Source organism: Vulpes vulpes, chromosome 12, assembly GCF_048418805.1.
Source record: "Vulpes vulpes isolate BD-2025 chromosome 12, VulVul3, whole genome shotgun sequence".
Taxonomy (NCBI): Eukaryota; Metazoa; Chordata; class Mammalia; order Carnivora; family Canidae; genus Vulpes; species Vulpes vulpes.
Genome location: NC_132791.1, coordinates 5203941 through 5482793, shown reverse-complemented (window position 1 = coordinate 5482793; position 278853 = coordinate 5203941). Strand labels below are relative to the sequence as shown.

The 278853-nt window shown below is 44.1% G+C and overlaps 1 protein-coding gene and 1 long non-coding RNA gene across 10 annotated transcripts; both read right to left on the bottom strand.

Moving 5' to 3' along the window:
- Positions 1 to 67285: 67285 nt before the first annotated feature.
- On the bottom strand, positions 67286 to 159595 carry TNC (tenascin C). Of its 9 annotated transcripts, none has more exons than XM_026002824.2 (30): positions 159003 to 159320; positions 130537 to 131123; positions 126546 to 127955; positions 125067 to 125330; positions 123938 to 124053; positions 123058 to 123214; positions 119346 to 119615; positions 118395 to 118580; positions 118055 to 118144; positions 116276 to 116539; positions 107615 to 107887; positions 106778 to 107050; positions 105900 to 106172; positions 103033 to 103305; positions 100473 to 100745; positions 99067 to 99339; positions 96377 to 96652; positions 92812 to 93084; positions 90973 to 91245; positions 85800 to 85922; positions 84560 to 84703; positions 82333 to 82452; positions 80464 to 80607; positions 79563 to 79693; positions 76310 to 76442; positions 74532 to 74683; positions 73686 to 73782; positions 72154 to 72315; positions 70000 to 70163; positions 67286 to 68025 (listed from the first exon to the last, which is right to left on the bottom strand). In XM_026002824.2, exons 2-30 carry the CDS (start codon positions 130991 to 130993, stop codon positions 67915 to 67917), a joined length of 7155 nt encoding a protein of 2384 aa, XP_025858609.2. In that variant the 5' UTR covers positions 130994 to 131123; positions 159003 to 159320; the 3' UTR covers positions 67286 to 67914. The 9 variants fall into 9 exon arrangements, with proteins under 9 accessions (XP_025858609.2, XP_072583642.1, XP_072583639.1 ...); XM_072727541.1 differs by having other exon boundaries at positions 103033 to 103122; positions 105990 to 106172; XM_072727538.1 differs by lacking the exon at positions 159003 to 159320 and adding an exon at positions 157422 to 158028.
- A 1698-nt stretch (positions 159596 to 161293) lies between these two features.
- On the bottom strand, positions 161294 to 186229 carry LOC140594546 (uncharacterized). Its single transcript, XR_011995406.1, has 3 exons — positions 183628 to 186229; positions 170117 to 170463; positions 161294 to 162676 (listed from the first exon to the last, which is right to left on the bottom strand). It is a non-coding gene; the product is annotated as an uncharacterized lncRNA (long non-coding RNA).
- Between the last annotated feature and the right edge of the window lie 92624 nt (positions 186230 to 278853).

Below are 278853 nucleotides of genomic sequence, written 5' to 3'. Positions count from 1 at the left end.
ACCCTCAGTTAATTCTTGTGTTGGCTTTGTGTTTATGGGAAGAGAAGGTTCTAGAAGGCTGGTTTATACAAAAGAATTGTGTGACGGTGTATTTGTCTTTCACCTCTCAGCGGTCCCCTTTCCCTGTCCTACAGGGCTTACTTAGCTGCCCGTTGGCCCTTACATTCCAGCATGGCCCCATGCCTCCTTCAGCCTGTAGTTAGTTGCTGAGGTGTGGTTGTAGCATCTGAGACTCAGTGAGCAAACAGACCTAATCTCTCGTCCCTTCAAAGAGGAATGGCATTTTGGAAAAATGAAGAATAACCAGTTGTAGGACTTTCCCCCACTGCCCTGCCATTGTTTTCCTGTATAAAGGACTGTGAGATCTCTATCATACAGACCCAAAGTGCGGTCCCTGGGCCAGCGCTAGAAGAACTTGGTGGCACTGCAAATCCTTCGGCAACACCTTAGACTTAGTCAGAAACTCAAGCTAGCGTCCAGCAATCTGTAGTTTAACACGTACCCCAGGGAATTGCAATTCCTGAAACCAGTTGGAAATCGTTGGTTTAGGAAAATAATCCATCTAAATTCTAGAAAGAGTCTATAAAGGATCATCTGGTCAGGTTCTGGCCTTTAGGCAAGTGAGGTTCTATCCCCATTATGTAGATGAGAAAACTGAGGCATAGAAAAGTCACGATCAAAAAAGACAAATAAATAAAAATTAAAAAAAAAAGAAAAGTCATGATCAGGGTCACGTAGCGTAGCTGAAGAATGTTGGCATGAAGACTCATTCTTCTGTCTCTCACTTGGGCCCACTTTCTAAACTCAAATAAGGCTGTGGCTATAAAAATACTATTGCAGGTGGAGATAACATTTGTAATATTTATCCAAAGTTCTGTTGTGGGGAACACAGTATTTGGCAGAAAGAAATATTTTTAAAAACAGTTGGTATTTGTGAGAGAAGGGCAAACTCTTCTAGGGTATTTTCAAGCAATAAAACATGCAGCAAGGATCCTGTCCCACTAACTGATTAACTGTTTTTGTAGAGTCTGACTTGAGTAGATTGGACTTTGGAGTTGGCCAGAGTGATCCTGCACTGAGGATCTAGTGACCACAGATACAGTGGATGTGGAAGGTTTAGGGTCACAGCAGACTATGGTCAGGGACTGAATCAGCCCACCACCTATTTTTATAGGTAAAGCATTATTGACACACCGTCATGCTCATTTGTTTATGCATCACTGTGGCTGGGTTTGCATGACAATGCAGAGTTGAATGGTTGTAACCAAGACCTCAAGGCCCATAAAATCTAAAATATTACTATTTAGCCCTTTACTGAAAAAGTGTACTGACCCCTGATTTAGATACAGTATTAAAACAAACTCAAGTCAGGATTACAAAAGAAGGGATTTGGAGAAAAGAACAGAAATGTGTTTCCTCAGACTCCTCCATAAAATCTGCACGTACGTTTAAATTGCGAACTCATGTTTTCACGCAAGACGATTCTTTCTTGGGATTCACTAACAGTAAAGGAGCTAGAGAGCCTCATTTATGCATGACCAAATTATACTACTGGAGAGGACCCAGGAGCTGAGAGAGAGGCAAGACAGAAGGGATCTGGGAAATCTTAGATAGACACCCTTCCAGCATTGGGAATTTATGTGTATGTTCATGAATAATATGCAACGTACATATACACAGATATGAATATATACATTACATGCACGTGCACACACACGTTATTCCTGCCTACTTTAAAAAAGTTTTGAGGCAAATTAAAGCAAATGCACACGTGTATAGGACCTGAAGCCATTAAAACAAGGCAAAAGGTAGGAGTCATCATATAAAGGGAGAGAGTAAAGCGACAGGATTAAGACATGAACACACCCTGGTAGGTGACAGTGTTCAGCGGTTGAGTACAAAATGTATACTTCTGAGCTTCTTGGTAACCAGCGCAAAGAAGAAAACATATTGGGTTGCATAACTCTTTGATCGTAAAAGCAGATGAGTTCAAAAGGAGAAATGGACCCTTTGCTGCTTGTATAGGTGCTTTGAAATATATGGCATATTCTGAAATGGCTGATGGTAATCTATGAATTTAAAGCATGGCATCACGATGAATCAGGATAAAAGTCAATCATAAGAAGTGAAAATATTGGAATATTTAAAAAGAAATAGGGTCTTATGATTTTCCATGATGCAGAATTAAAGATGAGCAGACACTAGGGCACTGGAAGATTCAATACAAAAATAAAAAAAGGGGGGGGCATCACTTTCCTGGCATCTAGGAGCTTCCAGGAAAGCTGATGAACTAGAAAACTCTTAAGCTAGATGGTCCTTAGGAACTCCATTGTCATTCAAAGAAGAGAGGTGAATCTGCATTTTTTTTTTTTTGCAAAGTTGGGGAAAGGTCCTTCCATATTAATAAAAGAGGAGAAGAGAGAAGATGACATGTTCTATGGTGTGTCACCCATTGGGCATCTGTGGGCACTACTATGTGCTAGGCACTGTTGCTATAGCAACCAACACCCCACAGACATCATCCCTGACTTCCTGAAGCTTACAATTGGGGGAGCAAGATGGGCAATTAAGTATGTAATCACAATATAGTGTAATTGATATTAATAACAGATGATTCGGGGCATTATATGTGCATGGTGGGAAAGCCCAAGTTCATCTACCTACCATTCCTGGGAGACGGTGGGGGAGGATGGAGAGGGGTTCCTTGAGGTAACATCTTTGATATGCACACTGGTTTAATAAGTAAAAACTCAAATTCTATTAGGTCACTTCACTCCCTTCCTCTTCCAGTTGAAAATCTTTCAGCATCTGTCCTTGTCTGTGGAGTCCCGGTCACGTTTCCTCGCACAGCCTCCCTGGCCCTCCCGTAAGCTTCATTTTCAGCCTCTGATTCCACTAAAAACCCAGCTCCACTCCAGGTGTCCTGTTTATTCTGATCCCCTAGCCTGCTAATCCCTTCCCCGACTCCGTTTTCATGCAGGCAGCATCGTCACTGCCAACACGAAGTGCCCTTTCTTCTATCTCTTGCTCTGGCAACTTAAACAAACGTTCAAGTTGCCGTTCAAATATTGTCTCTGCTCTGAGCATCCACCCCTGACTTTCAAAAGAAATATATCCCTCTTTGCTTTGCAGGGTTTCAGAGCACACTTCCACCGCTAGTCAATAATGATGTGAGTAATAGTTTTATGATTACAACCACCACCTACATTTGACGATCATGAGCTCGTTGTGTGCCAAGCAAATTACATTCATAATTTCACTTAATTTGTGCTTATCCTGTGAGTGCTCTTATTCCCCTTTGGCAGATAAAGAAAGTAAAGCTTGGAGCTGCCAAATGGCTGTCCCAAGGTCATACTGCTATTGAGCGATAGAGCTGGCATTCTGGCCCAGGGCTGCCTGACTGCAGAGCAAGTGGCCATAAACACCGTGAGACTGTATTACCTGTTTTCTAGGTAGTTACCTAGGGCTCTGTCTTCCCAGTGGCACTTAATCACCTTAAAAACACAGCAGATCCCTGGAATAAATAAACGACTTGCACATGTCCATACCTAGCAGTCTCCCAATTAATGTTTAAACTATATATTTACCTAATAAATCCACTTTAAGTACCTAATGTTGGGGGAAACACCATTTTTTTTAAAGACACGATGCCATTTTCATAAACGAGATCTAAATATGAGCCTGTTTCAGAGAAGAGATCCAAGGCTTCATCTTCTCTTTGGCCTCCTCTCTTGCCACCTTCCATCCTCCAAATTCCCGTCTCTCTCCGTACCCCAGTCCTTGCCCTAGATATATGTGCACACACATGTCTTGAAATAGAAGCAGACAGAAAGTATGATACGTAGATGCCTAAGGAAATCTGTGTCTTCTTGGAACATGATTGGTGGGTAAAGAATTTGAAGAACAAACGTTATTTGGAGAAAAGGAGAAATAGAAAACGGGGGCGGGGAGGTGGGAGAGAGAAAGAAATTTGGAAACTTTTCAGAAGTTTAGGATCTGTTTTGTTTGAAGAGAATGGCTCATTTCTGAGTTACTCAGACTTCCTTCACATAGAATATAACCTCTAGCCTCTGGGTATGCTAGATTTATGGACTTTGCTGGGGGTGGAGATTGATACTGAAAGATGTCCTGAAGTGTTTTTTCCTGATGTTAGCAAAATCAGGAAATGACCTTTTCTTTTCTCTTTAAAGTGGGCTAGCTTTTTTTTTTTAATTTCTACAAAATTTTAAGCTCAACATGTCCTGCTTTTGAAGTAAAAATCGATTTATACCTAGAATAAATGATTTCAAATTGAACAGATGCTTTAGCTGTGCAGTGCCACATATTTTCAGTTGTGAAGCAACAAGCAAAGGAGAAAACATGTCAACCACAACAGAATGCACCAATTCGCTTTTTGCGGTTGTTATTTTTACTGGGAAGGAGAACAAAAAAGTCCCAACCGAACCTTGCCTTCTTAGCATCAAACTTTCAGCCATGTAAAGAATGGGGGTTACGGGCAGACTGAGAGACCAGAATGAGAGTGTCTGTAGAGGGGTAATCAAGGAAAGGGAACACAAAAGAAGAACACATGGAAGTTTGTGTAGCAGAGCACCTTGCTAGAAGGTGAAGTGGTAGCAGAGTGTGCACAGGTGGAGAGGGGTTCAGATCACTGTCCTGGAAACACAGGCCTGACTTCACAACCCTCTCCTCCTTCCTTCTACTCAAGCAAACATCTACTGAGCACTTGCTGTGAGTTAAATGCTCAAAAGCTTTGGAAGGGGGTCTGCTTGGCCACCCATCTCACTTGTCATTGGCCATGGAAGAGCAATCATTTATTTTCACTTTTAGGGTAGTTAAAAGATTGGTACTGTGTTTAGAACACCTTAGAACACCTCCTGGTGCATGGTGAGCACTTGGTTTATATTTGTTGAAGGGATTGGATCCTTCCTTTTGTTGACTTGAAGTGTTAGAAACAAATCTAGCTGCGTAAGCCATTGAGTACCAATCTAGGCGACCAAACTCCTCCATCATCCGTGGTCAAACCACTGAAGACATCATTCCTCCTTTCCATTCTCCCCCCGACCCCCCAAGCTCTTTCTTGTCATCTCTGCTCATTTGTCCTTATTCCCACCTTTATTCTTCTATTCTCTCCTACTGATTTCCCAGTTGCAATTTTACTAAATATATTTAGTCTTCTATTTTCTTGTTGTATATGTTTCTGTTTGTCCCAAATTGTTTACAATGAATACGTATTGCTTTTTTTATACAGAAGATACTAGAAACAATCCAGAATCTGTACCCAGTGGGGAGACCACAAGCAGTATCTTGGGATCATACTAGACATACAATGTTGTTTTCTTTTTTAATATATGTAGTTTCCTATAGGTCATAGGAAAATCTATTATTTCCTTATCTGAATACCATGCACTACCTTTCACAACCTCTTTCCAGGGAATGTGGAATATATAAGAATTTAAATTTCTCCCTCTGAAACCAGCCCACAGAGTGGTTGACACAGCCCTGTGTGCCCTTTTCTCCTCTTCTGTGAAGCTGCTTTCAGGGGTATCCCATTCTATTCTTCACATCGGAAAATGTGAGCGTAGCTGACAAATAGCTGGACAAGCTGGAAACCCTCAATGGGAACTGAGAGAGCAAAAGGTATCCGTCCAAGGGCTTCGTCTGCTCATTTGGTAAAACCTTGGGCAATGAGCCCCTTGCCCTTAGGGGACTTGCCCCCAGGTGTGGCTTGGCAAAGCTGTTGGTCCTGAGCTTTTCTTGTGAGGTCCTGCCTTTGGTTTCCCTGTGAATGCCCCTTGAAGGAGAGGGTTGAACTTCATGGGCTTCTACCCCTGAGGGCATTACTGGGACACCTAATCTGGGACACCTGAGGCCACATGACTTTGCCTTTCTTGCCTCTTTCTCTTGCTTTGATGTGATGGAAACTGATGGGCATTTTTGGGGAGAGGAAATAATGCCTAAAGCCTAATAAATTTAGAGCATTGTGGAAGCTGTTGCCTCTGCTGCATTGGGATTGAAGGCTAATTGATTAATTGTAAATTAAAACAAAAGGACCTAATCTCTCTTACAGAGTCCTCCTAAGAACATCAGTAATTCTGTGATTATAAGTGAAAACTAGAAACAACAAGAGTAAAATATACATGAATATTGTTTTTACCTAAGAATGAGTAAGAGTGGCAGAAATTGGCTTGTGTCCACTATACGCCCATTCTGAGCGACCACCAGTTCTGGTCCTGGGTTCATCTATACCACTGCCTCTTGAACTTAGTGCAGAAGAATTGCCTGGGGATCTTGTGAAAATGTCAAGTCAGATTCAGTAGGTCCGTAGGGCTAATTGCATCTCTAATACGTTTCAGGTAATTCTCATGTTGTCTCTCCAAGGGCCATACTTTGCCTAGAGAGACTAGATAATCAAACCCACCTGACTGCAGAGGTCCATTTCACTTGCAGAGGAAACACAGCAGGCTAAGACCACTGTGCCAAATGTGTCTCCTCAGTGGGCATCTGCATGGCAGTCTAGGGTCTGTATTTCTTCTCCTCCCAATATCACAGGTGTTTCCCTGGTAATGAGACTACACAACTGGGTATAGGGGCCACTCTGGCTTAAAAGTCCCAAGCTCCATTGGAACCAATATGTATTTTCATAGCTACCGAGTCCTAAATCAATGGCTTTCCACAACAGTTTCATTGTTCATGTACAGTTTGTCCCATCTAGAGGCTATTTATCATCCAGAGGCCATTTTCCCCATTAGCCATGTCATCCTATCTTTATCAGGGAATAGTGCTTTGAGGTTAAGCCATAGTCATTTTCCCACAGAGAAGGCAAAGGCATTTTGTTAAACTTTTACTCATACTTATTTATTTTTGTTTCTGAGAACATAAGATCACTGGTACAATAATCTGTCTTCCTTGCGGTTAGGGTGAAGCCATGTGACTAGTTTGAAGCAATGAAATATGATGCAGAGTTATGAGTTGGTATATTTCTCTGAGCTCCTTTTCAGCTAATGAACCCGGGGCAGAAGAATCAGTAAAGGGCTCCAGAGGAGATGTGTGGGGAATGGTGGAGTCTCAGGGAGGAGGGAAAACAACAGAGAGATGTTGGGTAAGGGTTGCTATATGTTGCATGTAATATAACCAGTTTAGCTTACAATTTTCTTGTTTAGCCCAGGATGCCTTATAGTGGTCAAGGATTGTCTTATATTAATAATTATACCAAATCCCACTGGGGCAATGGGTCTAAATGGGCACCGTCCCAGCCAAACTATAGCACATATGGTCACTCTAGATATAATCCTTTTTATTGCCCAACAAATTCTCGAGTAAAACAATGTGATTTATCTTCACTTTCAGAGTTGTGTAGGTGGGTGGAGGAGGAGGATATATGAAACACTGAGTCCAGTTTCCAGGTAATATGCAAAATCAAGGACCATCTGTGGTCATATATTCATGTCTAAGTATCATGGATGAAAAATTCAGTTCCAGAGAGATATCTTTCCAATGTCATAAACTAATGCCAGAGTTAGGCCTCAAAATCTTGGTTTCTTCATTTTTTTTTTTTTTTAAGTTTTCCACTCTGCCTCTTCGTATTAGTCTGGGTACTACTAGGAGTAGTAACAAGTTAGTCCTGAAATATCAGAGACCTAATAAAATAAAAATGTTTTTCTCACTTACATGAAGTCTAGCAGGTGATAGGAGCCTGTGTAGCCTCCAAGTTGGCTATGGAGAGGGAAGATGGTTATGAAAGTTTACACATGGAATATTCTATGGATTAGGCCTGGGAGTGGCTTATACCACTGCTGCTTGAACTCTATTGGCCAGAACTAGTCATATGACCCCAATCCAAGAACAAGAGAGGCTATTGAAATGCAGTCTTTCTGTGTCTCAGAAGAAGAAATAGTGTGGTGAATGTAAGAATTTTCTCCACACACTCTCTCAGAACTATGCTTTAATAGTTGGCTCTAACAATTCTGTCGGGAACTATATAAAGAAGATCGAGGGCCTCTTGAATACAGCAGAGTATCCCCCCAACTCCTGTCCTCCATAGGAGACTGTATTAGTCTACTTAGGCTTCTATAACAAAATGTCATAGATAAGGGGGCTTTTAAACAGCAGACATTTATTTCTCATAGGTTTGGAGGCTAGAAAGTCCAAGATTGGGGTGCTACCATAGGTGGGTGCTCGTGAGAGTTCCCTTCCTGTGTTGCAGATGGCTGCCTCTTTGCTGTACCTTACATGGCCCAAGAGAAGGAGAGAAAACTCCCTGGTCTTTTCTTATAAGAGCACCAATCCCTTTATGAGGACCTCCCGCCTCCTCCGGCCCACTGCCAGCCCATGACCTCATGTAAACCTAATTATCTCCAGAAGCCTCTTTTTTCAAATACCTTGACATTAGGGGTTACAACATCAACATATGAATTTGGAGAGGAGACATTCAGTCCATAACAGAGACCTTCTGCCATTTCCCACTTGTACTTGATGCTATATGATTAGAAATATGGATATTTGGCTTCTGGTCTACCTGTGACTCTGGGAGCTAGAACCTCTGGTCATGTGGCTTCTTGATGAATCCATTTCCCCAAATATTTATCTTTACAGCTCTTGAAATAATGAATATGAAGGAAATGCATAGGAAGGGGTGGTGATTTTTGTGGCACAGTCAGAGAAGGAGATGATGTCTGTTCATCTCATTTCACATGCATTTTGACCACTAAATGTGAAATGCTTTCATAGAAACTAGAAATACAGTGGTGACCAATAACTGCTTGCTGCACAAAGTCTCACATTTGTTTGCTTGTTTATTTTTTACCTAGTCAGGGACATATATGTTATTTTCATGATTATTTGAATCACACCTAATTATGAACTGTAATTAGTGCTATGAAGGAAAGGTACCCATCACATGAATGGGCATGACTGGGACACCTAATCTAATCTGGGGGACATAAAGTATCCCTGAACAAGTAATATCTGACAGCAGATCTGAAGATTAATTTGGAAGTAATCATTAATGATGATGATGATTACATTTATCAAGATCATGGGGTGCCTGGCTGGCTTGTTCAGAGGAGCATGTGGCTTTTGATCTTGGAGTTCTCAGTGTGAGACCCACGTTGAGTGTAGAGATTACCAAAACCAACCAACCAACCAACAAACAATATTATCCTATATGCCAGGAGCTGCTGTATGTGTCTTATGTGTTTTGTCTTAATTACATTATTATCTCAATATTGCTCACAAATGCACTGTGATCTAAGTCCAAATATTAGCCCATTTTAGCAGAATTAGCTGGAGAAAAGAGGGATGTATCTTCCAGTGAAAGGGAGCGGCAGACATGAAAGTCCTGTGGTTGGGGAGAACATGGCACATGACATATTTGAGGAAGTGAGAGAAAGATGAAGTATTTGAAATCACACTGTATAAAATGCTCTAAAAAAAAGACTTTCTCCCTCCTCATCAAAGTATGAATGTGTTGGGGGCCAGAGGAGAGAAGCAAATGTGGACATTTGTGGTTCGGTATCAAATTCAACTCTCCTATATCAAATTTGATTTAAAAGTTTTGTGTGTGTATTCCTCACCGTGTTCCCACAGGAGCTCAGAGAAATCGAGGCTTTGGGAGATGCTTTAAAACCTAAGACCAGGAGGAGGGGTTGGAGGGTTTGCTAGAACTTTCCTTCTCTTGCAACTGTAAATCAGCTCTGGGAGCTGCTGAGGAGTTCAAGAAAGAATACTACTTGCACTTGACCTTATTTAAACCTACAGTGTGGACTGGGGACGAGGACAATTTTGTACACTACAGCAATAGCTTATCTAGTCTGGTTCCGAGTGTTTTCACAGCAGGTTAATAGGAAAGACTTTTTTCTTCTCTTCTTAGAAAATGATCAGCTTTTTTTGAAGTTAGAGTTTGATTTTCTATGCTAGGCAGCATTTTGTTTTCATTGAATTGACTTTGATGTGAAATTTCCTGGCATTTCTTAATTCTGTAGAGGAGGTTTCTCTCTTTGAAACTGAGATGTGTACGTGTATAATGACATGTGTTACTATGTCTGGCTGATGTACGTGTTCATGTGTTCATTAGCAAGTGTTTATCCGGCACCTACGATAGGATAGATTCTGGGAATGCTGCACTGAGCACATCAGACGAGACTTGTACCTTCACAGCCACAGAATTTACAATTTGAAGGTGCTTATATACAGTCAGCAAAAAGATTCAAGAGTGAACATTTTATTGAATATGAAGCGGAAGAAGAGCATGTTGCTACGAGGCAGATGACAGGAGGGTCTACCTGAGAGTGGATGGTGTGCTGGGTGGCTTCTGTCATCCTTCTTCCCATCCTTCTCCATCCTCCGGGGAGGCTGCCTGGCGGGGCTGCCTCAAGGGTTCCTCTGCTCCCAGTTAGGGGATGGCCACTGGGGCAGTGGGAGAAGCAGGAGGCTGGGGCATTTATTTACGTCCTTAGTTCCTTTTCTACCACCTCTTACTGCTCAGTTGTGACCCTCTAGTGAAGACCATCAATTGTGTCAGGTAGCCTTCTTCTTACACCTACTGTCTCCAGGTTCGGGTACCTGTTCCCTCCCTTCCTGCTTCAGGGCTGGGTGAGGGAACGGCTCCCTGCCGGTGCTAGGCATGGCGTCCTGTGCCATCTCCTGCTGGTGTCCCTCAACCCTGGCCATACCTTTGTAGATAGGCTCTTTATTAAAATATTACCCCACTTGGTATGTGACATCTGTTTCCTGCCAGGCCCCTGACTAAAATATAGTCCAGAGGGTCTTTTTGAGGATGTGGCTTTTAGATTGAAACCTGAAATTTCAGAAATTATGGACTAGAAAATTAATGGGAGGAAGCAGGTTTTAGAAAGAGGGAAGAGCATGGGTGAAGGCCCCAAGGCCAGAAAGAATTTTATGTGTTCAAGAGACATATGGGGGAGAGATATATATGTAGGCACAGAGCAGATGTGGCACCAGATGGGGCTGGAAGGGTGAGCAGAGACGATCATACCTGGCATCATAGCTGCTGCTAGGGAGTTCAGATTTAATCTGAGTGCAATAGAAGTCATTGAAGGAGCTTAGGCAGGGAGAGTGTAATGATCAGATTTGACCTACTTATCTTTTAATTTGCTTAAGGCCATTAACTGACACTTACTATATGCCAGGACCTGTACAGATTATGGGGGAGAGGGAGGCAGAAATAAAGGCATATATGGCATAGTCCTTCCACCAGGCAGCCTATTGGAAGAGTTAGGATATGAGTGTATAGACTGTAATAGAAGACGTGATAGTAAGTAGTGTAAGAGGGAGTGTCAGTGACAGATTGTTGTCAGTGGAGATGAACTGGAAAGACTCCCTGAAGATGGTAGCACGTGAGCAGGTACCTTTAATGGTGGAAGGCATCCCAAGGAAAGAGAAACTGTACTAGGCAGTGTTATTGCAAGTAGCTGGCTGGTGTACCAATGAGATTAAGAAACTTGTGCTTGGGATCCCTGGGTGGCGCAGCGGTTTGGCGCCTGCCTTTGGCCCAGGGCGCGATCCTGGAGACCCGGGATCGAATCCCATGTCGGGCTCCTGGTGCATGGAGCCTGCTTCTCCCTCTGCCTGTGTCTCTGCCCCCCTCTCTCTCTCTCTCTGTGACTATCATAAATAAAAATTAAAAAATTAAAAAAAAAAAGAAACTTGTGCTTGAACGTGTATCAGAGCATTGCCCCCTTCACCAGGACAGCCTTGCATTGGGCAACCTGACATTCATAGGTAGGAGGTGAACTTGCTGAGAGAAAGAGCAATTTGATGAAGTGGGATGCAGCCAGAAAGATGCAGGTATCAGGGTAAGAGGTTGAGATTTTAAGACTGGGCAGCAGTGGGACATTAGACATTTTTGAGAAGAATAACAAGTTTAGAGCTGTGGGTTTTTCTTTCATGATTTATTTATTTGAGAAAGAGAGAGAGAGAGTGAGCAGTCAGGGGGTTGCCAGAAGGAGAGGGAGAGGAAGAGAAACTCAAGCAGACTCCCTGCCTACTGCAGACCCTGATGCGGGGAGTCGATCTCATCAGGCTGCGATCACAACCTGAGCCGAAATCAAGAGTCAAACGCTTCAGTGACTGAGCTGCCCAGGTGTCCAGGGCTGTGCTTAAGGACATTATATAGCAGGACAGAGCTGGACCATCAAGGGGGAAGTGTAAGGCAGTGATGAGAAAGTCACCGCGGAAGCCACCGTGGAGATGCAGTTCTCTCTCTTGTGTTTTCGTCAATTTAACAGGAGCTGTTTTATTTTTGAAACGAGGGCTGCTATTCACCTGTCCCCTTTCCATGCTAATTCTCAGAATGCTGGAATAAAGCCAGGAGTCTTCAATGGACTAAAACAGAAGCCTTGACAACAAAAGTGAATGGCGCTGTGCTAATTTTTAGCTTGCTGATGGGTGGAGGAGAGGGGGAGGGCTTACAATCTGATCTGTGACCACCCCCCCGCCCCACAGTGGGAACATGAGCAAATCTCACTACGGCCTATTACCTTCCCAGTAATGTCCAAGAATTATGCAGAGAAGCTTGGCAAATTATCTGCATGCTCTTTCTTTGTAGGCAAAAGAGGTCAGCTGGTTTAATTAAAGTTTCCAAACAAGATTTACAGAAGAAAACAGCAGGGGGAGAGGAAAACCCAAACCCCAACCACCAGGGGCCGTCTGGGAAGGGCGACTATCGTGTGCACATTTTCTGGGTAAACAAATGAGCCCGTATCAAGCAAACAGCTCAAGGTGCACTGTGTCCTTGAGGACACTGGATGGGGGTGTCAAGGAAAACCTTTCCAGTTGTTTGTGGATTCTCTGGAAAACCTGGAGCTTAGCTGGGGCACACACACGGCACACCGGGTGACTGTAAGCGTGGAGTGTGTAAGTGTTCAGGAAAATGCTGGAGGCAGCAGGAGCCTGGCGTGATTGAGGATCTGTAAGACGGCCCTTGAGGCGAGAGCACAGAAGGGGAGGGAGGCTGTGGCTTCTGCATCGAAGCCCCTTGTGAGTCCTTGAGTCCTTGAGTCAACCTGCTGGGCCAACATCGGGGGGTTGCTACGTTCTCACTACCATGATCCACGTCGTCATGACTGTCACTTAAGGAGCTCTCGCTGGGTATCAGGCACAGTGGTCAGGACTTTCCATGCATCACCCCAGAGGAACTTCCCAGCCACCCCGGGAGAGTGGCATTGTCAGTCCCCATTTTATCACAGAGATCCTGAAGCTTGCAGAGTCCTGTGACTTGCCCTAGTCAGAGTAGGTCACAGAAAGGGACTGGAAGCCAGTTCCATTTTAGCGCACAAACCTCCGTCCTTATACCAGACACATCACTTCTTGCCGTGGTCCTCTTCAGCCTCGACTCTGGTACTCGGCAAAGTGCGCACTGATATCTGTGTACCTGACTGTTGTTACGATTACTGTTTCGCTCAGCAGGTGCCAGGTATAGGGCATTGCCTTCCCCTGAAGAGTGACACAAATGAGAAAATTGGAGGCACCAAAAATAAGGTATCTTGCTTCTTAAAATAGGAACCTATACTTCGCACAGATGAAATAGAATTGGGATAAGCTGTTGAATGATGGATCCAAATGAATTGCCTACAATGCATATTCAAGGACTACTCACTAAGGTAAGTCCACCACCTTTGGGTGACATCGCTTTGGCCATTGGGAGTCCACCCAAAGTGTCTCACAGACCCCGAGTCATGGCTTATGACTTTTAAACATCCAAATGTTTAAAAACAAATTCACCAATGTCTTTACTAACAAATGAGGTTCCTCAAAGAGTTAAAAATAGACCTGCCCTACGACCCAGCAATTGCACCGCTGGGGATTTACCCCAAAGATGCAGATGCAATGAAACGCCGAGATACCTGCACCCCGATGTTTCTAGCAGCAATGTCCAAGATAGCCAAACTGTGGAAGGAGCCTTGGTGTCCATCGAAAGATGAATGGATAAAGAAGATGTGGTCTATGTATACAATGGAATATTCCTCAGCCATTAGAGATGACAAATACCCACCATTTGCTCCGACGTGGATGGACCTGGAGGGTATTATGCTGAGTGAAATGATTCAATCAGAGAAGGACAAACATTATATGGTCTCATTCATTTGGGGAATATAAAAATTAGTGACAGGGAATGGAAGGGAAGGGAGAAGAAATGGGTGGGAAATATCAGAAAGGGAGACAGAACATGAAGACTCCTAACTCTGGGAAACGAACTAGGGGTGGTGGAAGGGGAGGAGGGTAGGGGGTGGGGGTGAATGGGTGACGGGCACTGAGGGGGGCACTTGACGGGATGAGCACTGGGTGTTAGTCTGTATGTTGGCAAATTGAACACCAATAAAAAATAAATTCATTATTAAAAAAAAACAAACGCATTCTTATATTTAGTGGAATACAAACATATCCCCTCCCTGTGTGGTTGGAAGGATTAAGTGAAACCCCTCATGTAAAAACAGAAAGGTTTGAATAAATAAATACATTTTGGAACGCCTGAGGAGCTCAGGGGTTGAGCGTCTGCCTTTGGCTCAGGCTGTGATCCGGGGTCCTGGGATCGAGTCCTACAGCAGGATCCCCTGCAGGGAGCCTGCTTCTCCCTCTGCCTCTGTCTCTGCCTCTCTCTCTGTGTCTCTCATGAATAAATAAAATAAAAATCTTAATAAATAAATAAATACATTTTGCTTTTTAATTTTAATAAAACCAGCAGTTCTTAAAATGTGGTCTAGGGACCCCCAAAGATCTCTGACACCTTTTTAGGTGAGGTTAAAGTTATTTTTGTGACAATACCAATATGTTTTTGGCTTTTTTTTTAAAGCTCATTCACTTGTGTCAGTGGAATTTTCCAGAAGCTGCATGACGTGGAATATCTGCAAAAGGTTGAATGAAGAAGGAGATGTAATTTTCCAGCTGTTTCATACAAAGCCAGGCATGAAAGAAATTTGCAAAAACGTAAAACCAATGCCATTCTTCTTTCTAGTTTTGAAAATAGTGTTTTTTTTAAAAAAACAAAAATATCACTTATGTCAACATGTCATTTATTATTGATATTTTTAAGCCAATGAATAAGTCAAGTTTCTCAGTTTTTATTTCAAATAATATTTATTGATAAACACATACAAACACAAAATCCTCAGTTTCTAAAAGGCTAAGGAATTTCGAGAACAAAATGACTGAGAATCACTGACTAAATTTATGTTTAGGACATATTATTAATTCTTTGCTGCCTCATCTCAACACAGTAAAAATAGTTTATAATTAATTCTTAGGAATTCCTACAAGAAAATGTCCTCAGCAATAATGTGGAGGCTTCCTGCTACTTCTAAAAGAAGTAGGAGTTAATATGCAGAGTCTTAACTGCTATTTCACAAAAATAATTACATCTGGGTACACCTTAACCCAAGTACATGAATTGTAAAATAAATAGAACACATTCCCCCAAATATTAATTGCTATTTCTTTAATAGAGGAAAAATTCTCTGTTATAGAGGGGGGGGGGGGGGGGAAAGAGGAAATTAATCTCTGAGAATTTCCCAATCTCAGGCTCTTGCCTACTGGTGTATAATAGCTTTTTTCCCTGAAATCTTGGTTTTTTTCCTTTTTTTTTTTTTAAAGAATTTAAGTTCAGTTTAATTAACATGTAGAGTAGTATTAGCTTCAGAGATACAATTTAGTGATTCATCAGTTGCATAGAACACCCAGTGCTCATTCCAACAAGTGCCCTCCTTAATGCCCATCACCCAGTTACCCCATTCCCCCACTCACCCCCCTCCAGGAACCCTCTGTTTTCTATAGTTAAGGGTCTCTTATGGTTTTTCCCCCTCTCTGTTTTGGTCTTATTTTATTTTTCCCTCCCTTCCCCTATGTTCACCAGTTGTGTTTCTTAAATTCCACATATGAATGAAATCATATGATATTTGTCTTTCTCTGACTTATTTTACTTAGTGTATTACCCTCTAGTTCCATCTATGTTATTGCAAATGGAAAGATTTCATTCTCTCTCTTTTTTTTTATGACTGAGGAATATTTTATTGTATTGTATATTGTATATCTCACATCTTATTTATCCATTCATCTATTGATGGACATCTGGGCTCTTTCCATAGTTTGGATATTGTGGACAGTGCTGCTATAAACATTGGGGTGCAGGTGCCCCCTTGAATCACTATGTTTGTATCCTTTGGATAAATATCTAGTAGTGCAATTGCTGGATCTTAGGGGAGCTCTATTTGTAACTTTTTGAGAAACCTCCATACTGTCTTCCCTGAAGTCTTGAAGGGAGGCCCTCACAAACCAAAAGTGATGCAATCTGCATTGTGATCTTGATTCTGCTCTCAGTTTGCTGCTTGACATTGGGGAAAATAATTTCTTTTTCCTCATGAAGGTAGGGATAGGGCATCTCTTGGGTCCTTCCTCGGAAGATCCAAGTCTGTTTGGAGACATCTGGAACAGAATGATAGGAAATGGAGAAGAGGGCACTTAGGTAGTCAGTCACATGATGGCAAAGACCAAGACTTTGATTTGGTGGAATAGTGGCAAGTGGGAGCTCAAGAAGACATTGAAGGGAATTCTGCATCCAGAATTCCAAGGAAAATTAAGGGGATGGAGTCAGGAGGTGTGGGAGCAAGAGTTTACTTTAGAAAGGCAGGTCACTTCCAAAGCTGGCAAGGATATTTGTAGGTCCCCTCACTGCTTCTAGAAGAATTTGACATAACATCTTGAAGGAAACAGTTGCCATCAGGCTCAACTTTTTGATTTGTTTTGTTAGGTTATGGATTTGAGTCTGTTTTTCATGCAAAAATCTTCCTTACCAAAGAAAGACATGTGCTGCAGATATTGGTCACAGTCTTGTGAGCCCATTGATGATATTATCAGCCCGTGATTGAGCAATGCCTTTGGGATGCTTCATGGTGACATCATGGTCTCTTTCTTGCTGTTCTTGCTAGTTTTGTTCTTAATCCTTCCAGATCCACACTTTCCCCTTCAGCCAGTCCCACTCACTTCCAGTCCTTTAAATCATCATACTTGATGTTACCTCTGGCCCTTTGCACATGCTAGTCCTTCTCTCTGGGGGAGGTCCTTTCACCTAAACTGGCTGGCTGGCTAGCTTTTATTCAACCTATTGTCTTTTGTAATTTTTGAGATTCTGTATTTTTAAAAAATTTGTTACTTCATCAAATGATACGCATACACAGTTGAAAAAAAAAAGATTGGTGTTGGAAGATTTATGATAAAAAGAGCAGTGCCCTGCTTACCAATCCCTACCACATTTGGTCCTGTTCACCAGACAAACTACTTTTTAACTTTTTAATTACTTCTTATAGTGTATGTCTCTATATTTCTGGCAAATATGCCTATATTGTTAATTTCTTGACTTATGAATGTCAGACTTCTATTGACTTCCAGCTATAGTAGATGACAATTTAGGCCTTTTGTACATCTCATTTCTCCTCTCCCTTTTCCTTAATAAATTTTCAGATGAATCAGAATAGTGTGTATATTTTTACTATCATGCGAATATTATTCACTGCAGAGTCCAAGTAGTATCCTAGGATCATTTCTTTCTTGTACAACTTTGTATTTCCTGAGTTTACAATGGCCTCTTTACCCCCAATTTGTGTGGTTTTTTTTTTTTCCTTTCTGTATCTATTCTTATGTTTGTTTGTTTTTTAACCCATTCTATTGGATCAATACATTTTTTTAACCTTTTAAACAGGGGTTGACAAAATCTTCCTCTAAAGTACCATATAATAAAAAATTTATACTTTCCAGTCTAGAGAGTCTGTTGCAATTACTCAGCTCAGCTGAGGGAACTCAGTCAAGGACAATATGTAACTGAGCTCCTGAAAGGACCTAACTGAATGGGCATGGCCATGTTTCAGTAAAACCTCATTTAGGAAAACAAGGGGCAAGCAGGATTTGGTCCACCAGTGGGAGTTTGCAAACCCCAGTTCTAAGCGATAAAATATGTCGGATATTAATGTGCACTATATTTGTTTTCCTGCATCTCCTGTCCTGGAGCCCTCCACTTCCAGGCTGTCTATTGCTTTTCTGCTTACATCCTGCCCTGCTAACATCCTGGAATCCCCCTTCACTGCTTTCCTGTTTTGGACTCCTTATTTCTTGGGTGTCTGCATCTTCCTCTTTCTAGCTTTATTCCTTTGCTTGGCTGGAGGACATTCTCAAGTAACTTCCTCAAAAAAGAGGGTGTATATGGGAGGTAAATTTTCTGAGTCTTCCTATGTCTGAAAATGTCTGTGTGCACCCCGTTTGTCGATAGTGTCATTAAGCCATGGATTCTAGATTAAATCCCCAGAACTTTGGAGGCTTTCTCCAGCTATCTTCCAGCTTCTAGAATTTCTGGTAGATGCCTGCTTGCAATTTTGTTTATTTGTATATGTTTGCATGTGATCTTCTCTCTCCCAGCTCCCCATCTAGGAACTTTTAGGATCATCTTTTTATCAGCACAGTCCTGAAATGTCACAGTGATGCCCCTTGGCATGATTGTTTGCAGCCCCATGCCTCATCTCTGTTCTGCTCTGTGTCTGGTGTGCATGGGTCTGGAGGTTTTTCTGACAACTTCTCCAAATACTAGCTCTTATGTCTTCTGTCTGCAGGGTGGACAGCAAGCTCTGTGGGACCAAGGGGGCAATCTAATGGTCTTACTCTTCCTGTGTCGAGATAGTTAGCCTCACATCTAGCCCTTTATTTCTGTTGAGTAACAAATCTCTGAGAGCCTTGCCTTGTAGCCATTCAGCGAAGTGCATGACTGATTTTGGTCAGCACACATGTCTCTAGGCTTTCACGTTGAAATTTTCTCCATTTTGCTAAGTTGATCATTGCTCATGTGTCTATATCTTGTCTCCCAACATTTCATTATAACTTGTTATCCACTTATATCTTATGCGTTTTTTTTTTCACTTCATATGGGGAAGGAAAACATGCAAATGCTGTGGTCAGTCCATCATGTTTAACCAGAAGTTCACAATTTGTCATTTGTCTGTCTGCTCCGCTACAAAGAATCTGTGTCTGTTTATTCACCCACTGTGTTCCTAATGCCTGATTCAAAGTAGGAATTCTGCAGATACTTAGTGAATAGAATGAATGCATGTATATTGAGTGAATGGTCTGATGGGAGGGAAGGCCTTGGTTAGAGGAGATGGTACTGGAAGAAGAAGCTGAGGCCAGATTGTGAAGACCCTTGAGTATCAGGCCGAAGAGTTTGTAGTCTTTTCTTGGTTGGAAGGCCATTGATGGTTTTTCAATGGTGGTAGAGGTGATACTGGAACGGTATTTTGGTCAAGATGATTTTTCTGGCTATGGTTTAAGGGCTAGTTTGAAAGGAATATACAGGCAGGGGAATAAAATGCCATGAACTGAAGAGAACTTGTGAAGAAGGAAGAGGTGCATTACAGAGCTATGAGGGAAGAACCAGCAGAATTTATGTTCTGATTCGACATGACTAGGGGTTCCATGGGCAGAGAGATAGAACAGTACAAAAGACATTGTGGGGCAGGCGGAGAGTAGATAATGGTTTTGACTGTTCATATTTGAAGCAATGAAGGAAATTCCAAGTGAATGTGTTTAGTGGGCAGTTGGCTGTATCAGTAGAAAATGAAGACATAAATCAGGAGTCATTTTCACAGCGAAGTTGAAGAAGAGAGGGCCATGAAGGAAGATTGTAGCTTGCACAAAGGCACATAGATGGTGATAGATAGACCCAGAATTTGAAGTCAGATCTGTCTAAATCTATAGCCCATCTTCAACCACGGACTGTACTAGCTCTAAAACTTTGCCAAGAAGCAAGAGTACAGACTTAGTTTTGGCCTTGGGCAAGACTCACATTTAATGGGATATGTGACTTCTTAAGAATGCAGGTCCAAAATGCAATCAGAAACTAATGGGGTGCGAGGGAAGAATGCTGATACTGCGAGACTCCCCATAGTCTGGGCGAGAATGAGACCCGGCAGCTTCAGCCAACTTGGCCTCCACCAGAGCTGAGGTCTCCCGCAGACCCCACCTGCTTTCACTCTGATGGCTTCCCCGAGAGCACTTTCTTCTCTAACACTTTCTACCCTTCCTGCTGCTACAGTTCAAACCAGAGAAAACTATGGCCAAGTAGCAATTCTCAGAACCCAAGCAGGGCTAACATCCTGCCTGGTTTCCTCCTTGCTTGCTCAGCCCAGAGCAGCCTGAGAGAATCACAGAAAGGTGGCCTCTGGAGATTTGCAGGAGAGCCCCACGCAGGGAAGGACTCCTGGGCTCCTCTCCACCTAGCCCCCTCCCATAGCATGCCACCGGGTTCACGCATGGGCTGAGGGAGGAAGAGGAAGCAGACGCCGTGAGAGTGAGGGTGTGGGACATGCAGGTTGCGAAACAGTATGAGAAACCTCCAGAGCCAGCAAAGTAAATTTTATTTCTGGAATTTGGAATTCAATGTTTTTCACACTCAACATTTCTGTGACTAGAAGGTGAGATAAAAATCTATGTCATTCCATTCATTTTCACCTGCGTTTTAAATTACCAGATTTTAAACAGAAATTATTATCAGTCCGATATTGTTTCCTATTCTAAAATGTGGTTTAATTTCGCAAAGAGCTGAGTAAGATGGCAGAGCTGAATCATAGGAAGTGTCAGCAACGCGAACTCTACACCCATTATTACGAAACCATGGCCAGGGATTTGGTATTCTCCTTGAAGAAAGTGTTCCTTAATCCTAGGTTTTTGTTTTTAGCTGGGGGGCTTTTTCTCTTCCTTTCTTTTACCAATATGGTCTCTTTGACTGCATGTGACTGGATGTTTCATCCAGTGAGGAAGCCTGGGCTTTGAATTTGAAAGCCACCTCCTCCTCTTCCTTATTTTGGCAGTCATTTAACTTGAGTCTCGGTTGTCTCCCTATGAAGGGAAGTAAGAAGACAGAGAATACATATTATATAAGAACATACCTATATCAATTATATAGCATAATACATTATATATGTAAATATATAATACATGATTTATATATCTATGATTCATTATCATATGTATATGCCTAACACGATGCTGCTAATTCGTAGGTAATGAAATCATGTTAATTCCTAGTATTGAACAGGGTCGGATAATTTTTTTTCCTATTGATAATCACTGACTCACCAAAAAAAAAAAAAAAAAAAAAAAAGAAAAGAAAAGAAAGAAAGAAAGAAAGTCAATTTAGTGTATGCTATTAATTTGAGGGAGAGAGTTGTGGGTGTTTGTGTTTTGGATCTTATTTTTAGACATTACAAAAATGTTCCATCCACTGGATTTTGAAATTAAGAATGCGGAACATTATTTATATCTGAATCATATATCACAACACATGAAAATATTACATGCATGGTTTCCATTCTGTATTGTAGGCATTTAAAGGGAAGAGGGAGAGAAAGAGAGAGAGGATGGGGGAGAGAAAGAGAAGGAAGAGGAGGGAGAGATAAGAGACATGCGAAATTGGCACAGGTAAGAAAGACACAGCAAGGGCAAGATTCACTGAGCTTAGGCATCAGTGTTTGCAGACAAATAGCTTTTGGTTCTTTCCTAATTAACACTTGAGCTATTGATGCTAGAGTCATACATCTGCTGCTACTGCTTTCCTTTGAAACTCCCCCACCTCCCACCCATCCATTCATTCTTTATTTTTTGAACCAACGAACATACTAACTATATCTTATGTGTTTAGCCCTGTCCTAGGTGCTAGCAAGGCAAACCATGAGGTCAGTCCTGCCTTCTAAGAGCTCCCAGTTTTGTGGGAGAGGCAGACAGGTAAATATATAATAGCAGAAATAAGTAAGTGACTGGTTCAGAGTTGGGATGGAGTGGGAAAGACCTCACAGAGGAAGTGGCCCTATACAGGGTCTCAAAGGACATGCAGTAATGTGTTAGGTAGACAAGATTGTTGGATGGGAGATTAGGAGTGTGTTCTGGGCACCCCAAAATTCAGAATAGCTTTTGGAGTGACCCAGTCCTGTCTGAACTGGGAGCTGGTTTACTTGAAATGTAGCTCTCTGTGGTCATGGAGCCAGTGTGGCAACTGGTTAAGGCCAGAGATACTGTAGGATATATATGGGTTTAGTCCTGATTTGGGTTTGGTGGCATTAGTCAACTATTTATCTTCTCTGAGCCCCTAGCTTCTTTATATTTAAAAGGAGGTTAAAACTCAGGAAGGTTGTAAATTTTAAGTGAGTTGACATAATGTATGTAAAAGCTTTGCACACTGCTGGGTCCAGTAGTGAGACCATTATTCTCATTTCAGTATTGTGATCTTTGGTAGAGTAGAATCTTAGTGGCCATCTGAACGAGCTGGGTTAAGGGTGAGAAGCAATGCTTCAAAAAAAACAAATTATATTTTTTATGACTTTTCAACTATTCTCTTGAAATGTCTCAGAAACTTTTCTGAATCACGGCAACTCAGATATCAATGTCTGATTTTTTTTTCCCCCTTGGGGTCCATCCCCCTCTGTATTTTCTAAGGCTGGACTGAAGTCGTAGAAGAGGTGAGAGATTCACAGTCTTTGCTGTAGATTACCTTTTGGTGAAAAACCTAAGCTTTAGCTCCTGAGAGCAAAGCTCTTTGGAAGGCTTTCAGTCATTCCTTCAGCACAAATCTATTTTCTAGCCTGTAATTATGAGTAGCACCAAGGATACCCCATGGAGAGGACGGCGAAGATCTGGGTCAGCTCTTTTAGAATAGATGCTCATATATAGGATGTAGCTAGAGTAAGTAAAACCATGAGACAAAAATGTGAATGGAGGGAAGCCATTTTTGAACACAGATCGATTTGAGGTTAGCTGTCTCTTCCATTGGAGTAGTATTAATTACTGGAAGGTTTTTTTTTAAGATCTTATTTATTTATTCATGAGACACACACAGAGAGAGGCAGAGACACATAGGCAGAGGGAGAATCAGGCTCCCCGAAGGGAGCCCAATATGGGACTCAATCCCAGGACCCTGGGATCACAACCTGAGCTGAAGGCAGACGCTCAACCACTGAGCCATGCAGGTGCCCCAATTACTGGGAGTTTGGAGTGTAATTGATGTGAAATGAGTGGGTCTTCAGTTTATAATCAGTCCTTCTCAGGTAATAGAGTGGACTGCAACACAGTGGCTGTATCTGTTCCTTATCTCCCTGTGTCCTTGGATATAGTTGATTCTAGGGTAGTTGTTCCCAGACTTGAGTAGGCATCAGAATCTCCTTGTTAAAACTGGAATTGCTGGGTCCCATCCCCAGAGTTTTGGATCCAGTAGGTCTAGGGTGAGGCTTGAGAATTTGCTTTTTAGAAAGTTCCAAGGCATACTGCTGCTGCTGGCCTAGGAGCGTACCTTGAAAACCACGCACCTAGGAGTAGGCAACTGAGCTCTCACTGTATTCTTTCTTCTAGTGCACCCATCTACCCTCAATCCTTTTTGTGTGTGTTTCCCATTTTGTCTCAAACTAAGCAAGACTTTTTTAACCGTTTAAATTACGTAAAAACAGACAGCTTTTGGTTAATGATGATAGACTGAACATACTCGTTTATTCCTGTTCTCTCCTGAAACACCGACAAAATGACAGTGACTGGGGTTTTAGTGTAATATATGGCTTAAACTCTCAAAGACAAAAAGAAGGGAAAAAGGAATGGTAAGAAAACTGGAAGCTGGAAAGCAGATGGACAACTGGTGCCAACTGATTTTAGTAGACCCAAGAAGTCTGATTCGTAAGCTGGCAAAAGCAGAAGAGCAGAGATTTACATTCCAGAGCTCTAAAAAGATTCTGACGAGATTGGGCGTGTTCAGGGTGGTATGGTCATAGACTCTAAAAAGATTCTGGATTCTGGGACTTCCAAACTGCCTGAAGTTGAGCCTTAAAACAGGCAAATGGGTTGAAAATCAGTAAAAGCAAAGGAACTTCTAGATCACCACTACCAACCACATCAGCTGACATACGCTCCTATAGCCTGGCCCATAGTGGGAGGTTTACTTTTGAGGGAAGCAAATTGGGGGGACTCTGGACTAGTAGAACCAGATGCAGTTAGAAGTAGGGGTACTTTATAGGAAATGCGTGGGGGCAAAATGAAAGTCAACACATGGAACTTTGATACCTCCAGTCCTCTTCCCACACTGAGCTCCCAGACTTGTGACCTTCAAGTATGTGCCTTCTAGATACCAGATAGTGTTGGATTTAGAGGATCCTCAGCAACTTGGAGCTATTACACGGAAAGCCTGAAAGGCCTGGAGGGGGTTTGAGATAGAGGGCAGGCCTGATGAGGGTGTCCAAACTCAATTTACGTCAGCGCTATTTACGGAGCAGCTCCACCCGTATGTACTAAGAAGCAAGCTCTATGTTCTAATGGTTCAATAGTGAGTATGATTCAGTGTGCCCATCCCTCAGTGAACTAGAGGGGAAGGTTGGGGGAAGGAACAGCATGCACAATGGCAGACAGTGTGCTGAGTTGGTGGAACTACAAGCATTCTGTATCGTTGGCGTGGAAAGTATAGACACACAGGGAGTGGGGGAGGAGGGGAGGCCAAAGAGATGCTATTAAATTTCTGTCCCTCTCTTTATTTGTACGTGGTCTCTCAAAATATATGTGCATGTTTTGAATCTCCACAAATGTATCCATGATGGTTTCCTTTTTTTCCACCATGGGAATGTTCATTTTGTTTGGTTTTATTTATTTTTTTTTAATTTTAATTCTAGTTAAGTAAGGGCAATGTTTTTAAGATCTATCTATGTTGCCATGACAATAATCTAAGCCATTCCTTTGAACTCCTGCCGGATACTTTGTGGTATTTTATGGCATGAGGTCACCTCCTTTTACCTACTTATTGTCCCAGGGAAGGACATCAAAATTATTTTCCATCCCCTCCTCTTTCTTGCTTCCTCCCCACCAAAAACAAACAAACAAACAAACAAACAAACACCAAAAAAAAAAAAACAAAACAAAACAAAAAAAACCCCCAAACAAAACAAAACAAAACAAAAAAACAAAAAAACCAACCAGCAATAAACATCCCAGGCATGTCCTCTGATGAACCTATATGAGAATTTCTTCTGCTCTATACCCTGGAAAGAAGATTTCTGTGTGTGTGTATGTATAATGGGGCAAAATATTGATACTTTGTCCTCCAAGATGGCCCATCACTGGGACACTGGTATTTTCATATTTCTACTGATCAAGTTTTTTTCCTTTCTTTTTCTTCTTTCTTTTTACTCCAATTTTTTTTGGTGCCTCTTTAGGTTATTCTTTTTTTTTTTCTTAAGATTTTATTTATTTATTCATGAGAGACACACAGAGAGAGGCAGAGACATTAGCAGAGGGAGAAGCAGGCTCCATGCCGGGACCCCGATGTGGGACTCGATCCCAGGACCCTGGGATCACGACCTGAGCCAAGGCAGACACTCAACCACTGAACCACCCAAATGTCCACTTTGGGTTATTCTTGCTATTATTTTAGAAGATTTAACAATGAAATGAGATCTATTCTCTTAACAGATTCTCTATGTGCACAGTATAGTATTGTTAACCTAGTCATTGTGTTTTACAAATCTCTAGAACTTAGTCATCTTGCATTATTGAAACTTGATCCTCCCAACCTCTGGCAACCACCATCCTATTCTCTGCCTCTATGAGCCTATTTTAGATATTTCATATAAATAGAATCATGCAGTATTTATCCTTCTGTGACTGGTTTATTTCACTTAGCATAATGTCCTCCAAGTTAATCTACATTGACACATTCGTTGCATATGGCACGATTTCTTTCTTTTTAAGGCTGAATAATATTCCAATGTGTGTGTATATATAAACACACACACACATACACACACACACACACTCCACTTTTTTATCCATTCACCCATTAATGGACATTTTGATTCCTTCTGTCTCTTAAATATTGTGAATAATGCTTCTGTGAACATGGGAGTGCAGACATTTCTTCGAGATCCTGATTTCAATTCTTCTGGATATATAACTAGAAGTGGAATAGCCGAATCATATGCTAGCTCTATTTTCAATGTTTTGAGGAACTTCCATACTGTTTTCCATAGTGGCTGCACCATCTTATATTCTCACCAACAGTGATTCCAATTTCTCCACTTCTTCACCAACAAAGTTTTTAAAACACAATTTTATAGTTTTTGCTAGCATGAAATGTTTATAATTTTCCTGGGTCCAAAATGTGTTTCTTTAATTGCTGATGATTTTAAATACCCCTTTATTAATTTGTGAGCTTTTGAGGTTTCCCTTTCTGAAATTGACTGTTCACATCCTGTCACCATATTTCTATTGGGGCAGCTGTCTGTTTCTTGTTGATTTGCATGATTTTCTAAAAGATTTTAGATATTAATCTCTTGTTAGCTACTTACTTAATCTACTTGTTAGCTGGGGAATGCCCTCAACGGCAAGCCCTGCCTCAAGATACAACCATAGCGTCTCAGAAACAGAAAAATGACCTTGAGACCTGAGACAAAATAAACTGCCATGATCCTCTATGAGACACATCTTGTTTATGATCTCAAGGGGCCACTGGGGTCATCTCGTCATTAAGTCTGCTAGTGTCTGACTTCACTCACAAATTTTCCCTTTATCACTTCCTTCACCTATCTAATCTTTAGCTAGGCACGACATACTACCATCATTATCATTTTACCTTTATTACATATGTGAAAAATGTTTTGCTGTTGAAAAACTGGAAAATATTCAAACTGATAACAATTATTAAAAACTACCCACAACTCTGCCACCAGGAGACGATGCCCATTAATCTTTTAGGATGTATTCGGCTCCGTGGAGGGAATGGCTGAGGACATAAGCATCATTACGATCAATGAGCCTCCTTCTACCTGTGTGTTCTATATAAGTCCCTGTCATAGAACTTCCAACATTTTACTATGATTATTTGTTCAATAACTATTTGTAAATAACTATTACAGTAATTCTTTCAGATATTCTCGGGACAAGAGTCAGTGGACTTTATGATTTAGTTCCATCTTTGATCTGCCAAAGCTCTTTTTTTCTTCTTCTTTTTATTTTTATTTTTTTAAAGGAAAAGAGCTTGAAAATCATACCAAGTGGTTTTCACCTTCTTCTGTAAGGGACTAGGAGCCACTGAAGGAGTTGAAGTGGTTAAATCAGCCAAAATAATTTTGGTAGGTGAAGTACTCCCTAGAAGCCTAATGATACCTAAGTGGATAAAACTGACATTAACCATATACCAGGTGTGGTGCTACCTGTATATTATCTATGACATTTCAGCAGATCCCTTTAGTGCTCCAGTTTAGGGATAATCATCCACAAGTAAGGGATAGCAACTTGTAACTCAGGGAGGTTAAGCAGTGTTCTCAAGGACACACAGCTGTTAAGTGTTGGGGACTTAAATCCAGCATGATTTCCTTCTCTTGAGCAATGATCTCTTTCCAGGCATGGAGGCTGGTTCAAAAGTTCCTTCAGCAGTCTAGGTGAGGTCAATTCCCCCTTGAGAATGGAGCTTAAGTGTCTAGCAAGCTACATTTTTATAGCAGCGGCATTCGTTGGTTGGTGGCTGTCCCCAGGGGTTTTTCCCTATGACTCATACATAGCAGGGGAATCCTGAGGGAAGCTCAGCTTTTACTTCTTGAATTTCAGAGTCTTGACAGATGCTGTAGTGACTTCAGATAGCCATCTGAGTCCTTGCCAACAAAGAGATTGGAGGAGGGACCTTCGGTAAGTCCCTTTCTCTCTGGACCTCAGTTTTCTTAACCACAAAAGATGAATGGTCTCTGAAGTTTTTTTTTTTTTTTTTTTTAATTTGAAAGGATCTCTCACAGTGCCTGATGTGATGCTGAGTTCTCATGGAACTTAATGATATTGGTGACTTGTGGGGATTAAACCGACAGAACATCATTACACACAGAAGTAGTTGAAAATAGACTGTAGGAGGGGTATAGAAGATACCTGTTCTTAGTTACTCAATTTGCATCTGTTCACTCGACTGTATGATTTGTGTGGGAGGGTTGTGCCTAGGATGGTATGTGTGTTCATCCTACTTCTTAGAATCTGTCATTAGTGCCTTATATATAGGTGGCCGGACTATTTTGTTGAAGGAAAGAATGAAAAACAGAATGGCTACTTGTCTTCTAATATCCATCCTCCCCTTCTCCCTCAATAATGCAGTATGTAAAAGTTACTAGGAATAGTAACCCAGGACAAAACCTCATTCCCTATACTTCCTTGTAAGTCGGATGTGGCCACATTATTAAATTCTTACCAATGGAATGTACGTGGAATTGGTATTGACAGTTTTTCAGGAAAATATTCTTAAAGAGTGACACTTGATTCTCTCCTTCTTATTTGTCCTTCTGGCTGACTAAGATAAAACAGATGCATGGAAAAAAGTTTGGATCTTGGATCACAAGCCGAAAGCTAAGTGTTGAGAATAGCTGAGCAGTAAAAGGGATGGAGTCTGGGTCTCTGATGATATTCAAGCCTCTTTAGAAACCTTGAACTGCTATGTTAACATAAGCATGAGAGAAAAATGTATTTCTATTTTGTCTGAAAAATTATTGCTTTAGTTTAGTATTTTTTGCAGCTGGTAAAAAAATATTATGGGTGTCCCATAATCTTTCTTTCAAAGAGCAGCTGATAAAAAATATTTTGATCCTGGTTGCCATAAACTTCACAACTAAATATGGCATATCTGAATTGGGGGATGGCCAGGGGATGCCTACCCAGTTGGCCAATAGTTAATTTTCAATGGGGCCAGTAATTTTTGTATAGATTCATACAAGTTTTGCTAAGGCAATAACTTGAATATCTTGTATTAAGTTTCTAAACTGATCCTTTTACTTTGGCTGAAAAATTTTATGTCTTTTCTTTACATGAGGTTGTTAATACAGAAACAACTCATTTGCTGTGAGTGGCGTGGGGTTGAGGAGACCATAAAGACAGCCAGTTGTTCAAAACCATTTATTTCATAAGATATTTTTTTTTTGCCATCTATATGAAAAACACAATTGTCAGGACCCTGGGTGGCTCAGTGATTGAATATCTGCCTTTGGCCCAGGTCATGATCCCAGGGTCCCGGGTTTGAGTTCTGCATCGGGCTCCCTGTGGGGAGCCTGCTTCTCCCTCTGCCTGTATCTCTGCCTCTCTCTGTGTGTCTCTCATGAATTAATAAATAAAATATTTTTTTTTTTAAATAAAATCTTTTAAAAAAAGAAAAACACAACTGTTATATACTAAATTTCTACATGTTGGTAGGCAGAAGAATAAAGGCTAGGAGTTTTAAAAATTCGATAAAAAATATAAATTTGGAAATATGAGATGGTCAACACATCTTAAGCTAAAAAAAAAAAACAAAGAAAATCACACAAATATATTAATTAAATTTCTAAAAACTAGCGATAAAGAGAAAAATCTTAAAAATGCCAAAAAATACATACAGGGGAACAAATATATAAATCCAACTTCTCGTCAACAACTATGTATGCCAGAAGAATGGGAAGTGCTGGAAGAAAACAGAAAGTAAACCTTTACTTCTGGTGTGATAAGAACAGCCTCAAAAGGGATAGGTCTGGATTATAAGAATGTTAAAAAAAAAAAAAAGTTCTTCAGGTTGAAGGAAAATGATAACTCATGGGAATTTGGATCTGCAGAAAGGAATGAAAAGCTCTATGAATGGTAAATATGAAATATATTTTTATTTGCAAAATTCATTAAATTTCTGTAAAAACCCTCAATGAGTGAAAGTAAAATCATACCAAATGCATATGCTAAATCAGTGACCTTTATGTATTACTGCATCTTCAGAGGTAAAATATATAGAGTGGTAACCAAAGGAGTAGCCATGGGTGTGTCCTCGCTTGGAGAATTTATGGGCACAATTATGGCAAATCTGAATTCTGAGTGTTTAGAGATCTTGGTTTTCAAAGGAAAATACTTTCCAGGTAACACAGAGAAAGACCCATTGAAATATCCTACAACTGTTAGGAGCTTTGGGCTCCTTGTGCCAAGAGATCATCATGCAAGAAGAGGAGTCACCATCCTGATAGAGGTAATTATTTCTCATCATAGGAGGAGGAATTGCTTAACGGAGGTAAAAAGGAATGTTTGGTTTCCACGTGATCCACTTTGGCATTGCCTTGGTGTTCCTTGGCCCCATTTTGATAGTAAGTGAACAAATGAAGGGGGGCTATGGCCTCAGACCCTTCCAGAATGAGTGTATCATGCCGTTAGATAAGCCACCAAGAGTAGCAGAGGTTCTAGCTGAGGGTGAGGGGAATCTAAAATGGGTAGCAGAGCAGGTAATGATGAGTATCACTTACAGTCCCCAGACAAACTGCATTGCTTTCCCATCAACCTCTTAGAATCTTGACGTCCTGAGAACGTACATGAAAAAGTCGATCCAAACTGCCTAAGTGGCAGGATCTGATGAACACCGTGTTATGCCTCCCACCCAGATCTGTCAGGAGTGAAGGACTATTTCCTCAGAAGTTTATTTTATGGCTGTCTCTTGCTCATGTAAGCTGCTGCTGCATGGCTCATACCTTACACAAACCATTGAGGTTTTAAGGAAGTAGTTTAAAACAGTGATTATGTGAGCGAATGGCGATTCTTATCTCTTGGATACAATAGCAAACAGCTCACTTATGCAACCTATCTTCTGGAATGCATTTTTATGAACTGTAATTGGATGTGCTAGCTGAGTACAATGCATAGTATGGAAGGGTAAACAATTAGAGGCCCTGGGTTCAAGACCCAGCTCTCATGCTAAGTTATGTGGCTTTGGATCCTCTAACCCTCTCTGATACGGCATTGTCCTGTGCTATAGATAGGTTAAAGAAAAATGGTTGTCAGCATCTGTATTGATTAAGACTAAAGTAGTTGAAGGAAACCTATTTATTTATTAATTTATTTTTTAAAGATTTTATTTATTTATTCATGAGAAACACAGAGAGTCAGAGACACAGGCAGAGGGAGAAGCAGGCTCCATGCAGGGAGCCCGATGGGGGACTCGATCCCGGGTCTCCAGGATCACGCCCTGGGCTGAAGGCGGCGCTAAACCACTGAGCCACCTGGGCTGCCCGAAACTGATTTAAATAGGACACAAATGTCCTTCCTCACGTAGAGGTCTCAAGACCCTTGGTTGACAATCCATGAATTCTCTCTTTGAAGACACAGTAACATATAAAGGTCACTGATCCAGAGTATGCATTCCACGTGGACTGCAAAGTGTCTTTACTCAAGAAATCTTTAAGGACCCAGGAGTCTTTTGTTTTTCCAGAAAGTAGGAAACCATAAAGAGCCAAGAACATACCACCTCTAATGATTAACTATACAAGCTGGAGGCTGCACATACCATTTCAACTTACATCCCATAGGCTGAAACTTTGTCATATGGCCTCATCCAGCTGCAGAGTTGACCGGGGAAGAGTTTTTACTCTTAGCTTTATAGCGACAGCTAAAACCTGGGGTTCCCTCACTCTGAGAGAAGAGGACAATGGATATTGCAGGGCGATTCGAAGTCCCTGCCAAGAGTTCCTTCCAGAACTCAAAATGTGGGATTCTAGGTGTTATCTACAGATTGGATTAACAAAAATCAAATTGTCCTCCAAATTGTCCTCCACTAGGGTGTGGTAGTCAAGGTGTCTCGATCACAGAACTAGCGAGCAGTATACAAACCAGGGTGGTCCCAGGGAAACAGACCGTGAGCCACATAGACATTTTTTAAATTTCCAGTCACCGGAATAAAGGCAGCAAAAGCAACAGGTGAAATTGATTCTGCTCATGTATGTAACCCAATCCTGAAACCGATGGAAAAAGTTATTCGGGAGATATTTTACATTCCTGTTTTCATACCAGGTCTTCGAGTTTGAGGTTTGCACTTCCAGTGCATCTCAATTTGAACCAGCTGCCTGCATTTCCAGTGCTCCATAACCACGTGTGGCTAGTGGTCACCCTGGAAGACGATATCGTTGTAGATCGTGTCCACTAGAACAATAGCACCATTGTATACACACATACAACTTACTTTGTTATAAAAAGACTCTGCTAATTAATTCATGCAGATTTAATGCACGAATATGTGATATGAAAGAGGACATTATCCATCCCCCCTCCTAGCCCAGGATTTCTATGGATAAGGACAGTAGCTATTGGCTTTTTCCATTGTCAGGTATCTCACACATGCCCATAACCAAAGAGCCAAGTCAGGCTGAACTGACTGGAATCCAACTCCGCCACTTACCAGTTATGCCACCAAGAGTAAGATGTTGAATTCCTCTGAGCCCTTATCTGTAAAAATGTCAAGGTGTCTTTTTCTTTTCTTTTCTATTTGGATTATCTCTTGGAAGCTGGACTCAGCAAAAATAGTACTGGACCAAGAATAAAGAGTTTGGATTACAGCCTCACCTCTCCTCTGACTCTGGGACTATCCATCTTGTCCCTCCTCTGGGTCCTACCTTTCCTATTTTCGAAGCTGGAGGTAGGGGTGGTATTTTAGATGCTCACCAATTTGTCTTTGTTCTTTTCAGGTGAACCACTTAGAATTAAAGTAAAACTAGTCACATTTCTAGGATATGGTTAGGGAGATGATTGCTTTCTCAACTTGGGATGACTTCCCATAATTTCGTAAAAGAGGGAATTGAGGCTTGGAAGGCTGAGACATCCATAGTGGTCCAATGTTTGTAAACAGACACATTCTTTGGAAAAAGGAGTGAGGAGGGGTCAGGTAGTGATGGAGCCTTCAGCATAAGGGTTGCAAATAAACTCTGGGTTCTCTTGATCATTGCTAGTGAAAGTATATATTGAGGAGATCTTTCTGGAAGCCAGTTTGGCAACATGTATCAAAAAGACAGAAAATGTGTACATCCTTTCACTTACCAATATTAGGTTACAGAATTTAAGGAAAAAATCTGATGTTCACAAAGATATGTTTAGTCAAGTGTTCCTTTCTCTATTATTGACATTCCACAAAATGGAAATACTCTGATTATAAAAATTAAAGGAAATAGTCCAAAAGTTATGGTATAGGCGTATGTGTGGATATTATTAAACCACGAAAAGCCGTGTTTTCAAAGAATATTTAGTGATGTAGGGAAACGCTTCACTACAGTGTCGAACCAAAGAAGATCACTAACAACGCATGGTTCTAATGCAACAATATGGTTCTAACCCCCTTTGAAATTTGACTTCTTCCCAGACAGTCCCCCAGGGACCCTGTCCTTGTTTTCCTGTCTTCTGAACCCTGCTTCTCCCCTCTTTCCTAGGTCCTCAGTGTGAATCTTCGTTTTTGCTTTCTTTTTTTTTCTTTTTCTTTTTCTTTTTCTTTTTCTTTTTCTTTTTCTTTTTCTTTTTCTTTTTCTTTTTCTTTTTCTTTTTCTTTTTCTTTTTCTTTTTCTTTTCTTTTCTTTCTTTCTTTCTTTCTTTCTTTCTTTCTTTCTTTCTTTCTTTCTTTCTTTCTTTCTTTTTTTTTGTCACTCAAGCTTTCTTAACCTTGACACTTGATATTGTGGGCTGGGTGATCCTTTGTTGCAGGTGGGGGCAGGGCTGTCCTGTGCTCTGCAGGATGTTGAGCGGCATCCCCCGGTGTCTCCTCCCTAGATGCCAATGGCACTCTTCTTCCAGATAAGACAACCAAAAATGCCTCTAGACACTGCCAAATGTCCCCTTAGGGACTAAACCACACATCTCCTCCTCCAGTTTTGTGGTTAGCCAAGTTCGGTGATTATTCAATTCTTCTTGCCAGTGAGAGGTGGAAATTGAAGATACTTCCTGATTACCCCTCGCCTCCCTCAGCTCTCTCTCTCTCTCTCTCTCTGTCACACACACACTCACATGCACACTCTCGCACACACACCCGACTCCGACACATCCTTATACTCTCATATTAACACAAGTATTAATTCACTAAGGCAGCTCTGTGTGCACAATTGGTATTTCCCTCCATGGAGTATTCCAGAATGGTCTCTTTCCACCATGGGAGTTGAGCTCTTACAGAGCAGACTTTCCTCGCTTGGTTCATCTTCTGGTTTCCAGAATGAAGGGAGATACTTGTGCTGCTAGAGCTCAGTGATCAGAAGGTGAAGCTGAGGCCCACTGTGACTCTACCATTTGTCTCAGTAAATTCTTGTCCATGGAAATAAAGCTATAAGCCAATAAATGACTTCATCATTAACCTCAGGCACCTCATTAAACCCATTTATCCTGCTCAGGATGATTGAATACTCATCTAGGCAAACACCCTCCTTCTCAGGACAATAGATTGCTCAACTGAGTAAACTTTCTTGCTTATCAAACAACTGTTTAATCATCAACATTCTCCCCATGACACTAGACTTTCCGAGTCCTCTAAACGTCAACTATTAGGACAAAGATCTGCCTGAAACACTCAAATCTGGATCCTCAGATACTATAAATGTCACCTTTGACCTCTCTTTTTGAGATATGCAAATACTCTCAAGATGGTGCTCTGCCTTATGTCACCAGTATAAACTCCGCTTTGCCCAGTAGATGGAAGTCTCTTTGGGGAAAAAGCAGTCCTCCAGGGCCTGTTCCTTTTTCTTTTTTTCTTTTTTTTGCCTGTCTCCTTTTAAAGAAGGGGGCACCATCATAAAGCAGGGGCCCCAATGATGCTTACAAAAAGATCAGGGGAAAATTTTGACACAGCAGCTTCTTTGCAGCTGGGGTCAAGTAAGATTCCTAAGTGATGGTGTTGCACTGCATTTCACGCGTAGAGAGAAGCCAACAGGAAGTTTATGCTGGTCTTCCTGCCCACAGCATGTGAGTGCAAGTGGCACAAAAGTGAGGGCCACAGGTTTCAGAAGCAGAGGAAAGAGAAAGCACAGAAAACGCACACACACACACACACACACACACCATGGAATAATGGCTTACTTCATTTTGTACTTTTCTATATTTAAAATTATTATCTTATTGAAGATGTCTTCCTATTCATCAAAGTAATTATGCTTATGATTTTATTTTATTTTTTAAAGATATTATTTATTTATTCATGAGACACACACACACACACACACACAAAGGCAGGACACAGGCAGAGGGAGAAGCAGGCTCCATGAAGGGAGCCCAGTGTGGGACTCGATCCCAGGACCCCAGGATCATGAACTGAGCTGAAGGCAGACGCTCAACAATTGAGCTACCCAGGCGTCCCTATGCTTATGATTTTAGATAAAATAATCAGTGAATGGAATTCTCTCTAGAATATAGTGGGAGATCTAGGATATTGGCTTCAAGCAAGTGCCAAAGAAGTCAGAGAGCCTCAGCCCTGGAGATTTTCCTTTTTCTACATGGTTCAGGAGAGCACTGGCAAAAATTACTACAAGGTTGGGGGTATGTCATTTAGACCAAGAATTACTTTGAAGGATTGCAATTACTTCTCCACCCACTGCTCCCCCCACCCATATTTTTCAATCATCTCATGGCTATTAGGAGATGCACTCAGCAGTGAGATGGGGTAGGTAAGCCATGGGGCGAATGACAGGATATAATGATGAGACATCAAAAGAAGTCATCTGGCTGATAGCCAGGGACACGGACAGATGTATAAACTGAGTATGTATGCCCTTGATCCAATAAGTCCCTACAAAAAACAACCCTGTGGGTTTGACTTCAATCCTACCACTTATTATTTTGCAACCATGAGCAAAATGCTTTATCTTTTGACAATAGTTTCTTCACCTGCAAAGGCGAGATACCTACCTGTACCTTGTCCAGTGAGCCTCATGAGTTTGTTACAGAGATCAAGAGAGATAATAGATGTACACATGTTTAGGAGACAGTTCAAATGCAGGGCATTATGAGAATACCTCTCAGTTTTTCAAATGTCACATTGCCTGTTCTTAACATAGATTAAGATTTCAGCCCACGCTCAATTTAAACGCCAGCGCTATTTAGATCTATGGGACTGCTTGAGGCAGAGATATAGTCATTTGGGGATCTCCACCTTATCTTGGAGCACTCTGGCCTGCCACAGCACCAGGGACCTGGCTAGAGGTCTCCAACATGCAGCCTGGTTCCCACAGGGCGGTGTGGGGGCTGGGTATGCCCATCGAGAGCACACCTAGAGGAAGGCTGGGTTCTTGAGAATGCTGGCCCCAGCTGCCCACCATCCATCATCATTAACCTTTCATGCCTAGCGTGGAATCCACAAATCAGATTTTCCAGGGTGGAGTCAGAGAAATGAGAGGAATGAGGAGGAGCAGACGGGGAGGCACATCTCCTGCATCTGCTATTTACTGATTGTGTCCACCAAGTGCAGAGTACATGTTATCTCATAGAACACCCAGAGCCAGAACGACTATGAAGTCCGCGTGATCGGACCCATTACAAGCTTCAAGGTTTCAGCAATTTGCCCAGGTCATAGGGCTCATCACTAGCAGAACAAGAATTCACACCCAGCTGCATAAATCCCGAACTGCCTAATTCCAGCCGAGCAAGGAGAGACATTTGGGATTTGTAGATTAGCCACCATAGGGTAGACAGCTCAGTACTAGATTTCCCACTATGAATTCTCTCCACCACCTGCACATGGCCAGAGGGCAGAGGGCAAAAAAAAAAGGTAAGAAGAAATGAGACCTTCGATGTTTAGTGGTCCTATGTCTCCCACACAAGCAGAATTTATGCCTAACTATGCAAAATGCTTAATGATGCAAATAATCACAGAAGTGGGTTACATTTTTATTGAGCAGGTCCTGAAGCTAAAAAGGCTTTTGATTTTTTTCCCCTGCCACTCTCCACATTTTGATTTTAAGATTCAAATAATCCAAGAATGTCATAATCCAGTGTTAACTGAATGACACATGCATGAAATTTCATGAAAATGACTAAATACCCTTTTTAAGAAAAAACTTAATTTAAGGTGGAGGGTGAGATGACTTTAGGCAGCAACTTTTCTTTTTTCTTTTCTTTTCTTTTCTTTTCTTTTCTTTTCTTTTCTTTTCTTTTCTTTTCTTTTCTTTCTTTTCTTTTCTTTTCTTTTCTTTTCTTTTTTTTTCTTTTCTCTTTTCTTTTTTCTTTTCTCTTTTCTTTTCTCTTTTCTTTTCTTTTCTTTTCTTTTCTTTTCTTTTCTTTTCTTTTCTTTTCTTTCTTTTTTTCTTTTCTTTTCTTTTCTTTTCTTTTCTTTTCTTTTCTTTTCTTTTCTGCTTTTGAGATACAAAGTGGGGAAAGTCTGTCAAAACAGTTTGATAGGTCAGAGGGAAGATTTTTCCACAATCCCGCTGACATGCTCGAGATATGAATAAGGTCACAGTCATTATTGCTTGTGAACCTACGTGCCTGCTAGAAGAAAATGTAGTATTTCTTTTTTTTTTTTTCAGATTCCCCCAATTCTCCAGATTTTCCAAGAACCTTAGATGCTTGCTCATTCCATTCTAATAGGATTAGTGTTTTTTCTAAATTCCAAGCCATGAGGGAGAGCTAGATCTCAGCCCCTGCTTCTCCCCACCTCACGGTGGCACTGCAGTGACTCAGTCCTGGGAGCCGAGTGATGGCTTTTCCTGTCCACTGTCCTGTGCTTGCAGGTCCAGCTCCTTGTCCGGGCTGCAAATCTTATGTGGTCTTCAGAGGATTGGTTGTCTTTGGTCACATCCACAAGCCTAAGCACTTTTGCCCACATCATTATGGTCTTCCCCAAGTGCTGTACCTGCACCAGCTTTCCCTGTGTTAGCTTTGAATGGGGGACAGCCCGTGTCTCCCTTTCCTAATAGCTTTATTTCTGGTGCCTCTCACTTCCTCTCTGGACCTCTGATTAGGTCAAGGCCTTCCTGTCCGTACCTTCTACCTTTTAGAGTTCTTTCTCACTTTAACTCTCAGTGAACAGCAATGGAGGTCCTCTCATCCCTCCGCTCCCAGAAGACCTGCCCTGTGCTCCTTCCATGAACTGACCCCTCTCCTTAGTGAGCTGCTCTCTAGACAACCTGTCTCCATAAGGAACAGCTCTGATGCAATCATACAAGATTCTGTTCCCGACTTCCCCCTTGTCCCACAGTGATATTGACATTTATGAAACTCAGGGAGCCCAGAACACATTTTTTTCTAAGTGATTTCTTTTTCCACATCTAAACAGAAGAGTGATTAGAATAAATTTTAAATCCATCCCTTCGGATGGAGTCGATCCAATGGAAACCCTGTTTGATGTCCTGACAGCACTCTACTGGTGATATATTACATGACATTGTAAAAAATTATGGGGTTTGCTGTGCAAGCAGTTAGCCTTTGAAGGATGGCTCCCAGTCATCACTTGCGTGACCCAGTTATTATCATCTCAAAATACTGTTATCCCAGGGTGCCTGGGTGGCTCAGTGTTTCAGCATCTGCCTTAGGCTCAGGGCGTGACCCCAGGGTCCTGGGATCGAGTCCCACATTGGACTCCCCACTGGGAGCCTCCTTGTCCCTCTGCCTGTGTCTCTGCCTCTCTCTCTGTGTCTCTCATGAATAAATACATGAAATCTTTAAAAAAAAATACTGTTATCTCAAGGATTCCTCCCCCTTGCCTCTTGTTTCCCCCTCACTGATCCAGCCTCCATGCTGCAGCCAGATTGATTTGTCTAAATTATAGCTGTGTGACAGGCTTAAAAAAAAAAAAAATCCCCTTTCCTGTATTTTGAGTTTTCTGCATTGATCATGCATTCCTTTCGTGCTTTAGAAAATAAAGCAGGGAATGCATAAATAAAACATAAGGGCATACATATGGCAGTTAAAATGGAATGAACTAGATGTAAATGCGACATCAAGGATAAATCTCCAAATCTTTTTGCTGAGTGAAGAAAGCATGTTGCAGACACGATCTGAATGGTTCTGTGTATGTTCAATTTTAGACACACAGAGAGTGAAATAAGCTGAGATTTGAAGGGCCCAGGAACTAGTACTTCCCTTCCCTACCAGAGTTCAGAACCATCACACCGGACAGGCCACAGGTCAAGCTCTCCATGTAGCCTCTTGAAGGGCTCTTCTTTGGGGCTTGGGCAGGGCGTAGGGGGGTGGTGAGGGGGAAATCCTCTGCTCCTTCCCTATGATAGGATGGGGTGAAGAAAAGCAGAGCACCCTGGCAAATTCTTTCCCTAAAAATTTCCTAATTCTTTGATTCCCTAAAAGTTCCTAATTCTTCGATTTCTTTTTCCCTCAGAAGGATTCATTTGTCCTCTTTCATAAAGCCCACAAGTGAGCAACAGGGCATTGTGGGCCACCTGTCCTCAAGTCTTAACATAGAATATGGGGTTCTATGCTTCAGAATATGGGGTTATTTGATGGGTACTGAGTTACAGGTGTTGGGGGGCGAGGAGAGGTGGTTTCCGCACCAACTCCCAGGTAGTAGGAGACAATGTTCACGTTTTATGTTGCATCAAGGCCCACAGTTTTCCCAGTCGGGACCCACTGGCATCCATTCAGTACCCGCCTCTTCTGGGTCCAGCCCTGTGCTGGGTGCTCAGACACCAGTGATGAACAAGGTTAGACTCCCAGCTTTGCGGGCCTCAGAGCGGTTGGTATTACCTCCCGAGTCAGTTCCCTGCAACTGTCCCCTACAAACAAGCTGAGCCTTGCAGGTGTGACTCACCTGGGTGACACCATGTATGCTCCCTCCTCCAGGCCTCTGCTGTGTGTTTCTCTCTGCTTGCGGTAACCTTTCTTCCCCTAGTGAGCTCACCCCACGGGCCAGGGCAACTTTGCCGATGCCTGGTGCACTGCATTTCTCCCGTCCTGACTCAAACCTCTCCTGTGGGCACGGCTAACCCTTCTTCCAGTCGACCTGGAGTTGTCCCTGTCTCCCCCCAGCAGACTAGGAGCTCCATCAGGGCACAGTGTTGGGCTTTTTATTTCTTTTCCAAGATGCTAGATATAGTGACTGGCACCGGTAGGTTGGATGACATCTAAGTGTGTCTTTTGTGCCCTGAGCTGCCAGGCCCTTGGCAGCCAGAACTGCCTCCCCTCCTTCCTGACATCATCTCTTATCCTGAAGGGCCTGGATTCTAAAGGGGCCTCAGGAAGAGTGGCTGTCCGGAGGTGTGGAAAGAGCACTGGGCAAAACATCAGGAGGCTTGGCATTTCCCCCCCGCCCTCTGAGCTTCCTGCTCCAGGGACAATGACTTTCCACGTCTGGGCCTCAGTCTCTGTCTGTGGGGGGACCTATGGGGGGGGGGGCTGTGGGCTCAGAGCTCTGCACATGCCTCTTGCTATTTGCTGTGCTGCTTTCAGATCAAACCTCCCCTGTGTCTCTGTCTCTCTTTCCCCCCGTCCTTCCTCTTAGGTGCGTAATAAACCCAGAGTTTACAGTAAAAGCACAGGAAGAGCTGAATGATGTGTTCTCTTCAGGAAAGTACCTGGGCCTCCAGGGAGCCAAAGGCTGCCTCAGGAGCCCCATGCCTCCTGAGCTGTGGCTCCTGAGGGCTTTCAGTGTAGACCCGCCAACCCAACTCGGGCCTTTGATGTGGCTTTGACTGTGCATGGTGCACAAGCAGCCCTGATTCGGAGCTGCAGAAGGGTGTGCTGCTCTCTGCCACTGACCCCAAGGAGTGGGCAGCAGTGGTGGGGTACACAGGGAAGGGCCATCGAGGAGGGGGCAGAGAGCGCCAACCTCCGTGATCGCGCCCCGCCTGACCCCCGGGCTCTGGGCAGGCCCAGCCTCTCGCCCTGGAAGCGCTCCTAGGGAGGAGAACAGACATGCTCTTAGCATCTGCGTGCACTCTGAGAAGCCAGGCGATGCTCAGAGGGGATCCCTGGAGAGGCAACACGTCGAATAATCAGTCCCCGAATCTTCAGAGGTGTCTGTGCTCTCATAAGGACCCGAGGAATCCCCGGTGTGTGTATGCACGTCTTGCTCTTGGTAGAAATGAGGGTGGTGGAGGAGCCTGAAGACATGGTTTCAACTCTTGGCTTTCATTCAACTCATTCATTCATTCACTCATTCACTTACTTGGCAAAGATTTGAGGACCTTTGCTATACGTGGTACCCCTCCTGGGTACCAGGAGTACAAGAGTGTTACATGGATGAGAGATAGATGAATACGGACACGGATACAGATAGAACATAGATACATAGAAACAGATGTAACTGGGTCCTTGCAAAGCTCTGGTCAAGGACACGGCATTGCACAAACAGGCACGAGTGGGGGCAGTGGCTCAGTGGTTGAGCGTCGGCCTTCTGCTCAGGGTGTGATCCCATGATCCTGGGATCGAGTCCCACATCGGGCTCGCTGCGGGAGCCTGCTTCTCCCTCTGGTTATGTTTCTGTGTCTCTCTGTCTCTCATGAATAAATAAATAAAATCTTAAAAAAAAAAAAAAAAACAGGCATGGGTAATTGTGGTAATAATTGCCCAGAGGGGCTCGACTGGTGAACCACAAACCTATAAAATGGAAGAATTGTGATCTATTCTGGGGGTCAGGAGAGGCTTCCTGTGTAGTCATTTGCTCGCCAAGCTCCAAGGAAAGGAGGCGGCCACCCCCGACCCCCTACCACAAACACCTGTCAGACTCCCTGTAATGTGGGTTCTGAAGTCAGATGGCTTGAGTTTCTAATTTGTCTCTGCTCCGAAGTAAGTAGTTTTACAGAGAGGCGGACCCAGGCTCCTTCATCCTACCTGCCTAGAGCACTGCTTTCAGTTGGCCAAGTGCTCCAGGTATCGCGACTGTTTTCCAGCACAAAGAATGGAAGGACCTGATCCCAGAGGAGGCATTTCCTTTCCAAGAGGTTCCCCAGAGGGGGGGGGGGGTCCACACCCGGACTTCTGCCTACATCTCATTGGCTGGAGCTGGATCTTACCCAGACCCCTAGTTGAAAGGATGTCTAGTGGGAGGCAAGAGGATTTCACAATGAACTGAATCGCATCAGAGGAGACTGGGTGGTGAACTAGCTGTGTCTGCCCGAGCTGTGGGAGCTATGGGCTTCCTTTTGATCGTCTCTGTCCTCTGCTCTTTTGGCAACACGGATCATCAGATTTTCTTTCTGGAAATGAACCTGCTCCCATGATGGAAGTGCCTGATGTTCTCTGCCTTCTTGAAACCAAATAAGGGACTTCCAGGACTTTGAATCCCGAGCGAAAGAGATAAAAATGGAAGAAGGGTTGTACATTTGTTCTAAGGCCTTGTCAAAACGACTGGTTATTTCCTGCTACCCCGGAACTGGTTCTGTTCTTTGTACACCGGGTTTTCTAGTTTTCTCTTAGATTCAGTGAGCTGAAGCCTCTGCTCCCTCTTCTTGGAGCAGAAGTGCCTCCCGCCACCCCTCCTCCTCCCTGTCTCCCCCCACCCTCCGCACCCAGCTCTCCAGCTCTTCACTTGAAGCTTATCCTAGTAGCCAAGTCGGTCAGGTTTTCTGCTTTAAGTCGTCATGTGTATGTCTGTGCTCTTTCCTGCCTCCGCTCTGCTGACTGTAAGCTCCTTGAGGGCAAGGATGAGTTGACTCATTCTCAGGTCTCTAACACCTAGCGTGGTGATTAGCATGTGGGGTCTCTTCATATGCATTTATTATAGCTGCAGTGAGGTACTGAGAACTATCACAGACCACACAAAGCAAAAGACAAGAGTCTTGGCCATGGAGAGGCTCCTGACCATGTCTCCAGAACTTGCCCAGAATCCTACTAGCTGCACAGACGTCATGACTCTTTCTTCTTTAGTTAAGCTTTGACTCCTGAAGTCACCCTCTCCTCTATATTACAACCAATTCTCTTCCCCTTCCTCCTCTTCTCCTCTTCCACCCCTCCTTTGTTACATTCTTCTTCTTCATCATCATCATCATCATCATCATCATCATCATCATCATCATTGTTAACTTATACTAAGCACTTACTGTATGCCAGGCCTGTTCTAAGTGTTAGAAGGATGATGAGGATCCTCATGTAAGAGGATGAGCCTCTTGCCCAAGATGATAACTAATTCACGGTAGGGTTAGGCCTCAAACTGAAGCCAGTTTAACCCAAAACCTGTGTTCTTGACTCCTCCTTCTTTCAGCCGCAGAGGCTCTGGGGATAATGGGAAACTTCTCTAGCCAGGCTCCACCTGAAAATCCTCCTCTGAGCTCTGCAGTGCCAGCTGTGTGCACACAGACCCCCAAGCCTGACGGCCCGTGTTCACGTCCATCCATGTGGAACCACCCTTCACATGGGCCCCCTCTGTCCCGCACTCGCCTGACCTTCTGACCCAACCACCCACCCAGCACACCAGGCACGTTCCCTATGTGTTCTCCCTCTCCAAAATGCCCTCCCCCAATCCACCTGGGGGAAATCACACCCTTCTCTTAAGATCTATGTCAAGCGATAGAGGCACACGAAGTCCTCCTGGATTCACGCTCCCTTTCAAAGTTGAGCTCCTCTCTTTTCTAACCCTGCACAGAACATCTTGCTTTCTTCCCAGGTCTAAGGAAGATGTGCAGGCGAGGGACCAGGGCGTTGGGAAGCGACACAGCTTGATGAATTTTGGCAGGTTACTTGGCCTGAGTCTTTTAGTATCTGTCAGAAGGAGATAATAGTATATACTTTGAGAATGTGAGACAATTCTCATAAAATGGCTCATGCCCTTGCCCACCTCACCACTTTTGTTACCTCTGCCACCCACCCTCTCTCTGAGGGCAACTTGCCAAGCAGCCCACAAGCCTGACTTTCTTTTGTTTATCTTCCAGAGAATAGATTGTGTCAGTGATAATGGCATTAAGAAATGACACCACTGGCTGTTAATCACTTTTGTCTCCTCTTCGAGGGCACTCATTGACCCCAGAGTAATTTCCTGGCCTCTCAATGTCTTTGGAGGCCCCAGTGGCTGGTGAGAAGCACCTTGGGCATGACTATCTGCCCCACTGAGGGTGGAAATCCTATTGTGGTGGCCTTGCCACCGATCATGTCAGCAAGTCAGATAAAGGGCATCACAGACCATATGCAGAGAGGGGGAGGATGTGTGCATGCAGGAAGGAAGAACAACCTGATTTTAGTTATGAGACTGCCTCTGATTCACTGTGTGGTTCCATCAGGGTTCTGTCTGCCTCTGGCCTCTGTTTCCTATAGGTACAAGGGGATGGAGGGACTCAGTTCCTAAGCAACGTCTAGTTGGATCAACTCATTAGGGTCTGTGTGTCCATTCCAGGGGAGTCAGCCTGGCTTTAGGTGCCCCATGGCTTTGGAGGAGGGGTGATTATTGGTGGTGGAGGGTGGTGAACTAGAGGAGTTCAGGATCCGTGTGGGGGTACGGGCGGGGGGACCATGACCAAGTCAGGGGTCTGCTAAGGGACATCTATCTAGGGACAGTCACTGGGAATTCAGTACCACTTTGAATTCTTGAAGGCCTCTAGGCAGCCTTTGTCGATTACCCTAAAGGCAAGCAGTTGCTATTCCCTGAGTGTCTACTGTATACCTATGTGATCCTGATAAGATCTTTACATTTATATTTATATTTTTTATATGGATAGTTGAGTTACTCAAATGCTTTGTCTCAGGGCACAGTATCATCTTTGGTCCAACAGCCTTTTTTATTTTAATTTTCATTTTATCAATATTATTTTTCTCCTCTGTATCCTCACCCCCCCTCCCACCCTCCCCACAGCCATCCTAAAAATATGTGTGTATTTTTGAGTGTGTGTTACATTTATGGTGAATGGGTAAGCTTTTAATTTATATATACGATGCTGTGACATGTGTCTCATTCAGTTTCTTCTTCCTTCTCTCAACATTCTAAAACTCCGTCCAAGTTAATGGATGCCCTTCTAGGTTGACATTTGTCACAGCTACAAGAGCCCTCAGTGTGGAAAACTACACTGTAGTCTTCATTCTGTTGGGGGCTGCAAGTCTCTCAGCTCCTAAGTCCCAGAGGCAGTGATGCAGGTCTTGTCTGCTAGGGTACTCAGCCTTTTTGCCCCAGTGCTTTTTAAAAGCAGACATTTTACTGCTAATGGACATAGTTTTAGGGGATGCATAGTGTGACTATTCATAACATGGATTAAGTACTACGTTGCATCATGAAGATCCTATCAGTTTGGTGATAGTAAGTTGTCGGTGATTCTCTTTGCTTGCTCAATTTCCCTTTTTTAATAGGTCAGGAGCAGACCTCAGGCTAACATATTTGCAGGCAACACGCTCTAGTTGAAATTTAATTAAAATGTCATTTAATAAAATGCATTTATTTAAATGGCTCTTTCTATTTTTAATAAGCAACTCTGGGTTTCTACTTAAAGAAGTGACATTCCATATTTAATAGAATCTGAAATGTGGCTGATATAAAAAACAACATTATTATATATTCCATTAAGAAAGGAAAATAATTCTACTAATTAAACCATCCTACATCACTAAGGGTAAGAAACATGCTGCTTTCAGAGATGTTAAAATGTGAACAAATGTGCATCCGCCTTTGTTTCCTTTAACAAGTAAGGTTATTTAAGCAAAGAAGAGAATTGATTCAATTTAAAAAGTAGTAAATAAATGACAATTGCCGTGATAAATGAATTTGGGAGAAATGAGGATGCAGATGTGGGAGTGACTGGAGTTTGGAGAACACTGAATTGTGTCCTGTAGGTGGTCCTCATGCCGGCTAACTTTGTAAGGGACATGTGGTTATGCCTGGTAAGCAGGCAGGGAGAAGTGGCCCTCCCAAGAGCAAAGGGTTAGGAGTAAATCTATTCTCAGGCAGGTGGGTCAAAAGTCCCCGCTCCCAGATACCAGAAGTTCATCTCTCCTGCCCCTCCTCTCTGCATGGCCTTGGTGAGTGCCCAGGTCATATCCTGTTTGCCTCCAATCCTGAGTCCTTCAAAGTATCTGAATACTTTCGTGTTAGCAGCCACCTTCACTTCTGCTCAAGTATGATGTAGTAGATTCTGGCCCCTTCTCACAGCGGGTACATTATCCATGAAGAAGTCAAATGATGAGTAGTGGACATTTCTGGCATTGAGGTACCCACCAAGGGTCGCATGTTAGGTCAAGGAATGTTCTAGTCATAGTGGTAGTAGTCATTGCTTTGTTACCTGTAAGATCTTTCACTTTTATTTTTATTTGACCCTTACCATAATCATGAATAGATATTATCCCCTTTTTTCAGGAGCAGAAGTCAACAGTGTTAACCTGCTGCTAATCACACATTAATAATTGGTAGAACTTTAAGTAGATCCACAGAGGCTACTTACCTTTCTATTTAATTATTTGTTTAAAGATTTATTTATTTGTTTCAGAGAGAGAAACAGAGAGACAGAGAGAGAGGGTGTGGTGGGAGAGGCAGAGGGAGAGGGAGAGAGAATCCTCAAGTAGACTCCCTGCTGAGTGTGGAGCCTGATGCGGAGCTTGATCCCAGGACCCTGACATCATGACCTGAGCTGATATCAAGAGCCGACTGCCTAACCATCTGAGCCACCCAGGCGCTCCTCTCTCTTTTAAAAAATTAAATTTCTATTTTGAGATAACTATAAATTCACTATTGTAAGAAATGCCAATACAGGGAGATCCAGGAGATAATGCTGCATGACCAGACTTACCACTTTTTCCTATTAGTAACACCCTGTTAAACTGTAGTATTGAATTACAACTAGGACACTGACACTGATCTCATCAAGATGCAGAACATTTCCAAAGATTTGTCACCGGGTTGCCCTTTTAATAGACACACCCGCCTCCTTCTCTTGCCCCCCGATTCCCATCTCTGACTCCTGGCAACTCCTGGCAAAACTTCTGTTTTGCACTTCTATAATTGTGTTGTTTCCAAAACGTGACATAAGTGGAATCATACAGTATGTAATGTTTTGAGGTTTGTTTTTTTTTTCACTCAGCTTAATTCTGGAGATTCATTCAAGTAGTTCAATGTGTAGCCTGTCCCTCTCTGTTACTGAATTCCATGATCTGGATGGGCCACAGTTTAACCATTCACCTACTGAAGGACATCTGAATTCTTTCCAGTTTTTGGCTACAGCAAAGTTTCTATGAACAGCCTTGTAGGTGTTTATGTGAACATAGTCTTCATTTTTTTTAATTAATTAATTAATTTTGAGAGAGAGTGAGTGCAAGCACGAGGGGGGGTGGCAGAGGAGAGAAAGAGGAAGAGAAACAGACTGTCTGCTGAGCCTGACATTGGGCTCAATCTCAGGACCCTGAGATCATGACCCCAGCTGAAATCAAGAGTTGGGCTCTTATCCGACTGAGCCACCCAAGCACCCCCCATAAGTCTTCATTTTTGAGGGATAAATGCCCAAGAGTGCAATTGTTGGGTTGTATGGCAGTTGCATGTTTATTTCTTAAAAGAAGCTGCCAGGGATCCCTGGGTGGCGGAGCGGTTTGGCGCCTGCCTTTGGCCCAGGGCGCGATCCTGGAGACCCGGGATCGAATCCCACGTCGGGCTCCCGGTGCATGGAGCCTGCTTCTCCCTCTGCCTGTGTCTCTGCCTCTCTCTCTTTCTCTCTCTGTGACTATCATAAATAAATAAAAATTAAAAAAAAAAAAAGGAGCTGCCAGACTATTTTCCAGAGTGACTGTGGTATTTTATATCCCTTACCAGCAATGTCTGAGTGACCAAAATTCTTTGCATCCTCACTAATGTTTGTTTTTGTTACTAATTTTTGTTTTGATCAATTTTACAGGTGTGTAGATACATTTCACTGTGGCTTTAATTTGCTTTTCCCTAATTTTCCTTAATTTTCCCTTAGCATCCTTTTCATATGCATGGTTGTCGTCTATAAATCCTCCTTGGTGAAATTCTGCCTTTTAAAAAAAATTCCTTAATTTTCTTTTATTTTTCCCCAATTTCCTTTCTTTTTTTTTTTTTTTTTTTAAAGAAATTGTACTGAGATAATTGTAGATTCACATGCAGTTGCAAGAACTGATACAGAGATGGGTAATAAAAAGAGGAATAATGCAAGCGGTGGGCAAAAGATTTGAATAGGCATTTCTCCTAAGAGAGTACACAAATGGGCAAGACGCACATGAAAAGATGTGCAACTTCATTAGCCATCAGGGAAATACAAATTAAAACCACAAGGAAATAGCACTTCATATGCCCTTGGATGATTTTAATAAAGAAAAAGACCCAAAATAGCAAGTGTTGGTGAGGATGTGGAGAAATCGAAACCGTCATACACTGCTGGTGGGAATGCAAAATGGTGCAGCTGTTTTGGAAAACAGTCTGGCAGTTTTTTGAAACGTTAAACATAGTGTTACCATATGATTCAGCAATTCCATTCCTAGGTATACACTCAAGAGAATCGAAAACATTTGTCCACACAAAAACGTGTGAATATTCCTAGTAGCGTTATCCCTACTAGCCACAAAGTAGAAACAACCCAAATGTCCATCAGCTGATGAGCAGATAAATAAAATGTGGTCTATCCCTGCAAAGGAATCTTGTTCATCACAAGAAGGAAATGAAATATAGATGGACGCTACCAGAAATGCTAAGAATGTGAAAGAAGCCAGTCACAAAGGACCACCTACAGTAGATTTCAATTACAAGAAATATCCAAAACAGGCATATCTATAGAGAAAGAAAGTATATTAGTAGTTGCCTACGGCCTGGGGCATGGGGTTATTAGGAAATGATAGATAGAGGGAGCAGAGTTTCTTGTTTGGGATCATTAAAATGTTTTAAAATCATGGTGATGAATGTACAGGTTTGTGAATGTACTAAAAAGCCACGGAACGGTTTACTTCACATGAGGGGATTGTACGGTCTGTGAATTGTATCTCAATAAACCTGTTTTTGTTTAGGGATTTTATTTATTTATTTGACGGAGAGAGCCAGCACAGACGCAGAGGGAGGGGCAGAGGGAGAAGCAGCGGCAGACTCCCCACTCACCAGGGAGGTGGATGTGGGGCTCGATCCCAGGACCCCGAGATCATGACCTGAGCTGAAGGCAGACACTTAACCGCCTGAGCCACCCAGGTGCCCCAAACCTCTTTTTGTTCTTAAAAGAAATAATATAGAGATACTGTGTACTCTTTACCCAATTTCCGCCAGTGGCAGTATTTTGCAAAACTATGGTACCATAGGATACTGAGACCAAGACGTTGAGATTGATACAATCCACTGATGTTATTTAGATTTCCCCCATTTTACTTGTACTCACCTCTTCACTCCCTCCCTCCCTCCTTCCCTGTGTCTCTCTGTCTCTTTCTCTCTCCCTCCCTTTAGTTCTATACATTTTATCACATGTGTAGGTTTGTGTCAAGACGTTGAAGGGAATTTCGCCTCTTTTAAAGCTTGGCTCACCCCAAATTCTGTTGGAAGCAGAGCTCCAGAGACCTTTAGTCGGCCCTCACTGTTACTAACCCCACACGAGGAAGCTTGCCTCCAAGCATCTCCTCCTTGCTGTCAAAGGGCAAGAGTCACAGAAGGACATGAATTCCCACCCACACCGGAAGAACGGGAGGTTGGGATTGTAGGCCCCATTCATCTAGTTTCTAGAATCACCCACACTTCTGAAAGAATAGGAAATGATCTTACCAAAAGGAAGAATGTGAATTCTGGAAGGGGGGGTACGCCTCCGTGTCTTCACTCCCCGCTTTCTCCTCCCACCAATTTCAAAAGCCATCTAACTCCCAGGCCTGGTGGGTAGCTTGTCAGCGCTTTCGGAGATCCGGTATTTATCGGGTTGCCACTAGCAAACGCCGTCAGGGAGAGGACTGGCAATGATTCATCTGTTCTAATCCCTGTGTTTTCATCAGTCTTGCTGCTGTTCGAGGGGACAGCCCCGGCCGCTCTTCCACATCATCATCACTTTGGTTTCTCTCAAAATGTTTGCTCAGAAAAAGCCCAGAGTTTGGCCTCGGTTCTTTCTGGGCTTCCAGGGGAATTTCCCATCCTTCTCGGACTCCAAGGGTGAAGTTGCTAGAAGGTTTGCTTCTTACCTGGCAGGGCAGAAGGTAAAGCTGGCTCCAGCATGGATTCTTTTTTTTTTTTTTTTTCCCAATCAAAGACAAACTTGCTCTGATCACATCATTTGGGACAAAGAGCTATGGGAAGAAGTAGCTGATACTACTCTCTCTTTCTCAGCTGTGATCCCACTGCCCCCAGATCACTGGTCCTGTCATAGCTGAACACATGCTAGTCCCAGCTCGATCCTCCACCTGGATTTTAGAACCCAGCCATGACGTGGCCATCTAAAACTTACCTGATGCAGATCCCCTCCGTAGAACTCTAACTGGGGCCCATGAACACCGACTTCAGCATCTGACCCCCATCCCTGCAAAACCTCAAACTCTGACCCTCACCATCTCAGTGAAACTGCACACTCTGACTAGAAGAATCTCCAAAAGTAGACGCTACTACTACTGATAATAATAATACCTTGATGAGTTGGGTAACTTTGTGAGGCAGAGAGAAGCTCGGAGATGCCAAGAGACTTGTCCAAAAATACACACTGTAATGATGACAAAAATTTATAGTAACAAATTTAAATTCCTCTCTTTTAGCCATGGTTTCCTTGCAGCCTCCTACCTCCTTTAAGTTCATTATCCCAGAAGACCTCCTCAGTAAGACCACAGCCTTGGAAACTAGACCTTATAGGGAAGAAAAGGATAACCGGGAGGCTGGAGATGCAAGGAGGAGTTGACAGTGAAGCTTGTGACTAAAGGCAATTCTGCTGACAAAATTCCCTCTTCCCCAAGGCAGGTCAGGCTTTGGTTTAAAGCCTTCATCTGATTGGATGTAGCCCGCCCACGCTATGGAGGACAATCTGCTTAAATGAAAGTCTCAATGTTAACCTTATTTAAAAAGTACCTTCACAGCAACATCTGGAGATGTTTGAGCAAATATCTGAGTACTGTGGTCAAGCCACATTGACACATAAAATTGCTCTCACACCAGCAGAGGGTTTTGTGGAAAGAAGACCAGAAGGGAAGGAGGAGAGGGGACTCAGACACGCTATGGGGGCATTTGGCCAAGAAAAGAAAAGCACTTTAGATAAATGAAAGAAACATCCAGAACAGAAGATCTGGTTCTTCCTTTCACTCTCTGCTTGGGAGCTACCAGCCAGAGCCACCTCGCAGGACACCATGACATCAGGGCAGCCATCTCAGAACAAACAGGGTGTGGTGTGGTGTGAAGCCAGGGGAGGCTTAGAGAGCTGGCCCTCTCCAGCTGCCTTTGGTTCCCGTGGGTGGCCCAGAGCTGGGCGCTGTTTAGAGGGCCCATCGGAGCAGGACCATGTGGTTCTGTACAGAAGGCTGCAGAGGTAACAAACCATTTGGGCTGAAGCTGAATGGATTCACTGCCAGGCTTCACAAAGGTCTAGAGGAGGTGGGCCTGAGTCAGCCAGGGAGCACCCAGACCTCACCCAAGCAGAGACAGAGAAAGAGAGAGACACACACAGCAGACCTCAAGTTTCACGGTTGCAGACTTCAGATGCAAGCACCGGCAGGTCAGTCTGCAACCAGGTAGATCAAGGGGGTTGCTTCTGATGCCAGCATTGAACTGGCTCTGTGCCTCAGGGCCCCAGTGTTGCCCTTTCATCATGAGGCTGCGGAAACCACACCCAGGCGTCATCTTGGAGCGGAGTCGGGGACGGTAGGCAACACCATGACCTTAGAGATTGGATGTTTTCCACCCAGAGAGACTGAGAAGTCCCTGAAGAGTCTGTTTAGACCATTGGTTGAAATGAAGTCTAAATTTCATAGAATGTAAAGTCCATCTTTCATCTATGGCATGAGGAACTGGCTTGAGGAACTAGCTTCGTTAGATATGGCAGTCGGTGTCCGAACCGACGTGTGACCTTGTTATATGTGTTGGGACCTTGTTATATGAGTCAATGGTGAATGAGGAGTGAAGACCAGCTCTTTGCTTCTCCAAAGTTTCATTCTGACCCCCAGACAGTGTCAACATGATTAACAGACACTCTCTGGGAGCCTCTGCGACCACTGACCAGCTCCTACTGGCCTTGATCTTGCCTTCTGACCCTTCTGACCACCCCTTTCTAGGGTACACCTAACTCTGAGGTCAGCTTAGACTAACTGAGGGAAAGGACACATTCATCATTCTTGGTACAATCCACTGCTGCATTCTGATTACTTTTATTTTGATAAATTTAAGAATTTCAGAAAGGTATAAAGAATAATATCACACCTGTTAACACTATCGAAAGCAACACATAAATGCTAAGGTTGCTTTCTAGTGTTTTTAAACTTAAACAAGAGCCAAACGTTCCAGATGAAATCACTGTCCCCTTTGACCATTATCCCTAGACCCATTTCTTTTCTACCCAGAAGCCATCAGGTTCAGGCATTTGATGTGGAGTCTTCTAGTCTGTTTAAAAAATATGTTTATACACGCAGTTGCACGCATCTGTGAAAAATGCAGAATATTTGGTATGTGGTTTTGAAATCTTACTAAAGGGTACCCAAATGTATATATAGTCTGATAACTACATTTTCCACTCAATCTTAATGAGACTTCATGTTAATCATTCTAGTTATGTATGTGCTGCATTTTATTTGCTGTCTTATTGATGGACATTTAATTTTTTTCTACTTTTTAAATTGGTAGCCAAAATTTCAGTGGGCATCTCGTGGATACCCATGTATGTCTCTCTAGGGCATGTGTGAAGAGGGGTGGTGCTGGCTTCCTTACGTGTGTGAGGTAGTTATCACACGAGGGGATCAGTAACCTTCGAATGTGTCTGTCTTTGCAACCAGACCAACATCCCTTGAGGTCAAGGGCTATGTTTTATTCATCTCACCTCTGTGTTGCCAGATTAATGATTAGAGAGATAAATGTGTCGAGACAAATGATTGGATTTCATTAGAGTGAAAGAAGTGTCTCCTGGTTTCCCAAACCAGCTTCCCCCTTGCCCGAGCATGATGACAATAAAGGGAGCTCCCTGCCACAACTTACAACGTGTGTCACTTGCCTTGTCTCATTTAATTACCACAACTTTGTGAGATATGCCACCTTACCAGTGATAACATGGAGGCCCGGAAAGGTGAGTTCCTGCCAATACGAAGTCGTTAGGAGTCAAGGCTGAGATTTGAACCCAGGTCTTTCCAAATCAGAGCCTGTGGCCTCTTCATTCCCTTCGGCTGCCTCTCCAACAGTGGGATTGGCTCATAATGAAATGGTCTGGTCTTTTGACTTCGCAAACATGACATCAGCCTCAATAATTCTCTCCTTTTGAACAAAATCTTTTTTCCCTTAGAGTCTGGGGAAATCACCTTGGTTAATTAGTCCACAGCTTTGAGTAATTAACCCGACTCTTTCTCTCTCGGGCCTTGAATGTACAGGTTAGAATCCTGAAGTGTTAGTGGTTGCTTTGGTATCACTCAGGGCAACCTCATAGTTCTAGAGGTGGGAAAGTGAGACCAAAAACTGAGGAAATGTGCTCAAGGTGACATAGCAACTTAGAAATCTAGCTGAGGTCAGTATCAGGTCTTCTGTGACTGGATCTGGTGCCCTTTGATCTGGCTTTTGGATTATCTGATGAGGCTGCTCTTCTCCACCAGGGAGGAGAGCTGGGTGGTGCTTGGCTTCATTGCCTCACTGATTTCCAGGGCGATGGGCAAGGGCTGGGGCCATGAACAGACATCATAGAAAACCAAGGAATGTGCAGTCAGTGAAGTCCAGCTTGGAAAACACCAGATGGAAGCTCCACATGATGCTGAATCCACCAGATTGAGATCAGAGAAGAAAACCTCCTTGACCACAGAGGGACTGTATTTGCCAGGGTTGGCTAACTGCCGTAACAAACAACCCTGTGAGCATCCTGGAAAAGCACTATAATATGGTTTGCTCACGTCACGGGACAGTGCTATTGGTGGATTTAATCTCTGTTCTGTGGGGTTGTTCGGGGAATCAGGCTCCTTCCACTTTTGGAATATTTCCTGTCTACACAACCTGCAAAGTCAATGTCCAGGCTGAATAGGGAGCCAGTGGACAGGCAAGGTCAGTCAAGGGCAGAGCTCGGGCTAGAGCAGGCATTCCTGGCTCCGTGGCCAGGGGCTGGTATTTCTATCACACTGCCTCTCAACATTTCTGATCCTGTTTGCTCCTCTCTGGAGTGGGAATTATATGGGCTGCTCTACCCATCCTCAGCATCATGATTTCAAGGACTAAAATATGTTTCATGAAGGGGAGCGTGGACTGTAGACATAAGCGTGGCTGTAGGTTCTTTTCTAAATGACAAAATATTGTAATCATCATGCCCACCCCAGCCTAGAGACCTTCCTCTTTGGGCCCTGAATGTAGACAACATATTTGAGAAACACTGTACAAGAATGGAAGGACAGTTGCAATGTGACCATGTAGGACACGGTCACTGTCACTGAGTCCAAGGCATAGATAACATCTTCCCCCTCAGGCGACGCTAGTGAACCCAGGCTATGCGTGCATTTTGACACCTCTGCCAGCTCCTCCTGCCTGCAATCCTCAAGCTCACATCTGCAAGGTTATTTGTTGACCTTGAGCCTAGACTACAGCACCACTGGGTCCCAACAGGGTGGCTGGTTGGCCAGAGCCTGCAATTTGGAATCCAAGAACTCTGGATTCAAGTCTTCGTTCAAATGCATAGTGAGCTCACTTTCCTCACCTATAAAATGGGGAGAATGACTTATATGGTTGTTTTAAGAATGAAATGAGCTCATTATGAAAACTGCTTAGCAGGTTGAAAATAGGCAGCACTCAGGAAAGCTGCGGTTATTTTCATGCCAATCCAATGTGCTAGTGATAAGTTCTGGGCACTGGCAGATGGGCTGAGTCAGACCTTCACCTTGTGGCTTCCCTGGTGGCCCCATTTTGGTGAGTGGCCTTTTGCGTCAGTGTCCCTGCCCATCCCAGTTCTTTCCCTGAATCTTCACTGGCTTGGTGGCAGCCCAAGGACTCCATCTGGCCCCGGTGAGGCCAGATCCCCAGCCACCACTGCCACCCAAAGTCCCGTTGGCTGGATTCGCAGAGCTGGGCTCCACCATCTTGACTACTGAGGCAACAGAGTCTGAAATCTAAAGCTTTTCCATGGTCTTTACTGTCTGGCTCATATTGACCTTCTGATTCGCATTATAATGATAATGAGTTTCTGTCTCAGCCCATCAGACCTAAAAAGCAGAGCCTGAGGCAAGAGTTTGGGAGATGATCCCGGATGCAGAAGTGAAGGCAAGAGCAGAGTGAGACCAGGAGGAAGGCTGGCCGACCTAGGCCTTGCTGTTTGGTTCCTGCTAGGACCCCTGTGGCTTAGTCCCACTGGGGTCCCTCGAGAGGGCATGCCAAACACACCTCCTTCTGTGAAAGGAGAGGAACCCAGGACATTCATCCAGTCATTCATTCCTGTCCTTCCTTGGCTGGGGGTCCCCAAGGCATGTCCCATCTCTCATTTTGAAACTGTCCTTGTGTTAGATGGGAGCTGCTTCCCAGGCTCTGAGGAAAGTACCGAGGCAGATAAGGGGAGAGGCTGAGAGGCCATCCCATGGATCTGCAGCAGCGCTGACATCAGGAATGAGGTAGGGCCCTGGAATGTCTGCTGAGGCCATGTTCCTTAGCAGGGCTGTTTCCCACTCTTGGCCGTTTTGGACCAACAGGAACCTTGTGCCGTGCTAGAGGGCTAGGTGCCAATGTCACCTTCCTATCTGAAGGAGCTTCCCTGTGGTCACTCCTTCCCATGATCCCATGATATTTTTCTTTCCTCGAACCTTTTCTGGCAGCCTGGCCAGTGTAGATTAAAGCTCTCTAGCTTGTGCCCGTGTCCTGGTGTTGGGATCAGTTCAAACAAGACCCATACCAGACTCGGGCTGGGCTCATTACAGAGAAATAGGGTCCAATGCCAATGCCAGTCCAGGAAGCAAGCACCAAAGGAGAGTCAGGCACAGCAGGCAAGGCAAGCAATGAACAGAATTAACCAGGCAGCGAGACTGGGTGCTTAGGGCAAGGCCAGCAGGTCTGCTATGTTTTCCACAAACAGTGTCGGGCTGGTGGGAGGTTCTTTTGGGAATGCACAAGTGTCACCTCCTGGTCCTGCTTTGCCGTTTCAAGGGCACTTCCATTCCATGTATGTGGGTTCCACTCCCTCAGCGTGGCCACACCGGTGGTGATGTCATTAAAGTTTGGGAGAAGTGGTGACTTCCATGCACACCCCATGAAGATGCATTTCCACTGCCGTAGCTCATTCCAAATCCCTGATGGCGATGGGATTGTAGGACTTGGAAGGAGGCTCTTTTTTGAGTTTTGATGCACAGGCAAAACAGCCTGTTGTAGCCCCTGGAATTCTGGAGACTCTGGAATGCAGAACAGCTGGGCGGTACCTTCCTGCGCCCGTGGTTCTCCAAGCTGCCACTTCTGTCTCAGGCCAGCCCAGTAGGACCAGGTCGCTTGCACACAGGGTGCATCACCCTCCAGCCCGTGGGCTGGAGCTGGGGCTGCAGGTGTTCCCTCCTCACGATCCCCATCTCCATCCTCCGCATTGCGGGAGAGGCAGCAGGTCAGAAAGAGCCGGTGGAGTGATGTGTTGAGTCTCTTCTCCTTCCAACCTGGATCCAACAGTTACTAACCCCCTGGCTTACACGGTGTCTACTCTCAGGTTCTGCACTTCCCGATACTGGAATGTGACAGGTGGAAGGAACAGGGAATTTACTCCTCCTCACGACAGTGGGCACCTGCGCTGTGTGGGCTGGCTCCAATGCCTGCATCTATAGCGTATTGATTATACTCATTGGTCCTAAACGATGAGGTTCTAAACAAAACACTCTGACCTCATTCGCCTTAAATAAAGCTCAACAGTGTGGTTTTGACGTCCCCTAACCTTCCCATGTCTCAGTTTCCTCCTCTGGGTGCCGGGTACAGTGATATCACTCACCTCACAGGATGCCACATACTGTTTTCTGACAAGGAAAGCCCAAACTGGGAATCTGTGTGTCATTTTCTATCTTTGAAATTCTTCTTGCTTATCTTTTTTTTTTTCCAGAAAGATTTGTGGATTATACAGAAAGCAAAACCAGACCGCTGGGATGAAAAAGAGAACAGAAACTGGGAGAAGACACTGGAAGGATTAGATTCGACACAGACCTGAGCCACGATGATTGGAGTAAGTGGGCAATGAGTCCGCCCTTACCGTCCTTGCCCCTGAGACAGTGAGGGGGCACGTGGGGCACACGCAGTTCACTTCCCAATCACAGCATCAAATACACATTTATTTGCAGAAATGAATTCTTGGCAGTGGGGAGGGGGCTGGATGCAGTAAGAATGTGTTTTGTGGGTCCTTTAAGGGTACATGGCTTAGAGTACAGTTCATGGTGTTTGTATGTTCAACTTTATTAATGAAAAGGTGCTGAAGGTGTGAATCTTCTGTGAACCCTCCAGAAGATCTGGGCACTTTGCCTTTAGCAACTGAATGTCTTTTCTTTTTCTTTCTTTTTTTTTTTTTAAGGATTTTTATTTACTTATTCATGAGAGACAGAGAGAGAGAGAGAAAGAGAGAGAGACAGAGAGAGAGGCAGAGACACAGGCAGAGGGAGAAGCAGGCTCCATGCAGGGAGCCCGATGTGGGACTCAATCCTGGGACTCCAGGATCACACCCTGGGCCAAAGACGGTGCTAAACCGCTGAGCCACCCAGGGATCCCCTAGCAACTGAATGTCCTAAGAGGAAGTCACGGCATAAATGAAAGGCAAATGCAACTCTTAGCTGTTTAGTCTCACAATTAGCTGTGATGTACTTAAATTTTGGATTTCCTTCTCTCCTCTGCCTCAGACTCTTCCAGGGAGCTGCCACCTGACCCAAGGCACGTGGCCTCGCCTGTCTGTGCTTCCTCCTCAAGGAACTGAGCTCATTCGCATTAGTTGCAACTATGGGTCAGCCAGGCAAATGTCTACCGGCCTTTCCTTTGTGTGAAGGATGGCTCTAGAGGGGAGAAGGGGTGGACTGTTTGCTGAGCACCTACTATCTGCCAGACACCTTCTGGGATGCTTGATTCGCACTATTGCATTTATTGAAATCACACAAAGTAGTTACTATGACTTCTGATTTTGGAGACGAAAAAACTTTTTTAAAAAAGATTTTATTAAAAAAAAAGATTTTATTTATTTATTCATGAGAGACACAGAAAGAGAGAGAGAAAGAGAGAGAGAGAGAGAGGCAGAGACACAGGCAGAGGGAGAAGCAGGCTCCCTGCAGGGAGCCAGATGCGGGACTCGATCCCAGGACCCCGGGGTCACGCCCTGAGCCAAAGGCAGACGCTCAGCCGCTGAGCACCACCCCCCGCCCCCGGGCGTCTCTTGTAGATGAAAAAACTTAAAGCCCCGAGAGTCACCCAACTCCACCAAGCTCACACTGCTAGTTCCGTAGCAGAGCCAGGGCTTGAAAGCATCAGTCGATCGATTGCTTCATTCCTCAGTGTAGCACAGAGCTGTCTTCCTCGCCAGGTGCTGCTGATGCAGAGTTTGCTAAGAGCGGACTCCCGCCTCCAGGACCCCCAGAGTCTGGTCGGGGGGGCCGTTCTCCTGCTTCGTGCCTAGTGGTCTTGTTATAATCAATCTCCAGCCTGCACATTAAAAACATGTATTATACACACACACAAAAAAACAAGAACAAAAAACAAAACCAAAAACAAAAGAGCATGTATTGTGCGATGTACATGAAGTCATTTAAATTCCACTTGAGTTCCTCCTTCCTGTCATTTAGATGAAGCGGGAAGAAAGGGTTAAGGGGTGAGTGATGCTGGGGGCTGAAGGATAGTGTGATCTCCCCATTTACACTCAGGATCTCCTGTCTGAGCCCCTGTAACCCCCAGAGAAGTTAGAGAGTGGACTCCGGCTCGCAGCAACCCTTTGCAGCAAACACCCCGGCCCAGGGCAGTGAGAGGCTCCGGCAGGGGGTCACTGTCGGGGCTGCAGGTTGTCCCTTTGAAAGGAGCTTGCTTCCAAGAAACTCATCAAACCTAGAATTTTGGGGGCATCTCGGGTTTTGCCCACTTGGAAGCGTGGCTCCTCCCAGTCCATTCCCTGGAGGAAGGAAAGAGAACCCTCAACACCGTGTTTATCTCGTGTGTCCCCAAGGGGCCGCCTTCTTCAGATAACACCCGTGTCTTGTGGTGTCGTCACTCCGTCACAGGGGCCTGTCCCTTTGCTGCGTTGGAGACCCAGGCTGGAGGCTGAGAACCTGGCACAGAAGCTTTTCGACAGCTTGTATGAGAAGCTAACTGAGCCGGAGGAGCAGGATAATAAGTCCGTTTTAGGGCTGCGAGGCACATCACGACACCACTTTATTTAATACGTGAACCTCAAGACCTAGGACCTCCAGTATCGGGGCTCCCTGCCTCTCTGATGGCTTGCTTGTTCCCTGGATGGTTTTGGTGGTGACAAGTTCGTTTTTGTTTTTAAAGATTTTATTTATTTATTTATGAGGGACACACAAAGAGAGGCAGAGACACAGGCAGAGGGAGAAGCAGGCTCCCTCCGGGTATCCCGATGTGGGACTCGATCTCGGGACCCCGGGGTCACACCCTGGGCCCAAGGCAGGTGCTCATCTGCTGAGCCCCCCAGTGTCCCGGTCGTGACAAGTTCTTTTCTTATTTGGGTGCCATTTGTCCCCATGTAGGTTTCAGCACGGACCCTCCTTCTCCCCTCTGTCACCCAACAGGGGACGTCCACCTTCTCTCTGCCATTGAGATTTCTCTCCGCCCTGCAGAGACTCTGAGCCCGAGCTCCTGTCCCTGCTCATGATCCCATCTCTCTTCCTCTCAAAAGACGCGGCGCTCTCAGTTTCTTCGCTATCCGATTGCCTCGCGGAGCGCCACTCTAAGGATGGCATCTATTGAGTGAAGGCCATTCTGTTTCGGGCTGGACCTGCTTGTGACCTGAGAGCCCTGCCTGAGAACTTCCAGGCAGTTATGGGAAATTGATACCATACCCAGGAAATCTTAGGCGTGCGGTTACTGGGCCCAGCACTGTGCACCGTGGACGTGGTGCTGGAGATGCAGGGTGACCGCAGCAGGACCCGCCGGGACCAGCCGGGCCTTCCTGCAGCTTACAGCCCCCCAGTGGCCCTGGAGCCAGCCCCGTGTTGCCCTCAGTTGGAAGTTCTTTGCTGCCTCAGGACTGGGCTTTGGGGTAGAGATAGGTGCTGTCTCATACCCAACTGTGACGCTCCCCTGGGTGTCCAGGTGGAGTGCAGGCCCCAGCTTCTGCTGAGCCGGGTCTACCGTGCAGACCAGACCCCTGGGGCCTGCTCCACCCTCTCCTCTGCTTGGTGCTTAGAAGGCCTCGACCGTCAGCAAATAGATATACTTCTTTTTGGAGAAGCTCTTGGACCCACAATTAGGTGAATTTAGTTTATGATGCTTCTACCGTCCCTGGAAAATTTTCTCTGTCTCTGTCTTTGTCTCTGCCCCTGTCTCTGTCTCTTTCTCTTTCCCCTTTTCCCTATTATTTCAGTAGATTTTTTTTAAGTTAATTCATGCAAATAAAAGGCTTGACAGGTCACTAATTTCACTCACGTCCCATCAACCCTTGAGAAATGATGGTTCTCAGCGTGGTGGCGTGGTACAGCCTCTGTCCAGCGTTGGGAGGATTCTCTCCAAGTGACCACATGTGTGGAAAGTCCCTGGACGAGTGACTTTGGTTGGAGACACACCATGCTCTGCCTTTGAAATGACTGATATTTATGATGTTTTGCCTCTAACTATCCTGCTGGATTTCTCCCAATCTCAGCCCACGGCCTCTCCCTCCCGAGGAGAGGCTGCTGCCCGGGACTCTGGATAGAGCAGTTCTCCTGCTGTTTCTTTAAACCACAGAACAAGTGATGTGGCTGAGCAGGAACCGAATTGGAATCCATACCGGTTGCATGACCGTTCTGGGAAAAATCGCTGCTCTGAGCTTATTTCCGCTTACAATGATGATATCCAGGGGCAGAGTTGATGCTCCATGAGTTAAACAGAAAGGAAGGCGAGGCGGACAAGGCCTGCTTGCCAGTCTTCCTAGCACGTTGACACATTCGGTTAAGACGGAAGGACCGGGAAACCTTAGCAGGGCTCTCTGCTGGGTGCTGGAGGTACAGCAGAGGCAAACACATAGGAAGCCTCCGTTGTCACGAAGCTTCATTTCTAGAAGTCACACCCACCAAGTCAGCTGGGAAGACGTGCCGTGGAGAGAAGAAGAGTACAGGGGATGGGAGGCGTGTGTGCTGGGGCACAGACTTGCACGTGTGGGGTGCACCTGCGTGTGTTGGCGTGGGGTGCTGAGGGAGGGTCTCACGGAGTAGACGGCTTCGGGAGGTTGCACAAAGGAAGTGAGAACGCGGCTGTGACATGTTTGGGGGCAAGAGCATTCCAGGGGAAGGTTCTGAAGCGGGAGAGTGCTGGGTTCGAAGAACTGCGGGCGGGCCCGAGCTCCTCGACGGCCACGAGATGGGGGTGCGTTCAGGGAGGTATCACGGGACAGAGCACCCAGGGCTCCCAAGGCCGCTGTATCGTCTCGGGCTTTGCTGGAAGCCAGAAGGCAAGCTCGGAGGGAACGAGGTGATGAACGTTGAACCCAGCCCCTTGAGCCCAGCTACACCTCTGTGGGGGGATAGGCCGATTCAGGGAGCCAGGCCCTGCGGACCCAGGGCCCTTGGTTACGGTTCCCATGCCCCAGCTGTTCGGGGTCACCCAGCGGGATCACCATCCCAGCCAGGCTTGTGAGGAGAAGAGAAAGTAAAAACAGTAGCAACGACAGCCGGAACCAGTTCCCATTTCCAGAAGGGCCTCACTCTGTGCTGGAGGGTTAAGCGGTGGGCACGACGAAGTGGGGGGCTGAGGCGCCGGGGACTAGTCAGGGGAGCCAGCAGAGGAGCGTGGAAATTGTGTGGGCTGGCCCGTCACCCCCAACAAAGAGGGGTTAGTGAGGAGAGCGCACGGCCACCGAGCCGGAGGAGGGGCTGGGCCCTCAGACTCCGCGTGGGGGCCGGACCCCCGTGGGCCAGAAGCCTCCCTGTCCCCCCTCCCCGGTGCACATGTGCCAGGGGATATATAAGCAAGAGGGTCTGCGGTGTCGACCTAAGGTTTGGGGCCGTCGAGGGCGAGACAAGAACAGAAGGGATGGCCTGCCGTGCCCTGCTGTCCCTGGGCAGGGTTCGAGCCTCTCATGGAGCAGAGGATGGGGGTGAAGGCGGAGAAGGTGACTCCCTGGGTCCCCAGCCACATGAACACATCCCTAGGAGCTCCTCTTTGGGTGCCCCTCCTAAAGCCGGAGGGGACTGCCATCTGCTGGCGACTTGAGGATCTTACCCTGATGCTCGGCTTGGGACCAGGGCCTCTCAGCTTTGGGGTTGGGGGGGTGGGGGCAGGTAGGGTGGGCATCTTCTCCAGGCCACGTGCTGTCCATTTTCCTCCTTCAGATCATCACAGCTTCTCATCGGCGTCTATCTTCTTCACCCTAATTTTAGGGACGCGCAGAAATATTCAGCGACTGGACCGAGATCATCGAATAATCGGAAGACGAGACTCAAGCTCAGCTCCGACGGCGAAGGTGATTACTTCAAAGAAGTCAGGACCGCGTTGGCTTTGCAAACTGCGTAGGGTTCGGAGGGCACCGGCTTGCGGCAGGTGTTCCTCGCGGGCCGAGCGCAAGAATATTGGATAAAGGAGTAAGTGTGCGATAGATGCTCCCCGAGGCGCTTGGCCTAGTCGGAAGGCCAAGGCCGCAGTCCTAGGTCTGGCCCTTCAAGGTCAGGTGAACCTCAGAGAAGTCATTTCACTGCTCAGTTCCTTCCCCTGCTGCTGCAAAAGTAGCGGCTACTGCGGGAGCTGCTCCCTGTGTGTGTGTGTGTGTGTGTGTGTGTGTGTGTGTAACACACTGACATCTATTTTCCAGTCGTGCTGAGGTTGGAGTGATGCTCCAGAGAAGAGCCCTTGCCTGCTTCCTTCCTGAGCTTTAAATTCATTTTATGGGGCAGGCGGTGGAGGCAGGAGGACCAGGCGAGTGAGCCCTCTGCTGGCCACTAGGAGGCCACACCCGCCCGAAATCCTGGTGAGGACGGGGTGGAGGGGACCCCTGTGCGGGCGTCCAGCACCCCACTGAGGCCTTAGGACACGCAGCAGGAGCAAATGCCTTTCTAGTCTGGGAGGGAGTCTCCTAAAGGGCAATGCTGACTCTTTCACTCTTGCCCTAAACTCTTGGCTGCACTCAGGACCCAAGGCCTTCGGGGTAACGCCCGCCTCCGCCTTCACCCTTCCCATTCTGCCCACAGCCTCACCTTAGCATTGATCCCATTCTCACCACAGTAACCTCCAGGGAGCCCCCCGGATCACCACCCCCTAAAGTCCGAGGAGCGATGCCTAGTACTCTGAGACCCTGAAGCCCTCCTGGTTCCTGGGGCTCAGGAGGCTTTGACTCCAGCCCTGCACACCCCTAATGAGACGACGGAGCTGCGTCTAGAAGACACCCCCCGCAGGAACTGGGAGCAGTTCAGGAACTAGGACGTGGACCTGGAGCAGCTCTGTGGGACCCCAAGTCCTATGGGGTCTTCCCTCTAAACGTCTCCCAGAACCATATGCCCCATCTCCACGACACCATCAAACCCCATCGAACCCCATCACCTTACCCTGGGCCCCTTCGGCACCTCTCGTCTTGCAAGCTGCAACAAAAAGATGGTTTAAAGAAAAGCTATGATCATAATCCTCCCCCGCTTCAAATTCCTTAGCAGCTTCCCATTGCACTTAGAAAGAAGATCAAAATCCTGATCCTGGACCAAAGGAACCCCCAGGACCAGATTCCTGGCTTGCTTTCTGCACAGCCTGACCTCAGGGCCTCTAGAGATGCTCTGCCCCCTGCTTCCCCTGCCTCTTCACTGGCTAATGCCCACTTATTATTGGGGCCACGATTCAGATGCCCTTGCTCAGGGAAGCCTTCCCGGTCAGGGTCGGGTCCTCGTTAGATATTCTCAGTGTCTCGGACTTGCTTCCAAAGCCTACCCTCTGTTTGCTTGTGTGACGCAGTGGCCGTTGCCAGCCTCCCCCGGGCATGGAAGCTGCACGAGGCCAGGGCCTGTGGTCATTTTGTTCACTTCGTGCTGGGCATCTGGGGGATGTTCAGTACTGACTTCTAAATGGAAAGGGAAAAGAGGGTGTTGGGAGAAGAGAGGCAATCAGCACAGCCCACCGGGAGCCCCCACCCCGCGCTTGGAGTTGCCAAGACGTAGTCGGGAAGAAGGATGGCGCGGGAGGGGCAGACGGAGAAAGGGACGAGGTGGGATCCCCTAAAGGATGGGGAGGTGTGGGCAGGCCCTGTGGTTGGGGTGGGGGGAGCCAGCCTCGGAGGCTCCTTGATTTGCATTCCTTGCTCGAGGCGAAAAGTCCCTCTGTGGGTATCAAATGGGCAAAGTTCCAGTTATGTGCCCTGGCTTCCACGGGAGGAGACAGAGGTCCCCTGTGGCTTCCGTGGAGGGAGGCCTGCGTGGAACTCATGGGGAGCGGCAAGCAGGCGGCTGCAGCCGTGGTGCCAGGAGCCCCGGGAGAGGCAGAGGCTGGGGGACTGGTTCCCAAGGGGCCAGTGTAGGTCCCAGGGCGGCAGCAGCCGCGGTGCGGGATCACCCTCCGGCCTGGAGGCTCGTTGCGGGGGCCGCGTGCCCGACACCGGCCTGGCGCTGTGCCTCTGCCCGGAGGGCGACTGTCGGCTCCCCTGACGCCTGGAGGAAGGGCCGCGAGGTCGGTGCCCCGACCCCTCAGCTCTCCGGCGCCCCGCCTGCAGTGTTCTAGCACTTTCCACCTGGGTGGCTAGCCTGAGACCTGAGGGCGCCGTACAACCCACGCAGGCTGGCCCTGAAAGGGCCAAGCGGGGACAAGGGGACAAGGGGTGTTGGAGGCAGGGCAAATGGCAGGCCAGACTCCCCGCGTCCGTCCTCCGCCCAGAGCTTCCTGGGAGGCCGAAGTGGAGGAGGCCGTTCAGGAGCCCTCGGGGTGCTGGAGCTTGCTTGGACGAAGCCAGAGTCGCCGACGGAAGGACCGTTTGAGGAACGGCGAGCTCGTGCCATGGGGGCCCCTTGAACCCAGCTGCACAGCCCTGAGCGGCTTGGCTCGGGCCCTCCTCCCTGCCCAGCCCTGGGGGGGGGTACCCATGACCCCCCCCAGGGCCTGTCAAGGCCTCCCGCCTGCTGGGGCTTCTGCACCAACTGGAACTGCACCCCGCTGTGGCTCCTGGCCCTCCTGCCTGCCCAGCCCCGGGGTGGGGGCACCCACGACCCCCCGTGGGGGTCCTGCACCAACCAGAGCTGCACGCCGCTGTGGCTCCGGGCCAGTGCGTTGGTGCCCCTGGTCTTGCTGGAGGGGCCGGGCGGCCCGGGCCTCCGGGGGGGGGCTCGGTGGCTGCAGGCGCCCGTGGTCGGGTTGGCACAGCGCGACCGGAGTTGCTATGGCCCAACTGCAGGCAGCGAGTCTTATGATCTGGGCGGCCAACTGCGTATATGGCGTGACAGCGTTTGTTAAAGCGAGATAAACTCGGCAGCAAAGGATCCGGCCCGAGCCATAGATTCTTCTCGTCCTCACCTCTGAGCCATCACATTCCATTTGAATGAGGCCTGTCAGCCCCAACGTTTCCATTGAATCAGTCCATTGGCTGAGAATCTCTCAGAGGATCAGCTGGGGGTTGCTCCTCGCCGCCCCCCAGCCCCTGCCCTGCTCGCAAAGACGAACATGTCCTGTGGGGCCCCAGCCCGCTATGCCATGTCCTGTGGGGTCCCAGCCCACTATGCCGTGTCCTGTGGGGCCCCAGCCCACTATGCCGTGTCCTGTGGGGCCCCAGCCCGCTATGCCATGTCCTGTGGGGTCCCAGCCCACTATGCCGTGTCCTGTGGGGCCCCAGCCCGCTATGCCGTGTCCTGTGGGGCCCCAGCCCGCTATGCCGTGTCCTATGGGGCCCCAGCCCACTATGCCGTGTCCTGTGGGGCCCCAGCCCGCTATGCCGTGTCCTATGGGGCCCCAGCCCACTATGCCGTGTCCTATGGGGCCCCAGCCCGCTATGCCGTGTGCTGTGGGGCCCCAGCCCGCTATGCCATGTCCTGTGGGGCCCCAGCCCGCTATGCCATGTCCTGTGGGGCCCCAGCCCGCTATGCCGTGTCCTATGGGGCCCCAGCCCGCTATGCCATGTCCTGTGGGGTCCCAGCCCGCTATGCCGTGTGCTGTGGGGCCCCAGCCCGCTATGCCATGTCCTGTGGGGTCCCAGCCCGCTATGCCGTGTCCTATGGGGCCCCAGCCCGCTATGCCGTGTCCTATGGGGCCCCAGCCTGCTATGCCGTGTGCTGTGGGGTCCCAGCCCGCTATGCCGTGTCCCCTGGGTGCAAACAGATGTGCTGTGCTGAGGGGGAGTTCCCGCCCCGCCAAAGGCATTCAGGCCGAGGCTGGGGACACTGGGGGCTCTGAGGCGAGGACGCGGAGATACCCCTGACACACACTCCTTCTGGCTCTACGACCTCGGGGTTGTCGGAGGCATCCACTGGACCTCCCGTCCTTGATCATTCCGTAGCTCACGGCACACACACGTTTCCTCGGGGAAGGGGGGCTTTTCATCAGATCCCGAGGGACAGGGAGAATACTGAGGCAGAGACCGGAGTCGAAATCCTAGCTCTAGGATTAATTGGGGGTGGGGGGTGGCCCAGGGCAAGTCATTGCACCTTTGTCAACCCCAATCTGTCACCGAAAATGAAGTGATAGTAGAGACAGCTAACACCTGCTGGCACCTGCTCCACCCCCGGCACCGTGTTAAGGACCGCATCTAGATGGTTTTTTTTTTTTTTCTCTCTGAAGCAATGCTATGAAGTTAAGAACTGTGAGTACCCCCCACTTTACTGATTAGGAAACTGAGGCACAGAGAGGTCAGAGAAATAAGGAGTTGGTGGAACCAAGATTTGAACTCAGGCAGTCTGCCTCTGGGCAATTTAAGCCCTGCTGGATTATCATCTCCTCATCTCCATCATGGAATTTCCAGGAGGTTACATTAGAGGACGGATGTAAAAGCATCTTTGAAACAACAAACTCTTGGGACACGTGGGTGGCTCAGCGGTTGAGCAACTGCCTTCAGCTCAGGGTGTGATCTGGGGTCCTGGGGTCGAGTCCCACGTCAGGCTCCCTGCATGGAGCCTGCTTCTCCCTCTGCCTGTGTCTCTGCCTCTCTCTGTGTGTCTCTCATGAATGAATAAGTGAAGTTAAAAAAAAAAAAAAGAAGGAAACGACAAAGTCTTAGTCTTGAAAACATTGAGCAAGTAGCCGAATCTGAAGTGATAACCTTTCCCCAACTTCGTTCAACTTTGTTCAAAAAAGTGCTTTCTTCTTTCCCAGCCTGTACCCTCCCCCCTCCTTCCCCTCCCATCCCCTTCACCTTCCTCTCCAGCGTTCCTCCCCTCTGTTCAAATACATTGACTCTGGTGGAATTTAGCATCAACAATGAAAGGCAAAACAACAGCCGAATTTAAAAGTACTTGTGCTTTTATTAAAAAAAAAAAAAAAACAATCAGGTACTGTCCAGATGTGTTTTGGAAAGGAAGATCTCTTTAAAAATTCTTAGTTTTCATCATCATTATTATTATATTAATAATATTAATCATATCCTTAAAATCGAAACAGTATTGCTTTTCTGGTTTTTGTTGCATGAACTGTAAAAAAAAAAAAAAATTGGGGGACGGCCTCCCATGACACACACCAAATCACTGCGAACAAAAATAATGATAATTATACAGTTTTGTGTAAAATACAGCTGGTTCTAACACAAACTACCACTGTACAGCCTACCCCTCTCCTATTCCCAGAGCCACCCAAGAGAAGGACAACCACCGTGACGCCGCCACTGGAAGATTTTGCTGATTCAAACAACAAAACAGACACCTGTGGAGACTGTTGTCTTTGGTGCGAAGGAAGTACTCGCAGAGGAGGTGAGGCCATTGCTCCTGCCATTGGCCCCGGTGATCCAAGGTCAGCTTTAACTCCTGCCAAATGCCCGGTGTGGCCTGATGGTTGGACGGGTTGTATTGAGACTTTGGTAAAATTTGCTTCTTTCTCTGGGCCCTACTCCTCTCCCACCCAGTAGTTGTTCCTGGAATTTACGCCCGTTTGCGCCTGCCTTCGAGATTTCGGAAGTTGCTGGGTCTCAACTTCATCTCAGCAAACTGGATTGAATATTCGTGGCCCTTCCAGTGGAACCAGTTAACGCCCTGTAAAAAAGAGAAGACCTCCAGATGGTTTCCACTAGTCAAGGTGGGCACTGACTGCTGCCGCTTAGTTGCTGGGAACAAAGGGAGCTGTTTCAACCCGACCATTTGTAGGTTCGCAGCTGACTCTCGCCTCTCTATGGATCTGGGCCGTGAAAAGTTGCAAAGGAGCGGCCGGAATCCGAGTCCATGCTTTAAATTTCAGTCAGAAGCCACTTGCATTTGCATTGAGCTGCCGTCATGAGACAAAATGGTGGCCCATGGAACTTGCCGTTGGTAGGAGTAGGCGGGGCGGGGGGTGGGGGGGAATTCAGGTCACGATGGGGGGTTACAGGATTGACTAGCTATGTGCAGGGGAGTCTCTAATTCACTCCTGCGGAGTGTTTTAATAAAGGTTTCTCCGTAGTAGCAGGAAAAACACAGGGGGAACACAAATCTTACAACCTGATAGATGGAGTTAAATCTTAAGGCTCTTACTTGAGACATAAATGGTCTTGAACAAGCTGTGCCCATTGTTATTTTTTTCCCCCCATTGTTCCTTTTTGCATTTCTTTACAAACCTTTCTGGGCCTCAGTTTCACCACCTTCCCCCCTCCCCTGCTTAGGGTCTGATAGGGCCAACCTAGAAAGGATACTATGAGGATGAAATGAGTTTGTAAAGGAGCAATCATAGTGCTGGGCACATTTTAGGTGCCAAGTATGACTTCTGTCATCTTCAGTAGGGAAAAATATCCTTGGAAATTTAGCGAAAGATTTTTACTTATTTTATTTTATTTTATTTTATTTTACTTTATTATTTTATTTTATTTTATTTTATTTTATTTTATTTTATTTTATTTTTTTGCTCAAGAAAAGATTATATTTGTGTCTGGGCCCTTCAATTCCACGTTTGACTCTTCCACAGAGTCTACAGATGGTAGAGTCTCCCCATCAAAACCCACAAGACCCGTTGCCCCACCAGAGGAGGGAGGTCTACTTCCGGGAATGCTCCTATGAGGCCACCACCTCATTCTCTGACCCCTCTCCTCCCTAAGCTGAGTTGGGCTGTGAAGGGACATGGAGGAGTTAATGGCTGGTAAAATGCACAAAAATAAAGACATTTTATATGATTCCATTTTCTTTTTGGCAATCATTGATCTCAGGTAGTCTCAGAGTCTGACGGGGAGGTGGGATTGGAGAATGGCTGGTGCACCCCAGGAGCAAATGCGCCTGTAACTACTCAGTTTGGGGGAAGTACTGCAGCCTGACAGCTTGGTCCCTATGCTGACTTCCTCCGCCCTCGGTCTTCCCTCAGACGGAGGTGCAGAGCTGCAAGCAAGCCCTCCTCGTTCTATGCTGCAGCCTGAGGCCGGAGAGGGAAAGTGACTTCATGGAGTCACAGCTGCCAGGGCAGAGCCAGAGCTGGGACAGGACTCCTGACACCCCTTCACGGCCTTTTTATGTCAGCTCATTCTTCTTCCCATATTGGATGGGAGGAGGTTGGAAAGAGAAGTTTCCTTTTGGGCATGCGTTTATGTTTGCTCACTTTTTCCAGAAGGACTTTGTATCACCCTGGTGGTAGGGGACGAGGAAAGAAAAGTGGTACCATAATGCTAGAGTGGACGTGTCCTGGGGGCAACACAATAAGGTGGAAAAAACACCCCACTCTTGCCCCCGCTTCACCTAGACGGCCTCCACTTTTATCTACTTTTCCTTCTGGAGTTCAGACCCAAGTTTTACCTGAGGAGAGCTTCCTGTCTTTGGGATCCACATGACTAGGGGTCTCCCCGGGATCTTCATGGGTTATCATGTGCTGTTTCTAGGATTTTACCTGACTTGCAGTGTCCACGAGGTTCCTCTTTTCTGGGAATAGATGTGCCACCATGTCCCAGAGCTGGCTGCTCCCAGGTCTCGGCCAGGACCCAGGGGCTGGGGTGCCTGCCTGTCACCCACAACCAGCTTCCCAGGCCCTGCCCCGGACTCTGAAAGTTCGCTCACCTGACTGTGGTTGTTGTCCCCATATCTCCCCATCAGGTTGACACGGTGACAGTTCTTGTACCAGAAAGCCCCCTTATAGGACAGGGCACAGTTGGTGATGGCTGAGTCCGTGTCCTTGTCGAAGGTAGAGAAGGATCTGCCATTGTGGTAAGCCATGGAGTCACCTGTAGTGAGGAAATATGGATCTGAGGAATCCCAGCTGGGGTTTCCTTGTGGGCTCAGAAGGGCAGGGCCAGGGTGGCAACTGAAAGATCCTGGGGTGGCTGGCCTCGAACTTTGGACCCAGAATTAGTATCAAACACGGGACTGGAAGGGCCATAAGAGTGCCCCCCGAGGACTCATTTCTGCTAGAAGCAGCATCATGGGGTAGACAGAGGCTTGTGGGTGGCTTTGGAGGGTCCAGCTTTCACTCCCTAGTGTCCCCTTGCACACGTCAGGCCTCTTGCTGAGCCTCAGAGTTTTCTTCTAGAAAATGGAGCTAGCACATTGGTTCTATCCAGCTCAGGGTCCTTTTGGGACGCTCAAGGGGTATGAAGGTAGAGTGGTGTGCATGGTAGCTGTGATTCTTGTTACTTTTATCATGGATTTTGCATTCCTTTACACACTGGAGCTCAGAGAGCCAAAGGCAGGACTGACATTTTGAAGCAAGGTACAAAGGGCCTCATTGCCTTTTCACCAAGGAAGCGACCAGGAGCAGGTAAGTAAGGATGAAACAAGTTCCAATATACAGATTCGTGTTCCTCGTAAAAAAAAAGAAAAAAAAAAAAAGATGCCCTCCTGCGGAGAGCCAGCTGCCACCAGAGGATGCAGCTTTACCAGGGCTCCTTTTGTGAAGGGGCTTGGGAAATAAATGCAGAGAGAGGGGGGTGGAGGTCGCATTCCTGCTGCGCAGAGGCTTTGCTTCCTTCCCATGAGGATATCCTCCTTGCCCAAAGCCACGTCACTCAAAGAGATATTTATTGCCAGGTAATAAAATGTCAGAATTCTTTGAGGGATGCAAGAATGTAAACGATTTTGGCTCTTGGGTCTCTCTCTTCACTACCAGCACACTGGTCTCAAAAGAGCCCGGTCTCTCCTTAGACTGAGCCTGGCTTTCAGCAAATCTTTATCTGGAGACTCGGGGCTCAGAGAGGTTAGAGAAGTGCCATAGCTTCTGTCTTTTCTCTTTGCATAGACGTAGCTGGGCGCCACCCCAAAGCAGGTAAGGGTGGCGGGGGTGGGGTGGGGTGGTCCTACCGTCAGACCTAGTCCCTCCTCGATACCAAGCACATCTATCTCCTGCCTGTCTGCCTCCCCCCTGGGTCCACCTTGGGCAAATCATTCAACTTTTCTGGGTCTCAGTTTCCTCATGTGTGTACTGGCACCATCTTCCTGGAACAGTGTCTGTGAGAATTGGAAGGGGATAATGCTAGTGGAATATTCCCAACAAGGAGATGCTACCTCATAGGCCTGAATGCATGTGGCTTCCTTATTAATTTCTCCTCTATGGTGAAGCCAGAAAAGCACACAAAGGTATTGCAGGTCCATGACATCTGCAAGATCTGAGCTACGTTGTGTATCACACAAGGACCGCGAGGGCCCTTGGAAGGGAGTGAGCTTCTGATCGTCGGGGGTGTGTGGGCTAAGGCTGGATGACCATGTGGCAGGGATGTCTTTGAAAAGATGCAAGCGGGTGGGTGATGGAGTGGACTGTCTGCTACTCAAAGTGTGGTCCATAGACTAGCAACATCCCCAACAGTGGCATCGCCTGGGAACCTGTAAGAAGTGCAGAATCTTGGTGTGTCTGCACCCACACATTAACAGGATCCCTGGGGGTCAGAGGTACACAATAAATTTAAATAAATAAACTTAGATGCACTGGATTAGGTGAGTATTCAGGCCCCGAAGAGACTGCTCATCCATCTAAAGTTAATACCTAAAAATGGGTGAGAAAAAGATATATTTTTCTGATTCCCAACCCAACTCTGTGTTTTGGTGACCAAAATCTACCCAGATCTGTTTAGTTGTGGTTCGGGATAAGTATTTCATAAGGATTCATATATTTGTTGATCTGATAAGTCGATGGATTGATCAAGGAAACAAGGAGGGAGGAATTAGTTAAAACACAAGGAAGGCTTTTGGGGTTTCAGAGGCCGGGAGTGTGCTATCCCGTACCTGCAGTTCCGCTGTACCCCTCCACCTTCAGCTTGTAGCGAGTCTTGGCATCCCCCACGCTGAACCTGTCATAGACGGCGTAGGCTGTCTTCCCGTGGTCCCGCAGGTCTACCCGGAGCTCGTACTGCCCTTGGGCTGTGATTTTGTGTAGATTGTCCAGCCCTGGGGAGGACAGGCAAGGGTTACAGAAGAAACGCAAGTGACTGAGGCTATTGTTTCTATTCCATCCACCTTATGGGAGCAGCAGTTGGGCTATAAAAAGAGGTCCTTCTCACACAGACCCAGGCTTTGCACTTTGGTCTGCTCCTCGATGGCATAACAGCAGATAAAATATAGGGTGCTTCTGAGCCTCAGGTAGAATCAGGTTGACACCCTTGCCCTGCTAACCTCCTAGGGCATTGTGAAGATCAAAGGAAATAAGGTGGAGAAAGCACCTTTTAACCTCCAAAGCTTCTTGCAAGAGAGAGGCAGTGGATGCTAACCGGGTGGACATTCCCCGGCCCAGGTACCAGAACCCAGAACAGTGCTCCTTGAAGAGAGATTGTTGAAAAAGTACTAGATGCATGGATAGATGGATGGATGGGTGGGTGGATGGATGGGTGGGTGGGTGAGTGGGTGGATGGATGGATGGGTGGGTGGATGGATGGATGGATGGATGGGTGGATGGGTGGATGGGTGGGTGGGTGGATGGATGGATGGGTGGGTGGATGGATGGATGGATGGATGGGTGGATGGGTGGATGGGTGGGTGGGTGGATGGATGGATGGGTGGGTGGATGGATGGGTGGGTGGATGGATGGGTGGGTGGGTGAGTGGGTGGATGGATGGATGGGTGGGTGGATGGATGGATGGATGGATGGGTGGATGGATGGGTGGATGGGTGGATGGGTGGGTGGATGGATGGGTGGGTGGGTGAGTGGGTGGATGGATGGATGGGTGGGTGGATGGATGGATGGATGGATGGGTGGATGGATGGGTGGATGGGTGGGTTGGTGGATGGATGGATGGGTGGGTGGATGGATGGATGGATGGATGGGTGGATGGATGGGTGGGTGGGTGGATGATGGCACTGAAGTGTTGTTTGGGGAGATTTCAAGTTGCAGCTCCACTGTTTATTGGCTAGATTCCTGTGGGTATGGGACTTCATCCCTCTTTTCCCATGTGCAAGATGGGAATTTTGTACCTTGCACAGGTGCTGCGAGGCTCAAGGTTATGGCTATAAGGCCCAGCTCAACACCTGGAGCCCAGAACGGAAACAGTTAATAACATCAGTGAGGATGAGTCTATAAGTGGTTCAGTGAATGACTTCAGGCTAGACTCAGTCTGGTTGTTGGCTCTCCCAGGACCAGTTTTTTATTTTTAATGACCTAAAGAATTTAGTCTTTTCCATGGAAGAGCTGATATTCCGTGTCTACTACCGTAATATTGTTCCCTCCTAGTCTGTCTCTCTCCTATGGGGCGCTGTGGGTTAGGAACAATGACAAGGAAGGCAGAAATGGGCGTCTGGGACGCAAACATGCAGGGCTGCGTTACCAAGCCAGAATTCTTCTCTGCGGTCCCCGAACCCAGCAGCGTAGGCTTTCCAGTTGCGATAGAAATCCTCACGTCCGTTCTTGCGCCTCAGGAACACCTGTAACATAACCAATGCATCAGGGTGCGCTTTAGCTACTGCAAGAGAGAGAAGGCATCTTTTTGAGAGGAAGAACATCAGACCAGTCCCTGGCTTTGTCTGTGTAACTCTGGGCAGGCCACCTCCACGTGAAAAACAGGGATTAAAAGTACCACCCAGGGGCCCCTGGATGGCTCAGCGGTTGAGCGTCTGCCTTTGACTCAGGGTCCTGGGATGGAGCCTTGCATCTGGCTTCCATGCTCAGCGGGGACCCTGCTTCTCCCTCCCTCTGCCCTCCTCCCTGCTCGTGCTCATGCTCGCTTGGGCTTTCTCTCTCTCAAATAAATAATTTTTTTAAGTTTATTAATTACAAAAAAAAAAACCACTATCCAGTTTGAAAAGTAATGAGACTGAAATAATTCATGCAAAACTCTTAGCACATTGCCTGCTAGATAGCAAATGCTAATTAATCCACATAATGGGCTCTACAACCGTCATTTTTATGCATCACAGAGTCTTCTGAGGATCGATCAGATAAATTACAAGAACATTATTTTCTCCTAGCTTTTATCCCCAGCTTCTTTCCCATTCCTTTGTTTAAGAGATGGCTCCTGAGCATCTCTGTGTGACAGGCACTATCTTGCAAAAACCTCAAAACCTGGGTGTGCCTGAGTGCACGGGGAGGACCTGTTCCCCTCCCCACCCCTACTGTGCCCCATGCCCCATGCCCCATGCCCCATGCCCCATGCCTGAGAGCCCTGGATACTCACGATCCATCCACCCCCATCGGAGGTCATGTCACAGTAGACTTCCAGAGCCTGGGCCTTATCACCATTCAGATAAATGGTGTAGAGGCCGGAGGTTGTGTCTCCATTCAGCATTGCTTGGGAGCAGTCCCTGGGGAATGGGTACAGGAGTCCAACTGTGGGAGAAGAAGGAAGAGTGACCTCTTAGACTAGGAGGATTGGGGTAGGAGCTTTCAAACTGCAGCTCCACTGTGTATTGGCCAGATGCCTATGAACCAGCCACTTACTCTCTCTGAGGCTCTGTTCTCTTGTGTGCACGATGGGGATAAGGCCTATTTCGCAGGGGTGCAATGAGGCTTTAGAAGTTAGGGATATAAGGGACCCAGCTCAGTCTCTTATATTCATGACAGTGGCCGATGAGCTCAGTGGGAGTAGAGCTAAACCACGGTGATGAGTGTGTATCAGGCTGACCTTGATCTACCTTGAGCAGCCAGGGAGCACCTGGTGCAGACCTAGGTCCTGGCAGGATGGCCGGGTCTCTAGCACCAGTAGGAGGCTTGCTGTGGATCAGGACGCTCTCCTGGGCATCTAATAACAGTGCATCCCAACTTCTTCAGAGGATTTGGGAGCCAAAGACAAGGAATCTCATCCCGAACTTGCCCTCCTTTGCCTCAGGACACTGGAGAAGTCATTTAACTGCTCTGAGCTTGGGAATCTTGGGGGGAGCAAACAAGAATGTCTGGGGAATCTCCAAGTGCAATAATGTGACCAAAAAAAAAAAAGGTAAAACTTTATAGAAATGAATGATCTTGGGGTCTGCTCAGCAGACGGAGCAGAGAACTGTTGGTTCTGATCTGACCTGACCTCCTCCTTGTACTACCCCTTTTCCTGAGGCCGTGCCGTTAGCTGTGTCCTTATTTACCTCCCGGCTCTGGTCTGGGAGCATCTTTAGGGCACACTCATATTTTTGTGTTCCCAGCACCTGGCGTGAGGTCTGGCAAGAGGGATTGTTGGTTCTGCACCTCCCTCGGCAGGTGGGTGCAGAGTGACTTGAGTGAAGGGTGAAGGGCAGGAGGCAGCTCCGGGATGCACTCTGTGTATCCCATGGTCAGGGCTTTCCAAAGGCCAACTCCTCCCTTTCTCAGAAATGCACGCTTCCTCTTAATTCACCGTGAAACCTTGCCCATTTGCCATCTGCAGAAGACACCCAGGGGCAGGGTGCAGGGCTGGTTCCCTGGGCTGGGACACCTGAGCCGAGATCTGAGTCTCACTCATACTATAAGCATTTAGTCATTGGGAGCTTCTCCTTCCCCCGCCAGAAACCTGGGCCCTGATTATTCTACCAGCTTGGGTGGAGGACTGTTTCTGCTTTTGAACATGGACAGACTTTGTAAAGGCTGACATGCTGAAGGGAAGAAAAGGGACACAGCTTACAGTGAGCCCTGCCCCCTGGGCTGGGAGTTCAAATACAACCCGGGGACCTGCACAAGGTCTTCGTGAAGAAGGGATCCTTAGTGATCCCATTGTATAGATGCAGAATGGCGGTAACTTGCCTAAATCACCCAGAGCGATGGGGGAGACGGGGTTTGTATCCAGATGTCTCACTACTGGCTCTCCTTCCCATTCACCTCGGGAAAGGGAGGCCCTTGCCCTCCTGCGCCCATATTCCTGGGCCTTTCAGGTAGTAGCAGGCATTGAGCCTTTTAATGGAAAAATTCAGTCATAGTCAGGGGAGAAGTGGAGGTTTGACTTAGTCTCACAAAGTTCCATCTCAAGGCCCCGTTGCACCCTGAGCCCCTTACTTGTGGTAAAGATGGTCTGGACCAGCTTGCTCCTCAGGGGCCCATTCAACGCTTGGATCTTGGCCGTGTAGTGGGTGGATGGGCTCAGCTCTGCCAGGTTATAGGAGGTGGTTTCTGGACCCAAAATGACTTCCTAAGGGCAGAAGAAAGAATATAATAGTTTTTTTTTTTTTTTTTTTGTCACATAAACCCTCAGGGTATAGCTGATACATGCATTCATTCACTCATCCATTCATTTCTTCATTCAAAAGAATCCACTGAGTCTCACTGTGTGTCAGGCTCCGTGCTCACTTCTGGGACATCAGAGATGGGGAGAGTGCAGCATGAGCAAAGGTCCTGAGGCCAAGAGAGGCATTAAAATAATATGCAGAAGTAAGGACCTACCTCGACCACAGTTGGTTTTAGGTGGTGGAGTGGTGGAAGAAGTGGACAAAAACCAGGTTACAAAGGGTCTTAAGTGCCAAGCTGTGGAATTTGAAGTTTATCATAAGGAACATGGATTCTCCCAAAGGTTTTTGAACAAGTGAATGATGTGAACCGAGCTTAGCTTTGCAACAAGACGAACCACACAAATGGCAAAAGGATTAGATTTTGAGACTTGTCATATCAATGTCCCTAATATGGATCTTTTTCACAGTCCTCTGGGAAGCTTTAAAATAAAACAATGCCTGGCCTCCATCTCAGACGGGCCGCATCGCCTAAGGGCCAGAAGTGGAGCTTTGCCAAGTGCATATTTAAGAAGATTCCCACACGATCCTGTTGCAGTGACTCTGGGGCTCTCTTGAGTGAGGGGTGATTGCAGGAGCTTGGCAGGAATGGTGGGAAGCTGAAGCTGACCCTAGAACAGAGATGTCCAGGAGAGGCATGCCTGCCTCTCACTACCCCTGTAGTTTATGATTGCTCACTGGGCTGCTGTCCAGATTTTCCTCCTTTTCAAATTCTCTTTCTACCTTCCAATGCCTGTGACTTCACCTCTTAGCAGATGACCTTGGTGTCTTGGTGTCTGGGATTGGAATTCAACCTACACTGCTGGCAAACCTAACCCAACAGTGCTGTGTGCAACCTGCAAACACAGCCGACAAGGCATAGACAATAATGAGTCATGTCAGGACCCTGCAAGGTTCTCTTGCATCTTCATGCTGGGCAGGTGAGGTTATCCTGATTCTCCCCATGAAGGGTGGGGGCTGACTTTCAGAGAAGCCCAGGGACTTGCTCTCACTCCATATTTTGTTGGTGGCAGACGTTAGTCTCATCTCCTGTCTCCTAACATCCTGTCTAGGACTCTCCTCCTACACCAGGTTGATTTTCTTGAGTGAAACATACAGAGTTGGGGATTGGACAGGCGGAAAGGTTAAGTCAGTAAGCTGACACCAGTGACCTTTATGTGGCCCCCAGGTCTGGTCCCTGGGGAAGGATCAAGTCTAAAGCTGAGTTCATTGAATTACTTGGGGGATACAGTGACGGCTCAGCTCTCTAGGCTGCTGTGCAAAGTCCTTTTCTAAGCAATCAGGGTAGATTGAAATGAGGCTCAAGACTTCAGGTAAACACAGTCCTAGAATGCCTGCTGGGAAGGGACTTTTAAGATTGGTCAATCCAATGCACTCATTTTAGTGAATCAATGCACTAGTTAAACATGGCAGATTGGACATGCCAGTTTAGCTCTACTTTCTTCTGGAACCAACTACAATGAGAGTAAAGGGATAGAAAGTACAAGCCCATGAGGATGAAGTGAATGACAGATGAGACACAAGCATGCAATGTCAACAGTATCTTGAGAGATGGGAAGGGAGTCCTGAAGTGACAACCCCGGGGGGCGCAGAACTCAGAAGGCTGGGGGATAACTGACTGAGTGGGTGGGGCCAGTCAGAAGCTGGTTGATGAATGCTGCTGAGCCCAGCAAGTTCAGGAATGGAATTTTTACGAAAGCGAAGACGCCTTTGAAGGCCAGTGTGGGGCATGGGTGAACAGAAGTTTGTTTAAAAGGCTTAAATAAAGAACAGACTCCAAGCTCTCCCCAGCCCCCCTACGGTGTGGATGACTGGCTTTCCCTCCAGATGAAACAGTGAGGTTAACTCTCTGGAGACACTGACCAGAAAGAAGACTCTGGATTCAAATCCACCAGGTGGATGCACTGGAAACAGAAGTGAAGGTATGTACACAGTAGGGTCTCAGACTCTTTCTCTGATTACTCTCCTGGCAGCTTGTTTTGAAGGGGTTGGAAGATCTCTAGGGAGGCGGGTTAGCTCCAGAGAAAAGGCTTACAGAACTGCTACTTGAAGTCCCCCAACAAAATAGCTGGGTTCTTGCCTACTCACTCTATGGTGACCCCCATTAGTTGACAAGGCCTATGTCTGCAATCGGAACTCCCAATAAGCTGTTTTCATTCTTGGCTCAAGTACAAAAGGATCATCAGACATTGGGTGGAAGTCTCCAAAATGAAAGATAAAGACCCAAACCAAACAATAGCAATGACACAGACAGAGAAAAAAAAAAAAGAGGAAGAAGAAGAAGAAGAAGAATTTGGAAGAGACACTATGAAGGTTGTAAAACAAAATACCAGTTAACATATATTCTTAGAGATAAAGAGAAGATAATGATACGTGGAATACAAGCCATACGCTAGAGAAAGGTGAATGAGCAGGGAATAAGTAAAAGATCTTGGACAGGTAAAGAGCGATGACTAAAACGAAAAATTCAGTAACAGGTTCAGAAAATAAAGTTTAGAGGTCAAGTTCACTTGTATGAAAGGAAGGGCTAAAGTGACTTCAAACGGGAAAGTAAAAGAAAAGAAGTTAATGGGGAGAGAATACGAATAACAATTGCTGTAAACAGTATTCACAGTTGAGGTCATAAGAATGTGGTGACGTATGGTTCAATAAGAAATGGAACTATGCCATCTGCAAGATAGTGTGTATACGGCAAAGATGCTAAAGAGGCCCTTGGCTTCTGCTCAACAAAACATTAAAGGACCACGAATCCAGCTCCTAAAATGTCCTTCAGGCTTGTGAGCAGTAGTTCTTGACCTTGGCAGGCTATCAAAACTGGAGTCTGGTTAAAATGAGACAGGGAGGCTGGAGCATATGATTCAGAAGACCTGGCATGGCATCCAGTCCCTATTAATTTTTTTTTTTTTTTCTTTCCAGCTCCCTAGCTGTGCTGGGATGGAGAAATAGCCCCAGGGTAATTCTTCTCTCCTTTGAGGATCATGTACAGGTTCCAAACAGCAGCGGGGAGTTTATAGGCTTCAACATACCTTGACTGTCCCATCCACAGATTCATACACCAATAGGTAACCGGTGACAGATGCCCGGGGGGGTCTCCAGGTGAGGAGGGCAGTTTCTGACTGAACCTCAGTGGCAGTCAAGTCTCTTGGAGAATCAAGGTCTGCAGAAGATAAGTCATCTGTTATCAAGTATGTCAGCAACTCTAGGACAAAAATCCCTGGCTGGGTTATCAGGGAGCCTGGCTTCAAGTCCTTTCCCTACCGTTGACCTATATGACCTTGCGCACAACCTTTCATCTGTAAATGAGGAGATTGAGTCATGTGATCTCCAAAGACAATTCTTTGTGGTTTGTTTCACCTGAAGGGCCAGGTTTTCCTGAGTACTTTTTTTTTTTTTTTTTTTTTTTTGAGCCCAACATACTCTTGATTGGCCTTGGGTGGATTTGCGGAGAAAGACACAGCTGTGAACATCATCCCTAACCCCCTTGCTCCTCAGTAAGCAGAGAGATGAGTGCAGATATTGGTGTTCACCTCTACTGAAAGGATGAGTATTTCCCCATTTGCTGCAGTTTGTAAAAAGATCTCAATGTATAAAACCCAATGGACATCCAGGAAAACGTGCCATAAAATCTTTCTCTTAAAAATATTTCCCTGCCTAGAATATGGATCATTAAATACTGGGTTTAGGGCCAACGGGGACTGGTTTTTCACTTAAAAAGGCCATCCTCTTAAAACTGTTTCCTAGTCCATGGGGAGAATAAGGTCATTTCAGTTCAAAAGGAAATGGTGTGTTTCTTAAGGTCCTGATTGAGTGGGCGCTGGTGAATTGAGCTGGTGCTGACATCATCACATTGCAAGGACGTGACTTAGGAGAGAAGGCTTGGAGAGCACGACCGTCTAAGAGGGAGGCTGTGGGTGGGCGTCTTCGTACCTGTTGTGAACTTGGTGGTGATGATTGAGCTCTTCTGGGGCCCTTTCTCTGCAAAGATCCTCAGCGTGTACTCCGTGGCAGGCTCGAGGTCGGCCAGGGCATACTCCACCGTGTTCCCGGACACTGTGCGTGTAATTTCTGGCACTAAACATGAAATACACACCGAGGTGGTTACCTCTCCCCGTGTGAGCCATCGCACACGTGGCACACGGCGCACACATCTACTTCCAGCGGAAACTTTCAGTGACCCTGAAGAAAAGCAGGTCTGATCTCCGACTCACACCCTTGCCTCTCTCTTGGGTGCTCACCTCACATATAAAGGATTTATCATATGGAGACTGGATTTTTCCAGGCACAAGAACAAGAGGAAGCTAACGAGGCTAGCGAGCTAACGTCTCCAAGCCTCGGGCTGCCCAGATTTAATGTGTCCCGTTACATGGTCTCCCCTCTTGTTCTCTTACTCTCGTGTCCTTTTATCATTTGACAAATGTTGTGTTGAGAACCACAAAAATCAGGCAGACACAGACCCACTACAGCCTGGTTACTACCTCTCAGACCTATTGGGTCATGTCCAGTGGTGGAAACCAAAGCACGGTGCCAGGTGCATGTGTTTATTTCTTGATCTCAGGGGACTGACCGACTTCTTTGGCTTGCAGGGGACTGAGAGATTTGCCAGGGCATGGGGCTTTTAGTGCTGGCACTGGGAAAGCCCTGGGGAAACTGGAATGAGTCCATCATCCTGTTTATCTTCTATGAAACCTGCTTTCCTGGACCAGGCCCTTTTCTAGATCTGCATCTTCTGGTTCCATAATCCCTGTGAACTATAGTCTGATTTGCTGTAGGTGTTATGACATCAGCTTCCTTGACTCTAAGGAGTTCGCTCACTGGGAATATTTAAGAATTGAAGAAATGAATGAATGAGTGAATGAATAAATAGAAGAGTAAAAAAGAATAAACCCCCAAATCTCTCTTCTCTCATTCTCCAATTCATTCTATGCTCATAAAGAACTCCCTGAGGTTGAGCCCAGGGAGGAATTAAGATTTTCAGGGGCCCCACGTATGGGTTCTGGCACCTCCTCATGATGTCACTGCAAGTAAAACAAAACCGAACCATAAAATATGAAACTTACACATACTTTGGGATTAAGATAGTAAAGTCTTTGTCTAGGGCAGCTCATTACAAAAGCATGAGTTCATTCACTGAAAAGTAGTATCTTTCTCCTCTCTCTTACTTATATTTGATCTTATGTTTTGGTGGCCATGGAGTATTGCTGCCCCGAATAAGTGTCTAGTAGGCCGACTGAATAAATTAATTAGCATAGATGTCTGCAAAGACAGGGAGAAATAATTTCTGATTTCTCAATCTCATCTGTTACAACTGGCCTCCTCTGTAGACCTTAAGAGGCCCGGGCTCCCCAGTGCCTCCTGAAATAGCCTGTTTAAGACTCTAGATTCTGAACTCATTCTTTGTAAGAGATGGGGGGAGCTTCCTAGAGAGGAAGGCTCACAGTGACAGGCAGGGAGACTAGCAGGAGAGAGGGGACGGATTGGGGAAACGCATGCAGGCTGGACATGTGCCCTTTTCCCCCTTTAAATGGCCTGCTGGCCTCCCTTGGTATAACCACAACATTGATGCTCTTCAGTTGTCAATAAGCAGAGGAGGATGGGTGCCTCTCCCTTGCCACCCTCTGGCCAGGCCCCCCACATCAACTTACCCAGCCCCAGCCTTCAGCCCATGAGTCTATTCTGAGTTCGAGAGCCACAAGTCACCCGTGTATTTTTGCCATCCTGGGCCAACATGACAGGGAAGAGGGATAACTGCATGACAGACACTCTTCCTGGTGGCAAGGGTCTTAGACATGATCTTACCTCTCTCCCCTGTGTAGGAGATGACATAACTGTCCACCGGGGCAATGGCTGGCTGCCACATGGCCAAGGCTTCTGTGTCGGTGACGTTGGCTGTCACCAGGCCAGATGGGCCATCCAGAGCTGCAAAGAAAGATGAGGACATGTTGGAGAGATAGGCAGTCATGGGCTAGGACATCAGACCACAGCTGCTGGGCTGTCTCCCTGCTCCTGGACTCCTGGTGTTGGGACACAGTGCCTGCTGCATGGACAGTTCCAAGTCCTGAGTCTGGGGCCAGGACAACCTGGGTTTGAGTCATGATTCCTTCCCTTGCTGGCTGGGTTATCTTGGGTCTCTATTTCCCCACTTGTAAAATGGGGACACTAATTCTGTCTGGCTTTACCCTCAGTGTTGTTTTGATGCTCACATGCTATGATAGGTGGAAAGGAGCTATATAAACTGGAAAGGGCTGAACACATGGTGAGGGTTGTCATTATAATAGTTCATACCACTTTTCCCACTGTAAGAACTTACAAAAACAGGGAACCTTAGAGAGTAAAGGCTGCTGGAGGCTCTTTTGGGCTTTGAACGATAACTCCAGGTAGGTGGCTGGTACGATAACTCCAGGCCCCAGAGGCTGGCAGTCCCTTGTTCTATCTTGGCTTCTCTGGCTAGTGTCTGTGTGCCCTTCTCCAAACCTCATTTCTTCAGGTGTCAGAGGGTGGCTGCTAGGATGAACTAGTCGATGTACGTGTGACGTGTGCTAGGGCAGTGCTTGCTCAGGGCAGCTGCTGTTCTTAACATGACTATTAACATTGTTGGAGTCTTAGATATGACTCCCAGATGACTTGTACGGACAAAGAGTATGGGCCTGTTTAACCGACCACTGCTAAGACCTAACATCCCTTTCTCAGAAACGAACCTGAATATGACTATTATCCTCTTGCATTTGCATTTATTACTCAGTTATTCCAGAACAACGGCCCTGGGAGGGTGGAGGGCAGCTGTCATCAGCTCGTTTCAAAGATGAGGCTCCTGAGCTCCAAGAGATGTGAGAAGTAGGAGAAGGCAGAGTGATTTTGGGAGCCTGCATGGTCTACTCCAAGCCCCTTCCTGCTTGAGCCTGCCTGTACAGAATCTCCTTTAAATACCGAGGACAATGGGCCTCGGGAGGAAGTGCAACCAGCTTTTGCAATCAGAGAGTCCATGAATGAAAGAGTTCTATGGGGGAAATAAGGGCCTGTGTGGCAGGGCGGAGAGGACTCTGGGTTCAGATGGGATGTTTTAATTGCATATAATCAACTTTTTTCGACTATTAGGATATTTTTAAAAATTTCCTATGAGGCCCATTCTTTGGATCCCTTAATGGATTAGACTGGATAATTGGTCGTCTATCAAAGGATAAATTGTTTGGAGACATGGCTGCCTGAAGAGAAATTTTCCACTTCATTCTGCTTCAATGCAATTCATTATTTCCCCCTCCTTACAGTATGCTGCACAAATCAGGTTATAATAGGAAAATAATCCTCTATTTTAGAAGAACACAGGGCTTGGAGTGAGACTGACCTAAGCTCAAATTTGCTTCAGCATAACTAGTAAGTGGTGTGGCCTAGGCCAAGGTATTTCATTTCGTTGGATCTCAGTTGTTTCCTCTGTAAAATGGGAATGATGGTAGCCGTATTAATGGTTTAAATGCAAAGGGTTTAGTAACAGTGCCCGGAACACAGTAGCCACCCAATCAAGTGCAATTACTTTATAGCTGTCACCATTGCACGTCTATGTGATGCACCTGCTTGAAAGGATTCTCTCAATAGGCAGGGAGGGAAAGAGGTGGATCAACGGGCACAGTCATTTACATGTACAGATGCTTTACATGTATCATTTCATCTGATTCTTACAGCACCCTGCAAAGGAAGCAGAATTGTACCCATTTTACAGAAAAGGAAACTAGATCCTAGAGAACTTAACTGACAGCTCAGGTATCTAGAAGTTGTAGACTTGGCACTTCAATCCAGGTCAGTATGACTCCCAAATGTGTGCTCTTTCTTCCACATTAACCCAAGAAATGAAGGCCCAGGGAGGTTAAGGATGAAGTCCAGGCTACCCTGCCCATAAGAGGCCAGGGACAGGCCAGAAATGAGGTCTTTGGGCCTCAAACTCAGTTCCACTTTCCACTAGGATTTCCCAAATAAAAGAGTTTTTTTCCAGCGGCTGAGTCATGAGCAATTATGTGGAAGGTGGGAAAAACACCTGTGGTGAACGATCCTGAGACTGGTTCACTTTCCTCGAAGCCCTTCATGGCGATGACACTGACAAGGTACTCTGCTCCGGGCAAGAGCTTCATCAGCCTGGTCTGGGTCTTGGTTCCATCCACATTTACCACTGAGGATGTCCCTGGAACATGGCAAAAGCAAGATCGGGAATGGTGAACCTCACTGAAAGTTACCGTTGCCCCAAGAACGGGTGTATCCTATTTGGAAATGAAACTGTATCTTGATCCAATACCATTTTCTTGACTTCCTCCCATTAGCTCCTACCCTCTGGCATAAGCGAAGAGGTCTTACTTTTTGTATAATGCTTTTTTTCCATCCATGCAGATGCCAAAATCCAAGCCAGGAGAGGAAAAAAACATGAAGTCACAATGTGCTAAAAATGGCAAGTTTCCGTTCAGTAGAGAGCTGGCATGTTTTTATTTATTTATTTTTCCCACAAAGAATATGAAAAGCTCACTATGTAATGTATATTGGATGTATTTAACCCTTGGTCTTAGCTTCGGAATGTACAGGCTCCCTTACTCGCCGAGATTCTACTCTTCAAGGAAAGAAGACGGTCATGGTCAAGTGTGCTACTCTTATATTTGCTAAAAAGGCCACAAGTTATATTTCAGGGCGAGTTAGGAGCTTACATGCCAGCGGGCCAAACTTCCGTAGAGCTGCCACAACATTCCTCCAAAGAGATATCAACCATCCCTTCTGTACATACTTCCGCTTGCCAGGATGTCTTTGGGCAGATTTGACTGTGCATGCCCCCTCCCCGCCACCCCACCACGGTCTTTGTAGCCCCCGGGTGCTGAACTAGGACTCCCAGTTCTACTACCAAAATCACAGCTCCCCATCTGTGCTGAGACAGACAGATTTCGAGACCAAAGGGTAAAACCCCACATGCAAGCAGGTCAAGATGAGCTTCTCAGATGAGTGTGCTCAGATGTATTTAGAGTCTCTGCCATTGAGTGAAAACAACATCGGAGTCCATTTCTCATGGGAATCGAGAGGTTCAAGGCTGGAGAGGGTCTTCATAAAATGACCCTTCACAAGGCAGTTCTTCCAAAGATCTTATAGGTTACAAATGAAACCCACAGAGAGGGTCTCAAATAGAAGGAAGTAACTTTCTTTGGTTGTGTTTGGGAGATGGGATTATCAGAGGCCCTTCACTAGCCCACTCAAACAAGCCCTCCAGGCTGCTCCTCCCCTCCCGTCTTGGAGGGTCCTACCTCCTGCAATGGGCACGTAGGTAATCCGGAAGCTCTCCACCTGGGCCGAGGGCGCCATCCAGCTGACAGTGGCCGAATCTTCAGTGATGTCTGAGAAACTGATCTCCTTGGGAGAGCCCATGGCTGTCAAGGAGAAAGCACAGGAGAAACCCAGAAATAGTCAACCATCTTGCTCCTCAAAGATTCTTCCTGGATTCCTTATCCAGGAAACCTCAGCCTCTAGAGTTGGTGTCTGAGCCAAGCCTTTCAGATGGAGAATACGGTGATCTGCGGTCAAGTTGTGGCTTAAGAGAAACTATTGCTCTCTCCTTCAGGTATAGGGCCCAGAGCCTGAGAGCAGCCAACCAAGTAGGATCCTAACACGACAGCTGATATCTGAGGAAATGAGTCTGAGCTGTGTCACAGCTTGGGAAAACATGCCATCCTACAGTTTTTCAGTTTTAGCATTTTTTCCCCCAAACCTTAGCTTTCTAGTTCCTTTTATAAATGATACCAAGACTTGACAATTATGTAGTTCTTCGTAACCGATAAGGATTAATCCTCATCGAGAAACCCCTGAGTAGAAGGTATGGTTGTAGTCATTTTACAGGGGAGGAAACTGAGACTTGGTTCTCCAACACACGTGGTTGTGGTGTCACCTTTCTGGGTCCCAGGACTGCTGCAGCAGAGCCGGTGCAGCGTGGGGATCCTGGAAATGACATTGACAGAGAAACTGACCTCGACAAACCCATTCCCAGAACTGGATGGAGGTCCAGAGCCAGGCGAGCAAGCAAAGGCAACACCTCTGCACACTGGGTCTACCTGCAGGGAGAGCAATGCCCACGGGACAGTTTCTGCTACATAAATACCTTCCCCAAAACCCAGTTTCCGTTGGCTCTCCTCTGTGTAGTTTTTGGCTTAGCTCTTTGCCCTCTTCAGCTGACCATGTTTAACCAGAGAGATCAGGAAACAATTTTCAGGTCTCCAGGGAGCTCATTTCCTCATCTTTTCCCTCTCCAACCCACGTTGATCATTAAGTTTTAAAGCCCACAGCCCCCTGGGGGAGATGTTTTTCCCCTCTTCATTTTGGTTTCTCTCCTCTTTTGGCTTTCTTCTGTGACCTTTTCTCCTGGTCGTCAGCCCCTGTGGCTGCCTGGGGTTTTGCCCTCTCCTTGGAACCAAGCTTTGGAAACCACAAGGGCTCTGGAGCCTGGAAGATCTTGATTGTCCAAATACCAGAGAGGGCGAGGGCAACCGGAGGCGGTTCCCTTCACTTCTGTGAGCCTCCATCTGTCCAGTGGGAAAAGTGATGCCCACCTACAGGAATAGCTTCAGGATTAGCAGAGCTCATGGATATAAAACCCCTAAAAGAACCTGGCACCGAGTAAGAATTCAGTGAATGCGATTGTTCTCTCTTTATTTCCTTTCCCATATAACTCTTTTCCCCATGGGCTACCCTGGATTGTGAAGAATCTCCCAGGAAAGATCTAGATAGGCTGGCTGAAAAAAACCCCAAAAACCAAGAAACCAAAAAACCAGCGAGGTGTGTAAATGCAGGCACTGTGCTCTCCCTCAGCTAGCCTGGTCCATGCCGCCTTTCACTCCAACTGCAAACCTCAGCACATCTTAGATGTATCTTTGTGGACACGGCTTGTTTTCTCTTGGAAGTCATAAGAATTAGTAGCTTCATACATCAGAGTGGGATGTGCTCGATCAGCGTGGTGGTAGGAAAACAGCTACGTATAACAACCCGAAGGAATGGCACCGTAGTGATGGAATTCTAGGCTCAAGGGTGTGGAGTTTTTGGACGATAGGCCTCCCTAGGTGTGAAAGACTAGTTGTTATTTTAGCACATCTCCTTCTGTCATAAATAGTGCCCATAAGTCTCCAGCACCATCGTAGAGGAGATGGTCAATGGGAACATGAAGATAGAGCCCCACACAGCAACTAAACCCTACTATTGAAAAGTTGGGAAGACCCAAGCAAGGTGATGCCTGTGTCTTCCCAAGTGGGTGCTTGGTTTTCAAGAAAAACTCCATTAGGGAAACATTTGGAATTGCTAAATGTTAATTGCTTCTATCTGCAATTTGCATAAAACGTTGCCTCCTCAAATCTGGAGCAAACGTCCATTGCTTTAATTATGTGGCCGTTGACAACCATTTTTAAAAATTTATTCTCCTTCCCACATATTTTTACTGAATACGTCATATGTCCAAGGTCCCATATTAAGCTCCAGGGGACAGCTACTGTAGCCAGTATGGTTTAAGAGCAAGGATTTTGGGGTCAGATTGACCTGGGTTTGAATTCCATGCTGGCCTTACTAGCTAAAAACGCCTTACCCCCTTAGTTCTCAGTTTCCACATCCGTGAAGTGGGGCTGAATGCGGCACCCACTTGGTCTGGCTGTGTCATGGCGAATCATGGAGGTAAAAGTGGGTCAGCTGCCCTGCTGCATGTGGCAAGGAGTGCATGCTTTATAATTGGTGGTTGCTGTGTTTATGCTTCATGGGAGTCAGAGCCAGAGGCACCGAGCATCAAGAGCCTGGTTCACGTAGAAGGGGAGGGAAGATTGCCAAGCAAGGGTCTCTGCAGACCTGCTGAGTCAGGTCCCCGGGCACGTTGCCATTGTAACTTGGTGGGGTGTGGTTTCAAGTGCATCTGAACTGGAAATGGGCAGAGGAGTTTCAAGGTTGTCTGGCTAGGAGAGGAACAGTAGGATGGGGGGGGGGGCGGGGCACATAGTGGGAGTTGGGAAGAAACACACATACGCCAGAGCATGGAAGTGTTCCCCTGAAACGATTCTAAAAAGCGTACAGATTTATGCCTGATTTTGTCTATTTGTACGGACAAGAACGTGGTCATGTTGACCGCCTCTGTAGAGAGGAACTAGGGAGCAGGGACAGCATTGAATAGGGACTTTGCTCTATACCGTTTTTTAATTTTTGAATTTTGAACCAAGTGGCTCATTAAAAAGATGAAATTCATATAAAATCACCCAACCATAATAATAGTTAGTATTGTTACAATGGGTAAGGAAACGAAGTACATGACATTCATGATCTTATTTAAACCTCATGGCTGAATTCTGAGTTAGATTTTACTTGCCAGGTGAGGGGACCAAGGCTCAGAGAGGAAAGGAGTCCTACCCAAGGTGACACAGCTGGTGGAGCGAGCCTTAGATATATTCCCGGGCGTGGGCCCGGAGGCTCCAGGCCAAAGCACTAGGTCCGCTGCCCTACCCTGCCCCCAACCTCCCTCTGTGCCGCCAGGCGCCCAAGGCTGGCAGCTTGTGCCCAGGGAGTGAGAGAATCTGCAGCAGCTGTTATGAGGACAAAGAGGAACAGAACATCTCAGAGAAGGGTTTCCAACTGTGTGGGGGAGGAAAGAGGAGGAAGGATGGAAAAGACAAAAGGGACACTTTGTGAAACTGCTCAGGTGATGGTGGAATTAGACGTATGCTGTGTGATGGAGTCACCTGTCCTGTCCTGTCCCCTCCAAGTACCGGAGCAAGGGGGTGCAGGCACACGTGTATACACACACGGGCACACGTGTACATGCACATACACACACACACACACACACACACTTCTCCTTGGCTGTGAAATATAAAGCCCCAAAATAAGACCTTAAAGAAAAGGCTTTCCAAAAGAGCAGGGTCTCTTTTTCTTTTCCTTCTTACTTTCTTTTCTTTTTTTTTTCTTTCTTTCTGTTAGCAACCAAAAAAAAAAAAAAAAAAAAAAAAAAGCTCTTGATTATTCATTCTCTCTCTCTCTCTCTCTCTTTTTTTGGTTTAGAACTGCAGGACCTCTAGCAAAACAAAATCAGTGATCAGAAGTAAACTTTGAAAGGCAGTGTTTATAAACCAAGGTCAAAATCAGGTTCTGTCTCTGATCTGGAGTTGTTTTATGGGCAGCCACAGGGAGGAGGAGACAGGACCGGCATCCCAGGGATAGGGTGTCCAAGTTAATAAGAAACAGGGTTTCTCCTCTGACTGAACTGCCGTCTGCACTTCAGCCTTCCCTCCACGCCCACAGATACTGATTATGGTTTCTGTAGGTGGCTTCTCTGAGTTCAGCAGGTCCTGAGACTTGACATCACAATACACCCAACCCTGGGCAAAGAGAAGGTTTTGGCTAATGCTGCGCTCTCTGCCCGTCAGAGATGGCAAGTATATATATTTGTCGGTTATCTCTCACCCAGCCTGCTTACATTTAATAGAATTAAAATAAGTTGGTGTTTGGGTTCTACAGCAACCCCGACCATGTGATGCTAGGCAAATCACATCTTCCTGGGCTTCAGGTTCTTTATGGCACAAACAGAAGAGGCTGGGCTGGGCTACACCCTTTTTCAGGTCCCTTTTACCTCTCCCTGTGCTTTTGTGATTCTTTCTTCTGATTCCTCTTTGAAGCAGTGGTCTCCAGGGAATGCTCTGCTTCTCTTTGTCCCTTAGTTTCAGGAGGGAATTCACCCCACCTGTTATATAGGTCTTTCCCTCTAAAGAGTCCTGTTACCAATCAACTTTCTTTTTTCTCCTTGAAACAACTCATATGGGAAAGGGTTTGCATTTCCCCCTCTAGTGCTTTTTAGAGTTGCTCTGAGTATCTATCGTATAAAATCATGAGCTTCATGAAGAGCAGCCTGTTGACCTTGCCAGCTCCCTCCTTTGATCCTTCCTGAGCATGGTACTGATTATTCACACATAGCATCTGATAAATATTCATCTTTATAGGTGGAGGTACCACTTCTCCATTATCCTCTGTATACTGTAAGGTCAAACATTTGACCAGAGGTATTTCTACACACACACACACACACACACACACACACACACAATGACAAGATAATAGGGTGAAGGAAGGCTCTTTGGAATTTTAAAAATGCAGTAACTGTAATGATGATGATGTATTAATGAAAATAATGAAAATCCAAAGAGCTTTAATTTGCTAAGCCCTTGCTCTGCACCAGATCCTCTGCTATGGGCTTGCCATGAATGATCTCATTCAATCCTCACAATCCCATTAAATAAATCGCATCACACTCTTCTTGCCTAAAGGCTTAGCCAAATTGTCCACACTCACACCGTCTATGATTGAAACAGCTTGGCTGCATCTGAAGCTCTTATTATTTTGCCGCCCTGTGAAAGAAGACCCCCAAGTCACGACTTTTCTCCGTTATCTCCTGTTTATGTACGATACCTGTTGTTGCTATGGCACTGACTGGTTGGGATCGCCTTCCACTGCTTATTCCATAGAGTTCAATTTCATACTCAGTGGCCTCTCTGAGACCAGTTATGTCCCTGGTTCGTTCGGGGGCAAGTAGGGTTATTTCCAGTGGCTCAGACTGCTTTTTGGTATCTCTGATTTTGAGAACAAAACTGTCGAAGACCCCCTCATCAGCTGTCCAGGACAGACGGAAACCATCTGGGGTGGCGTCTGAAACCAAAAGGTTGTCAACCTCTGGCTCGGCTTCTAGAGGAGGAGAAAATGGTGGGAGGAGGAGAGAGAACATCATTTACCAGCCTGTGCAATCTTCTTCTTCAGTTTGGAGGGGGGGTGTCAATAGGCAGTGGCCCTGGCTCTCAGAGATAGAAGTGTCCTGAGATACCGAAAATAAAATTATTCAACACAAAACAAGGAGAAGGGGAAGATGGAGTTCACACATTCAGTACAAGCCAAGTGGATGCTTGCATATGTGAGTTTTGTCTAAAAGCGATTCTGTAAATCCACATCTGGACTCAGCTTTGGCCCCTCCCAGCATTATTAAACAAGTTCAAAGCCAGTAACTTGTTTACATTTGCTGTCTTCCAATGGCTGAGTGCCCATCCTCTGTGAGACCTTTTTCTTTTCTTTTTGAAAAGACAAATAAACCCGTATTAACAATCTGTAGAGTTGCCCATGAAGATACTGCTGGGTGAATTTCCCTTGATCCTGAGCAAAATGGCTTTTAAAATGTTATAAACGTTATGGTCTTTTTGCTTTTTTCTTGGAACTTTTGTACTAAAGAAGGCTCCTTCTCTTGACTTTTTTGCTTGCCTTTTAAACCATTAGATAAGTGTTCAGACGGTAGACCTGAGGCCCAGAACCTCTTGTGCTCCATACTTTGGACCCAAGGCATTATCTTGGATTGCCTTAACTAGACAAAACTCAATGTCGAGGTAAATTTAGAGCTGAGTTTCCCAAAGTGTACTCAGAGCAAACTATTCCTGTTTGTTCTTCTTCCTTAAAAGGCACCCAATACCAAAAAGGTTTGGGGAATACTGCCTGGGTAAGTCCCTCTTGGAGAGACACATGCACATTGGGATATTCTGTGAAGCCTTGTTGTCAAGGATACTACTAAACTATGTTTAACTGAGTGTTTCCAAAACTTATTTGAACATGGGACTTCTTCACCAAGGAGGACCTTTGAATATCCTATGGAACTAGTGAACTCTAGAAAGACTTTGGGAAACACAGGTTTCTGATTGTTAAAGTTGTTAATGTTATATGTCTCGAGGAATTATTATTAGTCTTAAGAAAATTATGGATTTAGTCTGTGTCAAAGAATCTCTATGACATTAGTGTTTACCAGTACAATAGGTTTGCAGTAGGTTTCCAAGAAGGAGCCCACCTGGTAAGTTTATCAAGATCACAGCTGAGATTTTGAGGTGGCAAATGCTGTAAATAGGTTTTTGAAATATACTCATTGGTATATTTCTTTTGAGAAGGCTGAAACATAGCTGAGGACCAGCCAAGATGTACACAGAAGAGGGTGATGTGGAGTAAGCACAAAGAACTATGGACAAGACATGGTCTAAAGGATTTGGGAGGCCAAGTGGCAAACATTTCGACCTTCTCATTTCTGGAGTGGGAGAAGAGTGCTCGGTAGAGACATAAGACAAGGGGGAATGTGGGTGAGGGGAAGACAAAAGAGCAGGCCACAACTATGGATTATGTAGAGAAAATGGACAAGGATGTTAAAGCCATGGTGACGAGGTAGATGGATTACACAGAAGAGAACCAAAGAGGGGAGAAAATGGCTCACTTGAATCCAAATACCTGTAACAATCTCAGCCCTCAAGGGCTTGGTTTGGTGCCCTTGGCTGAAGCCAGAGACCATAACCTCATAGCCAATGCCAGTTATGAGGCCTCTAAGCTCCAATTTCCTCTGGGTTCCTGAAAGTGTGAATTCTTGGGGGTCCAGCAGCTTCCCAGAATCCACCACCGTTACTAGGAAGCTGTCAAAGGCATTCTCCGATGCCATCCAGGAAACTGTGAACCCGTAGGGATTAATGTCGGAAATGGTTAGGTTTTCCAGAAGGGGCAGGGCCTCTGAAAGAAGGGAGGAGTGAAAATAACTCAGGTTAGCAGCAATGACCCTGCTGATAGCACAAGTCTCCATGAATACCAAAGATACCCAATCAAACACTAAATGTGTTAAATTCTCAGAAAATGAATATTTAGTAAAAGCTTATTGGGTGCCAGATGATGTTATCTTGTATCAACCTCTCAAGAGGCCTATGAGATAGACATTATTCCCATTATGCAGGCAAAAAAACCCTGATTTCCAAGAGGTTGATTGGCTTGGCCAAAGTCACAGAGCTCGTAGGTGATAGAGGCAAGGCTTTTAGCTGGGTCTCATTCTAAAAGCCATAAATTTTTCCATATAAAATTGGATATCTTTTGTTGGGTCTAAACCCCTTTCTCTGCTTCCCACTGTCTTCAGGTCGGGAGGAAAGAAATCGACTCCCCTCCTCCCAAATATGCTTATATATTTCCTTTTTGGTATACTTCATATGTTTCTATTCCAGTCCTAGTTTGCATTTTGAACCAAGGTGATGAGGCCCATTAGTGACATCCTCATAAGCCGAAATAGAGGGAGGGGGCAGGATTTTTTCATGAGTCAGAATTAACAAATCATGCTTGTGACCCAGTATGGAATATTAGGACTCGTTGATTCTTTTGTTGTTTGTTTTCCTGGATAAAGTCAGGAGATAAAGACAAGTCTGGATCTTTAGTAACTTCTGATGTCATCTGTTCATTCATTCACCAAACATGTGTCCCGGGCACTCGTATTTCTTAGGTGCCAAGGGGTTTTCAATCGCTGAGATTTCCCAAAGGACTGAGCTCATTATCAGCTAAGTTTCTAAGTTCCAGCACTTTCCAATTGACAAGGCTTCAGGTCCATTCTCCTATTGAAGCCTCACAATGACGCTGTGAAGTAGATATTGCTACCTGTCCCTTCACCCCCATGACATCAAAGGAAACGGAGGTCAAGGACTTATCCAGGATCATATATCTACTGGATGGCTAAGCTGGCCTCCCACCCAGCTATCTGATTCCAAGCTCAATGCTCTTTCCACAACCTAAGCCAATGTCTAATTGGTCAGCCCCATCAGGGCTGGCAGGTCTGGAGGTGTAAGAAGGATCGATGAAGAAGGTCCAGCCACTCCCCTCTAGCAAAACAAAATGTGATATCGATGAATGTGTTTTTCATTTTAGGGGGCATGGGCCTGGGCATTCCATGACCAGCTTCAGCTCCACCTCATTTAGAGGCACCTGCTCCATTGCTTCTAAATAGAAACTTTCAAAGAGATAAATGATCTTACACTAATCCCCAGACTCTAACCCGTGGAATGTAAAGACAAATGTTTAAAAAAAGAAGATTTTGGTGACTGAATGAACAAGTGAATGAATGCCCTCAGCCCTGCTTTCATCTGAAGCAGAGATTTAAATTTTGTTGTGGCTTGGACTTCCTAAACATATTTAACACACTTTACATTTGTTTTGAGGATTTTTTTTTTTTACCATGTAAAGATCTCCTAAAAATCATAACTCTATCAAAGGCAGTGATGAAATTGCATACACTGTGCAAACAGACTTCTTTGTCTGCAAGACAAAGGTCTCAAGTTCTGTTGCTGAGTTTTGTTTAGATAAATGGCGCCTCTTTTGATAGCTAGCCTCTTTGCACCTCCACCCCATCAAAGCAGCAGGTTCCAAAAAAAAAAAGGAGGGTGTTCAGGCTAATTAGTCAATTAAGGCCTTATTTATAGTCATTCATGTTCAGCCTTTTTGTTTTTTTCTTTTTAAAAAAATATGCTTATTTTAAGACTCAGGGTCTTTTCACTTCAAGGATTAGCTGAGACAATGCTGTAACCAGATCTGGGATTCCCAAGCCCAGCACTCCCAGCCTGCCTTTCATCTCTCTGTTCTGTGGGAGGTCCTGTGAGAGGGCGACAAGTAAGGGCCTGACTGACGGGATCTGTGGCTGGCCATTCCTCTCCTCCTGCTCTTCTCATTGCTTTGGGATGCAAGAGAATAGAAGTCCCCACCTCTCCCTCCCCAGCCCCGCTCAGAAAGGAGCATGTTCTGCATTTGAAGACTCCTCTGAATGACTAAATTCACAAAAGCATGGAACAGAAAAAACAACCACTTTTTGATCTCACATTAAAACACGTCTGTCCTCTGTTCTCTTAAAAAAATAAGAAGTCACGATTTCATAACAGTAGTTGCCAGGTTTCTATCTAGACTTGTTGCTTATTTTTAAGAACACCACTCCCTTCCTATTGCTAGGAAATGGAGCCCAGGAAGACGCCTGCTGGATGCCAGGCAGGTAAATTCCATCATAACCATTTAATTCCTGAGACAAGGGCTGCTGGAATCAGCTGTGGGTGTCCCTTCTTCATTCATAAGGAAATTGGAATTCAGGGCAGTTAAGCACCAGCCAAGGTTACGCAGCTAAAGAAAGATGTGGGAGAAAATGAGAAACCACTCAGGCCTGATTTCAAGACCCTCATGCTTCGAGGTCATCACGGCCGCAGTCAATTAAATATTTAATTGAACGTATTAACAAGTCTTATTGGCAGCAATTTAGATGCTGGGAGAGGCCTGGTTTAATGTAACAATCAGAAGGCAAAGCCGGTCTCCTGAAAATTATCATTAGTGGAAAGCAAGAGACTTCTAAATATTTGTCAGGCCTAGAGATTTGGTAAATCAACTCCGTTCGCAGTCTTTGCCATTGATTTGGGATAATCTCAGGCAAGAAAATGGAAAGCCATATCTTTTTGTAATTCTTATGTAATTCAAAGAGAGGTTAGAGGTCAAGTTCAATAAATGGGTAAGCTTTAATTAAGTTTGGATTTGTCTGCTATCCCAGGTCAAACCTTCAGTAATCTGTTGTAGGAGTTGATTTAGGACAAAGTTTTTTTTTTTTTTTTTTAAAGCAAAAGGTAAATTATTGCATTTCTGGAGCAGGTGGTTTATGAACTGCCTTACATAACCTGATTTATGGACAAAATTCCTGCTCTTGGCTGTTACTAACTTAGAACTCATTCTTCAGCCAGAATCACTAAAATATGGATCAGCTCATATAGCTAGGCAGGGAAATCCCTGGAAGCTTTATAGAACTGTCAAGTACATGGTCTCCATTTCTCACAAATGGCTGCAAAATACCCCTTTTTGCAATAGGATCTGCTCTCTCTTCACTTAAACGTTTACATTGGGAGTGAAGACTGTATTTGGTGCCGAGTTTCCCTTTAGAAGGCCTGTCACATTTCCCTTCCCCGTCTCCCATCTCAGAATTCTAAGCGGACAAGTGGACAAGCAAGAACCTCTGAATGAGTACCTGTCACGACAAAGGCAGTGAGGGGTCTGGTGGGGTCCCCAGCCCAGGTGGTCCCTGCCACACTAACGTCATAGCCAGTGTTCTCCACCAAGCCCGTGATGTGAGCGTGCTGTGTGTCTCCTGAGACCGTGAATTGCTGGGGCTCATACAGCGAGTGAGAATCGCTAACATTGACAACAATCTTTGCAAAAGGCCCGGCTTGAGTGGTCCAGGACACGTTGAAGCTGTCGGGAGTAATATTGCTAAGGATTAGCGTGCCCAACTGTGGCTCTGGCTCTGAAGGGAAAGGGGCATGGGTAAGAGAGAAAGAGAGAGACATTATTAGAGGAACCAGTGGATTTTTCCAGAATGTAGCCATAGGACATGAAAGCGCCAATCCCTCCAAATATTTTCAGAAAGTTCGTATATTAGGCTGTGGCTACACTTGCATTGACCAAAATGCTAGAGAATACATTGATTTCCCTGTAGACATCAATGTGCATTCCTTGTAAGTATAGACATGGCCATTTGCTGGCCATGTGTGAAGAAAATTAGAATGGGAGACAGGAATAATACAGAATATTAAGGGTGCATTTCTAACGTTTGCAGTGGGGCACTACGTGCTCTAAGAAAAATAGCTTTATAGTGAAGTATTTGTGGATATTCCATCTCGCTCTAGAGATTCACAAAGCACGTTAGCATTTTATAGCCTCTGAAATGCTGGTTCTGTAAAGAAACTTACTGAATTTTGTGTAGCCCAGAATTTCACAGACTTACTGATCAATGGATACTCTCCCTGAGAAATATTCTTTGAACATCTCAAGGAGCTGAGCACATCTTAGAAAATGCTACTTTGAAGTTTCCTTATTTAGTCTTCTTTTGATCTATTTGGATTGTACAAATTAAAGGCTAATACCCGCACAAGAGAAATTCTCCACAGTGTTTAGGAATCTGAAGGTCTCCTATATACCTTGGGGAAATCTGCATCCTACCCGAAATACTGTAAAGTAAAATGGCTTTCATGAATTTCCTCACGAATACAAAGTGAAAAGAAAGTTTAATTAGGTGTTGCATTTTCTGACTAGAAAATCCACTTACTGGATAATTTGCAAAGACAGCTGGCTCCCCTGGGGGTTAAGTTCCCCTTGTGCCTTAAAGACTGGGAGATCAGGGTGAAGGCAACTCATTTTTAACGTAGGGGGCCTGGGCTGCTAATTTCAACCAGGATGCGGACGGTCAGGCCTCCTCAATGCTCATTTATCAAGTAATATTAACATCAAAATAAGTTCAACTCAAACTGTATTTTAGAAAGAGGCGGCAGTCCTGGGAGGGTTGAGGTACCAGGGTCGACATTTAGTGTTAGGAAGAGAAAGACTTTTCCTTCCAAGGATTTAGGAGTCGTTTGGCTGCAGCTCCAGGATTAAGAGGAAAGAAGGGACTCACTTGGAGAAACTCTAACTGGACCATGGCACAGCATAACTTGATGCCATGAAGTCTCCAAGGGCAAAAAAGGTTCTGGCTCAGAAGCAGAAGATAGCTGTAGGTAATGGCACACAATCTCCTACTTAGCAATTAGTTTGAGAAACTAATGATGCTCTAATTTTTAGCCACAACGTTGGCAAATTACTTCAACCACACCACATAGGCCTCTGTTTGCTCTTTCCCTGTATTTGGCCGTGGAAGCAATCTCTCCGTGTAAGGATGTGTGTTAGGACCCTTCTCATGCGACCAGACAGGGACTGGCAGTGGCAACGCATTCACCATGCAGAGTAATACCTAGGTTTTCATGACCAGCCTGGCCTCCAGCTGTCTCCCAGAGGGTACGACCAAGCTGGAAAGCGAGGTGCAAGAGGAACCCCAAAGAAAGACAGAGAAGGAAGTTATGGTCAGTGTTCCATGCAAGCTGGGACATCTTTCTCTCACTATTTCTAACCCTTCAAAACATGCCATCTGCTTCCTGGGAACAACAGATTTAATTTAATGCTCTGAACGTTCACCACATGCACCAAGATTTGGACAAGATGACAGATGAAGGCAAGACTGACACTTTGTGACGGATGTCAGTAGATGACAAGGCATGCTTGACAGGGGAAAGGTCAAAAGAGAAGAGTCTGTTTGTATGGAAGACAAGCAAATAAAAGTCTTAAGAACAAGGTGAGACCCCTGGGTCCTCTCACGTGGTTCCGAGAGCGTGCGTTAGGGTCTTTTCTCTGCATGCTCCTGGCTTTTTAGAGTCTCGGGGGGAGAGAAAGAGGATGTAGACCATTCTGATCAGAGAACCAAAACTGGCATGCACGCACCTCTTTGAACACGACACAGGCGACCTTTGATTAGACCACAAGCAGATGATAACGGGTGGAACTGGAAACGATTATTCAAGATCAGATGGAAGGAGGGTTTAGAAATTCAACCAAAGCAAGTCAGGTTAACTCTATACAAACAAACAGAGCAGCTCCAGATGTGAGTGCCTATTTAGGAAAAAAAGAGGTTGACATTGAAGTTCCTTAATTTGGGGTGAGGGTTTTTTGTTTGTTTGTTTGTTTGTTTGTTTTAAAGCTCTGATTTGGGTGGCCCTATCACATTGGAGAAAGATATGGAAGGAAAGGAGGATGGAAAACGGGTAGCAAGTGTTTTTTGTTTTTTGTTTTCTTTAAATGCTCCTCAGAAGAAGTTCAATGGAGACTTCCAGAAGAAGCCATCATGGGAAATACCTGTGGTTGCCTGGACCGTCAGAGTCTGAGCAGGGTGCCCGCCAATCAGCCCATGAAGGTGGGCAGTGTAATTAGAAGAAGCTTTGAGGTTGGTGATGACAGAGCTGCGAGCCGCTGCAGGCACAGAACGCACCACCGTCTCCTGGCGGTGGACGGAATTCCTAACTTCTATAAGAAAGCTATCAAAGGTAGCCTCCTGGGCTTTCCACGAGAGGGACACACTGGCCCAGGTCACATTCGAGACAGTGAGGTGGCTAAGGAGAGGTTCGGCTACTAAAGCAAGCAGAAAAAAAAAAAATATGAAAGCGTGTCAGTTTAAAATACGGTCACAGAGTCAAAAAAACCAAAACATGTAAGACTAAATCCATAAAGTTTCAGACTTCACCCTTTGGAAAAGGCACTGGTCCTTGGTGGAAACCCAGTTCAAGCCATGAGAAACAAATGGATTGGGGTTGGGTGGGTTTTTTTCTCCCTCTGGTTTGGGTGTACTTGAATCTGGGGAGGACGACAGCTCGACCACCCCGCTGGCCCTCTGTAATCTCACATACAATGGGGACAGACCCTCCCTGGGCCATGGGTGACTTAAGGGATAGATGAAGCTATGATGTCAACCCTTTTCTTGGATTCACTGTCCAGAACATGCTAGGGATGCTACTTTGAATGGATAACCTTCTCCTTTCTGAATTCAGATAGAGAGTTCTCTCTTGCTGCAAGCCAGGGAGCGGCTCGGGCAGCTTGTGTACCAAACATACTACAAATTTCAGGAAGAGCAGCTTTTGACCACTTCTGTTTTTGAAATCCACCATTCACTCCTCTTGGGGGCAAGACAGCATGCTCAGATCTTTGCTCCTAGAGGTCGCAGTGGCACCGGGTCGTTCTGGATGGCACAGATTACTTGTGCACCCATCTGATTAGAAATCTGCTCTTAAGAAAAAAAATTTTCCCAGTTGAAAAAAAAAATTAAGAGCACCGACACAATCTCATTAAATCTTTGGGATACTTGGGTAGCAGGAGGCCGAAGACACTAGGATAACACAAAATAAAAATTTTAAGACCTCTTTGATGGAGACACCTTTCCAAATCAAGGGCAACTCTGGCTTTTTAGGTACAGAAGGGCAAAATCCTTTTCTCCAGATTCCAAATGGAATCTGATGGAACCAGACTACATTTAGTGCCACGCATGTGCTAGGTCAGTGGTAGAGCAGACAAGGGGCTTCGTGGAAATCCACCATTTGGGCTGCTGTTGGAAAAGAGTTAAGTTAAGTGGTGCTCCAGCCTAGCGTCCTGGAGGAGTTACGTGCGCTACGGCTTGTGCTCCAGTGGGCGAGAAGGAGCAGCTTCACCTTGCAAAGAAGACTCTGCAGACCTAGAGAGAGGGTATCAGACATGGGAGGAAGCAGATGTACCTGTGGTGGCCGTGGCACTGATGATTTTGGTCCGGATGCTGGGAGCGAGCCCCGAGAGGTAGATAACAAAATGATTATTAGGGTGTAGCCCTGAGATGTGGGCAGTTCGTTCAGTGCCAGAGATATTGTATTCCATCGTCTCCAAAAACCTATTGGAATCAACAATTTCAATGGTAAAGGTCTCGAAGGCCCCATCGGTGGCTGTCCAGGAGAGATTGAAGCTCTCAGGGGTTATGTCAGAAACAGTTAAGTTTCCCACTTCAGGTCCTGTGGCTGAGAAGGGGGAAGGGGGGGAGGGGAGAAGACAAAATGAATCGAGGGTTAATTATTTGGCTCGTGTTTTAGGACGGAGGCTGTTAATAGAACGGCGGCTGGGTAAAAGGATCGGCTAGTTCAGGGTTATGGGGAAATGCAGCGGGTGTTAGCTGTCGGTGCCGAGGGGAGAGAGAAAGGGGACTGGTCAACAGGAGAAGACACAGAGGCAGGTGGGGGCAGCTGGACTGCTCTGGAGCTGCCGCTGAGATCCTGCGTGTGAGAAGCCACGTAGCGGAGGCCAGCAGGGACCGTGGGGCCAGCGCTCATGCTCCCCCCACTGCAGGGCTGCTGGCCGTCTGTCAAGAGGTAAAGGAGTGCTGGAAGCTTCCAGTCTCTGCCCTTGGGAGACCAGTTACTCAGCTCCCTCCTAGGGGCATCCTTCGCTTTGGGGGAGCTCCCATCTATTTAAATGAACACTGAGTGATTCTGATGCCATTACTCCCCCCCAAGGTGGTACCTTGAGGCTTCTGATTTCGTGACTTGAAGGGAACTGGCAACTTGTCAGTACGGTTCTTGGGATTGTCTCCGTCCTCCTGACAGCAGCCAGCTGTTTTCATACTCTGCTAGAATAGCCCGTCCTCTCCTAACTGCCTCTGTGCGGGCCAAGAGAGCTACTGCTACCGCGTTGCCAGCCAGGGGAGCCGAGCCGAGGCCAGGCATTCAGGGCCTCCTCCTCGGCCAAGAAGTAGCATTTCGTCCAGGAGACAGTCCTACCAGTGCTTTTCCACGCAACAGGAATCAAACAGGCAGAGGGCAGGCGGAAGCGGGGTGCAAGGAGCTAGTACTGCTTCTCCAGCAGGGAAGGAGAAGGCGTCCCATCCCAACAGACGTGGTGAGACATACATCAGAGGGGATTACGGCTTCCTCCCCTCATTCCAATTCCTCACAAACAAGCATGCTGCTCTCATTAAAAAGAAACAGAACAAAACTGGACACACACATAAAAGGGCACCCAAACCGCAGGATCTGCAGGAAGGATCAGAAATGGCAGGTGATTTCTCTTGCCTTCTGGGAAGAGATGACTTATGGATGTTAGATCCAAGAGCCCTGGGTCCACCCTGGGCAGCCTCAGCTGCAATTTCTGGGCATTTCAAGGTCATCATCCACACAGTGGCTGTCTGTATAGTGCTTGTCTCAGCGAGGATTATTGAAATGATTGAGGCTAAAGTGCAGAGCTCTGCTTTTGCTAGAATCCAGGAGGTTGTATCGGTTTGCATGGCAGTTTTGTTGTAATAATTATCTAAAAAATGGGGCAGGCGTATGCAGACCCAAACAGGACAACCTCTGCTGAGCTTCAGGCCAGTGAGGGCACATGGGAAGGCGAACAATGGAACACGGTGCTGGGGGACGCTGCTCACTGAGCAGGCTCCTGGGGAGCACGGAAGGCCCTGCCGCTGGGTGAGTGCAGTTAGCCGCACCCTCCTGGGCCAGCGCTGGGAGGGCGCCGCGCAAGGCCAACACTCCAGGGAGCAGCTCTTGATTAAAAGAGCAAAAAGGGCATCAGATCTTTGACATTCATAGCCTGGTACATTCCTTGTTTCAAATGCTGCTGTGTGGACGTCTCCTAATGAATGGCTTTTTCTTTGGTACCGTCTCCAGTCATAATTGTGTGATTTTTTCCCCCCTTTTTGGTCTAGCTATTTGCTAATTTGGTGTTCTCTAACAATGACTCAGTATCTGAGAGAATTGCCCAGAGGAGGGTAATTCAGTTCTCTTATTATACTCAGTGCATTTTAAAGAAACATTTAAATTAAAACATTTCTTTTAAATGCAAGAACCACGGCGCCCATACCCTGGAGGGATTTGGGATGGTAAAGCACCGGGTTCCAACTAGCAGAAAGACTCTACAGTAAATCATCGGTGCTCTACCCGAACTCACACGTGGCCAGGGGTGGCTTTTAGCTATAGTGCAGCACTGGAGAGGAGAATGAAAACCACCAGGCTGTCTCCTGAAACAGAAAGCCAACATTCAAAAAGAGAGGGAGTGGGATGATGAGGCATGAAAGTCTGGGAGAGGCTGGAGGCTGGAAGTCAGAGAAGGCAACGTCTCTATCGTTCATTCTGGAAATGGCAGAGGCTTGTAGACCACAGCACAACTCACAAGGACGTCCCTAGCATGCACAGCCAGCCACTAGGAGGCAGGAGGGAAGGGCCCAGACGCGGAGGGAAGCTGATTTTCTGCCCAGTCTCTTGGAGAGGAAGCAGGGGGACCCAGGGAGGGTGTGGACAGTGGGGAGGAAGGTACCTGTGGAGGCCTCGGCAGAGAGCACCGGTGTTCTATAGCCCTGGATCACCCCGTAGATGGTGACTCTGTAAGGGGTGGCGGCCTTGAGGCCTGGGACCTCCACGGCCCGCAGGCTGCCCGGCACTGTGAAGTTCTGAGGTGCCTCCACCAGGTTGGCCTCCTGCACCTGAATGACAAAGTGCTCATAGGCCGGGTCAGCTGCGGTCCAGTTGAGTCTGAGGCCGTCCCAGCCAGCCTCGGTCACGGCTAAGTCTCCTAGCTGGGGGAGCTCCTCTGAAGAAGGACAGAGAGGTATTTGTCAGTTCTGCAAACCAAAAAGGAGGAAACCAAACGTCCCCTAGCCCAGCTCTAGGGAAGAGAGAGAGAAAGAGAGAGAGGCATGAGCATTTTCCTGGGCAAGTGTGGTCATTTGCAGTCTCTGGGCATTTCTTTACAACTTGGACTGCCATAACCTAGCCACAGCTTTCTTCAGGAGTTGAAAATGGCCAGTAAGGGGGAAGATCCTTGGGGTTCATCCTTTAGAAGGCAATGCCATCCGAACCACTGCACGACCCACAAGAGGTGTCTGGGCATGTGTGGCCAGAAGCTAAAAGGCAGTTGGAAAGGTGGGATTGTGGGCCAGGGAAAGGGGGGATTGTAGACCAGGGAAAGGGGGGATTGTAGGTCAGAGAAAGGAGGGTAGTGATGCTAAAAGCACAGGCTTTGCAGGCAGCTGGGCTGCGGTTGGAATTCCACCAATGAGACATCAGCTGGGTAGCCTTGGGCCTGTCACCCAGCTCATCCCTGAGTCTCTCTCCCCTCACCTACAAAGAGAGCGGATAGTGCCCTATTACTGGACCATGTGATGGCTAAATCCCGTTTATAAAGCCCTGAGTGTCGTACCTGACCCACACGGAGTGCTTAGTAAGCGGCAGCCCAACAGATACATCATTATTTAGGTGCGTCTCCCTGGCACGTCTCAGCCATTGGAGACAATGACCTGCCTCATTTCATGGCTCCACGTGGGAGACATGGTCTGCCTGCTGGCCACCTGCTATCCGACTGGCTTTATAAAGTGTGTGCGGTCTCAGTCGGGCAAATGTGATGTTTTATCTCTGGACTTTGCTCGGCTTTCAGGGATCAAACGTTCTGTACTGGATTCTTGGCTCGGTTCGTTCCCTCCTACCTTCTGTGAGTACTTTGTGCCTGAACGAAGAACGGCTGTATCATGAAGCAAAGCCATTTGTGCAAAATGAGGGGCCTACTTTTAATTAAAAGTGATTATGTTTTGCTCGGTAAATGGTGCAGAACAGGGCCCACTATTTATCTCTCTACCGCGTAGGAAGGAAATTTAATGTAGTTCTTATTGCTGATTTAGAAAGTCTGGATTCGGAACGTGGCAAAGCCCACTGTTTAGCGGCATACCTCTCAGGATTAAGCGCAATCTCTCAGACTCTTTTTTAAAGGCTGCAGTGGCCATGGATTCAAAGTTAGAAAAGAAAATACCTGTAAGGATTTCAGCCAAAAAAAAAAAAAAAAAAAGGTGCACCCGAGGTACTTATTCTCAGGTATTTCAGGATTCGGAGGACTGCGAGAGTCTGAGCAAACTCAGCCTAGTGGAGGGGCCGTATTCAGGGTCCCATATTCAGGGGCCGTATTCAGACTGCACCACGTCATCACGGTGCTTTTGTAGGAAAGCATCAATGCAGGAAGTCCCCTCTGCCTCCCTAACTCACCGAGGAGAGCTGCCACTTATCTGTCACGTAGTAGGGTTCCTTGTAAGATTTCCATGTGCAAAAGGAGTTCTATTGCTAAAAACAAAAGTTTACACACTACAGATAGAGACCGTTAGCACCCTGTATCCAAATCGCTCGTGCCTCAAAAGCCCATTTTGCTCATTTGGTTTGAAGGCCTTACAAGCAGCACAGGACAATATAACCTGGCCAGCTTAGGTGGATTGCGATATCACCTTTCTTATTTTTTTGGAATTGTGTGTAGCTTCTAGCAAGGACCAAATTTATATGGTATATGTGAACAAGAAGAACAACTTATTTGAATTAGGTTATTTGGGTGCTATTATCAAACCACGGGATGTATGGAGAAAGGCACGGATGGAGGGTCCAGCATAAAAACTCTATTACCAGAAATCTGGCCCATTTGCCCCTTTTAAGGCTGTTTCTAAAAACCTCATGAACAGCACAGAGTTTCCTATAACAGATGGAACAGCATATTTCCAGGGGACAAATTGGGATAAATTGTTTTTCCTCCCCAAACTGAATGAAAAACATTGAAGTCAAGTGTGGCTGTTCTTTCTTGGAAATCTGCCGTGAGTGTCTGTTAAGGAGAGAGAGAGAGAGACTCGGACGGTTTCAGCCAAAGATGGCTAGATGGTTTCAAAGTTTATCCCATGCAGATATGACTACAAGTTGGACGGCAGTCAATGACTCTGAGGCCACTAATGATAAGATTTCTCTAGAAAGTTCTGACCTTATTCCTGTGCCACAGTGCTACTGTGTCTGCTATTTTCATTATGATACGCTGGCTCTCTGATAGATTGAGCTCTTTGCTGTGCAGTATTTACCGTAGGATGGGACCTTTGCTAAGCACCTCCGGCTATTGTTCCATTCACTACTCAGGAGGATGTTCTGAGGTAGGCCATTATCTCTGATTTGAAGGTGAGAAGAGAAGGCTCAGCAATGTCAAATGATAGACCCAGGAACATCCAGCCAGCAACGTGGAATTCCAACCCAGACCTCCCTGAGTTAGAACCTGCGTTCATGCTGCCCATCAGGAACATCGGGATAAAAATCTGATGCACGGGGAATGTTCTCTATTCCAAAGAGAGGTTGGCTCAGTCATGTCCCTGGTGTGGGAGGAGGGTCCTATACCTGTGATGGCCTCCACCACAAGGGGTCGAGTGCTGCGGCCCCCCACCTCGCCGTGCAGAGTGACGGTGTAAGGGGTCCCGGGCCTGAGGCCTGGGATTTCCACAGAGCGCAGGTTGCCAGGAACCGTAAGACTGTGAGCTTCCTTGGCCTGGTCAGCCTCCTGGATCTCAATGACAAACTGCTCATAGAACCCATCGGGGGCGGTCCAGTCCAGAGTGAGGCCATCCCAGCGAACCTCAGGCACTGTGAGGTTTCCCAGATCTGGAACCTCCTCTGCATGAGGACAAAGAGTTGCTGAGTTACTAAAAAAGGTAATTGCATGCTGGGATTCAGGTAAGCTGACGCCCTGGCTGAGGTTGGGATGAGTTGTCTGGTTAGTGTTGATTACAGAGGCATGATTTACAGCAGGTGCCGAGCACACTCTAATTGCTGGCACTAAAGCCAGGGTTTTTCTCTTCTGTCTCCGGGAATGAAAGATAGTTCTAGGAATTGTTCATAACTTCCATTCTTAACGTATAAATGGGGCTTTGGGGAATCTTTTAGTGTGTTCTTAAAATGAGCTCAGACCAATTTTTTTTTTCCACTTGCAAATTGTGCTTTCCAATTCCTTAGCTATTATGACTGAATCTTGCTTTGAAAGAAAAGTCAACTCTCACTTTTGTAAGGGAAGAGTAGGTGGAATTTTCCATGGAATTGGCTACCATGCTAGACTAGGACTTGGCCAAATAAGGGATATGACATTTGGATGGAAGTGGGGATGATTCACTGGTGTTCCCCAAAGTGGCGGGGCCTAAGCCCAGCTTGCAGCAGGAAGAGCTCTGATCCCTCCTGAGCAGAGAGATGGGGAGGAAGAGAATTAATGAACTAGTCTAGAGTACCTGTCAAGACTTCAACAGAGAGAGGAGTCGTGCTGAAGTCCCGCGTGAGCCCACGGATGGTGACGCTATAATGAGTGGCTGCTTTGAGCCCAGGCAGGTCCACGGACCTCAGTCCTCCAGGGACCGTGAGGTTCTGGGCTGCCTCTACCGAGTCAGTCTCCTGCACCTGAATGAAAAACTGTTCATAGGCCCCTTCCGGAGCAGTCCAGTTGAGTTTGAGGGCGTTCCAGCCCACCTCGGACACCATGACCTCTCCCAAATTGGGAGTTTCCCCTGGAGAAGGACAAAGAACTAGTTTAATGATCAAACCACACAGCAGGATCCAGGGGACCTTTAAGACAAGAATATCTTTACATTACTTAGAAATACAAGACTTTCATTAGAGAGACAGGTATCATGCAGCTTCCTGAATTTGAGAAATAGAGCAAAGAGCATGACGTCTAGAAAAATATTTGTTATCTTATTAAAGAATTGCCCCAACCTTCAGTGGGCAGGGACCTTAATTATGGGATTTTTTTCTCCCTTTTAAATATAATGCCTTCACATCCCTTACCAGTAGGGAGTCCGGCTATGAAGGTAAAGATGCCCGCCCCTGGGGCTGCGTGTATAGGCCCCAGGCAGGACTCTGCACAACCCCGAAGGGTATGGTTCACATGGGGTGCAGAGTCAAAGGTGCCCCTGGAGTCGTAGAGCCTGGTAGCTCCCCTTTATGAGACACCGCAGCACGCTATAACTTGGGGCAGAGCAAGTCCATTGAACAGTGAGTTGTGTCTGATGATCCGTGGGTAGTTTCCTGTTAGGAAAAACAGAAGCTAGAGACAGAAGGGTGAGAGGTACCTGTGGAGGCCTCGGCAGAGAGCACCGGTGTTCTATAGCCCCGGATCACCCCGTAGATGGTGACTCTGTAAGGGGTGGCGGCCTTGAGGCCCGGGACCTCCAGGACCCGCAGGCTGCCCGGCACCGTGAGGTTCTGAGGTGCCTCCATCGTGTCGGCCTCCTGCACCTGAATGACAAAGTGCTCATAGGCCTGGTCAGCTGCGGTCCAGTTGAGTCTGAGGCCGTCCCAGCCAGCCTCGGTCACGGTGAGGTTTTCCAGTTCAGGGGCATGGTCTGAATAATGACAGAGATGGGTCAGTTAAACCATGCCTCAAGTCCTTTTCCTGCTGGGAACCCCAAAACGGCAAACCCACCGCCAATGCTGAAAGGCCTGCGGTGGGGGCCGGGGCGGGTCGAGCACCATGTTTCTCTCGCTGCCTCCCCTGCAGGTGTTGTCGCCATCAAAACATCAACAGAAAAATCAATATAATGCTTATTTTGCCTTGTGGCCTGTTTGGGTGTGTCTTATGGAAATGGTATTTTTCTACTGACCAGTATCCTGTGGATCTAGAAAACTCTACACATCCATGTTAGTAGTGCCCTAGGCTTTGGTTTCCATTTTGGAAAGTGTCTCTCATCCTAAGGATGAGGTCATAAGGAACAGCCTTTGGCTCTTCTCAGGATTCTTGGTTTGAGCCGCTCAGCCTTCTGTATTTTGAGAAAATTGGCTCCTCTTAGATTCCCTTCCTTTTCATGCTCCCTCAGGCTCGTCTGGAAGGGCTGCTTTATAGTCTCTAAGAGCTGGGATTTCTGTCAGTCTCTGGGGCTCAGGTCAGTTTATACAAACCACTTGAGGAAGATCAGAGACCGATCAGCACAGTCTAAGTAAGGGCGTACTGAGGAAGGCGAGGAGCCTTGGCAAAACTGTCCCTCGCTGGAAAGAAAGTCTGAGGCCTGGGACGGACAGAGCTTATTAAGCTCAATTAACAGCGGAGGTGCCATCGTCATTCATCTCCTGAACATACCATGTACAGCAACAGCACACCTGTCTGACTATGCCTTCCAGGTGATCACTGGCCAGGGGCTGAGTGTAAGCGGGCTTTGCGTCCTGACCTAGGAAGAGATGGTTTTCTCTGGAAATGGATCCTGTAAACAACAGAGCAAGAACTCCCTCCAGCTCATTTAAAAGAACAAATTGTTTCTCTATTTATGCCTCCCATCGGCCGCTAGTTTCAAAAGAGCCCTACGCGTCCATTAAAGCTGGCTCCTAACCTGAAAATTGAAGCTATCCTTTCTGAAGGAAAAATGTTTCTTTTCAAGAATCTAATTCAGACTTTTCCAAGTTCTGGGGAAAGTTCTTTTTCATGTTTCATATTGACAAAGCTTGCCCGCCTTCAAATCTTGTTTGATCTGCAACAGGGGGTCTGCAAACTGTGATCTGATGGTCAAATCTGGCCTGCTGCCTACTTTGGTAATAAATTGCTAACCATAGTTTTTGTATTTTTTAATACAAAACTGTGACAAAAAGAAGATTTCATGACATATGAAAATACCAATGAAATTCAAATGTTGGTGTCATAGATAAAGTTTTATTGGAACACAGCCATGCTTGTTCACTCATGTATTGTTGACGGCTGCTTTTTGCCCTAAAAGCACCCCTGAGCAGTTGTGACAGAAACCTTCTGGCTTGAAAAGTCTAAAATACTTAATCTCTGGCCCTTTACAGGAAGTATTTGCCATACGTGATCTTGAACTACATTCTGTGGGCTCCTCATATAACCCAAATCCATGGCCAAAAGCTTACCCAAAGCCCTATAGCAGTTCTTAACCACACAAACATGATCTCGAAGAGAAAGAGAGGACCCAGCATATCTCGTTTGGGGGAACGAAAGGGAGAGTCAGCCATCCTTAAACCCATTGGCCCGGTGAGGCCAAGAGCAGTGCTCCTGATATAACAGTTGCCTTTTTTACCTTGGGATTTAAGCACAACTAAAATCAGGAGTGTGTCTTTTTCAAATATTCCAGCAGTCCTCATTGAAGAGATATAAAGCAGAATAAATAAATAAATAAATAAATAAATAAATAATAATAATAATAAAAAAAACAGTTTAAGCAATAGTTTAAGATTAAGGAGATTAATCCTATCATCCACAAATGCCCCCTATGACTCATCCCACTTTCCTCTCTTTTTCTCCTCCTGCTGCTTGTCAGGAATGTAGCTGGCATCAACAATTTTCCCCTTTAAGTGAATGAAGCCACCGTCTTTCCTTCTCAAGTAGCTGCTTTTTAAGCGATCTCTCTACTCCTGACATAAAGCTTTATCCCCGCCCCCCCCCCCCCCCATGTGACAGCAATGCCAGGGACCAGCTTGTAGGAGAGGTAAGGAGAGTTACCTAACTGGGGTAGGGAGGAGGTGATTATGGATTGTCTATGAAAGTAAAGATGGATGGAGAGAGGACAGGAGGGGATGCGCGGTGGGAAATAGCTCTTCCTGGGGAAAATGATCTTTTCTCTTCGGATTGGCATTTTTTTTGTATGCCACTGACACTATTATATGACACCCCTTGTGTCCTGGTCCATCTGTTCTTGCAGTTGACAGAGTGATTTTCACATAATGTCATGTTGCTCAGTAAATAGGAATAATCATGGTGATGATATTTCCACCAAAAAGTTTCACTGTTCTTCCACTTTTTTTTTCTTAAAGTAAATCAAGGAAGACTATCAGTTTATCTTTAGTGAGTAGTAGTGCTGTGACTATCTCTGTAATGGGTGCTGTAATGGGTGCTCTCCGCGACCTTTCACTAAACAAATGCTAGTCAGATAAGTAAAAGGTGTAACTTCAATGGGAGGGAATTGATGGATAAGTTAAAGGGAGAGAGATCATTATGAAATTAAAGGGATTGATATGAATAAAAAGGTGGGGACCAAGAAGTTTCACATAAATGCAGACTCTACATTTCAACAGCAAGTGACACGCTGGTGGCCTTACTGCCCCAGGAGCCCAGCGTTTCCGCTGTATAGTTCCACATTGGATTTCTTGGCATTTCTTTATGAAAAGGCTGTTGTCTTTTTTTTTTTACAGCTGTGCACTGGCATCTACCCTCTGAACAATGCCAGTGGGCCTGGGAAATCAGAATTTCGAAATCCCATTTCTATGCTCATGGTGGGTTGACCAGCTGGCCTGGAGGAATTTCTGGCTGTGCCAACTCTCAGCCTTCAGATGTTGTCAACTTTAAATCTTCCACCATCTTGTAGATGGTGGTTACCAAGTGCTAGCTGATTAGGAATTCACTTTCAGCGTCCACTAATGGGAGAGAGTGATTCTCCCACAGCAGGTGGACGGCCAAATTCAAGCCCGAGGATCCCAAAGGGTAGATTTAATTGCTTTGATCTTATCTTGTAAAGTCAAGAGAATTAAAATTAAAAGCCTTGACTGCTTTAAAACTTTTCAGTGACTCTTTTAACTGTCAATTATTGAGTCCAAGCCCCTTAGCATGATATTCACTGCCCTTTTTAGATAGCTTCTGATAATGTCTCCAACCCCATACCTTGCTGTGCTCCTGCTCCATCCTACAGCAGGACTGGGCAGCTTGTGTTCCACTAATATGAAGTTAGTTGCTCACGCCTGTGAGCTTCTCACATGCTGTCCCTCCTGCTGGAAATGTCATTACCCCCTTCTGCATTTCCTTTCTCCTTTTCCTCTTTGAGGACTCAGCCAAGTGTCATATCTTCCAAAAAGCCTTCTCTGATAGCCTTCCTTCCCTTTGCTCAGGTCTGGAATGGTTACTTAAGTTTTTGCTCCCAAAGCTTCCCACATTTCCCTCTAAAGCAGACTAGTTATATTCTTATATTTCTGGTTTTGGTCTCTCTTTCTCATTGCAACGTGCATCATTTATTTTTATTTTTATTTATTTAGGGTAGTCACACACACAGAGAGAGAGAGAGAGAGAGAGAGAGAGAGGCAGAGACATGGGCAGAGGGAGAAGCAGGCTCCATGCACCGGGAGCCCGAAGTGGGATTCGATCCCGGGTCTCCAGGATCGCGCCCTGGGCCAAAGGCAGGCGCTAAACTGCTGCGCCACCCAGGGATCCCACAACGTGCATCATTGTGTGCCTTCCTGTTCTATCTATAGATACACCAGCATTGCCTGACCCATAGCAGTTAAGTAATAAATATTTGTTGGATGGTTAAATATTTGAATAAATTCGAGTTTGCTCCATGAATGAATCAAAATGGCATCAGAACAGAATGTTCTCTGTTACTTGCAGACTATAAGCAAATTTCCACCTTTCTGCTTCCCAAACCCATGAGAATTACTGGGGTGTCATTGTTGAGTCTTACGCAAGTATGGAAAGATGCTTTATTGGCCTTTTGTTTAACATATTCTCACTGTTTCATGTCCCTACTGCTCACAGCAAATTCATAGCAGTGTTACTGAGTTATCAGAATACAAATGGGGTGCAGGGGTGCAGGGTGGGAGAGATGCCTGGCACACACTGATTTTCCTCAACGCTAATGTCATTCTACCTCTCTCTGTCTCCCTGTCTCTCTTTCTCCTTCCTTCCTTTCTTTCTCCCTCCCTCCTTCTCTTCCCTTCCTTCATCCTCCCTTTCCTGTCCCCCCTCTCCTTTCTTTCCTTCCTTTTCTATCCAGAATAAGCTTAATTAAAGACAGCAGAGTAACTTCCCTTCCCATTGTCCTACAGAGAGAGAATTTGGCCTGTTAATGTAGAGGTAGAAGGAAAAAACAAGGAGATTCAATGGAAACACTGCCCCTCTGGTGCAGCGGGAGTCCCCAGATGCTCACGAAGCACATGCTTGGCTGTGTCTAAGGCACTGGGGATGCAGCCCTGAATAAGGGACACAACAGAGTCTTTACATTCTGGTCAGTAGAAGGAGGCAGGTCATAGGCAAATAAACCAATACTGAATAACATCAGGCCAGGTAAGTTGTCATGAAGAATTCTGGAGTAGCATGAAGGGGTAAATCAGGATGGGAACACCATTTAAGACTGGTGGCCAGAGAGGTCTACTGAGAGGACACTCCAGCTGAATGAAATGAAGCAGATGCCAATGAACCACTGGGAGAGGACTGGTATTTACGCAGCAGGAACAGCATGTGTACATGTCCTAAGGTAGGAGCAGGCTAGGCATACTCAGGGACAGCGAGAAGGCCAGGGGGACCATGGTGAAAGGAACAAGAGGACGAGAGTCGGGAGTGAGGTCAGAGAGATTGGAAGGGCCAGAGTCTGCAGGGCCATATAGGCTGCGGTAGGGTCTTTGGATTTTATTTCAGGTGTGAGATGGGCAGCTGGCTTATGCATATGTTTAATTTGGTTCTGCATGAAGGAAAAAGTTTGCATTTTGGCTCAATTCCGTGGCTAGAGCTGTGGAATTCCCTGGGAAAAAATGCTTTGGGGACAGCCAATTCCACATTTCCTCCATAAAACCCATGGATAATCAGCAGCACTTTGCAGACTTCTGTTATTAAGAATCTAGGGATGGGGCTTCCTGGGTGGCACAGTTGGTTGAGCATCCAACTCTTGGTTTCAGCTCAGCTCATGATCTCAGGCTCATGAGACGAAGCCCTGCATTGGGCTCTGTGTTCAACGTGGAGTCTGCTCGAGATTTTCTCTCCCTCTCTCCCTCTGCCTCTCCTGGTCGAACTCTCTCTCTCAAATAAATAAATAAATCTTTAAAATAAAAGAAAAAGAAGAGTCTAGCGATGCAGAACCGGGACCCCCTTTCTTTTGAGGTTTGAACCTATAGCCCTTTGACATTTCAGGACTCACAGCCACATGATACACTTGCCCAAGAGCTCCCACTTTATCTGTTTCTTTTTTTCTTTCCATATGTATTTTTTCCCCATATGTATCAGGCTAAGTGCCTACACTTGAACTTATTTCCATATTCCTCAACACAGTCCTGTTTGCCTTTATGTGTCTGTGCAAAAGCTTCCTGCCATTTTAAGCCTTTCCTGATGCCAGAAGTCATCCTGCACTTCTGCTCTACCCTCTGTACCCCTAACTCTAGCAAGCAGAGTGTTCTGTTGTTGTCTGTTCCTATGTTTACCCACAAGTCCCCTGGAGGCACAATCTGGGCCTAATTGATCTAGTATCCATAGAACTTAGCCCATAGAGCTCAGTTGTAAACGTTATTGGTCAACTAAATGTTGAAGACTTGAAAAGATAGAATTTAGGAGAAGGAAAGAAACATCCACCTCACTTTTAATAAAATAAAGCTGTTCCATGGAGAAAGCCATAGGGAAAAATATTCTGGAGACTGTAGAGGAAGAGCTAATAAAAGGGACTCTGCACATTTTTTTTTTCCTGAAATGAAGGATGTCTTTAAATAGACAACATGATTTTTATGAAACCATACGAAGGATTCATGGCTAAGGAAATGAAACCACTGAATCTTTGGGATGCCAAAACTGGGCTCTTAGTCAGAGACCAAGTAATTCCAGCCTGTGGTTCACTTGAATGCTTTCATCTTCCTGAGCCGCTGAGGCCTGGGGCTTTCCCTCTGGAGACAGGAGATAACCTAGCTATGGCCAGAGGGTAAAATGATTGAGTAAAGATAGGAAACATTCAGATACAGCATTTGTCAAACTCAAGGAAAGGTGAAAAGAGAGAGGGGGAGAGAGAGAGAAGGAAGAGGAGCAGGAGAGGAAGTAGAAAAAGAAGAGAAATACCTTCTCTCTTGTTTTTCTGGTTCATTTGCTGTCCCTTGACATCTTATGACAAGCTCATGTTTATAAAGCTGAAACATTCAAATCTCTACCGTAGATTTTTTTCTTCTGGAGTTTATCTTGCCCCTCCTTTATCTAGGATTCAACTGTCCCTCCAGATCACCCTTGATGATCATCTCATAGCTGGGTTGGAAGCAGTACGTGTGCAGAGTCAATACAATTGACCACTTGAGCTCACCTTAGACTTTCTAAAGAAGCTACTCTTTGTCTACCAAATATCCCTTCTCTCTCCTTTATAAACAACAATTTTATGTGGGCAGGAACAAGCTGAACCAGACCACTTTCCCTAAACTTGCTTATAGCTTGGAGTGGCCCATGAATATGAGCAGAAGTCAACGGTGAGGTTTCCAGAAAGACTCATCTAGGAGGTACTCCTTCTTGGTTTTGGTTCTTCCTCCTTCTGGCTGCCTCATTCAGAGACGTGAAGGCTGTACTGCAGCAGCCATATTGTGACATGAAAGTGACCTTGGGAATGGACCAAGCACTAAGAATGGTGGAACAGAAAAAGAGAAGGAGCCTAACTCCCTGATAACTTGGAACTGCTATGCCAGACCTGAACCACCTAGTCTCAGATTTACCTTAGGAGAAGAAATCAACTTCCATTTTGGTTAAGTGACATTTTTTGAGTTCTCTGTTTTTTGGCAGGTGAAGGTACCCATAAAGACAAAGATTCTTCAAGGCATTTACAAATTTGCCCATCACTATGGGCAATTTGCCCTGCTTATTGATATTGTGTAAGACTAACATCTCTGCCATGACCCTTTCTCTGGCTGCCCCTGATTCTCCCATTCACCCCCTTTCCTTGACATTGTTCTGTCTGACATTCCGACTATCCAGTCTTCCCCACGGACAGGGAACACATGAGTAAAAATAACAATGCCGAGTACGTGACCCACTTCCCCCTCAAATATCAGCACACTAAAATGTATTCAGTGGGTCCTCAATAAAGACTAATTAAATTGAAATGAAAAACTATTACTTGCCAAGCCCTGAAGAATTAACATTTTTCACCTATACTTCTTGAATAGTTTGGGGCCACAATTATATGTGCACATATTTTTTCATATAGGAAGAATGAAAATTTTTTTCCTGATCATTTTTTCAACTTGGCTACTGAGGAACTGTGGCAGCAGGTACAAGGAATAGGATAATCAGGAAGAAGGAACTGGCAATCAGGATTTAGCTGTCATGGAAAAATCAAGTTTGCTTCTTTAAGACTAGGAGGAAAGAAAACGAGGATGGTGCTGTGCAAGCCTCAAAGGATCATATGCAACTTCTCAGGTAACCTTAGAGGGAAGCAAAAGACCTGAAATAAAAACATTTAGCGGGAGGGGTGCCTGGCTGGCTCAGTCAGTGGAGTACACGACTCTTGATCTTGGGGTCATGAGTTTGAGCCCCAAAGTTGGGTGTAGAGATTACTAAACATAAATAAATAAATAAGAAGTCAACTTAAAAAAACATTTAGCAGGAAATAATCAAAACATCCTTACCAAAATCTTGGTCATCTTGAAAAAAATAAAAAGTGAAAAGTAAATTAATTGTTAGTCTCATGAAGGGGGCCAAAATATAAGAAACAATTTAAAAGACTCTGTAAAATGCACAAAATTAATTAATTTAAAAGAAGAAGAAGAAGAACAACAACAACAACAACAACAAACACCAAAGAAAAACACAAACCCTGATGCTTTCAGTTCCCTTGGGAAGAAATATCTTAAAAATGCTAGTGATTTCCCAGCAAGAAGACTGCTGAGTCAGCTGAGAGAGGAAATGGTAAGTGAATATTTCCTTCAAAGTGCTCCGTAGAAGATGCATAAGTAGAGAAAGTTGTTGGTTCTCCCCCCCTGACTTTCCCTTATGAAGATGGCCCGACTTATGGGTGTGCGAACCTTAGACCCCACAGAGGGTCTGGAGGGAACTCAGAGGCTGACCTCACCTGTGGATGCATTTAGCCGTGCAGGCTTGCTCTTGTGCCTGCCCTTCTCTGCTGTCAGGAGGATGGAGTATCCCTTCCCAGGCTCCAGGCCTCTCAGGTCGTAGGAGGTGGTATCTCTGGGGAGCTTCACCTCCACTGGCTGGCCTGAGGGTAGGCTGTAGTTGAGGCGGTAATGGTCAAACTTGGCTGAAGGCTTCCTCCAGTGTAGGGTCAGGTGGGTCTCAGCAGTTTCAGACACCCGAAGGTCCTTGGGTGCGTCCAGGTCTGGGAGGAAAGCAGGTTGATTAACACGCCTCTCAGGCTGGAAGGCAGGGCTGCTTCTGGGGCTGAAAGGGAGCTGGGAGCTCGCATTCCAGCTCTGCCATCCAGGGGCTATGTGGCTGCAGGTGGCTTTCCTTCTGAGTCTGTTTTCCCCTCTCTAAGGTGCTGTTGTACAGTGCCTTGTTGGAATTTTGGAAGATTAAAAAGAATATGGAGGCGTATGCATACCATGGAATACTACTCGATTGAAAGCATCTAAAAGAAGGAACTGACTATTGACACAAGAAACAATTTGAATGGACCTTGAGAGAATTATGTGGAGTTAAAAAGCCAGTCTCTGCAGGCTGCGTACTGTATGTGTGATTCCTTCTATGTAGCATTCTTGAAATAACAACATGACAGAGATGAAGAAAAGATTAGGGATTGCCCAGGGTTAGGGAGAGGGGGCGGGAGGGAGGTGCCCACGGCTATGAAAAAGGGGACAAAAGTGACCCTAGTGATGGAACTATTCTGTGTCTTAACTGTATTGATGGCTGCTTATGATAGAACCACATAGTACTAAATACATACATACAAAAATGAATGCATGTAAAACTAGTGAAATGTGCATAAAGTTGATAGATGGTATCAGTGTCAGTTTCCTGGTTGTGCTATTGTTCTATGGTTACACAGTTGTTGACCTTTGGAGGAAACTGGGCAAAGGGTTTAGGGGGATCTCTCTGTATTATTTCTCACAACAGCATGTGACTTGACAATTACTTCAAAATAAAAAGATGAAAAAGAATAGGTGCGCGAGTGCTCAGCATTGGGTCCTGCATAATGAGGAAGCCCTGTGAGGCATGATCTACATCCTCTTTGCACACTGGACCTCTTTCTTCACAGTCCCTGGGGGGAAGTAAGGAGGAGACTGGTGGAGAAGTAGAGGGAAGAGTTTTCTTTTCTTTAACAAAATTTCCAGGTGGAAAAACAACAACAAAGCAAACCTTGAAGAAAGAATCAGTGGTGTCAAATCATACAGGTCCTCACCACCCTCATCCAGAGGTGGGAGCTTCAGGATGTAATGGGTAAGAGCAAATGAAAAAGAGTATTTTCAGGATGAAAATGGGTAAAGACTGTGGACTCTTATCCATAGTCTGAAACTATGTTCCTGCTACTTATCATCTGTAGGACAAGGTTATACTATAAAAGTCAGGTGTTTTCTAAGAGAAAACCTCCCAGATATGTTTTGATTTGTTCATGGTTTATTAAAAAATGGAACTGATTACTAGCTTAAAAGGTTTCTTATAAAATCTGGTTCCAATTTCTCCTAAAAAAAAAAAATCTCATTCCCCTTCAGAATCATTTAGATGCGGCGTGCTTATGTTACTTTTGAATTAGACATCTGGGCTAAATGATGCTAGGGGTCCCTTTCTCCTCTGAGCATGTACTGTTCCTTTCAAAGTACATTTTCTGCCTCCCGAGCCCCAGCACATCTGCCAGCACCAGCCCAGAGGTGACGGGGACCCAGGGGTGTCTCACCTGTGGCCGCGTTGATGGTGGCTGGATCGCTCTCCTTGTCTGCCTTCACAGCAGACACTCCGATCCCATATTCAGTTCCTGGCCTCAGACCTAAGAGAGAACATGCAGGTGGATAGTCAGCCCCAAACTGGAAAGACTTTCAAAGGATCATCAAAATAGCTGTGAGCTGCCTGTTGCTGGAAGCTATGATTTCTCATTGTCTGGTATGTTCTACAGACTGTCTCCCTGAAGTCCAAGTGGGAGGGATAGCTGGGAATTGCACTATTTTCTCTACGTGAAGGGCTGCAAAACAAGGACATGCCTCCTGACGGGTCGGCTGGATTTGGGAGGTGGAGCTCACCTGTGAGTGTGGTTTTGGTGGTGGCTTGCGGGCTCCTTGGGACTTCGACCTCGGCATGGTCACCTCCAGAGATGGGAGCGTACTTAATTCTGTAACTGTCAACAGCTGCCTTGCCATTCCTCCATTCCAGGGTGATGCTGTTGTCTGTCTGGGAGACACGACGGAGATTTCTAGGAGCATCCAGGCCTATTTGGAAGAGGAAGGGACATTTATATTGAAAACACAGGTGCCCAGGAGACTGGGAGTCTGACAATTCAAGCTGAGACATGAAAGGCACCTGCCATTGGAGCAAAACGACAAAATCGTCCCCACCCACACAAATACTTGATGCACAGATCTAAATAAATACTACATATTGGCACCTTTCCCCATTATTTCATTTCATTTCATTTTATTTTTTTACCTTTCCCTATTATTGATGTATGTGATACTCTAGTCATTCACAAGCTCCTCAGATTTTATGCTTAAAAAAACTATATAGAAACTTACAAATATATAAGATCTGTGAATGTTAAGAACTGGTCTATTGTGCCCATCACTGTATTTCTAATAACTCATATGGTGCTTACTGAGCTCCAAAATATATTTATTGAATTAGTGATTGACACTCTGGGACTTTTAAAGGAATGCCAGAGGCTAAGAGGTTACGGGCGTCTTTGTCACTATGCTTTATTAAACTATACTTCATTATGAAAATATTTATTTGAATTTTATTTTAATCAGCACATTTTTGGTCTGAGATTGTGAGACCAGCATCTTCTATGTCTGCTGTTTTTTTTTTTTTTAGAAGGTTATGTGGTATAGTTTTTTTCCTTTAAAGTCTAACTCCTACAATATTTTAAAATAAACATTTAAAGGAATGAAATCTTCCTTTCTATTTTCCTACTGTCAAAGGAGCCTGGAAGACACAATCCTTTCTTTCCTGGCTGTTGACAAGGGAAGGCCTGTTACCTGTTGTGAAGGTCTCTTTGGCCGGGTTGCTGGACATGTCACCCCTACGGGAGATGAGAGACACCTCATACTCGGTGTCTGGCTTCAGGCTCCCAATGGAGTACTGGTTCTCATCATGTGTGAGATCGATGGTGGTACGGTCACCAGGCACATCTTTGATTCCGTAGGAGAGTTCAATGCCGTCAATCTCAGCCAGGGGCTTGAACCAAGTGATCAGAGCAGTGGTGTCCGTGACATCTTTCACCTCAATTTGGCTGGGGGCATCCAAGCCTGTGACAGGCAGATGACAGAGTAGTTTCAGAGATTGGGGCCAGCATCAAGGGCTGAGCAGAGAGGGACTTGCAACCAACCATCCAGCTCCATTTCTGGAGAGTTCAGTGTATACTGACCAACTGACCTTATTTTGTCTTTCTGAGTCTTGATTTCCCATTTGACAAGCTATAGAGAAAGATGATGACAACCACCTTGCAGGGTTTGTTGTTTTACTGAACATTAAAGGAGATAATGCTTGCAAAGCACCTAGCACAGAGCCTGGAGCATGGCAGTTACATGATAAATGCACCTTGCCCTGTTATTATTATCACTACGGTTCTCATGAGTTGAAGAAACATGCTAAGGGCCTTTTTCATTTAAAACAAAACAAAACAAAACAAAACAAAACATTGATTTAGTCTCTCTGACTTCTTAATTAGGCAAAACTCCCTGGATGGTTGGTAACTTCTCCATCAGAATTATGGAGCCCACAATTGAGGCCATCCCTGCCTTGGCCAGGTGTGGAAAGTTACTTACGAGGAAAGAATTCAGGCAGAAAGTCACCGCTGTCCCAAGTCTCACTATCTTTGTGCCTCCATCTCAGCCCTCCTCCCGCCCCACCTGCCCTCATGTTGTCATGTTGTATTGTGTGTGTTCCGTTGTGTTGTGATGGCAGGCATGGCGTACTATTTCTCACCTCTTGGCCTCTGCACTTGCTGTTCCTTTGTGTCTTCGTCCTGAGATTGATCCTGCTCCCTCTAAAAATATCTCATTCATCCCTCAAAACCCCACTTACGTGTCCTCTTTGACCCTTGTTGTAATCAGAGGAGCACATACACCCTCCTCCAAGAAGTATAAAGTTTCAGTTATGTACGGTAAGTTCTAGAGATGTGCTAGACAACGCAGTGTATGCAGCTGACAACAGTCATGAAGAGAGTAAATCTCATTCTAAATAGTTTTAGCACAATTAAAAATAAGAGAATCCTCATGCACTTTTTTTTCACTCTTTTGTAACATATTTCTCTATAGTTTATTCAAACTGTATTATTCAATTTAGATAGGGATCTAAATTCATTTATTTAGAGAGTGGGTCTTTGACCCCTTTTAATTCCCAGCAGAGTGTCAGACTTTGTCATTTATGTCTTAATTCTTTTTTTCTAAGTATATAAACAATTTTAATGCAAACATTAAAACAGACCAAGCATTTGGTAAATGCCTAAAATTAAGATATTTAGGCAGTTAGTCAATGTTTCTTTATTTCTTCAATTTAAAAATAGCTAAGTTTGTGTTTTCAGCATTGGTTGAGGAGATGATATCAGATGAAAGGAACTTCAGTGTTATATGGAGAATGAGAAGGAGGGATAAGACATATTTGATTATAAGAAACCTGCAGAGTCTATTTTTTGACTTCTAAGTGTTAGCGCATCAGTCTCAGCTTATGGACAATGAGCCCACAAGATACACAATGAAAACAAAACTACAATTCAACAGTGACCCTGCCTGTCCTGTGTTCTTACAGGTGCTAGCAAGCACCCAGACCACGCCTGCTACTAGCCTTAGCAGCTGTTTTGTAAGAAGTTGGGATTGAGTCATGCTCACTGATGTTCCCCCTCACCGCCCCCAGCGACCCTTGAGACCCTTGAATAAGAGGAGACTAGCACTGCTGTGTGCCGACTACATGCCAAGCACAATGCTTTGTCATGTATGTCTTAACTCTCATGATGACCCCGCAAGGACACCATAAACCCATTTTCCTGATGGTAGGTCATGGGATTAAAGAAAAAGAATTGCACAAGGTGATGGTGAGCAATGAAGCTGGAATTCACACTCAGGTCTGTTTGGGTCCACAGCCCATGCTCTTGCTCCTTTAAAGGACTCTCAAAAGCATCCAGGTGCCAGAAACGGTTATGATACAGTCTTACACAGATAAGAAGAGAGAAGGAGCCAAAAATGCTTTGTTACCCAAACTTTAAGGTTAACCTTTAAACCTGGATAAAGTTCAGCTACCAGCAAAATGAACACATAAGTGTCTGCCTCTCAGTGTTGATATTTATGTGATTATGGAACTTCAGGTGTTGGAATGTTTGTCCTGCAAGAAGAATAAAGCAGCTAATCCCCAGAGTTAGATTAAAAAGAAAGAGGCAGATAAAAGAAATGGTGTTTGTTTTTTTTTTTTTTTTTTTTTTTTTTTGTGTGTGTGTGTGTGTGTGTGTGGTTTCGGTGTGCCTTCTCTACAGCAGGTAAGCATTTACTGGGTCTTTTCTATGCCTTTCTGGTGATCTAATGATTTGATACCGCTCTCTACCTACCACAGAGGGATGGTGTCAGAATGATGGAAAACACTTGCTTATAGAGGAGACAATCTAGGAGTTGGCTCTGAGCTAGGCAAAATGTGCAAATATTTAAATGCAAGATGTTCTTTCTTGTCATTAGTCAACAGATTTAATTTTTCCAACAACTCTTGCCAAAAGGAATCAATTCCTTATACAGTTGGCACATGCGCTATCCTGAAGGAGATACAGAGGTTTTCCCAAATGGCAGCGCAAAATAAATTTATTTATTGATGTTTATGATTTTGCTTCTTGGTAGAATGATCCCAAATTCAGACTTTCTTCCCCCCCGCCCCCCCACCAAGGGATCTAGTAGTGCCGAATTCTGATCTACCTCCAAGGAGTTCTGACATCTTTATTATTGAGTGACACTTATGTTCCTACTGGAGATACGGGATGGACACTCTTCATAGACCAGCTCCTAGTCAATGCCAATGGTAACTGAGGTGAAAGTCATAAAACTAGATGCTCACTGACAATTGTGGCCTCGTGGCGGCCCATTGTTAACCATGTGGTCTTTGTTAGAGTGATTTAGGTTCCCAAAGCCTCAGTTTCTACTCTTGAAAAGTAGCAGCTATAGTATGTGTCCTACCTCTTTCACAGGACTGGAGCATTAGATGATGTGGTGGGTTATTTACAGTGGTCTCTCTTATCTATCTTCCTGTCCCTGTGCCCCCTTTGAAATCGCTTTGAGGCTCCTTTCATCAAGGGATGGGTCTGCTTCCCCACCCCTTAAGTCTGGACTGGCCTTGAGATTTGCTTTGACAGAGTGATACAGTGTCACGTGAGCAGGCCCAGGGGTTAGCAGGCTGGAGGCTGAGAGAGCAGAAAGGCACATCCTGGTTGAGGCCACCCAGGGCCGACCAGCCCCCAGCCCCCACAGATGCATAAGCGAGCATGCAAAACATGGTCTCAAACAGAGTTGCCCAGCAGAGCCCAACCCCAAATCACCAATGTGCAGAATCATTGTTTTAAGCCACAAATCATTGTTTTAAGCTTTTTTTTTTTTTTTTACGTAGCAAAATCTGGTTGATGCAGAAACTATGCAAGAGGAAATGCTATCGAGCGGAGGCACTATGGGGGACAGTCAGCTATGTCACAGTGTCTACGCTACTAAAGGTGGTACTCACGGGTGGTGGTCACCCTCTTCAGGCCTGGGCCCCGGGTATTATTCTTCACGATGTGCAGAGAGATCTCATACTCTTGCCCGGGCGCCAGACCAGTCTGCCGGTATGTGGTCTCTGGCCTCCTCAGGCTTTTGGTGATCTCTCCCTCATCTTCTTTATTCTGGAAGACAGGAGGACCTTGGTAAGACCTAAAGAAGGTTGGCACCTTCTTCTCTGTGACTCATTCCTTCCACATCCACTTCTTCGCTAAACTCTCACTGGGCTGCCGATCAGCGTGGCAGGTACTGGGGACACACAGATGATAAGGACACTTCTCGAGTTGACGTCTCCCTCTTTTTAACCTCCCTACTCACTCCTGTGACATTTCAGCCAAGGGACAGAATGTGAGAGCCAAAGTAGCTCTAGAGCCACAGATTCCATCCTTCCTATGACAGACTGAGAAGCAAGCATCAGAGAAGTTGGCTGGTTGTCCCATAGGCACCCAGTGAGTTAGTGGCCGGGCTCGGTCTCAGGAACCTGATTCCTCGCCTCTTCTGTGCTTTAAGGCCCAGACAGAAAGGATGCTCAACCTCAGATATGCCTGGGGCATCTGGAGACAGAGGTCATTTTTCCTCTTCTTTGCCTCTGAGTAGAAATTTGCCAGAATATGAGGAGCAGAGGGGACCCAGAGATGGCTTAACATCTACTTGAGTTCACAGCCCTCAGGGCTACGCTTACCGACTTCTTGAAACCCCTTAGATATAGGAGAAAACATGCGGGGGCTAACCACAGCCCTGTCCTCCCCCAGAAGCTAGGAAAATAAAGCCAATATGAGTCTGTAGAGCCCTGGGACCATCTTTCAGATCCTCGAGGCCAAATATGCCTGCTCCTCTGTGCTCCTTACCATATTCCGGAAGATGATCTCCCAGGTTTCAAAAGCAATGTCCAGAGGATCCCACTCCACTTCCACAGACGTCTCCTTGATGGACTTGAACTTTAGGCCTTCAGGTGCCGGCAAGTCTGTCAGGAAGAACAGAGGGAAGGATGGCTGCATATTTGGGGTGGTGGTGGTGACAGAGTGATGATTCCCCCAAGCCCCACTGGTGGGTGCCCCAGCCCTGTCAGAGCCGGATTCTATTTCTGACCACATCCGGGTTGCTGTTTACCGCCAGGCAGTATGAAAATTAGCATTAGGACCCACCATATGGGTAAATACTGGCAGTTTCACAGGGTTGAGCCATGTGAACACAGGGTTCGGAATCAGCCAGACTTGGGCTCGAATCTAAGCTCCGCCACTGCAAGTTTTGTGTGCGGGGACAAGTTGCACGAAGCGCCCCAAGCCTCGGCTTCTTTGCCCAGGAGGAAGAGGTACGTAAGGGAATGTAGAGAAGACTCAGCGATGTGCTGCCTGTAGACCGCTGGGCATGGTTCCTGGCCCACGGCATACGTTCGATACGTGGCGGTCCGTGGTATATTTACTAAGCAAAAATAAGGACCAGTTTCTAGCCACAACTTGCTCTTTAGGTATGAGGCTAATTGTACTGAAGTTGGATTCTTAAAGGAGTAACTGGAACCCTAATATTTCTACTCTTTGTTTTATTTTTTATTTATTTATTTTTGATATGTGAATAATGAGCACCCTAGAAAGGTCATGGTAGAGTGGTTAAGAGCATAAACCTGCAACCAGACCGCCAGGGATGAAGTCCCACTTCCAGCACTTATTAACAGTCTGATTGCGGGATGCGATGCTGACCTTACAGCCTCAGCTTTCTCATCCGTAAAATGGGTTAATAATTGCCCCGATCTCACAGGGTTATTGTGAGTTGAATGAAGTAGTAGATGAGGGGTTGCGTTAAAGGAGGTTTCAGTGGGCTGGACTGGATGCCAGGGTCCTCATCGGTGCAACGATGGAAGGACAGCCGGGCAGCTATGGGGGCAAAGGTGAAGCAGTAAGTCGCGGGGGCGGGTCGTGTCCTGGGCAAACCAAGGGCAGTGGAGGCTGTGGAGTCTGGGGGAGCCTTCTGCGCACTCACAAGTGGCCACTCGGGCGCTGACGGGAATGCTCTTCTTGTTTTCCAGGATGGCGAACACGCGGATGAAGTACTCCACGCCGGGCTCCAGCTCCCGGATGGTGGTGGATGTCTGGTCCCCGGGCACGCGGAACTGCATCTCCAGGCCGTCCTCGTGGGTGGGTGTGTAGGTGACGAGGTACTCCGTGACCCGCATCTCGTTGTCCCAGGCCAGGTTTACGGTCTCTTCCGTCACCTCTGTCACGATGAGGTCTTTCGGAGGGGACACTGGCAGGAATACGAAAGGACGGCTGGGGTCAGTGGGGTCAGTCGGGTCCCCTATAAGATTAGCTGTCGGTTTGTTTCCCTTTACTTGTCCCTTCCACTGTCTATCACAGAGCCCTGCAATCCAGCTCCCATTCCCTAAAATGAAAAACTCACCAAGGACCTCCTGCTGTGACCCGACCTGACAACCTTTGGTGGCCTTCGGGCTCAAGTCCTGAGTCCCCAGTGCGGCCTTCAGCTTTTCTTGTGACCTGGCCCCTCTGAGTTTTCTACTCTCTGGACCTCAGCTCAGCTTCAGGCCGCCCGAGTGCAGCTCCCTGCTCTGAACTCAAGGTCACCCCTCGTGTGCTGGAAGAGGGCCTGGGGCTGATTTGGTCCAATTCTTTCATTTCCTAGATGTGAGCGAGGCCGAGGGACTTGCCTAACTTTGCTCATCTCATCAACTTAGGGACTCACACCTCCTCCCCGCTAGCCCAGCGCTCCTCCCAGCGAGGCTTCCTGCCTTGGGCACATTAGCCACATTTATTTATTCATTTCAACCACACTTTAGTCAGGGCGGAAATTCTCTATTACAGCAGGTATGGTGTGGGTGGGTGAGAGGACCACAAACAGGACTGTCACCGAACGCCCGCAGTGTCATTCTTTGCTGTATTTTCACTCACACCGGGTCTAGTGAGCGCTTACTGTATACTGCGCCCGGGGCTGTCTGGATAGCGCTCCTTTCAGGAGCCCGTAATCCCTGGGGTCAAATATAGTCATGAAAAACTGAGTTAAGAGTTAGTCACGACCTCCCTGCCTCCTAAGTGGTTCACTGGCCTTTATTCTCTAGCTGGGTGTGCGTTTAAAACGGTTTTACGTAATCTCACTGTCTGTTCAAATTGTGCTGAATTTCTGCTTCCATTCAGACAGAGGGATTCAGGTTCTTTGGGGTTCGGTGTCAGTGGGGAGTAGGACAGAAGGCTCATGTCTAGCAAAACGGCTGTTTTCCTTTCATCTCCCTCACCACAGGGCCCCGGGGGTTACACTTGGTGTAGACCAGGGTGTAGACTCAGACAGCAGCTCCGAGGTGCACGAGCTAGGGGTGGCCTTGGGACAGTTCCACGATGGCCCTGAGCCTCCGAGCCCTCCAGTGGGTGGCCCAGCGACAGGTGGCCCATGCACCTGTCATGCGCTGCGGCTGTGCAGGCCGCCCCGGGGCGGGCTCCTGCAGCAACTCACCCTGGGCGCAGTCCTCCCCGGCGTGGCCCTCGCTGCACACGCAGCGGCCCTCCACGCACTGCCCCCAGCCGCTGCAGCCGTTGGGGCACGAGCGCTGCCCGCAGTCCGGGCCCGTGAAGCCCTCCTGGCAGGTGCACCGACCGTCCTCGCAGCGGCCCCGGCCCTGACAGTCGCCGGGGCACCTCCGCTCCTGGCACGCGGCGCCCGTGAAGCCCTCGTGGCACACGCACTGCCCGTTCACACAGCGGCCCTGGCCGTGGCAGTCCGCGGGGCACGCGAGGTCGGCGCAGTCGGGGCCCGTGAAGCCGTGCTCACACTCGCACCGCCCGGCCACGCAGCGGCCCCGGTCGCTGCAGTCCCTGGGGCACCGCAGGTCGCGGCAGTCCTCCCCGGTGTAGCCGTCGTCGCAGACACACATGCCGTTCACGCAGCGGCCGTGCTGGTGGCAGTCGTTGGGGCAGCTCATGTCGCTGCAGTCGTAGCCCTGGAAGCCCGGCTCGCACACGCACTGGCCCTGCACGCAGCGGCCACGGCTGTGACAGTCGTTGGGGCACCGCAGCTGGCCGCAGTCCTCCCCAGTGTGGCCCTCGTCGCACACGCACTGCCCGTTGACACAGTGGCCGTGGCCGCTGCAGCCCCTGGGACACTGGAGCTGGCTGCAGTCGGGCCCGCCGAAGCCGGCGTCGCACTCGCACCTGCCGTGCACGCAGCGGCCGCGGTGGTGGCAGTCGTTGGGGCAGCTCCTGTCGCTGCAGTCGGGCCCGGCGAAGCCCGGCTCGCACACGCACTGGCCCTGCTCGCAGCGGCCGCGGCCCGTGCAGGCGTTGGGGCAGCTAAGCTGGCCGCAGTCCTCGCCCGAGAAGCCCTGCTCGCAGTAGCAGGTGCCGTTGACGCAGCGGCCGCGGTCGAAGCAGTCGTTGGGGCAGATGAGCTCGCTGCAGTCCTCGCCCGTGAAGCCCTCGTCGCACACGCACTCGTTCTCCACGCACCGCCCGCGGTTGTGGCAGCTGTTGAGGCACAGGGGCTCGCTGCAGTCCTCGCCCGCGAAGCCGTCCTGGCACACGCAGCGGCCCTCCACGCACCTGCCGTGCTCCTCGTTGCAGGGCACCGGGCACACCTCGTCGCCGCAGTCGGCGCCCGTGTACCCTTCGAAGCACACGCAGACCCCGCTCACGCACTTGCCCTGGTCGTTGCAGTCGCTGGGACAGGCCAGCTGGCTGCAGTCCTCCCCCGTGAAACCCTCGTCGCAGACACACTGGCCGTCCAGGCACTGGCCTCGCAGGTGACAGTTGCCGGGACATTCGGGCTCCGAGCAGTTGGGGCCTTTCCAGCCCGGCTCACACACACAGCCACAGCCTTCCGTGCTGAAGTTTCCGCGGCCGCTGCACAAGGGCCTGGTGTCCAGGCGGCCTGCAACGACAGAGCAGAGGCGGCAGCTGAGCAGAAGCTGCGGCTTTCCCTGGCACTGCCTGCCAGACCCAGATTCAAATTCAGCCAGAAGGCGGTGGCACCCTCAGGTTTCTATCTGGCTCGAAAACTGGTTGCCTTGTGCGCGGAATGGGTGGGAACAGACATCTGACTAGTGGAGATACGAATTCTTCACCTGCACACTCATGCAAAGATTGTGTACTTATGTGTGTAGCTCTGTGTGTGTGTGTGTGTGTGTGTGTGTCTGCACCCCCCACCCCCAACCCTGGAGGGGATCCATAGTTTTTATCAAATTTTCAAGTATTCCCATGACCCCAGGGATCACAAATCATTGCCTCGTGGAATGTGTTATGCTGGGCTATGTGATTCCTCCTGCACCTAGCCAAGGTCAGACACATTAAGAGAACAATTGTTTCACACAAGAAATATTTGTTGATCTGAGCTCAGTTCTGATCTGGCTCGGGAGCTGTGCTGCATTTGGAAAGGGAGTTAGATGCTCTGGAGATCAGCTTCTTCATCGGTCAAGTGAGACCAATAGCCTAGTTCCCTGCGGTGTATCAGGGTTAAGCGAGGACACCACAGACCTACTGTTGTTCTCATTGTGATTTTCTCTTGCAGAGTTGGATTTTTTTGGGGGGGGGCTGACTCAAGTCAGTATGTGGGTTTATGACGTGACCAAACTTTCTAATTTTCCGTAACTGAAATGAGGCAGCTCAGGAATGGCTTTCTCCTTCTGTCACTAGGGCACTATGAGTGCCCCCATAGCACTCATGTGCATCTATCTATCTTTTTACCTCCTCATCCCGAAGGCTGCAGTGGTGGGTTAATCTGAGAAAGACATGGTCGGGGTTGACATGACTCCAGCTCTTTGAAGTCTACAAAACGTCTTGGCTCAGCTTGCAGGAGTGACTGGTGTAGTCTCCATGGAGCCAAGGAGAGGAAAACAAAGCTCACTCCATTTTCTCTGCACCCAAATACAGTCGCATTAATATGTTTTTTCTCCTTCCTCACAGCAGGGAAGAAGGCCATTAGAACAAATAGTTTGAAAGGTGAGAATCTAAACATACGTTTTCATGTAGGGTAGCCACTGGGCACATGAGGCTAGTAGGAAACAACTGGATCGTGGCTAGTCTGAACTGAGATTTGCTACACATGGTAATACATACGGCCTTTCAAAGACTTAGTTTAAAGAAAGGAATGCAAAATGGCCATTAACAATTTTTGTGTTGATTCCAGGCCGGAAAATTGGATAATTTGGTTACACTCAGTTAAATAAAATAGTTGATTAAAAACTATTTTCACCTGTTCCTTTTTTAATTTCTTTAATGTGACTACCGGGAAAGTCAGGAATACATATCTGGCTCACCTTATATTCCTATTGGGCAGCACCGCACTAAACGATGACTTCAACCCATTCTTTAGCATTCATCGTATTGTGTGACCTCATCTGCTTTTTGCCAGGCAGATGATGAAAGTGGAAGATAAAGTAATTTGTGCCTAAAGAAACTTTCCCCCCCCTCCCCTGGAAACTTAGAGCATGTCCTATAGTCCCCTCCGCTTACGGGGACTAGGTCTACTCTTGAAGGAACTTATCAAAGTGCTTTCTGGTCATTCTTTCAGGGTGGCAGAAATAAAGATGTTCAGCTCTGATTTGAAGCTGACAAAACTCCCATAGCCCTAACTCTAGGCAGTGAAGATGAAGATAATTCTAAAGTGGCAAAATCTCTGAAAAAAGGACCCAATGGATACAGGCTATTATGGTGGGGGAGGGGGGTGCGGTGCGTGAGCTCCGGTGCATTCAGAGTTCCTCTCTCTCATTACCCTGGTTTGTCATGATGTGCCAGTTGGTTAACTTCTTTGAGTCTCAGCTGTTAGATCTGTAGAATGGGAGTATTAAACCTTATCTCAAAGGGTTGTTGGAAGGGTTCAATGAGGTAGAGAATGACAGCACCTGATGCACAAAGAGGGCTCAATGCATATTGTGATCGTGGTTGTTGGTGCCTTTAAACTGGAGCATTTTTTCCAGTTTCCAGACTTTGTACGACCACAGGCAGCGCTGTGTCTTTGTGCGAACACCAGGGTGTGGGAGATTGTGGTTCAAGTCCTAACTCGGCCACTTGTGGCAGGACCATGAGGCATCCTACCCTCCTCTGGGTCTTAGTTTTCCTGCTGGGACAATGAAGTGATAGGGCCATAGATGAGCACTTTTCAGAGAGTGATCTGGGGTCAGGAATTTCATAATGTGCCCATAGGTTTTGGGATAGAGAACGTGTAGATCTCATGGTCAAATAGGTGTTAGAAACCGGTCATTAAAGTGAAACAAGGTTTTTTCTGAGCAAGACTTCTCAGGGGCCTAGAAACTCCTCTGAGAAGCATTTGTCATTAAGGTTCTCCAAGAGCAGAGTGGAGATGGTTACATTCTCCACATTTATTTGACCATAAAATCTCTTCTCAATGAACACTTTGTGAGGCCAGTCCCCAGGGAAGGTGTTTTGGAATCAAAGTGACGGATCTGGCCATGTTCATCACTTCTCCCATCTGGGCAGTGAGGGGCTGGGTGTACCTTCGGCAGGCTGGAGACAGCAGCCAGCTCCCGTGGTGCACTGCTCCCGCAGGGAAGATACAAGATTCTCCAGCTCCTCCAATCTGCTCAGAAGCTCCTTGACATCAGGAGCTGCCGCGCAACCACAGGCCCGGCGGGGGATGTTGATGCGGTGTGTGAAGACAATTTGGTTTTCCCCGTCGACCGTGTGCTCCTGGAAGCTCTCGCTGGGCTCTGAAGGTGGGGCCAGCTCTTTCTCCCCACTGGCTGACTCCAGGTCCACCGAGCACTGGGAACCTACGGGCAGCTTGATGTTGTAGACGTGGTTAAACACCACTGGCTGGTGTTCCTCGGGCAGAGTGACATTCACTCCACTCTCTCGCTTGTGCCGGATGACTCTCTTGAGGACACCACCTTCGGTTGTGAGGGTGAGCAAAGCTAGCAGGACGCCCGCCAACAGCCGAGTCGCGGCCCCCATGGTGGAGGGTTTGGCTGGGGCTTTCTGCGTTCTTGATCCTGGGGTGTCTCAGTCTCAGGCAGATGTGGGGACGTGGAAGCACAGAGTAGAACCCAGATCAGCTTGTTCGTGCTCTTCTTGAAGAACTCCCCTCTACAAGAAGGTGGGGGAAAACAACAGGCTTGTTAGTATCTAATGCTCACGGAATCTACTGAGTATCGTAATTCCCAGGGAATTCTGATGTTCCGTCCCTGGGGTGTTGATGCAAACTGGTCTCTAAAAGAATATTACCATCTCCAAGGGATGATTTCGCTCACTTTTCACTTTCCAGAAGTGCACGGAGACAGCAGGGAATAGAGAAAGGGGCAAAACTTTGGAATAGTACAGACCAGACCTGGATTTGGATCTCAGCTCTAGGTCTAAGACATACAGCTTTTCTTTCTCCTATTTCTCTTTCCGTACAACGAATGACTAATGTTGGGGTTAAAATGATAGAAGTAAAGACTAAGTAGAAATCTTTCCTGTATTTATGAATCCCTTCAGTATTTACTTGGTGAGCCCACTGAGTGAGTCACTGTAGTGATATGAGGCTGTAGGCACAATAGATGTTCAGTTGGTTCCTCTCTCTGCACTGGGAGGCAGAGCCTCAAATGATGAACATGCTTAGAAGGCACGGTGAACTTTAATTCCAGCCCAGCTCCTTAACTGTTAGGTGGCCGTTGGACTAGTACTCTACCTCTTTGAGCCTCGGTCTCCCTTCTCCTTGCTTTATTTCTAAAACCTTAAAAAGTCAGTTTTTTTTGTTTTTTTTTTTTTGAAAATCTGATAGAAGGTTTCTAAACCAGTAGTCCCAACTATGATGGAGGGTAGGAGATGGCTCAGAAAGAATGTCCGTGAGCCTCTTTGGTGTGTTCTCTGATCTCCAAGTACTTCTACAATTCTCACTGCGTGTTATGGACTGAATCCTGTCCTCTCCTCCCCCCACATTCATATATTGAAGCTCTAACCTCTCATGTGACTATATCTGGTGATAAGGCCTGTAGAGAGGTATTTAAGTTTAAGTGAGGTCATAAGGGTGGGTCCTTAATCTGTTAGTGCCAGTGTCCTTGTTAGGAGGGGAAGAGTCACCCCATGACAGAAATCTCCCTCTTTCTCTCTCTCTCTCTGCTTGTGCATGAAGGAAAGGTCATGTGAGGACACAGTAAGAGGGCAGCCATCTGCAAGCCAAGAAGAGAGGCCTCACCAGAACTGAATTTCCCAGCACTTGATTTGGGACTTCTATCCTGTAGAACATGCAAAAATAAATTGTTGTTGTTCAAGCCAAAATAAGAGTCTGTGGTATGTTTGTTATAATAGCCCAAACAGACTAATACACTGATTTTTCCACAATAATCAGAGCTCTGTGGGGGTTAAAATAAACATAAGACCAAGTGCCTACCCTCAGAGGCCTTAACAATAGAATTATAAATAAAATGGAATCACACATTCAGTACTTAAGGAACTAAGCAGGATGGAATGCAAATTGCTGATTTTGTGGTATAGAGTACAGCTGGTTATGGAATTTGGGATAAAAATGAAAAGAATTGTCAAAATAATGGTGGTCAGGAAGGACAGAATTTAAACTGAGCCTTAAAGAGTGAAAGGTTAGATGCCAACAAAGTATGGAGGAGATTATGCTACTGTGAGGCAGTACTGACTTCACTAAATTGCCTTATTCATCTGTCTTATGACTATTTATTAGTATGGACAATCAGGGTAGCAGAAGAAAGGGCTGTTGTCAAAAGTGGTTGAGAAATTATTGGGTAGATAGGAAGACACGGTTAAACCTTAGGTGGTTATAATATTGACCTAAAGATGCTCTGGATGCATGTGAGAATGATATATACAGGAAATGAAATCATTCATACTCCTCTTTTTTTTTTTTTTAAAGATTTTGTTTATTTATTCATGAGAGACACACACAGAGAGAGAAAGAGAGAGAGAGAGAGAGGCAGAGACACAGGCAGAGGGAGAAGCAGGCTCCATGCAGGGAGCCCGACACGAGACTCGATCCTGGGACTCCAGGATCACGTCCTGGGCCAAAGGCAGGTGCTGAACTGCTCAGCCACCCACGGATCCCCCCATATTCAGTTTTTAATCAATCATTTCCCAAATTGGCATTTTTCTATGCCCATGCTATTATTTTTACACTTGCTCATTCAGAGTTAGCTACATATGTCAATTAGATGCAGTATTTAGAATACGTATCCTATAGAGGTTCTTTTTTTCCAGAAAGATCTTATTCTAATGATAGAATGCATCAATATGATCCATGTGATTGCCTCCTGCACAACAACAGAACGTCTTTGTGAACTCTGGAGAGGGATTATGGCAGGGAAAACAGAACCGAGAAGCATTTCTGTAGGACTGAGCAGGGATCTGGGGACTTAGAACGCACCAGCTATGCATTTAATCAAGAACTTCCTATCCACACATCCTCATCACATCCTAATTATATTCATACTTGATATTTTTACCAGCTATCCATGTAACATCTACTTAGGGCATCCACTCCCTGGTTAGGCAAAAACAAACAAAACCCCAAAACAACAGCAGCAAGAAAAGGAAACAAACACTTCTTTTGAGTATGCTTTCTTATTCAAATTAGTTTCCTAAATAAGAATGTGTGGATCTGTGATGTAGGCCAGCCCATTGAATAAAAATTATTATGAAGAGAAACTTGGCAAGTTCTTTTCTTTTAAAACAGCATAGCCCATCTTATTTGTTTACTGGACAAATATTCATTAATTGCACACTCTATTGCAATCACTTTAACTCTCTTTGCCTTCCACAAAGTCCTTCCTTCCACCCTCTTCCCATCAATTCTTAGCTTTTTCTTTTTCTTTTTCCTTTTTTTTTTTTTTTTTTTTATGAGGAAGGGCCACAGGCCAAGCCTGAAATGCTTTTGGATTTCTATCCAACACTTTTTTGTGTGTTGCTAAATGACTTAAATTTCCATCTAAAAGGCCATTACAGTTGCTGGTTGAGACTCTGAGGCAATGAGTCTAGGGTAATAATGACCAGAGTACGGGTTGAGTGAGGATTTTTCACTGCGTATTTAAGAGACGTGCCCTGGCACAGCCAAACGCTGCATTGTTTGGAGGAAGGAAATGTGTTTCTTGCGGGTTGTGTATTTCCCATTGGCTCAGGGTGGTCTGAGGGCAGGTGGATATTTTTTGCCCTTTGGAAAAGACCCATTACATCTTCAGCACAGAGGAAAGTGCCAGGGCTTCGGAGCTACCCACACCTGGGTTCCATGCCACTCACGAGCTCTGTGACTTTGACAAGCTACTTATCCTCTCTAACCATGACCTTATTTGTAAATGTGAGTTGAAGCCTTTCCAAGGGGAATTATGGATTAGAAATCAGTACAGAAAGCGCCCAGCATGGGGTAGGGCCCATAGTAGGCACTCATTAGAGAGTAGCTGCTATTGTGTTGCACAACGAGGAACAAAATGAAGCATGAGCCCAGGTCAATAGTTTCCCTCTGCTTAAGCTTGAGCTTGACTCCACATTGAGTCCTGTCCTAAGCTCTGTAGCAACCTGGATTTAGATGAAAGAGGCACTGTAGAAATTGCTGATGGGGGAGGAGGTAAACTTTATAAAGATAGATTTTCTAGAGCTGGAAATATTTATGCCAGAGAGGAAAAAGATAATGAGCAAATAATAACCTTTAAAAATGTAAAATATTCTCACGCAGACAACTGGCTGTTTAATGTCTCCTTTGAGGATAGAACTAGGGGTAATTACTTTAGATTGTAGTTTGCGATCTTTAGGTCAGATGTGAAGGGTCATGTCCTGGTGGTAGGGCTTTTAAAATTTCAGAATGAAAGACTTAGTCTATAAAGACCCTTTAAAAAAGCACAAACAGATTCTTATCTTTATAGGAGGTGATCAGGTGATAGAAGGTCTGGAAAATATCTTGTAGGAGGAATGAGTGTGGACCGTGCGTGTTTATCCTGTAGTTGCAAAAGCCAGGGTTGAGAGGGACAGGATGGCCATGTAAATATCCTAGGGAAGCCAGAACTGGCTGGTCCCTTGTCCTCTCAAAGGACAGAACAAGCGCTGATGCATGTTGATGTTGGGGGTGGGGAGGGGGGTTGGTTACAAGAAGGCAAATTTCAGCACAACCAGAGAAATATTTTTCTACTTGGAACTCTCCAGCAGAAAGGGCTTCTTTGAGAGACTATAGCACGGTCCAAGGCACTGGAATGTAGACTAGTGTGGAAAAACACAACTTCCGTAGACAAACTATCTTGGGTTCCAGTCACTGTTCAACTTTCTCTTTCTTGGGTAAAATATTACCTAGTATCCTAAACCAGAGACACATCATCATTTGAATGTGATACAGGGATTCTCAGGAGAGATTTGTTGTGAAAAGGGCATGACATCCTTTGTCAGCAACAAGAGCTCATCAAAGAGAAGCTTTTGTGGTGAAAAGTATGATCTTCAGTGAATATTTTGCCTGGAATTTTCTTTCTCCCAACTCTTGAAATCTACCTTGGCGTGTGCAGATCTGTTTTTAAAGCAAGGATAAGAGTTCTGCTGCGAAGTAGAGATTTCTCTTTCGGAGTTCCCAGACAAATAGGCTCTGGAAGATACAGATGCAGATGTAGATCCAGGTCTACCTACATTTTACAACAAGATTAAAGGATCTAGTAAGCATCAGTGTTTGCAAAGGAGAACAGCAGGAAGAGACACAGCTTCCGTATTGGCTCAATACGTAGATTGTTGGGGTTACACATTTGGGACAAATGGGCTATTTCCAAATTTTGCATGTTGCCCTGCTCTTCATCCTGTCTAAGCATATATTCTGAGTGCAGAAAAGTACATGCACAGATGAGACTTTGCTTTGTATCTTTACCAAAAGCAATTTTCAGGTCCAAAGGAACTGCTGTGCTTTATTTTTGTGAGACCCTTTAGGTCCCTCCCTCCCTATTAATTTCTCAAAACAAAAATTAATCGGGAGAGAAAAAAAAATACCATAAGCATTTCCCCACAAGATAGAAGGTTCAAGAAGAGGTAGAAAACGTGGAATTAATTGGTCTAGAGTTGCTGTGTCCAATATGGCAGCCACTAGTCACAGGTGGTTGCTAAAATTAAAATGAATTAAAATGAAACATAATTAAAATTTCCATTCTCCGTGGTAATACTCATCATCCACGTGTTTTATAGTGGCATGTGGCCAGGGACTATAACATCAGTGGATAAAGAACAGTTCCATTGTCGCAGGAAGCTCTATTGTGCAGGATTGGTTTAGAGGGCTGCTTGGTGATTTTTTAATTTTTTTTTTTATTGGAGTTCAATTTGCCAACCTATAGCATAACACCCAGTGCTCATCCCATCGAGTGCCCTTCTCAGTGCCCATCACCCAGTCACCCCAACCCCCCACCCAACTCCCTTTCCACCACCCCTTGTTTGTTTCCCAGAGTTAGGAGTCTCTCATGTTTTGTCACCCTCCCTGATATTTTCCCCCATTTTCTCTCCTTTCCCTTTATTCCCTTTCACTAATTTTTATATTCCTCAAATGAATGAGACCATATAATGTTTGTCCTTCTCCGATTGACTTATTTCACTCAGCATAATACCCTCCAGTTCCATCCACGTTGAAGCAAAACGACCTATTTGTCGTTTCTAATGGCTGAGGAATATTCCACTGTATACATAGACCACATCTTCTTATCTATCATCTTTCGATGGACACCGAGGCTCCTTCCACAGTTTGGCTATTGTGGACGTTGCTGCTAGAAACATCGGGGTGCAGGTGTCCCGGCTTTTCACTGCATCTGAATCTTTGGGGTAAATCCCCAGCAGTGCAATTGCTGGGTCGTAGGGCAGGTCTATTTTTAACTCTTTGAGGAACCTCCACACAGTTTTCCAGAGTGGCTGCACCAGTTCACATTCCCACCAACAGCGCAGGAGGGTTCCCCTTTCTCCGCATCCTCTCCAACATTTGTTTCCTGTCCTGTTAATTTTCACTGCTTGGTGATGTTAAACCCGTGGTACAGACAAGGAAGCTGAAGCTCAGAGAATCTGTATGATGTTGCTAAGTGTCCTGTCTAATGAAAATGGGTGAGTACCTCAGGCACAGGTGCCAGGAGACTAGCATGAGAAGATGGCGTCTGTGTGGTAACTCAGCTAAACTAAGCAAATAGACATGTGCAGTGTAATTTCCATTACGTTTTTGGACCTTACATATTCAAACATATCCTGATACAAGTGAGAAATGGTCTTTCTGGCTATTGTCCTCTTCAAATCTGAAGAGACATGCACCTCGCCCCAGACCAGTATCTTTCTCCTCTATCCCTCTATCCTCCATCCTACCCTTGGGATAGGAAATTTTCTTTCTCTTTCTCTTTCTCTCTTTCTCTCTTTCTCTCTTTCTCTCTCTCTCTTTCTCTCTTTCTTTCTTTCTTTCTTTCTTTCTTTCTTTCTTTCTTTCTTTCTTTCTTCTTTCTTTCTTCTTCTTCTCTATCTGCATACTTTAGAGCCTCAAGTTCTCTGTGAGTTTCTTCTTCTTAAATCAAACCAAAGATAAACTACTCCAGGGATCCCTGGGTGGCGCAGCGGTTTGGCGCCTGCCTTTGGCCCAGGGCGCGATCCTGGAGACCCAGGATCGAATCCCACGTCAGGCTCCCGGTGCATGGAGCCTGCTTCTCCCTCTGCCTGTGTCTCTGCCTCTCTCTCTCTCTCTCTCTGTGACTTATCATAAATAAATAAAAAAATTTAGAAAAAAATAAACTACTCCAGGGACCACTCTGGCCATGCTTAACATCTTGGCCTGCTCTGCTCCACCCTTCTCTTGCAAGCTAGTAGAACTCATCAAAGAGAAGTTATGGTTCTCTTTCTGTTGACCCTATACTACTCTGCTCCAGAGTTTTTGAGAGGACTCAGTCCATTTACTTCAGCAATATAAACCATTCTATCGTTGATGAAGCAGCTGGGTGTGGGAGAAAGAGCCTGGTCTTCAGAGAGAAACCGATCTAAGTTAGGAACCAGCTCTTCCACTTAGTAGGGGCTTCTCGTGGCCATTCACTACCCCCTAAGTCTCACTTACCATGTGGTTCCCTATACATGGTTATACATATGTCTATGTCATGGTACTTTGGGAGAATGGAATGAAGTGAGATATATGTTAAGCTACTAGCATAGTGTCTGGTATACAGTAGGTGCTTTATATATGGTGGCTAATAATAGAAGCTATAATAACACTGGTCAAATAGAGAATGGATCAGAAAGAAAACTTTGCATCTACAAGAGATGGGAGAACCAGTGAGATACATCAACAATTATAATAATAATGATAATGATAATAATAATAATAATAATAATAATAATATAATAGATAACAAGAGAGATTGGCCAACCTGTCTATGCATGTGGAGGGAGTCTCAGTCTATAAAGTGGAGGGAGGCTGCATTCTTTTGGCGAGCTTAAGAAAAACACTTTGAAAGAGGTGCCATTTGAGATGGACCTGAGAGATGGATGGCAGTTTTGAAAAGCAGAGGGATACGACGGCAGTGGGTGGGCCGCCTTCAAAGCCTGTGGAAGCCTAGAAAGGGACCAGAGAGAAGCAAGGGACTTGGAATGCATGACTGATAAGAATAAAGAAGATGACAAATGCTCCCCTTTGTGGCTCTCTGCTAGAGGCAGAGGTAGGGTGATGTGGGTGGAATACTGAAGAGGCCTACTGGGGTGTCCAAGACATGCAGGGGAGCAGAAAGGAGAGAGCACAGAGTTGGTAGAGCCATAGTGAGGAAAAAGAATACATGAAAGGCCAACGAGAAGGGCTGGCACCGAGCCCAGTAAGCAATGGTTGTAGCTCTCTAAGGATAGGTGTCTAACTGCTCAGTGTCCTCTGTGGAGAGGCTTACATGGAACATGGGATTTTGTCTTTAGTCCCTGGTCTCCAAATACCTGGCATATTTATGGGTCCCCCTTCCAAGTTTCAAAAGATAAAAATAATGGTCCTGAAGCCTTTTTTTTTTTTTTTTTTAAGTGGGGGAGGGCCTTAAAATGTTAAGACTTCATTACTGTTGCTAGATAAAAATTAGTTCTTGATTCATCTTCTTTGGAACTAGATGTTGCCAATGTAGGATCATTTTCCAGACCTTCATTTTCCAGGCCTTGGCATTATAGATTTTTATTCAGAACATTACTCTGAGGCAACCCTTCATTTAACAGGTGAGGGAAGCAGGGTCAGGATCATGGCAGCCATATCCTAAGGACTTTCTGGTTAATAATTTCATACTTTAAGGTGCCTCTTGTCTGTTTATCAGATCTGCCCTGACCTCAACCCCAAGAAATGCTGTTTGGTAGCTAACCTTTTGGAAGCAGCATGACATAAACTATCGGTTATTTTTAAGCACTTCCCCATAGGACAAAGACCTTTGCTGGATGAAGGAATCAACAATCTTTGAATTTTTTCCTGGTCACAGCTGGAGAATAAACAATTTCATTTTTAGATAAAGATAAAATTTCCAACTGGTTAGAATCATATTTCAGAATTAGTTACTTATGACTTCATTTTTAGTGGCTCCCAGAATATATCTATCTTGTTGACTGAGGCACGCACATGAAATATCCTAGGTTGGGGGCAGCGAGGAGGATTCCTACTGTTTAGAAATGCCGATGAATCTCTTTCCACTGTATTTTGGCAACACAAGAGGCAGCTCACACCAAATTTTTCTTCTTGCTTACAGGCAAGAGAATTTTATCACACACAGTCATTTAAGCACGGAGGTGCTTACATGGGCGTTCCTAAAGGTTCTAGAAATTCTTCACCCCTTGTCCTTCCCAACATCCATAAATTCCTTCTTGGAATGTGTCAGGAAGAGAGAGGAGCCAGGAAACAGCCTTAAGTGTGGATTTTTTCCGAGGACATCTGATCCTTACAGTTGAGTGAGGCCAGCACAACCTGTCTTAAAAGAATTAAGAGAACTCTGACTGCCAAACCAAAGCACCTCTAAGCCCTAGGTGTTTGAATCCTGGCATTGAAAAGCATTTATCCATTCATGTAGCACGGTGGCTTCATTGGTGCCCAATTCAGATGCTACTGGGGCCAGCCATCATCCCAGAGGCCTAAGAATTAATTCTTTCAAAAAATTACTCATTCTTGCATTCAACAGAGATGAATTGAATGAAGGCCAAGATAGCCCAAGGGACATTAAGGTGTCTCAGAGACCCGTGATGGATAATTCTTGTTCTCATTGAGTTCATGGTCCAGTAAAGGAAACAGACATGTCAACAGATCATTACAGGGAAGAATGATAAATGCTAAAATTAGGACAATTATCCAGGGAGAATCTGCACAGTGTTTGAAAAGATCTGTTCTAGAATCAGTCAAATACTATATTGAACCCTGGTTCTGCCGCTTGCTGTCAGTTGGACCCCTACGGAACTGCCATTTTGTAGGTCGAAAATCGTTAGGTAGAAGGCAACTTCATATGGTTCCATCTAGTATCTATGACCTTGGATATGTAGCATTGCCTCTCTGGGCCTCAACTTTCTTGTTTGCAAAACAGTAACACTAATAGCAACCCGGCAATAAAGTGCTTTCCACTGCAAGTGGGAGAAAATGAGATTAAGTGATAATTATGTCATTTCATTATTATGAGAATATTTAGGACAGTGCCTAACAGGGGGGAGACCTCAGTAATCTGTGTGTCTCGTTATTGTGTGATGGTTTGTGTCCTTCGTTTAGAGAGGGCAGTTAGCAGAAGGCTAGTCTCTGACGGATGAGAGATTCATAAGGGAATATGGGAGCGTCCCCTCTTGTCCACTGGTGCTTTTTCCTTGAAAATGTATCATTGTTAGTGCTTCAGTTTGTTAAGTGATGGGGATACTATGAAATTCATAGGGGGGTGAGGAGGCTGAGGCTACGACCCTGGTTTTCCTCCTGGTGTATTCTCATTCAGTAGCAAGAAAAGCAAATCTGTGAGCCTAGGGTGGAGCTCTTTTCTGGGAGGTCAGTACCCTGGCCAAGAGGCAGTGCTGCTACTGGGATGGTTGTCCATGATGCTCTGCCAGAGATTTCTCCAGAAGAGGCTGCTTGTGGTTTAGTCTTTTAAGACATTGCTCCTGACGGGAAACGTTTGGCTCAGCTTCTCAGCACTTTCCATAGACACAAAGAGCCATGAGATGATACAGAGAAATCAGAGTTGAGCGGGCCTTAGAAGCAACTGTGGAGGATCACTGAGTCCAGGGGTGGCAAATCTGTGCACCAACACACCTCCTTCTAGTATACGTGGCAGGCATTGCTAATCCACACCTATCCTTTTCTTTGGAGCCCCACTTCAGAAGTGTTATGAATACCTCGCTCCAGGCAGCCCCGTCTGAGTAAGTAGAGGTAGTGCCTGCCATGAAAGGGAATTACGGAGCTGAAACACCACAGAAGGTCGGTAGCTAATTCATGGTAAAGTTGACATTAAAACCCAGAGATCCTCCCTCTTGGTCAATGCATTCGATTGAGGTTTATCTCTTCCCTGAGGCTACTGAGCGCCCTTCAAAAATAAGTGCATAGAAGAGGCTTCTAGTAATTTTTAGTATGAGGTCATTGTAAAGATTCCCAGAGAGAAGTATCAGCAGCAGTGTCTTGGAGAGACTCTGTGTTAAGAGATTTCTAGCATTCTTGGTCCTGTAAGATTTCTTCAGTTCTCCACCCACCCATCCATTCATTCATCCATCCATCCATCCATCCATCCACCCATCCATCCAGCTATCCATCTTTTCAGAACATATTTGTTAAATACCTGCCATCTGCCAAACGTTGAAATAGCAATGAAGAAGATCAGCATGTTCTAATCATCAAGCTTACAATTTCCTTCTAGAAGGAAATTTCCTTCAAATGCATTTTATTTTATTTTTATTTTTATTTTTATTTTTTTTAGAGAGAAAGAGAGAGTGTGTGGGGAGGGGCAGGAGAGGGAGAGAGAGAACCTCAAGTAGGCTCCATGACCATCAACAGACGGATCCGAGCCTATGCAGGGCTTAGTCTTACAACCCTGAGATCATGACCTGAGTTGAAATCAAGAGCTGGATGCTCAACTGACTGAGCCACCCAGGTGCCCATAAATGCAGTTGATTTTAAGTCCATGAACTATGGATTTAATAGTTGTGATATTCTTACTGCAGATTGGGAATGTGGCACATACTCTTAAGCTGATGGCAAGAGTATAAATGTTAAGATTCTTTTAAGGGCCACTTCTTGTTTACTTTCTATGTGCTGCACAACATGCTGAGTGCTAGCAATACTGAGCAGAAGAAGGACTTATTTTCTGTTTCCAGAAATGTCAGAAGCTACAACATACATAGCAAGGTTCAATAGCAGCGCTGGTCTGAATGAAGGAATTGAAGAAAGTGTCGTTCTGAGCATAGAAAGTTCCCAGAGGGCTTCCTGGAGAGGGAAATACTTGGAAGAACCAAATATTGATTGAAAAGGCCTTGGAAGATAAGGAAGAGGTTGAAATCATAACAGTGATGATAAAACTAATGAAAATGTCATCTACGGCCATTCACTGTGTACTTTGCCAGTAAGCATCTTACGTTTCCAATTTTAATTTTTCACAAAATGATATGAGGTGGTATCTTTATTCTCATTTTGAAGATGAGGAAACCGAGGCAGAAAATAATTATATAGCTTATGTAAGTTCAGACATTTACTAAGTAGTGGAGTCAGAATTTGAACACAAGTCCATCTGAGTCCAAAGCAAATGCCCTGAACCTGATCTTCTACAGCCTTTTGTGCTGGAGGGCCAAGGAAGAACGTTATGGTTCAAGACCAGTCCCAAGCTCTGTTTTGATTACTCTCAAACACCTGGTAATTTTTTCCCTCTGAATTCTCTGAGTTCTTGATTTGGTATGATTTCCATCATGTATCATTCTAAAATTGATTTTGGGGTGATTTTATTATGTATGTATATGTCCCTCTTTTAAAGTATAAGCCAATTCTATCTTGTATTTATGTTGGACTGTAAGGAGTCAGAATGTATGCGATCTATCAGCTCCATGAGGGCAGGAACTGCTTGTGGTTGACATCTGAGTCATTCATCTTTTTTTTTTTTTTTTTTAAGATTGATTGATTGATTGATTGATTGATTGATTTCTTAAGCTCAGTGTCTCCAACATAGTGAAGGCACAATATGTTTATATTTACATGAAATAAAGCTGGATATATTTCTTGATTTGAACTTACACATAGCAGGGGCTCGTATTCATGGGATGACTGAATGAACTAATACTCTTATTTTCCTGATGGCTCTCATGTAATGAGTTCTCCTGTGATCTCTTCTAAGACAAGATGTATGAAGGAATTCATCATAGCTGAATTCCCAGAATTAGTTCCTTTTTTTTTTCACTTGGCTATTCAGTGAGTACATACTAAATGCCAGATACCACACTAAGCACAGGGGTTGCAAGAGTGCCAAGACACACTGGGCTCCTTCCCATGAGATTCTAGTCAATACCTCAAAGGCTCCTGAGAGCCCAGTACTGTCCACTTTGAGATAGACTTTCCATATGATCAAAGTAAACTCAACCAGACCTTTGGCAGGAGGTGAACTCAACCAGGCCTGTGATATACTCAGTGTAAAATTCTGGTTTCAGTGTGAATGAATCCTCCTGGGTTATTAGTCAGCAATTCTTCCCATTTCACTGCAGTATTTGTTGATGGTTAAATTTAGGTCTCTCGTTTGGGATTTTGAATTTTCACTACTTATTTTTCAGTTTCCAGAGATTTGAGACTCTTCTGAGACTGTGTGGTGGGGAGTGCAGCAGGTTGAAGGGATAGAAGATGAGCCTTGAGGTATAGTCCTGCCAACCACTCACTCACTGTGGGTCCTTGGGCAGGTCCCATCACTCTCTTATCAAATAAGCAACAGTGTGTGTCCCCAGTCCTTGACTCTTTGGTTCTAGGGACTTGTGATCCATCGCTAGTTTGGCAATATTTTCTGCTGAACTTAAATTTGGATTTCATTTTAGATCCATGTCAGGTAGCAATATTAAGGACAACCCCCCAACCCCCCCCCAATACTGTTTCTTTCTTTAGTTGTTTGCCTGAAGCACTGGTGGTACTTTGTGGCTTCCTCCTTCCCATCCCCCAACAGAGCTTTCATTACTAACCAAATTAAGCTCACAAATCTTAATCCATAAAATATTTCCATCCAGACACAATAATGAGATTCATATTTGTGGTTTAGTATACCTAAGAAAAGCTCAGATGAAATATGACTAGATCCATTGATACATTCAGACCATAAACTGCCCTGGTGTGGTCTGGTTTCAATTTTTGAAATAAAATTTCTGCAGAGCACTTGCTTTCTCGCTCCTCTTTCTTGCCTACACAGAAAGGAAAATAAAAAGGGGGTCTGACCAAGTGGCAACAATATAGGTTCCTATAAAATTCTGGAAAATTGTTTCAAATGTAAATTTCAGTTCATTTCCTAAGGGTACAATGACCTCCTCTGGAGTTCATGCAGAATTTTAAGAAATCTAGTTGACTCTTTTGTAAGTACTGGGAATTAGGTTCTTGAGCTCTTGAGCCAAAGTCAAGAGATTAGATATTTGTCTAGCAAGGATGGGTTACAGACTGACTTATACCTCGATGTTAAATAAGAGACCTTCTAGAAAGGGCTGTGACATGGTGACCTCTGTGAAACTGCTGTTAGCTGTCCAGTGCCAGAGATGTAGCCTTGAAAGCTTGAAAATTCTTAAGGATGCACTGTGATGGGATAGGGAATAATAGAGCCTTTAGAGCAGAAAGCCTGGAGATCAAACTCTACTTACCTACTGGGGAGCCTTGGACTAAATCCTATAACTTTTCTGAATTATGGCTTCTTTAGCTCTAAAATAAGGATCTTTCCAGGGTTGTTGGAGACAGTGAATGGGATAATAGAGTTATAAACGCTATCCAAATGTTAGTATCCATTCTGCTTTTCTCTCCTCTTCCTCTGTGGCTTCCCTTATAGAGATCTCCACAACATCGGACATATTAAAAAAATAGACAGTAATATTGTAAAAGTGGTTCAAACATTCATTGACTGAGAAGTTGAATTGGTTTGGGATGGCAAATGAGTTTCAGTTTACGTGTCAACCTCAGTGAGCTGATATGGCCATCTGGCACCATGTTGAGAAAGATTCCATGGCCTCGTTTGGACTCAAGGTGGGGGGGGGGAAGTGTTGTGATGGTTTAGCGATGAATGCCATGGGTACCGAAGTGACGGAGTGTTGATATGTGTGCCAAATATTTGGCATAGCAAGGCTAGATGTCTTTGGCAATCTCTTCCAAGTCAATGTGCTGATATTCAAATGAATGGAATGCTGTTTGAGGCCTGATTCAGAGGGAGCCAGATGGAGCCTCTGACGATATAAAAGCCTGTGTGAATCAAGGGCAATAAAGTTGAATACATTTTGATAGTAGTTGACTCCTGAAATGAAACTATGCTTCTAAGATTGGAAGCAGGAAACTGGACTCTCAGGGAAAACTAATACTGCTGCAGCAGTTATTTTGTGTGATACCGTGCAAGGAAACATACTTCCATTGTCTGCTTTCGCTTTCTCAAATGGGGCCATTTCAATGCCTCAATAATAGCTAATGTTGATTGAACACATCTGTGCCAAGAATTATGTTACATGTCTTACATGGGTTATTTCATTGAATCTTCTCCAAGACCTATGAAGTAGCTACCTTTATTATTATTATTATTATTATTATTATTATTAGTTTAGAGATAAGGAAACTGAGGCTCACAGAGCTTCAGCCCACCCAGCTAGAAAGGGGCAGCAGGGATTTAATTCAGATAGACTAACTCATATGTCACAGAGCCAGGTCCTAACCCTCAGCTTTGGTGCCATCCATGACTGATATCAAAGTGTGATTTGCACAACAAAAGTAAAAAGGCAGACTTCAAAAGGACCCGGTGGTCAGGGTCCAGAGCAACCACTGGCAATGAAAGACCTTTATGACTTCCAGAGAGAGTAGGGGAAGCTGTACCTGAGCCTGAAAAATAGAGATATTTCTAACCCCTGACTTGGGCTAATTAACTGTATAACTTTAGACAGCATTTTGTAAAGTGTAAACTACAACATGTTAGCAGGTATTAATGCAAGGGAAGAAAAGATTTCCTAGTTAAACATGTTTGAAAAATGCTATTTTAAACCAAACAAATTATACTGCTTTGTTTATTTCAGTGTCTTTAATGGGTTTATGTTCATCGGAACTCTCCAAGACTGGGAGAGTTTATAGTGTTTTCCAAACCCACTTGATTATTTTGTGTTTAAGTACATCACGGGATCAGGTTTGGTGGCACACAATGGGGAAAGTGCAGATTTGGAACAAATCTACAACCTCCTCTTTCCATTTCCTTACACATTAGATGGGAGTAATGATTACATCCAACCATGGCCAACCTCTGAGTGAGGACCTCATGGATGGAGACTCTTCCAATGTAAAGCATGAGTGAGATAGATAGTGTCACATGTATTCTGTGCCTGGAGCTATACAGATGCTGTTTTGGGTGGGTTTTTTTTCTGTTGTTGTTTTAAAGATTATTTATTTATTTGAGCCAGATTGAGAACATGAGCAGGAAGGACAGAAGGAGAGGGAGAGAGAGTCCCAAGCAGACTCAGCACTGAGCAGCACTAAGCACTCAGCAATCTCACGATCCAGAGGTCATGACCCAAGCTGAAACCAAGCATTGGATACTTAACTTACTGTGCCACCCAGCTGCCCCCTCCACATGCTGTTTAACTGTGATGGCAACCTTGTGAGTGAGGAAGTGCTATTCGTGTTTTACTGTTAAGAGAGCTGAAGGCTTCAGAATTAAGAACTCAGTCCTATAATTCCAAATCTTATGCTCTTTCTGCTACACCAAGTTATCTTTTTAAACAAGATTCATTTTTTTTTTTCAGTTTAAGCAATTAATATGTATGCGATAAATATCAGAAGAACACCTAGTATCACTGATACAAGTAGAATTGTTGGATCCCTAAAATGAGGCCCCTTGGGAGGGTGGGGCTGGGGAGCTGGAGTGCACATAGACATTTTATGTATAGTTTTGAACTTGGGGAGGCACAGAGCCAAATGCACTGTAATATCCATGTCTCAGGCAAATCTTTAAAGCCTCCGGAAACAGCTTACTCTCTTTGAGTCTGGCCTGGAGAGAAAATGAGTAAGTGAGAGGAAGATAAAGTGAGAAGTAGCAGACAGAGGAGCTTAATGAATCTCTCCTTTCTGGAAAACTGGCCCTCATGCTATGTACAACCAAAAAAAAAAAAAAAAGAAAAAAAAGAAAAAAAGAAAAGAAAGAAAAGAAAAAGAGTACGGTTTTAGTTAAGGCATGAGTGTCAGAGGGTCTAGAAATTACAACTTTCATTCTTGAGAGAATGGACTTATATGAACAAACAAAAATATACGGAAAGGCAGGAGGACCCATTCCGGACAGCAACATTTAATTCAGCATATCGCAGGAAAGTCAAGAAATTTAGCCTGAGAGAGATAAAAGGCAGAGACGGTTCTGGAGAAATCAAGGATGAATCATACAGATGTGTAACTCTTCTGTCATTCTTTGAAACTTCTTTCAGCATCATGTTTTTGGAGGAGGACTTACCAGATAAGCCTTTATTTCTGCTTCAATCTCTTTATATATGTAAGTACAATATTTCATACCTTGCTAGGTTGTGGTGATTGGAAATTATGTGTTTAAATTTAGCACACTTGCAGGAGCCAGTAAATTTATTTCTAAATGACCAGACAGTAAATATTTTAGGTTTTGCAACTAGATGATCTATGTCACAAAGATTCAACTCTACTATTACCGAGAAAGTAACCATAGTCATGGCATGAATGAATGAACATGTCTGTGTTTCAATAAAACTTTATTTATAAAAATAGGCTGTCACCTGGTGGTTTCCTGACCTTTGCTGGAATATAGTAGTAAAACCAGATACAGAGTGAAATGGACAAGAAAGAAACTACCATTTTGTTGAGAGCCTACTATATAGCCACTGTGTGCCAGGCCTTATGCTAGATGCTTTTTATACATGTATCATTTATCTCGTCATTTGTCATGACAACCTGTTGAGATAAGTATTATCTGGAAGTTAAATTGAGACTCAGGGAGATTCAATGACTGCTTTAGAGGGGCAGTCAGCATGTGGACCCTAGCCTGTGACTCTAAAATGCATGCTCTCAACCACTACCCTGGGCAGATTCGTCAAGCAACCTCCTGCAGTTCATACAAGGTGAAAATGTAAATTAGCACTGCTCAGTGAAGAGAGAGATCAGAGCCCAAGCAGACACCTTCACCTTCCATTTCCTAGATCTTTAACAGCAATCTGGTGGCTGTCTGTGTTTAAGCACTGAAATATTTGACCTCTGTCTTTCTCCTGGAGCCTCTGGCTGGACCTCAAGTTTTATACACTTCCCCTCTGGAGAATGCTTAAGCCAAGGTGTACTGTTTGCAAACACTTATTAGCTTTTAGGCAGATGTTGGCAAGTTTCCTTTGGCCTGAGATGGGATTCCAGAGTCTGTTGAAGCCTGGCTGCGCTCATTGATCATAGCCAAAAAGAGTTGCTAATTAGGGTGACACCCTGCTTTTCTTTACCTCTAAAGCTAGGGTTTTTTTTTTGCTCCAGGCGTGACTATTTCAGACCAAGTGGTTTGCTGGGCTTTTTATTATAGGTCTAGATGAGTGAGAGCAAATTTATAGTCCTTTTAAAAAATCTATGATGCCTTATGCTTCAGTGCAGAATTTACCAGATTACATGCCAAGATGTTTTTAGGTACATGTCCTGTGGAAAATGGCATCTGGGGTCAGATAACTTGGGGAGTGATACTGGGTTAAACAAAGCTGAATAGATTAATTGCTATAGGATTTCTTAGATCATGTACTCTTCTCCCCCAGATTTCCCATTGGCTTCTAATTACACTCAGAATAAAATATCAACTCCTACCCACTATCTACAGAGCTCATTTTCCTATTTTATTCTGCTCTCTGCTTAACTGTCATCTCTATGTCTCACCCTATTTAAAAGATCACCCTGGGCAGCCCTGGTGGCGCAGCGGTTTAGCGCCGCCTGCAGCCCAGGGTGTGATCCTGGAGACCCGGGAGTCCCACATCGGGCTTCCTGCATGGAGCCTGCTTCTCCCTCTGTCTGTGTCTCTGCCCCACCCCCCCGTGTGTGTCTCTATGAAAAAATAAATAAATAAATTAATTAATTAATTAATTAATTAAAAAAGAGATCACCCTATTCAGCACCACCTCATTGTTTGTTCCCTTACTGTGTTTTATGTTTCTTCTTAGCAAATACTTGCCTGAAATTGTACTCGCAAGTTTATTTGATTCCTTGTAATTATCTACCTTCTTCCACCATAATGTAAGCTCCATGAGGAGCTTAAAAGGATCATTCATGTCCTCTTACCTACTGTATCTCCATCTTTGGAACCATGTATTGAATATGAGCTAAGAATTCCCAAGAACAGCACACAATGCCAAGGGCCTCCTAAAACCCTTTGGCCACAGAACACCTTTTCAGTTGCATTTTATGAGAACGCTGCTTCACAGGCCACAGTTTTGGGAACCAGTTCTCTAATGGAGCCTTATTACCCATGACCATTTCAACAACAGGTAGCAACAACGACAATATAACATTTATATCTGAGTGTCAGTTCTGTGCTAAGCAGTGCACTCACCCTTACGCCATTTAATCATCACACTAACCTTCTGGAGTAGGTGCTACTATTTTGCCTTTACTATGGATGAAAATGAGGGTTAGAGAAGTTAAGTAGAGAAGCTAACATGGCCAACATCACGTTGATAAGAAAAGAGCAAGCACTTGAACCCAGCGCTAATGGCAAAACCATACTCTTACCATTAAGCAATCTTCCCCCTGCACTGTGAATTTCTCCATGTCCTAAGATAGAGAGCTCTTTGTCTCCACCCCTCCCTTGAATCCTCCCCTTCCTCCCACTGGTTGTAGATTGATCCTTGTCATAACCTCCAGATACTAGGATCTCTTGTGACTCAGTCTCGAATTCCCCTACAGGCCTCCTCTGTCCTTGGTACTGGTTTTTTCAAATCCCAGGCAGGGCATGCTTTGATTCCAGAAGCTTCCTCTGAAAGCAAGGGCATTCCTTGAAGAATGAGTCCTAAGATAGTTTCCTGTCCCAGAACAGGGCTGGCTTCCTCCTGTGATATGTTATGACATCACTCTGCACAGTAGAGAGCCCAGAGGGCAAGGCATGAAAACAACGTCAAGTTCTAAGCTTTCTGAATAAACTCTGGTGAGGAAGAAGCCCAAATCTGGGACACAGTAAGGACTCTTGTCTGTGGTTAAAGATTAATTTTATTCCAATTGTGCTCAACTTCAGATGAACCAGATACAAATTATCTTTTCAAGAACTTCATTGACAGAAGGAGTTGATCTCTGAGCAGACAGGCAGTTCCAGGATGATAAGGGTGATGACAAAAAGATATGGGGTAGAATGGGTTGACAATAAAAAAAATCTCATCTACCCAGAGGAGGCAGGTGGTTCCTGAACTGAATTTTAAAAGGAGATTATGAGTAGATGAAAAACATAGGGAAGGATATTCTAGGAAAGGGGGAATGACATTTGCCAGGGCACAAAAAGCATGAAATAGATGGTGCTGAGAGCATGGATTACAGCTGAAGTACAAGGCCTGTTTGGAGGCTGGAAGAAAACCATGAAAGAATTTGAAAAGTCAGGCTGGAGATATGATTTTTTCCTGTGGCTAGAAGAGCATCATTTGCAAATATTTAAGCCTGGGATTGTTTACCTACAACCCCAGTTGAGGGATAGATTGAAAGGAAAGCCTGGTGGGATGGGAGCCAATGGAGAAACTATTGCTATGGTCCATCTGTGAGATGCATGACCCGAACTGGGATGATGAGGGAGGGGTGGAAGGCAATGAACTGATTTACTTATTAAGGCAAAAGAATTTACAAGATTTGAAATATGGTGGCTTAGTAAGGAAAAAGTGGAAAGGGAGCAATAATTAATCCTAAATTTTTAATCTTCGTTATAACTGCTAAGAGAGGAATAGGTTGAGTTTCAGTTTTTGTCACTTTGAATATCTTGCCTTTGAGTGAAATACATTTGAAGTCATTGCCTTGGAAGGCCTTGTCCTGAGATATTCAAGAGGAATTATGTCTCCCCAATGAACTAGTACATCTAATGCAAAACATCTGGCTCCCCTTTATAAATGAATGGAAAGCTTAAGTAAGATACAGCCCACTCTAATGGCTGCCATAATTATTGATTGCTCATCAACAGAAGTGTAGGTGGGTTGGGTGAACTTGTTATTGTTAAGAAGTTGTCAGAAATAGGTGACATTGGAGCACTGGGGTGCTCCAGAGAAGCTCTAAGAGAGGCCCCAATGATATGCCCCTGCTACCTTTGTGCAATTCTCTTTCCTTGAGTGTGGGGTGGCCTAGTGGCTTATTTTTAACCGACAAAATATGGGTAAGGTGATGGGTATCACTTCCACAATTAAGCTGTGCAAGACTGTGATGTCTATTTGCTTGCAGACTCCCCCCCCCCCCCCCACCCCGTTGGCTTTGATGAAACATATGGTCATGTCGGGGAATTCCATGTGGCAAGGAACTGAGGGTGGCCTTGGGCCAATAGACCTCAAGGAACTGAATGTAGCCAACAACCACGTCAGTGAGCTTGGAAGCTAATAATTCCCCAGTTGAACCTTCGGATGAGACCCCAATTCTGGCCAACATTGTGAGTGTAGCCTCATGAGAGACCATGAAGCTGAACATCCAGCTAAGTTATGCTCAGATTCCTAACCTACACACATTGTAAGATAACAAATTGGGTGTTATTTTAAATCACCAAATTTCATGGCAATTTGTTATGCAGCAAGGGATAACAAATACAGTGCACTCTTGCTTCACCCCATGTGTGCTAAAACTGTTCAGAGAATAAGACTCTACTAATTTTTCATTTGTAAATAATATATTAACTCTGACTCTTTTTTTTTTTTTAATATAGTCTCTGGCTTCCAAGAGCAAGAGTCAGAAGACCTCAGACTGAGTCCTGACCCTGTTGCCAACTGGCATGGGATCTTAGAAGGACTTTTCCCTCCTCTGAGTCTCAGTTTCACCATCTTCCAAATGAGGGAAGTTAAACCAGGCCAGCAATTTACAAAAAACTTTAAATTTATTTATTTATTTATTTTTTTGCCACAGAACTCTTTCACCAAATGACATTTCATAAGGAAGCTCTGTGCACAAAACAGATACAAGTGAAGGGGCTTAAATTAAAGTAAGATTGAATGGAGCCCCTGCTTGGCCTCACCATCTCTCCATGGCAGTCCCCAAATCACCTTGGAGGAGTCTTTTGAATCCTGTCTCCAAACCTGTGGCTTAGAGGCTGCTGATGAGCCCTTTTAATTCCAATATTCTACAGGTTCTAACAAAAAAAATTTTTTTTTAACAAACTACCTATAATTTAGAGCACTCTACTATGACGTCTCTGCATCCAGCTTCCTCAGTGTGACTATCCCAGGACCCAGGCCATCCATTTCCCAGAGAGAAGCCACCCAAGCTTCCCTTGGGGACAGCACTGAAAGTGCAAGGGCCTGGCATGAGCTCATCTTCACTTCCCTGAGCTCCCCAGCAGGTGCGTTTTCTCCTGCTCCTTAGGTCTGCCTCTCCCAGACTGTTTCTTTCCTAGGTGGAAAGTCACGGCTTCCTTGTCTGGATGTACTCACAGGCTCTATTATTATTGCTGCTGTGGTGGTTATTTTGTATCTTGGTGCCTACCCTGGATGCAGTATTTCGGAGAGTCTCTGGCTGGTAGAGTGTCCAGTGCTGCTTCAGGCTCTCTTGTTCTGGCTGTGGTGCGTCACTTTCTGCAGTGAGGCTGCATGTGTCCATAATGCACCCCATGCCTACAGCAAAGTTCCCCAGCACACAGTTATTAGCCAGGACTTCTTTATACTGCATTTGTAGCCTTAGAGACCAAAATTATACTGACTTGCACTCAATATTCAGTCCCTGCCATGTTTCTTTCTATCAACTATGGTCTTGTCCCTGAAAATGTCCCTAGGTGATAAATTTTGAGTTCTGCTACCCCACCAAAGTAGACCCTTGCCTTAAAGGGGGGATTCTACTGCCAATTATTTCTCTTATCTGTTAGGCGTTGCCCTCTCTTCTGAACAACCCTTCAAAAATGAAATAGTCCTCTAGAAAGCAGCCTGCTTGCTGCCTTGAACTGTCTTATCTGAGAAAGGGGAATAAGACCTGAGTGCTCAGTGGCACAGTGAAGGGAGCATAGCTGTGGGAGTCGGGAGTGACATCACTTTGCACTTTGTACAAATGACAGCTTTTCTAGGCCTCCGTTTACTTACCTGTAAGGTTATCTATAGTTGCTGGGACCATCTGAGAGTGAAACATAGAAAAGCTATTTTATACATTTACGGATTTATGTGTATCCTACTTTGAGAAAAATTGATTCAGGTTATGAAGATGCTTCAAAAACCATGAGACGCAATTCAGAAGCAAGGCAGTGCTGTGCTATTGTTCCATTTCCTTTGGAACGGCAGAGAGGATCTCCAACAATAACCTACTGAGGGCCTGGCACCTGTCAGCAGCTGGCTAGGCTTTGGGGAAAATGAGCACCAGTGAGACATAGTTCCTGCCTCACGGATGACCTTGACCTCAGGGATGTGCAGTTAGGTGTGGTGGGGTGGGGGGTGATCATCAAAGTATTTATGATACACAGATATCAGTGGGGGAAGCAGAAAGTTCTGTAGGAATTCGGAATTGGGGTATTTGAGCCAGCCTGTGGGGCAAGCATGGCTTTGTCAGGCAGCACTTGCTTAGTCTGTGCACACACTTTGGGTCTCAGGCTGGTGAGGGGCCCGGGGTGTGGACCAGGCTTCACCCTGGGCTGCCTAGAGCCCAGTAGAGGGAACACATTACATTAGCCACTACACACTAATTATTTAATTATGGTTTCCACAGGAAGTGAAATCAGGAGGAGCAAGTCAGAGATATTACCAGTGGCTGCCCTGTGGAAGAGAGCACTGGGGTCTGAAAGATGAGCTTTTGATTCTTTCCTAGCTTTGTGATGTCCAGCCCTCTCTGTTGTCAGAAGACAAATACAATTGAGGCGTCGAGGGTCTATCCTAATGGTTAGAACCACATGTTCAGGCCCATGAACTGGGTTTGGGCTCTGGCTCCAGTATTTACTATCTGGGTGGTCTTGGGGAAGCTACTTAAACTTTTTGAGCTTCAGATTCCCCCGTGTTTGAAGGGGAGGCAGTTACACTTGCTGGATGGTTGACAGTTTGAAGGCAAAATGCCTGTAGAGTTGTTGGGAAATGTTAGCTATTACAATCACCCCAACACCGCTGCTAGAAGAACTTTTTGGACCTGTTTACGCAGAAGTTCATAGCAGCCAGCTCACCGCCTCCAGGGCAAGAGTGAACCAGTAGCTAGTCCTGAAGGAAAGATGTTGACTTTCAGAGCTTACCGAATCTCTCTGGCTCTTGACATAGGATGGTTTTTCATGGGGGGGGGGGGGTGGAGGCCAACCAAACAACCTTTGGTTGTTAAAGGACCAACCAAAACTATTCGAGTTACTCTGGCTACATAATTAAGAACCTGTGAATTTCAGGAAATTTCAAAAGATCAGAGACAACTCGGCATTTTTTTTTTCACTTCCATCCATAAATAGACTAGAAATGAATATGGAAGGGGTTTTCCTCACACAATCTGCTTTCAGAGTGGGCAGTTTGCTTTGATTCCTTGATGGAGGGTCAAGCGATACAATGATAGTGCTGAATTAGGTTGTTGCTGGATAGAGGCTAGAAATACGAGATGAAGGAGAAGGAAACAGGACAAACAATTCTAGACTTAAGGGCATTACTGAAATAAAAGTCTGGTCACCAGGGTTAAAGTCAGGGAGGCACACAGACTCTTCTCTACCAAGGAGTCACAAGGTATGCACAGCCCCTTGGTGGTAGGTCAGGCCACTGCGGCCCTTTGTTTGGATGGAATTAATCCTGGAGATGGCAGGAGTTGGATGGGGTTTCCCCACCTTGGAAGAGAGCCTTCATCTCATGTTTCCCACATGTTGAAGATGTTCAAACTGGCCGGGTTTAGATTCACGGGAATCCCCTGTGATCTTCTCAAAGCGAGAAGTGACTGGACCATAGCCCTCACGTCTAAGACTTCAGGGGAATTCGTAGCTTGGAGCCTACAATCATTTCCTGATCATGCTGAGGTTCGCTGCCCCAGGGCTGGGCAACCTGATTCACTCTGTACCCCCTCACCCACATCAACCCTTATAAACCAGGTGCTTGGTTCACCTGGCTCTCAGAGAGGGTGCGGACACAGGTACGGCCCTGCTTTTCCCATCCAAGCTCCAACCTGCAGAGCCCAGCAAAGTCTGTGCCTCCTTTCCTGGGATGAAAATCAACAGTAGTGACCTGATGGCTACCTTTAGTGTCATTCTTCTCTCCCTCTCGGGGCTGAAATTTGAACTTTGCTGTTTCCAGGCAGAGAATTGTGCCACTATAAGCTGACCTTTCCCGAGCACCACGAAAAATGATCTAGGCAGGGCTATTCTGTAGAGTCAATAGACACCAATGCCAGTCGGGGGCTTCTCCACCGTCTGGCCAATCACTAAAGAGATCATTCAAGGTTCGATATGAGGTCAGCCCTGCCCTTCAGGAAGCAACGCAGCACAGTGGAAAGAATCGTAGAGTTTAAGCCAGAAAGTTTGGGTTCAAAGCCAACCCCTGCTCCTCACTTACGGAAAGCCCTCATTGAGCCACTTAGCTTCTTTGGGCTCTTGTTCTTTGTCCATAAAATGGGGCCGTTTGTAACTTGTCGTGTTGGGGTAAGAATCAGATGAGAAACAACAGGCCCCACTACCTCGCATGTGCTACACGGGTAGCTCTTCATGGTGATCACCGTGTGTGTGTGTGTGTGTGTGTGTGTGTGTGTGTGTGTGTTTTATCAGCACCCGAGGAGCCGTGGATTTGGAGTGAGCTAAATGTTTGTTACCTACTTTCTACTTTTTCAAACTCTCGTGACTTCAGTGTGGGGGGACTTGACATCAGCTAGATACTTTGCCCTGTAAGAAAACACGACCGACCGTGTGTCTCTGGCAATCCCGGGGAAGGAGGGACTAGGTGTTCTTGGTTCACTGTGAGCATCAGAAGGGGTAGGATTAAGGGGGACGTGTTTTTCATTCTGTCAGCTTGAATTCCCTTTCCAAATTCCATTCTGGTTATACGATCAGGCTACTGCTGTATTTATGGGTGGCCACAGTCTGGCTGGAGGGGTAGAGTTAGTCAGAGTTATTTTTCCTTTTCCCCCTCTAAAGGCAGCAAGCGCAAGAAGTAGCAGCATTCTGGAGGAACACAGGGAAGTGTGCTTCTGATTTGGGGATCACCGGGACCTGGGGCTGAAAACTGGCTCCATCACCCCGTGTTCTAGGGCTCTAGAAAAACTATTCATCCTCTCTACTCTTCAACCTATATCTTTGACCACCAGGCATGGTCCGTTTCTCAGGGACGTATTGTGGATATTTAGCGAGGTGATGCACACAAGGGGGCTGTAGAATAAAGGCTCTCCATGTATTTTGCCTATTGTTATCATCAGAATTAATTAAAATAATCGTCCTCCGTTAAGCATTTCATACTTCCCATATACTTGTCTACTGTACTGCTTGGGGAACTGCACTGACTCCTGTTACGGGTGGAGGGACACGGAGGAGCAAACACCCCCACTGAGGTGCAAAATCGCAGCCTGAATGTGCACTGCCCGGCTTCATGATTTTTCACTGTGTCATTTAAGGTCATTTAAGGTCCTGTGCAAATGCCCTGGGGGTGGAGAACAGTGGGGTGAGTTTCAGACCCTCCACCCCACTTCAACCAAAGCAGCCCCACATCTACCTGTCATATTGGAGGCCTGCCATCAATTTCATCTAAGGAATATTTCAGCTAAATATATGAAAACCCCTGTCTTAGAACACGAATTTCAGATAAGTCCTTATAAATTGATAAGCAAGAAAACCAAGAAAAACCTCCATTTATGGAGCCTTTGCCATGTGTCAGCTACTGAGTCCGCCCTGTATTATCTCCTTTGGATGTCGCGAGAGCCCTGAGGGATAGAGATCATCATCCTCTTTGCACAGACAACAAAACCCAGGGCTGGGAGATCAGTGACTTCTTTGGGGAGAGGAGTCAGTCAGTAGAAGATGGGATAGGGAAGCTAGGTTTTTCAAACAAGGCATAGAAAAAAAAATCCTTCCAGACTGTAGAGTTGGTAATATCCCCTTCTAATCCTTTATCCGATGACACTGTTCTGAGCAAAACCGAGAATATTCATGGAGCGCGCGCGTTTCTTCCCCCAGACGCCGTCACCTACCTGAATCACACGTATGCTCAGGGCACAAGCACATCCACTGCAATGGGCTCAGCTGCACACGACACCAGCAAACTTTCCCCCGGTTTCTCTAGCGCCGGACAAACCTCCCCCCAGTCCTCCGTTGGGCTTAGGGAAGGCAAGGCGGGAAGCTGGCGGGGGTGGGCAGCGGGTTTTATTATTTCTAAAGCACATATGGGAAAGCTTCATAAAAAAGGGGGGGAAAGGTCCACAAAACATGAAAAAGAGGCATTCATTCTTCAAGTGGGGCTCCCTGTCCCGCTCTCACTCTGGACGGAAAGCATTGCCAAGGAGCAACCTCCCCCCCACCAGCAGCATCGGGCTTTACGATGAATCTGCAAACGCCCCAGCCCGAAACCTTGTGCATTCTGGACGCAGAACTCAACGTTTACATCCAGCCCCGGGCTGCTCCCTTTCCCCTGACCTGTGCCAAACAGCCTCCTACTTAGAAAATACAGCCAAGCCTCCGACCTGCCAGCCCAGCGAGACACCCTTAGATGGGGGAGATGAAGAGAAGGGGGTTGGGGGGCAGGGGTGAGGTGCACAGGGGGACCGGCCCCAGACTGCCTAGATGCCTCTCATAACTTCCGAGGAGGTCGATGACAGGGTTTGACAGTGACAATGATTATCTGAACTTCCGGTTACTGAGCACTCGCTCTCCCAAATGCTTTGTGCCCTGTTTCCTCCTCGGAATGACAACCCAGGTTGTCGTCCTCATTGGAGAGAAGTGGACACCGAAGCTCATAGGGGTTGCATAATCTCATCAGGGTAACATCCTGATGGTGGTGGTGGGGACACCAGAATGACAGACCCCCTATCGTCAGACCCCGAGCTCCGGGTCCCCACTGATGCAAGAGAGGCTCAAGCTCCCCAGACATGCACACCTACCCGGCCCAAGGATCAGCGAATCAGGAGTCCCCCTGCCCTCCAGAGTGGCAGCTGGTGCCCACCCCTCCCACCCTGTCCTCCGCAGCTGCTCATCTGGCCCTAGCAGTCACCTCCTCCCTCCTGTCCTCCAGCCCTCATCCCTTTCTGCGTCTTGCCACAGGGAGCGTGTCGTGGAATAAGGGATGGATACAAAGCTTTGGTAAATTGTGAGGTGAGCACTGTTTGGAGATACAATTTTATTGTTCTCTGTGTAATCCTCTCTCAACCTGCCCCTAACCTGTCCCAGCGTGAGGCATGAACGGTCTCCACCTTCCCATCATCCTACCACTCTCACTCTCAAACAAAAATATTCACAGGTGACTCAGCCAGGGGCAGGGCAGTTAAGAGAAAATTCCTACTTTTCCTGCGAAGAACACAGAGATACAAACTTTACAGAAAGTTCCTTCCAGGTGCCACTGTCCCTAGAACTAAGACAACCCCCCACCCCATTCCCAAAGCCACAAGACGGGAAGGGGCAAGGAGAAGAGTCAAGGTGCATCATCCCAAATACCCCATTCTGCCAGCAGCGAAGACACAGCCAAAGTTGTCTAATCATGACCCCGCAAGCCCTTTGGTACCAGGAATGCAAACCGTGCGCCCTAAGGATCTTAGGTGATGGGGGTGAAACACACTTACCTTTCCGGAGGTCGGACAGACCTAGATCCTTGAATGGACCAGCTCCATGGAAGAAGTAGCTGGATGTGAGCAGCGGGGCTCCCACGTGCGCTGCCCCCAGGGTCACCCCGCGCCGCAGGGTCCTTGGGCGAGGAGAGGCGGCGTGTGTGCGCCGAGCGGTGACAGTAGGCAGGCTGTGGCCAGCGCAGCCAGCTTTGGCTGGCTTATATAGCAGCTCCTTCCTCTGTAACGGGACGCCTCGCCTCCAGACATCCTTTCCTACTTTTTCAGTTGGTGAATTAAAGGAACAGCCCTCCCAGCGGAACGGGGTTAGCTCATGAAAGACGCACTCCCTCCCTGCTCCCTGCCAGGAAAGGAACCCATTTGCATACAATTTATGGCGAAAGTAGGAATTCCAGCTTCCCTCGGTTGGCCTCCTCCCCTTCTCTCTCCACACCCCCCACCCCCATCCAGAGCAGCTGTTCGCTAGGTGTGATTTTTGCCCGGCTCCCCAAGCAGATTTTCTGATTGTGAGACCGAAGCCCGGGAGGAGCGAGGGGGAGCAGGATCGCAGCCTGGGCTCTGCTGCTCAGGCAAGGCTGGAAGGGCGCCCCGGGGCTCGCCCGGGCTCTGGGCGGCAGCTGCTCAGGGGCACCTTGGAGAGCCAGCCAGGCCAGCCCGGTTCCTGGAAAGAGGAGATAAAGCCCTTCGGAACCCAGGATTAGCTCCCAGCAGGTGGGGCGGCCGGCCTGGGTAGGAGGGAGCCGTGCCCAGCTGCCCCCAGGCTCCGCTGGGCAGCCCCAGGGCCCCTGTGCCCGGGCCTGTCTTCTAAGCAGCACTTCTGGGGGAAGCTCTCTATAAACTTTTCTCCCCGGTGCAGCAAGGTGCCCAGCAAAAAGAAAAGAAAATGTGTCTCAATCTTTGAGACACAAGCTGTGCCTTTGCTCTCCAGCCTGCTGTGGATTCTTTCCAAGCTTTGAGTCACCCGGTGGTGCGGTGGTGCGGGGTTAGCATGCGCTGAGCAGCCCCAGGGCACACGCAGGCTTTGAGGAGGGGGCAGCAGCTGGGACAGGGCGCTCCCCGTCAGCTGGTCACAGCACACCGTAGTTTGTGACCATGATGGGAAATGAGGCATCTTGTGACCTGAGGCCAGGCCTGGACCCGCCCCTAGGAAGTCTGTATCAGGCGCCCTGCAAGGTACTTCAGGGATGGTGTTCCGTTACCTGCCCGCAGACACCTGGGCCCATTAGACAGATGAAGAAATCGAGGTTCAGAGAAGTAATGTTACGTCCACTTAGGGAGTGTACCTGGGAAGCGTTCAGATGACAACACTGGACTCCGTCGTTCTTCCTACAGCTGCACAGCATTGCCCACGAACACTGGCAGAGGATATTTCAGTGTTTTGCGCCCTATTGGATTATAACACTGCTTGTACAAAGATCACTGCTGTCTCTGAGTGTGGAAACTGTAATTCTTTGTTCCGTAGGAGATAAAGGGGAGATCCTTGGTTTGGTTTGGGTTTTTAAAAAATTCATTGCTAGTAATGGAGGCTTCAACTATCTGCCTATTTTTAATAATGAATGATATAATTCCCATACTCATTATTTGCAGTGGGCCTCAGTTTCTCCATCTGGAAAAAGTGGGACGAGGTTAGGTCATCCCCACAGTTGATTATGGCTCTGGCATTCTAGGATTCTCTGCTTACGTGACCCTCCCAGACAGCAAGAAAGCCCATAAATAGTCATGTCACAAAACAGCTCGTTTGAACTTTTGGACATTTTGGCTGATTCAAATGTTGGTTGTTTTGGAAGTTTTTAATTCTGTGTTTTAGCCAAAGTATGCTGCAGTAGCATGAGACTGTGTCTTTCATCTAGTAGCGAATGCTTCCATGCCTCGTGGTGTCCCAGATTCCACCAAGGTTATCTCCCGGCATTAGGGAATAAAAGAGAGCGGTGTATGGTCCATTTCATATGGCCTGGAGGCTGTGTTCGCATATAACATGGGATCAGTACATGCTTGCAGTTGTGTGTGTATTTAACTGAGACAAGGAAGCATGCTAGAAAACTGGGTAAGAAATAGGACTTCTGGGGATGTCCCAAACCTGACTGCCCACCCCCTACACACACACACCCCCAATCCTCCTACTATTCCACAGCCATTGACTAGGGTCTACTACATGTGGCTTAGACAGTCAGAGGGAGAACAAAGCCAAATATCACCAGGCTGGCCCTCGAGGCAGGAATAGGCCAGTGGAACAAACAAACAAGAATATTATGAGGCATTAAGTTACTACCAAAAAAAGTATATTCTGATAACACAGAAAAGAGATGAGTGGCTTTATTTACGTGTCTTTAGAAGAGAGAGGAATTTTAAGAATTTTCTCCAAAACCCATGCGGCGTCTTGAAGCCATACCTTGGTTTTTGAGTTGGGGGCGGGGGGCAGGGGGGACCCAGACAAGGACTCTTTTCCATCCATCCCTGGGCCTTTTGCAGCCTCTGAACCTTGGCTAATGCTCTACTTTACCTAGAAACGTCACCTCGGTGTCCTCACATCAGCTTATGAACCAGTTCTGATCTAACTCTACCATAGAGCTTCCTAGATAGGTTCCATTAAGATGTGACTCCATGCACCGCAGCATTTGGGGACTCTGTTAGGACATTCGTTGTCTGTACGTGGTATACATATGTCTAGTTTTTACCTCCTACACTCCAGACTTCCAGAGGACAGGGATCACACCTGTGCCTAGCACAGAGCCTTGGGTATTGCCGACACTCGGCAAATGTTCACTGAATGAATACGCTAATGGAGGAACACGTGAATGTCTGACATGCTGTGCTTTATCACTAAAAATCTTCCTTTCTCATTCATAGAACATGAGACGGGAACGAGATTATTGTGTCCAACACATCCATTGCACAGATGAGGAAAGGGGACTCACAGAGGAGAAGTGACTTGTCCAAAGCCACCATGGTGGCTTCCACCCTAGACATTACAGCAGAGGATGTTTATAGAATTAATAACCATTCATCCTCCTGTTTGGCAGAGGCCACACCTCTTGGCATCCAATCTCTATGGTCTTGTCCTTCTTGATACTATAAGAGCTTTTTTCCACGTGAGAGGGTAGAGTGAATGCTTGTAAACACCACCTCTGCATGGGGCTCTTTGCCAAAGACCGATGTTGTTGCCTGTTTGTGATCCTCCCTCACCGGCTGCTGGTGGAGGCTGTGGTTTGGAGGCCAGAGGGAGCATGAGGTTTTGCCTCAGGTGAGATCATTCGCATTTCCTTGAAGGTCTGTGAAATGCAATACTTCTTTTGTTTTTCAGATAGACCAGCCAGGGAGTAGAAGGTTGGCCAGGACTAGCAGTATCTGAGACAGTCAAGCATCTATTTCCTGGAGAAGCCTGGCACCTCCTTCCCACAGGACCCCTTGTTTCCCTCCTGCTCAGCCACTCCTTTACTGTTTCCAACCTCCTCCTCTTCTTGGGATTCATTTAGTGTGCTCACTTCTGTCCAGAAATCCCACATGGCTCTACAATTGCCAGAAATCTCTCCCAAAGCAATGAAGGAGCTTTGACCCAACACAATGGGCTAGTCATTCAATGAGATGCATTTGTTTAGAGGCAAGGTTCCCCAAACTTGCTGCCTGCAAGTCTTTCTTTGTTCAGTGCTCTTCTCCATCTCTTCTCATTTTTCCTGAGACAACAAAGGACAAAAAAAACTCAAAGGCATCATTGAATGAGTCGCAAGCCAGAGGAGAACTTTCCTGTGTGATGGAATAGCACAAATCAAATCAGCTGCATAATCCAACCACTAGGAAGATTTTCTGGTCAGTATAGCAGAGTGGATGGAGCTTTGGCCTAGCATGGATTCAGGTCCTGATGCACATCGACTTACTGTGTGACTTTGGGCAAATCCCTGCCTTTCCTTGGCTTTGAGTGTCCTGGTTACCAAACAAGCCACACCTATGATCTTAGCAACTTAAATTTTTTCAAAAAAAAAAAAAAAATCAAAGAAATAGTTTTTGAGGGCCCTGAGACTTTGCATATTCAATTCCCTGTCCCTCGAACAACCTTTCTCCCACTTTGTCCACACGACAAATTCCTGTACTATTTCTTAAGTTTTACTTCATAGTGCTTCCAAGAACATTTCCATGAGCTAACATCAAGAGAGAAGGGCTTCTCTTCCCATCTAGACTTTCATTTTTCACTTTTAGCACATTGTATATTTTATCCCATTAGACGATGAAGACTGAGGGCAGGCACCATACCTTTCCTCTGCTTACTAACAGATATGTCTATAACCAGCATTTGTTCATGTTGGTTCCTATGCCATACCACTCATTAATTATTGTGATATCATCCCGCACATTATGGTTCTTAAAATGCCATAGACCCACATTAGATTTTGGAGGGAAATAACAAAAAAAACAAAACAAAAACAAAAACAAAAACAAAAACAAAAAAAAACCCAACTTTCTTGGAATGATTTATTAGATGATTAGAGACTTTATCGTTATCACTGATTTACTCATCAATTTCCCCATTGGGATTGTGAGAGCTCCTCCAGGACAAGAATTCTGCTTTCCATCCCAAAGCACTGGGAAGTCAGTTAGCATTTCCATGAAATGACTGACTAACCGATTGGCTAGATGATGAAGAGGTTTCATCAAGAGGCATAGTTTGGGGTTTCATCAGCTTGACTATTAAAAGGTGAATTACCTCGAGGAAATCATGTCTGTTCTTTGAAATCCAGATTTCCCATTAGTGAGACAGATAAAAATTGCTACCTGTAGTACCTTTCAGTGTTGGTTTAAAGATGAAGGAAGAGAGTGGAAGAGAAATATACTCACATATATTTACTAATAACATCATAAGGCATTAATGAATGTTCTTTTTTTAATATTTTATTTATTTACTCATGAGAGAAACAGAGAGAGAAGCACAAACATAGGCAGAGGGAGAAGAAGGCTCCCTGTGGGGAACCCTATGTGGGACTAAATCCCAGGACCCCGGGATCATGCCCTGAGCCAAAGGCAGATGCTCAACTGCTGAGCCACCCAACGACCCCAATGACCATTACTTCTGTTCTCACACCTAGGTTCCCCCTACATTACCGGGGTGAGACTGAGGTGAAGAGAAATCAAGAAACTTGCTTAAAGTCACATAACCAGTACATAAGCAGTGTGACAGAGGGTCTCCCCATGCGAAATATTGGTTTTCTTGGTTTCTGCTGTGGAAACTGTCTATATGGAGTATTATTTCATCAGTTTTATGAGTTCGGTGGCATAACAAAAGAAGCCTATCATTTGAAACTGGACAGACTTGGGTTTGATCCCAGTTCTGCCATTTATTAGTGTGTAAAGTGTTTCAAATTCCTTCAGGGCTGTGAGCCCCATCTGTGTCGCTGACTGTAAAACCCGGGTGAGAATACTCACTTCATAAGTGGGCAGGAGGACTATGGTAGGCTGATTAACGCTCCCCCTAACCCCAAAGACGGCCATGACCTAATTCCCCAGAACCTATATATGTTACCTTATATGGCAAAAGGGACTCTGCAGATGTGCTTAAAGTAAGGATTGCGTCATCAGGAGATTATCCTGGATGCAATCACAAGTGACCTTATAAAAGGGAGGCAGAGGATGATTTGACTGCAGGAGACGAGAAGGCAGAGTGACCAGAGATTGAAGTGATGTGGCCACATGCCAAGGACTGCTGGCCCTTTCCAGAAGTTGAAAGAAGCAAGGAACAGATTCTCCCCCGGAGCCTCCAGAAGGAACCAGCCCTGCGGACAACTTGATTTTAGCCCGATAAAACTCATTTTAGACTCTGCTCTCCAAATCTGTGAGGAATAAATTCCTGTTCCATGAAACTGGTGCTGATTTGTTACAGTAGCCACAGGAAACTAATACGAAGACTCAGTGGGACCGTGTCTGCCTGGTGCACAGCAGGGCCTTTAAAAGGATCATTCCGTTTATCACTGGATTTTGAAATATCTTCTTATTGCAGCTCCTTTAATAAGACTTTTTAGGTACTGTCTGGAAGACAGGGAAAGGAATGGAAGCTGGAGGGAGCTCAGCCTCCCCCAGTAGCCCAAAAGTTTTGAAGGGGCCTCTTGATGAGGGAGTTTTGCGGTGTTGAGTGGTTTAGCTCAGAGACAGGGGTGAACCTGGACTTACACATTACATCCTTATCACTCTGGACCCAGCCCGACCCTAATAAGTGTCAGGCTTATCTGGGTGGTTGCTCATCTGTAACTCCGAGGACTCCTCTCCAGTATACTTTGTCAAGCTGAAAGAGCTACGAGATCATCGTGCTCAGGGAAGAGATAAGAAAAGGAGGCTCAGAGCAGTGGCCGGCTTTGCCCACACACTGTGAATTGTGGTCAGCTGCGGCTAAAATCCAGCTTTGCTGACTCCCAGAGCAACGTTTCACGTGGAGGAAGCGACTGGTCTGGATTTCTGTTAAGACTCACAGAAACCAGAGGGGTTTATGTCTTAGAAAATCCTTCACACGGAGTTTCTTCTACTTGGAAAAGACGTAAGGGGGTGATTGAGAAGAGGGAGCACCTCTCTGCTTCCTTGCTGCGGTGCCCAATCCGCGAGTCCTCTCTCACCTGCTTCCCTCAGGTTTCCAGTTCACTTGGTGACAGATGGAGCTGTGGTATCTGGGGACTAGAGGAGCCCCAGAGTGAGATGCCAAGCCAGTCTTTCAGACGCTGTCTCAGAGAGCCCCCTCCGTAGGGGAAGTTCAAAGGCTTTCTAAATTCTTTAGAACACCTGCCCAGGCCAGGAAGCGGCCTGACTCGCAGAAGGATGGTACACGGGGAGTGCTCTGCAGTAAGTATAGATACATGACTCACTGTTTGAAGCAGATGATGGAAGACTTCCTCCCTGGAAATACTTTATAAGGAAGTCGTGGGGAAGCCTTGATAATCCCCATGGACGGCAGGGGTGTGGGGGCCAGAATGAATCAGTGAGACAGCTGCATTGTAGAAGCCAGCAGAGGGGGCTTACTCTGAAGCCTATTCCACCAGTAGCTCGTCTAGGCTAGTATAGTGTTGCCAGTGAGAGATCTTCTGGGAGCCTGGTTTAAGGAGCGGGAATCGGTAGTGAGTGGATGCTTCTAAAGGATATGGAAGTACTTTGGTTCTTTGGCCAGTTGCAGTCTTGTTTGCACAGTTAATCTAACATGATTTATGTGAAACTGCTGGCATTCGACTACATTCGACCTACAAAGATGGCACTTACATATTAGTTCAGCTAGTGAACTTAGTTAGGCCTTGCTAAGATCCCAGCACCACAGTGCACAGAGCACTGGGTGTGCACAGAGCAGAGCCACTCACTTCTAGGAGTGCAGGCTTGCACAGCGACGAAATCTGCCACAGTCAGAGCTGAGGGAAGTGTGCAGTGGTTCCTAGATATCCTGGGACATGTAGGACCCCTGGACACCTGAATAAACCAGGAACAACTCCCCATCAGAGTTGAGATTGAATTTTACCAGATACTTGGTGACTTTTATTTTATTATTATTATTACTTTTTTTTTTCTTCCATTTTAATAGTTACCTGGGTGAGGATGTAAGAACAGAAAGGCAGGATTGAGAGAAATGAGATGTTTCCTATGCTCCAGTATTGCATGAGGATTGTATCTACTGTAGGGCTACAGACACAAAGCTACCAGCTTATGGCCAGACACGGAAAATGCCAATTTCCTTCTTCCTTCCCATGGAGAACAATCACAAATGAAGTCATGAAGGAAGTTGTGTGTCAAGGGAGTTACATGATGGTTGGAGAGATGAGACCTATAAATCTGCCAGACTTCCCGATGCCCAGGCACCTGCTTTGGAGTCTACCTTGTGGCTAGGAAGTATCTGTGGCTTAATAACTATTTTCTTTGTGCATGAGGAGTTCCCTTCTCCAAAAGCACTGAGGTCAAAGGATGGAGAGTTTGTCTCCAAGACTTCTGAGTCCTTTTGTGATCTCTAACCCAAACAATGCAATAAGAACTTCCGGTTTCCTTTGGGTAGCTGAGAAGAATGCCCCATGGCAAGGTCATTCTCTAGGTCATGAATGATCCAATCTGATTTAACCAGCCCCTTGCTAAGTGGCTGGCACACAGTAAGCACTCTGTAGGCATTTATTTTATTAATGGTTGAATCTAAATATCTTTGAATCACAAGCTTGGATGTGAAAAAACCGGCTCACACTTTTTCCTTATAAAAGCAGCCAATTTAATTTAATAGAGAATTATTGATTATGTTTTTCTGTAGAAATAAAAATAATGAATGCAGTCCTTTGTTCCTGATGGTCGGATGTTGCATGAACAGAGTTGGTAGCAGTTAGAATTGCTGAAGCCTAGAATTCGTGAGTTGAATAGGAAGATATCAGAGTGGTGATTTTGTCTGAGTTGTAGTCTGGTCATTGATGCCCTCCCTCTAAGACGTCAATGTCTTTATTTTATAAACCTTATCTATTGGATTCAGACATATGTCCCACCATGGGTATCAGTAACGGGGCCATGTCACCATGTCACAGAGATTAAAGGGTGATCTTTCCAGCTCTGTGGTTGTTTATCGCCCCATAGGAGAAGACACACAGAGAAACTTAGGTAATTGCAGAACAATGTGATATGTGTTGTAGTGAAAGTCACCGTAAGAGGCTGTGATAGGACACAGAGGTATAGAGAACCTAATGTTTTCCATTGCTTCAGTGCTTCCAGGATCAGAAGATTCATTATCTTACAAGAAAATGCAGGGAGAAAGAGTGCATTAACGTTTTCTAATCATTCAGCTTTTTTTTTTTTTTTTTTGTAACGAATATCTATTATGTGCGAGGCACTAAGTCAGGTGCTGGAGAGGCAGTGAGTAAAAGGCACAGTCCTCACTCTCAGTGAACTTTCAGATTCATGGGTGAGATGACCATTAAACACATAAATACACACAGAAAGCATATAGTCATAAACAAAACAGTGATGAGTGTGGTAAAACAAGAACCAAGTGGCTGTGATGCTCTACATTAGTTCCCATTTCCTGGACTTACTTCAATCCTGAGGGGTGAGTATTTTTTTAAAATTTATATTTTAAAAAAATAATTTAATGACCCTTTGTAGACAAAACTAATTTCTGCAGAAAATGCTTAGCCATTTAAAAATACCTTGCTATTGATGGAAAAAAAAATAACATAAGCCATTTTTCTTTATTCATGATACTGGTTTCCTTTGCAATTTTCACAGTGGGGATGTGAATTTTTACTTTATTCATTTAAAACATATTCATATAATATTTATTTTGTGTTATGGACTTTAAAGCGTTACAGGTGCTAAACTCATTAAATCCTCATAACCTATCAGAGAGGTATTATTATCATCACTATTATTTCCACTTTTTAATTAAGGAGCTAGCTTAGGAACTCAGAGAAGTTAGATAAGATGTCTAAGGTTGTACAACTGATAAGACTAAGGGTGAGCCAGGACTCAAATCCAGACTATCTGGCCCCCAGAGTCCCTGCTTATCACCATTGTACGGCTGCCCTTTGAGGAGTTACCAAGGCAGATGAACTCTGAAATGTGCCCATCTAACTGGTGTGAGAACTGAGTGTTTTAGTCTCTATTTTGCTGAGGAGTTAGCCGAGGCTCCCTATGGTAAAGTGCTTTGCCCAAAGCCACACAGCTGGTAAGTGTCAGAGCTGGAATTAGATCCCAGCACCGTTCAATGCCAAGTACAGGCCGTCGGCTCCACGTCATCACTGAGGAGCCTCAGGTGTACCGGCCACCCAATTCAGGGACAGAATATTAGAAACCCAATCTTTGAAACATGCTCTTTCTCTTCGTCCTACTATTTATTTTCTATGCCTTTAACGTGTACTGCCCCCTTAGGGGTTAATTATGTGCTATCTCTTGTTGACTTATAAACGTGGGTTGGTTACTCTTGCCTAAGTAAGAGCATGGGAAGTCTGATTCTTCCACTCAAATCCACCCACCTCTGTCTAGGCTGATGCTGAGTGTAGTAGTTCTCATCAAATACTCACTGGTTTAAATCACAGACTTTGAAATTTTTATCATGTTGCATACACAACTCCAAAATAATGCCCTAAGATAACCCAACGGCTCTGAATTTGTGCTTTATATCACGCAGACCTGGGTTCAAATCCCAGCTGTTACTTTAGAGCTGAATGCTCCTGGGCGAGACTGGTCATCTCCCCAAGTCTCAGTTTTTCCCTCCATGAAATGGAGGTAAGAACAGCTACATGAAGGGCTGCTGTTAAAAGTTGGTGAGATAGGGGCACCTGTTAAGCATCTGCTTTCAGCTCAGGTCATGATCTCAGGGTCCTGGGATCGAGCTCTATGTCAGGCTCCCTGCTCAGTAGGGAGTCTGCTTCTCTCTCTTTCTTTGCCTCTCCCTCTGCCCATGCTTTCTCTCAAATAAATAATAAATAATTTTTAAAAAGTCAGTGAAATAAAGCACTTAGGACATATGAAGTGCTAAATAGTTGGAAATTATTATCGCTTCTAGATTTTCCTCTTTATTTAACAAATATCTGAACAAAGCCTCCTTACCAGCTTTTACTTCATTTCTAAAACTAGATAAGGATCTGGGGACTTAATGTATTTTGTTTTCCTCTTGAATTCTTTCTCCTGTCTTTGATAAAAAGGGGTTGATTTGTTTCACTCTTTGGTTTATGCCAGTGCTTCTGACCTGGGAGGGAAGGCATTTTCCTCCCCAGGGGGCATTTGGAAATGACTGGAGATATTTTTGGCTGTCACAACTTGGGTGGGAGTGCTACTGGCAACTAGTGGATAGAGGCCAGGGATGCTGTTGAACATCCTGTAATGCGTCCCATGCAAACCGAAGGCTTATGCAATACAAATATGCCAGTAGGGCTGAGATTGAGGAATCCTGGTTTATACCCTCTAGCACCTCACACACATGCACATAACATGTACACATGCACACTGCACACAGACATGCTCACACTCACGTACGCCCCAAGCCCCTTGCCCACATGCAAGGAACAGTGTGAGCAGATCTGAGCCCTGGTGAACTCCAGGATGATGTCATGCTGGGGGAGACCCACACAGGCCTGCGGTGAGACACATTACACGTGGGGGATCTCACCATTTCCGCACAGACCCCTTACCTCGGGATCGCCGCCGCCTCATATCCTGCTCTGGTCCCTCCTGGGAACATGGGAAGGCTCGCAGCAGATGGGGTTTCACTTAATCACATTCTCTGTGGTCAGATCGGATTACATCCACAGCAGCTCTGGCTCTGAGAGACCCACAGTTGCCTGGTGCTCTCTGGGCTGGCCTATGACCTTCCAAACGCAAATGTATCCCAGGACAGGCAAGGAGAGGGGTTCATTTGCTGCTCTAGCCATCAAAGGAAAGAAAGGTGAGAAATAGAAACCAAAGGATGCTGATATCCTCCTTTGAGGGCAGGGACTGGATGTTTTTCTTGTGCTTTCCACACCAAGTGGCAAGTAGTCTATAATTAAAAAAAAAAAAACAACACAGAAATGTTACAAATTTTGTAGGAGTTTGTATTTCATCGGAAAGAGTAAAGATGGGTGCTAATTATTGAGTGGTTATAATATTACAAATATTGTTATGTGTTTAACAACTATTTTTTCATGTGACTCTGAAACAGAGATGTGTAGGTTAGCATCTCCACTTGAGAGCTCTTCTAATACAGGGCAAGTGAAGCTGGCTGACCCTAGGGCACAGAGCCACTAAGTGACAAAACCAGGATTCGAGCTAGGTCTCACTCTTTTCACGGCCTGGGTCTTCACCATCAAGTTAGATGCCCCTCACTAGCGCAGAAAGCATGGCTAACCCAAGAAGAGTTACATGAGGAGTGATGGAAGGATCTAGGACCCCTCTTGGAATTGCCCTCTAGCAAACAGGTGGCCACTGCCACCTCTGTCTCAAGCTTTGGGTGTTTTCTGCCCTCATTGTGGCCGATCCTCTTAAAATCCTTGCTCTTATGTTTATCTGATGAATAGTGCCATAGGCTCAAGGGTAGCATATGTGTAGGTAGAATTAAACAGTTGCTGTAACGGGAAAAAAAAATAACTTGCATAATTTCTGTGGCTTAACACAACAGAAATTTCTATGTTGTCCACACAGAGCCCTGTTAGAGGGCTGACTCTCCATCAAGCAGTCATATCAGAATGTTTCCATCTGTAGCTATATGTCCTTGACTTCCATGGAGATCATGCTTACTTGCAATAAGCCAGCAGAAGTAAAAAGAACAAGGAGGAATGCATGTGTGGGATTATGGAACAGTTGTAGTAGTGGCATTCCATTGGCTAGAATTATGAGTTTATCTAGGGGTCTTAGGAAAGTGAGGAGACACATTTTATGAAGAGAAGAGTCCCTGCCACCGTGGGGGATCAATGAACTTGTTCCTGAATTTGGAAGATCTTGGTCAAGGATATGGAAGAAATTTTGGTAGGTAACAGATCTGGCCATGCCCCTCAGACCTTACCTTTTAGTTGATGACTAATTCTTTCTATGTGTAGACCTCTCTCCTGGGTGGCAATATGACAGGGTGGCGAGCAATACTCCCCTGAGGCTTGGAACAATTTATAGGATGAAAATAGAACTCTTTGGGAATAAGGATCAGTGGGGCCCTCTTATCTTTCTGTTCCATGTGAGTCTACCCATATTGTAACTGGTTCATTGGCTCATTTATTCCACAAACATTCATTTGAGTATACTATGTACGATGCTAGGCAATGGGGACCTAAACATCCAGTCTCTGCTCTTGGGGCGTGTACATTCAAGTGTGGAAAAGATGAGCAATGCGGCTGTTACAATCCAGCAGAACGAGTCCCGTGGCAGAGGTAGGTACAAGCTAGGGTCATCTAACCCAAGCAAGACGGAGGATTAGTGGACTTATCTCTACACTGAGTCTTAAAACATCTTGAGAGCAAAGCAACTGGGAAAGGATGTTCTAGTAGAAGACACAACACGTGCAAAGGCAAGGAGGCACGGAAGAAGGTTCTGGAGCAGTGAATAATTCAGGAGGGATGATATAGGATCCTTAAGGGAGATATATGGCTGGACTAGATTATGATGAATACGGTGTGCTTGGCAGAGGACGAAGCATTTATTCAGCTTCGCTGACCTTCCGGAAAGGACAGTGTCTACGGGGGAATAGGGAGTTTCATGGAACCCAATGGATCTGCCCATGGCTGGCTCTGGTGAGAACTGGCTGCTTGCCTACAATGACTGGGGCACCACCAGCCTACCCCTGTGCACCCCACTAGGCAAAGGACTTCCTGTAGTCACGTGCCCTTGCAGCTGTAGTCCACACACAATGTCTGCTGCACATGCTAGCCTTTTATAGAACTGTGCGTGCCAGAGAGGCTACTGATTCTCTACCCACTTAGGGTACCACTCTTGTTTTTTCCCAAGGACTCTCCAATAAGATGATGTCCTTCTTCCCTCCATCCCCAGGGGACTGATGGCTGTTTCCAGTCTCCGGAGAAAAAAAGATTGAGTCACCATATCATCACTCTGCAGCAACTTAACACCCCGTAGTCATTGGCATTCATGAAAGAGACAAATTAATGAGGATGCTCTGGGAACTAGAATCTCAGTTTCTCGTTTGTAATCTATTTTTGGATAGGAAACAGAAACACATGGAAAAGATTTGATAATGTTAACAAATGACACAATAGTAACTAGCTGAGCCAAGAAATGTGTCTTTCCTCACTCAAGTGATGTGCTTCAGTTACACAGACTTTTGGGAAGACAGCCTTGTCATCCTATCTAAGATGCCATTGCATTCTCCAGTGCTCAGCCTAAGTGCCACCTGCTCTGTGAGTCATTCTTCGATAATCCGCTCAGAACGCCTCCCTGTATTTTACTTGTGTCTCTGTTCCCTGATTACTCCCTTTGCCAGGATCGTAAATGATCCTTCCATATGTGCCTCTCCCATGCGATTGTAAAATAAGGTAACATTTACTATGAACTTGCATGTGCCAGGCACTGGCATCATTGTTTTACACATTTCTTTTTTTCATGGAATCTTCTCAAATTGACTGTGGGCAGATGTTACTAGTTCCATATTACAAGCAAGTAGATGGAAGTTCCTAGATGGTAAGCCCTGGAGGGTTTAAAAACGTGCATCTTTATCTCGCCCCGTACGCTCCGTCGGTATGGCATAACAACAGTTCCTGAAAGTGGTGGGAACAAATATCCTTGGAATTCTTTTCCCTACCCACGTAATGCAATATCCAGCCAAGGCTTGTTTTATATTAGAATAGAAATACTCGGAAAGCTCAACAGTGGTGTAACCAAGGAGTCAGAGCACTAAATCTTGGGCTTCTGCCACAGGCATTTACCATAGGACGCGTATTGTTCTGTGCTTCATCATGATAAAAAGAATGTTCAGTGACGTCGTGATATATTTTAGGATCAGATTTGCAAAACTTCTCCCAAACAGCTGTGTGTCACAGTGTGGAAAGGGCTTGGGCATCTGGACCACCCTGTGTCTGTCCTTTTTCATCTTCTTTCTTGACCTTTAGCCAGCCCAGTGTGCCTTTTCCTTGAAAGAACTTACGAGACACAACCCTTCTTTGGGTCAATCCTTGGTTAAAGGAAATCTTCAAATACCTGCTTCTCTTTCTCGATCTTTATGTGTGTGTGTGTGTGTGTGTGTGTGTGTGTGTGTGTGTGTTGGGAAGGAGGCAAAAGTGAGGAAGTGGGTTTCCACTCAGTAGCCTGGGGCCCACAGTATTGGAAGATTTCCCCAAAAAAGGAAAAGTTGCAAGAACTCTTCTTCCGCAGAGCTTGGAGTGGATTCCTTTCTGTTTTTGGAAAAGCAGGTGTGAAAAATCCATTATGTTCTCATCCACAGTCAGAAGGTCTGCTCAGACTTTTAAAATTGTGGAGAAAGCATTTGTTAGCCTCTGTTTCCAATTAGCAGGATGAGTTGGTTCCCCTGCTAAGGGAACATGGTCTCATAAAGACGATGAAGCCTCTTTACCATGTGCAGGAGAGGGAGGCTGGGGTGGCCCTGGTGAGTTAATGACAAAGTTCAAGCTCATTTAAATTTCGCAATCACCCTGTTTGCAAATACAGCATCCATTATGAGAACATATAATGTCCATTATGAGGTGAAGATGACAATGAGGATGTTTAATACATAGATTCTGATCATTTGTTCTATATTTAGCTCTGTTCTGGGCAGTGAGGAATTTAGATGAACCACAGGGTTTGCCCTGAAGAGGCTTATAGCTCAGGGAGGAGACAGACAAAGGGACAGTTGTGATACAATGTGATGAGCGCCATGATGAAGCAGGTACAAGATCTATGTGGGTGGGAATGGAGCAAGGTTGCTAGAGAGCACTACACCTGAACAGAGTCTTGGACATGATGAGTTATAGTAGAAAGGGAAGGAAAGAGGGATGGGAGACGGAGAAGGGCAGAGGGATCAGCATGTGGAGGTGAGAAAGGGCATCCTGCATTCTAGAAAAGCTAGCAGGGAACAGCGGGATAATTGGGGTTGGGCTGGTGAGAAGGGCAAGGTTGGTAGGTTCTCATGCAGGCCTTGAAAGCCATGTGAAGGATTTTGATCTCTCCTGCAGCCAGGTGATGAGAGGCCATTCCAGGATGCCAACAAGTCAGGGGCAAGGATAGATTCATTCATGTCTTAGAAATATCACCCTGGCTGCAGGATGAAGCAGAGTTAAGAAGGCAAATTGGAGTCAGGGAGACCACCGAGGAGCTGTCAGAGTCACGTAAGCAAGAGATGATGGTGTTTTGGGCCAGGGTTGGAGCTGTGGGGATGGAAGGATATGGAAGGTTTTAGTGATACTAGAGATAAGCTTGCCAGGGTTTGGTGATCCATCAGATGTGGGAAATGAAATAGAGAAAAGCAGCATCCTGGAGGTGGAGGCTCAGTAGACGGTGATGCTATTTACTGAAGTGAGATTAGGAGAGGAACGAGGACGCTCATCCTTTGGACCTGGCAGTTCCAGCTCAGGAATAGAAGCAATAGCAGTGAAAAGACTCTCTGTGACCCTGGCCTCGGCAGGACCTAGAGCTCATGTTCCTTTCATCTCCAGACTTGGCCTGTGAGCACATATGTGTAGAACCTCCCCACTTGCAATGGAGCCAAGGGTAGGCCAAATTCATCTCTAGAAGGGTTCTCCTCACTGGTTTGATGTGTTTTTATTCTCACAGTCCAGAACAGTAGAATAGTTCGTGTAAGCCAGGCTGCCCGGGTTTGCAGAGAGTCTAACTCTTACAGCAGTCTCACCTTGGCCAAGTTACTCAGCCCACCTGTAACTCAGTGTATACGTTACTAAGGTGGGGCTCATAGTTCTCACTTGACAAATTTATTGTAGAGATTAAAAAAAAATGTGTGGAACCACATGTAAGGGATGAGGCACTGATAAACACTGATAAAACAAATGAGTAGCTATCTTTCTGGTTCATTCCTTCCTCTTCTTAGTATAAAACATTTACTGGATGCACTGAATGCCATAGAATCAGAGCCCTTCTTTTTTTGAGGAAGAAGATGTTGTTGAGAGGTCAGCTAAGGGTTTCTGGAGAATCGGTTTGCATCCATCACTAGGATAAACATTAAGAAAAAAAAATCTTTGAATCCTTGAACACCCAGAATCATCAGCCTTGAATCCTGATCTAGTCATGTACCTTCCCATTGCTCAAAGGATAAGGCTTTCAAGGCTCTCTGTGACCTCTCCCCAGCTTCCTTCTTGAGCTACATCTCCTGTCCCCGCCTCCTGATTCTACCCCTGCATCAGCCACAATGTATTTTCCATTCTTCAGGTGTCATGATGGCCCATGCTGCTGCCGTGTTACACTATGTACTGTGCCTCCTGCTGGAACTGCTCTTACTTCTCACTTACTTAAAACCTGTTCAAACATCGCCAGCTCTTACAGGATAGGTCTCTCCACCCTTCTCCGATCCCTACCACCTTGATGGTTCTCCTAATAAAATGCTTACTGCAGAGTATCTTAATTATTTCTTGACCTTTCCCTTAGTAAACTCTGAGCTCTTCAGGGCAGAACCTGCATCTTCTTGGCCTTGGGAGTTCCAGATCCTAACCCAGAAGTTGGCACCGACTGAGTGTTTAGGTAAAGTTACTGAATGAGTCAGTGGATAAATAAACCCCACTTAAAACTAAAGCAACAGCAGAGAGATGACACACATTTTTTCCTCCTACCACCTCCTTGACTTGCCTTCACCCCGGTTCAGCAATCTTCCCAGAAAGGAGAGCACATGGAATTGACCAAAGAAGGCAAGGGCATCCTAAAAACTGATTTTAAAATATTTATTCCTTTGCTTGTGTTCTCCGGATAAGGCATTGATTCCAAGGCGCCAGCATTATATTTTATAATTAAATATATCTTTTTTAATCTCTCAACAAAAGCCCTGGGTTTAAAAATCTTTCAATATCCTAATCAAGCTATGGTGCCCAGTTACAAAGGGTAACTTTGTAGTTACCCTTGAAGGTGGGTTCAGGTGTAGCAACACTGGACTGAGACTGACAACCAGGCCCAGATCTAGTCCACTCTCAGCCCAATTTGACAAGCAACATTTATACTTAGAAAATGTGTCATTCTTACCTCCTTTACACAGATTAGTTTATCAGCAAATAGGGTCCCTTTAAACACCTGCCATTTGATCTGTCCTGTTATGATTATTGAAGAGATGATAAAATACAGTAAAGGTAAATACAATAAATCTTCAAGTGGTAAATTTAGCAGTCTTCAAGAGTTTGTTTTGTACCTCCTAAAGTAATCTTGGAAAACCATTTACCTTTTAAGTTGACAAATGCTTTTGTTGTCTGTTTAAGTAGTTGCAAAGGATATAACTTCAAGTATATTAAAGATACATTTAAAAATAAAACTCTTTTAAATAGATTTCACAAAATCTAAATTCCATAGTGATTTGGTGCTATTTTTCCATTAAGAAATATGCGAATAAGATGTTTCTTAACAGTTGAAAAGTTACATAGTTTCTTTTCCTCCTTGAATGTGTATTTCCATTCCATTTCCTCCATAGGAGTTTATTATGTGTATTTTTATATTTGAAAGCCTTTCACTGATCACGATATCCTGTTCCTCTAAAACAAAAGATGTATATAAATTGATATTAATTTTTTAATGTTCTGTAAGTTTAAGGCTCTAGCACAAGGCAATTTCTTCTGATTGAATTATTATAGCAATTATTAGAAATAATAAATTGATAAATCTACTATACACTTAATAAAATTTTGATGAATATTTGTGACATGAAACAGAGGCTTATTGGAAATGCTTTCTTTCTTTCTTTCCTCTTTTTTTCTTCTTTCTTTCTTTCTTTCTTTTTTCTTTCTTTTCTTTTCTTTCTTTCTTCTTTCTTTCTTTCTTTCTTTCTTTCTTTCTTTCTTTCTTTCTTTCTTTCTCTTTCTTTCTTAGAACAGAGGGAGACAGAAAGAATCCCAAGCAGGCTCCAAACCCAGTGTGGAGCCCAACATAAAGCTTGATCCCATGATCCTGAGATCTGACCTTAGCCAAAATCGAGAGTTGGACGCTTAACTGACTGAGCCACCGAGGTGCCCTTGGAATTGCTTTCTGAAAGAGATGGATTTTTCTTCAATCTTCTGTTAAGGAATATACATTATTGGTAGCATGAGATGGTATTATATAAATTCCATTCCTGGTTTTCATTTTTTCATTGTAAGCACTGAGAAACTCATTCACAGCAATTAATAGATGAGACAAGAAGGACTATTGTGATAGCAATGTTATAATCTTCTACCAGGTTGTATGCCAAAAATCATTCAAAATGCTTTTTAACTGACGTTCTAATTAGGTTCCCCTCTAGTTTTGTTGTAACCAAAGCACTGGAAATCCTCTGACTTGCAACACGGTTTGCTACTAGATCAGCAGCCATTCACCTTCTCAGCAGTTACAACAGAACCCTGAATTGTACTGTTGTTTGGTCTCCCAGAGAAATTTATACCCCAAGGCAACTCAAGATGAGTGAGAGGTGTGGCTTCCTTTCGTAAAGTGGGTGAAAGGTATTTATGAAAAGGAGACTCCTTATTCTCAGATTCTTGAGAAAGAGTGCAAATGAAAGTCGAGAATCTAAAAATTCCCTTAACACTATCTGCCAACTGGGGACCTTGGAAAACCCATGAGTACCTCTGTGGGTATAGTGCAGTGGACTTTGAAAATTGCCATATGAGATAACCTTTCTATAATTAAATTAAGGCTCCCCAGAGAGGCAGCAAGGTTGTACAGGTCATGACAACGAGATAATAATGGAAAGCAATTAGAAGTCAAGTTCATATTGACTTACACGGACCAGATTCTACAACTCAGAAGTGGGGATAACTCACATGTGTTTCTGCAATCCGGCTTGACTTCGTGAACAAGCTTGGATTCAGATGAATCCTTGAATTATGAAAACGGTATGTTAAATCTGGAATAAAGTTTAGAGATCATCTAGTCTGGAGGACGCAATGAATGTTATCTTTAATATCGGCTTGGAGTCATCGTTGGTGACTCCTTGGAGTTCTATCAAGAAGGATTCGGAGGAATTATCTGGGATCTGTTGGCGAGAATGCTACGATTGATTAGCCCTGTGTGTCAGTGCAAGCAGGGAGGGAAGTGGCGCAGGTGCTCTGTGTAAGCCTCTCCCGGCATGCCACAGGACTGACACCCAGGGAGAGCAGAGAGCTCCATCAAAATTCCACAGCTGATTAGTGGCAGGGTGGGAAGAATGATTGTTTTCTTCAACATTTGGTGCTCATTGTGAATTTGGTGACATTTGCAACTGGAAAACGTCTGGATATTTTAAAGCTGGAAGAAGGAAAATTCTTGTTGTGCAAATATGAACTTTTCTTTCTCTTAGATTCCTTCACATTTGTTCTCTGTGCTATTTGGTGACAGAAGGAAATGGGTCAACCATTATGAGGATGCTGAAAGTACTCTGAGTGGTCTCAGTTGCTCATCCAGAAGGAGCTCAGGAAAAGTCAAAAACCATATACGCAATAAGCAACTCTCTACTCATCTGGCTGTTGATTCTATGTCACCCTGGCCCAGGGAAACCGACACACAGGGTGGAGTTACAGAAGCTTGCAAGGCTTCTCACTCTACTGTTCTATCTACGGATGGTTTCCACTTACCCCCAGAACCTCACACACTCATAGGTCCCTACATGAGTCCATTTGCTACATGAGTCTTATCAGATCCTAGAAGTGGAGTGGGATTAGATGGAAGTATAAGCAGAGATACAACAGGACATATACACTGATGGAGGGATTAGCTTCATAGCTAACAAATGGATTTGACCATCCATACTGAATTGCGTACTGCCTTACTCCTTTTTCTTTTGGACCTCTTTCTACATAAACCTATGTGTGCCTCATTCTTTTTAGCTATAACATTCAGTTGGTTCTAGACTTTTGCTATTGCAAACAATGCTGCAGTAAATATCCCTGTGACTTTATCTTGGTGGACTTCTGAGAATTTACTCAAAGGATAAATTCCTAGAAGTGGACTGGCTGCAACAAAGCTTTCAATTCCCATAGATATGGTCACATGGGACTCTGAAGAAGTTACACCCGTTTACCCTTCCACCTATGGTATATGGGAGCGCCAACTCGCTTACATCCAGCCAACACTGGGTATTTTCAGATGTGAATAAGAGGATTTGAAGAGGTATAGCTTTGAATTAGACTTGAGGTCTCCCTCCTGGCTGCCCCAACCTGTGTCTCCCCAAAGCAGTACAGCTGGGTGATGGCTAATACCACAGACTCTGCTCAGAAGGCTGAATGCTCCTGCTTCAGTGGGAACAGGGGGTGTTTCTTCAGTTTGTGCCCTACTTGGCATCTGTCCCTGACAGACCCAGCCAATGTGGGGAGCCAGCCGCTCTGACGGTAAGAAAGAGTGGATTGGAAACAAATTGATCTTTTCACAGCTGGCCGTTCCCTTCTTTCCCTTCAGCTTGAATCCAGCTCAGAACAAGGTCACTGATGTTCTGCTGCAACAAAGATGGCATTATTGAGGACTGCCTCTTTTGGGGGGAAGTGTCATTCCCCAAGAATTGCCTCTGTAGTGTCAACCATGACAAGCCCGGAGACAGCATAGCTACGAGTCTCCAAGGATCTCCAAAGCGACACCCAAACTGTCCATCCTGTTGACCATGGACTCTTCTATTGGTGTCCACAACTTTATTTAAAGGATGTCAGATGACTCAATTCAACAGGACTATAACCTCTTGTTTATCCTTCCTGGAGGCCCGTGGTCAGAGGGTGGGAGACTTTGGGATTCAAAAGAGAAGAACCATGTGAACAAAAGGAGCAAGAATCAGTGTTTATTTCTAGCACTGCCATCTTATCACTGTTCATCCTATTATTCTGCTTTTTTCTTTTTTTTTCCACAGAACTTGCTCCAGCTGAGAGAAATCTTTTGGTTTATCTTGTTATTGCCTGCTCCCCTACTGTTGTATAGGCTCCAAGTGGGCAAGGCATTATTCAGTTCCCAACTGTATCATCAGCCCCCAGAATACTTCCTGGCCCACTGAAAGTGCTTGATACATATTTGTTGAGTGAATGAGTGAATGAATGAATGAATGAATGAACTTAATGAGTAATCCTTGGGCTGGGTAATCTCATGTATGTCGTATCATTTAAAATTTAAACTTCATAAGATATGGATATTTTCACTTATGGCTAAGGAATTTGGGCTTCAGAGATGAAATAACACTTCAAGAACCATACAACCAGTAATTGGGTAATTGATAGAACTGAGATTTTCATTTAGGCCCAACTGGTTGGAAACCTATCTTCTAGGCCACTAGGATTCTGATTTTTGAAAGTTTAAACTAAAGAATATTAAAGGCTTCTGCAAGCAATGAGGGACACGGTTATCAAAGAAAGACATTTCCAGGTGAATACAATGTGTTCAATAGGAGAAGATACTCCTCATTGCACTCACCAAGGTGAGTGATTCCCGACATGTTAAGTGTTTATTAAATCTGTATTCATTTGGGGACAACAGTAGGGCTAATTTATATGAATTTGCACAAATTTAGGGCCTCTGAGCTTAGTAACAAAGAGATTCTCATGCTAACACGGAGTGACTGTAAGGAAGGGTACTAATATTTTAAAAAGTTATGTTGTGTGCAAAGAATCATACTTTAAATATATTATTTCATTTAGTTCCTGTAACAGCATTTTTCTTTCTCTTTCTCTCTCTCTCTCTCTCTCTCTCTCTCTTCCTTCCTTCCTCCCTGCCTGCCTGCCTCCCCCCACCCTTTCTGTCTGTCTCTCTTTTGACAGAATTAGGAGATTTAGTTTGGGTAAGTGATACTTAATGGTAGGACCAACATTTAAATCTGCAGCTTTATATCTATAGAGCCTCTACCCTTTCTCCTCACCATGCTACTGAGTGTTGGGCAGGGACTGTGGTCTCAGTTGACTAAGTACAGTCTTAGGCACAGAGGGAGCTGCATAAATGACCGATTGGCAGGCCCCTGACAGCCTGTTCTCAGCCAGTGACCCCCAGGGCTACTTGGGGTTTGGCTTCATGCCTGGTATGACTCTATCCTTTAACTGTTTCTTTTGTTGGCCAGCCCCCTAAGGGAGCCCTGTCTCCTCCTTGAAACACTGTGCTGGAATGAGAAGGTCTCCACAAGGGTTCCGGAAGCCCACACTCAGTGCTGTGGTTTCTTCTGAGAGCTGGCTGTAAGGTAATGCTCTGAGATCAGTCCTTCCAGCTCCCGACTCAAAGATCCACAAACTCCAGGCTCCCGGGGGTTTTGAGCTGGCAATTATAATGAAATATTAGCACAAAATAAAATGACTTTTTTTTTTCTATTTTGGATTTCTAATCAGGACAGCATGGCAATGGGATGATCTATGTACTTGTATCTTCAAAAAGTTTCTTTTAATGTTGTTCCTTCTCTAGCCATTTCTCTTATCACTTGGGCTCAGCTTGATGCTTCTCCAGAATTTGCCTTTTCCCCCTCCCATCTATAAAATGCCAAATACATTTCCCCAGTCTGGCTCCATGAAACTGAGAATCTTTGGAAAACTCCTTAGAAAAAAGCCTTACAGATATAGACTGTGTTTTTGGACAAAGTCAGCCCCAAAGAGATACTTGCAGTATTTGGAGATGAAATGCTCAACTGAAATAATAGAAACCCTTAAGAAAGGGGGTGGGGGCATTTCTCCAGAGCATTCTGTTCTTGATTCATTATTTGTTCATTCAACCAATCATTTGACAAATTCTCATTAAGTGGTTTCTCTGTGTTAGACCTGGTGCTAAGTCGAAAGAACAGAGTGGTAAATCAGAAAGAATGCCTTTCTTGGGGGCTCATGGTCTCTGATACTAGCCAACTGAGTACTGTGGCCTGGAGAGAATTCCCTGCTGGCCACTCCTACCTTGTGAGTCCATCTTCCACAGCTCTTCCCTCCTGGCATCACTGTTCTCCTCCTCTCATTCCCCATCTAATGCTTAGCCCCCATTATAGAGGTGAGGAAACTAAGGTCAAGAAAAATGAAGTGACCCACCTGTGATTCCCTGAAGAGTCACTGTCAGAGTTTGGGCTTGAATTCCAGTCCTCTTCCTCTTCCTCTGGTATTTGTTCCAAGGGACCAGAGGGACGTTTGAAATTCATCTCTGAATCTCCCCTTGCTGTCTACCCACTCAAACTCATGCAGATCCATGTTACTCCAACCATATGAGAAAGCTAAAGCCCTCTATGCATCACGTCCTTTGCTGTCTTTGTGTTTTTACAATCGCTGTTCCTATACTACTACTGCTACTCCTAGAAATCAAAGCTAATCCCTGCTGGGGTCTATTCAATGTCAAGCACTACTTTCTATGATTGACTTACTCTTCTGGACATGGAGATAGGTTCTGTTGTTATTTCCATTTTATGATGTAGAAAACTGAGACTCAGAAAGATTAAGTAACTTGCTTGAGAGGCTAGGGCTGAAATTCAGCTTCAGAGCCTATATTTCTCTTAGGGGCTCTGTAAAGTTCTGTTGCATGACTGAGTGGAAGATTGACTGAAATTGAATTCGCTGTTGCTGTTTCTGAAATGTTATTTCAGTCTGAAGTCAAAGGGAAATTATTATCTAGGAAAGATAGAAGTTTCCTAAATTAGATTGGCCGGGAGTCTTTATTTCAATCTATTCAGCCCTCACCTCTGCACCCATCATGTATAAGCATTAACTATATGAGATGAAAGATACAGTGACTTACTAAATTTGTTCATAATTCATCACTATGAGTGCATGAAGGTGAGCATATGCTGTGCACACATTCTCATGTTACCTGAGACATTCATGTACCTCTTGAAGAGGATAGTGGGAAATGGTTACCTGAAGGACCCTGGCCAGTGCACCCACATGCTTGGGAAGGGGGAACTGATCATCTGCCAAATAAAGAGTTCCATACACTCTATAGTGTGGTTTGTTCAATTCTTTAAAGGGTCTCTAACATTTATGAAGCATAGTTAGAAGAAACATTCCTGGCATTATGGGGCTGTTGATGAATGCAGTACGCCTACGGAAGGACAAACACCTTCACATGGTACCCATTTCCAAATCCTCTAGAAGCATATCTAAGAACTTCTCATTAACTCTACTTCGCAGTTATTGGATTTACTAACTTGGAATTTCTCCCGTGGATCCAGAGTCTGTGCTTCATCTCCTTGGTTCCTCGGGGCTCTGTCTTACACGGCTAGAACATTTTGCTCCCACAGCTGTTGGAAGAGACCCATTGATGTACCCAGAGGAGTTGCTTAGCATCTTAACAGCAGGACCAAAAGGAGCAAAAAAAAAAAAAAAAGAAAAAGAAAAAAGAAAATGGAAATCGTGGTTAGTAATTGATTGATCTCATTCTGTAGGAATTCCTTTTGGGAAGGGAGCTGCAGTGTTGTGACAGACGGTAAATCATCTGTAAGAATGTTTACCATGAAATTCTAGCAAAAGAAATGGCTCAAGAAACTTCCTTGGTACACAAACAGAGTCTGCTCTGAGGCCCGAAGGGGACCTGGAAAACTTTATCCTTGTGACAGAGGTTGTCTATTCTAGTGCTCCGGTCAGCTGAAGCTGCAGTAGCGCTTGAGATACACAACCTGCTAGGGTGATGTTTATTAAAAAAAAAAAAAAAAAAAATCTTCTGATTCTTAAATCAACTCCACTTAAAAGTCTAGCTGTGGGATGTATGAAGAAATGCAAAGCAAGCTCAGTCTCAGTCTACTGAGTGTAAACCAGGAATTACTATTTCAATTTTATAGAGGTTTAGATTGATTTTTAAAATTTCCTAAATTCACTAAGTTTGTACGTTTCAGAGTCAGAGTTCAAACTCCAGTGTATTTGGCTCCAAAGTTTGCATGGTGCTTTGTTGAGGGCAGGGTCATGCATTCTACATATTTTCCTTACTTGATTACAATATTCACCACCCTAAGTATGTAGAATCTTGGAATAGAAAGGTTAGAAGAAGCTTAGACATCCCATGATCTAATTTTCTCATGATAAAGATAGGAATAGGCCCAGAGGGGAAAGGCTATCATCCTTGCTTATTTTCACGTAAAGACCACAGCCAGAGTAGTGACTGGTTGACCCTCAGTTCAAAATGCTGTCTTCTGATCAGTTGCATCAATTTGAATGGGCACTTAATATATTTTGCTGGTTGATTTTTTAAAAATATAATTCATGACATCACACTCCTTCCTTCTTCTAAGCAAGTCATTGCTAAATCCCAAGAGTCCACCTCCTGTTCCACTTTTCTTTTTGTGGCTGGTGGTTACCAGTATTTAATGTATCAAATCTTTCCCCTCTAGTCCAGTGAACAGCAACACTGTTGGACACATTGAGGAAGCAAAGAAAAATCAGCTGTGAGCTTCAGGAACTTACTAGGGACTGAGAGAGCCAGACATGAGAGCTTTTTATGTCAATACCTTATATAATCCTCTAGAGGTTATTAAAGCAGAGATGAGGGGCTCCTTCTCCAGCCTGGGAAAATAGAGGGATCTTCTTGGAGGATTAACAAATTCAATTGATTAATTATTTTACCCATTCACCAAATACTTTGGTACCAGTATTTGATACTCTTCTGTGTTAGGTCCTCTTCTAGGGATTAGGGGATGCAGCACTAAGAAGGTCAAGATTTTTTTTTTTTTCTGTCTAATGGAAGAGATGAGACATAAAAATAAACAAAATACTCAAAGTAGCAGTAATGTTGAAAAATATACCAGGCAAAGGTCTAGAGAATGATATGGGATTGAGGATTTATTATAAAAAGAGTGGCCAGGGAAGACTTCTTCAAGAGATGTCTTTTGATCAGAGAACTAATGGAGAAGAACTTCAGTTATCTTTGATAACTGCTTCCCAGGCAGAAGGAAAAAGTAGGACAGATGTCTTGAGTCAGAGTCAGTTTGATATATTTGAGTAACAGTCAAAGCCATTATGGGTAAAGTAGAGTTAGTGACGCTCTCTGTCGGAGGAGATGGGGATAGAAATGTAGGCAAGGATCAGATCACAGGCTGTGTAGGTCACAGGCAAGTGGATGGCAGTCAAATGGAGAAGGACTGTCCAGTCTTTTCCTTCTTGGTAGGCATCACTGACAATGCCATGACATCAACACAGAGAAAGGGAAAGTTAGTACCAAACAAATCATTCTGATGCCCATCCTATGATTATGACTAATACATTCCTGCCATAGATCAAATCCCATCAAAACATCTCTCTAGAAAATGTAGAGTTCAGAACCCCTGGCCCCAGCACTGCCACCCTCTCCACCAGGCATCCTACATTGATCATCTCTCTCTCTCTCTCTCGTTCTTTGTCATGTTGCTAACATCCCTTAAAGGAGATGGTGTAACTCCAAGTAAAGCTGTGTCCATAAATATTTAGACTGAATAGAAAATGTGCCAAAGATGCAAAGAATCTGTCCAGAGGGAGAAGAGATCTTCTCTTTGTTCTCTTCAGGCTTGTAATTTAACTCATGGATTCATGTCTTTGAATAATACATAACTATCAATTTACCTAAAAGAGTTACATAGAAACCTTAGCCTCTGTCTTTCTGCTGTGCCCTGCATGGCATTTTCTTCTCATCCCGGGATATACATTCCTCTTTATTTTTTTTTCTATCCCCCTCTCTTTCTTCTCTATTCCCATGTCTCTGATCACATACTGTGCACTAGGGTCTGTTAAGCTTATCTCAGCAGAGTCTATACCCACTACCTCTTCTCATCCCATAATCACTTGTCAATTCATTTTAATCAGCCTCCTCCCTCCACCCCTCTTCCCTCGGTCTTCTCCCACTGAGGTCAATCTAGTCTTCATATTACTAAACCCAGTGGCCACCTTTCTGATTCTTATTTTACTAGACCTCTCCATTGCATGGGTCATGCTAATTGGTCCTTCCTGAAACACATCTTTTGGCATCTGTTTGCATCACTCTTCTGCTTGAACAATGCTGACCATTCCTTCTCTCTCTCTCTCTCAAATTTGCAGCTTCCCATGATGTCTATCTTTGGCACTCCTCTCTCTAGCTCCATCCTTGCTTGCCACCATGCTGTCATCCATGCTGAGGCTTTGGTTCTAATAGCTTCCACACCTCTATTCTCTGCCTAGACTTAATAGCCAGTTCCTATCTGTGGGCATGGAATGCTAAGCCTCAGCCAAACCACACTCTCATCTGATTCACAGATTTCAAAGTGATCCTGATGTACCTCCTTATTTTTATCCCAGACTGGAGCCTGCTTCCTCCAACTAGCTTGCTGAGTGACCTTGAGTAAATGCCTTCTCGTCCCTGGGCTTCAGATACTCCCAAGTATAAAGTGAGTGAATTAAGCCACTCCCAACTTCCTTCCAGCTTTAGATGGACATGATACATGACCATAAAAAAAAATAATAATAAATAAATAAATAAACAAACAAACAAATAAATAAATAAATACTGTTGTGGCTTTAAAATGGACAAAAAGCAACACCCCATCCCTCCCCCCAAATTCAGAACCAAGCACATAATTGAAATCAGAGTCATATTTAAACAAAAGAAACCCAAAGTCAGCCTCATTAGATAAAAGTAGACACATCTACTGGTTCCTCTTTACCTATTTCCAAATCCTCCTAGTAGATATTTCCTTAAGAAGGCAGAGAAACCATGCTCTCCTAGTAATTGCATGATGGAAATTATTCCTCTTGAATGTTTGATAATGACACATTTTGATTTAATTTAGGTTTTTCAACCTTGAGAGAAATTCCAAAGCTGGGGGAATGTTTAAACTCCTTCCAGCTGCCTATTTAGCATGAAGAGCTCTTCCCTAGACCTGGGGGTGAGAGAACTCTTATCTTCTCCTTTAATCAAATCAATTCAGGCTGAAAAGAAGGCCAACTTGACAGCTTGCATTTCACTAGCATGTTACCTCTCTAAGCATCTATAATTTTTTCCTGCTTTACGGAATGAGATGGGTTGCTTGATTTTAAGGGCTCTCAATCAACAGGCACCAAATGAAGTTACATATTTGAAGTCATACAAAATAGAAAGTACTCAAGGCCGAACAAGGTTAAGAGTGTACAGACCTTTCAGATGTCTACAGATATTATTATCATTTGTGATGTTTACAGATGTGGAAGAGGGTCAGAAGGCAGATGTGACATGTCTGAGATCACCCAACTAAGAAAGTAGCCAAGGTGGTCCTATAAGTCTTGATCTTGTAATTTTTAGTGCAGTGATTTTTGCCTGCACACAGCATACCAGATTATAACAAGCCCTTGACATTTCTTTAATAAAGATTGTAATCTTTTAAATCAATAACACAAGTGTATGGTTCAGGTCAATACCTAATGTAACATTGCTGTAATTTCAAAGACAATAATTATATGAATTCTCTTCCTGGTCTGTTTGTTATGCTGCTCTATTGTAGACTAACACATTGAAAATTATTTAACTCTATTTTAATTGGAAGAGTGATATAATCATTTTTAGGAATTATACCAGTCTTCTAGTGAATTGTCAAATCTTTTTAAAAAATTAATTAATTAATTAATTTATTTATTTATTTATTTATTTGAGAGAGGGAGAGAGTGAGCCAGACAGACACAAAGACAGAGAGAGAGAGAGCAGGAGTGGTGTAGGGAGGGAGAGGGAGAGGCAGACTCCCCACTGAGGAGGGAGCCCAATGTAGGGCTCAATCCCAGGACCCCGAGATCTCGACCTGAGCAAAAGGCAGACACTTAACTGACTGAGCCACCCAGGTAACACTGAATTGTTAATTCTTATAGTTAATATAATAAAGCACAATTATAACAGTGTTGTTTTTTTTCTTTATTTTTTCAGTAAATCAATAAGTACTACATAAATAAGTCTCACTATGAACTCAACAGTAGTATTGTGGGGCACTCATCCCTCACTGCCTGTGGAGAAATATCTACTAAAGTTCCTCCCCTCTCACCCCCTCCACTACTCATGTTCTGTTGATCATGTTGATGATCAGAAGCCAGTTGATCATATTAATGATGTTGGGAGATGTTGCTGAGCCTATTTAGCTTATCTCAGTGTTCTCCATTTGGTCCCAGGACCAGCAGCATCAATATCATTAGAAAACATACTAGAAATACAAACTCTCAGCTCCCCCTCCCCTCCCTACCCCCTGTTCTCAACTTCTAAATAAAAAAAAAAAAAAACTCTGAGGGTGGTCCCAGTCATCTGTCTGTTGACAAGCCCACTGAATGATTATGATGCCCACTCAAGTTTGGGGACCTCAGGTTAGCTGATTTCTCCTTTCTCTCTTTGGCTCTCCTGTCTGCAGAAGAGCTATGTTCTGGTCTGCTTTCTGTCATTTGGTCTAAAAAAATTAGTCTGTCCAGTAGGACTGGGGGAGAACATGCAGTTAAGCAGAGTTACCCATGATGGAAGGTTCCCATATGCTAATTTCAGGTGCAATGTTAGAAAACCCATGATTTCTGATACCTACACTGTGTCCTCCAACCAAACTTTAATCTAATAAAACTGACATTAGGATTCTCTTCTTTAAATATGACTCTTATTTCAATTCTGCAGTTGGTGCCGAATTTGGAGAGAGGGATGGTGTATTGCTTATTAGGCTCTTTAAAACTGCAAAAATATTATTTATTGGTTTCTTAATGGGTACATATCATATCCATATAAAGCTGGAAGAAGATTTGGAATGATCCAACTTGCTCACTTTATATTTGGAGTAACTGAAAGCCCAGAGAGGGGAAGACATTTACTCAAGGTCACTTAGCAAGTCAGCTGGCTGGAGGTGGAGGTCTTCCAGTTCTGGGCTCAGACCCACACGTCTAGCCAACACAACCGTGAGGTACCTTCACCATTTCCAAGTTGGAACAGAGGAAATGCGTATTTGGAATAGTTCATCTTACTACATTGAAGATTTCCTAATTTACATTTCAGTCTGGAAATCATGGATGTGTCTTTATCTACCTCATTCTCATGGCCCCCTAGTGAATATGGCCTCTGTCAGTGTCACATCCTTGTATTCCTGCCCCAGCTTCCTGCATCCAACTGCTTTGACAGGAATTGAAAATGCATTGCAGCTGTTCAGCATCTCTGTGGAAGGAACCAAATTCTTAATCCCAAACTGAGCTCATCCCAGGGAAAGCACGTTGTGTAATGAGGAAGTGCTCTCAACTACGCCACTGAGCTCACCCCCTTTTCCTTTTAGTCATTTTTGTTTCCAGTCTGCCGTCTAATTATTTCTCCAAATTGGGTTGCTTGATCTGCTGCCAGAGACATTTCCTATGAGTTAACAATCTGGCCTTCAGAATTGTCTTCTGACTGATCTAATTTTTATTGACATTATGCTTTCCTCTTCCTTGATTCCTTTTCTTGGTTGTCTGTTTGCACACATTTCTCATATTCAGAAGCTTCACAGTGGCCGCCAGCTTTGATGCTAGAGACCAACCAATGTATCCCTACCTTTAGTTTAATAATGCCACCTAGAATTTACTGAGTAACTGCTACGCACCAAACAATGTGCTAAGCATTTTGCATGTGTTGGCGTAACCAATCCTCTTACTGCATCCTATGGGGTGGGTACTGTTATCATCCCCCCTTTTATTTTATTTTTTTTATTTTTATTTATTTTTATTTTTATTTTTATTTTTTATTTTTTTTCATCCCCCCTTTTAGATAAGCAGCTGAGGCACAGTGGGGTTAACTTCCCCAAAGTCATAGCTATTAAGTGGTGGAGTCAACATTTAAGCCCTGGTTAGTGGAATCCATAGATTTCCCATTAGCCCTGGGTTATACCATCATCTCCATGCACAATGATCTGGAACGTGTCTTTATACTCCTACCTTCTCGATGTGCTATTCCTTTCTTTGCTCTGTATATGTGTATATTGTGGTAGAGTTTGAGCCCAATCTTCTCCAAGACCATTTTACACAACGAGGTGTATGTTGGTTTTCTGGGATGACTTAGCAGAGGTAGAGGCAGTGCAATCTACAAGCTTTGCAGAAGCTGCACAGGGGGCACATTTGGTCCCAGGCCTGTGTCAAAGGAAGAACTGGAGAGAGATGATGATTATTGGGGAAATATTCAGGAATTTTCCAGGAGTGTACAACAACCAAGAGTCATCATCACAGATATCTCTGGAGACTACCTATAACCAGCAACATGGTGTGATAGATGCAGAAGATCTTGCTGCTGGCTTGGCGTCCCAGGTTGGCCCCTGGTTACAGTCAAACCCCTTGCAGTTTATAGAAGAGATACTCAAGTTATATTTGGGGAAAACTTACAATGTGAAATCCAGAGAGAATGGATTCACTGGGGACACCCAGCAGACATCGAAGATTTGAGGAGAATTATCATTAAGAAGTGTAGGCATGGGCAGCCCGGGTGGCTCAGTGGTTTAGTGCCGCCTCCAGCCCAGGGCCGGATCCTGGAAACCCGGGATCGAGTCCCATGTTGGGCTGCCTGCATGGAGCCTGCTTCTCCTTCTGCCTGTGTCTCTGCCTCTCTCTCTCTGGTCTCTCATGAATAAATAAATAAAATCTTTAAAAAAAAAAGTGTAGGTATAATACAAATAGCTCTTCATAGAAAATTTACGTGGCAAAACAATTCACTTAGAAATGGGCTTGTTTCACTGATCCAGGTAAGATGAATGTAGGGTTTGTGCTCTGATATATAAACTAGATTTCAGGCTGGATATAGTGACTGTGCTGAGTCTAGAAGGGTCGGTAGGAGTTAGATAAGGAAGGCAAGTTGATGTTTCAGAAATAAACAATGTATTTCCTTTACCAGCTAGGATGTGGTTGGTTGACAGTGACAAAAAAACAAAAACAAAAAACAAAAACTAACAATGGGAGAAATACTCTGTTTACATTTTTTTTTTTTTTTTTTTACCCATCAGGCTATCTTACCCTAACACTGTCAGGGCTGCTGTTGGCACTTTTTCCCCCAATCTCATGTTGGTGGTAACAGTTTCAAGCATCTCACCCACCTTCAAACCAGGAAGAAAGGAGATAGGTGACATTATTGACATTATCTACACTTAATCCTTTTATGAGAAAAGCAAGAATTTTCCTATAATATCCAGCAAAACTCCACTTATGTGTTATTGTCTAGAACCAAATTATATGACTACTTTTGTTTGCTTTTCCAGCTTCTATAGTGGAGATGAGTAAGGGGGGATGCAACCAGGAATGTGTGGTAGGTTAGCCAACCAACAACATGTTTTATAGATCACCCCTGCTCTCCTGGGAGTTTTATAAAGGCACCATTGATACAAGTGTAGACCCCAATGTTACACCCAAAATAGGGAAAACGCAAAATATGAATTTCAGGAATAAATGCATTCAGTTCATTTCAGTAGGCATTTCCTAAGTGAGGCCCATGTGCTAGGAACTGTGTAGGTCCAGATCAAGCAACATAGTACCTGGGGGTACTATGGTGGATAGATATTCAACAAAACCACATCCCAATTTGCTATGGTACATGTTAGGATATAGGTACACTTGGCAGTGTGTACACAGGGGAGGGGTGTTGTTTCAGGGAACCTGAAGTAGAAGCACGTGGCCCACTTTAGTGGGTTGGAGGAGAGCAAAAAGGGAGTCAGAGAAAGTCAGGATAGTTTAGGATATGCTTAGGTAACAAATGAACGCTAAGTCTCACTGTGCAACCACAGAGTTTATTTCTCTATCATGCTATGTGGCCTTTGGCTTAGCTGTGGCTTTGCTCCATCTTAACCTCAGCCTGGGACCTAAGCCGACTGAGCAGTTTCTATCTGGAGCATTAACAGAGAGAACAGAACACAGCCACCACACATGGCCTCTTACAAGCTTCTTCCTAGAAGTGACACGTCACTTCCATTCATGCTTCCTTGGCCAAAACTAAGTCACATGTCTCTGCCAAAATTAATAGGGTGAGAATGAATAATCCTCCACACAAGAGGCACAGGGTGGGTGAAGGGTAACGTTGCCTACCACAGGGGGCTAGGGCAGCGTCTATCTGTGCTCTCTGTGACTTTGGGTCTACCTCCCCAAACCTCTCTTCCTAGTGGCTAGTCATCAACCACACTGTGTGGGAGAGCTGTGGTCTGAGCTGAGTGGCCAGAGATGAGCTGGAAGAGCCAAGAGGCTGACTTCATCTCCACCTGGTCCAGAAAGGGAGACCGAGAGAAGAGGCCTATATCCAGAATCAGAAGATCCTTTCAGGATGTGGCTTTTGGGAGGTAGAAAAGTGAATTTTATCATCTGAGTCTTTCCTAATGTCGTTGGGATGGGAGCTCTCCCAGGTTAGAGAAGTTCATGGCCCACACCCCTGAGAAATTCCTGTTGGCAGCCAGCACTAGTTCAGCAGGTGCCAGTTGTGATGATGGACTTATGATGTATGTGGGGCTTGGTGTCTGCAGAAGCCAGGGAGAGTGATCCCAGGACAGTGACAATGACCAGACCCTTACTTGTTGTCAGTAGGAATAAACATGCATAAATATGGATTAAGCACACAAAAAGCCAGGTTAAAACTTAGTTTGACCTGAATATTTGGAGCTTTGGGAGAGACCATCTTTGATTTTTTGTTGTTGTCGTTGCCTCCTTAGGCGTTTCAAGCCCTCTTGTTTTTCTCCGGCCTCCCAGTTGTATTTGTATAGCTTGCATTCAAATCCTCTTTTAAAACCATGTCTGAAAAATAAGTTTCAAGATTAACTGACATTAGGATACTCACGGATTCAGATTCCTGTATAGAGGCTCCAAGAATTATGCCCTTGGACTCTATCTAGCATGGAGGTAGTTGGAATAACCAGCTAAGACCACATGGAACTTAGTTTTGCTCCTGAGTCTGGAATTTTCTTGAATGATCAGGCACTCATTAACTTCTCTGTGCCTTAGTTTTCTCATCTGCAAAATGGAGATTCTGATCATAGCTCTCCTGCTTGCCTCGATGAACCATTTGGTGAATCCAGTGAGGGACTTTATTTATTGAATACCTACTGAATCGTTGACTTATCTGGGTGTAAGGTAAGTGAGAAGATATTGTTATTAATAATATTTATGTAAATGTAAGGAATTTTTTGTTGCTGTAGTTATAATATTTGAGAAAATTTAAGTTTGGTCCACAAACGTATTATGATTATGGAAGATATACCAGTAACTCTGGCATTAGAGTTTCTGCCTAGGGTTTCAGAATATTCTGAAATGTCTCTAATTGTCCAATTTGGACCATGAACCTTCTGAAACTTAAATTGCCTTAACTTAGGTTGCCAACATTCCTCCCTTGGATTATGGCAGGTGCTTTTTATCTTGTGCCTCTGACCTATCTCAACTCTTCCAGCCTGCTCTGTGTTATAGCAGGCAAGTGTAAAGGCATTTCACCTCTGCTGAAAATCTTCATGGCTTTCTGCTCTTCCAAAAAGTCCATGTTTTCAGATTGTCCTTCCACATTCTTTAAAAGCTGGTCTCTGTCAGTCTGTCCAGCTCATCTCTTGACCCATCTCTCCCAGCCCCAACAATGCCGCCCATTCCCACACATAAACCCACAATCTCTCTTACAGTCTCTCTGAGATGCATGAATTCATGAAGAGGTCCTTTGAACCTTGGCATACTTCTGTCTAGAACATCTTTGTTCCTACAACTTCTGTTTATGTTCAACTGAAATGTGTCTTCTAGATTTCTGCTCGAAAGTCACATCACTGCCTCTGGGGAGCCTTGCATCTTTTTCTGCTTCCTTCATAGCCCACATTGCAACTGGAGTCTGATAATTGTATTTGCTATTATGCATTGTCTGTTTCATTTTCAGACCGACATCAAACTTTGGGCTCTTTGAGGACTGGGACAGAGTCTCATTTATTTCTCGTTCTCTCACTCCTTTCTTTCCTTAGGTAGTTCATGGAGTCCTACTTTGGGCCAGGCACTGTATTTTCAAGATTCCCACATCTTTAGGCAAGCAAGCAATAAATATGAATGATGGCATAAAGCAACCAATGAATCAAAAGTTCAGTTCTAACAGGCCCTGCCCTCCTTACCATCTAAGACCACTTAGAGGCTCAGGAATACCTACACCTTTTCTATCAGTTGCTTTGTGCCATATTCTTATTCTTTTTCTGATATAGAGGCATCTTAGATGGAAACAGACTGCCACATTTTTCTAGGAAATATTATTCAACTGGTGAATCACCCATACCCTTCATCTAGCTTATTATGTGGCTTTTTTGTCTTCTTGTTAGCTTGATCTCCTGGGAAGTGGAAAAAGCATGAGCTAGAGTTGGAGGGGCTGTAGTGCTCCTTTTTATAAGATGTGTCCTTTGGGCAAATCATTTACCCTCTTTGAGTGTCATTGTCCTTATCTATAAAGAACGATAGCATGTAGCCTTGTGAGGAATAATTTGGAAGGTGCATAATAAATACCTGACACGGTCTATGGTAAAGAATGGATTCTCTAAGCCCGAGGCTGCCAGTGTCTTTCACCCGACACCTATCCTATCAGCATAAGCCTATAAAAATTGTGGAGGGTGACTGTAAATCACAAAAATGGGTAATATCCACTGAGAAGGTAGAGAGTTGGAACCATTGGGTAAAGAAGAGTTTCATATTACTCTTAGAATTGTTGGGCAAATTAATAAGGCTTATTGTTTTCATATATAAAATTGATATATTTCACTTTCTGTTGTGATTACTAACTGAAAGAATGAATTTAAAGTCCTTTACCGAGGCACTATCACATAGGGAAGCCTCAGTAAATTTTAGTGATGATGTTATTGTATTATCCATCTTCCTCCCATCAATTTGGACAGCTAAGCTGCACTTTAATTTTGAGATTCTTTAACTCAGACAGCTGGTCTAGACTGGCATAGATCCTGGGGGCAGTTGACAGAGTCCAGATGTCCTTATGGGCATGACCTGTAAATTAGGTACTTTGACAGAAGGTTGTGAGACAAGAACCAGATCACACATCACTTTTTTTCTCAAGCCAACTGCAGTGTTTTCTGTCACTTCTGAACCTTCCTGGGATGGACTTTTTGTGCTAGGTTCTGGGATTGTATTGCTTTCCCTCTTGTGGGCCTCAATGTAAAAGCTCAGTCGTTGTCAACAACAACAAAAATAGTGGTGCCAGGCATTGTTGAGCCTTTCCATGTATTCCAATTACACATTATTTCCAGTTGTGAAAAGGAGTGTAGGTGTTGGGTCCTGTTGCTTCACCATGGTGAGAAGGTCCTTTTACCAGAACACATTTCTCAACATGGCACAGTGGCCAGTGATCTGTGGTATGACCTTGCATAAGTCATATAACTTTGTGTGATCTTGATGTTCCCCACTGTGGGTAAAGATGGACACCATATGTGAGGCAGCAGCTCAAGGTCATGATGAGCGCTCAGGCTCGGGTGGGAGAGAATCAGGCCTAGACTGCAGTGCCACAGAGAACAGTGCATGACACTGGGCACGTTACATGATCTTCCTGAGTCTCAGTTTTCCCTCCTATGAAGTAGACATGAGAAGTGGTCCAGTTGTATAGGGCCAAAGCGAGAATTAAATGAGATCATGTATGCACAATGCTTTAGCTAACTACCTGGGACATACTAAAGGAGCAACCCACTTTTGCTATGGTTATTGTTGGGAATGCTTACTGAGAATCGACCATGCTCAGTATTATCTAAGTTCATTATCACATTCCATCCTCGCAACAACACTGCTAGGGAGATATTATTCTAATAAGATTCTAATAAGAAAATAAGACTTAAAAGAGGTCAAGCAACTCATTCAAAGTCACACTCAAACTCACTCAAATTCCACTGGCAGAGCTGGAATTTAAACTGAAACCTCTTCGATGCCAAAGTTTATTGATGATACTACAAGATACTGGCCAGATGGCACTTTACTTTCCTGGACACTGAGGGTAATGATCAATCCAATTGAATGAATTCATTTCAGATCAACAAACATTTACAGAGCACCTAGTGTCTGCCAAGTGTTGTTAGAGAACAAAAAGGGAGATAGTTTAATCCTTAGCCAACAGTTTGTTACTTATTCGAGGATGCAAGACAGGAAGATTGATGGGAGTGGGTAAGTACTGCATAAGGCTCTGGACCCTAGGGGGTCCTGGGATGACAGTGTCTTAGTTAGTTCAGGCTGCTGTGACAAAAATACCGTAGATTGAATGGCTTAAACAATAGGCTTATATTTCTCGCAGCTCTGGAGCCTGGGAAGTCCGATGTCAAAAAGCTAGCAAATTCTGTATCTGGTGAGAGCCCACTTCCTGATTCATAGACGGCTGTCTACTCTCTGTGTTCTCACACGGTGTAAGGGGCAAGATAACTCTTTGGGGTCTCTGTTATAGGGGCACTAATCTTGTTCAGGGGAGTTCTACCCTTGTGAACTCATCATCCTCAAAGTCTCCACCTCATGACAGCATCACATTGGGGGTTAGGATCTCAATCTATGAATCCCTCAAAAGTGGACATAAACATTCAGTTCATAACAGACAGTAATTTCTGGATCATGTGGTCAAAATATCTTCCAAGAGTGGTTAAGGAGCTTGTTGGGGATTTTAGGAGAGTCTGGAATACTGCTGTGTGTGGAAGGATCACCCAATCCTTGGTGATATGAACTGTAAAAAAACAAACAAACAAACAAACAAACAAAAAAAACTCCAGGAACCAGCTCAGGTTCCTCTTCTCTGGAAGGTCTTCCCTGAACTCAGGTCCATGCTTCCAACATCTGTCTCTTCCACATGCACTGTTCTATCACCGGCACTTTACTTGACTGTTGCTTCACTAGCTGTGAGCTTCCTGAAAGCAGTTGCCAGAAAAGCAGTTTCTTCTTTGCCACACTCTCTCCATAGCAAGCTTCCTGGCACATAGCAGATGCTAAAGTCTTATTCCCACAGACTGTAGGGAGGAATGAACATCTGCTTGGCTGGCTGGATTGATCTAGGCTGGTGATTTTTAGGAAGACGTTTGCCAGTCATCCTTCTGGCAGAGGGATGACAAGTGCTGGATCTTAGAAGAAAGAGTAAATTGAACAAGTCTTGAGCTTTCCCTATGCTCAATGAGTAGTGACCCTGCAACTATAGGTCTTGCGAGCATTGCCCCCACCTTGTCATGCTTCCTAGGTGATGCTTCCCTGTGTAGCCAGACAGCTCCTTGCTTTGGGAAGTTCTCTGCTTGTCCTCTCCCTGCAATATCTCTGGGCCTATCAGAGATACAGACTTCAGTGTGGTTCAGAACTAGGAGGTAAAAATATAAGCCAAGGTTAATGCCCATCTTCAGTTTTCAGAATATGCTGTTTGTTCTTGCTCACAGGCTATTTCTCCTTCTCCTCCTCCACTTTGAGAACTCCGACTGCCCTTTTGAGTTCAGAATAAATCTTCCTTTGGGAAGTCTTTGTGCTCTTGTATGTCCCCTCTTTGGGCCTCCCACATGATAGCCCTGCTCATGTTGTAGATTAATTGTTCAATTATCTTTCTTTCTACAATGTCTGCCACCTTTAGCTTTAATTAGTTTCCCAGATGAGTTTATCACCTATAAGACTCTGGAGACATGAGAAAAACCTTTCACAGGACTCACAGTTCTTGATGGAGAACAATAGGAAGTAGAAGGAAAATGTGCCCAGTGGGGGTCTCTGAGCCTGATAGCACTGAGCAGCTTTATGAATAAGACCCAGAAGGAGAGGCTAGAGGGAAGGAACGCAACAGTGGAAAACTTTACTCACTTAAAAACTTGTCCATGAGCCAGTCCTGAAATCAAATATGATCTCATCAAAGCTTTTCCCCCTTGATCATAGCCATATATTCTTGTGTGTGCATGTGTGCGTGCCTGTCTTTGCTTTTCAGACTACAAAGTGCTGTCATACAGTGTTTCAACAACATTGTATATTAAGCACAAGAGTCCCTCTCATTTATAAATGGTGAGTCCAGGGTGTGAGGAGAGACTTGTTGAGTCCTACAACATCAACACACGCTCTAAGCCTTCTGACTTCCATGGCAGCTGCTCTAGTCCCTATTTCATGCCCCCATTCTGAAAGGTCTTCAGATACTAAGGAGATAAATACATCACTTCACCTCTTTCCTCAAAGAATTCAACGTGGCTTACTGTCTTGAATTTTACCATGAAGTTTTGCAATGGTATTCCACAGTAAGACCATATGGTATTCCCTACCGTGGAAGCAGACGGCAAAACCCACCCTAAGAGACTGTAATGAAAAGACTAAGGGAAGAGAAAACACAAATATGCAAACCTCATGTATCCTCAAAATTGGTATATTTGAGCCTCACTGGGGGCTCTGGCGCAACCAAAGACAAAAGGGAGACAGGTTCAACTATTTATTCTTAGGAAGATAATGGTTCCTGAACCAAAGAAATCATTTACAAGCATTTAGATGTCAGAGCAGTCTTTTCAAGGGGTTTTAGCATTATTTTTTCAACAAATACTTATTAACTAGTCACTATGTACCAGGCACCATGCTAAGATATGGGTACAGAGGGGGGCACATCATTGTCCTTGTGCCTGTGAAGCTCAGTCCAGTGGGAGAGAGACATTCAAAACCATGCTCTTTATGGACAATAAGGGCAGTAACAGAACAGGATAAGGTGATGGGAGAGAGTATGAGGTGATCTGGTGTATTTTGAGAGTTCTGGAAGGAAGGTTTCTTAATGAAGTGTTGTTTCAGCTGAGCAGGGAAGGGTGACTAGGTTTTTACAATATGGAGCATATAGAAGAATGGGTTCATTCTATTCAGCAGGAACAGCAGGCTCTGAGGCAGGGCAGACGGAGCCTGATGGCATCCCAGAAGATTAAAGAAGGGCAGTGTGGCATCACAAGCCTCAGAGGGCAAGGGGAGAAGATCCTGAGGTCCACCCTGAGAGTCGGAGGGATGAGACCCCCAGGGTCTTGTTGACCTTGGTAGGGCTTGGTCTTTATCCTGGAGGAGCCATTGAAACTACAGAAAGATTTTTAAAGCAGAAAGTGACTGATCAGATTTGCATTTAGGACAATCCCTCTGTGGCAAGAGAAGCGGGTGGGGCAGGGGTAAAATTCTGGAGACTAGGAGGTTGTGGAGACATCCCTGGCCAGAAATGAGGGTGGTCTGGAAATACAATGAGAAATGGTTAGACTCAAAACACATTCTAGAGATAGGAGCTTTGACACAACTGGATGCAGCCATCATACATCAGGCGAAGGTGTTTACTGCCCAGAGAGAAATCAAGGACAGTGTCCCTCAATCTCCAAGTCCTAGAAGTCAGCATCTATGAAAGATGGGGGGAAAAAGTCTAACCTTCATTTAAATGATTAATAATATCCTTCCTGCCTCAACTTGCTGGCCACTGGGAGACATTTAGAGAGAATATCCACACTCAAAACCCAAATGTGCTTACCACACAGCCATTGCTGCTCACATCTGGGAGTTTTCAGCAAGTAATTGAAAATAAGCTATTTTGGGTTCTTTCATAGCTCTTTTTCTTATAAGTGGGGGTTCGGTCCCACAGTTGCAGTGGCGAGAGGCAGGCTTGACAGCTTCTGGCACAGCGAAGGGTAAACACTGCCCGCAGAATTTTTCCCTGAGTAAATGTGTCTCCCTCCAAGGGCAGATGCTGGCACTCCTGAGTGACTCACTTTTGAGGGGCTCAGTCCCATCGTGGGTTCGAAGAAAGGAAGAAGCCTGGCTCCGGGCCCAAAGCTGGTGACATCATGGCTTCTTGCCTGCCTTTTAGTAGTTGCCCCAGTGGGCACATCTGTGCCCGGATTTGTTGGCTTGTGTCAAAAGACAATGAGGTTTTGTAGCCTGTATCGGAAACGATGACTTCATGGTTCTTTTGAGGCAGAATAAGCAAGGATGGAGGAGGTGGGGGACTAATGGCGTTAAAGGGGGGCACATTACAACATTTGAGTTTTGCCTTGGATAGGATGTGGAAAGCTTCCTATCTGGGAAAAACTGTAAAGTCCACAGCATTAACTACGTTGGCAATAAGGATGCAAATTTCCTCCCATTTAGCTAATTTTATAAGAAATTATGAGTCTCCAAGTCATTGAGGTGACGTGTATAGACCGATTCTCCTTCTCTATGCTGAAAGCATGATATAGAACAGTGGCTTTTAACATTTTTTGACAGTGACCCATAGCAAGAAGTCCATGTTATTCTGTAACCCTGAGCATACATGTGTCCTGGAAACAAGTCTCATGAAAAATACCACTACAATGTGGAATACACAAGGACAGTCTATATTATAGTTCAGTTGTTAAGTCACTTGGTTTGTAAAAATCTGTTTGTGGCCCAATACATTGGTCTCATGGCACCCTAACCAGATTGTGACTTGTAGGGGGAACATACACCTGTAGATGAAAGACCCCCCCCCCCATGATGGGGTATTGGAGGTCCAGGTTCAAGGCCTAGCTCCCCACATCAGTGCTGTGAGGGTTTTCTGAGCCTTGGTGTATTGGTCAGTGTGGTCCACATTTTGCTTCAGTAATAAGCAGCTCCAACATGTCAGTGGCTTAAACCAACAAGATGACTTACTCTTATCAACACCTGGGGCTCTACTCAGCGTAGTGACCCAGAGACCCAGGTTGCTAGGACCTCCATGTCACTCCACTTCCCCATATGCTGTGAAAGAAATATGACTTTCAACCATGACCATTTCTTGCTGTATGAACCTGGGACAGTCATAGCAGCAGGGCTGATGGAACCGGTGTGTGACCTGTGTAGTCCACACAGGGCTTGGGGCACAGACTGCTTAGCTCACTGCTCTACTGTCACTGTGTTTAAGTTCTTAATAATTTTTGAAGAAGCCCTACATTTTCATTTTTCAGTAGGCCCCACAAATTATTAGCTGATCGGTATACATTGGTCTGAATCCTCATTTCCCCATCTGTGAAATGGGTTAACAGTACAAAACTCATAGGACTCTTAAAAGGACTTAAAGAAGGAAGGCAAAGAGGTCATGTACGTCATGCATAACTGTTGCTTTCAACTTGCTGACCTCATCTTTAGTCATAACACTACGGAAAACCTCTACCTCACCTTGAAAACTGGTACTTCCTTATACTTCTATCCTCCTCCCTTCAGTTCATCTGAGTTTTGTTCATTATTCAACACTCAGCTCTGATGGCTCCTTGGGGCTCTGGTCCATGACTTCCCAAGCTCCTCTCAGCATCCCTACACCATTAATTATGGATCCTTCTTTCCATCCCCCTTCCCAGCATGGGACCCCCTCACTTCCTGCCCAGAACATTTAGCAGCCTCTTAGTTGGTTGTCTCATCTCCAGTTGGTCCTTCTATGTCACTCTCCACCATGCCAGGTCATTTGCCCATTATTCTTAAGTGCCTTTTCTATCATGCCATTTCCATATTCAGAAAACTTCAGTGGCTCCTGTCACCTTAGGATGACAGGTCTTCATCTTGCCTTCAGGATCTGTCTCTGAGGCCTCCTTCTAGCCTGCTCCCCTCATGAATGCTATCTCTCTGTTCCACGCACTGTCTCTGGAATAGAGCTTATTCTCCTATCTTTGGTTCTTTGAACATTCTCTTTCTTCTACCAAAGTGACCTGCCCCCAATCCTTTCACTGGGAAGAATTAAATCCATATTTCACTGCTCAGCTGAAATCTAGCTCCAGATTATGGGCTCCAGATAAAAAGATGTTGTCCTTACTCTGAATTCCTACTACATTTCTTGGAATTTGACATATATCCAGATGTGTTGGGCAACTCAGTTAATTTTTTTGGTTGCCATCTCAGCTGAGTCTGACTTCCAGAGAATAGGGATAATACCAAGATATGCCAAGTGTGTCAGCCACATTTTATGAGAGGCCCCTGGAGTGAAGGGCTCCTGCAGAGTTTGCCTGTGGCTTTTCCTGATCTCCTTAGCTGATCTGAATTATCCTTCCTCCTCTGGGCCCTCTTGGCACTTTGCATAATCCTCTGACACTACACTTACTACTTTCCATTTAAGCTACTTCTTTTCTTAATTTAAATTTAATTTAATTAATTTTTTGAGAGAGAGAGAAAGAGAGGAACGGTGGGGAGGGGCAGAGAGGGAGAGAGAGAATGTTAAGCAGACCTCATGCCTAGCACAGAGCCCAATGAGGGGTTTGATCTCAGGACTCTGAGATCATGACCTGAGCTGAAATCAAGAGTTAAACACTTAACTGACTGAGCCACCCAGGCACTCCTCCATTTGAGTTATTTCTTGACATAACTAACTCCCCCACAGGCATGTCTTATTTATTATTGCAGCTCTGATGCCTCTTACCTGACCTGGTGTCCAGTCAACACTCAATGAATAAATGGATGGATAGAATGAAAGATAGAAAACCAAGCAGAAACAAAAGTTGCTGGCTACTATGGATGTGTGTGGTGGGGAGGAACCTACATGTATCTCTAAGTATAAGATCGGTTCGGCTAAGATATCAATTGATTCCAAAATGTTCTTGACTCCCAACAACAAATATTTATTTATCATTCCAACTCATGTCCATTGTGGGATGACTGCGATTCTACTCTACTCTTTCTTCATTTTGGGACCAAGGCTGATGGAGAAGCCCACTCTGAGATATGACATTTCATGGCAGAGGAAAGGAAAGAGGCTAGAGGCATGCAATGGCTCTCAAAGTATCTGAGGAGAAATGACTTGTACCATTTCAACTCACATCTTGCTGACCAAAACAAGCGTCGTGGACATAGGAAAGAGAATGCTCTCAGAGGGATGCGCCCAGTAGAAAGGGGCAGTGAGTATTTTGACAAAAACATAATTTGCTGCAGTGGAAATAATATTCAATGTGGAGGGAATTCCATTGGCATAATGTTTATGGGCTCTGAACCCACACTCATTCTGACTGGGGGAGAGGGTATAGGGGCTCATCCACTTGGTGAATTTGGATCTAGGAACTGAGTGTGCAGAGCTTTGCATCTGCCTCATTCTTTCTCACTGGGCATGAGCTGCCTGTAGGGATTATTTCTATCTTTTTCTTTCAGGGATGGAAGGGGAGACTCACAGGTGCAGAGCTGTCCATACCTTGGTAATCCTGGGGTCTCATCTATTCATTGGTAGAAGCCACATTTGCCAACTGCAGAGGTACAAGTAACAAAAGGGATGTTTTGGCTTCCCTTGGCCTTATTTTTTTGTCTTATTTCTCAGTTGGTTTCAAACTCAGATGAAGAAGAGTGCATTTTTGAGGCTGCTCTCATACCCCAGCACCAGTACCACAGTTTGTAGAGATACTGGGTTCTGATGATGATGTGTTTGTTCTGTCTGGCAGAAGGAGAGGCTTCAACGTTGCTACTGCCAGTATTGTTTCACTTAAAGAACTTTTCCAGGTACAGAAGACTGATATTCTCAGACACAGTATCTAACATCCTCCTTCCTGTTCCAGGATCATCTTTTGCAGAAGGCACTATATTCATCCTGGGCCAGCCTAGTTCCTTTACAACCAGAAATCAGAGCACAGTAAAGAATGGACTTGGTGATGGGGGAGGGGGGGAGGGGGGGCGGGGAGAGACTGGGAAAACCCTGAAACCTGAGTACTCACATTTATCTTGGCAGTGCATATGGCACCCAGAGGGTCCCTGTGGAGGGATGTGCTCAAAAGCAGAACATGTCTATCTTTATGGAATAAGAGGTTTTGCAGAGGCTGGACCTGGGATTCCTATGCTTCCGGCATAAGGATACCCCCTCTCAACCCAGCATTTATTTGCATAATTTGTTATACATGGATGGGGCTTCAATTTTTAATCAGAATAAAGAGGGAAACATTCTGATATGGGCAGGGGAGGGTCAAGAAAAAAGGGGCAAAGATGAAAGAGGAGATGTCCCGATTCAGGAGATGTCATGGGAGTAATATCTAAAGCTGGAGGAATCATGTTTGTGAAAAACTAAGATTCTGGGAAGAAGCAGTGCAACTTTGGGAATAGGGACCAAATCTGGCAATTTTCTCCCAAGGATCTCTCTCCTTGTTAGTTCCAGAGCTCAGTGAGAGTGTCGGCAAGGCTCGTGAGGGAAAACAGCAGTAAGAGGAGAACCAGAGAGAAGCAGGGCTCTCAGCAAGTGCACCTGCTGCATCCGTGGCACTTATAAACGTTCCTCCAAAAACTGCTCATAGAAGATTTCGAAGAGAGACCGGGTGAACTTCATCCTGAGAATGTTTCCAGTAATGAGAGAAAACAACAACAACAACAAAAAAAACAAATAAAGGCTACGTTATGGGAGACCTGATGGTGGTGTTGGGGACTAGTTAGGAATTGTTACATTTGCCCCTGGATGGACTTGTGACTTCAAGTGTTCTCAGGATGCTGGCCCTGAGACTTTGGGTCTCACCTACTCATCCGATGGTGCAGGTATGCCCTTAAGGTGAGTGTTTTGCTCATGATGCTCCCGAATGCAATAGTTTCCTCTTGCTGATGTACCACATTAGCACAAATTTGGCTTAAAAAGTGATCCTTTCATGGTTTGAGGGGTCAGAAGTCCAAAATCAGTCTCATGGGGCTACAAAGTGTCAGCGAGCTATGTTTCTTCTGAAGGCTCTGGAGGAAAGTCCCTTTCCCTGTATTTTCTAGATCCTGGCAATCACCCACGTTCCTTGGCACGTGGCTTTCATTGATTGTCACAGCCAGTGACTTAGCACCTTTCATTCTCTTTCCCCTGGCTCTCACGCTCCTGCTCCACATCACAAGGTCCCATGTGTAGATATCTCCATCTCCATATCCTTAGCTCAGAAGCACAAACTCCTTTTCGCTGTGTGTTTAGCTCACTCTATCCTCCAAATAGTTTTCATTGGCTTGGTTCAGCCTTATCAGGAGGAGACAGATTCGACCTTTATTAAGCACCTGTTGAGCTCCTTTTCTCCATCAGTAACACTTCATACTTTATTTCGATGAAGCCCCACTGTGACTCTGCACGGGAGGCATTTATGATGTCTGTTCTATAAATGACGGAGCTCAGGGCTGCACACGTGAATGACTCACTCCTTTTGTGAGAGATGGAAATAGGGTTTGAGTGCAAGTCGGTCTGGCTTAACAACTCACTCTTCCATACAACTCCAATGCTTCATCTCCAGAGCTGTTCTTTTTTCATGTTTGAAATGACTGAAGGAGCGATGCCAGGACATTTCATGGCTGTACTCCCCTGGTGGCTCCCGAGGAGCACTTGAAGGGCCTTTCAGTACTTCTTGATAGACAGCCCCTTTCTCTGCCCCTGGAGTAGAGGAGACTCCTGATTCCTTCTGTCTTTCTTCTGGGACTCTGCCCAGGATACCCTGGCTTCGTGGAAGAAACACACCCAAATGCCCTGGATGAGTCACAGACCCTGCCCAGAGCTAAAATGTGACGAGGAGGGAAGGCTTTTTCTGCCCTAGCCTGCGAGATGGTTTCCATTACAGTGTTTCTGCCTAGAGCAGCAATTCTGTCCTTTGATCCTCCTCCCCATGACTACAGAGCCTTCGGGCCAGGGGACGGGGAGGCTTGCTTCAGCATTACCACAGACTGGTCCTTGGACGGGGTAAGCCACTCCCATCTTTGAGTCTTGGGTCCTACTTGGACTAAGTCTTGGGCCTTTTCTTCTCTTACAATTTAGAGTATTACTGCTTGGCCAAGGGATACCATTCTTAACGGAATAGGCAATATCAGAAAGACTCTGGATACCATACAGTCACAGATAACTTTGCTATGTGCTGTCTTTTTCAACAGGCAAGACAGCGGAGTGGCTAACAGCCTGCACTCTGCAATAGAAATTCAGCTCTGCCCGTACTGGCTGATTTTGGGGGGGCAAACCTCACTTTCCCCATCTATAAGGTGGGGATAATGATCATCATAATACCCTCTTCCTAGTGCTGTGAAGATTGCAAGCAGTTAGACCAGTGCTGGCAACTGCTCAGTCCTCATACTTCCCTCTCCATTCTTCTTGAAGCTCCAGTAGAGAAAGGAGCTTTGGCTCTAGAAGCAGAACCACTTGGCTTTCCTACTGGACTCTGCTACCCAACAGCTGAATGACCTTAGGCAACTCAATCCAACCCTTTGATCCTTGGGATTTTTCACCTGTAAAATGAGGATCACACGAATAGCAACTTCTTACTGGGGAGATGAGGATTAATAAATAGGCTAATACACAGAAAGTTCCTAGCAGAGTGCCTGGCATATGGGAAGTGTTTATTCCCTTTGGATGCTGTGCTCTTGTTGTATGATGGACTCCTTTAGCATTTCTAGGAAGGTCTGAATTTAATTCCATTTTCTAAGGTGTCAGGAAACATCCTTAATAGTTTGGACAAAGTTAAGCTTTTATATTGAGCTCATACACTTGTAAATATGTGTGCTAAACAATGTGCTGATGCAGAACAAGTGGCATGGATTTTTCTAGCACCCTCCACCCCCTAACTCACAGCCACAATGTCTGCAAATAATTAATGCAAAGAGAAGGTTTACAGTTGGCCACCCAAATGCATCTTAAACATTTAATTTAAAAAACTAAAAGGATGAACCCAGCAAGCTGTTATAATCTTCAAAGGATCTATTAAGGACTGAGACATATGGTGTTACAAGATATATTCAAGATTTCTGGCATTTGGCCTACTAGAAAATAATGGAGTGGCTGCTCCTGTGAGCATATCAGGAAAAGGCCACAGAGGTACTCGATATGCCCCAGTTTCTGACCTGGACTGACCTTAAGAGTAGAATCAGATAGTGGTAGACTTTGCTCAACTCTTGACTCTTCCAGATGCAACAAAAATTCAGAAGGTTTAGGGCAGTGAGAGCTGCCAAGAACAGAGGATAGGTCAGATTTGCTTTGGATTTAGATCCTTTCTACCGGGAACAGAGGCAAAGATAACTTATGGCAACTAACAGTGAACAGTTGTAATTTACTGGATGGCTTTATATGACATTTAATTGTCATCTTATAAAGAACCTTAAAGGAGGTACTATGATTATTCCCATTTTGCAGGTAAGGAAACTGACACTCAGAAAGTTTATATAATTTGCTCAAAGAGCTCAAAAATGCAAACCCAGAAAGTGAACACAGGTCTATTGGATGGTGGACTTCTTCTGTGAAACTGTTGAACATAACACCTAGTATGAGTGCTTCAGCCACCGATCTGCTTAAAGGCCGAACAGTGGATCAAATGCTTTCCCGGGCATCTAAGATTTGGTAGTCTAACACTCTCTTTTTCTGAATTGAAGACGTTTTGCCTCTACATGGCTCCTTCCTTTCTGCTGCTCTACATTGCTGGTCTATCAATTTTATGACCATCGCCTCCCCTTGAAAGCAGGGCAATCATCAGATCCACTCAGAAGTTACTTGTCTGCTTACTAAAGTCAATTTCCTCTTATACCAAATTTTTTTTTTCTTATACCAAATTTGTACAATACTCTTAAGTACACACAGGACCCAAGACATGTTTTTAAATTTGATATCAATATTTACTGATTTTGATGAAAGGAAGAATAAAAATGCTTCTATTGATCTTATACATTGAGTATTGCTACCAGCGTGATCTCAGGCCCAAAGTTGGGGGATGTGGTTTTTTGCCCTTGGTCTTCCTGGTTTGTGATGTTCCCTAAGATGTGGCACCTTTCCCTACACCACCACCACACACCATCCATCCATCACAGTCCAAATTACCACTGTGCTTTGCCTAAAATATTGAATGACCTCATTGTTCCCCCTGCCTGGAACCTTGCCCTCTCTAATTTACTTCATATTAAAAGATTTTTGTATTGTAAAGTAAGCATCAAATAGTCTAATGAATAACTGTGTCACTTAACGTTAGCAACTTTTAAAATGACATATATGTGTTGGCAAATTGACCACCAATAAAAAATAAATTTATTATAAAAAAATAAAATGACATATACGCTGCCACAAAAGGAGTATATAGTATTATTTTACATGCATTGAAACTTGACAACTATACGTATCCTTTTGTAAGTTGCCTTTTTTTCAGTACAACACTGTGATCTGAGAATTAGCCATGTTGTTACAGGCAGGTAAAAGTCATTCACTTTGAACTGAGCTACGAAGAGCTCTCGTGGGAATATCCCACAACTTAATATCATCTGCTCTCCTATTGGCGGACGTTTCGGTTGGTTTCAATTGTTCCTAATCACAAGCAACACTGCAAGGGGCATTCTGTACACAGAAGTTCATGTCGAATGAACCTAGATATGGAATTTCCAGGTCACATAATAGTCCCAGGTTTGTTTTTGCCAGATAATATCAAACACATTGCTTTCCAACATTGTACCAATTTAACTTTTCAATAGCACTCTAGGGAGAATTTCCATTTTCCTACATCCTTACCCATAATTGATATTGTCTGATACGTGACAATCTGATGGGTTTGACAAAAGTGTTTTGTTTTCTACGTCTGCATTTGTTAGGAAACTATTCAAATTTATTTATTACATTTTAACTTACATTTGTTAATGAGAATAATTTTCTTTTTCTGTATTTATTGGCTGCTGAGAGTTTCTCTCTCATGACTTGCCTGCTCATGCCTTTACTATTTTGTCTTTAATTTTTAGTATTTATTTTATTGATCTGTGGAAATTTTGACCTTGTGTAATCTGTATATTAATATTTTGTCAGTCAAAAACTAAAAATATTGGAAACAACTTCTCCAAGTCTATGGCACATTGTTTATTTTTTTTTTGTGATGTCTTTATCATGTAAAAGAGTTTTAGGTTAATGCCATCAAATTGAACAAACTTTTTACTTTTTATGGCTTGAGCTTTTGTGTCTGGTTCAATAAATCCTTGATTCTGAGTATTTTTTAAATCGTTACCTTATAAAAATTTTACTTCTTAAATTGTGATCTTCAGTCTACCTGAAATTTATTTTGTTCTAGTGCTCTAATTTTGTTTTGTTTCCAGATGGAAAGCCCATTGTCCTTGTACTATTGAATATTGAATAGTCTTTCCATCTATATTTATTTATAATGCCAAGTTTCCACAAGTCTGTTTCAAGGAACTTGATTCTATTACATTGATTTGTTTGTTCCCTCTTACATTAATAGCACATTGTCTTGAATGCTATAGTGTTAGAATAAGGCTCACTGTCTAGTTTTGGTACTCTTAATTATTTACTTCAAAAATTTTTTATTTCTCGATTCTTCCATAGGAGGAGTATAAGCTCTGACCTGAGATTTTCACTGATGTTGGAACAACTATATAGACTACTTTGATGGGAGAACAGAGACTTTAATACTGAATCTTCTCTTCTATAAATATTTATCTAGGCTTCCTTTTATATCCTTTAAAAATTCCTTACAATTTCCTCCTAAAGGTTTATTTACATTTTTGTTAGAATTATTTATAAGAGTCCTAAAATTTCTCTGGCTATCATGAAAGTATCCGTAATTCCCACTACATTTTTTTAGTGGGTAGAACTGTTTTCTGGGAACACTAATGGGTTTGTGAACGGGTCTTACAGCTTGCAGAATTCTCTTTCTTTTCTCATATTTTATCTGTAATTTTCTTGAATTTTCTAATCATGTTGTCTGCAAGTTAAGGCCTTTTTATCTCTGGTTATTTTTTTTTTTTAATCACATGTTTATTTTTCTTATTGCATTGGCCAGGGCTCTTGGACAATGTTGAATAGTAGGGGTGACACAAGGCCTCCTTGGCTCCCTCCAGATCTTAAAGGGAATGTTTTTAGTGTTCCATCATAGAGAGGCCATGCAGCATAGTGGTTAAAAATGCAACTCTGAGATCTAGTGGATTTGAAATTAGGCTCTATCACTTAAAGGTTGTGTGACTTGGGATATATACATATATATCTCCTTTCTCTGTGTATCTAGATAGATAATATTCAAACAATGCTTATTATAGATTAAAGGCTGTATGACTACTAGATAATTATGAAAATAACATTTCTTGCATATTTTTTGATGAAGCCTTTATATACTTGAGAGTACTTCTTTATATTTCTGGGGCTGCCCTCCAAAACTGTGTTTTCTGACAACCGTTGGAGATTCCTGGTCCACAGACACTGTGGAGATATTTTGGTCTGGTTATTGGAGGGAGCACAAGGCCTGGTTCAGCTGGCTTCCTGGCTGCAGGGATGGATCCGCACACTCCAGCCGATTTTGTCAGGCAACGGTCGCATCACCAATTAATTTCAGTCTCTTCTTAGTAACAGGGGACCCTGGTGTGCCTTTTGCTTGGGAGCACAGAACCTGACTAAAGTCTTGAGTGTTTCCTCTTGTGGAGCTTTATTCTTGGTTCTTCCCACAGGAGTAGAAACCCTGAGTGCCGCTGCTGGTTTGGGATGGAGGGCCCAGAAGGCTGTAGCTTCCACCCATTCCTTACTCTGCTTTTATTCTGTTTCTCAACAGAGACGTTTACGGTGGGTTTGAGGCCAGCTCTGTGTTTCATTTCCTACCTGGCAGGACTCATGGAAGTCCCTACACTCCAGCTCTGCCTGTCACCCCACTGGTGATAACATTTCACTGGGTCCCCAATGAACTTAGACTGAATGAAAGTGCATTGCCAGATATTTTAAGACCTTTATTCACCTGGCCTCTGCCCCCTATTCTATGGAGTTGTTTCTAATTCCATAAATACACCTTAGTTGCTCTCACCAGCAAGCTTTAACTCAAGCTCTTTGTCCATCTGATGTACTTTCCCTCCTCTCTCTGGTTGGGATGGTTGGTACTTAATCCTCCTCATCTTTCTCATCTCTCCCTAAGGTCCCTTCCTCCCCTGCTCCTCATTCCATCCATTTCCATTCCTCTTCCACTTCCCAGATAACAACACTCATCTCATTTCCTTGTAACCTCGTTTTCATCAATCTCTCTCCTCTACCAAAGCTTCTGGTGAGGAGGGCTTGTGTCTCAGTTATTTAGACCTTAACTGCCGCATGGAGCCCTGTAGACAACCTAGCTAATATTAGAAGGAACAAGTGAAAGGAGATACAATTCTCCACTTCATTTCATTCCTTCCTCACTGCCCAGAGGTAGCCCTGGCTTGCATGTGACATGGAGGCCATGGAGGCAAGAATCATTCTATCTGCACCACCACTAGCTGACCAGAGCTCAACCTTGAATTCCATGGAGGAAATCCGGAGCCTCTTGATGGAGGGGGAGGGGCTGAGGTTCCGGTGTGGAGGGGGGGTGTGTGGGAGTCCAAAGGGATGAGTCAGAATGTCCAATGCTCTGTGACAAAAACACCCCCTCACCATTGCCTTATATTGCTGGGGAGCTGCACACAGACTTCCTAGGTCTGCTATGACTTGTGGCTCTGCGGTGGCGGTCACAGTGCACCCCCACCTCTTGAACTCACTAATCTTGCAGATTCGTAAGTGAAAGCTGATCTGAGCTGGGGGGCCAAGGGAAGCAAAATCCCCTCCTAGTTCAGTGCATTTGGCCCCAAGCCCGTGACCTTGGCAGAAGCCAGTTGGTGCTGGGGAATCTGAGTTCTCTGTATTGATCACCAGAGCAGCTGTCGAGCCTGGCTTTCAAGATCATCTCTCACAGGGAGCTCTTAGCATGCCAAAATCTCCCTCACTCTCTCTCCTCCACCATTTTTATATGCAATTTAGTTAAAACCCTTGCCTTTCATGTGTAGGCCAAGATGGTGACTTCATAAAGGTCAGGAAATGGGGAAGCAAGAAACTTCCTTGAAAGATTTAAAATAACTTATTTTTAGTAATAATAAATGGTAAATTGAAATATTTAAGATGAGGAGCCTGGTAGTTGGATAGGCTGGGTTCAGTGATGTGTAGGGATTGTTGCCAATTGTTTCCCAGGACTTAAGTGGTTTTGTCCTTGCGTTTTCTCTATCTATTATTCTTTATTTGCTATCCTTCCTTTAGAATGGAGGTATGTGTCAGTTTTCAACTTTTCGTTTTTATACTGTGGTAATGGGTTGGAATTGAGCTGTACAATTTCCTCTTCCCTGAAATATCCTTCATTCAGCTGTGCAATACGAGACCCTCTTCAGGCTAAAAGTACAGTGAGAGGAAGAGAGTCATGTTCGCTGAGCAATCTAGAATATCCTGTGGGTATCTTGAAGACTATTTGTGAGAGACACAGAGGAGTGTTTTGGGAAGAGCGTCAGCTTAGGTAGGAAAGTAACTTGCCATGATCTTTACCCTACTGCTTAGCGGCCATGTGGCCTCAGGAATGTCATTTAGTAGATGTAGGCCCACCAACTGTCAAGGTGTCAGATTAGCTACCTGTAAATGGGAGAGTTGAGTTAAGTCAATAGTAGTCAGTTCAATGGCTTGTAGAGAATAAGAAGGGAATTTAAGAAAGCAGACGAGTGGCAGGTACCACGGTGAATAAAGGATCACATGTAGCTTAAACATAACTCCGGCACAGGGCTACTGTGCAGAAAAATAGACCAGGCATTGTCAACACTTCTGATTATTTCAAGGGAAACCTCATATCTAGATTTTTATGTGAAGTATCCTGATTTCACATCTAATTAACAACTCATTAAAAAAATAAAGCAAACTAGCAATGCCCTGTTTAGTCCAAGCAGACTTATCTGTGGCTGAACACAGTCTGTGGATAGTTAGCTTACAACCTTGGGGTGGGGGTGAGGGTAGATGATCTTTGACCCCAGATTCACTATCTGTCTTCAAAATCAGCTAACTTGCCCGGACCAGACCCAAATGGGATGTCTGAGGGCCCAATAATTGGCTACAGCATCAGCTCCCTGTTGGAGGCTGGGGAGAAGTCTTGCCCTGAGAGAGGGTTGGATTTCTCCTAAAGTTTGGAAGGCCAAAGGTAGTGTCTGCATGTGCAATATGGGGGTCGGGGGCTATTATACTGTGCCGGGGACCAGGCCCTCTTGATCCTAACCTTCACTCTGCCAAAAATGCTTGGCTGGGCTTGGTTACATTATCTCCCTTCTCTGACACTCATTTGTTGCCCTCTGTATAAAATTGTAACTTTAGGTTGGATCAATATTTCTAAAACTTTGGTCACTGATATATCACAGTGTGGAAGCCTGTCACTTGAGTGATCTCTGTCTCCTCTTATCCACCCCTCGTGGGGCTCCTCCCCTACTGAATAGGGCTGATTTGGGTGACTAACTGGACATTTCGGAAGTGAGTGACTTCTGGGGCCAGCTTCATAAAAGACACTGATGTTTACACCTTGATTTTTCAGGTCACTTGCTGTAGGGGTGTGCAAGCAGACATACCCGTAAGGACACTTGAACAGACCATGGAGAGCCCCATATGTTGAGGAACAGCCAGCACTGTCTTCCCAGTCATGTGAGTCAACCACCTGGGAAGCAGATCCTCCGGCCCCAGCTGAGCCTTCGGATGACTGTAGGTCTGTCTGCCTGACATCTTGACAACCTCACAAGAGACCCTGAACCAGAACAGTACCCACTCCCAAATTTCTTACCTACCAAAACTATGACGGGTAAAAACATTTATTATTGCTTAAGCCACGGAGCAATAGATTAACTAATACACAGTCATGTGTGCTATTCCTGCCTTCCATCACTTCTATTACATATTTTTTTTTCAGTTTTGTGGAATTACAACTAATACAATTATAAGAATATAAAAGTGTACATAGTGGTGATTTGATAGACATTGTGAAAGTGTGTATACTGTCTAGCACATTAATACCATCAGCTCACATATTTATATCTTTGTGTGTATGTGAGAACATTTAAGTTCTAGTCTCTTATCAAATTTTAATTACATAATGTAATGTTTTCAACTAGGGTCACCACGTTTTATATTCAATCCTCAGATTTTATCTTCTAGCTGGGAGTTTATAACCTACTAACTTCTCCCTCTTTCTCCCACCCCCTCAGCCCCTGGTAACCACTTTTCTACTCTCAGTTTCTTTGGGTTTAACTTTGTTTGTTGGTTTGCTTTAGATTCCACATGTAAGGGATATCATGCAGTATTTGTTTTTCCCTATCTGGCTTATTTAATTTAGCATAATGCCCTCAAGGTCCATTTTTGTTGTGACAGATGCCTATTACATATTAATGCATTTCTTGAAATGGTTTATTCTTTTTATTTGCATACATTTATTTTAAAGGGTAAACTTTTTATGCTGTAAATGGACAATAAACATCTCTAGTCAAAAAAAAAAAAAAACAAAAAACCTCAACATCTAATTTTCTTTCAACCTAACTTCTATCTAGATAATGTTGCCTGTAGAAAACTCTAAGCCTTAGGCACTTTGTTTCTTTGTTGATAAAGGAGATGAACAAGAGCTTAAGGGATGTTAAAGGCAAGCTGACACCAAATTAAGCCTGTGTCTTTGAAACAAACCAAAGGACTGAAAGGAAACTCAACAGGGAATAACTTTCTCATAGTGAGATTTGATATTAAAATGCCCCTCTCTCCATGCCCCCAAACATCTTTTCAGCCTGCAAAGGAATGTTGTTGTTGTTGGCTTTTCCTTTCTTGCAGGAAAACTGGACAAGAAGATCTGTGCTTTTATCCAGTTCCAAAACATCCTAAGATAGCACATAATTTCTATTTGTATAAAGTGAGATCACTTATGATAAAGTCCTAGAAAACAGCCTGCCCTAGTCTTAAACTGTTACTATCAATATAATACCTTTTGGTCATTAAAAGATGTACCATTTGGGGGCACCTGGGTGGCTCAGTAGGCTAGCACCTTAGGCTAAGCACCTGCTTTTGGCTCAGGTCATGATCTCTGGGTCCTGACATCAAGCCCTGAATCAGGCTTCCTGCTTAGCAGGAAGTCTGCTTCTCTCTTTCTCTGGTCCTCCCCACCACTCATTCTCTCTCTCTCTCTCCCTCAAATAAATAAATAAAATCTTAAAAAAAAAAAAAGTTGTACCATTTTTAAAGCCCTACTCCATTCATTGAGCTCTTGCAGTAGCCAGGATAGTAGGCCTGTGCAAAGATCATTATCTGTAAGTTGGCAATTCAGGAGGCTGAAGCCCTGAGAAAGGATGAAAAGCATCCACAACTTCTCAGCTAGTAGTTGGCAGGGTGGGGGTCAGAGCCTGTGTCTCCTGACTCCTTTTGCCTTATGCTGTCTATACAGAATCAATTTCCCAGCCTCTTCCCATGTGGGGTTTGCACCTCAGCTGGATCCTTGAGCAATTATAGCACATTGGGACCTGAAGAAAGGGTGTCATGGCAGAGTCAGGGATGGGGCCGGGCAAATGGCTGTATTGTAAGGATCTCTGAGGGATCTGAGATGCTGAGAAGACAGCAGTGCAGGCTGGAACAAAGGAGGCTAGAGAAGCAGCTGCCCCTGCAACATGGAGGCTATGGCAACTCGGAGATCACGTCTGACACTTCACAAAGGAAAAAGCACACACAAATGTGTACGCACACACACAAACACACACACATACTTTAGTACCCCTGCGATATAATATGAGCCCCAGACAATGCTACAGCCCCCATGGAGATGCTAACCTGTGGCCTTCAAATGAACACACACCTCTCGGGCTCTTGAACTCCTTGGGCAACATCCCAGTCCCTACATCACAACTTGGTTGTATGATGCTTTTCAACTTCTATTAAAACAACAACAACAACAACAACAACAACAAAACAACATACATCTTGGATTTGTCCAGGACTAAAGAGAGAAAAAAGTATATTTTGATGTACAGGAACGCATGGAGTTTTGTTCTCTACCCCATCAAGCAGAATTTTTATGAGTACTGGGTGACAAAACAGACCAGATGGAAAGCAAACATGCTAAAGCAGTTTGATGAAATAGTGTGGTAGCTATTTCTGGATCGAAAAACACGCCTGCTTTCTCAGTTGTGTTCTTTGTCCCGTTTAAACACTGATCACTAGAGCTAGTAATTAATTGCAGTCTCTTAAAACATTGTGCAGGTCCTGGAATGCAACATTGAAGCCCTGAAAGGCTCTGATCTCCTTCTACCGGAGGGGAGACCAAGGCACAGAGAGGACCAGGCACAGGGCAAGTGATGGCTGTGAGTGCGTGAGTCATTAGCAGACAGGAACTAGTTGATTGTATAAATGAAGTCCCGTTTTGCAGACGAAGCACATTTTGATTGTTTTTCTTTTCTCATTAGTTTTAAACTGCTAAGTGGATCCCTCCACCACTCCACCTCCCTTCAAGTTTGGAAACCAATTACATTCCAGGGAGGCAAGATTCTGTTGATAAAGGACTTGCTTCAGACTTGAATCCAATTTACAACTTGCTTATAAAACTCTGTGAGTTGGCCTCTAATGGTGAAAGTCTGATGCTGTCAAATGTCAAGGGAATTCAGGTCTCTCTCTGAGCCCTTCTTCTCCTCCTGCAACCCAAAGCCACAGGTCTTTCCTGGAAGTGGAACAGTCTCCTCGCTACCTTCTGGGGTCAGCATATGGATCTTGTTGAGCCAGTTGTCAGACCCAGTGAGTCAGCAGAGCAAAGTGGCTGGGCCAAGACTGTGTTAACCACCTAGAGGAGACAGAGGCAGGGCTCGTGTACTGGCAGCCAGAAAGCCCGAGTCATGCAGAACCACGGATATCCTAAAATGTCATCTCCCAGAACCCAAATCAGAGACAAAGAACCAGGGACATCATTTCACAGGTTATTTCTGCTTCTGCTATTCTTCTGTCTTATTTGATCTGATGCTTAATCAGTTGAGCATGGAGAGCGAGGTTATGAGAATAGATCTATTACTCGTAATATTTTTTTTTCACCAGTTTGGGGTAGAAAAGCTAGCTCCGATTATAACACTTTGCCTGACTTAAACTTATTTCATTATAACACTTTGCCTGACTTAAACTTATTTCAACACAAATCGGGGTAAAGTGGTAAGTCATTAAATTCTAGCCAAATCCTAAAGTCTGTATGGGTCTTACTCAACTACTCTGTCACACAGTCTGTATCGAGAAAAATGGCTTTTGTTAGTGACAGCCAAGCTCTAAAATAGCAAAACTTTTGAGGGTACCATTTTTAAGGTACTATTTTAAATTTCAAACATGCATAATTATTTCAGTGGAATAGTTAAATGTAACTATTTACAAATGTTCTGAACATAAAATGTTCAGAAACATTTATGAAGAGAGGAAAATGATAATAAGAATAATGTATTTATAACAGCTAGTATTTATTAAGTATATACTCTGCTATGTTCCAGCCACACTGCTGAGAAATTTCCTGGCCATGGATGCGACTTCCATGGTCCCATCAATTCTAAATGATTTTTTTTTTTTAATTTTCAGGGACTTTTGTAAGTAGTTATGATCATCTTCAGAAACATTTATTAGTTTCAGGAGATATTTATTGAATGTCTATTACATTCCAGGCATGATTCTAAGCCTTTGGGATCCAAAAAAGTTGGATAAGACTTATATGCTTCCTGTCTTTGTGCCTATAGTCTTGTGAGGAGAAAACATTAACTACAAAATGATAATGTTAGAAAGGATACAAAGTGATGAGAAAGAGAATGATGAGGGAATGGAGGTCTTCAAAGAGGATATGGAGGGAAGGACTCTCTGTTAGATGAGTATGCCAGGTGAAAAAAAGGGTGTGATGACTGCCCCAGGCCAGCCTCTACTGTGGGCAAGATGTTGGCATGTGCCAGGAGCTGAAAGACAGTCTGTGTGACGAGGTGATGGTGGACAGAGTAAGAGGTGAGGCTGATGAGGTCAGGAGGAACCAGGCTGACTAGGGACATTCAGATCTCCTCTCTGATCCTTTCCTTTCCTTTCCTTTCCTTTCCTTTCCTTTCCTTTCCTTTCCTTTCCTTTCCTTTCCTTTCCTTTCCTTCTAGCCTCTGATATGGAGTCTTATAGGTTCTAGGGGGGAATGGACATGAGGAAACTGAGTCACAGAGGCATCAAATCTCTTTTCCACAGCCACACAGATTATAAGAACTAAAGCACAAAGCCAGATGAGGATATCTATCATCTATCATCTATCTATCATCTATCTATATTTTAATATATATCTTTAGTTCTCTTACCTCTCTCTATACCTCTATTTCTCTTTCTATGCATTCACTACTATGAGTTAGGAATTCTAGGCTGAAGATATGTGACAATAAACACAACTGTCCAAGTTTTCACTCTCATGGATCTCCCTTCAATAAGGGCAATAATGCAAACTAAAGCAGGGATAAGAGATGTAGAATGAAGGGGGATCTTTTAGATAAGGTGCCTTATACAGAGGATATCTCTTTGAGCAGAGGTATGAATTAATGAGGAAGCAACCAACATGTCTATGTTCTGCTTTTGAGAGAGCTTTGTAATTAGCACTTCAAACTAAAGACAACATGATTGTCTTCATGGGGTAGTTTGAAACACACCATGACTATTGTGCATGTCTACATGTCTTTGTGTCTATATCTTTGTTGGTTAAATCCTTTCCCAGATCAGAGACAGCAGGAAAAGCCGGTGTGAGCAAGGATTATTTGGAGACTTCAGAGTAAAATTTTTTTGCTAGTTTTAGAGAGTTCACGAAGGGAGAGGGCCTAGCTGGATGGAAGTTCAGGTACGTTTGAGATATGGAGAAATTCATCCTTTCATGCATCAGTTATACCTGGACAGACTATTATGGCGTTTTCAGTAGAACATTCTTTTTCCCCATTCAGAGCAGATTTCTACAAAAGAGTGACACAGATTGATGAGCCCACCAACAGCCAATAGAGATTCATGGGGAAAACCAAAAGTTGAAGCTGGCTACCATGGGTCAGGGTAACAACTATATATTGCCATAAAAGATTGAAGATGAAGCCATATTGCCTTCCCTCTCCATTTCATTCTCTCTCTCTCTCTCTTTCTCTTTATAGATATCTTTTTCTCTCTCTATATATGTATATATAGATATAGATCTCTCTCTCTCTTTATATATATATATATATATATATATATATCTTTTTCTTTTTTAAAAAGACTTTCTGTTGCTTAAAAAGATGTAATATAGAGTAGAATGCTGAACATGGTTAAGATTATCTTTAAAATATAAGGTGAGTAGGAAGGGACCGTTTGTCATGTTAAATCTTTGGAATGCCTAGATAAAATGAAAAATTAAAAGGCACAATTGTTCTTTTTTATGGCTGTCAAGAGAAGTAAACTATTCAGGATTAAATTTGACAATCTACAGGTCAATTCCAAACATTTTGAGCTTCTTTAAGGCTATGGCCAAGATGTTTCAGAGGGTTCTAGATGATTTATTGGGTCTTATGCAATTATTATTCAGAAAAGAAAGATGGTGTGCTTTTGACCTATTGTTCTGGAAACTGCTCATGCATCTATCCATGCTTCTGTACATCCACCCTGAAGCCATTTATGGAATATTATGAATGACACACAGATGAATAAGGTATGATTTCTGTTCCCACAAAGCTCACAGTCTAGTGGCAAACAAACAAATAGGAATTTACAAAAAAAAAAAAAAAAAGTGAAGTAAATGCAGAACATCAGTAAAGATCACATTCTTTGGCACTGGAGGGGAAAGAATCTCAAATAGGATTAGGATGCTTGAGGACAGTTTCTTATAAACATTGATGATTATGCTCATCCTCAAAGAAGAATATGCTCAGGTCGTGATCTCAGGGTGGGATGGAGCCCCGTGTGGGTCTCCGTGCTCAGTGGGGAGTCTACTTCTCTCCTTCTCCCTTGGCTCTCATATGCATGTGTACTTGCTTTCTCTCTATCTTTATCAAATAAATGAATAAATAAATCTTTAAAAAGTTGATTTGTAAATGACCCAAACATAGCTATGAAAAGGTCCATTTGAACATTCAGTGAATTACATGTATTAATTATGAGGCATAACAGGATTAAGAGCAAAAGTAGGTGATAACAGCAGTATGGCAACAGCTTAACAGTTATCATTTCCTGGGGATCCGCTCTAAGCTATGGCATGGTTTCAGACTCTCCATACATCACCTGACTTCATTTTCACTATTTCCTCACTGCTCAGTATTGCTATCCCCCTTTATAGATGGGAACACTGAGTTTGACCATGGTGACCGGTGACCCAAGACTCTCAAAGTTACACAGGTGAAGAAGAGAAAAGTAGGATGTGAACCCAGGGCTACTTGGCAGTAAAGTTTATGTCTTTTCTCTCCTGTTGCTATTTCCACATATTTCCAGGCGTTTCTCATGAAAGGGGAAGCACATTTGTTCCCCTGGTTCCAGAGGAGAGAAAGCAGACGACAATATCTTCCATGATAGAAAGGAGGAGGGGCTTTGCAGGACTTTATGACCACCATGGCTCTCCGAGAACAAAACTGACTTTTCTGTAAGATTGTGGCCCGTATCCCTGGAGATGAGACCTTAAATGTGAAAAGTGGACAAACATCTCCTCAAAAACCTGTAGAATAATTTCTATTCTGGCTGGCTAGAAATATATATATACATATATAATCTCCATATATACACCTCTAAAATCTTGAGATACTCTTTGGATAGTAACAACAGTTCCCGATCTGGATAATATTTCACATTAGACAAAACACTTGCACAGAGCATTTTGTTTGATGCTCTTATTTGATCCCAAGTGGCTTTCATTTGGGGATGATGTAGCTGCTCCTCAGAGAACTAGTATGACTTGCCCAAGGATACACAGAATGAGTGGAAGATGTGGAAAACAGAGCTGGCTTAAATAATTCCAAGACCAGTGCTCCTTCCCCCATGAATGTTACTGCATTGGAGCAAAAATCCAGGTCTGTGGTAAGTATCATACAAAGTGTACACTCCTTTTCCGTGATGAGCATGGGCTACACTGAAGCTATTTCTGAGACACTCGTCCCTTTCTGTATGGGTCAATATCCCTGAGGTCTGGACTTCCTCTGGGATAAAGCAGCCTCAGAGTCTCCCTTAGCCATCCTCATCAGTGTAATATGTTGCTTCCTGTCCAACTGCCCCATTTCCATTGGCAATTTATGCTTCCAGAGATGCCTGAGTGCTGATTCTGACCCCAATTATTCCATGTCTAGATGATTCTTCCTGACGTGTGAGTGCAGGACAAGTCTAAGTCCCCCACTTAGGCAGCCCAGAGGGGCCAAGCTCTGCTCGGCCAGGAGCACACTGACTTCTAACTATGGAAACTGTGTGCTAAGTGTAAGCAGATGTCTCCAGCTGCCAGATCATGTGGCCATATGAAACCAATCACCCACTCTGCACAAACATGTGTCATCAGGTCAAAGTCTGAAGGTGCAACCAACTCATCCTGCTTCCCATAAAACAGTGGGTGAGTAAGGGGTCGGGGGGTTTGAGGAACTGGCCAGAGCAATCCATCTAAGGGCAAAATGTGTATGGTTTGATGGTATAAGAATGGTGAAATGGAGCCAAAGGAAGTGCTGCTCAAAGTTATGGTGGACACTCTGGTCCTATGACATCATCTGAGCATTCTCAAGCTATAGATATGGGGGTACCAAGGTTTGGGGGTGGAAGTGACTTCCTCAATATCTGATAGCAATCTAGTGGCTCAGTCAGGGCTTTATCAAATGTCAAAATGCCAGCCTAGCATCTGTCCCATTATGTCTGCTGCCTGTGCCATTAGCTTTCTGATGGGCTTCTGGACACACAGTCTTCATGGTCTCTCTTACTTTGAATCCTGGTAGCTTTGGGGCTAACTTCTCTAAGCCACTATTCCTAGAGAATAGTGAAAATTAATGCCATTTACTGGGGGTTAATATTGGGTCAGGCTAAATAGTCCATGTACTGTGTTGTGCATAATAATCCCCAAATAGTAAGAAAGGTCTTTTACTCTCGTATTTTAAAGGATATTCAGAAATGGAAAGAAAGTTGCCCACACAGTTTGCAGATGGCACAGCCTAGATTCACGTCAAGATGGACTCTAAAGGCTTAGTTTAAAGGAAACAGCAAAGCCATATTGAAGCACTCAGTTGATTAGCGGTGGAAGATGGCTGGGTGATCCACATTTATTTACTTGAAAGGAACTTTTTCAGCATCTATTATGTGCCTGGCAGCAAATGTGGTTTTAAAGTTGCCCATAACGCTATTCCATCCCTCTGAGAAAACAGACTAGTGTTGGAACCAGAAACACAAACAAACCCTTACTTTGTGTTGAAGTGGTGTTAGGGAGATGACAGATTCAGGGACAATTGGAATAGAGTAGAAGGTGCACGCAAATTTGCCCAAAAGGTAAGAGATGGTTTATCAAAGAAGTGTCACTTTTCTGTCAAAATGCAGTTGACATTCAGGAGTTGACAATACATGTAGAGAGATGGGTAGGAGAAATTGTGAATCCTTAGGGAGCTACATATTTTTAGGTATTATTGCTGGCTTGTTGAAACATGAGTGGGAAGCTTAAAGTACGATATCAAATATACTTTTAAAGTTTTGCCAAAGGATGGGGGTTTTTGTTTGTTTGTTTTTTCCTGAAGCCAATTGGGAACCATGGGTAGGTTTTAAGCAAAAAAGGAACAGGACTGCCATTTCGTTTAGGATTAGGCTTGACAGCTAATAATGGAAAACTCCAAATTAATACCAGTTTTAAATCAATGGAAGTTTATTTTTCATGTAAAAGTCTGGAGTTAATGTAGTCCAGGACTGCTATAGTGGCTCTTCTCAGGAATTCATGGTCTTTCCAAACCATCACTATCTGTGGCTTTCAAATTCATATTTCAAACTCAGTTTCGGCAGCAAGATGGGAGGAGTCATAAACAAGGAAGGGAAGTGTCTTAATCTTTTTGAGCTTTTTATAAAAAAATACCAGAGACTGATGACTTATGAACAACACACACTTATTTCTCACAGTTCTGAGGGCTGGAAGTCCAAGGTTCAGGGTGCCAGCATGGTCGAACTATGATAAAGGCCCATTTCCAGATTGTAGACAATTGACTTCTTGCTGTATCTTCACATGGTGAGAGGGTTGTGAAGTTCTAGGGGGTCTTTTTTATAGGAGCAATGACACCATTCACAAGGCTCCACCTCAGGACCCAATCACCCCCAAAGGCCTCATCTCCTAATACTATCATACTGGGCATTAAGATTTCAACATATGAATTCTGGGTGGACACAAACATTCAGACTACAGTAGAAAAGCTTAATCACTGTCTTAAGGAAGAAGCACCAGAGGCTTCATCAGAACACTTCTATGATTTTATTCCATTTTATTTATTCCATATTCCACATGTCCCTATCCAACTACAAAGAAAATTGGAAAATGTTTTTACATGGACAGCCATGGGTCTACATAGAAATAAGGTTTTGTATTTTTCTACTAGAACTGGAGAATGGATATTTAGGAAAGTTAGTACTCTATGCCACAAGTAGATCTGAAATTTAAAGATCACTCCATTGTCCTTGTAATAGATGGACAAGGATACAGGCATATAGATGAAGGTACAAGACTAAGACTGCTGGTATCCATGGGACTGGAAAAATGCTCTTCCCTCCCCTTCCAATTACTTAGGCTTTGACCAATTAAGGAAATAGCTGTCTTACCTTTATTTCCCCACTATTGAGTCAGAGGTGGATATATGCCTCTTTCAGCAAATGAGTCATGCTCAAGGTTGGGCAAACCTGCCTGGATATGCAGAATGGACCATAATACGAATGTGGCTTGGACTGTATCCTTCATTGACTTAAAATGCTGCTCATTGTACTTTTGACCCCAAATAGATATATCAGATTTCTTATTCTGATTATGTACAGAGTCAGGATATAAAAGAGGAAGTTTCTTCATTCATGTTATTCAGGTTAGCAGTGTCAACATGTTTTGTCTTAGGGATATTCATAGAGTTAATTGGTTAAGAGCATGTGTTTTAGAACCAAAAAACTCTGAATTAAAAATTCAGCCATGGTACTCATCTCAGGCTGATTTTAGAGGCAAACTTCTTAATCACCATGACATATTGCCTTCTTTCTGAGTCTTTGTTAATTTTGGCCCCTTCCCTAAACTGCCTTCAAGTAAGGTGAGGGAAGTGGTCATAGCAGCTTTGATGAGTGCTAGCTACTAAGAAGTATTGGCAGACCAATGAACTTGAAGATACTAGAATGTAGCTTGGGGCCCTGACTGCACCCACTTACCTCTCTACCTTCATATAGCCCCTTTAGGAATTGACTCCTTTTCCTAGAAGTATGTCTAGTGCCCCACAAAAGAAAAAGCACAGATCAATGTTGGCTCATCCAGTCCTCACCATCCTCCATCCACCTGTGCTTTGTTTCTCCTATTTTCTCCTAATGTCCTTGTGCTCCTTTTCTTTCAGAGTCCTGTCTTCTCTAGCTTACCATTTTGTCCTGGTCCTACATCATAGCTTGATTCTTGGCGAATGTTTTCTTAGGGATATTAAATACTGGGCTTCCTCACAGAACAACAAGGTTGAGATACAGCATCATGTTTGATGACTGCTGAGATTAGACTGGCCCGACTTTACTCCTTTCCTCCACAACTACTAATTCTGGATGTTGGGTAATCATGTAACTATCCCAAGTCCTTGTTTTCTCATCTGTGGGATGGAGAGTAATGACAATCCCTATTGTATATTCAATAATTTAATAAATAAATTAATTGGTCTAGTGTTTGGGATACAGTAAGCGCAAAGCAGTATTAGCCACTCATGTTAATTTGGGGGTTGGGAGATTAAGACATAAGATTGAGGAGTTGCAAGCTCTATATCATGAAGAGCTATTTTTTTTCTTTTCTTTTTTTTTGAAGAGCTATTATTTTTTTTATTTTTTAAATAAATTTATTTTTTATTGGTGTTCAATTTGCCAACATACAGAATAACACCCAGTGCTCATCCCGTCAAGAGCCCCCCCCCCCAGTGCCTGTCACCCATTCACCCCCATGCCCCGCCCTCCTCTCCTTCCACCACCCCTAGTTCATTTCCCAGAGTCAGGAGTCTTTATGTTCTGTCTCCCTTTCTGATATTTCCCACACATTTCTTCTCCCTTCCCTTATATTCCCTTTCACTATTATTTATATTCCCCAAATGAATGAGAACATATAATGTTTGTCCTTCTCCGATTGACTTACTTCACTCAGCATAATACCCTCCAGTTCCATCCACGTTGAAGCAAATGGTGGGTATTTGTCGTTTCTAATGGCTGAGGAATATTCCATTCAGTATACATAAACCACATCTTCTTATCCATCATCTTTCGATGGACACTGAGGCTCCTTCCACAGTGTGTCTATTGTGGACATTGCTGCTAGAAACATCGGGGTGTAGGTGTCCCGTCGTTTCATTGCATCTGTATCTTTGGGGTAAATCCCCAACAGTGCAATTGCTGGGTCGTAGGGCAGGTCTATTTTTAACTCTTTGAGGAACCTCCACACAGTTTTCCAGAGTGGCTGCACCAGTTCACATTCTTGAAGAGTTATTTTATGATGAAGCAGCTAGATTTTGGCTGCAGGGAAGAGGGGTTCCAGATAGGAGAGTGTATTCATTTCCTATTGCTACTGTAATGAATTCCACCAAATTTTGTGTCTTAAAACAACACAGATTTGCTATTTTGAAGTTCTGGAGATCAGAAGTCAAAAATGTATAGGCAGTGCTGTATTTGTCCTGGATACTCTATGGGAGAACTTGTTCCCTTGCTTTTTCTGGTTCCAGAGGCTGCCCACATTCTCTGGTTCATGGCCCCACATCACAACAACCTCTGCTTCCCTTATCTCATTTCCTTATCTGACTCTGACTTTCCTGCTTCCCTCTTATAAGGACCTATGTGGTTAAGGGGGATCACTCAGATAATCCAGGGTAATCTTCCCATTTCAAGATCCTTAATTTAATTATATCTACAAAGTTCTTCTTGCTATGTAAGGTAGCACATCTGTAGGTTCTGGGGATTATGGTGTGGACACCTTTGGGGAAGCATTATCCAGCCTGTCACAGAGAGTAGCATGGTTATTTGGGGATTTTTCCAGATTACTCTAGTGAGAATAGAGTTAGGGACACCAGTTAAAATGCCATTGTAAGATGGAGGAGAAGGGATATGAACAGAAGCATTAGAGGCAGTATGGATGCTGAGGAGAAATGGGTGTGGAGGAAGGAACCAGGCTCCCTAGGACTTGGTCAGTACTATGGATGGAATGTCTGTATCTTCCTTTCAGGTTCTTCTGTGCAATCCCTAATCCCCAATGTGGTACAGTATTAGGAGGTAGAGACTTGGGAGGTAATTAGGTCATAAGAGTGGAGACTCGTGAAAAGGATTAACATCCTTATAAAAGGGGTGGCCATGTGAGGGCACAGGGAGAAGTGGGCAGTCCCTAACCTGGAAGAAGGTCCCCACCAGAACCTGACCGTGCTGGCACTTGACCTCAGACTTCTAGCCTCCAGAACCGTGAGAAATAAATGTCTACTGGTTACAAGCCACCCAGTCTGCGATATTTTGTTATAGCAGCCTAAGCTAACTGAGATTGCTAGTGAGGATAGAGAAAGAGATGGATTCTGGATGTCCAGCTCTAGGATCAGAAAGGATGGTGGAGTCTTTATAAGTTGGCACAAACAGGGGTGGTGGTGTCTGACAAACTGACCAGGACTTTCTGAGAAATCCTGCTTCCTCTAGCCTGTGGCCATTCTTTACAAAAGACAGAGGGCAGCCTGGTCTAGAACGGCATTTCCCCACCCTCTGCTCATTCTTTACAAATTTTTCCATATCTGTTTCAAATTCTGAATATTCTTTAAATGGACTTCTGGTAAAAGTCTCTTTGTCCAAAGCAATTAGTTTCATGAAACCACAACTCCAATATTTCTATGTATTTTGATACACATACAACTCATACATAATCACTGAAATGGGAATATATTTTTCCACTCACCACTGAAAATTGTCTCACATCTTATCAGCACTAAGCTTGCCACATATAGACAAATACTGGTGTAATGATAAGAACACAGACTGAGAAATTCAAATCTAGACTTGAATGAGTCACTAGAGCTCCTGATATATGAAAAGAGATAATGCCTAACTTACAATGATTTGATTAGACAGTATGGGGAAAATGTGGGGAACCATGCCTCATAGTAGGCACCCAAGCTATGTGTATTTATACCATAATCTTCTGATGGTTTTTTTCCTCATATATTTTAAAATTCCAAGCCTTTTCATGAGGTCTGCCAGTTAAGTCTGATGAGCCTGCTAGAAAATGTGTTGTCTTTGCAGCCTAGATGGCAAAGTTGAATGTAATGCTATTTATCGTCTCATGAGTCTTCTTTACCTTTCAGACCCTTGACCCCCCAAATATTTTGGGGTCAAGTGTGGGGCTGAGGGAAGCAACTCATCCTTATTTGACTGTTCTGGGAAAACCTCAGGTCTGGCTCTGCTGGACTGCTGGGTGAAGGAAACCTGATTTTCTTTAAGATTCAAAGCAAGAGTTTGAGATGGGAAGCCCTACTACTTTCTGGACTACGTTGGAATCATTCCTCTGCTTCTGGTTCTGAGGCTTTTTGCTTACAAAGTTCTGCTCTCATGACCCATTTGGGAACATCACTGAAGGTCCACAAGATAGAACCAAGTGAGTTTTTCAAAACACCCCAGGATCTCTCTCCACTGTGACCCCAGCCAGTATAACAGAATTAGACTCAAAGCAGCATTTGCTGAAGATAGCACTGTTTGCATGAACTTTCCATTGATACATCTGGTTTTCCTTTTGAAAAAGGCCCTCAAACCTCATAAAACTGAAGTCTGTTGAATCAAACCACAAATTCCTTATAGCTAACCTCAGCAAAACTCCTTACACTCTGTATACTCAGTCCCTCCTAACCCCATTTCTCTTTTCTCTTCCATCTTCATTAACTTAGCTGGAGCCAAGCTCACAAGGATAAATCAGAGTTGTTGTTGTTGTTTTTAAATTCAATTCCTATTAATAAAAATTATGGGTCATTTTTCTGCCTTAGACCTTTGATTTAGAATAGCTGCCATTTATTGAGCTCTAACAATGTGCCAAGTTCTTTACGTAGTATCCCATTTAATCCTACAATGGTCTTGCAAGGTAGGTGGTATTTTTCCAGTCATTCCAATGAGGAAAGAGAAACACGGAGAAGTCAAAGAACATGCTGGTCGTCTTGCTCCTGCTGGGTGGTGGATTTAGTAACTCTAATCTCATTTGTCAACTCCAATGTCTTCATTTCCCATAGCTGTCTCTCTACATAACACATCCCTAAGACTTAATTTACAAATATGATTTGATGGTTAAAATAACTCCTCATTTGCCTCAGGCAATTATTACCCTGATGATTGACTTCATGGTGGTGATGATTATTGCTAGGACTAATAAAAGCTGCTGCTTTCTTTTTTAAAATATTTGTATTTATTTGTTTGAGGGAGAGACAGAGACAGAGATAGAGATAGCAAGAGAGAGAATGAGCGGGGAGGAGAGGGAGAAGCAGACTCTCTGCTGAGCAGGGAGCCTGATGCAGGGCTTGACCCAAGACCCCAGGATCACCACCCAAGCCGAAGACAGACACTTAACCAACTGAGCCACCCAGGTGTCTCCTGCTGCTGCTTTCTGAATATCATGGTAACCACTTACCAAAACTTATATTCCTACAATAATCTCTTGAGGCAAATACTATGGTCCCCAAACTACAGATGTGTAAACTGAGATGCAGAAAGGTTTGTTAACCTGTCCAAGTCACATAGCCATCAACTCATAGGAACTTCAGATATTAATAAAACACAAACCTGTGTCTATGCCAGCACCTTTGAAATGTTTCATAGGGTTAACTCATTCAGTCCCTGTGATAATCATGCAAAGTAGGTAGCATTATCACATTATCTTCTATATTGCACAAGTGGAGAAACTGAGGCACAGAGAAAGGAAGTGACTCCTGAAAGCCACACAGCCAGTCTGTGGGATGAGGGGCTCGAATGGGAGACAGTACAGTCCTGGGTCCTGACTCAGAGCTCGTCACCACGTCCCTATGCTGCTTGACTGTCTGATTTCAGAACCTCCTTGCTCTGGACAGGTGTCTGTGTGAGTGGATTTAAACTGTATTTTTCATCCATTTCTTTTAGTCTCTGGTGACCTCATTGTGTCGAAAGGACGGGATTTGATGCATGCTCTGTCAGTGGTGATCATAGTTACTGAGATGGGTCTGCACTGATGTCTGGGAGTTTGGACTGAATCTTAATGACATGTGAAGGCGACCTGCAAGAAATACACTGCTCTGTTGGAAAGCTGGTGCTCTGCTAGGCAGGAGGAATCCTCACAGATTGGCGGTTCCCCTTCTGTCAGGCCCTGTTACGGACAGTGTTCATGTGGTCAAAGCTTATCTAAAGGCTGAACAAGTCAACACTGTAATCTTCTGGAATGTTGGAAAAGGGGAAAAGTAAGTGTTGGGTGTGAGTGGTGAGGTGGGGGAGGGTCAGCTGCAAGATGGAAAATTCATTAGAACAAAGGGGAACTGGGCACTGGCCAGCTGTCTGTTCAGGAATGAAGGGCCAGGAATGGTAGGCAAAACAGAGGGACTTTTCTTTAATTGCAGGCATGGAAATCGAGAAATCAGCATCCAGAAGAATCCCAGTGACAAGCTGGGCTCTAGGTAGGTATTACCCTGTGTTTGATTTTCAAACTTTTCCTCCAGGATGTTTGCAACACAGTAAGGCCTAAAGTGGACCACAGCACATTGGAAATTTCTTTAAAACCACATGTTTTATTAATCAAATACCTGCCAAGTGGGAATTCACATTTGTGTTTGTTTTAATACTTGTTTAAATTCCCATTCAGATCAATTTCTTAACTTATGGTATTTACCTTTCTCAATCTGACTTATTTCACTTACATATTACCCCTTAGGTCCACCCATGTTGTCACAAATGGCATGATCTCATCTTTTATTATGGGTTAGTAGTAGTCCTGTGTGTGTGTGTGTGTGTGTGTGTGTCTGCATCACATCTTCCTTATCCATTTGTCCATCAGTGGACACTTAGGCAACTATGCCCTAGTTACAAAAATTAAATCAAATAAAAAAAATAAATTTCTTAACCTATTCTAATTTCCAGCTAAAAGTGATGCCTGATGTTTATCCCTGGATACCAGCATTTCCAAGAACACTGTTTTATAGCAATGGTCAAGAAACATCTTCCTATTCTGGAGTTATGGGAAGGTACCCTTCAGCAATACAGAGGTGGAAGGAAGAATATTTGAAGGAGACTGATATTTATTTGTCACCTATATTATATCAGGTACTATGTTAAGAGTTATATATACATACTATCTCATTTAATAATCATAACAGCTATGCACAGTTGTTATTATTAATCCCCATTTTACAGATGAAAAAACCAACCCAGAAAGGTAAGTTCAATTATTATGGGCCACAAAACCACAAATAATCCAATTAAAAATGGGCAGAAGACATGAAGAGACCTTTCTCTGAAGAAGACATACAGATTGCTAATAGACACATGAAAAGATGCTCAACATCACTGATTATCAGGGAAATGCAAATCAAAACTACAATGAGATAACACTTTATACCTCTCAGAATGGCTAAAATCAACAACACAAAAAACAAGTGTTGAGGAGGATGTGGAGAAAGAGAAACCCTCATGCAGTGTTGGTGAGAATATAAATTGGTGCAGTCACTGTGGAAAACAGTGTGGAGGTTCCTCAAAAAGTTAAAAATAGAATCCAGTAGTCCCATCATTTGATACTTACCAAAAAGATACAAAAACACTGATTCAGAGAGATATATTCATCCCTATATTTATTGCAGCATTATTTACAATAGCCAAATTATGGAAGTGGTCCAAGTGTCCACTGACCGATGAATGGGTAAAGAAGGTGTGATATGTGTGTGTGTGTGTATACAATGGAATATTACTCGGCCTTAAAAAAGAATGAAATCTTTGCAACAGCATAAATGGATCTAGAGAGTATAAAGATAAGTGAAATAAGATAGAGAAAGACAAATATATGATTTCACTCATATGTGGAATTTAAGTAACAAAACAAAAAAACAAAGGAAAAAAAAGAGTGAGACAAACCAAGAAACAGACTCTTAACTATAGAGAACAAACAAATGGTTACCAGAGAGGTGGGTAGGGGATGAGTTAAATAGGTGGAAGGGATTAAAGGGTACATTTATCATGATCAGAATAGGTAATATATGGAACTGTTGAATCACTACGTGGTACACCTAAAACTAATATAACACTGTACATTAACTATCCTGAAATTAAAACGAAAAACTTAATATAAAAATTTTTATACCAAGTCATATGACTAGAACATGCAGGAGTCATATTTGAAGCTCAGTCTGTTTGACTTTAAAACATATGATGTTTTGGGGCCTCTGGGTGGCTCGGTCAGTTAAGCATCCAACTCCTGATTTCAGCTCACGTCATGATCTCAGGGTCCTAGGATGGAGCCCTCCTGTCAGGCTCCCTGCTGAGTGTAGAAACTGCCTGAGAGTCTCTCTTCTTTTTCTCTGCCTTGCCCTGCTTTCACTCTCTCACTCTCTCTCTAAGTAAGTAAATAAATACTTTAAAAAATAAAACCATAAATAAAACGTTTTCCTCTTTTGAGGAGAGGAAGATGGTGGCAAAGTAGGAAGACCTAGGCTCACCTCATTCCATGAACATAATTAGATAACTATCAAATCGTTCTAAATGCTCCCTAAATTTGCCTAAACATGGTCAGAACAAACTACCCATCGAAAGGGACAGAAGAGGCCACACTGAAGAAGACACTTTTGTAAAGAAGATGTACAGATGGCCAACAGGTACATGAAAAAATAATCGATATCACTAATCATCCAAGAAAAGCTTTGTGCAGGGGCAGTATCATAGTCAATAAGCTTATAGGAGGCATGATTATTGATGACTAAGAGCTGACCATAAGAGATATGGAAACCAAAACCACAATGAGATACCACCTCACACCTGTTAAAATGACTATTATAAGAAGGAAAAGAAATAACAAGTGTTGGAGAGGATGTAGGAAAAAAAGGAACCCGTGTGCACTGTGAGTGGGAACGTACATTGGTACGGCCACTAGGGAAAACCGTATGAAGGTTCGTCAAAAAATTAAAAATAGAAATACCATATGATCCGGCAATTCCACTTCTGGGCATGTATCTGAAGGAAACGATAACACCAAATCAAAAAATATATATACACCTGCATCCTCACTGCAGCATTATTTATAATAGCCAATATATGAAAGTAACCTAAGTGTCCACTGATAGATGAATGGATAAATAAAATACGGTACATATGTAAACAAAACATTATTCTGCAAAAAAAAAAAAAAAAAAAGCCAACCAAACAAAAAACAAACAAAATTTGCTCTTTCACCAATCATTTTACACTGCCTCTCACGGCAAGCAGAGAACCAACTCTATTAATTTAGATCCATGCAGAAGATTAGGTCAGGAGATGCCCCCCCCCCCAGACCCTCCCCCAGGAAAACCAAACCAAATAAAAAATAATGAACTTCAGTATTCTGATTTGGAACATCAACTCTTTCGAATCCTATGTTCCGGCCTTTGCTGCTTGTAGAATATGGGCCATCTCATGCTCTTGACTGATAACATCTATTCCCTTTTCCCAGATTAGAAGGTAAGCTATTGTGAGGGAGGCATACATTTTAGTGAGAAACTAGATCCTTTCTATCGCATTTTGATATGTCACGCATTTCATTCATCGCAGGTATTTTGTGATAGGTTGAAAAGAAATGGCCTTCATTCTCTCCTCATCCCTTATTCACTGCAATGTGACACTGCAACTCTCATGACGAAGGCCATCCATTTCCCCATGCTTTCCATTTGGGCTCCCCCCACATCTTGATTCATCCAACAGAATGTGACAGAAGCTGTAACGTGCCAGTTCTGAGTCTAGGCTGCAAGAAACTTCACGTGTTTCCGTTTCTCTTGCTTACTCTTGCCTCCCTCTCATGCCATGGGAACAAAACTGGGCCAGAGTGTAGGAGGAGAGACACATGTGGCCAGCCTCACTCAGAAGCAGAGCTGCCTCGCTGAACACAGCTAACCACATTCTCCAGAGGAAGCCCAGCAGAAACCAGAAGAGCCACCCAGCCATGGCTGCCCTAAATTGCTGACCCACAGAGCTGTGAGCTAAATACATGGTTGTTGCTTCCAGCCACAGAGTCTTGGAGGGGCTTGCTTTGCAGCATCAGATAACTGACACACATTTACTCAAACATGACTGAGTGCCAACTTCGTGGCATGCCATAGGGACACAGAGGTGATGAAGTGATGGTCCCCCTTCTGAAGGGGCAGCCACCACTCTAAGTGGGAAGTCAGACATGTAAACCAATAATCGCACACACCAAATTATGTGATTAATCAAAGCAACTTGTGAGATCCTTTCGGTGGGAATAGTCCTATTTCCTCTGTGAAGAAGCCACCACTCCAAGGAGCACGATATCCGCTGGTTCCAATACTTCTGTGATGGTGTCATCCAAACCTCAGACTGCAGCAGTGGTCTCTCAGCAAGGAGCCTTAAGGATTACCCAATGCTATTTATATCTATTCTAGGATCCCCATTAAGTAACCTCAAATGGGAGCCAAGAACTTAGGGTCAGAACTTTTTGGAAAGACTGCTTTAGAGGGATGCTATCCTCTGTTTAAACTTGGAATAGTTATATATTGGGGGGATACGAAGCAAAAATGTCAGTCCCTAAGACTTTTATTTTATTTTTTTATTTTTTTTTCCCTAAGACTTTTAAATAAATGAAAATATTAGCAGAGCTGTCAGAGAGTTTTTGGCTACCTCTGACTTTTTCAGAAAGCCAATCAAGGCAGAGGCAGAGATAGGTTAGTATAGGGAAGCTGAACCCGGGTCTGAATCCAAAACGGAGGTATTCACTATCTGATCCTTAACTGGTTCTGGAATCTCCATGAACTTCACCTGGCTGGTCTTCTAAGGTTCTGAGGAGGACTAAATGTGCTTGGTCATTAATTAACACAATTAATGTTAATTCCTTTTCTAGTTTCTTCGCTTAACTCCCCTTTTCTTTCTGTTACCTCTTCCTTCTTTTTCCTATGGCTCTAACCAGAGTCCCAGTTCATGAAGCTCAGTGGAACTGGATCCTAATTATCAGCAAATTGGTATGTTTGAAGGCTTCCCCAATGTCTGCCTGTAAAACTGCTTGAGTAATTGTATCTATTCATGAGCATGAAGGGCTGAAACAAAAGGCAGAGACAAGTCTGCTTGGAACAAACTCTTTGCATTGAATGCAAATGCACAGATTAGCAGCTGGCCTGTCACATGGGTCCACCGGAAGAATGGCAGTTTCATGACATCCTTGGCACCACAGTGGATAACTCTCAATTGGCTGGGACCTTAAATATGACCAAGGACATAACATGATGGTCGGTCCTAGAATTTTTGCTTCAGATATAGCACATTTGAGATTCCTATGCAAACCAGAAAGGAAGTAGGGGAATTCTTCCTTCTTCTTTTTCTTTGCTCTTAACCTCAATCATATTCTCTTGCTTTAATTTCCTTCTATAGAAAGAATGCCTAAGAGAAAGCACATGCGAGAATTACATAAAAGTAGAGCAGAGTGAAAACTGAGTCTGTGGAATATATATATATATAGATATATAAGACTTGATCAATGAGGAGGTGAATTGACAACCTCTTGGATGCATAGTTTCCTCATCTGTAGGGTGGCAAGAATTGCTTCTGGGGTTAGCATGGGATTATAGAGATTATGCTCCAAGGTAATGGATGTGAAAAAATGGTAACATCTCTACTAAAACACTTTCTAGGACCTTTGCACTTACTGTTCCCCCTGCCTGGAGACCTCTTCCTTTCCTTCAGAGGTGTTTGTTGGTGCACCCTTCAGTGCATTCTGGTCTCCGCTCAAATGCCACCTCCTTAGACTTTCCTTGATGATCTTATCCAAAAAGTAGTCATCCTGTCACTCTCTAACTCCTTATCTTGGTTAAGTTTTACTTCGGAGCACTTACCTGACATTGTATCATATATTTACATGCTCCTTGGTTAATTGACCATCTCTTGCGATAGAATACCAGCTTTGCGAAGGCAGGGATTTGATCCATTTTGTTCACCTCTGTATCCCCAGCACCTATAATCCTGCGATGTGGTAAGCATTCAAAATAAACTTTTGGTGAATGAATGAGTAAGTTAGTGACTGTGCAAGATTATTTTTCCATCCAAAAACACAGGCACAGAGTGGGCATCTTTGTAGGTGTTGGCAGAATTAATGAGCATGCATACTCCTGTGTGACCAAAGTGGGGAAGCAGGATGCTCCAAGCAAGCCCGTGTGTCCCTTACTGAGCACCCCTGCAGATTGCGTAAGGAATGTCCAGACGCCTTCTCTTTCCAGCATGACGTAATGTGGAATGAGAAAACTTGCAGACCATGCTGCTCACAGACGAGACAGATGATCTCATTCCCTTCCTGGGCATTCCCAGGCTTTGCTGTTAAAAATTAAATAAATAAATGAGTAAAATTTACAATGTTCAGTTCACAGGTGGTTGTTTCAGCCCTCATCGGTTGCTGGCAAAACACTGGAACTCATCTCTTAGCTCCCTGGTGGCCGCGGGGAGGAAAGATATGTCAGATATTGTCTGGCCTGTTCCCTTGGCCTAATGGAATGGATTTTGCCTGAGAAATGAGGACATAAAGGGGGAGAAATACATTTCAGCAACAGTCACAGGGGACAAGCTGTGAGCAACTAGCTGGGGGTAATAGGAGTTTAAAAAACCAAGTATGCAAAGTGTTTCATTGACACCAGAAGGCTGAGGTTGTTCTTGGGGCTGTTTCAAAGGCTTAGGGCCTGAAGAAAGAATGTACCCAACGTCTCTTACATGGTTCACTTTCATTTACAAGCTCCTTTGGTTTTGATGTCTGGGCATACGTTAAAATGATCATAATTCTAATTTATGAATATTTATTGCTCTACAATTTGCAAGCCCTTGAACATACAGATCTTCATCAAAGCTTTGAAAGTGAAGGACACAGAATTATCCCCATGTATGGCTGAGGCTTAGCTTCAAGAAGGAAGGTGAACAGGGGTGCCTGGGTGGCTCAGTTGGTTAAGCGTCTGACTCTTGATTTCTGCTCAGGTCGTGATCTCAGGGTCATGAGATTGAGACCCATGTCAGGCTCCTGTTTAAGATTCTCTCTCTCCCTCTGCCCCTTGCCACCACTTCTCTTTCTCTCCCTCTCTTAAAAAACAAATAAACAAAAAAGGGAAAATGAACAGACCAGACTCATGTAGTTGACCATGAGTTGCAACAGAGCTGCTCATGGAACCCAGACCTGGTTATCTGGTTGTCTTTATGTCCAACTCTCTACAATGGAAATTTCCAGATTTAAAAGGTGATCTCTGTCAATCACAGAGTCTGTATTCACCTGATTGTTCTATATCCTTTTCTTTCCTCCTCAGTCACTAGATAGCCTATTTCAGACACTAATGTGGTACAGGTCAGTGCACAAACCAAACTGAAGTCCGCCTGGATGTTTCATGAACAATTAACACACCCAGATGGAGCTGTCGACTCTGTCCTCCAAACTTGCTGCCCTGTCTCTTTGCTATCTCCTTCCTGCCAATCTATTTCTTTATCCAGAAACTAGTACCACCGGTTGCTTGAGTTGTAAATATAATAAAAGTTATCCTTGGTTTTTACCTATCCATAACCACTATCTCCATCCAACCCATGATAAAAATCTTTTTTTAAAAAAAAAAATTATTTATTTGTTCATGAGAGATACAGAAGCAGGCATAGGAAGAAGCAGGCTCCCTGCAGGGAGCCTACTGTGGGATCCCACGACCCCGGGATCACACTCTGAGCCAAAGGCAGATGCTCGATCACTGAGCCACCCAGGCATCCCTGTCCCTCTTATTTTTTACGAATTAAGTTCAAGTTGATTTGAGTTTACTTCATTTGCAACAAGATATTCCTGGAGTTTTAAAAACTCACAGTCATGTGGGGGGTAAAGTTGACATGTGAATAAATTCTTTAAAAAGAGATGGTTGGTATGATGTAGGGAAACACCAGGGACTTTTAGGCAGCCTGGCAAGGATAAGGGCCATGGGAGTCTTCCCTGCAGGAGACAACATCTGGTCTGAATCTTGAAGCATGTGAAGCATTTGACAGGATGTATCTACCAACCAGAGGATGGTAGAGAGGTATTTCAGGAATCAGGGAAAGCCTGACTCAAGGCATGGTATGATTCAAGCAACCATAAGTAGTACAACGTAACTTCGATGCAGCACAGGAGATGGAGTCAAGGAAAGAGAAGCTAGAACGGAGGACAAAGACCAGACCAGGAAGTGGCTAACAGGCTATCCTAGCAAAATGAGTAGCATCCTAGAAGTTTTGAGCAGAAATTTTCTCCACTTTCAAAATGGGTGTTCTGATCCCTGCCCAGCTACCCTAAAAGATTATGGTGGAGATCGCTCCATAAAATGGCTGTGAAAGTGTGCTATGAACTAGGGATCAATTAACTAATTATAGAAAGGAAGCAAGAAAACTGGAATCTATTGGGGATTTTTCTCTGGACCAGCCTAGGGACTCAGAACAGGCAGGAGAAGCTGAGGAGATGCTTAGTGGGTTTGGTGTGTCCCCTGAGCGAGTCCTTCACATCCTGGTAGCAGATAGAGAGAGGGTACCTGTGGGAGGTGGGAGCTAACCCCGGAGGGAGAGAAGAGGAATACTTCTTAAGAACTTGGCCTGTTTCACAACTGCCCAGAGCAAGAGTTGCTCCCTTCCCCTCCACGCCCCCCTCTCCAGTCCCATCAACACGGAGTTCCCAGAATGGCTTTTCAGATGTTGAAGTCCAAATAACATCAGCAGTCAGAAGCTTTGTTTCCAGAGACTATGCCCCCAACTTCCCTTCCTGTCTTACTTCCTGTGTATGTTAACTCTTCGCCACCCAGCCCGCATCCTTACACAGTTGAGCAAAGCCGAGAAAATGCCCTACCTGCACGCTCTTACATAGGCAGCGCCAGCCCCAGAGTGGGGAGATGACTGGGTTCTTGGGCACTCGGAGGGCTGGAAAGTAGGGTTTAATTGACAATGCACCAGATTTGCTCTTCTGGGAGGGAACTCGACCATAAGACCAGGAACTCTCAAGCCACATTCTTGGGATCAGCCCTCTTGGATCATTTACTATGGCCACTAGGTGTTGGACTGGTTATGGGCTGATTGCTTCCACTATTTTAACTTTAAAATGGGATGAGCTAGGATGGGTGAGCCTGAACTCTGAGATATGGCAATCTGGATCTGAAAACCACAGAGGATTGTCACAAGAAATGAAACAACGTGCTTCCTCAGTTTAGATTTACTCACTAATTACCGAAAAGCTATTTGCTGTCAGGTAGGGTGCTAGCACCTGGATAAGATAAATAAAGCACTGCCCAGCCCTCTGGAAACTTGTAGTCCATTAATAGTGTTGGGCAGTGGTATTAACTCCCAACCAGAAGCCAAAGGATAGCGCTCCTCCCAAGCTCTGCCACAGAGCTGTGCATGCCCACTTATAAGGAAATGGGTTTTTGACTACAAAAAATCTCTCTTGGCAAAGAGGGGCCATCTTATAAACAAGGTCTGACAAGTCCTGCAGATTCACAGACAAACCTCTTAGTTGCTTCATTTTTCATAACAAAAATATTAGTCAGGGAAAACACATTAACCAATTAAAATGGATGCAAAGTTTGTATATTTATAGAGATTATCTGACCAAATGGTAAAACAGAAGGCAAAGCTATCTATTACACTTTGTGATTTTTCCCTGATGGACTGTTTGTGGTATTCAAGAATATACATGTCTACAGAATAAATTTCAAAAGAAACAAATAGTGCTCTATTGTTAGGCAAGTCAGTCCTTGTGGTTTGTGGATTAAAAAAGAACAATCTAAAAAAAAAAAAGAAAAAAAAAAGGGAGTAGACCTTGGATGAATCAGATAAATGCAAAAGTGATGGCTCTGAAATGCTGTTAAATGACCTTAAGACAGACGGATCCATGTCAGGAGCTTGTGTAGAACACGTTCATGGAAAGTGAATTGGAGGAAAAAGAAATGACTGAATATATTTATCATTTTAGGACTTTGAAAATACATGGTAACTTAACTGACAAATTCAATAGTGTATGTAGGCATTTTATTTTTTATTTATTTTTTATTTTTTTATGTAGACATTTTAGTGTTTCATCCACACCTCTAATGTTCAAATATCTAAACTGGCCAAATAACTTGTCTCTCAGAATCTTCCTGGAAATATGAGACAAGCGTTGATTAGACGCCGTCCTATGCCTCAGCACATATGGTAAGGGGCTGATGAAGCTGCTTGGTTTTCACAAAGGTACTTCCTTCCACCTCTGAGCCTCAGTCTCAAGATCAGTGAAGTGGAAGTGATGAAGTGCTTACTTCCTCCCCTCATTGGAAATCAGGGCACTCCTCGAGGCAGAAAGCTACCAAGCCACACACACCAGCATGCTGGCTTTATTTTGCATTTGAGTCCCCGCTAATTGAGTCGGAGAGCCTCATTCAACAAATACACCTCTAGAACTTAACATTCTCTTCCCCAAGACTCAAAATGTGAAAAGTGAAGAATTTCCTTTCTCTGATCTGTTGTATAAATTTAGGAGTTATAAGACACCTCAGGAGAAAGGAAGTGATTGTTGACTTTATGATACTTGGTGCCTCTTTCTTGGCCCCATCCAGATGGACCACAGCCGTTAAGTGTCATGTAAGGAGCATGACATGACAGTTATGGGAGGGGATGTGAGAAGCAAGTAGTTTTGCAAACTCACTTTGCTAAATCCAGTTGATCTGAGACATTAGCTATCCCATAGGATGGATCATTCCAGAGATTTTTGTGTGTTAAATGGCCTCTGATACTTCTATACTTACTTATTTTATCCTAAGAGCCTGGAAATAGAGTTCAGCTCTATTGGTGGGCTCTGCATAGCTATACAGTCTTTATAGAACTTGATTGGATACATCTACAGAAAGGAGAGAGGCAACTGTTTTTCCTTCGTGTGAAGTCTTCATAACAGAACTTTGGGCATTCTGAATTTATGGATAGCTCATGGCTGCTGCTTCTCTCTGGAGAAGGAAAATCGTGTTTAATATCTTGGTGTAAAGGCTTTTGCTTGTTCCAACCTTGTTGCTGTAGAGCCTAATTCAATCTGTGTGTATTTAAGAAAGAGGAAACAGGCTGGGAGCAAAACTGTGTGCTGCTCTCTTCCCAAAACACCCTTTTTTTTTTTTTTTTGCAAACCCTGAAAGCCTTTAAAAAGCTGCTTTGATTAGCTTCCACACCACTCCCCCCACAAACACAGAGTGAGATGCTAGTTTGTGGCCCAGGATGAGAGAAAGAGAGGAGCCGCGACTCTCACGGGACAGCCTGGCCACTCAAGTCTTCCAAACCCAAGAGACTTTACATAAATTGGAGATGCCCTGGAAGGGGACCAGCAGCCTTTTGAGCTCTTTACCCATCACTAATTCTGGCTCCAGCTGGACTCCGGCTCGGGTGATGAAAGGGGCTGAAAGAAGCGGGCTCAGCGAGCATTCTGGATGGGATCTATTCAAGCTGCATTTACTCACCCTGCATTATGGGGTTTCCATGGCAACAGGTGTATGTTTCAGTGTGTTACATGTGGAGGGGCTGTACCTTACAGACTCCCCTCTCAGGAAAATCTGATCATGTGCTACTTCCTTCCTCGTTGTCTGAATGGGCTCTACCATGAGTCAGTGCTTCTTTCCATGAGATACGCACAGAGAGAAATGCCCAGGGCCAGAGTCCAAGATCCCAAAGCCACGGATCCCACTGGAGACACAGGAGAATGGAGTCTGCTCTAAAGACACTGGGCATGATTGTGGCAGATCAGAAATTGAGGCCCGGCCCCTTCCCTCTTCTCACTTGGCTTCTAGCCTTGACTGGGTTTTCAGGGCCATGAGATGAAAAGATCATCTGGACATTGTTCCTCCTGATTCTTTTATAAAGAGTGTGTTTTATGAGGGAGCTGGTACCAGAGAGAACTCTGCATTAGGCTGGAATCATTGTCCTCTAGGATGTCTATTTATTGGTCATTTAACAAGCCTGAGAACTGGTTGTTTGCAAACAGTTCATAGGATCACAGAATTATATTCAAAAGGAATCCAATTTAATGTCATTATTATAGGAGGAAACATCCTCTCTCTTACGCTCCTGTTCCCACCCATCTTGGGTCATGAAATAAGAACCTCTCCCATCTGAGAACTTTCATTGATTCTTATTTCTATCCCCTCACTTCCCCATCCCCACAGGAGACAGTAGTGCTTGTCTGGTGGTGACAAGGGTCTGCCTTCTGTTTGTCCGTATTTCTCTGTAGGGTGGGTCTATGTGTTAAAGATGCTGTGCCGTGTGACCTCTCTTGAGTTCTCATGTGTCTTGGTGCTCATCTCCTATAGTAGACTTCATTGTAAATTTATTTATCCAGCTTAGTAACTTTATTTATGAATACTTCTAATTCAGGGTTGAAAAATCAGCCCCTAGGACAAATCTGATCTTTTGATGCACTATTGTCTCACTCGTAGAATAATTGTGGAGAGACGTCTGGGTGGCTCAGTGGTTGAGCGCCTGCCTTTGGCCCAGGGCGTGATCCTGGAGACCCGGGATTGAGTCCCACATCGGGCTCCCTGTGTGGAGCCTGTGTCTCCCTCTGCCTGTCCTCTGCCTCTCTCTCTCTCAGTGTGTCTCTCATGAATAAATAAGTAAAATCTTAAAAAAAAAAAAAAAAAAAGAAGAAGAATTGTGGAGTTTCGATTTAGACCTTAAACTTTGAGGACTGAGGAATTGTACAATTCTGAACTTCCAACTGACCTTGGAAGATCTGGCACTGTGGCCTCTACATGGCAGTAATCAACAAGCAGGAGACAGCCAAGTCTGACCCTCTAGGTGGGGCCATGGTCTTCTGTTTGCCAGAGGGCCCTCCCCTGGACACCCACTCCACACACTTAACAATATCTCACACTCCAGTGCGTGTTTGAGTGTGTGCCCTCTACTAATGCGAGGCTTGAAACTAAGAGAGAATTCCTGATTGTCCAGGGGAAGAGATCATATGTTAAAGTTTGTGCGACATGTGACAGGTGTTTCAGAGTGTTACTGGGGAGTGTGTGGGAAGCCGGGATGGCCCCCATGGCTGACTGGGTTAGGGCTTGCTCTCTTCGTGTCAAAGTGCTGAGGTCTGATTATAACACCTCCTGTCTTCGGTACTGAAGAGCTAGCAGAGAGGAGAGGGGAGGCAGCTTCACCTGGGAAGAGCACAGCTGGGTTCCAGAGAAGGAAGATGATTTCAGTAGGTAAAGAAGGAGAGAAGCTTTCTGAAGGGTCATCATGAGGGGTGGGGCGGGGGGAGGGGAGGTAATTATAAAGCATATTGTAACCTTAAAAGATTATAAATATTTTTGTGTGCCTAAAATGTAGGATGTGTGACAGGGACCTGGGGAAGATAAGACAGGGACCAGGTAAAAAAGGGTCCTCCCTGGTCAATAGAAATCTGCTGAAAGTTAATTTTTAATTTAATTCCATAAGTAATGCATGATTACATTTTATTTGAAAGGTCTAGAACATTACAGATAAACTTCTTTTTGACATCTGTCCAATCCTTACGCCCTCTTTGTCTACCTAGAGTACTCGGGTTTCTCAAATTGGGACTCTTGCCATTTTGGGCCAGATAATTCCTTAATTATCCTTAGTACAGGGTGGCTGCCCTGTACTCTGTGGGGTGTTTAGCAGCATCCCTGAGCTCCACCCACTACCATGCTTCCTAACAGTTTAGATAACCAACAGGGTTCTCTAGACGTGGCCAAATATCACATGGGGTAAAACCACTCCTAGTTGGGAACCACTGACCTAACAGAAACCTGTGTCACTCATTTGCTGTAGAAACTCATGGACCTATTTCTATACAATCACCTGTCAATATGTTCACTGTGCTTTTTTCTTTTCCTGTTCATGTTCTGCTTTTTTTTCACATATGTACTATTATGTTATAGGCATCAATTTTTATGATGCCTTCACATACCTATGATTTTGGTATAACTAAACATGCTGGTACATAGGAAGCTGTCAGGTTTTTTTTTTTTTTAATGGCATAATATTCTGTAGTCGAGAAATATCACCGTGTTCTTTATCTGCATCTTTGTTATTGAACATTTACTTTGTTTGTTTCTTCTTTTCTTTTCTATTTCAAACAATTTTGCAATGAATGTCCTAACACACATTCCCTCAAGCACACAGAAGTCCGTACCCAGGATACAAGGCAGCCTTGCTGTTATTCATCTCCAAAATGACTACACCATTAACTACATTCTTTGTGCTTCTTAGAGAAATGCTTCTCTCTTATTGAAAACAACCCAAGAGGGAAAAGAAAGAGGGGGCAAGGGAGAGGAGGGCAGTGGAGAAAAATGAAGAAAACAAAGAGGGGTTTACCAGCCACTCCACTGATTGGAACTACAGTGCTGCTGAGTATCAGTTCAGAAGGGAAAAAAAAAAAAAAAAAAAAAAAAGAATGTGTTTTTGGTGAGGAGATGAATAGCACGACAGGGTATTTCAGATGTCAAAGGAAGCATCCTACCACAACAGGAGGGAGAGAGAGATGAAGTTTCCAGATTTGTTCCCCAGTTTTTTGAGACTCTGCCCCCCCACCCTCTGATTTGATCCACAGCCAACACCAACCAGCCTCCAATATGCCTTATCCCAAAGAAATGCGTCCCTTTAATTCCTGCTTAAGCCAATTATCTAAGATATGTCTTATGTTTTGAGAATATATATAACTCTCAATAGACCCTTTCCTTCATAGGCTGATAGGTTGGCACAGGGCTGGACTCCTCCACGGGAAATTAGTTTATAACCTCGTCCTTGTTCCTCTTACCGCATTAGTGATGTTTGGTATCCCACAGCCTTCCCTGTCCTAGATCTGGAGGGAGGAGGGCCAAAGCCTTTGGGATTAATCAGCTCTGTTCTGGGAGAAGCTGAACCTTAAGGTTCTCATTTTGCATGGGCTCGAGGCATGCCTGATGAGCAATTTCCCTTCCATCCTTCAAGATCCGGCTTCCCTTGGGAAACACTTTAACCTCCCTGCTCTCCTGGCTTACTTCTTGATGCTTCCCCCTATAATATCTTATATACTTGGAACCTCTAGTGCTTCATCTGTCATGGGCAATACCTTGAGGGCAAGACTACATCTAAGGCAGTTGCATGTTCCCGACTGTATAGTGCTGCATTCCATTGGGCAGTGAGTCAGAGGGCCAACCCAAATCAGAAGGTAGAGAAAAGGACACCACCCCACAAAGGGAGGAACCATCACATGTTATTGCAAAGAAGCCTGGATACAGGGAGAAAATTATTTCAGCATTTTTTATAAACAATCTATGCAACACAGTTTTATTAAAATTAAAAATGTTTACTCATTGACCTGACAATTCCACTTTTCTCTATGTGAGAGAAAATTTGCATGTGTGCATAGGGAAATATACAATAGGACATTCGCTGCAAATTTGTTTGAAATGTAAAGCAAATAAACTCAAGGTCCAATGATACAGATACAGATATACTATAAATATATGTATGCTACAGAATACTATGCCATGTTCAAAACAAAGCAAAACAACCTGACAGCTACCTAGGTACCAGCATATTTAAACACTTAGTCATGTGAAATCAGCAAGTTAAAAATGGATGCATATCAATGCAACAGCACATATGTGAAAAAAAAAAAAAAACATGTTCTATTGGTAGATACGTGTACAGGTAAATATATAGAAATAGGTCCATGAACTTCTATTGCAAATAAATAACACTGGTTATTGTTAGGTCATTGCTTCCCAACTAGGGGTGATTTTTGCCCCCATGGAACATTTGGCAATACCAGGAGACATCTGGCAATGTCAAGAGATATTCTGGTTCTTATAATTGGGGATGGGGTGATGCTAATGGCATGTGGTAGGTGAAGGCCAAGGATGCTGCTAAATATCCTATGTTGCACAGGACAGCCACCTCCAGCAAAGAGTGATCCAGCCCCAAATGTCAGTAGTACCAAGGCTGAGAAATCCTGCTGCTCTAGGTAGATAAAGAAGAAATCAGAATAAGAAGATGCATGTCAAAAAGAAGTTTATCTCTAATGTTTTAGACCTTTTAGAAAAATGTAATTGTGAATTATGTATGCAATTACAAGGTGACTGAAAATGGACCTTTAGCAGATTTCCACTGATCCTGGAAAACCATTTGTAACCTGGTCTCTGCCTTGTGTCTCCCAGGTTCCTATTACACATCCTACATTTTAGATATGCCAAAATATTTATACTCCTTCAAAGCTTCATGACTGTCTTTATTTTCACGTGGTGTTCTGAGCTCTAGATAGCTGCAGTGTTTATTCTACATTTCTACTTGGATGTCTAATAAGTAGGTCAACGTAAACCTGCATAGCACAGACCTCGTGATTTCTACCAGCCCTAAGCTTGCTCTTTCCTCCATCTTTACCTTATCAGGACTTGACAGCTCTCTCCCTCTGGTTGATTATTTCCCTCACTTCCCACATCTACTTCACCCATAGCACCTGTTAGCTCTACCTGCAAACTATAGCCTGAACTGACCATTTCTTACTATCTTGTCACTCTAATGTCACCCTAAGTAAGCCATCTTTGTGTCTTTCCTAAGCCACAGAACATGACCAGGGGGGATGAAGGGGACTGGTACCACATGACCAGGAAAGAAGAATGTAGGGATTGAGAACAGAGCGGAGGAAAGCACGGTCTCTAAGAGTGTTACTGAGGCCCAGAGTATGGAAATATGCCCTTTTTGGTAATAAAAGAAAATGCTAAATTAGCAGAATAGAAACCTTTACTCATGAAGACAGCTGGCTAATTTTTCAGGGAGTCTTTCCAAACTGGGTTTGGATGTGGTAATCAGACTTTGGGAGAGGATTTAGTCAGAGGGCACAGTAGCCCTTTGTTAGTGTGGCCACATGGCCCATGGTTTGCCATGGCAACAGAAGAGGACTGCCCAGTGTTCTTGAAGAGGAAAAGAGCAGGAATATAGATCTGTTTAGTGAGTAGACTGAGGAGTCAGACCAGGCTGGAGATTGGGGTTGCAATTTCACCTATTTAGGGGGTTGAAGTGGAAGACCTGATTATGTTTGATGAGCCCTGGAATTTAAGTCAGAGACCAATATAAATCCCCACTTTCAACCCATACTAACTGAGCTTACTAAACAACTGAAGGTCTCACTTTATCTACAAAATGGGTTTAATAAATTTCTGGCCAACTTCTATTCAACATAGTACTGGAAGTCCTAGCTAGAGCAATTAGACAAGAAAATGAAATGAAAAGCATTCAAATCAGAAAGAAGTAAAGTATCTGTTTGCAGATGATATAATTATATTATAAAAAGCTCAACAAAAAAATTGTTAGAACTAATAAATAAATTCAGTAAAGACACAAGATATAGTCAACATATGAAAAATCAGAGATATTTCTATACACAAACCATGAACTATCTGAAGGAAATTAAGAAACCACTCTCAATTACAATAGCAATAAAAAGAACAAAATATTTAGGAACAAACTGAACCAAAGAGCTAAAATATTCATACACTGAAACTGTATTACATTAATGATGGAAATTAAAGAAGGTAAAGACAAATAGAAAGGTATCCTGTATTCATGCATTGGAGGAATTAATATTGTTAAAATGTCCATACTACTCAAAATGACCTACAGATTTAATATAACCTTTATCAAAATCCTAATGGCATTCTACCAAAATTAGGGGAAAAAAAAACAGTACTAAATTTCATATGGAACCAGAATATTCAAAGCAATCTGGGGCAAGGAGAAAAAAGCCAGAAGCATCACACCACCTGATTTCAAAATATACACAAAGCTATAGTAATCAAAACAGTATGACTTCGGAATAAAAACAGACATAGACAAATGGAACAGCAGAGAGAGCACAGAAATAACTCCATGCATCTGCAGTCAACCAATCTTCCACTTTCATGCCACGAAAACACAATAGGGAAAAGACAGTCTCTTAAACTAATGGTGTTAGAAAACTTAGATATCCCTACGCTGATCCTTACCTAATATCATATACAAAAATCAACTAAAAATGGAGTGAAGCCTTAAATGTAAGACCTAGAGCCATAGAACTACTAGGAGAAAACAGGGAAATAGCTTCCTGACATTGGTCTGAGCAATGATTTTTTGGGGTTATGACTCCAAAAGCATAGGTAATAATAGCAGAATAAACAATGTGTTTTATTGAGGTACAATTCAAATACCATAAAATTCTTCCTTTAGAAGTGTACAATTCAGGGGTTTTAGTATACTCATGAAATTGTGGGACCATCATTACTACTTAGTTCTGGAACATTTACATTACCCTAAAGTGAATTCTGTACTCATTGGCAGTTACACACCCATGCCTTCCTCCTGCTTTCTGACTCTATGGATTTTGCCTGTGCTGGATATTTTATATAAATGGAGCCATTCTATATGTGCCTTTTTGTGCCTGGCTTCTTTAATCTCATCCTGATATTTTCAAGGTTCTTTCATGTTGTGGAATGTTATCAGTACTTCAGTCCTTTTCTATAGCTGAATAATATTCCATCCTATGAAAACATGTGTCCACGCAAAAACTTGTACACAAAAGTTCATAGCATGGCATTATTCATAAAGTAAAGAGGTGACACAACCCAAAATTTTGCAGGTGATGAATGGATGTTTTGATTTATGGAGCTGGGAGATCCCTGGTGGCAGGAGCTATCTCTTATTCAGTTTTATACATAACTGGTATTAGGTGAATGTTTGGTCATTAAAAAATGGATGAGTGACTACTACCACTATAATAATTTATAATAATTGACTGTTAAATTAATTGTGATGGGATGGCAATATTGAAAATAAGGGAAATTATTACTAATCAAGTAATGAGCTTGGTTAGATTTCTGATTCTCTCTAGATCTCAGTCCCCTTGTAATAAAATGGGGCTGATACTTAAGGTGATGTGATTATTATTCCTATATGTAAACTTAATTCCCCACTGTACCCTTCTCCCCTTTGCTAAGGCCTCCCATATATATCATAACAAAAGGCAATCACTGGGCATTTAAGATGTGTACTAGTAACCAAGAAGAGTAAAGGACCCACAGCTTAGGAATTTCTTCGTATCATTTGTGGAATTTAAGAAACAAAACAAATGAAAAGATGCTCAACACTATGAATCATCAGAGAAATGCAAATTAAAATCACAATGAGATATCACTTTATACCTGTAAGAATGGCTACAATCAAAACAGAAGAAATAATAAGTGTTGGTGAGGATGTGGAGAAAAAGGAACTCTCATGTACTGTTGGTGGGCATGCTACTTGGTGCAGCCACTGTGGAAAATAGTATGGAGGTTTCTCAAAAAATTAAAAGTAGAATTACCATATGATTCAATAATTTCACTACTGGATATTTTCCCCAAGAAAATGAAAACACTAAATCAAAAAGATATATACACCTCTATGTTCATTGCAGCATTATTTACAATAGCCAAGATGAGGAACCCAAGTGTTCATCTGAGGTTGAATGGATAAAGATGTGACACACACACACACACACACACACACACAGATATTATTCAGCCAAAAAAAAGAATATCTTGTCATTTGCAACAACATGGTTGGATCCAGTAAGTCAGTAGGAGAAGACAAATACTATACGATTTCATTCATATGTGGAATTTGGGAAGCAAAACCAATGAACAAAGAAAAAACAGACAAAAAAACAGACACTTAAAAACAGATCAAATGGGGCAGCCCAAGTGGCTCAGCGGTTTAGAGGCACCTTCAGACCAGGGCATGATCCTGAGTCACGGGATCGAGTCCCATGTCGGGGCCCTGCATGGAGCCTGTTCTCCCTCTGCCTGTCTCTGCCTCTCTCTCTCTCTCTCTCTCATGAATAAATACATAAAATCTTAAAAAAAAAAAAAACAGATCAAATCGATGGTAAAAGAGGGGAGGTGGTGGGGGGGGCAAGGGTGAAATAGGTGAAGGAGATTGAGCACACTTCCTGTGATGAGCACAGAGAACTGTTGAATTATTGACACCTGAAACTAACATAACACTGTTTGTTAATGATACTTCAATAGGAGAGAGAAAGCAAGAAGCTTTTCAGACTCAAAATGGAAAGGAACAAAAAAGAATTTCTTAGGATCAAACAAAATTCTGGTTCTTTCAGAGCTAAAACTATACTTGTTCTCCTGGATAGTATTAAATCAGTTTTAAAATGTTCATGAATCTCTGAAGAAAGGTTGAGGTGGTGGTTCGTGTATTATAGGATTTTAGTGTTTGTTTCATGTTATCTCAATTTCAATAAAAAGATCACTACATCCGAAGCTTCCTAAGGCAGGACCATGCCTTCGTCAACATGTCTTCGGCGACAAGCAGAGGATTGACACTTAATAGGTGCTCCATTTTTGTTTCACAGATGACTCAAATAGATATTTGGTACAAAAAGATGTCAAAACTGGTCTCTGGCTTTAGTGTGAACATGTGAGCTCAGTGCTCCCCAGATTTCACCCCCAGACAAGTTCCAGCAACAGCGATTTGGAGGAGATCCAACCAAGGAGATCATGCTTGCAGACATGACCGGTTTCTCAGCCTAACTTGTGGGAAAAAGGTATGATCTTGTGCAGGGTGACTGGGGACTGGTTTGCTGAAGGAGAAAGTCGTGTCATGGGAAATCAATACATAATCCAGGGCCTTCCACAGACTGAGGGACAAAGCAGACTATTTGTGGTGGGGACAGAGACAGTCATTTTAGCTCCTATCTCCAGACTTAAAAAAAAAAAAAAAAAACAACATAAAAAGTTCGAGCCAGGCTTTGTGGCTGAGCCCTGGAGAAACTAACCTCAGAGCCATATGGCTGATGGGAATAAGGATAAGGGGACTAATTTCATCTGTAAAATGATAGGCCTGAATGAGATAATGATCACTCATCTCTCCCAGCTCTGATGTGTGGTTTTTTTAAAGAAACCCTTCTGAGGGAGCTGTGGCATTCCTCCCACCCCCGGCCCCTGCACCCATGGCCAGCAGAGCCGTGAGAGGTCCACACAGCTGCCATGGGGGTCCTGCTGGGGGTTTTCTGACTTTCTTCTGCAGCCTCGTGCATCCAGCTTCCCCTCTTTCTGCTCAAGTGTGTTCTCCAAGGGTGCACACATGTTACCTACACAACAGAGATGCTTGCTCTGAGGGAGGAAGCCTTTCAGCCACACTCTGGTTTCCGGAACCATCACCATCACTGATGTGTTTCTAAAACAGACACCTGACTTCCCTTTGCAAACTCTACCATAGCAGCCATTGCAATGGATTAAAGTCCAGATTTTTGTTACAGGACCTGAGACATTAGAGTGCGGTAGGTAGGGTCTCAATTAACCTCTCTGGGATCATTCCTGGCTACTGTCTCCCTCAGCTGGACGGGGTGGTTTTCCTCCCTTCGTTTTCTTGTTTCGGTTTTCTTTCTTCACATGATCATGTCTTCTCTCATCTGGAGCTTTTGCATATATTGCTTTTTATACTCTTGCAAAAACTCATGATCACTAAATATGTAAATCAGACCGCAGCTCTCCTCTGCTTAAAACTTCCCATTACACAGAATATAATTCAAACATCTTTCCATTCTCTACATGGTTTTACCAAGCTGGCCCTGGTCTTGCATTTCTTATCTTCTTTGCACTCTCTATGACTGTCACGATGGGCTTCTTTTTGTGCCCAGAACTTGTCATGGATGGAATCTAAGACCTCTGTGCTAGCACCTTACACTTGCACATAAGTTGTCCAATCATTCTATGACTGGCGTTTCCTTTCTGGGGCTTCTTTCAACTGAAATGAAACTTCTTGGAATGGTCTTCTAAGATCACTTTCCACTGAAGTCTGTTTTATTTTCTACATGGCCTGAATTGTTTTCTGGTATTTTAAAAATCATTTGTTATTGATTGACCAGCTGGGAGATTGACTCTATAAGATCAAAGACCAGGGTGACTGAGTAGCTCAGTCGGCTGGGTGTCTGCCTTAGGATTGGGTCGTGATCTTGGGGTCCTGGGATCGAGGTGCACATTAGGCTCCACTCTCAGCATGGTCCTTGCTTGTCTCTCTCCCTCTGCTCTTCCCCTAGTGTGCACTCACCTGTGCATTTTCTTTCTCTCCCAAATAAATAAAATCTTTAAAAAAAAAAAAAAAAGATCAAAGCCCTTGGCTGTCATGTTCAATACTGGATCCTCAGTTTTACAATAGTTTCTAGAATATGTTCAAGATTTTGTTCAAGGAAGATCTGTCATTATCCTGATCCCTCCTTTCATGTCTACCTTCTATGTATCTCTTAGTTCCTCACTTAGAGTCACTTTCTCTAGGAAACCTTCCCTGATCCCGGAAGATGAGGTAGGGGACTCTCATCTGTGTTCCCTTAGCAGTTGCTACTTTTAGAAACGAAGTACTTATGATGCAGAAGTCTCTTTGCCTCTTGTCATTCTCTCCTTGACTACGTTCTTACGGGCAAGACCTTGAACCTGGACACTGTCACATTCCCAGTGCTAAGCTTAGTCATGAGCATCTGAATAATTTTAAAACTCAGGATAAACTATTTATTCTTTTGCTAAAAATATGACGTGCTTCCTAGGAAGTCACTCTGCTATCCTCTGGGTTAATTCACTCAAGAATAAAAAGAGATTACTATTTTTGGGTTCCTGGACCCAATTCCAACACGTAGGGACACCAAAAGTGTGTCCAAGAATTCAACTCAATTTTGACACTCTACCCAGAGAGAACATCAGGTTCCACAGGTTAAGGGGTTCAGTCCTACCCACCCCACCCCAGAAGCCAGTCACAAGCCCAGGTCCTTACTGTGCTTCTGACCAACAGGCTATAAATCAGAGTTTCCTATGATCTCCCACTCCATGGGTTTGATTAATTGTGCTACAATGGTTCATAGAACTTAAGAGAAACATTTTGCTCATTGAATCACCAGTTTCTTTTTAAATTCAATTTAATTTAATTAATTTATTTTTTGAGTCACCAGTTTCTTATAAAATAGTATCTCGGAAACAGCTAGATGTTAGACATGCATAGGGCAAGGCCTAGGGAGAGGTTGTGGAGCTGCCATGCTCTCTCCCACCATCTCCACATGTTCACCAAAACTGGAAGCGATCTCCTTTCCTTTGGGTTTTTATGGAACCATGGGTGATTGAACTTCCTCTCCAGCCCCCTCTTTCTCCCCAGAAGCCAGGAGGCAGGACCTAAAATTCCAACCCTCTAATCACAGGCTTGGTTCTTCTGGCAACCAGCCCCCACCCTCATGTTGCCTAAGGGCTTTCCAAAAGTCACCTCATTAACATAACAAAAGATAGTTCTTATCCGTGAGGAAATTCCCAGGGCTTTAGGAGCTCTGTGCTAGAAACTGGAAGACCAAATCTGTATTTCTTAAAAGAAATCACAATATCACAAGGAAGGACTATCAGCAAGTGCCTGCTAAGTTGTTGGTGTTTTACTTAAATTTTCTCTTCTGATTCTCACCAAAGCCCTCAGTAGGAATAAACGCTGACTCCTATTTTATGGAGAATTAAATTTATTAAGTTTACGTAGGAATTAAGAGAGAGCAATTGCCTGATCAAACTAAAATAAAAAATAGTGTTCTGTCCCAACTCTACATCTTCTCCTCTTTCCGACACCTGTGGTCAACATGGTGGAGAACACGCAGCAGGCACCCTTGGTGATTTTATTAGCCATCCTCAAATTAACAGGTGCCCTTCTGGCCTCTCAGAAAGGAGGCCACAATCAGGGGTCTAAACCCTCTGGGGAGGTGGCCTATTGAAGCCAATATTATCACCTGGCTAAGCTGCAGTGCTCATCTGCCCCCTTCCCTGAGATCTCCCACATCAGACCCAGCAGTGTTTCCTGGCAACACTGTTCTGCAAACAGTTAGATAAAAAAAGAAAAAGGAAGAGCATTCATGGAGGGTTCATGCAGGGTTATGAAAGAAAGGATACTTGTTGTTTTGAAAGAAAGGTAAAATCCTGAGCGTACAGGTGAGGTTGCTGGCAGGGCTGACAACTGGTCACCGTATGCATCACCTCCACTCTCAATGGTGCCTACTCAGCTAGTAGTTCCTTTTGCTCCTTGGCACCCTGCTCAGTCTTGCTGGGTCCTCTACAGTCCTGGGTTAGCATCCTCAGAGCTCATTGCAGTGCATTCCTAGGGAAGCAGCAGCCAAAATTAATTAGGCAAATGAAAGTTCCACATTTTGGACTGGTAACAGCTGAACTGCTCTGCAGGAACCAGGCACCACCAGACTTGCCACGCCCCAGTCTCCCCTGAAGAGCTCAGTGTGAAAAACCTCCGCTTTGGGGTTCACTCTTCCACATACCATTTAGAGGGGCTTTCCTCACCTTCCAGAGTGGTGGTGGTGGTGGTGACAGGAAGTCACTCTTCCTTTCTCAGCCTTGATGGGGACAGATGTCAGAGGCTCTGGGAGAAGTCAGGGCACCCAACTGGAGGACCCGGTCTTGCTGTAAACTCCCTGTATCATGACCTTGGGAAGAGCATTCTTCCCCTTTGAGAGCTGGCTTCCTGAGCCATTGAGTGATCCATATATGTAGTGATACGTAGTGTCATCTCAAGAGCCTCCTCTGGCTTTTTAATTTTGTGATTTTAAAGATGTGCTAAGCTGACACAGAATGCTGCCCACACCCATTTATTAAGTAGAAGAAGCAAGTTGCAGAGGGCTACAGATGTGGGAAACAAAGGCAGAAGGAAATGTAGATAAAACTAACTGTCCTGAGAACCTGCAGCCCATTGAGAAATACTTGAGGCAGGAGGAGTATAACATTCCCTCCAGGAAACTCCCAACCCTCTTAAGGTTAATGCCCTGCTAGAGGGAAAAACTACCTTAGCTTGACAATAGCCAGGCCTTCCTTATCCCCGGAGTCTTCTTTAGCATATGAAAACCCTTTTGGATCTTCCCTAGTCCTTCCTTACTTTACTCCAACCCCAAAGTATATAGTCAGATGCTCCTACTCTCAGGGCAGCATCTCTCCCTGCCCACGGGTCCTGTCCCTGTGCTTTTATAAAACCACCATTTTGCACCAAAGATGTCTCAAGAATTCTTTCTTGGCCATAGGCTCTGGACCCCAAACACCAACATACTCCAAAACACATCACTATCAACATAGCCCACGTTTGTTTAAATATATGCATCTTCATAACATGTGCTGTTTTTGGTAATTTAAAAGAATTATCAACATAGCAAAAGCAACCTTTGTAAATCTGTCATTTCATCAGTTAATCAATTCATTTCAAAGGCTGTTTTGATGCCTACTTGATATCAGACTTTGGGATACAGAAGTCAATAAAACAGAGTTGGTATCCTGGAGAGGTCTAAAGTCTTGGGAGTTGGGGAAGAATCATGATTTATTTTTCAAAGATTCTTGCAAATTAATTGCTCTCCAGTTGAGGCTGGCCTGCCTCCATGTCTGATAAATAGAAAGGACACCGACAGCCCCTTTTCTTATGACAAAGGGTGTATTGTTCACATTCTCTTCAGTGTCACATCCTCTCCTTAGTGTTTTTTTTTTCTTTTTCTCTCCTTAGTGTTTGCACTAAACTTGCCCTTCCTTTTTTTTTTTTTTTTTAAGATTTATTTATTTATTCATGATAGAGAGAGAGAGAAAGAGAGAGAGGCAGAGGCACAGGCAGAGGGAGAAGCAGGCTCCATGCGGAGAGCCCAACGTGGGGACTTGATCCTGGGTCTCCAGGATCGCACCCTGGGCCAAAGGCAGGCGCTAAACCCCTGCGCCACCCAGGGCTCCCCTGAACTTGCCTTCCTAAGCTCCTACCCAACCTTGAGTTTGTGCCGATAATCTAGTATTTAGCCGTACATATCTTCTTTCCCTATTTCCACCTCTTCACCACCACCTATTCCCTCCTTAGCCTACTCCAATGAGGCTCTGTCCCCTCCATTCCACTAAGAATTTTCTTGTCAAGGTTACACTGTTGTAGATGTTTCATTACACATGTGTGCACACACACACAAAGACAAAAACGCACTTTTGCCGTCAGGTCATGTGGCAGATGGACTGTTGACATCCACCCGACACTGCCTCCTGGACCTGCTGGACTATACCTGGGCTCTTTAGTCACTTGCACGTGGCCTCTCATCCTCTGGTCCATTTATGTTGGCAGCCTCACCCCTACTGTGCTGATTCAGGATTCTATGTTCCCTTAATGTGTCTCTCCCAACACTAAACTGTTACTCATGCTGCTTGCTCTCCCTGTTGGGAATGACCATCCTCTTCTCATCTAACTAGAACATTCCTACTCATCTCTGCAGTTGACATCTTTCTGTCTTATTCCCCTCACTTTTCTTTTCTTTTCTTTTCTTTTCTTTTCTTTTCTTTTCTTTTCTTTTCTTTTCTTTCTTTTCTTTTCTTTTCTTCTTTTTTTCTTTTCTTTCTTTTCTTTTCTTCTTTTCTTTCTTTTCTTTTTTCTTTTTTCTTTCTTTTTTTCTTTTCTTTTCTTTTCTTTTCTTTTCTTTTCTTTTCTTTTCTTTTCTTTTCTTTTCCTTTCCTTTCCTTTCTTTTCTTTTCTTTTCTTTTCTTTTCTTTTCTTTTCTTTTCTTTTCTTTTCTTTCTTTCTTTCTTCTTTTTTTAATCTCTGTTCCTTCTTCTCAGAGTAACTTGATTTCCCTCTGGGGGATTGTCTTTCCTACTGTGGACAGAGATGCCTCTGGATTCTTCATCTCACCTATTTGGTACAGACATGGAATGGGCATTAATCTGAGGCCAACTGGACTTTCTTTCTAGAAGAATGCATGAAATGTATGAATTATTTCATTCTGGCATGTTTCCAGGTCCAGATGCCAGGAAATATCAGCCACTAATGCTCTCTAGAGCTGCCTTACTCCCATGCGTTACGATCTCCTTCTTTAGCCTTTCCTCCTGACCTCAGAGCTTATTCTTACATTCTCAACATAATGCCTTTTCAGATTAGGTCATTCAAAATTGTTTTCTGCTCCTTGCAATAGAAAAACGGAATGATAATAAGAAATACATCCCTTCAGACTCAGCTAGGTGGTGACTTTCCTTGTAAAGTTTACTCTTTCCTTGGCCCTTGTTGCTCTAGTAGATCCCTCTCCTGTGGCATTATGAGTGACCTCTCCTCCTTGCATAGGCTCCCTGGGGGTAGAGATCACAACTCACTCAAAGTGGCGTCCCTAGAGCCTAGGACACACTTTATCTAGCGTACTATTGGGATCCAGATCAAGACTGTTCAAGAGTGAACGAAGAATTTGGACTCCTGTACCTACAGGGCTAGTATATCCTCTCTTCTTGACAGAGACAATGATTTGACAGGGTAGTTTTCTTTTTAAAGAAGTTAAATTTCAACTCAAGTGTCCATCGATAGATGAATGGATAAAGAAGAGGTGGTATACATATCTATGCAGCAGAATATCACTCAGCCATAAAAAAGAATGGAATCTTGCCATTTACAACAATGGGGGTGGAACTAGAGGGTACGGTGCTAAGTAAAATAAAACTTCCCAAAGCACACCAGGAATTTTAAATAGAGAAGCCCTGATATAAGAAAGTGACTACATGTGTGTCAGAAAGCTGACCTAGCAAACAGGGGATGCCAGGTAATCCAGACATCAGCAATTACAGGAAGTAGCTGCTACCCCTTCAGGAGGCAGAACAAAAAAAAAAGTAAAGGAGAAATTAGGAACTGAGAGAAGCATCCCTGCATCCCTGATTGGCTGATTCTTATAATTCTGAAAGAGGGTATGTCTTGTCACTGGTGTGCCAACCTCTGAGCAAGGCTGTAGCCAGTGCTTAGATATCCGGTGAGGTGCCACAAAACTGGTGCTCAGACCTCAACCTTTGCCCGGAGCCAGGACTCCAAGAATGTGAACATATCACCTAGGCTCAGACCAGCTGGCGTTTGTGCTTCTAGGGGGGCATCCCACAATGAGCCCTGGGAGTGCTGAAGGAAGCTGGAGGCTGGACTCACAGCTGCCTTGCTTCTGGAAGATGTCTGACAGGATGTGGGAATGGGAAGAGAAGCTCTGCCCTGCCACCTGCTAGTCCCCTGTCAAGGGACCCTATTGAGCTGTAAGCCAGCAAGAACTCTGGGAAATATAGTTTGTAGGTTTCCAGCTCTAGCATGGCTCTAGAGTATAGATGGCAGTGAGGAGCCTTAAGGCTGAGAGGCTCTGGGTAAATAACCAACATATATAACTCCCATAAAAAGAGACTACATAGAGTTGGCCTCCGAGATAATGTGACAAAATACAGTCTCCCTATTTCGTAACCCCTTTCCAGCACAGTTCCCACTAACCCTTGAGTAAGAAATTACAGTTTGGGATAGGACCTCCGTGGAAAATTCTGGTGCCAATACAAAAAGTGGCTCCAAAGTCAAAACATTCCTGCGAGCCCTGACACATGGAGCCCATGATATATTTTAGCTTTTCCTTATTTTTTTGCATCCTTCTTCAGTGCCTGGTTCCAAGAATGTCTTCTGGGCCAGATGCCCCCATGGCTCAGATACTTGGAAAAGGGGCCACTTACTACAAAGCCTGCTGGTCTTCAGACCACCCTGCCAAATCCCTTGCTGTGTGCAGCCACACCATGCTCCTCCAGGCGTGCATCGCCCCACATGTCACCACCCCAAGTGTCACTACCCCCTTTCTTTTTTTTTTTTTAAGATTTTATTTATTTGTTCATGATAGACACAGAGAGAGAAAGAGAGGCAGAGACACAGGCAGAGGGAGAAGCAGGCTCCATGCAGGGAGCCCAACGCGGGACTTGATCCCAGGACTCCAGGATCAGGCCCTGGGCTGAAGGCAGCGCTAAACCGCTGAGCCACCCAGGGATCCCCAACAACCCCCTTTCTTAGGAAGAGAATGTGGTAACTTGACACGTCCCATCTCCGGACTCATCTCCTTCTCTTCTTCATTTCCCACCACTTTTGCTCATTCCTTCATTTTGAGGCTGAATAGAAATCCCTGGATCTTTTTCTATTATGCTCTTCTCCTGGATACTCCTTCCCTTTCCACTACTGACAATGAAATTTTGAGGTTATATGGAGCTTTAACTGGTTTAATGGCTTATATAATCACAATTTTTTTTCCCCATCTACCACCTCACTGTTAGACTTTGGGATCCAAATAATCATATTTAAATATTGACTCCAGGGGCACTTGGGTGGTGCAGTTGGTTAAGCATCTGACTTTTAGTTTTTGCTCTGAGTCTAGCTCCGTGTTTAGCACAGAGTCAGCTTGAGAGTCTCTCCCTCTCCATCTGCCTCCCCACCCCTGCTCTCACTCTCTCTCAAATAAATAATTTGTTTTTTTTTTAAACCTGACTTTTACTTGAAAAATTACCTAAGTACCTCCGGACATTAGTTTCGTCTGCTTTAAAAGAGGACTAATATCTACTTCTGGAATATTAAATGACACAGGCTGCTGTGTGCTGCATCTGGTACACAGTAGGACAGGGTAGTCTTCATTCTCTTTTCCCAAGTGAGAGTGGTATTGTTCTCACATAGGGGGAAAGGAGGACAAAGCATTATATAAGTCCAGCCTGGGCCATACAGTGGATTTTATGATAAGAAAGGATTTAAGAGAAAAATCTGAGCAATGCTATGTGGAAAATTATTTTTCTGTTCTTATAAGAAGATGAGAGTGATATTATGACCAGATGAGTTCCTAGTGTAGACTGACTTCCCCCTCTCAATGTTACCCCTGCACACATCTGTTATTTGTGTAAAGAAGGGGAATAAAAAGGGGAGGGCTGGGAGCAAAAGCAGGGGCCAGGACAATATGGGATATTCCTAGAGAAAGAATGGCAGATTATAGGGCTAGAAAAGTGACTTTGAATCACACTATATGGATCCTTGAATGCCTGGCAAAGGAGTTTTGCATTTTATTACTTAGGCAATAGAAAGTTAAAACCAGAAAGAGTAAAAAAATAAAGAACCTTGTAAAGTGGATTTGACATTTTATATATAAAAGCTTCTACTTAAGGAATGGCAGGCAAAGGGATTCAGAAAAATGCAAGATCCAGGGTGATTTATCTTCTGCAATTCTTTTTTATTCCCTCCAAATGATTTTAGGAAATATATACTTAAGGTAAGTGCTAGAGGCTGAGCTGTTCCTGTTATTTTATTTCCCTTTTTTTCCATTCACATAAGACACGACTTCCCACTGTGTGCTTCAAACACAGAAGAGATTTCACCCATGGACCAATTGTGATTCTACGCAAGGGAGGTGATGGGTCTCATTATGGGTTTGTTCTGGTAGGAGGATTTGGTCTAGAACAAGATCATTGCTGCCTTTAAGGACCTAATGTTCCGGAACAGATGTATAAAGTGATCAGGGTAATCAATATGGCAAGCATAATGAGAAGCAAGGGCAAGTATTAGATCCTCCAGGTAGGGGCTTGTAGGACTTTAGAAAAAGCTTTCTGGAAAATGCACACAATAGAAAGGGATGACTAAGCTGAGTCATCCTTTAAAAGATGAGGAGGGTCAACCACATAGAGGAAGAGCAGGAGCCAGAGTCAAGCAGAGTAACAATCCAGAGAAGATGCAGAGATGAGAAGCATTACAGTGCATGGGGGCAGACCACAGGTAATCTGGGGTCCGGAGAGCTGAGGAGGCAAGGCAGGACCAGAAGGATTGAGTCTTGTGTGCTTGGCCCAGAAGTTTGCACTTCATCTTATAGCTAATATGTGTTAAGGAGCTCTGAGCAGGAGAGTGACACTGTGGAACTCATGTTTTATTCTGTTCTAGTAGCTGCATGAGGGAGAGAGCAAGATGAGAAGAGAGGGACCAGATGGGAGGTGTTGGCAGTATTCTAGGTGGGTACAGGGGGTGGGACCACAGGGGTGCCTAGGAGGGTATAGAAATAGGGTCTGTGGGAGTTGGCAGTTGATTGAAACAGGGAGATGAGATGTTCTAGACGTCTATCGATGGACTAGTGGACACTACTGCCCATCACAAAACAGGGGACACATGAGGAAGTGCCACTCTGGGGGAACACAATATGCTCAGCTTTAAAAGCCATGAATTTGAGGGGCCTTGAGGAAGCAGAAATCTCATTCTCTCAGCTGGACCCCAGAGTACCAACTTCCACATCTTATTTATTATTTATTTATTTATTTATTTATTTATTTATTTAAGATTTTATTTTATTTATTCATGAGACACACACACACACACACACACACAAAGAGAGAGAGAGAGAGAGAGAGAGAGAGGCAGAGACCCAGGCAGAGGGAGAAGCAGGCTCCATGCATAGAGCTCGATGTGGAACTCAATCCCAGGACTCCAGGATCACACCCTGGGCCGAAGGTGCCACTAAACCGCTGTGCCACCCAGGGATCTCCATCACATCTCATTTAAGAATGGGAAACTCATACCTGGTTTTCAGGGAAAGATTAATTTGGCCCAGGAACTCGAGGCGTTGCTTTTACCAGGCTCATTTCATTAGAACCCTTTTTACATTAGCTTTAAGGAAACCAACTCTGTCTTCAAAGCAGATACATGCTTCTTTCTGAATCAAAGTTTCTGCTTCTGTTGGTCATCTTAAGCCTTGGAAAATCCCTCAACCGGTAGGACTGGCCCTTGGTTTCATGTGTGTCTGTGTGTGATGTTCTTTGTGCCCCATCTTAGTAGCATAGTGGCAGATCACAGTGTGAGGATCCCAGAGGTGGAAATGTTCCTGCTGAGAAGACACATCAAAAAATTCAAAAGTCTTGAGAAATAAAGATGATCCAGATAGAATTTTGAAACTTTTGAAAGCTGTTGAAATAATTTTTGTTTCACATTTATTTCTCTCATATCATTTTTCCGAGGATTTTGAAATTCAATTCACTCTTAAATATTGCCTGTTTCTGTCAGAATGGGATACAGAATTTTTTCATCTCTATAAAAGCCATCTGTTTTGAACCCAAAGATTTTTTTCCAGTGGCATGATAGAAAGAGGGACAGAAAAGAAACCCTCAGCCCAAATTTACTACTAGTAAGCCACGAAATAAACAAGTCTCACTCTCCTCACCACATGTGCTCCTGGAACAAAAGTGATTTTGGTGTGACGGATCCAATTTTTGCTATGAACTGTGAACTAGCATATTTTTAACTTGGCTTCTGAGGTTGATGAAGGGAGTTTTCTTGTCTTTCCCTAATAAAAGGCAGATGACTCTCCTTTCCAAGCTCAAATTCAAATGTTTGAATATGAATCTCATCTTCTTCGAGGATAAGAACAGATTTGCAATTCAGTAAGTCACATGGTGCATCAACTCTGTTCCTCATTCCAAAAATATTTCTAAAGGGCTTGACATATAAAGTAAGTGTGCACTAAATATGTATTAAATGAATGTGTGAGAGGACATCAGCATTAGCCTTAGAATATTAAGATCTGGGTTTAAATCCTGGTGATGCAATTACCTAGAACAAGAGGGAATACTGGGTGCCAGTTTAGAATAATGACCTTAAGTGAGTTAGATCAGGATTCAGACCCGGGCTCCATGCCTTCCCTTGAACGGGGAGGATTTGGATCAAATTTCATAACCTCTCTGTAACTCAATAGGATGCAGTAGTTGAGCTTGAGGACCCTGGGGCTGAATCCTGGTTATGTCACTTATCATCGAGAGGGTCTTGGCAATTTCCTCAAAATGGCCTGATTTCCTTATCTGTAAATTAGAGAAAATAATTGTGCTTATTTTCATGAGGTTGTTTTGAGCACTTATAAGTTAATATATGCAAACCACTTAGGGTAGAGCTTGGCATATGGTAAGCAATCTGTATGTGTTAACTATTATTCTATTATTTTTATTATACTACCTCTTACTGTACTATTCTGACTGTAAGAATGTACAGGTTTCCACCCCCAACACCACCACCACCACCAAGGAAGAGTTTCTATAGCATTCAACATCTTAGGGATGGTGTTAGGATGGTCATTTAACCTCAGCCACTTTGGGTTTCAGTTTTCACATGTCAGATAATGCTCCCTATCCCCCCACCTTTCTCTCTCTCTCCCTCTCTCTCCATATATATATAGCATAGGTTTTTGTAAGGCTCAAATAAGATCACAAATGTGAAAACGCTTAGCTAACTCTCAAGTGCTCCATAAAAGTGAGTTTATTAGTTGGAACTCTTTCCACTACAAGTGACAAAAACCCAACTCAAATCAGGATGCCAAAAAGAGAAGATTTATTGGCTCTTGCAACTAGATTCTAGGGTAGTTCACTGTCCCAAAGGAAGAGCTGTAAAAACCAGACTTTGGGAACCCAAGCCGATGCTCATTATAACTCACACAGTTTACACCTGTGTGTCATCTCTGATGGCTGAGACTCTTTCCCTCTCCACATAGGCCTTTTTCATGTAATGAGGAAGATGGTGCCAGGATACCAGCTTCATATTGTTTCAATATTCCAAGCCAGCAAAAAAGAGAAATTCTCCCTTCTATACCCCTTCTTCTCTTGTATAGCCACTTCAAAGAAGGATTCTGATTGGCCCTGACTTAATCTCCTGCCTAACCTTGGGCTAACCACTGGGTAGGAGGAGATAGATTATTAAGAATGTTCAGGCTTGTTCATAACCCTTTCCATTTAGCATGAGACAGATGGATATTGTATGAGGTTTCTCCAGAGAAACAGAACCATAGGAAATGTATATGTATATGTAAATCTACATCTGTACCTATATTTATAGGAGAGTTGAAAAAAACAAAAAAAGGAAATAGCTAATTATGGCAGCTGCCAAGTCTCAAGATCTCCAGGGCAATTCAATAATTTGGAGACTTAGGAGAGCCATGATGTAATTCCAGTCCAAGTCTGACGTCCTAAAAACCAGAAGAGCCCATGGTGTAGTTCTAGACAAAAGGGCTGCAGACTCAAGAACAAGCAGAAACCAATGTTCCTGTTTAAACAAGATCAGGCAAGAAGAATTCTGTCTTATTTAAAAGGCCCCGAGCCTTTTTGTTCTATTCAGGTCATCGACTGATTGGATGAGGCCCACCCACATTACAGGCTGCAATCTGCTTCACTTAGCCTGTTGGTTTAAACATTAATCTCATCCAAAATATCCTTACAGAAACACCCAGAATAATGTGTGACCAAATATCTGGGTACCCTGTGGCACAGACGAATTGACTCATAATACTAATCCCAAGAGATATATTATCAGAAGGGAAAAATAAAAAGTAAGGATACTGAGCAGATTAAAAAATATTATCAGAGATTATCATTATTAATTGTAGTTTATTTAACTTCTATAGCGATGAATATAATGAGCCTCTGTGTACCTGAAAGCCTAGATTAATTACACCCAAGCTCCTTGAGTATCACTCAATATCTGGCAGAGATAGTTAGTTAGCAGGATGTTGATCCCATTAGAAGCTGTTTTGATAGGAGAGAAATACTACTAGTACAAGGTCCTCAACTTTGGAAATATTGACATTTGGACTGGAAAATTCTTTGTTGTGGGGGACTGTCCTGTGCCTTGTAGAATGTTTATAACATTCCTGGCCTCTACCCACTAGATTTCAATAGTGCTCAGTACATTCCACCTTGTGACAATCAAAAATGTCTCCAGATATTGTCAAATGTTTCCTGGAGAACAAAGTTTCTCCCCACTCCTGGTTGAGAAGAACTATACTACTGAATCCCAGTTCAGGAGTAATTCCTACCTTTCTATCCTTCACCCTTAGTCTCAAAGGACGGAAGGAATGCTGGTTGGCATTACAACTTGATGACCTCCCCTTGTCCCCTCTATACACAAAGGACGGAAGGAATGCTGGTTGGCATTACAACTTGATGACCTCCCCTTGTCCCCTCTATACACATTTCATTACGTTGAAGCGCTCCACCACTGGGGCACTGAACTATTTAAAAAGACTGCAGAATATATGACTTAAGATATTTCAGGGTCTAGTCCCTTCTCTGTCACTGCCTTATGATGTATGGCTGGGTACCTCCTTCCTCTATAGGCCTTGGTTTTCCATATTGGCAAAATGAGATGTCCTACAATCTTTCCTGTTACTCTAACATTTTATGACACAGATTGATCAGATTAGAACTATGAAGTGGGAAATCATCAGACAGTATTCACTGGTTGAATAATTTGTGGCTAAGACCCTACATTTTCCACATGCATCGCTTTTGTTTCTCAGAAATGAAGATTGTGTTGGGTTCCTTGGGATGTACAGGGAGTCAGGGCAAAAGAAAGAACTAACCTATGTCAGGACCTCTGCTGTTACTCGACGTTTTGTTTTGGAGTATTTCTAATGATTCCATCTCTGCATAGGTAAACAGTATCAACTGAAGAATCATTCCATTAGGCTGAAGCATAATGTTTGTGAGAAATATACTGGGGGACTGTGCAGAATCTGGGATGCCAGAGTAATAGGCACAACCCTATTACCCAAAGTGGGCAGTAGAATGATGCACAATAGAACAAATACCCATGCAACTGGGTGAATTGTTTTTCATCTTTGTGTTTAAAGTTTAGATAGATGATAGTGAAATTAGCCACGTGCAACTTACAGTAGACAATAGCTTTTCCTCTTTATTTTTTCTGGCATAATTATGGCACAAAATATTCGCTTTATTGATGAAAAAACTGAGGCTGAAAGGAGGAGTTATGAGCACTGACTACACTGTGAGTTGGTGGCCAAGTCTAGATGGACAGCTGGTCCTCCCCACAACCAGTCCAACAATGTTTCCACCATATCATCCTCAGGGAAAAGCTCTGTGGGGGGAGAAAGTGTAGAAAAAGGCACCATGCCCTGCCCCTGGGCCAATATTAGAGCTTAAGCAAGCAGGTCATGCACCTGATGGGTTTCCCCTCTTCCTCTCCTCTGTTTCCTCCTTCTTAGGTGAGTTTTTCACAAAGATTTCAGTCTGATTTTTGCCATTTGTTCCCAACTACAAGCATATCAGAGCTCATACTGGGACTGAGAACTGAGATCATGGAGAAAATGTCTCATAGTCCCATTCCCCGTCCTGCCCTGTTGAAGAAGCAGCAAATGTAAAGGATGAAAGGCATCAGCTATGCTTCCATAATGGCCTTGCTGGCAGGCGATGAGAAGTTATGCACAGCTCATGAACATTTATCTATATTCTAATTTCCAGTTACCGTACTAGTTTCCTGTGGCTGCCATAACAGATTGCCATACATTTGGTGGCTTGAAACAACAGAAATGTATTTTCGTACAGTTTTGGAGGACAGAAATGTGAAATCAAGGTGTCAGAAGGACCACACTCCTTCCAGAGGTTTTGGGGAGAGTCTTTCCTAAGTCTTCAGGTTTCAGGAGTCCTTTGGCTTGTGACTGTTTCATTCCAGTCTCTACTTCTAGGGTCACTTTTTCTCCTCTTCTTTATATGTCTCTTATAAGGATACTTGTCACTGGATTTAGGGCCCATCTGGGTAGCTCAGGATTATTTCCTTATCTTGACGGTCTAAACTTAATTACTTCTACAAAGACTCATTTTCCAAATAAGGTCCCATTCACAGGTTCTGGATTTTAGGTCATGGATGTATGTTTTGGGGCATCACCATTTAGCCCACTACTTCTAGGAACTGTGCTGATTTGTCTACTTACAGTATCTCATGGACTTCTCACAGGTCTATGAGTTATGGGTGAACATTCCCATTTTACAGATGAGGAGAATTTGTGAAGGGACACAGAGTTATAAAGTGGCAGGTGCTTTGGCTCAGGTCGTGGTCCTGGGATCCAGGATCGAGTCCTGCATCGGGCTCCCTGCAGGGAGCCTGCTTCTCCTTCTGCCTGTGTCTCTGCCTCTCTCTGTCTGTGTCTCATGAATAAACAAATAAATATTAAAAAAAGAAAAGAAGAAAAGAAAAAGAAAAGAAAAGAAAAGAAAAAAAGAAAAAAAAGAAAAGAAAAGAAAAAAAAGAAAAGAAAGAAAAGAAAGAAAAGAAAAGAAAGAAAAGAAAAGAAAAGAAAAGAAAAGAAAAGAAAAGAAAAGAAAAGAAAAGAAAAGAAAAGAAAAGAAAAGTGGCAGGTGAGTACTTGGGATTTTTTTTTTTTTTCAGCACTTGGGAATTTTTAAATGAGTCTATGTTCTTTCCCGGAGCTTTGGATCTTCCTTTTAAGCGCATATTTATACCAACCTTGGTTGTTAATAAATCCACTTTAAGGTGAGGGTATGCAGAAGAGGAAGCAGCATCTATATAGGACATATATATCGACACACTAGGTCATATGGGAGATTTCTTTTGGAGGATTGTTACCCTCCTGCAGATTTATTATTATTTTTTAAGATTTTACTTATTTATTCATGAGAGACACAGAGAGACAGGCAGAGATACACAGGCAGAGGGAGAAGCAGGCTCCACGCAGGGAGCCTGACCCGGGACTTGATCCTGGGACTCCAGAATCACGTTCTGGGCTGAAGGCAGGCACTAAACTGCTGAGCCACCCAGGTGTCCCCCTCTCGCAGATTTAAAAGAATCTTAATTCAGTTCTTTGGTTCTGGTCCTGTCTCTGTGTAGCTTTGAATGAATTTTAACAAGTCCATTTACTTCTTATCCCAGATTTTCCAACTATGAAAGAACAAGTTGGACTTGGAGCTCTCAGTTTATGAATCAAAACTTCCATCAACATCAATACTCAGAACTTATTTTTGAAGAAGTGCTGTGATCTTTACAAGTATAACTCCTGCTGAAAATATTCAAATTCTTTCTGCCCCTACTCAGCTAGTACAACAAGACCCAAATCCTGGGAAGCTTAGGATTTCACTATGGTGAGGCTCATGATCCCTGAAATACTCTTCCCTCCGAGGCTGTATCACCTCAGCCTTGAAAACCCATCTTAAATATTCCCCCTGCCTTGATCTTCTTAGGCAGAATTAACTATTTCCCCTCTTTCTCCTCCTCCTTTTCCTCCTCCTCCTCCTCCTCCTCCTCCTCCTCCTCCTCCTCCTCCTCCTTCTTCTTCTTCTTCTTCTTCTTCTTCTTCTTCTTCTTCTTCTTCTTCTTGATTTTATTTATTTATTCATGAGAAACAAGGAGAAAGAGAGGCAGAGACACAGGCAGAGGGAGAAGCAGACTCCATGCAGGGAGCCCAAAACAGGACTCTATCCCGGGACTCCAGGGTCACACCTGGAGCTGAAGGCAGACAGACGCTCAACCACTGAGCCACCCAGGCATCTCCCGCTCTTTCTTCTTATATCTTAGCTTGCACACACTTAAATAATGACATTTACCTTTATGTACAATTAGTATTTTCTTTATCTTAAACAAATGAGGGAATCTAGCCCCCCCTTTTTTTGAGAAGGTGTAAAGAGAGAGAACCTGCATTCTTACTTTTTTTCTCTAGATTTGATTGAAAAGTGCCAGAGCCCTTAGAAGACGACAGCTTGAGTTAGTGAGATAGAGAATGCATTTTTTAAAAAGACTAGAATTTGGTTCTTTGCAAGATAGTTATTTCCTTTGTTTCTTTTCTCCTTTTCCTTCACCCTTTCCTTCCCATTCTTTTCCTTCTTTTATCAAAAACACACCCTGAGCCCCTACTAATTGCCAGATGCTGCTGGTTCCAAGGATATAATGATGACTATGTCACTACCCTGCAGTCAAATAGCTCAGTCTCGTGATCAAGGTAGTCAAAGAAAAAGAAATTACAACATCACATTATCATATCATACCATATCGTATGTAATGCATACTATATAATACAATATACAAAGTACGTATCATTTTGTTATATACTTTTGCATATCATTTTAAGCTATATATGCACCATCTTGCATACTACATGGGGAATGTACTAAATGCTCTAGTAGTTTTCATATCGGCTTTGGGGGAGGCCATACAGAAGAAGTGGTCGAAAATGAAAGTGCGCTCATCAGACAGATGGAAAGAGATGTAGAATGGAGCATTTTCTAAAGCTCAGAGCCTGTGGGCTTCAATGGCAAGCTTAGACACATAGATAATAATTCAACAAAATTTTCTGTGGCCATTTCTTTCAAGGAAGATTCTTTTGGGAGCCTGCCGGGGTATCCCAGTACCCACTGTAGAGCTTGTATCTTATTCTACATAGCAGAAAGCTGAGCCAACGACACCATCTGCCCACAGTCCAGAAATCCATCCAAACCAGACTGTAGGACACCAGCAGGCAGAGACTGAACACGTGGCCTTTCTCACTGAGTATTCAGTCTGGTTCTCATTAGCCTCTCTCAGCCACTTTGGACTCCACAAAAAAAACATGTGTATTTCCATTGCAAACTTAATTTGCAAAGCATCCAGAAAACTTCTCAATTTTCTTTTATTTTCCTATAATCTGATATTGCAAATACAAATAAATTACATAAAGGGGGAAATTAGTGAATGAACTAAGTTATCGATTACTGTATTTTAGTACCGCAAATAGCTGTTGATTATTAGGTCATGAAACTAACAAAGCATGAGCTGTTTTGTCTTGATAACTTTATGTTTCTAACAGTGCTTGGTATAAATAGTGTACCCAGTAAATGTGAATTAAATTAAGTTGAGCAGTATTAGAGGACTGAATGAAGATGGCATTATGGATTCTCTTCATATATGAGAAAATGGATCAGAATTTAACCAGGAGGGGAGCTGACATTCCCTTTCTGTATGCTCATTAGCTCAAGGGCTATTACTGGCTTCAGTGCTAAACACTCATACTATTCTGTTGGGGTATTTCTGATGGTGACTTCAGAGAGGTCTGCAGACATGGCCTTTCTCTTCTTCAGCCCTCCTCTCTTCATTCCATCTTTCCATGTTTCTAGCTGTGAGATATTTCTGAAATGCAGATAGGATCACCTGTCTGAAATCCTGCCTGAGTCTACAGCCCCATCTCTCACACTCAGTCATGTATGCCTTGTGCTTGAGCTGCTCCCAAAGAGTCTTGCGCTTTCTCGGTCCTCCCTGTCCACACATGCTGTACCACTTTCCACCACTTCTCTGTCTGGTTAACTGATATCTCAAAGCCTACCTCAGACTCTACTGCCTTTTGGAGGCTTTCTTTGAAGGTCCTTAACTTAATTGGAAAATCACTCTTCTCTTTCCCAACCTGTTGTATTACCATACTAAAGGCAATGGGTCATGTATCTATCTGTTTCTCCAGCTTAGCTCTGAGCTCCATGAGGATGGAAACTATGTCTTTCTTCTCCGTTTTGTTATCAGTTCTAGATCCAGGATCTAGTATCGATCATTTGCTCAACTAATGAAAGAAAGAAAAAAGAAGAGGAAGGAAGGCTGGAATGGAGGAAGGAAGGAGAGAAGGAAGGAAGAAAGGGAGGGTGAGTGGGGGGAAGAAAGAGAGAAAGAAAAAAGAAAGAAAGAAAGAAAGAAAGAAAGAAAGAAAGAAAGAAAGAAGAAAGAAAGAGGAAGAAAGAAAGAAAGAAAGAAAGAAAGAAAGAGAAAGAAAGAAAGAAAGAAAGAAAGAAAGAAAGAAAGAAAGAAAGAAAGAAAAATATTTGCAAGGATAGTGCCACCAAATGGCAACAGAAGACATTCATGGTCTCATGGTCAAGCTCAGCCTGAATTATTTTATGTATAAACCTTTCAGGAAGAATTTGCAACAGCTGCCCACTATCTTGGCTTTGGGGGACCAGGGATATATGGCCTCCATAAACAGTGCTGGGGAGCAAAGGAGGACTTCACTGTTCATCCCTGGAAGCAAGTGGATTGCTTTTGTTTGTTGTGTTTCTGCTACCATGGCTCCCAGATGACACCCCATCTGCACAAGCACCATTGCAAACAGACATGGAGCTGCCAGGCGTGTTTTCTCAAACCCAAGAGCCTCAGTAAACCAGCAGCTGACAAAGGCTAGGAGCAGGCCCCAGACGCAGGGGAAGGAATGCGGATTTGTCTTGATCTGCCTCATCAGAGGGGAAATGATAAAGAAGGAGTCATAAAAGACTGGCAGCAGCTCAACTATTTGGCACCATAGGCTTCTTCCAAAGAACCATTTTCCAAGATGGGTCTGCGCCCCTGTAAACGTGCTCATGTTCACATGAATACTGTGCTTGCTTTTTTCTCCTTTTCTTTTTTCTCTTTGATTTTCTTCTTTTTTTCTGTCTTTTTTTCCTTTATTCTTTTAAACATTTCACTGGTCCCTTAGTGAAAAGAATTAGTAGAAGGGTCAGGTCTCAGGCACCAGGTAAAGATTGAAATAGAAAGAAAAGGAAGTGAAGCAAACACCTCTCTGTAGAGACAAATTTCTGTCTGAAGAGAGAGGTTGGATCTCTGCCCCCAACTGTCCCTATTCCCCCAGGATGTTTCTGGTCCTGGGACCTATGGATGCAGGGCCCATTGAGTTCTTCCTGCCTATTGTGGTGTTGACCAGATCCCTGAAATTCTGACCCCATCATTTTCCCTAATGGTTTTCTCCAAGTTCCCCAGGGAAGAAAGACACCTAGATGCTCTTTGTCAGCTTTTCTTTCCACTCTCTAAAGTAATTCACTGCAGACAAGAATATATCTGCACATTCTTCCCTTTCCCCCAGACAGACCATGTCCATTTTCCTTTCATGCTCCTGACATTTGGTCCATTCATTTGCTCACTTCTTTAGGGTCAGGCCCCACAGGTCCTGGCTCTTCTGTTTGCAAAGAACACCTCGCTGTTACAAAGAAGGTGTACAAGGGTTCAAAGCCCCATTTCACAGATGGTGAGATGCCAAGTGTCCTGTGATGACCTGTGGGACTCGGTGGTGAGCTTTTGTTTTACATTTTCTCCTCTGGCTTTAGTTGCATTCTCCATCTCCTTGCTTTCCCCCAGTCGGCCACTCTTACCCTTTGCCATTCATCAGTGCTCAGAAAATGCTTTCAATTTATCTTCCCCAAACTCACATATGGGGATTGTGGATAGATCTTTACTTTTCACTGATAATCTACCTTACGTGTGTGTGTGAGCATGTGTGTGTGTGTGTGTGTGTGTGTGTGTAACTTAATAGCTAATGATGTAGCCTTTAGTCTGATCACCTCTCTTCCTCCCTCCTCCTTTCTAGCACCTTAAACCTCCCTCTCCAATATTTTGGTTTATATGCTGGGTAGCACAGTTAAGCTGGCTTATCCTACTCTGGCCAAAAACAAAATAATCCTCAAGAGGCTTTGCTACTTAAAAGACATCCTCCCCCCCAAGTATGATTTAATCACCAGTTCTTGAGCTAACAACATTCTGCACTACTCAGTAGACACATTTTGGGTATCCCTGTGTGATATTCCAGGCCCTACTGACTATGATGAGAGAGGAAACAAGTCCAATTTCCTGCCTTCAGTTCAATTTTTTACATAGCAATCCCTTCCAAGTCTTGAGGGCAGGTGCCAGGTTTCATCTGTTTCAATTTTTGTGGTTTCTAGTATCATATATATCTAGTATATATCAACAATGTGCAGTAAATATTTTATGGCAAAACGGTTTCAGGTATTCTTATTATTATCATTATTCTTATTATTATGCACATTTTACAAGTGGAAAGAAGAAACTTGGAAACCTCATGTAGTGAGGTTTTGATTACACAGTAAATAGCAGTCTTGAAGTGTTCAAATAGTTAGATGTCACACATTACAGCTTTCCTTCTCTATCATTTTGGTGGCATGTGTTTTGAAAACTATTTTTTGTGAGATTTTTTTTAAAGATTTTTAAAATTTATTCATGAGAGACACACAGAGAGAGAGAATGGGGCAGAGACACAGGCAGAGGGAGAAGCAGGCTCCATACAAGGAGCCTGATGTGGGACTCGATCCCCGGTCTCCAGGATCAGGCCCTGGGCTGAAGGTGGCGCTAAACCGCTGAGCCACTTGGGCTGCCCCTTTATGGGAGATTTTACACATATGTGAAGTCATTTGTGTCCTTACTACTGTCACCCATATCTAGAAGTTGGTCTCTACTGCTCTCTTATGTTTGTGCAGGGATGGGTGGGCAAGGACTGGGGAAGAGGCACACATATAAGCTCCATCCTTAGCCCCTACCCAGGTATCAGATGTTCTATCAGTCTCTATAGCTGACTGCTGAAGAAAGCCTCTGTTAATTGGTTGCAAGAGTTCCAGGGCTATTTTTTTACACAGGTGGCTCCTGAGGACACAACATTGGTCATAGCAATAGAAAATTACCATTTTAGAAAAGGGGAAACGGGTCATGGGAACATTGCCCATTGTATTAGTTTTCTAGTGTTGTGTGACAACTCTCCACAAATGTATCAGCTAAAAAAATAGCACACAGGTATTATCACACAATTTTTGTAGACCAGGAGTCCAGAAATGGCTTAACTGGGTCCCTGAAAGCTGTAATCAAAATGCTGGTTGGGCTGTGTTTACATTTGTGGGCTTGACTGGGGAAGAGTCCATTTCTATGCTCATTTGGGTTGTCACAATATATTTCCTTGTGGTGAGATGGTTGGTGCACTCCAATTTTCAGGTGATTGCCAGCAGATTTTGGCTCAGGTCATGATCTCAGGGTCCTAACATTGAGCTCTGTAGCAGGCTTTGCACTGAGCATGGAGCCTGCTTAGGATTCTCTCTCCCTCTCCTTGTGCTCCTACCCCCCACTTGTGTGCTCTCTCTCTCTTGCTCGCTCTCAAATAAATAAATTAATTAAATATCTTCTTTCTGGATTCATTCCCATTTCCATTTTAATAAAAAAATATAAATAATATTCCTTAAGTGTAAGCACTAAAACTCACTTGAAAATCATATGGGCACCAATTTTGAAGTGGACACTTGACTATTACATTAAATCCAAATACTAAGAATGCCAGAAATTTATCATGTGGAAATATGATCAAGATAGAATTAAGATGAATTGACATTTTTTTTTTTCTTTAGTATGTGCTTTCACACGTTGGTCATACTGATAGTGAAAGAGTTGCCTGAGCTTATTTGGAAATCCTCAAGTCTTCAGTTAGAACTACACTACCACTTCATTTATTGCCCCTACAACACCCTCTTCTCTTCTACTACCTCTATAGCCCTTTTCTTTCTACCACTTAGGTGGCTTTTACTGCTTAGTGTCCTTCACTAAGTTTCCAGTCTGACCTGGATTAATTGTTTCAGAAGCATTAGAGACATGCTGGGAGTCAGATCCCAGCACCCCAATTCCCAAAGCTTTATTTCTGTTTAATACATGATTACTTGGATTTGAATATATCACAATCCCAGTAACTAAAGTGAAAAACTGAAAACTAAAACTGAAGGTAATTTTTAAGATGAAAAAGATGTCACTTAGGTAGTTATAAATGACTTATAATTTCCTGGGGTAGGGATGTGGACTTGCTTTAGGATGAAGAATTGTGTTTTGTTCTTATTTGAAAAGAGACCACATTGGTAGGCCTTCTTAGTCACAGAAGTTAAGGGGTTGACAAACTTGTTCTGGAAAGGTTCAGATAGTAAATATATTAGTGTTTGTAGGTGAGGTAGTCTCTTTCCTGACTGTTCAATGCTGGCATTATAGCATGAATGCAGTCTTAGACAATATATAAATGAATGAGTATGGCTGTAATGCCAGTAAAACTTTAATTATACCCTGAAATTTAAATTTTATATTATTCTCATGGGTCATGAAATGTTCTTTTTTTCCAACCATTTAAAAATGCAGAAACCATTCTGGGCTTGTGGACCGTGTAAAAATGGGCAGCAGGCTAGATTTGACCTATGGGGCATGGTTTGTCCACCTCTGCTACAGATATAAAGCAAGCACCTACCCACTATACTTGGAAAAAATAAGTGATCTTTCTCATCCCCTCGGGAGTCTGTTGGGGCTGCATTCAGGATTGCAGGGCATCTCTGAAGATTCTTGGTGGGGAGAACAGTCTCTAAGTTCGGACTTTAAAAAAAAAAAAAGAAACAGTTGCTATGTTCAGAGGCAGAAGCCAAAGGAAGAGCCTTCTTGACTTCTGGGGCCATTGCAGCTCTGTGGAGCACAGCTGGACCCAGGCAAGTTATGATTTCAGTGATCTCATGGGCAGGTGAGGAGGCCCTACCAGGAAGATGACGGTTAGCAGCTGCAACTTGGATGAAATCACCTCAGTAGAGAAAGGAGTGACCTGCAGGAAAGCAGATGGGGGTCTGGAGACAAATGACTGGTATATGCAAAAAGTGACAACCAGGATAGATTTTCAGAGCATTGTAAAGTGTCCTGGAGATCGCCAGAGATACTGTGGAGTATGGCAAAAAAAAAAAAAAAATTTCTATATTTGAGTTGCTTAGGGGATAATGCCCCTATAATTTAGAAATACAAAGACATGTAATATTTTTGGTAAGGTCTAGCTTGTGAGATGTAGGCTATCATAAACACACTTGGTTGCCAAGCAACATCCATATGCCTATTTTCTCTTTTTAAAATTTTCTTTTTTTTAAAAAAAAGAAAGAAGAACTATCTTCTTTTTTTAAAAAATCTTCTTTTTAAGATTTTATTTATTTATTCATGGGAGACACACACACAGAGAGAAAGAGAGAGAGGCAGAGACACAGGCAGAGGGAGAAGAAGCCTCCATGCAGGGAGCCTGATGTGGGACTCGATCCTGGGTCTCCAGGATCAGGCCCTGGGCTGAAGGCAGCGCTAGACCGCTGAGCCACCCGGGCTGCCCCTGTTCTTAAATTTTTCTGTTCTGAAATAATTTGAAATCCTCAGAAAAGTAGCAGAACAGTACAAAGAACTCCCCTATTTCTGTCGCTCAGATTCCTCAATGAGCATTTTTCCACATTAGCCTTAGCATCCTTTCTCTCTTCCACATACACTCACACACATGCCATACGTACTCATATGTACTGTTGATTCTGAACCATTTGCATGTAAGTTGCATGAGTTACAGTTCTTAAATATGAAGACATTCTACATAATGATAATACAACCATCAAAATCAGGAAGTTAACATTGACTCAATATTGCTATCTAGTACCTATACCCAGTTGGAATTTTATTGATGCCTGGATAATTTCCTTTTTATGTTCTGGCTCCAATGCAGAAACAAGTGTGCACTTAATTGCCATGTATTATTTTCCATCAACATTAAACAGTTCCCTAGTTTTTATCTTTCATGATTAACATGTTTGAACAGGGCAGGCCAGTTACTTTGTAGAATGTCCATCAGTCTGAGTTTGTATGATGTTTCCTTATGATTTACAATCTTTTAGCAGTAATATCTGCCAAATATTCTTTGTATGGCATCATACTTTTAGGCATCAAATGCTAATTTGTCCTGTTACTGGTGATATAACTTTTATCACTTAGTTCAAAGTGTGTCTAATGTTTCTCCACTGTGAGGTTAATTAATAAGTATTTTGTACTCACCACTTAATGATTAATAAAAATGCATTTTGAGGATTGATACTTCAGGTCCTCTGGCATAAGTTAGAGTTTTTCCTTCTCCCCCACTTATTTATATCAGTATAGAGAAATTGGATGGATTTCTATTTTACTCAAAGGATTGTAGACTGTAAATATTATTGTTTTGATGCACAAATTGTGTTAGGCTTGGCCAGTAGTGTCCCTTCAAACTGGCTCCATGAGCATTTTGGCCATGGCCATCATACTTGCTGCAATTCCTTGCTTAGGCTACAACAAGATGTTTAGACCTATCTTGCATTTTCCCTTCTCCAGCTCTGGATAAGCCATTCATTACTCTTAGGGGCTCTAGTTTGCTTAGTGGAGAATAGTACATAGAAAACAAGGACTGGACACGCTTATTGTGAAAGGGTTATCAGTGTTTCTAGGTCCTTTTAAAGGACAGAGTTAAAACACATACACACACACAAAATCTGTATTTACTTAATTATGTAAGTTAAAAACCATGCATTTGCCTTATTGTTTTTTACTTTCATTTATACCATGTCAGGGCATTTATTCAAGTCTTATCCCTTTCCATATTCATAAGTCCCTCTTATGTCAGTGAAATCCATACTCATAGCATTTTTCAATGTACTTTCTTATTTTTTCAATTCTTTCTGTTTACAACACATACTGAAACATGCATGAGGGAAAGACCTAGATAATTTCACAGATGCCAGTCCTGATAACTTTAGGTGGCTAGCAGGCACCTAGCTCTTGTTATATGAAAAAAGTTAATCCCTATTAATTTAACCACTGCAAGTCTAGTAGTTACTCTTAGCTGAATACATTCTCAGTGGAATTCCAACTTGAGCAGTGCCTGTGTGTTGTCGGATAAGATGACCCCATCTATATAGCTCCAGGGACAGATCTGATTGACCCTAAGATCCATTCCATTTTATAATAATTGACATCGGGATGGGCACATGACTCAATTCTGGAAATGATGGAGGGCAAATTTGGCCCTGGGGAAAAATCAGTGTCTCTTCTGTAAATTACTGTGTGTGAGTATAAGGCTCATGATTTCTGTGGCCATCTAATTACCTATCTGATATAAAAGAGACACAGGGAGAGATATTTAGAACCATAACCTCAGCATTAAATCAAAACTAGAGCCTACCTTACCTTTGACCCTCAATTATTTGAATCATTATATTTTCTTTTTAACTACGTCAATTTGATTTGGATTTTATGTTACTGGCAGCTAAAAACAACCTGATAGATGTAGCTAACAAAAATACATATTGGTCTCAGTCCTTTGCACTGAGAATACAGAGAAAAATAAATAAATCTACTTTCGATGAGATCAAACTAAATATTATTATGAAGAAGACATAGGAAGCAATAAGAGCTCAGAGGAAGTCTAGATGGGGTGTTGCCTTTCCTTACCAGGAGTTTATTGTGCGCAGAAGATACAAAGGGAATAAAGACCATCATAGATAAAATCTTCAGTACAAAGACACAAAATACTAAATGCCGACAGAAGGTGATGATAGGGGTTTTAATATTAAAATGCAAAGTATGAACCATTATTGATTTCAGGAAGAAATATATACAAGTACTGCAAAGATATCTCTGCTAACTAAATGGGGATAAATATGTGTAGACATTCTGTGGAACTAAAGATGTAAGGCTAATGCCAGGGCAGAGGGAATCATAAATTATGGATCCATGCCTCTGAGATGCCTCCTGTCCTGAGAATGGACTGTGGGGTGGACACTTCTCTGAAGGCTATACTGAGTTTGATCCATGAACCTGAATTTTCTTCATTTTACTGACAAAATGAACCTGTTTCCTGGGCCTCAGAGTAGAGGCCAAGAAGCTGTCTATCTACCTCAAGACCTGAGGTTGTTCATACCTCTAAACCAAGATGGTGGCTATACCTATATGTAAGTTTTCTTCAATGAATTATGAAATAAAATCCCCCAGGACAAAGCCCAACCCTGCTCTGAACTAGCAGCATTTCTGTACTGTGACTTCTTTCTACTCTTCAGAATTGGCCTTTATTCAATGGCACAGATCTGGTGCCGTCTTGATTGGATGCTGTTGACGGATGCACCATTTGAGAGAGGACAATAGAAATCTCCCCCTCCTTAGCTGTCACCATGGAAACCTAGAGTACCAATCAAATAACTATGTTGTTTGTCTCATTCCAAAGAAAATTTAGCTTGTCTTATTTGAATTAATTAGAATCCAACAAGAGGACAGTGATGCACTGGGGAAAAAAAGAAAGGAAACAAATATTTGAAAAACATAAAATAATTATTATTTTAGAGCACGGGATTTTATACCTAGGGAATCAAAGGTAATTAGTAAAAATTATTTTAGAACGGGTAAGACAATTTAGTAATTGTCCAGGTACAGGCTAGCTATACTAAAACCCACTACTTTTTTTTTTTTAGATACCTACATTATAGAGATAGAAAATTTAATGATATACATTAAACAAATCTATCAAAGCAAAACCATTGATGAAGAGATCCAGAATATCCAGCAGCCCTACCATCTATCAGATACCAAAAAAAAAAAAACCACTGTCCGCTGAGGGGAATTGAGCATGGACAACCCCATTCCCTACCACCACATTTATTTAGTATATTCCATGTTGCTTCTTGCTGCCAAGTGCTGTCACAACTTTACCATGATCCTCACAGAAATGCTTATGGTACATACTATGAACCCCATTTTGCATATGAGAAAATTAAGACAGAAGAGAACTCCAAGGTCATGGAATTGGTAAATGGCACAGTGGAATTAAAATTCCTCTCTGACTCCCAAATTAATAGTTGTGTTTGTTTTGTTTTGTTTTGTTTTTTTACTGTTTTCATTATAACATGCCATTAGGTTGAATTCCCTCCTTGTGGAACTCTCACTTTAAACTGAATTTGTTCATTTCTTATGGAAAGACCCTCAACTCCTATTTTCCTACTTGGCTTTTTCATACTTCTGGCCAAAACACGTGTTTATCCTTGACTTCCATGCAATTTCCTTCCCATTCCCACAGCTGAAATGTACCTATCTGAAGTCAGTAGTCAGTGTTTGGTTTAACTTAGGAAAGACGGTGTTTTGTAAATAGAAAAAGCAAAACTGTAGCCATCTTTTCAAATCAGCCCTTTTTTTTAAAAGTCATATATAGAGAATTTATGGCATTTTGTCTTTTTTTTTTTAAAGATTTTATTTTTTTATTCATGAGAGACACACACACAGAGAGAGGCAGAGACACAGGTGGAGGGAGAAGCAGGCTCCTTGCAGG

What these genes read in the sequence shown, in the direction of transcription:
- TNC (XM_026002824.2), bottom strand. Translation starts at nt 130,993, where the DNA reads ATGGGGGCCGCGACTCGGCTGTTGGCGGGCGTCCTGCTAGCTTTGCTC. An exon ending in CACCAAAACCACACTCACAG is followed by an intron (nt 118,145 to 118,394) that starts GTGAGCTCCACC and finishes GTTCTCTCTTAG; the next exon opens with GTCTGAGGCCAGGAACTGAA. An exon ending in CACTGCCTTTGTCGTGACAG is followed by an intron (nt 93,085 to 96,376) that starts GTACTCATTCAG and finishes CCCTTCTTTCAG; the next exon opens with AGGCCCTGCCCCTTCTGGAA.